The 288,358-nt window shown below is 43.2% G+C and overlaps 3 protein-coding genes, 2 long non-coding RNA genes and 1 pseudogene across 11 annotated transcripts; 2 read left to right on the forward strand and 4 right to left on the reverse strand.

Moving 5' to 3' along the window:
* Positions 1-30,459: 30,459 nt before the first annotated feature.
* On the reverse strand, positions 30,460-61,369 carry FECH (ferrochelatase). Of its 2 annotated transcripts, XM_031441847.2 has the most exons (11): positions 61,211-61,369; positions 56,435-56,570; positions 51,148-51,267; positions 49,699-49,847; positions 43,811-43,945; positions 41,117-41,223; positions 37,734-37,832; positions 35,795-35,902; positions 35,197-35,361; positions 32,402-32,461; positions 30,460-31,927 (listed from the first exon to the last, which is right to left on the reverse strand). In XM_031441847.2, exons 1-11 carry the CDS (start codon positions 61,254-61,256, stop codon positions 31,793-31,795), a joined length of 1,260 nt encoding a protein of 419 aa, XP_031297707.1. In that variant the 5' UTR covers positions 61,257-61,369; the 3' UTR covers positions 30,460-31,792. The 2 variants fall into 2 exon arrangements, with proteins under 2 accessions (XP_031297707.1, XP_064336434.1); XM_064480364.1 differs by lacking the exons at positions 30,460-31,927; positions 32,402-32,461 and adding an exon at positions 33,600-35,105 and having other exon boundaries at positions 61,211-61,349.
* Positions 61,370-68,655: 7,286 nt separating this feature from the next.
* On the reverse strand, positions 68,656-83,022 carry NARS1 (asparaginyl-tRNA synthetase 1). Of its 3 annotated transcripts, none has more exons than XM_010997212.3 (15): positions 82,864-83,022; positions 81,724-81,803; positions 79,720-79,785; positions 79,527-79,619; positions 79,351-79,440; positions 78,162-78,240; positions 77,228-77,298; positions 75,959-76,045; positions 74,552-74,773; positions 74,243-74,442; positions 73,694-73,829; positions 72,925-73,038; positions 70,709-70,840; positions 70,261-70,392; positions 68,656-69,768 (listed from the first exon to the last, which is right to left on the reverse strand). In XM_010997212.3, exons 1-15 carry the CDS (start codon positions 82,904-82,906, stop codon positions 69,637-69,639), a joined length of 1,677 nt encoding a protein of 558 aa, XP_010995514.1. In that variant the 5' UTR covers positions 82,907-83,022; the 3' UTR covers positions 68,656-69,636. The 3 variants fall into 3 exon arrangements, with proteins under 3 accessions (XP_010995514.1, XP_010995513.1, XP_031297706.1); XM_010997211.3 differs by having other exon boundaries at positions 81,724-81,806; positions 82,864-83,021; XM_031441846.2 differs by lacking the exon at positions 81,724-81,803 and having other exon boundaries at positions 82,864-82,972.
* Positions 83,023-84,432: 1,410 nt separating this feature from the next.
* LOC116149825 (U6 spliceosomal RNA) lies at positions 84,433-84,531 on the reverse strand (annotated as a pseudogene).
* A 3,406-nt stretch (positions 84,532-87,937) lies between these two features.
* LOC116149780 (uncharacterized) lies at positions 87,938-106,544 on the forward strand. Of its 2 annotated transcripts, XR_004133384.2 has the most exons (4): positions 87,968-88,017; positions 94,818-94,871; positions 102,268-102,912; positions 105,213-106,544. It is a non-coding gene; the product is annotated as an uncharacterized LOC116149780 (long non-coding RNA). The 2 variants fall into 2 exon arrangements; XR_004133385.2 differs by lacking the exon at positions 94,818-94,871 and having other exon boundaries at positions 87,938-88,017.
* Positions 97,578-199,878, reverse strand: ATP8B1 (ATPase phospholipid transporting 8B1). 2 transcript variants are annotated; one of them, XM_031441843.2, is made up of 28 exons: positions 199,555-199,878; positions 150,177-150,379; positions 138,287-138,384; positions 136,897-137,010; positions 134,782-134,880; positions 134,606-134,667; positions 131,617-131,689; positions 131,433-131,503; positions 129,686-129,768; positions 129,407-129,565; positions 129,151-129,239; positions 127,778-127,968; positions 125,009-125,217; positions 123,942-123,985; positions 123,132-123,288; positions 118,044-118,232; positions 116,184-116,296; positions 114,378-114,542; positions 113,537-113,648; positions 112,433-112,508; positions 110,096-110,228; positions 109,391-109,679; positions 105,232-105,455; positions 103,773-103,856; positions 102,731-102,976; positions 102,279-102,417; positions 100,448-100,578; positions 97,578-99,308 (listed from the first exon to the last, which is right to left on the reverse strand). In XM_031441843.2, the coding sequence occupies exons 2-28, from the start codon at positions 150,355-150,357 to the stop codon at positions 99,084-99,086; spliced, it is 3,756 nt and encodes a 1,251-aa protein (XP_031297703.1). In that variant the 5' UTR covers positions 150,358-150,379; positions 199,555-199,878; the 3' UTR covers positions 97,578-99,083. The 2 variants fall into 2 exon arrangements, with proteins under 2 accessions (XP_031297703.1, XP_064336435.1); XM_064480365.1 differs by lacking the exon at positions 199,555-199,878 and adding an exon at positions 162,480-162,529.
* A 163-nt stretch (positions 199,879-200,041) lies between these two features.
* On the forward strand, positions 200,042-238,644 carry LOC135319526 (uncharacterized). 2 transcript variants are annotated; one of them, XR_010378179.1, is made up of 4 exons: positions 200,042-200,242; positions 235,399-235,538; positions 235,892-236,123; positions 238,095-238,644. It is a non-coding gene; the product is annotated as an uncharacterized LOC135319526 (long non-coding RNA). The 2 variants fall into 2 exon arrangements; XR_010378178.1 differs by lacking the exon at positions 200,042-200,242 and having other exon boundaries at positions 233,183-235,538.
* The last annotated feature ends 49,714 nt before the right edge of the window (positions 238,645-288,358 follow it).

Consider the following 288,358-nt stretch of genomic DNA (forward strand, 5'->3'; position numbering starts at 1 on the left):
TATATGGATACTTAGGTCCATCCCAGAGCAATCAGATTTGATAGGGGTGGTCCTCAGACACATATGTATCTGCTTTTGCTGTGTAACAAACCACTCTAAAACATAGTGACTTAAAAGAAATGACCACGTTGTAGCTCCCAGTTCTGTTGGCTGTCAGTTTGCACTCGTCTCAGCTGGGTGGTTCCGGTCTTGGCTGGGGTCAGTCATGCATCTGCAGTTGGCTCCCTAGATGGCTGGGGATTGGCTGATATAGGATGGCCTTTGTTCGGACCACCCTTGAGGCCAAGGCATGGAACAGGCATAATTGCTTCTGCTGTCCCCTGCTGACCAAAGAAAACCATAACAGGTCCAGCCCAGATTCACAGAGAGACGATGTTCGCTGACCACCCTGGACTGAACTCTCTTAATGAGGACAACTTACTGCCCCTAGACTGAAGCTTCAACAAACCGACACACACAATACCCCACACTATCTGTACTCGGGCCTGTTAAAGTAGGTCATGGTCATTACAACAACAGTTCATGTTTCATCCACATCCTATGTTAGAAAAGGTTGGAGAGCATTTGTTAATCTCAATATAAATACTGATACTTAACATGGCCATTTAAAAAATACTTTCCTATTCATTTATTTATTCGTCGCACTTTTCCCGCAGCCAGGAGTGCAGGTATCACTGTTATTCCCACTGAATAATTAAGTACAAAGAGTTTCATGCTCATCCTGTAACAACAGCTTGCATGGATGGATGTTCACCGTGTGCTAGGCATTGTGCTAAACGCTTTACATGGTTTATCTCATCTTGTTCTCCCAACTACCTCATGAGGCAAGTCCTAGACTTATCTCCACGTTGCAGATAAAGGACCTGGCGTTGAGAGATCGAGTAACTTGCTGCAGGAGGCAGCAGACTCCAGGGTTAAGCTTTTATCAGCGTAGAGCTTTCTTGGGTTAATGGCAGAGCGTAGACTAGTACTCACAGCTTGGGACTCCGACTCCTGTGTTCTTTCAACAGGAAGTCCTGATCGCTAAGCGGCATAGGTGGGTGGAAGTGAAGACAAACAGCTCAAATGTCCCTCCAGCATCTCCAGAGTGCGTTCCCAGCTGTGACGCTGTAGGTTACGGCTCAGCATTTGCTCACATCTGCAAGTCTTGCTGCACTCCACCCAGGACATGTGCGTGGAACTCCATGGAGCTGGCAACCTGTGACGGAGGACTTCCCCGGCCACAGAGGCGCACGCAGACGTGTAGGTAAGATTTCACTGTTGGCTGCGCGTCCTCAAAGTGCCCACAAAAATGAATTTTTAAAGGATACTAAGAGCTGCAGAATTGAAACCACAAAGAAAGTAGCTGGTATCCATACTATCTAGTGGCTGCAAATACATCTGCTAACAGAATTAGTTTTGAGTAACCTTATTTGAGCTTCACGTGGTCCTCAATGTCTTCATTATCACTGTCACTGTCGTTATCGCCTTCACCTTCAGCACTTGGGATGGATTTTCAGGAGGCCATATAAATAACTCTCCTGTCTTCTTGAGTTCAGAACTAATTAAGACAAAAATTAAAGTCTTTTTTTAAAATCTGCGTTATGGGTAGAACTGAATTAGAGGACATGAATTGGATTTGTGACCAAATGGGCTTCCTAATATAATCCTCCTGAGTTGAATTTACCCCCCAAACTGCCAGCCAACATTTCCCTCTGCTCAGTCCTGATTTCCTCTCTGCTCAGGGGCTGCTCCCAAGAGCACTTTCCAATGAACCTGCATGTGGATCTTGGCGTCTGAGTCTGCCTCCCAGGGACCCTAGCCTAAGACACTGACTTAGAGGCCTCCCCTCACTCCATTCTCCCCAAAATACCAGACATTCACTCGGGGAAGGAGGAAGGAAAGGGGAAGAAATCTAAAAGACTCACTGTGTTTATTTACTTTTCCCTTAAGGCCTACCTCTTTCATATGCATATCCTCTTTGAAAATGTACCTAAACTGTGCTAAGATTAGCATATTAAATCACCACCACATTCGGGATGAACTCATGGCAGCAGACCATCTTCCTCACCAGGAAGTAATTTACCAGGCCTGTGGGCCTCGGATAAAATGTCTTAAAGTAGGGGAAGCAAATAGACAGAGGAGATGGGAGGACCCAGGGATAGACTTCTGCCCTGGGAGAATTTCCTTTGCTCGTGAATTTTCAAGCATAAATCAAGAGGAATGACCTAGAGAAGCAGCAGCGCGTCAGAGCCCAGGCTCTTCGGGGAGGTGTCGGTGCCCCTCCGTGGTGTTGTTCATGCTTCTCTGGTCATTCGGCCACCCTGGAGTCAGCTCACACAGGGTCTGCGCCGTGATACAGACACAGTAACACATGCCTATCCGTGAGATATTAGCAATGAGTGTTTAAAAGCAACGTTTAAAGAAGATGCAACGGCATTCGGCCCTGAAGTAGGTCGTCTCCAATGCCCTCTTCCTTCAGCATTAGCAAGTGGTGCGCAATGAGCCCACCTATTAAGCAGACAGAACTAAGCATCACGAAGGTTGTGTAGGGATGTCTGAGGCACTGGCCAGACAGCAGAGAGCCCCGGGAGGGGATTATGCTCCCGATGGCAGTGCTTTTGAGAGCTAAATATTCTCAGAGGTGGGTAGGGACAAAATCTTCTTTAGAATGAACAGCTCCTTCAGGTTAAAAAAAAAAAAAGAACAAAGCAGGGGGATGTAGGTATAGTTCAGTGGTAGAGTGCGTACTTAGCATGAATGAGGTCCTGGGTTCAATTCCCAGTACTTCCATTTAAAAAAAATTATAGGTGTGGGGGGGGTGGATCTTGCAAAATCACCACATTACTTTCTAGTGAGCTTTTCCCCTCTAAACTAGGGGTAGCTACTAGGTTACCCAGTTTTTACTCTCAGGTGTCCTTAGGCAACTGAACTGAGTGCAGGGACCCCACTGGGTGCCCCACAGGAATCCACCTGCTCTCTGACAGGTACTGGGTTCCATGTTCAGTAATGAAAAATGAACATACACCAACCACCACACCTGGGTTCAGCGTAAGACGTGAACTATACGAGTTCATCACCCGGCTGAGGTCAGTGTTTGTCAGTTTTCTCCACTACAAAGTTACTCTTCGGAAGGAAAACCCTACATGCAGCCCACACTTAAGGAGTGGGGTACCTTCCCTGTCCCCAATTCCCTGTCCCTAGTTTTCCATCTTTGCAGAATCTCCAGCTCAGCGCAATTCGAGACTGAGGGCTAAGAGCCTGTCTGTGGTCCCAAAGCTGCAAACCTGCTTCCCTTCCACCCTCAGGGCTTCCTGAGCATAGACCCGGGAAAAGCAGCCGTATCTTTGTGAAAAGTTACCTGTCTCTCTGCATCTCGTGATACAACAGACCCAGTGTTCCCAGGAAAGTTCCAATCTTAGCAGTTTGGTACACTGTTCCCGAAATATGCTTTAATCCTCAATATAGATGGGGGGTGAGCAGTCATTAGATCAATAACACACACATGCACTCTCACGTGTGTACTCAGAGCAGGCCCTCAGCAAAATCCAGAAGCAGATGAAATTTACCTTTGATGCCCTTTCTCTTGCCTCTTCAGGCCCTCTCCAGAGGCCCCTGCTCCATGCCCTCATGCTGAGAGCCCCATCCTGGCCTGCTCTCCACTAGCCCTAGACCTCTTGGCCTCTCCTACCTCCTAAGCCAGGGTACAGTCACAAGCTACTTAGTGCCGGGGCTTGCAAAGCTGGATCCAGAGCAGGAAGGGTGGGAGTAAAGAGCAGGGTCGGTGGGTTGGCAAAAGCAATGATTTTTAATCCATGTGCCTGTCATTTCCTGAGAACTTTGAAAGTGAGCCCTCTGTGCTTTCAACCTGCAGAAGATGCAGTCATCATCTAGCTGTAAAATTGATTCTGCCTTCGGGTGTTTCTATTCAACCAGGGGATCCAGCTTGGGCTTTAGATTTGCATTTCCATCGCTCCCTCCGAGCCTGATGAAGTAACCTGCGTATCCCATCTGCCTCACTATCTCTCACAACCTCCTTTGGCTTCTTGCCTTCCCAATCAAACTTCATTTTGGAAACATTAGTCATTTCTCAGAAACTCGGGAAACTTTCTGCTTTCTCCCCGTGTGAAATTTTAGGAAAAAGTTCATTTTCCCCTCTAGGCTTATGTTTTACTTAACTGAAGTCACTGGAGACAGCATACACTTTGCATTTTTATCAGACCTCTTTCAAATGCGCTGGCACCGCACTTGAATTTCAATGACTGTGTTCAATGATTTGCTATAGCGAGAATCACAAATGCCCACTCCCGGAGCTTCCCTGTTGGTGTAAGTCCACCAGCCCAGCATTTACTGGGTATTTATTCTCAAGACAAGTAGACCATCTTCTTATTCCTTTCACAAATAATTATCAGCACTCTCTTTTGGGCCCAGCATCTATGTTAGCGACCAAAAGCACATACAAAGTATGCAGTTTATCTGTACCTCCCTTTATCACCCTCTTCCTCTCCTTCTCTGCATATCAAGACATTTGAAACAAGTTTACTTCCACAGTCACCCCTGCCTTAAGACTCATTCACTCCTTTACCCATTGCAATCTGAGGTCCACCTGGACCACCCTCCTGAAAAAATGCCCTGCCAAGAAATCTGAAGATTTCCTGCTTGGTAGATCCAGTGGACCCCTTCAATCCTCTGTTCCTTTAAGCAGCACCTGACACTTAACCATGTTCTCCCTTTTGAAACGTTCTCCTCTTTGGCTCCCCAAACACCATCTCCCTCCTGGGCCTTCCTGCATCCCTGACCACTGCTGCTCAGTCTCTTCCCAGACCTCATCTTCCTCAGACCAACCATTAGAAGCCCCCAGTGTTCTATCTTCTTCAAGAGTCTTCCTGGCCGATCTGACCCAAATGCTGGTGACTCTCAAAACTTTACTTACAGCCCAAGTCTTTCTCCTGGGTGTCATATTTAATTGCATATTAGATATTCCATAGGCATCTGAAACTAAGAAAATCTACTAAACACTCGACCCCTCATTTTCCTGCAAATTAAGCCCTCATCGTGTCCTCCATCCTAGTGAATGGCCACTCAGTTGCCCAGTCTGGAAACTGGTAGTCATCCTTGGGTCCCTTTTCCCCTTACCTAGTTGGTGACAATTCCATTTGCTCAACATCTCTCAGATCTGCCCCCTTCTCTGTCTCACTGCCCTGCTTCAAGGCCTCACACCCATCATTTCATTACTGGACCTTTAAAACGTGTCTTGACTAATCTTCTTGCCTCCAGGACTGTCTCCCTCCAGCTCATTGCCTACATTGCAGCCAGCTCACTTTTTCTAAGTCATTCGTCCGGTTGTGTCCCCCCCTTACTTAAACAATGTCAGCGGTTCTCCAACACAGGATGAAGTCCGAAGTCTTTAGCATGTCTTTTAAGGCTTTTCTCCATCTGAAATCTACCCACGTCTCCAGCCTCACCTGTTACTGAAACCACAGATAATTAGTCAAATCCATTTCACCTACCTTCACTTGCACGCCCTCCAAGCAGCACGCAGCCTAAACAGCAAGATGTTTGACTGAGCTGTTTTCCAGGAACTTGGAGTCAGCTGTGTCCAGTTAGAGCTGAGCTGGATGAGACAGGATAGGACCCCCAGCCCTCCCACCGGGCATGCGCAAGTATCTGCCCATTGCCCTTTTGACAGCTGAGTTACACCTGCGCAGAACACCGATTATCACACTTTTTTCCAGTTACCTTTCCCCGCTGCTCCCTACGCCTCAGACTGCCCTGCTTCTTTATTCGCTATCCTATAAATAGCCCCCAGCCTCTTGCTCCGGGGACGCTGATCTGGGGCTTATTCTCTCGTCTTTTTGCTTAGCTGCCTTGCAAGTAAACTCTCTGTTGGCTGCAAATCTCGGGGCCTCAGCATTTTGGCTTGCTGTGCGTCAGGCAAAATGAACCTGGCATTTCCATCTAGCTTCTCACCTTAGAACCTAATCTTAGAGCGCTAGTCGCAGGTACCTAAAAGGCTCCTTCTACTCTTTTGCCTACTGCCCTCTGTCCATGCTCTTTCCTCTTTCTGAAACACCTTTTCGCTATGAACTCCTATGTACCTTTTAAGACACGTCTGAGTTAGAGGTCTCTGCTCTGCAAGTCCCTGTAGCCCTTGTCCCTACCAGACTAGGTCCTACCCCACGACTCCCCATCTTCCTCACCGCCCTGTGAGCTGCTCGGAAGCAGGGCTGAGTCCCATTTCCCTTTGCATCACCCTCTTGTCTTCGCTCAGGGGGACATGAGATTTCGAAGCAAATGGGAAACAGTGGGAATCGAAAGGGTCAGGCCTGGGAGAGATTGGAGACTGGAGCCACCCGACAAAGCAAGAGAAGCGAGGTCAGGAAAGAGTCAAGCATTCGCAGCCCTCTTGTCGGCAGAAAATCGGCAAAATCAGAGTGGGAGTGTTGGGAAGGGGGACCCAGATCCCCGATTTGAGCTGGGGAAAGCTAGCTTCTGGTGGAGCACGTCGCTCCCTGGCTAGGGCAGGTCCCAGCGCCAGCTGGTGTAGAAGGGCAGGGGCTTTCCTTCCCGTGGGAAGGCTCTGAGGAGCACCCAGACCCCATGGCCTCTGGAGTGACCACGCAGCGGTTACAAACCAAGCGGAAGAGATGGATTAAGGCAGGTTTACCTGGGGCCAGGAGGGTGAGCCCTGAACCGTCTAGAGAGCTCTGAGCTTTTCTCTTATTCCCGAGGAAGTGTGTAAGGGCACTATGGGTTTCTCCATCCAGTTTTCCAAATTCTCTGTGAAAAATTTTTCCTTCTTATGTGCATCTCTTTGACAGATTTGTACACAACAGCCCTGATAAGAAAAATCCCTGTCTCTTCAGCTCCCATCTCTCTTCATACCATCTCCCGTGAATGTTGATACAATATTTATTAAGGCTTAAATAGCACTGTTAAGTGCACATGTTGATTTAGAATGATGGAGTGTGTCAACGCAAGGAAAAGGAACTCAGCCGCAGAGTAGGGACCCCCCAAAGGACAAGTAGACGCATCATTAGCTAAAGACCCTAGCTAGCAAGTGTCACCAGCAGGGAAGAACGACTCTTTAATTAGGGCTTTCTTATACCTACTAACACCAATTCTGTATAAATATATTTTCAGAAACAAAATGATGTGTACACAGTTTAAAAATCCAAACAGCATATCCGAGCATTAAATAAAAACTGTTATCACCTCCTCTACCCAAGTCCCACACTTCAGAGGAAACCTCTTTTAAACATGTTTTTAATCCTTCTGATAAGTTACCACCATAATTGTAAACAATGTGCTTAGATCTCAATTTCTAAATTTACCTGCAGTAGAAAATGTCAAGTGACTTCCATTCTCTTTGATAAAGAAGGAATTTAACTCACATCCCCACTCACCTCTCTCTCTCTTGTTTTGCTACTTATATTAGTGTTGGTTGTTTTTCTGTGAGTTTCCTTCATACTTTTAAAGGATATACCTAATCCTCTGTTTTTTCATCTTTGCACATCTCTCATCTCATCGCAAAGCAAAACGAGGAACGTTGCAGCCCTGCGTTTGCCCTTCCCTCCCGCTCTCAACAGTGAATCCTGCCAGCTGTAGCTTTATTTTACAGCGTCATTTGTTACATGCACATTCTATTCTGTAACTAAAATTGGGTTTTCTGTTTTGATTACAAAAACTGAAACTAGCAACCACTTAATTATCATTATGTAAATGTGATTACATACAGCTATTAGTCACTGCGGAAGTAGGGTGATTAGATCCGTTGAAAATGAAATACGGTCATTTGCCACTGATTCTCTCAAAGAGGAATATCCCAAGGCTGAAGGTCAAATGGATTCTCTTATATTCCATCAACTGCTCAGGCCACAGTTTTGCGGGTTTCGTATTTGAACCAAAACTTTTACTTTTTCAGTTGTTTTCTTGGCATTTCTAGTTGGGCTTCTTTATTCTTGTTGAGAGGAGAAAAAAACAAAGTCTTCTTACTAGGTTTAGAGCTCCCAGCCCCTGAATTGTCCTGCCTCCTAAATGATCCTCTTTCTATTCTTGGAGAAATTGCTTTTACAGTCTTTTGACTTGGTGTTTTAATTTGAGCTGTTTTTCGGTGTACTGCCGAGGTGTCATCTCAAGAGTTCTTTCATTTCATACCTAGAAATCCACCACTGTTTCTTGGACCATGAGCTGTTTCTCTCTCCCGTACTCTTAATAGACTATATCATCAAATGATTTTTTAAAAAGAAAGATCGCTTGTTAGATAAAGATTCTGAATTTATTCCGAATCCAGCATGTCTGGAAAAGTGTTCCTTTTACCTTCATACTTAACTTGGCTGGACATTAAATTCTAGATTTAAGGTCTTTCCCCTACCCTCAGAAATTTCAAGACGGTTATCTTCTGTCGTCCAATGTTTCAATAAGAACTCTTATGCCTATAAAACTCTTTTATTAGTAATCTTTCCCTCATTCTCTCTGCGTGCTCCTGAACAGCACTGTACAATAGAAATATAATATGTGCTACATATGTAATTTTAAAATTTTCCGGCAGCCACTGTAAAAAGTAAAAAACAGGTGAAATTAATTTTATAGTGTATTTTTATTTAACTCAATAAATCCAAAACAGAATTTCAACATTTTAAAAGTTATTATTTAGATCGTTCACATTGTTTTTCTCATACTAAATCTTTGAAATCTAGAGTGTATTTTACACTCATAACACATCTCAGTCCGGACTAGCTACATTCCAGGTGCCCAAAGTGACAGCTGGCTACTCTGTTGGACAGCGCAGGTCTGTAATCTCTTTGTTTTTGTGGCTTATTGCTTCACCTAAAGATACAGGTATTTTTTTCACTTTCCTGCTCAGAAACATTTGTGTTTTTCTTTCTTCGGTAGACCAACACTACTACAATTTATGTCATCATTTTTTCTCCCTTCCATCCCTTCTTTCCGCACCTCTCGTTACTTGAATGCTGGATCTTCTGGACTGATGATTTTGCCTCTTAATTCCCCTCTCGTATTGTTCCTCTTTTCATCATTTTGCTCTGTGCCATAAGAGATTTCATCAAATTCATCTTCAGCCATTTTATGACATTTTCTATGTTAGCAGTCATACCTTTAATTTCCAATCCTTCTTTTTGGTTTTCTGGAGATCTCTTTTCATAGCAACCTGTTCCTGCTTTCTGGGTGTAAGGTCTTGGATCTCTCTGGGGATTCTAATCAGATTTTTAAAACAATCTCTCCGTTGCCGAGGAATCTTTTTCCCTTGGGTTCTGTTTGTGTTAGTCTTCCCTCGCGTGCTGCTTGTTTTCTTTATTGTCTGCTGACCTTGGATTGTCTGTTCATATTTATGAATGAAATGCTCGGTTGACTAGTATTGGAAGCCATGATGGGTTTCCTCTGAGAAGATGTGCCTTTCCACACATCACCTGGCCTCTTGCCTGAATCAGGGCAGTGGTGGTGGCTGATGGTGAACTCGGTTCTTGAGACCTGGCAGCACCTTATACCCCCTCCCCAACCCACTGCCGAGATTTTTAAAGAGTTGTATTGTTTAGTACCAGCGTGCACAGGAGGGGCCCTAGTCTTCTCCAGACAGCTCAGTTCCTTCCTGTGTATGGCTCTGTTTGGGTTCATTCATTGACTCTCTTACAGAAATTAGAATCTCTGGGCTGTGGATACACCTGGCCTTACCGCTTCCATTCTCATACTGTGATAGACTTATTCCTCACTGTCATTTCACCAGGATTTTTGTGTTCGTCTGCCATCTTGAACCAAAAGACCACTTATCTTTAAGGGAAATATTCCTCCTCTCCTAAAGCCATTTTTTCCCATGAAATAATGAACACAGGTTTAACTTTTGAATTTGATTTTCATGGCAGACCTTCTATTGGCCAAATTATATATATTTTTTTAACACTGTTCAATAATGATCTATCTCAGTGGAAGTTTAAACAGAGCCCAATTTTCCTCTCCAAAGATCATAAGTGGAAACCTTTTTAAGGGCTGTGTAGTGGCCCTGAGAGGGAAAGGAGCTTGCCCAGTTAGTGACAGAGCCATGACTAGAGTGTCTCAGGCTTGGGTGTCACCATCACATACTATATACCCCAAACCACGGAAGTCTCATTGTGAAGAGCTTCCTGGAGATGTGTCTGCTTTAACACTGTCAAGCTGGGTTTTTGAAAGTGACCTTAACTTCAATCCCAGGAAGGCTTTGGATCCTAAATCTGTGCAAGCACCTGCTGGAACTTGCAGCTTGTAAGAGATCTGTTGGGGGGGACATTTCCACTGGCCCAGTCCACAGACCACCCCGCTTCCCAGTGACCTCCAGGGTCCGTTCTGGCTCTAAGACCCCACCCGCCAGGAGCGCGCATCCCACACTTTGCACCAAAGTCCTAAAGTGCTCGGCATGTTCCAGGTTCCCATTGTCTCCAAGGCGCCCTAGGGCCCTGCCGGAAAAGGGGAATGGCAGGAAGCCATAATATATTAAAACAGCAGATTAAAACAAACAAAAGCATTTGGGATCATATTACACATCACTTTCCTCACGTCTGACAACAGAAAAAAATCAGAGGCGGTAAAAGACAGTCGTAGACCATAATGGTCTAATAACCTGGTGATAAAAGTGCTTGTGGGAGCAGCACCGGGAGTCGTCTGCTCCTGGTGCAGGAATCAAAGCTCTCCTCCAGATCCACAGTGGTGTACTCAGAGGCATTACCGCTTAAGTGCTCGTTTAAGACTTCCTCCAAAATGCAGCGCGCTCACTGGAGAATCATAATTAGGCCTCCGTTGTGGGCCGTATTCACACATTGTGCATCATCCTTAAAGATGACAGAAAAAAAATTACCCATGGCCGGTGGATATTAGATCTTTCACCATTGTTCTCCGTGAAGAAGAAAATGCACTTAATAATCCTCTGCCTGGACTCACAGCTTTCTGAACACAGAGTCATATGGCTTTGTTTTGTTTTGAAATAGAAGAAAAGTCGGGAGTGCAGGAAGGTGGCTGGGATTTGCGTGACTGGGTTGGACATGGGCGAATGCATAGGAAAGTAAGAGTAAAAGTCATTGTCCATTCATGGGGGTCTGTCAAACCCAGGGAGACAAAAGTTCCAGAAAACTCACAGACCAAGTTGATCAGGAGTGTACCAGCCCAGAGCTGATTAAACACTTGCACCATGTAATCATTTGAAAATCACTTTTGTCTAATAGTATCTACAATGAAATAAATTACCGCAAAAAAGCTCAGCTGTTTCTCTATTACTCCTTTTCTTCCCCCAGCCTTCTCCTCTCAAACCCATTCCCATCCCTACGTTTCTGCTGTTTGCACAACAATCTGGGTACTGAGTCACAGATTATTATTTCCACTGTACAGATTCTAAAATCTGCACTTTGATAGGAGCCTCATGGCTAATAAAGGAGGTATTACAAATCAGTGAAAAAGAAGTAAATTATTCAAATGTGATTTTAGAAAAATTGGCTCTCTTGGTGGTGGGAAACAGCTAAATTTCACTTCACATCACAAAATAAAATAAACTGCAGATATGTTAACATTATCTCACCCCCCAATTACAAAAGAAAAAAGACTAAGAAAATATAGGTAAATATTTATCTGGTCCCCAAATTGAAAGAGTTCTCCAAGCCTAAAACAATGTGGGAAATCACAAGGGAAAAGAGTAACAGATGACACCACACAAAAATTTTAAATATCTAGTTTAAAAAAAAATGAATAAAAGCAAAGCCAACAATAAACTGGAAAAAATATTAGCCATATACATGACAAGGCAAAAGGTTAATATTCTTACTATATAAGGCATCCATACAAATCAATAAGGAAAAGAAATAGAAAAGTGGGTGAACGTTATGAATGGACGATTTACAAAAGAGAAAATACATCCACCTGCTAATACACGTACAAAAAGCTGCTCAGCCACAAAAGGGAATCAAAGAAATTAACCGCAAAGTCATCAGATACAGCTTCATGCTTATCAAATTAGTAAAATACAGAAAGATTGATAGCACCAGACGCTGCAGAGGCGAGGTGAGAGGAATACCAATTCTGTGACCTTTCTGGAAGGCAGTTTGGCGACACGTGTCAAGAACCTTGAAAATAATCCTGTTCTCTGACCTGGTAATTCCTCTTTAAGGAAGGATTCTATCCTAAAAGGTGATCAGAAATGTGGGCCAAGATGCACGTAAAAGACATTCTTTACAGAGTAATTTATAATTTCCATAAAATATGGAAACAGTATCCCCCAGTAAGAGAGTGGTTTAAATTGCAGCGTATCTACAGAATGCAATATTATAAAGGTATTAATGTTTTTGAATCATTTTAGCAGCAGGGGAAATATTTATGAGAGAGCATTAGGTGAAGAAATGCTGACTGCAAAATGGTATACAGTGTAAGATCTCAAATATATAAACATGGCATGGGGAAAAGACTGGAAAGCAATGTCCACAGTGGTTGGCAGTGAGTTAAAAAGTGATTACAAACTTTTAAAAATGTATTTCTAATTTTCTCCAATGAAAGGCATTTATTTTCTAGCCAGAAAAAAAAATTGGGAAAAACATCTGTGGTTTTAATGTAAAAGTCTCACAAAGGTAAACAGCATAACAGAACTCAGCTTCCAGTCACATGAGTCCACGTCCCCTGTTCTCCCCACCCTATCACAGGAGGAAAAAAAAAAAGACCCTCAACAACTAAAAAGCTCACTATACTCTAAAATCACTCCTGAGTTGGTGAATATACTTAGTTGCAATTATGTAGTTATTAGTCATTAGTCCTAATTAGTGCCTCTGTGTTCTGCTTTTTCTGTGTAATATTATCTAACACGTAAATTCCCACATGTCCACATAGTCAATGTGCACAGCATTTTAACAACGTGGCGGTCATTGCTATGTGTTCGCCAAACCCTTTCAGCCTGGGCATGTAGTGATACATCCCGCAGCCCTCCTTGCATGTAGGTGCGGCCGGCTGACTGAGTTCTGGCCACTGGGATGTGGGTAAGAAGTAATGTTGCCTCCAGCCCTCCAGATCTGGTGCACCATGTCTGCCGTGCTGTCCTCTGTTCCCTCATCCTCCTGTGAGATGCAGAGGGGAAACGGTGGAGCCACTGACTGGCTCACCCTGGGTCCCTGGGTGTCTGTACGGAGTAGAGAAACTCCTCTCCCCAACCGACCCCCGTTGGACTGTGATGTGGGCAAGGAATAAACTTCTACTGTGAGAAGCCATCAAGGCTTGGGGTTGTTGGTGAAAGCAAAGTTCTTCTGCCCTGACCCCAAAGACAGAGCTCCTATCCCATCACCTCAGCACATCGTAGCCTGTCTGACCACTGTCCTATCCCGAGTGTTGACATGGCTGCTAAATAACACCATGATTATCTTTGAAGAAATGATATTTTTCATTTGTTCTTTCTGGCTTATACTTACTGAGTATTTTCCCCAGATGGAATGATTCCCCAACTGGGATGACCAGGGGTCATACCGATGCATTACCAGGGATTTAACTCTTTCGTAGCTCTTGTTACACCCGTGCCAGCCTGCTCTCTAGAAATCCTGGAGCAAAATGAGTGCAGCATCAGCAATGCATCCTGTTTCCCCACATCCCCAGCAACACTGGGCTTTACTGTTTTTAGTTCTGTTTGTTAATTCCTTAGCACCAAGCAGAAAGTGCTTTAAAGAGATGCTCCTGAGGTCTTTTGCGCATGCAACACTCAGTGGGAGCTCCTCTATTGCAGTTTGTGGCCGATAATATTTTGCTCTTCCAAGCTTACCTTATTCCTTACCCTTTGGCCTGCCCTCCGATACAGGCAGCCACAGGGACATTCACAAGTCCTGCATTAGGAAAGTGATGACATTGCAAAATGCAGTAAAAGGAATCAAGCTCTCACTTCTACGTTACAAAATAGGCTTTTGGAGACTCACAGCAGAGACTAGAGTTTTAAGGGGGGGAAGGAAGCTTTATGTGTTTCAAAGCCTGGCTTTTGAGCATAAGAAGCCTCAGGCCTGAAGGACTCAGGCATAAATAATAGATTTGGAAGAATACGTGATCAGTCAGAGCCAGACAGCTCTGCCCCAGGCTAGATAAAGTTTCTCCAGGCTGAGGGAGCTGAGAAATAAAGAAGGAAGGGAGGGCTTAAATGGCGAGTCCGGAAGGCAGAGGTGTGGGACAGAAGCCCCAAGGGGCAGGGTGACACCCAGTCCCCGTGCTCTGCGTGTGCCCAAGCAGCAGGGCAGAAGCTTGTGTGGATTCGCCCATTCATTCAGGAAGGCATAGTTCTGAGCACCACGGTTATAAATAGACCTAGTCATTGCTCTCATGGAGCCGACATCCTAACGGTGGGAAGGAGACAGTAAACAGACAAATGCATGTATATATATATGGGGGGCATTTATTATATATTGTCAGTGGTGATGAGTGCTCTGCAGACAAATAAAACAAGACTGAGCATGATGGATGGGGGTGTTATTTTCAATAAGGTGTCAGGGAAGGCCTCTCTGAAAAGGAAGCATTTAAACAATGATGTGGGAAGGAAACCATGAGCATATTTGGGCATAGTATTTGCTAGGAAGTGAGAACAGCAAGTGCAAAGGCCCTGAGGCAGAAGTATGTCTTGTCATAGATGGATCTACAAGGAGGCCAGAGTGGCTACAGCAGAAAGAGAGAGAGATGGAGAGATGGTAGGAGAGACAAAGTCAAAGAGGTAGCAGGGAGACAGGCCACAATCAGGCTATCTGGGCAGACAGGATGGAGGCAGCCATACTTAATACAAGGCTTCTCTCCCCTTTTCCCAGGGTAGTGTCCAAGTTCCAGGCTATGAAGGGCCAAGGCAATGAGGGTGGGGTGTCACAAGGGGGAACGTCTGGGCTGCAGTCACACCAGATATGACTGACATGCAGTGACAGCAGATGTGTCCCCAAGGTCTCCCCAGCATCCTCCTGGCTTCCTACCATGTCCACTGTCCTCCCCCATCCCTAGGCCTCTTGTAAGCACACAGAAGACAGTTGGCCTCCCCTGCACCTTGCGGAGGTGTGCCTGCAAGATGCCAAGCAAAGTCCAGAGGAGAAGCTAGTATTTGGGTCCCAGTGCACCCTTGTCCCCTGCTTTGCAACTTATTAGCTATTTATGCAACTTATTAGCTATTTATATTCACGCTGCCACAGCCCTGCCTGTCACATATAAGCACTGGCTTCAAAATCCCCACCCCTCACTTGAGCTCAGGAATTTAGATTAAAGCAATCAGATTATGCAAAGAAATATCAAGAACATCAAAATATGACTTAACCTTCCCTAGAAATTAGTTGCTAACTACTGTAAATAAGTCTCTAATTAGGTGAACATGATGGAAGAGGGATTTTGTTTAGGTTCTTTAGCAGTTTCTTATGTATTTTTCCACTCAGGTAAATGAACACACACACGTGCGCGCACGCACACACACATACACACACACACACACACCCCTGCATGCTCTAGAAAAACAGGGATCAGGAATCTGGCACCAGCTATAGACAGATTGCCACTCCTGTTCTAAATGAACTGCCGGCCTGGGCCTCCTTTTCATCTCAAAGGCCACTTGGCATAACCCCATTCATCTGCACAGACTGTCAGATTCTCTCTCCTGGACTTCTCCTGTGACCTTCATTCTATTCCCTGCTCATGCCTGAGTGTGGCGGCTGCACTGGATTGATTAAAGTTTTAGCCCTGTCTTGTTTTAATTCAAGAGCTAAACGGAGCATTTAAATGAACTCATCGCAGGCCCGACTGTCAGGATCCTGAAATCTGGTGCACATTTCTCCTCGGCAACCCCACCCCCATTGTCACTGCTCTGGCTCCGGGTTGGCTTCTGGGTGATGTTCACGGTTGGTTAAAAATGACATCATCGGAGAGAGTGAGAGTAGATTAATGTTCATTTCCATCCATCCATCCATCACTGGAGGTCCTGGGTTCATTAACTGGGCTCCAGTCACGATTGCCCTCTACGTCCCATAATTCATCGAGGGCTCTAATGAACCAGCATCGAGTTTGTCAGTTTCCCCAGTTTTGACCGGAAGGGAAAAGAGTTCTTTGGTGCCAAGCATCTTCTATCTTGGAGAGAGAATGTGAGGAGAAGGGTAGAGAAAGGCTGGCACGGTGACAAATGTCAGAACAAACTCATTCATCATCTCTATTTGCAAACACCAAGAAGCACTCCCACAAGCTCACGGACTCTGAACTCACACCTTTTCTTCTGTCCTGGGTCTTCAGTCTGATTGCTGTTTTCCAGGGAGTCACTTGGTCCCTCCATTCTGTTTTTCCACTGTAATAACCTGTGGTTCTTCTTATGACAGAGGAGGGAGCACAAGAGAAGAGGCACAGGCATCCATCACCAGGGCTGGATCAGACATACAATGTCACACCTGTGCCCCACGAAATTCTCAGGGGTCTCTCATCTATCCATGCATCCATCCAAGTTAATCCATTCAATTCAACAAATATTTCTCATTCATCTTCTATGTGGCAGGAACTGTGCCAGTTGTTGGGGTGTTTTAAAATGTACCAAAGATTTTGATTTTAATTCATACACATTGAGGCCAAGAGATCAGGAGATAACTACTGAAAAGACAGTTTGTCTTTCATCAAGCCAGTCCTATATATTTTATACCGATGCGATGGAACACTACACAGCAATAAAAAAAAGGAATAAGCAACAAATACTTGCAACATGGATGAATTGCAGACATATGTTGAGTGTAGGAAGCCAGAGACAAAACAGTTCCATTTATATGAGGTTCAAGAATATGTAAAACTTATACAAGTCAGAATTGGGGTTACCTCTGGGTATGTGGGTATTGACTTTGAAGGAGTACAAAGGAATTTTTTGGGATGCCAAAAGTATTATGTAAGATGCTCTGCATGGTTGTCATATGAGTGAATACAAATGTTAAACCAAAAAAAAAAAAAAAAAAGGAAAAAAACCAAGAAGATAGTTTTTACTTACAATTTCCCAAGAGGACGGTGCACACCATGCCACAGTGTACAGGGCACACCAGGGGTGGTCAGGAGGCAGAAGGAGTGAGGAAAGAAAGGACAAGTGTCTCTGTTGGTGGTTTTCATGAGAAGGAATGGGTGAGGCAAGGTAAGAAGCTAAGGAAGCTTGGGATTGGATAGTTTGAAGAACTGCAGAATCTGGGTTGCCCTCATTGTCCGGTGCCCAATCCTGGGGTGATTTAGGACAGGGGGATAATGTCCTGGACCTCCAAAACCTGATGAAAGGAGGCGAATGGGGTGGATGGACCTGGGATCAGTTGGTGTGCATATCAAAGGCATGCTTGAAGACGGCTGTTTGCTAGCTCCAGGAATTAGCTCGCTGTGGAAGGGGCAGTCTCTCCATGGTCTGTAAGGCCCTAAGATGTCAAAGCATCATACAATATAGAAAATTAAAAACATGATTAATACATAAGGTTTCCCCAAATGATTAATACATAGGGTTTCCATCCTTGAAGAGCTCACAGACCTCAAAATAGTTGCAGGAGAGTTTGATACCATATTGGCATAGGAGCTGTATTAGTCATCTCTGGGGATGTCTGTCCAGCTCACAACCTCCCACTCTTTGGAAATAGACTCCAAATTTAAAGGAGTAGCAATAGCCAGGTTGATAATTTGTGTCTTCATCCCTCGCAACCCAACCCCACCCTACCATGGCCCATTGGACTAAAGTGGACCCTAGTCCCAAGCTTGGCCAATCAAATGTCCTCTGCCATTAATTTGGAATTGAGATTCAGAGACTGCAGATCCGAGCAGGTGCAAATTGTGATGGGTAAGCACAGGGGCCAGGAGATGGTCTTCACCACACAGAGCAGCAGCCCCCAACCCTGGCTACAAGTAGAGCCATCTGGGGAGCTTGTAAGACGTACTTAATGCCAGATTCTCAGGTCAGGACACTTACATCAGCATCTCTGAGGGTGGGGCCCAGGTGTCACAGCCTTACCTGTCCGGCCTGATTCACCCTCTACACCCACCAAAACCGAAATCTTACGCCCTAGGCCCTCCAAAAGCACCACGGCGTGGAAGCGACGTGGCACTGCTGTTGTTTGTGTGGATATTCTGCACGTCCATGGAGTATTGCGGTAGGGAGCCTGGGGAGGATTTGCAGTCAGCATTCTCCTGCTCAGCTTCTAATAATAGGAATGCCCATCACAGGAAGATGTGTGGTGTACCCGAGAAGTCAATACATCAATTAACCAAGAAATATTTTTAGAGAGGGGGATGAATGAGAGGAAAGACAAATGTCCTGCTCTGGAGGAGACTTTAATTAAGCTGCGGAAGGACTTTCGATGTCGATGTAGATAAACACACAGAAATACACATGCCCATGTGCAGTCTATTTAATTGACAATAGGAAACCCAGCATAACACATACTGAATGAATGGTACTCCAAGTGATCAGAAACGAAAGCCCACTCCACGCTGGCTGGTCCAGGAAGACTTCCTGGATGTGGAGGTATTTAACCAGGTCTTTTAGGGGAAAGGTGGGCTTCAAAGAAGTGGAGAAGGCAAGTAGCACACGGCAGGCCCACAGACCAAGGCAACTTGAAGGAGCATCTTCCCCTACCCCACTGTGAAAAACAGGCCCCCCAGAAGCTGTCCTCAGCCCTCTACTTACCCTGCTCCCGCAGCTCTCCCCAATCTAAATTGTCCTCTGTTCATTACTCCCCTATAGTCTTGGGATTTACACCCTTCCCCCTCCAGGGTGACTTCCTTCTCCGATGAGCAAACCAGAGTCACTTGGGGGCTTAAACTGCCACTGGTCCAGATCCAAGAAAGGACAAGAACCCAGGTCTGACCTTTCACAGAGCAGATGCCAAGAGACGAGGCAGGTGATCAGACAAGACAGGAGACTGGGTCTCAGACCTGGGAAGTTGCCACCTTTCAGAGACATTGGTACATCAAACCCTCAAAACTCAGTCAATCCACACAGGAACTGTGCCCCACCTTCAAAATATCCACTCTAAGAGGTAGAGACAGACAAGAGTTTTGTTCCAGCAGCTCAGCTCCTCCCAGGAGCTAATTCCTGAATGCCCAGGGCCTAGAGTAAGTATAAATCCTAGTCATTCCAGAGAAATTGTCCCTCCTGCATTCTTTCCCCACATTTGCAAATCCCTCCCCAACTTGAGATGAACCAGCAGCCCTTGTGACAGCCATCCTCCCCCTGGGGCTCTTGTCAGGCCCAGGCTCCCCATGTCCCTCTCCTGGACCCTTCATTCCTGACTCTCAGGTATTCAGCCTAAAATTCTCAGACATCTTCCTGGCCCTCTAAGGCCTTGGAACCCACAGCCTCCGGTCAGAGTTTCCGGCCAGGTGCGTCCCTCTCTGTGCCCTCAAGAGCAAGAGCTCAGATTTCCATACCTCTCTTCTCCTTTCAAAAATGTCCCTTCCCTCCTCTCAGTTTGGGTAGGAGAACAACATTTGAGGACAGATGCCCCCGGGTTGTCTTGGTCCTGGGGTCGCTGTCCCCCGGCTTCCCTCCCCTACTTCTCATCCCCTTTAGGGGCTTTTTCCCACAACGGCAGCTGAGTTGCAGCTGTAGGTTTCGAGCCAGGCCCGGAACCTTCCTGCTCCTTTCTGCTGCTGTGGAAGGTTTCCCTGCCACCAGGGATGCAAATGAGCCTCACATGCATTTTTTGAGAGACCTTGGACACCTCTGCAAAAATAAGCAGAAGCCCGTTTATGGTTTTAGAGTATTCTGGATAGTGTATTTGGTGTCCAGGAACATGGACTCTGCGGGGCCCCACTGCCCTTCCCTTGCCTGTTTGTTTTGGTTTGCCCCGCAGTGCTAGCCAGCCACCAGGAGATCTGCATCATTGTTCCAAATAGATTTGTCCACTTTCTAATGATAGACTCTTGGGAGGTTTGACACTGGACCAGTGCTTCTTCCCCTTTGAGGGGAAAAAAAAAAGCCAACAGCTAATATAGAACTGTTCCTTCCGAGCCGTGCAGGCTGCAGCTCTCAGATTTCAGCCTCGCTTTGCTGTGTCCTTCCTGAGAGTTTGAGCACCAAATGCCAGCACGCAGACCCTCTCCCGACAGCTTCCTGCTGCCTCCATGCCGGCCGGGCAGGCAGCGTACAGGACAGTGAGCCTGATTGTGGTGTCACAATTAAAAGCCAACATCTTACGCCCAGCAGGCTGCAGATTTGGCGCACTGGATGGTCTCGGGGCTGTCCCACCAGAAATGGCGGAGAAAGATGCAGCTGACATTTTTAGCAATTTGCGTAACGCCATCCCCCGAGGCTCTTTTACATCCTTCCTGGCCGTGGATTGAGATTCAGATGTTCAGCGTTCCCTGCTTTTTTTGCTCTCTCAGTCGTCCCTCCACCCAGAATCACGTGACCCAGCCCTACACTCCTGTCCTCAGAGGACAATCAGAATGACACCTTTAGTGTTTGTGCCTGATTTTACGGCCTCCTGATCTTGTGCCCTTTGGAGTTCAAAGGTCACATCAGGCAGCAGGCAGGGAGGTTTTTGATGTAACCTCTGAACCCCAGAAAACAAAAGGGCAGAGGCCCACAGAGACCATCCATCTAAAAATGGGCATATGAAGAATGCACCTCCATCAGCCCAGGGCATGCAAATCACCAAACATTTTTATGGGGCAGCCGGCTAAATCCAAACTTAGAGCCGGAAGGAGGGACGCAAACCCCCAATCCCAGCACATAAATCAGAGCTTGAGAAGAGCAAAGAAATGAGTTTACAGCTGGCTCAGAGTGAAAGGATTTGCAACATGTGATTTATAAATTGGCTTCCTCCCCCTCCTCTTGCCCCCATACAAACACACACACGTGTGCACACACACACACACACTCACGTGCACGACGGTCAACACTCCACCATCAATTGAAAATCAAGCACTTTCCTTTCCAAAGGTTTGCCCAGTGGCGAAGCCTGCTCTGGACAGATGTGTGAGGGCCATCAAAGGCCAAGGGCTTTCTCCTTGGCCACCAGAACCCCCCTCAGAAACGGGCCAAGAGGCAGTAGAGCTGACCGCCAATAAGAAAGACGAGGACTTGTCAGATAGATGAAAGGTTGGTCCCACAAAGCAGGTCACATTCTGCAGCGCAAATGTCAGCTCCCACACTACACAGATTGTCCCAAACAGCCCTGAATACCTGGCACACACGACGTTGAGCAAAGGTCAGACTAATTTCTGAATTGCTGAGAAATATGATTCAAATAGTTAGGGCACTGAACAGGAGGGGCTCCCATGCTCATTACTACTGAGATTTTATTTCTGTAAAAAAAAATAAACACCTACATGTGTGTATCGAGCTTAGCCAGGCAAAACGCTGATGCTGGGAAACAGATCTTGAGAACTTTGCAGAACAACTTTGTAGGAGCGAAAGTTCTGTTCAGAGACCAGAACATGGGAAGGAAAAAAAATAAAAGTGCCTTATCCTTTTAAATGAAGATTCAGTTTGCAAACAAAATGTGTCTTCTTTTTAAAAGATAAGGAAAGAAATGTGTCCTCTTCTATAGTGAAGCCGAAAGTTGTATGGGGATCCTCCAGATCCTCATCTCAGACCCTCCATCTGGAAGAATTTCTCTCTGCTCTGCCTCATCCACCTCCTCCTTTTAACGTTGTTTCAAATTGTCTTTTCCCTGCCAGGGGTGACTCTATTTTTAACTGTATCTGAACAGGAGCATGACTGTTTAATAGAAATGTGTCCTGAACAGTGGGACCCACATTTTAGTACCTATTTAATATTTTTAAAACCCAATTGAAAAAAATAAGAGTTCCAATTATCAGAAGCAAATCTGAGGAAGATGGAAATATTTGAAGATTCCTCTAAAGAAGATACTCTTAAACGTTTTCTTTGGAGGGGAGGTAATTAGGTTTTCATTTATTTATTTAGATGGAGGTGCTGGGGATTGAACCCAGGACCTCATGCATGATAAGCCAGGCACTCTACCACTGAGCTGTACCCTCCTCAACCTATTCTAAAGCAGATAAAGGGAGAGTTGCGGTTTCTAAAAACAAAAGGTCCTATGCTAAAATTTTTAATGAAATGAAATCATCATAATAAAAAATTCTCTGGGACTCTGTTTCTACCTGTGAGTTATGCTGAGAATTAAGCACCTCTCCTTGGACATTGGAAAATCTTTGTGGATGTGTAGTGTGGGGAAGGTATATAAGCCCAGCTTCCCTCTACTTTCAGAACAAAGACTCCTTTCCTCCACCTCCACTCTCCCAAACTTCAGGTGCACAGACATGTACACGTACGTGTACACACACACACACACACACACGCAAAATGAACCAAGAAAGGAAGGAAAAGAGATTGGTAATGAGAGAGCCCACTAATGGCTTGGCTTAAGTATAGAACAACATCCCATCTCTGTTCTAGAAAATAATCAATCAAGCACTTAATTTTCAACATAAAAGTAAGCTGCCAGGAGACTGTTAATAGATAACCAAATAAATTAACAGTTGTAGGTGGGATTTGAAACCAGGTCAGATTTCCTTCTCCCCCAAGCTCTGAGCTCATGCATATAAATGGTCTCCCCAGCTGGGCACTCACTCTCACACCGTTTCAAAGTGGGAAATCTCCTTTTAGCCAATATCCCCTCTCAGTGGGCTGGTCACTTCAGGGAATTGTCCTTTGTGCATCTTCCATAAATTTTATAACACCGCTACTCTACAATATTGATGGGCAACTTGGCCTTGGCCCAGGGCCGCAGTGGGTTAGCGTGGCCATGAAAATCTTCAGAAGCGTAGAAACAGGAGGGAACACATTCCCCGCTGACCTTTCTTAAAGGGAGAATTGTGTAAGTGCAGTGGTTACCTGAGCTGGACGCCTGCCCGGCTTTGACGGACGGCTCTGCCCTCTGGGAGCCGGTTCAGAGCCAGGCGGGGGTGGGAGGGACACACACAGGCAACACTCAGGTACCTGCAGATGCGTAAAGGGCAAGTGAAATCCACACATAATCCCCCAAGTTGTTTTAACCTGAAACTCCACTTTCTCCCGACATTCAGAGTCTTTGCAAAGTTACTGATGAATAAGGATTGACAGCTTTCTAGTCTGTCTCTTTTTCCCTCAACCCACGACCTTCTCAGGGCAAGTGGCCAAAAGGAAACGCAACAAGGAACATAAAAGGCAGGACTAGAGAATTGATCCCTGATTCCTGGAGGCTCCGCGGGCTCCCTGAACTTCCAGGATAACCTCCGTCCTGCCAGCACAGTCTCTTCACAACGCTCCCAGAGAAAACAACACAGAAAAATCCCACCTCCCAGAATAAAGTCACACTGAGAACAAGACAGCAATCATCTGCGAACCAAATGAATAGCAAGAGTCAATAATCACTACCAATTATTGGGCCTTGAACACACACACACACACACACACACACACACATCAAGCACCGTTCTAAACACATTATGCATGTGATCTCATTTAACACTTTTTAAAAAATCTGCCAAAATATCCTTTGGTCCAGAAAACCCACTTCTAGGAGTTTTTCCCTATGGAAATTGTTGCAGACTATGCCTAAAAATTTTGTCTGTAAGGATGTGTATCAAATATGAGCAAAAAAATAATAAAACTGTCCAAGAAGTGAGAAGTGGTAAACAAATCACAGTGTATCCAAACAGTATGATTTTGTACAGACATTTAAGTCTATGCTGTAAAAGAATATGTAATGACAAATAAAATGTGTCCATGACATAGTATTCAATAAGCAATATAAAGAGTAGAAACAATACGAATATTTTTATAAATTTAAAGTAAAATTTTATAAATTTTTACAGATTTATGCATAAAATATACGTGATAAGATTCGTCAAAGTGCTGTAAGATGATAACAGGTGATTTTTTTCCCTTTATTTATCTTACGTTTTAATTTCTTTTAACTTATAAGAAATGTCTTTTAAAAGTGATGATTCAAGTACAGTGTCCAAATACTCATAGGTGTGAACTAACTTAATAATAGCCTATTACACACACAAAGCCCTTTCTAGTCTAGTGCAATGTGGTTTTACATGTATTGTCTCAGCTGACCCTCACGGCAGCCTTTTGACAGGTGGCCAGAGCAGGTGTTTTAGAATTCTGAGGATTTTCAAACATACAAAGAAATTAAAGGGAATGGTACAAAGATCCCAGCTCCCCCCCCCCCCCCCGCCCCCACTGTGCCTCGCCGGGCAGCTCGCAGGTCTTTCTGGAGAAGGGATGCTCGGGCTGTGGACCACTGGCCCGCTGCTCCAAGCTCTCCCACCCACTGAGGGGGACGCAGCTCCAACTGCTGCATCTGAGCCTCTCAAAGTAACCTGCCTCATTCCTGCTTTGGCTTCTCCCGCCATGAGCACTTAGGTTCTCCAGAATTCTGCTCTGCTCAGGACAGGAAGGGAGTGCGTGGTAGGGGAACATCCCAGAATACATGGAAAGCAAAGTCTCCGACAAGGGATTGTCCGCGCTGTGATGGGGCTGGCTCTTGCTGGCTCACGAAAGCCAGTTGTTGGCATCTCTGCCCAGCTCTGCCCTCACTTACGTCACAAAGGCAGCTTGGGAGTCGGCAGAGGTGGCAGTGTTTACACCATGGAAATCGGCAAACCCTACCCATCAGGGCCTTCCCCCCCCCCGGCAGGGCCAGTTTTTAACAGTTTTCAGCACACTGCTGGGTTGTCTCGGAAACAGAAATCCACATATTAAAATGACAGTTGACTATCCAGACTCTCCTTTAAACAAAATTATGCCTGAAGAGACTACAGCAGGATCTGGACATTGTTTTGAAATGCTGTCACGTTATCCAGAAAACCATTTCAATATTTATGAACTTGCCAATTTGCCTACTATCCACCCGCCTTGCAGACACTTAAATTTGTCTCCTCTTGCTGTGTCCTCTTCAAAGAAAAGGCGTCCAGTGCACTTTTTACATTTCTAAACTTGATGGGCCCAAACGATATTTGAGACAAGAGCAGCCCCTTCCACCGAGGTGCTGGGTCCACATGGGACACTCCATGGCCTTGGCCTTGCTCCCTGGGGCCGTAGGGCGGGGCAGCATGCTGGCCTCTGCTCCGGCTCCCAGTCCTCGGGCCACTTCCCCTGGTGCTGCACGGACCAGCTCTGCTCTTTCTGCACTTGTGGGTAACTCAGCAGGGACTGAAACTTGATCAGGGGATAACTTGGTCCAGATGGTGCTGATGCAGACAGAGATAATGGGCAGAAGCATCCAGCGGGGCGCATCCTTAGTCTGGGGGAATCCATTTAAAGTTCTTTGAGAAGTGACTGTACCGAGCTGCCACACACCCTCCAAATGCGACCTCGTGTTGTACAGCTGCTGCCACATGTGTGAGCTTGCTCCCGAAGAGACGATCAGCTCTCAAGAAGGGAAGGCCAGGCTGACCTTCTCTGCAGGGTGGCACCGCCAGGCTCAGCTGGGTACTGGGCCTTTGCGGGATGTTAAACAGATCAGGCATAAATCCCTGAAGACACCCCCAGCTCCCAAGGATCAAGGGATTCCGGCAAAGGATAACGGGGCTGGAGGCAAAAGAAAGCATCGCAGAAGCGCAGAGTGAAAGGGCCGCACGTAGTGGCTGTCGCTGTCTTGGTCAAGTTGTGAGGCATAGGAGAGGGTGGAATTCACCATTTGACACAGTTTTTTCCTTTGGTGTCACGGACTCAACACAAGACACAAATGAAAGAAACTGCTTGTCATCTGCAGAGCCCAGTCCTGAGAAAAGTTGGCTTTGCTTCAGGAAAAAACAGGAACTGTGAAACCAGAGGCACTAGGGTGTGAAGCTGACACTGTAGGGAGAGGGTCGCTCTGGGATGGGCGAGGACACAGGGCGGCATCCTGGGGCCAGCTCTGGACTCAGCACTCTGCCGCCTTCTCTCTGACTACCATGGTCCTCAGAAAGTTTGACCTCCTGGAGGAATGGGCGTGCAAAGAGGCCCCTGTGAAACAGGAGGGGCATGCAGAGAGCCGCTGCCGGCCTTAGGAAGGAGTGGTTTGTTACCTGAACAAGTGCCCGGTGCAGCCTGCGATTCTCAGACAAGTGGCTGGGGCTGAGGAAGGTGCAGAGATGCACCTCCACCCAGCCCTCCAGCTGCAGATGAGCAGGAGAGGGAGACTCTCGCGTCTTAGGGACCTGTTAGTACCACAGGCCCATGGGATTTCTTGGGAGACAACTGGAATCTTACTAAAAAGATTAAAATAACTAGTCACCATGGGACAGCTTCCATTCTCAATAGACCATGATCTACAGAGAGAGCTGCCTCTTTCTCTAGAACGAACCTGGGGAACAGTGCAATATGCAATCCACATGTACTATTTCCATCATCCCAGGAAAGTATATGTACCATCCCAGAAAAGTTCCTTTTTAGGTAATAGTGTTTTCGTAAATGGTCACCAACCAGCTCTCTGAAAAGACAATCTATGTATATATGTGTATATGTTTATTATAAATTTTCCCAGTATTAAAGATACAGGACACACCATTGACAATAATAAAATACACAGCACTCTTGGCTGTAAATTCCGTGTAGTCGATTCTCAAAGAATGCTTTTGTTGATTTTTACCAGACTCTTGTAACTGTAGCCAGCCTATATAGTTCTGACCTGAATATTGATGTTTTTGTTTACATGAATAATACACATGTGAAATAACTTCTTTGTATGTCAAAAGTTCACTTGGATAAATCAGATAATAGTTTTCACATAATGGGAGAATATTCCCTTAAGCTTTTTGTGCTATTCACAATGTCATGGATACAGACATGACAACGTTTAATATGCGTAAACATTGTTTCCAGCACTTTCTAGGTAGTCAACAAAAGTGTAGGTAATCAACAAAACAAGCAAACTCTAAGACAGAGTATTTGCTGATTTCCAGTGTAAATAGCCCTTCTATAGCCTGTTTCAAGCCACCAAGAAGATGTCACTGAACAAAGCTGGAAAAAAATGCCATCACTATATGCCGTTTTCACTACAGAGGTATGATAAACACAAGTCACCTCTAGAACAAAGATGACAAAATATAGTAAAGCAATTGGGAAATTATGATTTTTGAGTATTTATTACTTCTGTTTTTAACATAATGTAATTGTAAGATGTAACATTGTTAATGCTTGCTATGTTTAACCACTGGAAATTTTAACAATCGGCCAGCAACCCCCTGCGTGTAAGCCTGTGCAGTTAATCCCATCCCACATATACAATTTTTTTTTAAATAAGGAAAAGGTAAAAATATAGAATACTTCAAATTCTCAGGGCAAAATCTATTATTTCTTAACATGTTGGGAAAGTAAAACTTCGACCCATGCGGGAGAGGGGGAAGGAGAAAAGACAGCCCGTGTGTTTTCATTTCAGGGGCAGGCTGCTGAGAAGGGGCCTGGGACATCAGAGTGACAGCTGTCAAGTGACCAGAAATAGGACCCGGCGAGTCCTGCCCAAGGGCTGATAACAAAGGTTCAAACCAGGCTTTTTTCCAAAAACGTTTTTAATTCTGACATCCCTTCTAATAGCTTACCGTAGACTAATTTAGCCAGGAGTTGTTATGCTAAAAGTGGAAGCTAATGATTTCAGCTCAAAACGACTAAGCCGGCACTATCAGAGTACATTGTACGGAACCGATTGTCAAGGGTGTATTTGTTTTCCACTTCCTTTTCTCTGCAGAAAGGCTTAATAAGATTCCCACAGCCAAAGCAGAAGCATTTCCTCCTCTCCCGGGAGCCGGGAGGATGACTGTGTTCTCTGGGGGGCACCCACGTTCCAGCGCCCTTCTAAGACTCATCTCACACAGGGAGCTGAAGGGCACCAACTGCTGCTGCTGCTCGTCATGTTAGGGCCACTCAGCGAATACTGACAGCATCGACGTATTTCTCCTGAGCGCCCACCGGTACCCATCACTCGGCTCTGTGCCGTATAGCTCGGCACACTTTCCAAAGGAAGTGCGTTGTGAAAAGCAGCATGCCTTTTTAAGGCAAAGATCAGATATTAGATCACACAAGTGTCCAGCTGGAGGAAATCTAGGGGAAAAAGTGACGATCAAGTTTTCAGGTGCCGCTGCTTGAATTAGTCAGGAATGTTAGAAACTGAGCACACGGGAACTTCAACAAAAGTATGACATGATTAAATATTTCCAATGGCAATGATTTAAGCAGAATTCAGTTTTCTTGAGCCATCTGATATTGAGATTTAATCCATTTGATGTAAGTACCCTGAAACCTTATGATGCCAGCTTCTATAAAAAGAAATCTGAGCGTCGCAGGAAGCCTCCTGGACAGGGATAAGTCACTGAAGGGGCTTCTTGCAAAGGAATCTCAATTGTTAGGCAATCAAAACAAAACTCCTCAGAATATTTACAAAGTCTGGGGCATGACTTTGAAGTATTTTTAATTTTACAATTTTTAGAAAAAAATGAAAGAAATGATTAGCTTTTGTCTTCCTCCAAGGATTCCCATATTAAGACTGAGAAACTGAATGATCTTAATTTAGCACAAAAGTCTTAGGGTCCACTCAGAATCCTCTTTTTCCAGCTTGGAACATCTCAATGAATTTCACATTTCTACCCAATGTTGAGAAGCACGTTCCTGGACCATCTTCAGGATCCTGACAGGAGGGGTTTTGCAGGCTGGGTTAAGAGCTTCGAGATGCAGTACCAAGATGTGGTCAAGGGGTCCAGGCTCACGTACTTGTGCACATGCGCACAGGTGTTTGTTCTTTCTTACAGCCACCAGCTTCAAATTCTGCCCTCCAGCTATAGCTACACAAGTTGGCTCCTTACCCCATCCACCCCCAAACCCAGAATGGAGGAGTACACGCAGACCCACAGGGTTACCTACACTCTGGGATGGGGAACAGGTCTTACTCCTGCCTCCACTCAGTGGTGTGGACTCACCCTTGTGGTGGTAATAACATATTTTGGCTCAATAGAATGGCATCAGATTGAGCAAGTGATTTCTCTTGCATACATTAAATTAGGATTTCTTGAATTAAATGCCCAATTTATGAGAACAGATTAGCTGAGGGGAAAAAAAATGCAGCAACTTTATTCTGAGATCTGTTCCACCAAATCAATGTATTTTCTCCAAAAAGAAATCAAGGAGAGAAAAAGTCTATTTTTTTTAAAAATCAGCTGAACATGTAAATGACCTAATGTAAATTTAAGATTGTTAATGTACCTTCTGAAAGGCTTAGTTTGGGCAACTTGGGGCAGAAAAATCCATTTTCTTGTCATACCTACATTATCGTCATTGTTTAAATAATTTGAGCCATAAAGAAAAATTTGACAGAACCCTAGAGTTCGTGACATTCTGTTTGTGAGATTATTTGAGCAAAGATGTACTCGGTACTGAGGTACTAGAAGGAAGAGTCATGGGTTTTTACTTCTCAGCATCAACAAGCCACGGACGTACGTTTAAAGGGCTTTTAATGATGTTTCGTTTCTCCTGATATGAAGCAAATTTTCTTCGAGTGCAAAACTTTCTTTTAATTTTAAAAAGGTAAGCAATTCCAGAATGCATATTCTATAGAAGAGTTCCTTCCTTCTGTGCTAAACATCTAGTGATCTGAGCCTCATAATAACCCTGGCAAGCCAGACCGCCTCACCATCACAGCTCCTGCAAGTCTGCTGTGCAAGTTGATTCATCATTTAAAGCCAGGTTGTGTACAGAAACACAGCTTAGAGAAACTGCCAGCAGTGCATTGCTAATTACCAGGGCAAACATTCGTATTTCAAAGTTGACGAGCAGGGTAACATTTCTCAAAGACCATTAGCTCTAAAAAGAGCAATTGTTGATTTCGTCCTACCAAATGCTACCCTCAGGTATGGACCCATCCCCATCTTTGGTTAAGAACAGTCAAAGGTAACGCTTCTTAAGACAAGAAATACCATGGGTAGTGATCCCCATAAGTCCTCCCTTGCCTCTCACTACGGAGTCCGGGCTGGTCCCAACTCAGAATCAAGGATGTCATTCCAGACAGCCTAGTCACTGTTGTTTCCAAAGTTTCCTCCAGATACCCTAGCAAGAGCTCCTGGAGTTTTCTGCAACATCTCCAAAGGAACACATATCCATCTCGAAAGCAGTCGGTGTGAAGCAGGGCCTTAGCAAATTTCCTGAAGGAGAGAGAATGGTTGCAGTGTGACCTGCCTTCCGGCGCCACGCCACCAACCCAGAGTTCACTTCCCCCAGGGACAGTCACTCAAAATAGACCTTGGATCCAGTTCCCCCAAAGCAGATGGAAACAGATGAGAAAAATTCTGAACAACGATCAATGCCTTGTACCTTTTTCTGGAAACACAATATACTAATAGGAAACCAATTTTTTGAAAAAAATGTAGATGCTACTCAAGTTTCAAAGCCGTTATCAGTGTGGGAAAACTATTAACTAAACTGGGTGGCATGTTTCATTTCTTGTATTACAAAATAAATTCCTCTTATTTAATAATTTTGATTATTAGCTAATTTGGATTACTTTTGATTTAACAGAGAGCATGAATCAAACTGGATAAAACTTTAATGATGTCGTAATATTTATTAATATAGTAAATCCTGAATATAGAAGATCTATGACTCCTTTAATACTTTCACTTTATGAACTGGCTTTAAAAAAAAAATCAAAGAAACGCTCTTTTGAAGAACAATGTTTTAGGGCTTAAAAGAAAGAGAAAATAATTCTTACAAATTCATTATGGATCCAACAGAGATTTTTTTAGTCCACTTAAATCCAGGTGTAGAAAATCCGATTCTAATACTGTTAGAACAACTTTTCACTCACAAGTTCAAGGTTACAATGGCATCTAAAATGTCCACAGGAAAAGACAAACATGAAATACAATAATATGATTAACAGTTGTTGCAGACAACTATTCTCCTTTTCTCTATTTTCCAAATTTCCTAGAGCTTGGTTATATAATTTTGGTAACAAAAATTATAAATTAAGAAAGAATTTGAGGTTACACAACATAGTTGACTTTTTAAAATAATTCTTCAAACAAATATGCAGAAAGGGGACATTCAAGCAAGATGAAGATGCTCAAAGGAAAGGCTAGCGAGGTCCTGGGAGGAGCTTGAACACGAAGCCCTTCATCAGCGTTTCCCTGTCCCTGGAGACAAAAAGCAGCCGGAGCCCCCCTTCCCGTGGCACCTCTGATTCACACCAAGGCATGGATTCCTACACATTTTTCAGCCCTGTGCGCTTGGGGAATCTCAAAGCACTTTTGGAATCTATACCTGATTCGGTTCGATGGTGAGGAAAGTGAGGTCCAGACACCAGGACCAAAATGACCAATTAATAGTGACATCACCGGAAAAGCAGCCAGTGTAGGCGACCATATCACCTGCCCGGCATTCTGGTACACAAGGGCCTAGGGAAAGAGGAGGTAACATTTCTTTTTGCAAATTATATTTTACTTACTCAACTAAGTTCACTTCACAAAAAAACAAGGATGAGACTGTAAACAGATCTCATTCACAGTGACAGCCCAGAGGGGACTCTGTACCCTTGCAGGGGATTTTTTGCGCAATAAAACCAAAATCGGTATTGAAAGTACCTGTGCGCCTCATAAGATAAATTTTTAAAACTCATTTCAAGTGGATACTCCAAACTAGTAACTTTAGCTCGAGAGGGGGAATATAAATGCTTACTGTATTGGTCTATATAAATAAAAAGCCCTCAATAAGGATTTCAGAGTCCATTCCTCAAGAAATCACACAATCGGTGGCCAAAGGCTGTAACTCAGCTAATGTAACTTCCTCCATTGATCGCTAAATACACCCTCCTCCACCTCCCTCGGAGGTGGCAGGGGGCTGGGCGTTTGCCTGATCCCACCGGTGCTCTGGCCCGGCTCACAGCTGCTGGTTGGTGAAGAAGGATTTGGTCTCCCTGCAGACGGGGTTCACGCAGAGCGGACAACTCAGAGTCAGCTGCGTGGAGCACAGCTCCTTGGACTGCATGTGTGAGTGCACCAGGTCGGCCAGGGCCTGTGGGGCGGACGACAGGAGGGCAAGGTCCGTCAGAAGCGCGAGGTCTGCCTGCTGCTCGCCCGCACCCCCTCCCGCCTGCCCAGATCATCACGAGGGCATGGGGCTTCTTTTCATCTGGATTATGAATCCTTGGAACCAAATTCTATAACGTCTTCCTGTCCTAAGAATGCTCAGCTTAGGGCAGAGTTTAAAATACAGATTTTAGAAAATGAAATCCTCTTACCCCACCTGCTGAACGTTGTCTCTGAAAGGCAGGTTTTGAATTAGACACGGCTGTAGGTGGGTGGAAATGAGAAAATGGGGGCTCTCAAAAGGGAAAAAGAGCGAGAGTATAAGGAATTCGATTTTATTTTTGTAATTAATTGGAACTCAAAACGTTCTAATAAGTGAGAAAACCAATATTCTGTAAGAGTTTCTCAGAGGACTGCCCTCCGATATGTTCTACTAAAACGGCTGCAACACGGAGGATACCTTAGAGAACAGCGGGTTTCCATTAAGAGACTCTGCTCTTCTGATGTTTTCAGCTCCACACTGAATCACATGAGAAAACGGAGGAAAAACATACACATTTTATTTTTCTTTTTGTTTGTTGTTTTTCTTTTTTAAAGACACTGACTGTTACAAACACACACACACACACACACACAACTCAACGTCTTACCACCTATGTGTTCCCAGAATACTCGGAAATGAAAGCAGTCCCGGGACCAGGCATACGTGTTGCTTTTTCACCGTAAAATTGTTCTTCAATTTCTGTCCCTTCCCCCATTACCTTCCTGTGGGTGCTGTGTTTTCAAGCCATTTTTGAGGTTGTATTTGATAGAATATTCAAATAATTTAAATCTGCTTACTGTTCTTTTTTTTTAATTCTACCTTTCTAATGCAGGCTTTTACAGACTCAACCTAAGCAGAATGTTGCTTTAATTATGTACATTTTTATACATGCTTTGATTCCAAGTGCCTAAAGAGGTAAATTCATTTAATGTATATTGAACCTAGATTGGATCCAGTGCAGAGCTGGGTGTTTAAACATATTCTTCCATAGAAAAATCTAAAACAAAACACCTAAGGATTGTTTCACAACCATCCCTGCTCCTCTCTCCAAAAATATCCGGTGAGTTCCATCTAATTATCCCCCAAATAACGGAGAAATACCTAATTACTATTTACTCAGGCAGTGAGGTTCTCTCTCCCCTCTGACAGGCTGATGGCTTTTCAGTTGCTTTATCTTTTAAGTAAGCATGAACATCAGAAGACCGAAAAGGGGGAAATGGTGAGATGCAGCAGACACATAGCTCTCAACTTAAAAAAAGATTATATTCTAAAACTTCACGTAGAAGTCAAAGGCAGCAGAACAGCCAGTGTTGGCCGGTGTTCTCGAACACTGCTGATGGGCGAGTTAAAAAGGATATATTTCTGTAGGACAATCCAATAAAATCTGTATCAACACTCACCTTCCATGTCTAGGAATTTTTTTCTAAGAAAATAATTGGAAAAATAAAAAAGCAAATGACGTTTATTACAGAGCAGTTTATGAATGTAAAAAAATGAGAAACATCTTAAATGTATGCTAATCAAGGCTCTGTTAAAAAAAATAATTATATAGATCAAATTAGATTTATATAGTTGGGTCCATAATATATTTTTAAGAAAAAAAGTTACAAAACAGTATGAATAAAATACCATTTTTATTAAGTGTGTAGAAGAATACCATTTTTTGTTAAGATACACACATGCAGAGGGAAAAGGGAACTTATTTTTATCAAAATATCAACATTCGTCTCAGGGGTAAGATTCTGAGTGAATTCTACTGCGTCATACTTCTCTGAACTGCCTGAGTTCTTTATTTTTATTATCAAAAAGCAATAATTTATCAAAAAGCAATAATTAACTTATCAAAAAAAATAATCTGTATTTTGGGCAAAAATTTCAAACTACTTTTTAGAGAAAGTCTGTAGTTTTACACGCAGTATATTCTCCCATTGAAATAAGGAGATAAATTGCAGCTAGGTGGTTTTCTTTATCCTCTGTATGACCTACGTATTAGTCACTAATAATCCATTTGATTACTAAGGAATGGCTTCAGTTGAATAATTTAGAATGTGAATTATCATGCAATACAAACAAAAATTAGTTTCCAAATACACTGGTATGAATGGTATTTGCTTACAGTCAGTCTTTTCAGCAAGACACAATTAGCCAAGGGCACGCTGGGACGCAGGAGGCGTCACTAAACGGAGTCCACAGACAACCCTACGATCTCACTTTAGCCAATTACAACTTGCCCATAAATTCATCAGAACTACGGACAAATAACTTACACAGCCTCTACCTCCATCCACGTGGGACTGATGGCCAGCATCTATATACAAACACCTGTGGGGCTGAGTGCCAGCTGAAACTTTCCCCAGCCCACCCTCCACCCTGCCCTGCACCTGCCACCCAGTCCCAGAGAGGGTGAAGTATCCTTTGAGGCCAGGCCTCCATCAATCACATGTGGGATGACCAGGGCTAGGGGTTCTGGCAGAAGATGAGTGGGCAAGGGCTTCTTGGGTCCCAAGGCTTCCACAATTCCCAGAGAAACAACACTATGAACTGGACTCAAGTTTAAGACTGGCCCTCGGGAGCCATGAGATGGGTGAACAGCAGTTTTCTCCACCCTGATGGCAATCACATCCATACATTACATTACAAGGATGGTATTTGTTATTTCAATAAGCAGGTTGATCACAACATGGGAGCAAACAGCCAATTAAGTGAGTGCATGAAAGAGGTCAGGGAAGTCGCACAGTTTCACACACTGCTCCAGTGTCACTCCGCAGTCTCCAATGGTGATGACCCGCATACACCTCACAACCCAACCCGAAGTCGTGTAACAGCCCGAGCAAAGGGCACTAACAGGTGACGAAGGGGAATTATAGAGCAATAAAGCTCTTTTCCTCCGAACTGGTGAGAAGTACAATTATTTTTTTCTTAAGGAGATGTAGTTTTTATTACTTCCAAGGAGTACAATATCTCAAACTAAACCAAATGACGTTGCCACGGTGCCCCCGGTTTCTCAAAAGCACAAAAGTACTTTCCCAAGGCTCACATGGAATTAGGCTGATGTGCTGAGATCACTACTCAGATTAAGTATCATTCAGAAGAGTGAGGCCATAGTACCTGCAAACATATGCTGGACAATATTTTTAAATAATACAATTAGATCGTCACAGAGAGAGTTTCCCTTTAAAGCAAATCACAGTGGGATTAACAATCACACTTACCTCTTTGGCTAGCCCTTGAGAGTACTCGATGTCTAGCTCATAGAGCGTTTCAATGTGATCGCTGGTGAACGCTATCGGAACCAAAAGGATATTCTTCCTCCCCTTCTTACAAAGCCCTTTGATGGCCTCGTCTGTTTGCGGACCCAGCCAGGGCATCGGACCCACCTATGAGAAAGCAGGATGAAGGCGCACAGGCGCCACGTCTCCCGTGTCTATGACACACCCCAGCCCACCACCTCGGACACGCACGCACCTCCCCCTAAGACTGAGGGTCATGCTTTCACACCTGCTCTAGCAGGTTTTGGCACTTCTGTATGAAGCTCGAATCCTTCTAGAAGTTGGCAAAATACAAATAACAATTTCTGTGATTGCAACTAAAAGTAAGCTATTATTTCAATGGAATCAGTGGAGTTGAAGTAGTCACTTGGTTTCCTCTGCATCTTATTTGCTTGCAGAGTTCTTTCTGCTCGTGTGAGCAATCAGGTTACAGAACATCCTGTCCACGTGAAAGGGCCAAATTGGATCATTTTATAAATAAGTCCTGAAATGAACATCCTCAAGAGAGCTGACAGCATGCGGATGTGTGGAAGCCACCTACCTTTGACTGCCAAACCAGTCGGTAGGGGTTGGAGTAACCCAGCTTATCCATGACTCTCTGGACAGTGGCGCCCACCTCCTGAGGATAGGGGTCCCCCCTGTTGACCACCTGCAGCAGAGACACACGGGTGTTTAGTTGCCAACACTGTGAAGGGTTCCAAGAGCCATGGGCTGTGTGGTGAGATGGCGTGAGCCCTGGACCGGAGACTGCCCCTTGTCTTCTGCACTAATGATCATATCCTCTGCTCAGTCACCAAGCTTCCTTGGATTTAGTCCATCGGCCAAGGGAGAACACTGTACTCAGTCATCTCTAAGGTCCCTAGGAATGTGTCAAACTCTGTGTTCTATGATATTCATGGGAGATTGACAATGTTCCACAGTGGAGGATGGGTTTCTTCGTTTCCCCATTGGAAACAGGGAAAATGATACAGAAAAGCTGGGAGATGGGACCTCACTCTTAGCAGTCACCTGAGTGGCTGATTTTAGAAATGGAAGTGAAAGAGTGATGTAAGGACAATGGATAGAGCTACTGAGTCAGTGTGGGCCAGCTGAACAAAAGCGGTGAACGTTAGGGTGAGTGAGTCATTAAGGAGGAGAAGTCATGAGATGCAAATGCAGCGGAAAAGAAGAGCTGTGGCAGAGCCAACCGACGCCCCCGCTGTCTTTCCCCACCCTCTCCTTCTCCTCCTCACGGGATTCCCCAGTCCCACCCAGGACCTCGGGTAGCAAAAAAACCCCTGGATGCAGCATGCTCAGTCCCTTAGGGGAAGAAAGGGAAGTGAGTGAGGTGGGAGGTGAGAGGAGAGAGGGCAGCACCTGGGATTGTTCACAGATAAAAACGTGTTTCCTCCTTTCCCAGCTCAAGAGCTTGCCTGCAGGCACTTCAGACATGGCCTCATCACACACGGGACAGTTAGGGAAAGGATGAGGGCGGAGCAAGAGGATGGACGTGTGAAAAGGGTTTGCGTGGTACCAGAGAAGAGAATATGCACCTGTTAAAATACAAGAGTCAGGCTTCCAGAAGACAGAAATGGATCTCCAGAGCGACCACCTACTGCAGAATGGGCTTAGGGGAGAGGGAGGAGAGGAAATGCCGCAAAGGGCTCCACCCTGGTGACCACCAGGTGGCAGTACAGGTCAGTCAGAAGAGCGGCCCAGATGATCAGACACTCAGGTTAATGCCGGGAACCCCGGAGCTAAAAACCTTACTAGCACCCAAGAAGATGTGATCCACCACCTTTCCAGCTTTGAGAGCAATGTTTTTTAGGGCGCAATGCTAGTTCTGAGCTGATGAAACTGGCTACTTCTCCCAAGCACTCCTGTATCTCACGCAGCACACCCGCTCCACCAATCTTGTTTCCAAAAATGCAACAGCTACAGCACAGAAGCAGTGTTTTAATGAATACCCAGTGTAATGTGAGAAAATAAGGAGCAACTGGATCATAATTTGATACACTCAATATTCACTTGCCAAAATGTGGTCCCCACTCTGGGCAAATTCAAAATTAATCGCTTCCTGGAATTCAAACAGCCCCTGTCAAGTCTTGAGGACAAAAGAATGGGACTGAAAGCGCTGTCTGAATAGGGAGGCCCTACAATTCAACACCCTGAACCATCAGGCTGAGCCCCTTCAACAGGCCAGGCAAAGCTTTCAACTGTCTTCTTTTAACTGTCCCACTTATTAAAAACTCTCATATTGGAATAGATCTTCAAGCTACCATTTTAAAGGGATTTATTAAGACAACATCTATTCACAATATTAAAATTTGAATGAATTATTATTTTTCAAGAAGTGAGTCTAGTTAAATCAGCACCGAGTTCAGTTTGAGAATTTCGACTTCATCCTTGAACTCGGCTGAAGACCGGAGGGAAGCTGGGTCCACGTTACACACTTTGAAATCCTTTACCACTAGGTCATCCAATAAAACGTTCTTACTTACAGACATTGGCAGTGAGTGGGCAGAAAAAAGAATGACCACCTCACGTCTCTTCTCAGGTGGAAAACAGTCCAGTTCTTTCAGAATGTGGTCTGCAAAGCACTGCAGGGACACCAAGAAAGGAGGGGAAGGAGGAAGTGGGAAGGACATGGAAAGAAAAGAAAATATTTTTTTAATGAGAGTTACACCAAAAATCTCAGAGAAGCCCCCAAACAGCGGGACTCTCTTTTTTAAAAATTGCAAACTGTACAGTCTCTTGCTTTGGTTCATCATCAAAATGGCTCATAACGGTTTCAGGGGCCGAGGGAATTTGATGGGAAAGTTCTAAAGCTCGCTAATGGCTCACTGAAAATGAATGCTCTGGATCTGCGTCCCCCTGGGAGGCACAGGGCACACTTCCAGATGGAAAGGGAACACAGATGGGAAGGAGAAGTTGTTTTAAGACCTCTCATTTGCTCGGTTAGCAGGAAAACAGCTTACAGGGTCTTTCTAAATCTTCCTGAGTTTGGCTTTCAGGCATATCACATTAAAATACATTAGACAGAAATAGGAGAGGAATAAGAAAATACGGTTCTATTTTTACAGTCTTTTCCTCGATGAGTCAATCTCCATAATGACCTTCATAACAACAGATGAGAGGTTGTACAAGTCTCATTAAATTCACAGAGGGGGAAACATGCGGTCCACCTGGGGGCCCATTCAGTCGCGTCTGCGGGACCTGGGCTAGAACGCAGGTCCCGCCACCTCCTCCACACCTCTGTCCGCCAGACCAGTTAATTCCCTTCGTCTCCTTGGCACTTTCCGATTCACATCAATAGGTGCTGGAATACCAGATCTGAGAGGCTGTCTTTCATCTCACTCTTTAATTGTTCTGTCATTTAACTTACAAAGCAAATGCTACAATGGACATTAGTGGGTCAACTGACAAAATTGGGATATGAATGTAGGTTTGATAGTTTTAAGTATCAATGTTAAATTTGCTCACGTTGAATACTGTATCATCGTTGAAGAAAAAAATATCTCTGCTGTTTAGGTATATATATTTGTATATATATATATCTTTTAAAAGGTTCAGAAAAAAATTATCTATACATAGATATACACATGCATACACACACAGAGCATCAAATATAAAGTGGGATAAATGCTAATATGTGAATCTGAATAAACAGTAGACAAGAGTTCCTTACATACTGTTCTTAGTCTTGTAACTTCTCTGCATGCTTGAAGTTATTTCCAAATTAAAAAGGTTTTTAAAATATTATAAAGGACAATTTACCAGAACCATGTAAATTTGTACTTGTTGGTGTTTTGATATATCAGTGGTTAATATTACAGGATGAGCAAATTATTCCCTAATAAATATTGGGGTATTATTCATCTTTCCAGAACCCTCAAAATTTGGTATATTGATGCTCCAAGGCACAAAATGGTGCCTAGAGAGTTAGCTTCCTTTTCAAAATTTATAATTTACCTATAGAGTCAATGTGATAGGATAAGATACAAACAAAAACAATACTTTCTGGTGGTCTTTGCAGAAACTAAGGATGCTCAGAAAAGATTATTTTTGAACAAAAGCCTAGTGAAGGAGGCCCACTGTGAAGTCTATCAGAAGCCTGGAGCATACATTTACTCCAAACATTCCAGCAGCTAGATAATAGTAGTAAAATGACTATTTTGAGTAATTACTTCCTGTAATAAGCAGAAATGTAGATTAAAAACAAGGTTTTTAGTTTTAGTTTTTAACAATATTTTTAGTTTTAGTTTAGGGTTTTAGTTTGGGTTTTTTTTCTATTTTGGCCAGTTATCAAATCTCCTTCTCATGTAATCTACATAATATTAAGAATAAAATCTAACTAGAAATTTTTATTTCCCCCCAGTTTTTAGTTGTGTTTTTTCCTTTTTCTTATCTTGCAAGACTGCAAGTAGAAACACAATTTGTTATGGCTTACAGCAGACTCTAAGCCACCATCAAAACTCAGGAGCTGTGGGCAAGTGGGAGCGCTACTTAAATCATCTAAAATCCATCTGCGGTATTTTCTCCATGCAGTCTCTCTGCAGAATGAAAGAGGCAGGCAGCTCTCAGAGCCTTCAATCACGCCATCTAGGAGGGCAGATAAATGCCTCTAAAATTCCCTTTCATTTTATGAACAGAGACTTCCTTCCATCTTTTCTGCTTCCCTCCTTTTCAAAGGACTGAATTTTAATGCAAATCTAATTATGCACTCTATCAGGGGAGGCAGATGCTGTGCAGATCCCTCGGCTCTCTGCTGCCACATGTCAGTGCTGACCGGAAACACCCCAATCACAGGCCTCCAAGAGTGAAACAGGCAGGCCGGGCTCGGGCCTCAGGCGGTACTGACTGGACCCAGCAAGGAACAGGAGAGTGGGGAACAACCAAAACTACACCCCTCTCTGAGGGAAGGAGTCTCCTTTTCACGTCTCACTTTTTACTTAAAACTGGATTTCAACCTACACATGTTAACCCTTGACATCACTTACGTGCTTAGGGAAAGCACTGCTCAGGGGTGAGCTGGCCAGCTTTTAACAATGTCTAGCACCATCTAGTGGTTACATTTTAAGTGACTCCAGGCTCGCCCACAAAAAAAAAAGTGTTAAGCTGGTATTTTGGAAGAAAATGTACAAGGAATTAAACATCCACTGGATGAAATTAAATCACTTAGTATTTCTCCTACCTAAACCAACTCAAAAGCAGAAACTTCCACCAACAGAACAAAGCAATATTTGTACTACTTAGGGCAATAACCAATAGCATTTCCATAGTCAAAGAGCAAAGAAGTGTATAGTAACACCAATTCAAAGCTTTAGAATTGTAGTTTTAACTGATTCTCCTACACTCCAGCATCCATTACTATAAATAATATAAACTGTGTAGGGGAAATTTGTAACTTCTTTTAATATATGAAACTTTCTCAATTGAAATGTTAAGTTTATTTCATGTCTCAGAATATGTAGCTATGTTAGTATTAAAAATTTTAAATCTCTGGCTATTTTAAATGATTTAGAAAATAGAGGATTGATCTGTTGGTCATTCAGTCTATGAATGGAGATCAGATGAAACGCCCTGCATAATCTTTATCGTCCTTTTAGTCACTGTGAAACACAAAACTCAAAACATAATTCTACTAGGGTTTGTAACTAATATTATTAATCTGAAGAAAGAAAAGAGTTTAACCTTTCATCTTTAAAATTATTTTCTCTTGTCATAATTAATCAAGACTCTAATACCTTTTATTAATCCCCAGCACATAGTTTACATAAGAGAACAGTGAAGCTCAGAAGGACACCCAAAAAACACACAGGGACAAGAGCCTGACCTACCCAGACGCTGGAGTGGCAGGAGCAGCTGGCAGTGGCTGGCTTACCTGAATGAGGAGGGGATGTGTGGGCCACCTGTCAATCGTGCTCCACTTCATCGTGGGCTTCTTTCCCACTTCATTATAATATCTGTAAATGGCATTTAAGCTGCTGCCTGAAATACACAGGGGTGACTTAGTACATGCATGGGTACTATGGTGAACATAAAAAACAGAAGGCAGTAGTGTAAGTTCAAAGTAGGCACCTGCTTCTATACTGAGCCAGTCTAATGACAATCATTTCAATATGCTAAAATGCATATGGATTTAACTACCCTGCAAATGAAGACCACTAAAAAGCAATCAATTTCAACAGCCTTTCAAAGATCACGGAGGCCATTTCTAGTGAGAAGCAGGATGGTGGCGGATGCATAAAATACAAGCAGTCGTCATTTGCAAGGACAATGCTACAATCGAAAGCATGTTAAATTTTCTTACCCCGTAATGAAGGTGATCACTCCCATTTACAGAAAATGTAGGAGGTGGGAAAGAAAGGAAAAAAGAACCCGGCCATGACCCCAGCATGCTAATATACTCATTGTTTTATTCTAATATGGTTCTTTCCAGTTATTTTTCTTTATAGCTGTTTCGTTTTCCAAAGTTGTAATTTTCGTATATATGCAATTTTGTACCCTGAGTATTTAGGGCATTTCTACTTAATATTATGAGATGAATATTTTTCACATTACAATAAAAGCTTTATAACCATCCTTTTTATTAAAAAAAAAGGTTTGTTGATAAAAACAGCTTATTAAGGTTTCTATGAGCATTCTCTATTTTTGCCTGCTTTATAGAATTATCATCATTCCTTAGAATAAGTCAAATGGATACCAAATCCTTACAGGTAATCCAACAAAACCTGTATTTCTAAGCAAGAGATGGAAATCATGAAAATTCAGAGACCAAAGGAAGGCAGATGGTGTCAACTCAATGTCAATTTCTCCTGACCTAGAGGAGCTGGCATTGGTGCCAAGCCTTAATCGGATGAAACTAACCCTAACATGGGCCTTTTCCTCAACCTTCACATGGGGCAAAAGCTCCAGAACACTGCCGGGCCTCCCAGCGCCACTGGTTTCTCTAATTATGAGAACTATTCATCTGTTAGGTCTCCAAATTAAAATGCTAGCCAGGACAAAGCCATGTTTAAATCAAAGGTACTCTCAGGCTAAGACTCAATTTTCAAAAAAATAAATTGAGTTCCATTTTGCTGAATAGAATGAGTCCGATAAGTCCAAACTGAGTTCATTCCAGGTTCAAAAACCGTCTCTCCAGAAATCACAAAGGAGCCACCACCATCTTCACAATGCAAACCATGATTCCCAGGTGAATGCCACTTCCAGATGTAAAAAAGGTCTTCTAGAAGCTGCAGTAGGTCTCTGGATCACTCAGAAACATTCAATGAACCACCAAAAGTAGTAATCGAGGGGAAAATATAACTTTAAAAATTGCCTGATTTAAAAAAAAAATGTAGTTGATACATAGAATATACTGGGTCTGCCACAATGTGTGTCTAAATAAAACAACGGACAAGTGACCCTCCAGTGGCCTCAGAGAATGAACACACTTCCCAAAGGCTGTCATGTCTCTGAAGTGATGTACCAGATGTACTAGAGGAAAACTGTACAGACATTGACGTTTGAAACACACTTGGTAGAGCCAGCAATGCGATGAAACCCTAGTCAGTCCTTTGTATATAAATAACCATCTTCTTAACTTGTTTAATCTTAAGAGCAGACATTTACATGTTCAGGTATATTTTTAAAAGCCAGGCAAAAGTATAGCTTAGAAATGTATAAAACCCGACTTATTCTCCAATAGTGTATTACTGGACATTTTAAAGTTGTAGAGGTACATTCCCCAAAGAAATCACAATTCGAACTCTTGAGGGTGTCTGAGGACTCGGGCATTTGCACAGGTGCTCTGAACAAATATTTAAGGCACACACACAAGATTTCTTCCAGTAGCCTTTTGTTTTCTCCTTATAAGTTTTAGAAATAATAGGCACTAATGTCCAAAAGCAATTTGGGAGTAAAAATGGGCTAATAATCCTTGAAAAAGAATGCAAACAAATGTATTTGTGGGTGACAATAGAAGATTTACCTATGCCCAATGAGACGGAGATTGGCAAACAGGTTCTTCTCCAGCTCCAGCTAAATATATAATAGTATATAGCACACAATAGTATTTTCCAAAATCTAGAACGCTGAGAGGAGTTTGCAAAGGAAACCACAAACTGGGCTTTGTTTAACCAGAAACCAACCCCTAACCGAAGCAAAACCAAAACATATACCAATATTTCCAATGTCATGTGGACACCTCTGTTTGCAACATGGAAACAGCTATCACCTTTGCTACATTAATAAGAATATTAGGGTAGCCATAAACATAAGGCTTATTACACAAACATAGAAAGTGGCTTCAGGTGCATGACTGATCTGTTACACAGCTGCATTAAAGCACTGAGCACTGGAAGCCACTGCCTTCACCCACCATTTGTAATTCTTAGCTGCCTGGCCAATAACTCAAGGGACAGATGAACCATGAAATTTCAAATGGACTGACCTGGACTCTTGTGTTTAAAGCAGATGGGCTGGATTTGCCATTCAAATCAAAAATGACTTATCCTTCCCTTCCACACTCAGGTTCCCTGGTTATTTTTGCTAGGGCCGCATCCACCCTCCCACCGTCAGAGAGAAGCCTTACCTGTGGTGGAGCAGCTGTACTGCGGATACTGTGTGAAAGCAATCGCCCTTTCAAGCCCGTCTCTCTCCATCTGCTCAATTGCTTCTTCTGTTAAAGGGTGGACGTACCGGAATCCAATATAGTACTTGTGAGGAGCTATTAGGGAAGCATGTGTGGAAAGGAAGAAGTGTTCATCTTTATATAGATCCCAAACAGAATGCAGTGCCCAGAACAAAGAACAGTTAACCTAATTTCCTAGGATGCTGATAATGCAGGCAAGCTTAGAATATCCCTTGGATCTTATCCAGTCCTCCGCTAGCGCATGGATTTTTAATCACTATTTTCTGTGATCAACCTCCCCCCCGCCCCTCACACACACACACACACACACACACACCCCTTTACTTAGCACATGATTTTTAAAACTCAAGCTTCTCTGCCTTCTTCTCTGCTCTCGGCTGAGATAAGAGAAGCTCAAGAGAAGATGAGAAAGAACTAGCATTTATTCTTAAAGTATAACCTCCCCTTACGTACCAGCTACCATGGAAGACATGATGCTTTCCCTCCCCTCACATAAACCACATTTTTCAGATAAGGAAACAGACTCTCAAAGGTTAATGAACATGCCCCAAAGTCACACCTAGCACATGGTCGAGACAAAATGATAACGTGGGTCTTCCCACCCCAAAGCCTGTGACCCCAGCCTCTCTCGTCACCCAAGTCCCCTCCTCCTGTTCCCTCAGATGCCAGGCCACCTACTTTATATAAAAACCCTGGGGTACTCAATAAAAGTTCATTGATAACAAATGATGGAAATGATTCCCCTCACTTATATGGGAAAAAATCTAACAATAAATTCTGAAATTGAAGGCACTTAATGGGATTTAAAACCATTGTTCTGGAACCTAAATGGCCCAAGTCAGTGCACGTCTTCAAGGCATCCCTTCTCCCGTCGCTTTGTCAGTTCCCCCTCCTGTCTCCTCTTTATCCTCCTGTATTTTAAATCCACCTGCAACCACACAATTTCTTAGACATTTATTAAATCATAAAATGGAACGTTTTTTTAAAGTTATCAAGTCTTGCTTCCTTGTCTTTTCATAGGATGACACCTAACTTATAACAGGGATGAGGCTGAAAATACACAACGTAAACATCAAGGAACAGTAAACCCAAGATGATGTTACTGTCCAGGCGTTAACGGGGGCTGCAACTAAGAACGTGACACCAAGTTGCCACAAGCAACACTTGGGTTAAAGTGGAGAAAAAAGATAATACGTTTATTGTGTGTGTCTATATATGTGTATACATATGTCTGTGTGTGTATATATGTATATATAGATGTACACAGATTGAGAATATAGATACGTCTATATTATAGACAGGTATATAGATTGAGAAAACATTCCTCCATAACTTGACCCAGGGGGCTGAATCAACGGAGCACGTCATCAAACACAGAAGCAGAATACTGATGGGAGAGAGAAGCACGCACGTGCACGGAAAGGGCAGTCTCTTTCAATATTCCCTGCCTGGGGATGACAAAAAGAGGAAGGAAGGGGTACAGATGAAATAATTTCAGCTGTCTGTCCCTTCTAGGCTATCAATTTTCTGGTCTCTTGCATAAAATATGGTAAACTTCAGTTAAAACTCACCAGAGGGCACAGCCCTGTAAGCGAACTCCCAGTGACTGATTGCTCAAAGATTATGTGGTTCTTGCTAAAACTGCCAACTATCACAATATCATCAAGTCCATTTTTAAAGAGCTCTTGGTGCTCAGAGCTGAGGCCGAAGTGGAATTCGCTTTCTAATCTATTTTGAGACAATAAAATTATCAGATTGACAGGGTCAGATCCCCCACATGCTGCAGGTCAGTCAGCTTCTCGCATTTTCTTTTCAGCTGCCCAGCAGCTGAGAGTTGCAGCCTGGTCTGTTGACGTCCAGGAGTTCCTCCAACATCACAGACAAGAGAGGTGGAGAGGCTGCCCTCGCAGATAAAGGCAGGGCGGTGACCTCTTTCAGAAGGGAGAATAAAATACTCTGGGAAGAACAGATAATGCGTTCTCAACTGTCCAATTCAAGCTGGCCGGCAAAGACATATTTTTTTAAAAGTGACGCTGCACTGTCTTCGGCGGGAACTATTCTGAGGAAATAAGCTTTCGAGAAGGCCCCTGGCCAGCCCAGAAAGCTTTCGCCCTGCAGCTGGCTACCCCCGGCAGGGGCGCAGGGGGAGGAAGGAGTCTCCTGGATGTCAGCGGGCACCACATCTGGCGGGCACCACATCTGGCCAGCGTGAGCTCCAAACACACGACTGGCTGGTCCAGCCTCATCTACCCTCAGAGCCCCGCGAACAAACACTCTGGCGAGAACTACACAGAGGGGGAGAAAAGGAACGGGGAAACCAGATTTGTAAACAGTAGAACTTCACTCATTTCCAGTCCATTCATTCAGCATGTCCAATAGTCCAAATGTCGGATTTGGGCATGATTCTTTGGGAGAAAGATAAGAAGTAAATTAGAGCATAATGCTGCTTACCCTGTATCAGCTCATGAACCCTATGCCAGCGATGAATAATAAAAGCTCACGTTACTTGTACTGGGCACCATGCTGCCGCCTTTCAGGCTTATCTGATTTTATTTGCACGGTGATTCTAGGAGCTGGGTTCTGTCATCATCCCCATCCTCCTGAAGAGGCTTACTGGGCTAAGTTATCTGCCTGAAGTCATACAGCCAGGAGTGGGGAAGCCAGCTCCACTGCAGCGAAGCCACGCTCCTCCCCATTTGGCATGCGATAAAGAACGAACTGATCTTACTGAGTGGCACTTAGAGCTTCATTGAAAGCAGCCACAGTCCAGATAACCAAACTGTACTTTTTAAAGTGTATTTTAGATTTAGCCTTTTCATGAAATGCAATGATTACCCTTCTCATCTATTTCCTTCTGAATTCCCTAAATGACTGCAGTGCAGTAGGAAACCCACTCCAAGTTACATTCCCTCACCCAGTGTACTGTATTCATGAACAGTCAATTCTATGCAAGTCTCAAAATTTCTATACTGGTCACCAGATAACAACCACTTCCCCTAAAAAGGAGAGTATGAAACATTTTTATCTGGTTGTAATCACTTTTTTTTTCTTTGCCTAAAGAGAACTTTTCCAGATATAAATAAACAGATAGGTGCAGTTCCAAAGTAAACTTAATAATTTTGTAGGAAAAAAAGTGTAAGAAGAGAGGAGGACTGAGAAAGAGACAGAGAGAAGCAAGGAGATCAGAAAGCAGCAGGAAGGAGATGAGGGAGGGAAGGAGACATCCGGGTGGGCATCGCGGAGCCTCAGGTCCACTCAGTGAAGCGTGGACAGCAGGACAAGAAAATTCTTTCTAGGTAACCTGGGCGAGCCCCTGAGGGAGCCACAGAGCCTCGCCTGCTAATCTTCTCAGTCTCCAACACAAAGTTCCCCTAAAGAAGCTGCCAAACCATGAGACTATTTCCTGTCTTCCACATCCACACGGTGTGATCATCAGCCGCCATATTCATTTTGTAGAGTCTCTCTCCAACAAGTCTTCAAAAGTTCTCCCTGATCCTTGGGCACATGGCCTGCAGCAAGGCCCCACTAGACCTGAAGCTTCTTGTTTAAGCAGAAGCATCAAACAAGGGAGAGCACTCAGTGGGCCACTGATGGATGAGTGGTCTTGGGCCTCATTAAACACCCCATCACACCCCCCAAGCAAGCCTGCTTTAAGTGATTAGTGGTCACCTACCATGCAGAGGAAAGGAAGAACTGAACTCGCCTGCCTCAGAAGGTCCCAGCATGGGCCGCAGAGGCTGGTGACATGCCTGCCCTGGGATCGTGAGCACCAAAGCCCTCCTGGGACCAGGCCCTGGATGCGCTTCCAAGATCCAGAGAAACCAAAGTAGCCCCCACCAGTGCTTCAGTAAGAACTGCTGGGAACCAAGCTCCACCAAGGTTAGAGTGTGACTCATTCGCTACTTCGCCCCTCATCAGTATACCCAACTTGCAGTCAGGGCTTATAAATACCTGGTGGGGGGTGAATGGAAGAAGGATGGATGGATGTGGGCATCAGTGGATGAAAGACTAGGGAGGGAGTGAACAGAGCGAGAAGGCAGGAATGATGCTTTCCTGTCTAATGATGTAGTGACCAGACGGGCAAGCCACTGAGCTGACTTGTGCTTCATGGATACCCTAAACTTATCCCCAAAGTCTTAATGAAGAACAAGACTTTTTTTTTCATATAAGTCTCTACAAGATAGAATGTTTAAAACTGTTTTTTAAATCATTTCTACAACAATTTTGAGTCTAAGTATGAAATGAATATTATTATTCCTTGGCCCCCACCAAAGCAGAGGATAATCAGTCCCAGAATCTAGCTTCTTGTGACTTGCTCCCTCTGCACTAAACGGCCATATGTTAAAATGATCCCATGTTTGACGGGACACTGGGGTAAATCCAGGTCATTCTATGGGACTCTTTCCAGACCAACCAGGGAGGTGGAGGCCACTGCTGGCCCGTCTGGTCTGACAACCTGGCAGCCTCACCACAGAGAGAGGAGGAGGTGGGAAGGATGCATCTGTGTTCCTTTATCAGGGCTGATGACTCTACTAAGGCCCTTTGTGGTGATGGGTACCAGACTAAGACGTCCACAGGACAGATGGCACCTTTCCGCCTCCTTCTTCCACTGAACACAGCACAACAACTGCAGATCTGGTTCACACCAAACCTTCTATCATGATCAACTAGAGTCTGGTCTCTACTTGATAGAGAGGTCAGCCAAGTTTCCCTCACCCAACATTTTAGAAGATGCGCTGTGTCACGTGTGGCTGAACCATGTAAGAAATGCCCTCCAGCCACAAGTGAAGGCAGGAAGCAAACCCACTATTCAAAAGCGCAACTGAACAATTTTCCAAGTGAGATGATCTGCTCTAGCCCTTTGTCCCATGTGCGATGCAAACAGTGGATTCCGAGAGCAACTCGAGCTGACTCTCAATGAAACGCTTTCGGTCCTGCCCAGTGCGGCTGCTCTCCCCGAGGGTCCCCACCGTGTCACACTCCCGTCCTGATCCTGAACCCTAAACTGCATCTGCAGTTAACACATTTCATGTGTCGTCAGATGCCCACTTTTTGTTTTAACAGTTCTTACACTGGCCTACAACAGACAGTGTCTTAAAATTAACCGGCAGAGGTCTCGTGTCTTCACGTTGTATGAAAACAGTGGTGTGAATCAGTGGTGTCGTGAACGCAGTTAAATATGGCACTTAGAGTTCATTCATGTAGTTCATGTTTCATTCTGCAGATTATAATCTGTGTTAGACATTCTCAGAAAACAGTTACCAGACGTGCTCAATCCTCTTTTTAGGGCCGTGCCCAACGAGACACTTAAATGCCTCACCCTGATGGTACTGCCAAGAGCTGAAAGCAGGTGCTGAGAGATGCTTAGAGCCTCGTGGCTGCTGTGACAGAGCTAATTCTGCACTAAATGCTGATCTAATCAGCCATCCACACAGAAAGAAACAGCAACAGCAACAGCCTCAACCCGTTTCCCAAAGATTTCTTCCCAGGACAATGATAATATGTATCCTTTGTTCATGGCAGGTAGCCTCTTCCTTATAATCCAGCTCAACTTAACACACACCTCCAACTTCCTTTTGAGGCTAATGTTCCAAAACTTTAGCTTTTTTATTTGTAACATAAGGAAGCAAGAGAAAAGGCTGTAAGATGGGGACAAAGGATAACGGCGTGAGAACTGAGCTCAGTGGCCAGGCATCATGCAGGAACCTCCCACACAGATTGGGAGCTGCTGGGACCCAGAACCTCACTGGGCACCCAACAGTGCTGTGAATTTCATAACTACTCTGAAAGAACAAACCTAGCGAGATGTCCGCTGAGAAAGCCCATACCTGTGTGCGGGGAAAGCTCATCCAGCAGCTTCACCATGCCTTCTCCTTGCTTGGAAGTCCACATCTTGATGGGAGACCCACCTCCAATCCTGCGGTACTGCTCCTGAATTTTGGGGGTTCGGCGTTTGGCAATGATTGGTGCCAGCTTACTAAACCATTGAACATGGAAGTAAATGAATATTATTCCAGCTCAGAAACATTTTCTACTCAATTTAAAAAAAACAAAAGTGAAATTTTAAGACGAGCCTAAAAAGATCAAGCCTTTAGAGAGAGAAAACCAGATAGGCTCTGAGGAGTGGCCACCTCCATCCCATGAAATGTTCTCGCAGCACACCCTGAAGACTCAAGACACCAATCACCCGTGAGGGGATCCTGGGTATGTGCTAGCTACTATCTTCACCCCTCTTGATCCTGCACTGGACATATAAGGACATTAGGACATGTACTGTCCTCTTAATTTAAGAAAATGCATATCCATCCTATAATATACTTGCCCACGTGAGCAAAGATGTATGCACGAGGATGCTCACTGCAACACCGTAAACAATCTCAACGTCCATCAGTGGGGCACTGGTTAAATAAGTGAGGGTATGACCACACAATGCAAGCCTATGGAGTCATGAGAAAAGAATGAGCCAGATCTGTACAATCTGTTATGGAATAATCTCCAAGACACATTGTTAAATTAAAAAAAAAATGAAGTGACAAATAATGTACATAAGTACATTCACATTTGGGTAAAAAAAAGGAGGAGGGTGTAAATAAACATGTGTATGTGTGTTGTGTGTGTGTGTGTGTGTGTGTGTGTGTGTGTGTGTGTGTATACACTAAGATGTGCATGGACCATTTCTGGATGTAGCAGTGCTTACCTCCAGGGTGGGTGAGTGGGAGTCTGGAGTCCAAGGGGAAAGGGACACTTGCTTTTTACTGTAAATGCTTTTAAACTATTTGCATTTTTTATCATCTGCATGTATACATTTTTCATTACAAAAGCCTATTTTAAAGAAAAAGCAGAGACAGAAGGAGGGAGGGAGGGAAGGGTGAAAGAAGAGATGGGCAGCAAGGACCCATATTCACAGCACAGATGAATGGCACCCATCACTTCCCTGAGTGTTAATCAGCTGTTAAGTGCCAAGTACAAATATTATCTTTAAAGATCTTTAAAGGCACTTCAGCTGCGTCCAGACCACTGAATTTCTAGACAGAGATCTGGGGGGAAAGGGCCGGAGGGGAAGCCTCACTGACTTGTTTTCTCTGTCCCCTGCAATCCTGCTCCTCTCACATCCTTCTCATACCAAAAACAAAGTCATAATGCTGCTCTAGCACCACCAGATATGAACTAAAACCGTTTTTGGGGGTTTTGTTTTTAAACTACAGAACTGACATACATGGAAGGCAAAATGCACTGCACAGGTTCTGAAAAAGTACAGGTATTGATCTGAATCTTACTTTTGAATCGGAAGCGTCATGAGGTCTCGGTCCAAAAAGAGCCTCAGGAGAAAGTCATGAACCTCCCCGACTGTCTCAGGGCCTCCCATATTCAGCATTAATATTCCAGTTTTTGGCTTCCTACACAAAATAAAGTGCAATGGTTGATTTGTAACACTTTTCATTTTCCTCTTGGGTAGAATTTTGGTTTGCCTAGCAAACTCTCATCTCATCTGTGTGACACAAAAGTAAAAACCTATAGATCTTTTCACTGCCATCACATGGCTACCTACCTGGGTACACACGGGCCTCCATCTCTGCACCTCCATCCCAGGTGCCATTTCGGGCTCTGACCTTCACCTTCTAGCTCCATCCCAGGCACCGGATTTCACTGGGCGCAAATGTTTCTCTATGAAACTCTCAGCCCTGAACAAGATCTCATTCTTTAGGGACTGAGAGTCAAGGTATAAACCTAAAACTGGAACTAAAGTACCTGTTCACGTGACTGCCTCGTGACGGCACAGGTTGCCCGATCGCTCCAAACTTGAGTTTTCTCGTCTGCAGAGCAGAGAGTCCACCAACTACCCCAAAAAGCTTATTATGAGAATTAAGCGGACAATGTATGTACCCTAGGTGCCAGCTTATGCTAAATGAGTAAGTTCTATTCTACACAGAGAAGCCTTGGGTTTCCCTATCATTTTAAACCCCCACAGTAAAATACCAGCCCATGGCTCACCCTCTTATTCTTCTCCCTTCCCTTTAGTTAATGATTCAGTTATTACTGACGTAAATGACATCTTGTCCTCTGCTTCCTCCTCCTGAGCAGGCCTTTATTCGTTTTCAGTGTCTCCTGCTGGGATAAACTACATTTCCCCCTCTGCACTCACCTTCCCATCCCTCACCTAGACCCATCGCTTGGCTAATTCCTGCAAGAAATTGCCCTACATTATTCAAATTAGACCCAGGCTAAAGAATCACAGGTTGAATGAACAAAAAGAAAAAGAAAGTCAAGCAGGTTCTGGGAAACTTCAAAAGAAAAGGATTACACAAAAACATAACCTTCCAAAATCCCTGGAGCCTGCATGGCGGCGGGAAGTGAGCCAGGCCAGGACGAGTTCTCTGTTGGGGCCTGGCTGGAACCATGAGGTCAAAGCCTGAAATGGGACCCTGGGGAACTCGGGGCCTGCAGATTCCCAAGTGGGTGGTCACGGGGGAGCAGTGAAAGAGGTGGGGAAAGCAATGGACAAGGAGTGTCTTCCATTCATTCTTTTAAACATTTGTAAACATTTAGATGTAAGTTACACATCCTAAAATTTGCCATTTTAAACTGTACGGATCAGTGGTTTTTCATATACGCACAAGGTCAGGAAACCATTACCACTGTCTAATTCCTAAACATTTTCATCACCCCAAAAAAGCCCTCGTACCCATTAGAGCCATTCCCCGTTCTCCCTCCCCCTTACCCCTGGCAACCTCTAGTCCGCTTTCTGGGCCTGTGATTTGCCTATTCTTGCATGATGTGTGGCCGTCCGCCTCTGGTTTCTTTCAGCATAAGGTCTGCAAGGTTCGTCCCCGTTGTAGCATGAATCAGTACTGCCTTCCTTTCTGTGGCTGAATAATGTTCCATCAGATGCATACACTCTCCATGCAGCGTTGATAGAGCCACTGAGAAACAGCCTGAGGTTCATTTAAAACACCATTATCATAAATGCCTCAGGGTCTACTTCCTATTTATTCTTTGATGGAGCGACTGGGGATCAAACCCAGGACCTTGTGCACGCGAAGCACACACCCCACCACTGAGCTATACCCTCCTCCCCTGGGGGTTTTCTTTCGAGATTTACTTTCCAGATCTCCCACATCAAGACCACCTCTAGCTAATGCAGTGATCAAAGCAATCCTGCTGAGATGGCTCTAGTATGGAAGACTCTTCTTGAAAGTGTTCTCAGGCTCATGATAGCCTGATGAAATCTGAATTGCAATTTTCAACAAGCACTAATGATATTTGGTAACGATGTTGGGCAGCAGAGTGTGTAAGTGGAAGCCGTTTTCTTGATCAGACACACTGTGGGCAGATGAGGTAGAAATCTGACTTCTCAGCCTAACTTTCCAAAATAAGAACCAATTCCCGGGGAAAGAGAAGTGCTGCATTACAAGGGAGTCAGGACTTTCTGGTTTAGACCCCATTAAAGATTAACCAAGTCACTTTTCACATCACCGTCTCAGCCTTGGACTTCCCGACCTCAGCACTGCTGACATCTGGGGCTGGACACTCCTTTGTGTAGGAGGTTTGGGGGTCACCCTGGCCTCTACTCACTACATGGCAATAGCACACACCCTACTCCAGCTGTGACAACCAAAAATGTCTCCAGACATTGCCAAATATGTCCCAGGGAATAAAAATGCCTCCCCACCCTCGGTTTAGAGCCACTGTGTTTGAGGAAAGGGGTTTAATCTCCTTTTTATTAAACGAAGCAACTACTTTGAAGTTATTGTTCCATGACTTTTCCACCTCCTTTGACCAGAAGTTCTATCAATGAGTTAACAAACTGGTGTTTAGTTTTCTTTTTCTGATGCCTGAAAATTCCTGATTCATTATATTGTGAAACTGTAATAGTCCCTTAGTCTTTCCACTTAGACCACTGGTGCTCTCCTGGGATTCTGTCTTTTGCCCTCAAAAGCTGTGACTCACAATAAATTAAGTACATTTTTCCATGGATTGCTGCCAGTTAACAGATTGCTGGTTAGGAAACCCCACGCTAAGAGACTTACCTAAGCCACAGAGGGCATCAATGTGCAAACGGGATTTAGAACTGTTTTCCATCTATAACACCTGAGCTCAGAACAAGAGTGGCTTTAAATGGGACTCTACTCTGCCCTGCAAACCTATGTTTTGCAAACCGTGTTGATCTTATACATGAAAGACTCACATGATTTGAAAATACCTAAATACACGTGCATTTAATACAAGACTGTGTTGCGCATGACAAACAGCGCATTAGTAAGCCCTGGTCAGATACCCCTCTATTCCCAAATGTGAAGTGCAAAGCTTTAGTCAAGGGTCGCTGTCTCTTCTCCCCTCCAGACAGAGCACATCTGAGACCAAGGTCTGAATGGTCAAGCTCCCTTTGTTTGAATGTAAAAGTGTATCACAGCAACCATATTGAAAACTTCTCATTTGAAAAGGTTGTAACATTTTGCCATTTATATTCTTGGACTCTCAAAGTATGAGGTTTTTCCTTTGAACTATTAGTTGGACATAACTGAAACTTCAGCTCATCAATTAACAAAGGAACAGAAGAATTCTATTCTACTATAGACAATCAGCATCAAGATAAAAAAGAAATTCCAGCTCTTCATTTAAACCTCCAGGATGTAACTGGTAGGAGGATTGAAGATGCCTCTGGGAAACTCCAGCTCATGGACCAGATTTGTACACACACCGCCTGTTTTTGTAAATAAAGTTTTAATGAAAGGCAGTTCCACTCATTTGTTTACATATTATCTTTGGCTGCTCTCACATTACGACAGGAGAGATGAGTAACAGCAAAAGAGACCAAATGGCCCATGAAGCCTGAAAAATGTACCATCTAGCCCTTTGCAGATAAATCTGTAGTGTAATGTTTCTCGTCTAGTCCAGCCTGAGCGCTATGCAGGAACACGCCTTCATGATGTCTGGCAACAGAATGACTCAGAAAGACACCACTTCATGGTCCCTAATATTTAAAAACTGGAAATAACCTACACGCCACATAACATGAGACTGAATAAATAAATTATGATTTAATAAAATACTCAGGCTATTAAAATAATGTAGACTGTTCATATTTATGTGGTAGACACATTATTAAATAAAAAGTTATAAAAATAATATATGCAGTATTGTCACATTTTGAGTAAACACATACCGAGTAAATACTAATAGATCCAGACAGAGAGAGAAAATAGTGGGTGGTGAGATTATCAGTGATTTTTTTTTCCCCTGTCAGTATTTTCTAAAAGGAATCTATTTCTTTTGTATAAATATGATATAAAGTTACTGACTAGAATTTGGGGATTTTTTTAGATTTTCATTCAATTTTAATAATTTAATATTAAGGCTATTTATGTGAATGACTTTTGCCACTAAGATAACATAGTAGTGAAGTAATTTTTTCTTTCCAGGGTTCCACATCCAGTCAGTTCTTCAGGTTATATCAAATACTTACCCCAAACCCTAAATATTTAAAGCACTTTGTGCTCTGGCTGAGGTGAGAAAAGAGGGGCAGTGGGGGGAATGGAGGAATGGTGTCCTGCTGGACACGCCCCCAGGCCTGTCTTCCTCCCCACGTGTGATCTTTTAGGAGGCCTGAGAGCTGAAAGGAGATGATTTGAAACCCCAACCTCGTGCCCTAGCCTCAACAAGCCTCAGTTTACTAAGTGCTCAAATATATATCCAGGATCACATAATGAAAAGCAACAAACATAGAATGAGACTATTTTATTTTCATAGCTGTGTAACTCCTCCAGAACATCTGGTCTACCAGCAAGGTCAAGGCGTTAATTGCTCACAGCTACTTCCATCCTTTCCCTCTGCTTAGTGTTGAAGTGCGCTACTCCTACCCATGTACTCATCTAAATCAGTGTCCTGTGTAGTCTTCTGTTGCCTCTGTACCAGAGGAAGACTTGAGAACAGCTGTGGCTTCTCTTACTGCAGAGGACATGCAGCACCAAGGCCACGCCTGCTGACGGCCACCACAAATAGCAGGAGTGAAGCTGGAAGTGTACTTTGTTTCTTTAGTAAACTATAAATCATATGATGTCATTTACAATTATCTTCACTGGATTAACAGTTTACTATAGAAATTCTTGGTAGGTTAGTTATTCTTTTTCCTGTACAGGGCATACATTTCATAAGTATAATTCTGTTAGGTTTCATAAACACATTTCTGGTGTACATATAATTTGTGTTACATGACATATTCCAGAACTAAATCCCTACATGATTTGCAGACTGTTTGTATCAACTCTGTGTCCTTTAACAAAACCCTGTGGGGTTTTAATTTGCCAATCAGATCTCAATAAAACTGGCGGAAAATTGTTAAATAAAACATTTTTAAATCTGTCAAAATTAAAAAAAAAAAAAGATAAAGCCTTAATGGGAGGTGAAATCTGTAGTTTACCAGTCACTGAAGGAAAGCCAAGAAAATAACATACCACTCCTTACATACTGGGTTTTCCCAGCACCTTTCCTCCTAGGTAGCTTGTATCCACTGGGATTTGCATCAAGAAAGAGAAATCCGCATTAGTACTGAAATGAGACTCATACCTGTTTCCCGGTTGAACTTGAGCCTTGGGGCTTCTGGCATGCTGGGCTGTTTCTGTGGCTGTGGCGGCGGCGGCGGCTGTGGCTGCACCCGACTGACACCTCCATGGCTGACAAGCCCTTGGGCCAGCACACACCACTGTGACAAAATTAAAGTGGTAGCATGAAATCTAGCCAGAAAGTAATTTCTTTTGAAGAGGTCCTCAGAGCATAATTCCTGGATTTAAAATTTAAAGAGATGCTACAGCAGAGGTGATTTTCCCAGCATTTCTCCGCAGGTGGCTGAAGGCTCTGAAGACCTCTCCGAGGGGATGGGGTAGCATCCCCTAGGCTGGCTTAGCAGGACATGCCGGGAGCCTTTTTAGCAGCCACAAACACCTCCTCTCCCTGCCTCGGCTGCCTTTGTTGAGATGACCCTTCATGAGAACCACTGCACGTTATGACAGTTACTGGCGGCAGCATGCTGTCCATATGGAAGGTGAGGAGCCTGCAGAAAGGGTTACAGGGCTGCCGATTTAAGGAGTGGAAACTGGGTCAGTTTTCCAACACTGGCACTCACATCAGCCTACAGGACTTCTCCAATCAGGCTCCAGTGCCAAGAACCCTAGTCTTGCCTCTGGACCCTGACAAGGGTGGGGGGGCCTCGGCTTTACACAGCCAATTCTGGCCCGTCTCCTGCAGCACCCCTCCCTATGGGGTGTGCAGTCTACACAGCCAAGGATTCATGGACCCACAGAGCCCAGACCACACTGACAGGCTTCTAGTACCCAGGACCCTAGAATTCCCTGCCCCCAAAGCCCCTCATCCACTTCCAAGGTCTGTACAGGCCCCTTTCCTGGGTCCACCCTCCTGAGAGTGGGCTGCACCACCAGTATGAGCAATTCCTGACCTGGCTGTTCACAGGGCCAAGAACAGAGCTTGAGCAGACATGCTGGAGTATACACAAGACTCCCCACAAGGCAGGGTGGAGCCGGCGGTGGGAAGAGAAGCAGGGAAACCTGCAGACCTGGGCACCTCTCTCAGGGCCGCAGTGTTTCTGCAGGATGCCTGAAGAGTTCAAGAGTTCACCCCTCCAGGCCATCAGGAGGCTCTATGTGTCAGCGGAGAACAGAACACATTTCACAGTTTGTTAGCCTGTTACATGTGGCTGTCCTTTTGTACCCTTGACCCAGGCCCTCCAAGACTTAGTTGTGGGCCCAGAGAGACTATCTGAATTGAGGGGTCAATGGGCCACAACCAGTTGTAGCATGAAGAATATTCATCCCTAAACAAACCCAGAGTGAAATTAAACTGAAGTCGTACGGTAGGTACTGAAGATGGCATGTGGGACAGCGGTTACCACCGTGCCCCATGGTACATGCATGACCCCTCTCCCCATTCACCAACCAGCAGGTCCAAAACCAGCTTGAGATCAGTCCCCTTCTCCCCTTCTCCTCCTTACGAGTCAAAGGTGTTCTGATAAGGAACTTGGGCTATCAGCAGATCTGACCCAGAATCCAGTTTTGCCGCTTACTAGTAATATGACAGGAGCTGCATTATAATCTTTCTGAGCCTTAGTTTCCCCAGCTATAAAGTGATGAAACCTTGCTATCTGCATCCTTGTAAAGATTACACCAGGTAAGATTAGTGAAGCGCTCTGCACAGGGCCCGCCATGTATGATTAGCTCTGGTGGTGTCTAGAACCTAGGACTACACCTGCTCTGATTTTATTTTATCACCTAGCATGTCTATAAAATATAGGAGAATGATAGTTCCAGGCCATTTAGATTTCCAGCTATCCATAGTGCAAACATTCCCAACAGAGCCAATTATGTGAGCTTACTGAAGCGGAATCATCCTTATTAACCCATAGTGGAAGTGCAGAGATTGACATAAAGAAGTTCAATTCCACTCAAACGAAGTCTCAAACCAACTCACATCTCCTTGTTTTAGACAAGTTCAATTCTGAACTGCATGGTGAGATTTAACCAGGTTCTCAATCATGCCGCGATGTCTGCAATTCCCTATATGAATGAGATTATATCAGATTCCAGGAGGTATCAGAATATAACTTTGGCATTACATGATTTGACTGTTGGTAATGTAATAAGATTTCCTCCTGCAATCCTTAAAAGGGGTGGGGAATAAGGATGAGACTAGAGTCTCCAACTAGTATGTTAGTATTTCCTAGTACAATTTGGAAATGAGTAGCTTTTTGAGGTGCCCAACTATCGCCATGCCCGCTACTTACAAAATTCTCTTCTCTGAGATTAAATAAATTCTCAAAGGAGGGTGATGCTGCTAATTATGGATCCTCTGGGCTCCGGACACAGGGTTAATACACCCACCTTTCAAGGACTTCTCTAAAACACCCCTCTCCCCTAATGATCAGAAGATTCTAGAGAAACAGAGAGTCTCCTACCAAATGATTAGCATTAATCTAGCTAAAGAAGTTTAAAGTAATTATTCAGAAAACCGACTGAGACTCCTGAATATACTCAGCTTACAGATAAAGAGAAATTCGAAGGCACAGGCAGCATCGTGTGGTATAGAGAGTGTGTGTTCTGGAGCTGGGGAGATTTGAGCAGAAATTCCAGATAGGACCAAACAGTGTGACAGCACTTGGGCAACTCACTGAGCTACTCCAAGCCACATGTTTCTCATCTGTAAAACAGTGATAAGGCCAAACTTGTAGGGCTGTTGTAAAGATTAGGAAAATGTTTTAAAATCTATGTGCAGCCCCAAGAACAGTGCCTGGCACGATGGATGTGGTTAAACAAGAAGAATATGCAATAATAAGGAATTACCCACTTACGAACTAAGACCAAACAATTCTAACCCTACTCTTGACATGGACAACTGGTCTACCTTTAGAAGGCCAATAAACAATAAAAGCCCATAAAATTAAGGGTTAGGCAGAAGAAAAGAAGATGATGTGAGAAAACAAAACTTCATTAATTCCTGGACAAACCCAATAGGTCAATTATTCAAAAGTATATCAGTGACTTAAGAAGTTTGTGGATATTAACTGGCTCTCTGAAACCAAATTATTTAATAGCTTGGATGCTTGGGGGGGTGGGGGTTGGTACAGGGGAGGGTAGAAAACAGGGTACACAAGTACACTTTCTATCACATAGGAGATGAAGATTATTTCAAAACTTACTTACAAAAATACATACCATTAAAAAAATTAACAGAAATAAAGTTCTTATTGTGACTATTAAAAAACACGTGGGGAGGGGAGGCTTTAAGAAAAGAGTTGTTATTTTCTGGTATGGAGCCAAAATGTTTAAACATTGATACTCTTTTATTATCCTAGATTTGTTTCTTCTAATTACAAAAGACAGATATGCCTAACATAGAAAATCTGGAAAGAAAAAAGCACAAAGAAACAATAATTCAGTATTCTACCCACTTTCTAAAAAAAAAACAAAACAGTGTAAACCTTGCTTTTTTACTTTCACTTTGAGAATTCATTTTGAGAAGTAATATTCAATTCTTTCTAACCCAGATGTTAATCTCTTCATATAAAACAAGATAAAGTATTATAACTACATCTTAAAATCAGAGTCTGTAATTCAACTGAACCTCATATCTACTTCTGCTATAGTTTCTGAATCCTTCCACTGAACAACAAATCATTTAAAGTTTCTCGTATTGTTCTAGGACCTCAAATCTACAGCCTGTGAGACATTCTTTGCCACAGGAAGGGTCGATAAAAGACTACTTTGATATCTCTTTCAGCACCATTACTGGCACTGTGCTGCCTTTCCTTAAAAGATAATGTCTTTTGTCCCCTACTGCCCTAAGCCACCTGATCCTTATCATTTTTCTAACAAACACAGCTGTAATAAGATAGGGAGGTTCAGAGTGGATTCTCTCCACTCCTTCTCAGTAGGTGCCAGACTGGGAACTTCTTGGAAATATAAGTCAGGTCTGTGTCCAGTCACCATTCAAATGCACTAATTAAACATCTTAGTAGATGGCATCCTTTTACATAATAACAATAGAACATTCTGAGGGTATCTATGTATTTACTGTGTGCCAAACACTGTGCTACAGGTTTTACCTGTATCCAGCTAATCATAGCAGATCTCTGAGGCATTACCTTCTCCTTTTATGTTTAGCAAAGTACAAGCTAGGTTGAGTGCCTCGCTCAGGGGGTCACGGGAATGCTGCAGAGCTAGTGTTTCAGCCAGGTATGTCTGAACCAGAGGCGGGTCAGCTCATCCTATGTTCACAACCTGCGTTCATGTCTGTATGAGAAACGTGTAGTATTGTCAATGGGTCTTATTTATTCTCCAAATATCTCTGCAGCAGTGGGCACAGTGTGACCGCCACCACGAGGGAGGGAACCCCAGGGAAGATGCCCACTGTGATGACGATCAAAAGGTTGCCTTCGTTACCGTCCTCTCTGTGGCAGGCCCTTAACACACTCTGCCTCCTGTAATCCTCACAACTCTGTGACCATCATTATTCTTAACTTACAGATAAGAACTAAGGCTCTGAGAAATTCAGCCACTGCTCATGGCCACCCAGCTTACCGATGGGACTCCGGCACCCCTTCCCGCTTTCTCCCAGGGTTCTCAGGGGACCCACGGACCCCCTCTAGCCCCTTCCAGGGGAGGGCCCCTTTCCGGATCCCCTCTCCGCCCCTCGCCCAGTCGCCAGCAGCTTTCTGCGCAGCCCGCCGCCGCTCCTGGAAGTTCCCAGGCCCGGAGGCCCCAGCGGCCAGCTGCCCGCTGTCCCCGCCGTCACTGGGACCCCGGCCTGGGCGGCGGCCGCGACAGCCCCACTTACGCCGATCTCGGAGCAGGACGCTCGCAGATCTCAGGGCCGCAGCCATGTTTGTGCTGACTAAAAGCAGTCCCGGGGCAGCCTCGGCCCGGGACGTGGGTTCCTCCCGCGACAGCACACCCCGAAGCGGGCCCGGCCAACGCTGAGCCTCAGAGCTCAGCGCCCGGCACCCCGGCTGCCTTATCACGTGCGGCCCCTCCCTGCGCCCAGGCGGCGCACCCGCTCATTCGCTGCCTGGCCGGGGCGGGGACTCTGGGGCGGGGCCAGGCGGAGACACGCCCCCCGTGTGGTGCGCTCCGGGCCGCAGGGCGGTCCCCGAGGTAAGAAAGAGCCCAGAGCTATGCTAATGGCACCTTTCCCTCAACCACCTAAAATTCGTGCGGTGGAGTCCAGCTTGACCCCAGATCGCCCTGAACGAATGCCCTGGTTGTCTGGGCTCACCTGACCAACGCAGGAACTAAAGCCACAACTCAGCAAAGAAATTTCTCGATAAGACTGTTTTGGCTTCAATTCTCCAGTTTTGCTGCCTAGTTACAGCACAACTGTGCCGACCCTATTTTGTTTTGCTTTGTTTTCAGAATAGGAAAAGAAATTATTTTGTATCAGACACTCATGACATAATTATTCAGTTCCTCTGTAGTATCTCTATGCAGCAAACTTTGACGGCTGGGACGAGAAAGCAAACACGCTGCTAAACATGAGAGCAGGAGGAAAAGTGAAGGCCAGTCTGGAAAATGCCTTTCTTGGAGGGCTGATTCGATAAGGTTCGTCGGTATCGTGTCTGCGCACCTTCGCAAGGTAACGGCCTGGTTCCTTCCTGCCCACGGAACAGGTGCCCGACTCGCTTATGGCAATTGTGACATTCCCCGACGTCCACCCACCCACCGGGCGCATATGTTCAGTGGGTCGCCGAGTACAAGACCAACCTGTGGAATAGAAAGGTGTCAGGCATCATTCATTCATTGAACAAGTATTGAGCGCCTACTGTGTGCACTGGAAAAACAACAGTGAACAGAGCAGATAAAGGACTTCCATGGGGATTAGGGGAGAGACAGAAAGTAATCACAATATATAGTATTTAAGGTGACGATGACCAAATGGAGCCATGTAACAGAGATGGGGGAAGGGAGGCTAACTAGCAACTTGAAATAGATGGGTCAGAGAAATCTTCACGGACATTTAAGCAAAGACCTGATGAATTAAGGGGGCAAACCATGTGAAACATTCCAGGAAAATGACATCTAGGTTGAGCTGAAAACCAGTTTTCTGCAGCTAAAAATGCTCCTGATTGAATTAGTTTATATATTATTAAAGTCAGTCCTCCTTGTGGTTATAAGCTCAGTTTTAAAATGTCAAATTAAATGGATTGCCTTTCATACTATCCACATGATCTTTAAAGCAAGCAGGAGATGTTCCCTGAGAAATGGACAGTGAAACTTGCTCTTAGTACCAAACCACTTTCCTATACCTTTTGCTAACTCTCTAGTCTCAGAATGACAATTACAGTAGTTTAATTTGCCCTTGAAAGAGATGATCCTTAGAATGTACTCCTCTGCCTAAAGCCTAAACCCACTGCTTTAAAATAAACACAGGAAGACTCTACATTTTGAAATGCTGTGTTGGAAAATGTGTGGACAAGGCCAGAGAACTAGAAAAGGCCATGGGATTTAAATGGCTGGGCTATGTGGGCTCTTCTTGGCCACCTCTGGGAGGCCCTGGATAAGTCACTCCTCCATGCAGGGTGCTGTGCCCCTCCTGCTAAGGGGAGATAGCAGGGGGCTCCTGGCCCCTCCCTGGGAAATGCTGATGATTAGTGACAAGGCATAAAGGTGCCAAATCTCACAGGATCAGCACTGGGATGGGTTAAAATTGTATCTGACCAGAAAAAAGAAAGGAGCTAGCAAAACATGCTTTATTAAGTATATTGACATAATAACATTAAAAAAAATGAATTAGCACCATTTCATACATTTTCCTCACATCTTGTATTTTCATTTTTATTGACTTTTAAAAAACTCATTCAAAATTATACTCATGTATAAACCCTCCTAATGCACATATTAAGACTCACAGATTACAAACTGAAACTGAACTTCATTATTTTTCCCCGAAGAGAATTTCATGACATTTGTTGCTTCTAATCTATGGCTTATTTCTTACAAACATCAAATACAACAGCTTTTCAATGAGTACATTTTTATGTTCTTTTCAAGTGGAAGCAGATAAAATGTGTTTTATACGAGTCCTTTTCAAAACTGATTGGAAAACATACCCTTTAAACCAGAAATTGGGAATTCTAAAGATGGGTTCACTAAGAAATCCAAAAAAGCCCTTGAAAGTCTAAAGAAATTTATAAAACTACATGAGCTTAATTGCTATGTATATGTATATACACATGTATGTATATGTAAATATATATTTTTTCTGGCTTACATATTGTAACAAAATTATTACCACTTCCCTTAGCAAACAGAAGGCACAGTCCCTGGGCCAACTCAGGTAAGTGGCACCGTCCGCACCGCATGGCAGAGGGTTTGTCTGAGCCCCAGTGACTTAATTAGTAAAGAAAGTATTCTCTTGTCACAGACAACACTCAGAGTTCATCCTGTGGTCCTAAATAAAATGCATTTGTTGGTTTCAGTTCAATGCTTCAGGGAAAAGGCCGGGGGAGGGGGTGGGGAATCCCCTAATTCATTATTTGCCATGATTGGCACCTCTGAGCCACACAAACTAAATTTACATTTCTCAATTCCATCTCCTTACTCAGAAAAACAGCAGGGCAGGGGAGGTAGTGTTCAGTGCAAGAGAAACAATGGCTTCGTGAGGCAGACCAGTGGAGAGCTATAGAGATGACTCAGAGACATCTGCTCAGTTGTCCCCACAATTGTTTCACAGCAAGCAGGCCACGAATCCAGGCCGATGCGATGTGCATTTTGACTGCCCCCTCTTAACCACGCAGAGCCTTAAGCCCACCAGAGTTGATGGGCTTATTGTTTCATCTACACATATTTACTGAGAATCTACTACGAGCAAAGCATTAAAGCAGGCAATGTGAAAGATAAGAGTAAAAAGTAAACTGTACTCTCAAGTAGCTCATTCATTTATAACAAATATGAACCGTGAGCCTACCTATGCCAGGCAGGTGGTGGGCACTGTTTGTTACAGCAATGAATTGGATGGTCTCTGTTTTCACAGAACTTATACTCTAGAAGGCAAGGCAAACAGTAAACAAGATACACAACATAAAGTCCAGTTCCATGCCTAGGAACCATGAGAAAAAATAAGAGAGGCAAAGGAATGGAGAGAGGCAGGAACTGTCAGTTTCGGTGGTGTGGCTGGACATGACCTCTCAACAGAGGTAGCGATCAAGCAGGGGCCGGTGGGGAGGGAGGGAGGCTCTCTGCGGAAGGGCTTTGCAAGCAGAGGGATCAGCGAGTGCTGGAACACGTCTGAGACTTGTGTTGTTTCCTGGGACTGCTGGCACAGAGTACCACAAACCAGGTGGCTTCAAACAACAGACATGTATTGTCTTCCAGCTCTGAAGCTAGAAGTCCAAGCCAAGGTGTCAACAGGGCCAAGCTCACTCTGAAATCTGTCGGGGAAAATCCTTTCCTGTCTCTTCCTAGCTTCTGAGAATGGCCAGCAACTCTTGGCTTTCCTTAATCGCTCTGATCTCTGCCTCTGGTCATGTGGACTTCTCCCTGCATGTCTCTTTTCATTAACCGTCTCCCTCCACCCTCCACCTCCCTGCAAAGGACAACAGTCCTTTTGGATTAAGGGCTCACCCTACTGACCTCATCTTAACCTGGTTTACATCTGCAGAGACCCTATTGTTAAATAAGGTCACATTTACAAGCACCAGAGAAGAAGGTTTCAACATATCATTTTGTAGGGGGACACAGTCTACCCCATAATAAGGCCTTGAGGAACAGTAAAGAAACCGCTTGTCTTGAGCAGAGTGTGTGGGGAGGAGCAGGAAGGAGTTTCGGCTGATTCATAAAAGATTTTGTAAGATGATGAAAGACTTTGTCTTATTGTGATCTCCCTCCAACAGTGACCCATGCTTATGTTTCAAAAGGTGAATTTTGCCTGCGGTGTAGAGAGAAAACTTGAGCTCTTACGCCAGGATTAGAACGCGCACCACATGACTAAATACATTCATTTTCTCCTAAGGGTTCTGTCTTTGTTTAAGAGAATATTGGATAAGACTGTTTTTTTCCCAGAGAAGCCTCTGCCCTGGGATCATGGAAGGGTCCCTGCAGAGCCTTCTGGTCTGCCTCTGCCGGGATCCCAGGGTCCTACCCGTCTTAGATGGAGTTTGTGTTCATTTCTTGGCTTGGTGGTCCTACTCCTGGTAGGTGCATTCAGACCAGGGAAGTTGACTTTTTCCAGCAAGCGTTCATTCCCTGCCCAGAGCCCCGGGCAGATGGCAGGCTTCCTTGTCCTTCTGTGGGCTACAGGGCTGGTTTTCTAGATTTCAAGAAGGGCCAGCCCCCCAAGGCCCTACTTCATGTGGGGAGGGGTCTGGCCATTGGTCCACTTTGCTGTCTGGGCATGGGGTGGGCCTTCTAGGAGCTGGGTACATGATGTGTTCACTCTGAAAATTCATGGTATTGCAGACTTTTGATGTATTCCCCTTTCTGTATGAAGGGTATATTTTAATACAACTTAAGCCCCCCCACCCCCACCCCAGTGCCTTTATCTGTGTTCAATTCCCTCTCTAACTCCTATCCCCAAACTAAGAGCACTGGCTTGGAGACCCTCTCTACTCCTCCTCCCCAATTCTGACGCCTAGAGGTGTTCCTTTCACTCAGCTGAGAGGAGGGTGTGTGTGTGGAACTATATTTATCCAGTAAAGTTACCTGCTTAGAGGGAGGAAGAGATGAGCAGAAGTTTCTGATAAAAGTGAATGCTGACTGCACTGAGAGGACACAGGAATGCTGTTTCATCAACGTGGCATTAGAATTTACCAAAAAAGTAGGCTTGGAATACACTGAATGTGGGGGACAGTATGGAGGCAGAAGAGCACACGGTAACTAAGAGCAAGGTGTTCACTTGGCCACCGCACAGGGTACGGGAGGGACTCAGACAACGGTGGGGCCAGAAGGCTGAGGACCAGGCCTGAATGTGCTGAGGACTTAGACCTTTGTTGGTAGGTGAACAGGAGTCATGGGTAGTCATGGAGAAGAGTGGCCTGCTTGCAGCAGTGATCTGAGAGAAATAATTGAACAAGCAGGGTCCAGGTTACAGTGTATAAGAGAGAAGTGGCAGGGACAGAAGATATGAGACATTGGCCATAGTTCACTAGAGAGGTGTTGAGGGGTGTGACCACGGGAAGTGAAGAGAGGACAGCAATGGGCAGATCATGGCGCACTGGAGATCCGAGGGAGGCCAGAATCCAGTATCTGAAGGTCTTCAGCCATCGCGAGGCTAAAAAAAAAAGAGAAACACACTAGTCAGAAGGACGCCTGGTGGGAGACAAAGATGAGACCACCTTTTTATCGTTGTTTTCATATTGTCTTGTTTGGTTTTGCCTGAATGTGTTTCAGATACAGCTATCTGACAGGAAGTGGTAGTGGTCATCTACGTAGACATAAGGATTGAAACTAACCATTCATTCACTCATTCTTTTCATTCATCATTTTTTTTACAAAACAATTTACAGAGCATTCATCACTCGCCTTGTTAATTTGTCCTTCCTACTCGCTGATAATTGAACATTTCTTCCCTTTCACCATTTCGCCCGTTCCTTTTTGTTGTCTTCAAATACAGAGTGAAGACCTTTGGGTAAAGATGGGGGCTTGAGCACAGGGATGTGATTTCACTTTCTCCCCAAAACTCCACTAAAATGTCAAGAGAAGTTTTTTTGGTGGTGGTGTGTTTTGTTTTCAAGCATAAACCTGTAAGGATAGGGAAAAAAGAAAAGGGAGCCACAGCAAATGTGGGGAGCTGGAAGGCAAGTGGGTAAATGGTTAATGACTGAGCAGACACAAGAAAACCGAGTCCTAAGACGGCTCTCCTGAGACAAGAACGATCCAGATCTACACGACAGAATTCCTAGGAGGTTCGGGATTGGCAGCAGCAAGTACCTCTGGATGTGGGGATGGAAGAGAGAGATGCTAGAATGAGATGGATTCAGGGGACTAGACTTACTGAAGTTGTACGCTCAGCCCTCTTCACCCTTTTCCCTCCACAGGAGATGGACGACTGTAACCAGCCCGAGAGGAAACGCCTAAGGCTACTGGCATCGGGGACAATTCAGGCATCTCAGCCCACAGCTGGGTTCACGTCTCCTCCCCACACACGTCAAAGCACTTTAATCTCCTATTTGGAATTCTCGGCAGATAACCAGGCACTACTTGACATCTGAGGAACACCTCGAAGAGGAAAAACAGAAACTCAAACAGAAGAAAACATGGAGGAAACTGCAATGGTACAGGGAGAAGAAAACTTGGATTCAGTTGGTCTGGGATGAGGCCTGGTCACCAGCATTCTTCTTGGCCCCAAGTGATCCCAGAGTGTAGAAAGTTTGCTTCTGATAGAGTGGTGCTGCTCTATATGCCGAAGAAGAAATGTTTCGGAAATGCTAGAGGCAGCCTGGCGTGGCGGGCCCTGAGTGGCCAGAAATGCCTGCAGGACACTGGCAAAGAGGGAAAGTTAGTTCTTAAGTCATTTGAATGGCTACCGTATTAGCCTCCCATCTGTCCCCAAAACTTGGACAAGTACCAAAGGTGAAGAGGTGGCTGGTGTGAGAATCACACCTCAGGGAGAGGTTTCAGGCAGGAAAGAGCTGTGAGACGAGACCCCCCACGAGAGCAGGAACTCAGAAAGGGGTGTTGGTGAGCTGGGCACTTGTCAGGAATCTGGGACGGGGTTCTGACACTTGCATGACAGCAACAACCAGAGTGAAGGGAGTGAAAGTCCATGTGCACGAAGCTTGCTGCTCGCTGCACTCAGATTCTTGGTCTGACTCCTCGCGACCCTGACCCCTTTACCCCTACCCAATCCCACAGCTCTCCCTCAGTATTTAAAACTCTCAGCCCATTTATACAATTAAAATTGAGTCTAACCTCTTCATCTAAATCCTGATCAAATGAATTGCCTAGTTGAATCCAATTAGAATTCATTCCCATTCTTACAAGATAATAGGCCAAATATACTATAAATGCCCCATTTCTATCTGTCATTTCACTTAATTACAAAATAGGATACAATCTAATGTGTCCAAAAATAACCCAAAAAAGATTATAAAAGTGATGTAACTAGGACCCACGTCTCATTAAAAAAAAAATCATTCCTTTTCATTACCATGTAATTTTAGTAATACTAAATTTAGTAATACCTAATTTCACATATACACATCATTAAAATCAAGATGTTATAAATGCAAACGGCATTTATAATGTGACACAGAGATGCTCAACTTAAAAAAAAATGAAGTCAGCAAAGAGTTTTCACGTGTCCATTTATTGATTGCTGGGAATACAGCCTATTGAGAATGCACGACATGCATTTTGGGGGAGAAAGTAACCAGAACTGAAATGAAGCCATCCAGTGAGCCTGAGAGTTCATAAGGTAGCACAGATTAGATCTGAAGATACAGTGTGGGACGACTCCAACAGCCACTTACGGTTATCGTTAAGATTCCAGCCGCAAAGACTTTTGGAACTTACTTATTCTTCATTACTTAGGAAAGAGTGAGATTACTTGGCTTCTTTAGCTTAAACTAATGCTAGGAAGAATGCTGTTCACTGACATGCCAGAAAAACAAAAACAAAAAACTTGCTCTTACTTCAAACTGTTGTTCCATTTCTACAATTCCTTCCCTATCAATTTGGATACCTTAGAATTATAAGCAGCTATACAGATTTAGAAAAAATTAACTGTCTTCACTTGATTCATTCCAATATCTACTGCTGACTTGTGCTCTTTCTAATACCAGCAGATTTTTTACAGCATACTGTCAATGTCCCCCCAGGGTGTTTGCTTTAACTCACTGATACACTAAAGTGATATAAATTAAAGAATTCCAGTTACACTTAAAAGAACAGAAAGATTAAGTTATTGGAATGTCTCAGACCATATTTAAAACAGTTTCATTATAGATGTGGTATATATGCAACGATTAGAACCTGAAATTAGATGAAATGCTGAAATGTATTCAGAACTGCAGAGTGACAGGATGCATATTTCCCCCAAACTTTGTACTGGCTATTTTTTTCTTAAAATGACGACAGCAGTGTCACTTGATATTTAGACAATTTGGGTTGCTTTTCATGGTAGCAGGGATCGAAAACAAAAAGAGAAAACAAATAGATATACCCTAGTGGAATAAAAAAGGGCACATTTTTTTGCTTTTTTTTTTTTTAAGAGGCAGTCTGTTCCTCCCGTGAACCGTGTTCTTTCATTAACGCTTCAGGGGGAACTGGTCAAGGTTTGCAGCGCTGAACAAACCGAGGGTATAAGCACACATCTCGGATGTGATATCTATCCAGAATCCAGGTTAAGAATCGTTCCAACCCCAAGCCATAGCCTCCATGTGGACATGTGCCAAATTTTCTCTGTTTAAAAAGAGAGAAGGAGAAATGCTTAGTTTAAAATTTTGTCTAAAAATAGTTAAAATTTTCTACCATAAAATGAGTCAGCTTATCATGGTTAAGAATTCAACCCTTAGTCTAGACACTTTCATGGACCACATGTGAAAAAAATAATTTGGTATGAAAAATAAACCAGGGATTTGCCATCCTGGAAAGAAGAGATTTCAAACTTTTAGATTAAGTCAATAGATATTGGTAAGATCTAACGACAAATTTTTAAAAACTCAGTATCAATGAGCAAGGCCACAGTTACACTGGCTTTCAAATTAAATTAACGTATTATTGGCCAAAGACAGAACTTAGCAATATTCACTTGCCACATTATAACCATGAAACCAAAAATAGCTCATTCGAGTGCCAAAGTACCACCCTGAGTTCTCCCTTTTAAAAATCTCAATTTATACACAACTATTATTATGAAAAAATTTAAAGAGTGTTTTAAAAATTTGTTTTTACCTGATCTGTGTACCAGTAATAGGGAGTGGGGTCAATTCCTTCTCTTTTATAACCGGCCAGTATTTCTTCGTTATCCCAGATACGCATTGAGCCTCCCACAATCTCACCAACATTGGGCATCAACACGTCGACCTTTAAAAATGAGTAAATAAAATACAGTTACTACCAGGCTCTCAGTCATGGCGCTGCTCTAGAGTTTTAATGAAAGTCACGATTAAGCTCCTGTAACTAAAGGAGCACTGGGATCATGCACAATTCAAAGATTATTCGGATTCTGTAACTTGACAAGGTAGGTTAAACCCAATCAGAGGACAAAAAACACTTCTTTAAATATTGTCATTCTAGATTTATAACAAAATATTTGCCATGAGCTGTATCTTATTCCAATGACAGCCCCCACCCCCTTAAAAAAGCAAAATCACGAATACTATTTGAAGCACAAACTGACCGACTCGGTGAGGCGCGGATCCTCGGGGCAGCGCTGCATGTAGAAGGACTTGATCTCCACGGGAAATCGACACAGCAAGATGGGCTCATTAATGGTGTCTGTCATCAGTCTCTCAGGGGCTTCTGGGATATCCTGAGGTTAAGCGAGACTTCGTTAACACCTACAACTCGCCATGCGACAAGACAGAAGCAGCCCTTTGACCCACTAGCAGCCCTTCATCTTATTCATGCCACAAAGTCCAGAATACACACCCACCCGTGACCCAGGACCACACGGGTGTAAGGGACAATTTCTGCAAAACGAATAGTAAATGCATTTGCCTCCTTCAACAGTAGATCTTGAGTGCCCTGCTGCTTGAGGAATGAAAACAAACACAACAAAACAAACCAAAAAAACCCCACCAAGCCGTTATCGCTGTGACTAGGTACTACTCAGGTATTTTTACAGCGGCCAGTTTTATCTTACTCTGAAGCAAACGTGGTCCATTTAGTCCCATTGGGCATAAGATAATCCATGAACGCTCCAGAACATCACTGATCCACACACAGAGTGTATTATTAATAACACCAATCTTTAAACTCTCCGCTTATCTGTGCTGCTTTCCTGTTACAATGAATCTACCTGCCTTCAATGGTAGTAAGACACAGTCATAAGACAAATAATCAATGTCAAATTTGTAAGTGTAACCACACCTGGAGTAGTCAGCCAAGAGATGTTAGATGAAGATGAATCAAGTTAATCTGTGTCTCTCTCAAATGTCCTTCGGCAAACCACACATAAATTCACGTTAAAACTGAAAACTCTCATCCCAGTGGAAACTGACTGACAGAACCAGCCAGAGCTCACTGATTTGTTTAATGCAAGAACTGAGATGGCACTTGGCTGTCACCTGGCACAGCTGTTTTCAAACTCTAGTTCCTGGAGCCCTGGGCCCTCTAAAGTCCCGAGAGGAGATGGGGGGTGAGTGGGAGAGCTCTGGTCTCTCAGCTTTTAATCACTTTACATACTAGAGTTCTGCGTAACATTTAATTGTGGGATAAGGGGCCTTACTGCACTTTCCGAAAAGTCTGAACACCTCTTATATACTCTAGCGCCCCCATGTGTATGGGAGGACATCCATTCGTAGAGGAAATGCTGACATGCATGGAGGGCTTCCTGCACCTCGGCCCTTGCTAGGCATTTAGCTCACTAAGCCCTCACAATTTTGCAAGTGGCTATTCCCTCCAACACAGAGATAAGGAACACAGAGAACAGCGTCACTGGCCTTTGGTTATACAGCAGTAAGGACCGAGGCGGGAGCTAAGGCCACCAGGGGGGGCTCTTACTCCAAAGCTTGGGTTCCTTCCACTCAATCACACTACCTTGATAAGTATTAGGTAATAATGTTTCTTAAGTTTTCAGCACAAAATTTTGTTATATACCATCAACTGAATTCATGAAACAATAAAAATAATTTATATAAGCCTGGTATACTATCTGCCTTCTGTAAATTCTTCCTAAAATCTAGCACTAGTTATTAGCATTTCATCCGTAAAACAGATTTGCAAATACTATGGAAGGAGCGGTAAGTGCACAGGGAAGAGGGCTTAGAATAGCGTTAACAACCTAGACCCCCAAAACCTGCTGGGAGGGTGGTCCCAGGCAAGACAGACACGCTCAGTGTATCTGGGGCACCGGGCCACCTTCCCCATCAAAGCCTTCTCTCTTGGTTTTGCATTTTAACCAATAGCTATTTTTTCCTTTGAATTGCCTCTGTATGCAGGAGTTTTAATTCACCGTTTTGGGGGTAAGAATCCTTTTTGAAAGACCCAGATACTTTCTCCAGAAAAATAAAACAAATATATACACATACCAACATTTTGCACGTGATTTCAAAGTTCACAACTTTCTGAAGCATGCTTCCAGTCTAGAGAATTACAACTAGAGCTTGTAAGTCAAGCCCACGGATTGATCACGGAAGAGGAAAGAGACAAAGGATGAGATGTGAAGGCGACAGACTTGCTAACATGTACTGAATACGACAGAAAGGGCACTGCCCTAAGGTTTACTCTGCATCTACTAATCCAGTGGATCCTCAGACAACCCCAAGAAGGAGTTTCTGCGGTTATTTAATGACAAACAGAGGCCTCCTGCAATAGTGGGTACTTAACCGCAAGCAGCAATCCACTGAAGCACAAGGCCCCCCTTTGGAACAATGATTAGAAAGGAACCCGTACCTCTCCAAATTCATAGAAAGTTCCATCTTCTTTCTTCACATCATGTTCCTTTAGCCACTCAATAGCATCTGAATAGTTCATCCGTTTGAAAGGCCGTTTAGGGGGCTTGAACTTCTACAGTAGAAAGGAAAAATACGGTTATATAAAGAAACCATCAACACTAACATTTCCACTTTAAGAAACACTATTTACCAGTATTGTAATATTATTTCAGACTGAAAAAACAATGTGGACATTCCTAAAAATGGAAAACAGATATAAACTTCCTCCTATGTAAGTTAAAATATTATGAAATTGTTGGCAATGACTAGTACCAAATTTTAGTCTTCAAAATCTTAGTCTGGAAGTGGGTGAAGGGGTCAAAAGGTACAAATTTCCAGTTATAAAATAAGTAAGTCCTGTGGATATAATGTACAGCGTGGTGAGCACAGTTAATACTGTTTTACAAATTTGCAAGTTGCTAAGAATGGATCTCAAAAGTTTGCATCACAAGAAAAAAAAGTCGTAACTGTGTGGGGTGATGAATGCTAACTTGACTTACTGTGGTGGTCATTTTCTGGTATATACATATACCAAATCATTATGTTGTACACCTAAAACTACTATAATGTTACATATCAATTATAGTTCAAAAAATATACATATATACATACCAGTCACTTCTCTCAAAGCTCACCAAGCTATTAAATCTATAAAACCTGAGGGTGAAGATTCACTGACTCCTGAAACAGAATCATATGCCTGTGTTTCCATCAAACAGCACACCTACCGGGTTGAGGTCACGCACGATGCTTGCCGCGGGTGACTTCAGGACTCTGTCTACCACATCACAAACCAAGTCCTCCAGTCGGTCCAGGAGCTCCTCGAAGGTCAGGAAAGGGCACTCGGCCTCCACGTGAGTGTATCTGAGGGACAGGACAGGGGCTCAGCGCTGCTCTCCTTTCACTGAGTTCTTTTCAAGCAAGGATTTTATTGCTGCGAAACTGCCCAGAAAGGTACAACTCCCTCCCGGCTAATCAACTCCCAGCTCTGCAAACTAGGTTTAGACCACCAGCCCCCCATTCCCCCTCAACAGAGAGTCCTTGTTTATTCCTTAATAAAGGATCAAGACACAGTAGAAGAAAGGCCTTAGCGAGCTACGGCCTAAGAGGCAAAACTTCTTCCATGGTTTCCATTAACTTGTTCAACTGCCCTTCATGTACCCTATTAACATAGCAACAGTTTCTACAGACATCATTTACCTATATAAAGATCGCCCCCTGAACCTTTTTTCTTTAAAAAAAAAAATTTATTTTTAAGTAAAAAGATAATTCCATACTCAGCCAGGTGCCTTCGTGTTCTGGATTGTTCCGCCCTGTATGACTGCGCGATACAGAACACATCTCCCAGCGCTGGCACACAGGTCTCCAGGTACAGCTGAGAGGACTGAGTCAAATAGGCCTCTTCCCCGAAGTAGTCCAGCTTGAAGAGGGTGGCCCCACCTTCCACCTGTGTTTGCACTAAGGTCGGGGGAGTAATCTGCTCAGACGGAAAGGAGGGGAACATAAAGGCCTTTTGTGAGTACCGTTATTCAAGTTCAAAGACGGCAAAGGGCATGGCCAGCAAAAGATGGCGCCCGCGCACTTACTTCGTAGTACCCCCTCTCGAAGAAGTGATCTCTGAAGCACCTGGTGACCACGGAACGTGCTTTTAGGATTTTGGACATGTTCTCCCCCCGGATCATCATGTGTCTGTTGTTGAGTTGGACGTCAACGTCAGACTCCTCGTTGATCAGGTTATCGGCCCCTCCCGCGGGGGCCAACCCAATCAGCTCCCAGAAGTCACAGCTCAGCTCGTGGCCCCCTGGAGCCTACGTTTTTAAAAGGGGGGCAGGGAGAACGAAAGGGAGGGAGAAGGAAACAAAAAATGTACAGTGCTGAAGATTTTAATTTATGTCAAAACTTTTAGTAAGTAATTCCTAAGAATCTTATCATTGGTAGCCTGCCCTTCTAAAAATGAGACCAGTAATTGAATTTTCTACCGATAGATTAATATTTCTTTCAGAGTAAATACCTATAATACGTAAGTTTTTAAAAATAAAAAAGCACAAACTAGAAAATAAGAGAAACTATAATCCCATTTTGGTATAACTTTCTAGCCTTTGCCCAATAATTTAAAAGTAACATAATACCCACATTGAAAAACTCCTTAAATGCAAAGGTTTTATCAAAAGCTATTTCTCTTTGGAACATATATATAGTAAAAATTTAAATTCTCCCTAATAATTCCACTGAAGCCATCTACAATGGAATATATAATTATCTTGGTGTCAAACTCTAGACAGCAAGTATCATCACGACAACCACTCCCTTTTGCAATTACACTACTTCCAAAGAAAACTCAGTGAACTTGAATCAGATATTCACTCTTGACAAAGGTTCTTTCTGTGAACTCTGGGAGCCTGTTTTACCAATATTGCTAGTCTATCCAGAGAATCCTAGGGGCTCCCTCTGGTGGTTAATACATCACACTTGTCTTCTTTCCCAACAAACAAATACAACCACAGTTGTTATTTGAACAATTACCAACAAGTAACTGTAACGGGTACAGGTTACATGCCTATTGCCTGGGGAACAAGCAATTCTCTGAACATCAGAGTTATATTTAACTTTTCTTTTAAAAAGAGGCTTTCAAGTTCTATTTTGAAAGTTTCAGATTTAGATCACTGTTCTTTCCTGAAAAACTGTGGGTAGATTGTGAAGTTTTTATTTTCACCTAGCTGAAAAATTATCCACACACACACACACAGAGCAAACAGTTCTGGCCCATGAGGATTACTCAGTTATTCTTTAGGTTTTTAGTCCCTGAGGTCGTTACATCATGTGAGCTGCACAGAGTCCACATTTCACTGGGAAAGGGAAAGGCATTCGACACTTGGCAAGTGCATCACCACATTCGTGTATTTATACGCCAAATATCAAAAGCACAAAATAAAGACATTGGAAAACTAGTAAGCACACACCTCTTCACCCAGTGAGGAAATCAATCCACTCACCTGCTTGCCCTTTGGGGTAAGGTTCAGCATTCCGTACACTGCAACACTGCTCTCAGTGGACAAGAGGACTCCATTGTAACACTGACACTGTGAAAAGATCAAGTTCAAGTTTAGTTATTCTCACTTACATTAAAATATTCTAACAGAGAGGAAGCAAAGGGATTATTTAAAAGTTACCTCGTCCAATACTAGTAAAATAAGAAGATGGCCATTTACTTTTAACATTAATAAAGAATAGCTATTTTTGTGGGAGATCTATCTATATACAGATACACATATGTGTAAGTACATACTTTATATACATAAACATGTTCATAAGTCACACTAGCCCACATCTCTTAAAAGCATCTGGAAAGTCTATTGTTCCTTTTTCTTTAAAGATCAGACTGTTAAAATAATACACAGAGTCCATTTAGGCTATGATCATCAATACTTGCTAAAATCATTAGGAGAAAAGTGATGGAGAATTTTATAAAGGAGGGATCAGGCGATCGACACCCAAACCCACCAATCATAAAAAAAAGACAAGCGGACATCCATGATGTGATATAATTGGAAGAACACAGCTTTGCCCATGAAGTAGTTATGACCACTTCCCAATCCCCGCAAAAAGAACTTGAATCTGATCAGACCTAAACTCTAGCTTATAAGAAATACAGATAGAGGAACATGTTAAATGACACCTCTGGATGCAATCAATCAAATCTGGAGTGTGGGAAGTTCCATGAGACAAATGACCAGGCTTTTTCAAATAAATGGTAAGGGTGTGTTGGAGAAGAGAATGAAAATGGAGAACTGTTACAGATTAAGAGAGATTTCAGAGACACATCAATTACATGCAACTGGGAGACCTTGTCTGGATTCTCCTTCAAACAACTGTAAAAAGACATTATGAATCAATTGGGAGAATCTGATTGGATATTTAAGAGTTTTGTGTTAATTTTGGAGGGGGAGTGAAAATGGTAGTGTGGTTATGTCAAAAATATTTCTGAAAAAAAATATTTCTGAAAGAAAGAAAGAAAGAAATTTCTGTTTATTTGTTAATTATCACCAGTTTATGGTGTTTAATTACAGCAGAACAACTAACATGCTCCTCGTGGGCTTCTCTAAGGTTTCTTTATACTGTTCCATTGTTTTGATGTTGGAAATTCTCCAACAGTATCAGCTTAAAATAAGTACACAGACTGTAAAATTCCCAAAACTAACAATGGAGGAGACTACTGAAAAAAATCTAACTTTAAGCCATCACAAATATGAGAAAATAGTTACCAAATCGTCTGACAAGACACACTGAAGGTAACCCGTACCATCCCGCAACACCAGAAACATTAAATTCTTTCCTAAAAATGAGAAAGAGAAATTTAGCCGGACTGTTCGCCAGACACTTGAAAGCCCTTTCTCCTAATTTAATCTTATATAAAGGAACCGCCAAGGTTAAACGCTGGAAGTTCAAACCTCCCACGAGGCCCCGTTCCTCCGCAGTGTCCATCGGCTGTATCACTACTCAGTTCTTTATGTTTTCAAATCCCACGTGAGCCTCCTGACCCACATGATCACGGGAAAGCAAGACCGTAAGCAGGTGGGGGAGGGGTTACGTCTGGTTCACGCTGAGCCCCCACACCACCCAGCACAGCGCATTCAGTGGGAGGTGCATGTATACTGCCACACAGAATCACTCCTTTAGTTTTTTATGCCCCGTTTCTTTTTACGAAGGATTTAAAAACCACTTACAATAAAAAAAAAAAAAAAAGTGATAAAATCAGGGCAGAGGGGGGAAGCACAATGCGAATATACTAATTAGAAAAGTCAGCATCACTGCCATAAATAAGTTTCAGGTTTGGCCCCGCACTTCCTCTAATATATCCCCTGCTTTTCATTAAAGAATTCAGCTCAATTAGACAAATATTTACTGGACACCTCTTGATCATTGTGATTTCTTACAGTCAGGTAACATTTAAATAATGTTAACTTTTAAACAATTACACAGTTTAATGCAGTTAAATAACATTAAATAATGTTCAACTTTTAACAGTCATGTTAAAAGAGAACAAGTTTAGGATATAAACCACTGTGTCCTTTAAAAAGCTAGCATTCCCAAACAAAAATACCTGCAAGTAAATGTTTGTTTGTTTTTTAATGTTCATTGTCCTCTAAGACCAGGGATATTGAAAATTAGAGAGAAAAGGATGGCTCTGCCAGTTACCTTGCCTACGCAGCCTGTGGACCCAGCCAAACACCTTTACTCTTTGGCCTCGATATCCTTGCAGTGCACGAATCTTCACCTGTCAGGTTAAAATATGTAACTTTGGACCCTGTGTGTCATTTGGACCCTGTGTGTCATTTATCACATACCAACTTTTTAACAGATATTAGAGGGATGGCAGGAAAGCGTCAAAAATTCACAAATGGTGTAAAACTGCAGACAGTCACTCTACTGCAGGTTGGAGCCAAAAAATTGCATCATACTGGAGTGGTTAAAAAAAAAGTCCAAGTCTTCTTTCTCTTTGTGCAAAACTGGCGATGAGAAATACTTAGAACTTCATCTATCGCTACGTAAAATCCACAAATAAATGAAGTCACATTAGCAAAAAGCCTCGTCCATGCAGGGCCCTGGCCCTGAGCTCACAGTCCCTCCGGCCACTCTGGGAGGGGGAAGATACCACGGGCTGGCTTTTTGTTTGGGGGGACGAAGGAGAAGCATGAGGAAGGAGATGGTGGGTGGGCCCAGAAAACAGCTTCATCACTAAGGAAGCAAGAAATATATGATAGTTCAGCAGCAGGAGGAACTGTGTGAAACCTAACCACGTCCACCCACAGGCCAGCATTCCATTCCAGAAAGACTACAGGTGTAATGCAATTAAACATAAAAATCACAGAACCTTTTTCTCGATTTAAAAAGTTGTGAAGAGGTTGGGGTATAGCTCAGTGGTGGAGTGTGTGCTTAGCATGGATGGATGAGGTCCTGGTTTCAATCCCCAGTTTCTCCATTAAAAAAAAAAAAAGTAAATTTCTAAAAATGAAAAATGTAAAAATTTATTCAAAAAATTATGAAAATCAAGAATTTCAACCTCTTCTTTTAATGGTGAGGAAACTGACACTCAGGGAGGGTAAAATCCCTTGACTCACACCACACAGCACAGCCAGGCCTGGATCCCAGCCAGGTCTGCTAGCTTTTAGTCGGGACAGAATTCGTTTAACATGCGATTACTAAATTTCATTAAAAAATGAACCAGCCTCATAACTCCCAAATGTTACTTCTCTCTCTCTCCCTTGAAAGAAAAGACAAGACAAACACTGCAAAGGGAGAGAGCACGAAGCAAGCCCCCAGACATAGAAGTAACAGTCTGTTGTGGCAAGTCCACAGTATTTGAAAGGACACACGTCACACTTACACATTTTGGCTCTGGGAGACTTGGATCATTCTTTATGGTGATCTTCTTCGCTTCTTCCAGGTTCTTTTCTCTTCGCAAATTGTCTTCTGCCTAGTTTTAACAATGATGCAACGTGTTAACACAGCTTCTAGCATCTGAACTTCAAAAATGTTCACAGCAGCAAATTGACTGCTCACCTCTTTCTTTTCCCGGGATTCACTCTTCATCTGTTCCCTGTGCCACATTTTTCTAATGTTCTTCATCTGTGATTTAGAAATAACATCCCACCTCTAGAGGGAGAGACGGAAACTTAATGTTTTCAAGACCTCTGCATTTGATTGACAATTTCTTCATAAAATATAATTCTGTCAAGTTTTTGGTTCACCCTACCTCGTTTTCTTTTTGTGAATCTACGTAAATGGTAGGAAAGGGTTCCTTCCCAATGGTCATCAGAGCCTTGGGGAGGGAGGGAGAAAAGGACATTTCTTTAACATCGTAAAATATTTAAAATCAAAACAAAACCTGAATTATGAGGTGACTTCCATCACCTAGAACATAATCAAGAGCCAAGAAGAAAGCATAAAAGACCCCAACAGCCAAGGTCAATGCTGATGGAAGGAATGGCTGAACGTACTAAGGACATTTAAAGTAGAACGTCCTTTCCCAAACAATTCTAGCAAGTTCCATTACATGGTATACAGTTTCCCATACTAGTAGACCAGAAGCAACAGATTTGAAGTGGCCATGGGGACCAACGGGAGAAAGGCCGACAACAGAAGAGACAGCTAACAGCAAAGGCCAACTGCAAATCACATCTAGGTGGTTAATCCTCACTAAGAATTCAGCCACTTCTGAAACTCAACAACATAACAGTTAAGTACTCAAAAGGTTAAGTTTTATTTAATTGTAAAAATCCCTGTGTGCAGAATATGCCCCTCTCTTCACCAACATTGGGACACATCAGGTATCACTGTTTCATTGAATATTTTACAGCCTGTATTCCTTTTTTAAAATAGTTAGAAATATGTAAAAGATAAGTGTTTTATTAACTGCTTCAAACAGTCCTTCATATTTTCTCCTAAGTTATTGTCAACCAAGAAAGGCAATGAATTACTCTCTCTAGTGGTTAAGTTCTGAAGTTTACGGAAACTAGCCCTTTTCTAAAGGTCTGAAAAATACTTCTCATCCTGATTTAACACTAGTCTCAACTCAATTATTGCCACAGGGGAGGAAGGAACCTGGATCTTTGGAAACATTCAAGAGAGTTCAGTTTCTCTTTTTAACAATTCGACTTTGTAAGGATGCTTGTCAATCATCAAGAATTCATTTCCTACCTGACAGTCTGCCCTGATACCACCTTTGTTATCACTGAAAGAGCCAAAATGTAACTCCCCAAATCAGAATGGCACACTTTTGTGTAGCACAGTGACATTTTGCAAACAGTCACCTAGATGGTGAATGTTCGGGGACTAGATGAATGTTTGGGGGAGCCACAGGAATCACCCCAACAATCAGAAATGAAAAAGATTTCCCTCTAAGAGTTAAACACCAAAGCAGGGACTGGCCAGACAGGGACACACAGAAAGAAGAGTGTCGGGCAGGTTCTTCCCAGTGCTGCCCTAGGAGAGGGCTTTCGCCATCTTCCTGCAGTGGCAGCTGTAGCCACTCAGGATCAACGGGCAAGCCCACTGCTACTTTCAGAGGGCTGCCTCTTGGCCCACATGGTAACCTGATGTGATCAGTTACCTACTCACGTCCTGAGTCGATGCTCTCGAAGAACCTGTCTGAACTGTATTTGGCTTTCCATGGAAGTCTGCTTAGAGAGAACATGCTAAACTCATCAGAGGATTCTAGGCCCTGAGAAGTAATAGTTCATCAATACATGAGCATCCTGGCTTCAGGCTCTAGACTAATGAGTTACTGAGCATCTCCTCTGAGACGGGGGTCCTTTCTCGGTACACTGACATAAGTCAATTCTTTGAGTCTCAAGGGTCACGATCACTTCTGGATTTGGGTGGTAAATTTACCAAGAGGATTCTTAGGAGTCAGTTTGGAAGAAACCTGGGCTTGAACTCAGTGTGAATGAGGGAGGCTGACTTTCATTTCTATAAAAATTGAAAAACCAGCCACCTGACTCACTGGAGAGAAAAATTCCAAGATGCAATGCTGCTTGGTAAGGAAGAAGAGAAGCAGCTATCAAAAATGTTCAAATAAGTTTAGGCTCAGATCACCTCATGTCCTTAAAACTACGTATCTATATATATATCCCTTTCCCTTTCTAAAAATTCTCTTCAAAACCTAGTGCTTGAGATAAAACTCTTGACAAATCACATGCTAACTGACATAAGTCATCATAAGTGTAAAACTGTTTTCCTAATGAGGAAGAGATACTACCTTAAGACCTGTTTTAAAAGGTTTCTCCTTGGTTCCATCACCGGTAGCATCACTTCCCTCCCGGTCGGAGACATACAGCTCTGCTGTTTTGCAAAATGAGAGTAAGTTACTCGTTTGGCCAACAAATATCAGTCACCTCATACTGCACCTACTTTATCCATTCTTTACCTTTGTAAACAGAACAAGCATCTGACTGGTAAAAATTATCAAGATCCAAAAGAAATTAAATAGTAATTATCTTCCCACTCCCCTCTTCAACGACATCTATCTCATAAAAAGAGATCAGTTACAAATTGAGCTTTCCGAAATAAACTTTGATCATTTTAATCTGTGATACTGCTTCTGTCTACTAGGGTCCCCAACAACAAAGCAAGGGCTTTGAAGTTGGTCAGACCAGACTGGAATCGTAGATGTTGTTGTACCTTAAAAGCCAGAGTGACCCTGGAGAATTCACTTAACCTTTCTGGGCTTAGTTTCTAAGTCTATAAAATGAGAAAAACAATACTCGTCTCGAAGTACTGAGGATGAACTGCATAAATCAGACAGCCTAGTGCCAGGGCACAAATAAACACCAGTTTCCTCTGTTCCTTAAAGGAAACCTGAGATTAAACAAACTGCAGAAGGCCCTACAACTAGTAAGTCTGAACAGCGACATCAATCCAGGTCCCCTAAATCTCTCCGTTTTTCTACTGCACCATATGGTCTCTCAGGAAATCTCAATATAAATGAGGATGTGTGAAAGAGGATTCGCATCGTGAAGTTCCTTCCTGTCGATCACCCGGAAAAGTTACACCTTTAGGGGCTACCCAGACGTCCGACCGTGCCTCGCAGAGCCTAAATGTCAGCTGGATCAGGGGATTTTTCGCAGTGGGGCAGGGCCCGGAGCGGCCGCCATCCCAGCCCGAGGCACCCAGGGCTCGAGGGGAGCCCGGCCCGGCCCGGCCAGTGCGGGCCCAGGGTGGGTCCACGCCCCTCCTCCCGCCGTTCCTCCTTCCCTCGTAATCGCTCGCGCAAACAGTGGCGGGGCGCCCACTCTGTGCCATGCGCTAGGGTCAGGATCGTCCTCGGCCGGAACTAGGTTCCTGCCCCAAACACAACCACCGCGCCCCTTACACCCCCGGGTCCCCGAGCCTCACGCACCTAGCACCATCCCTGCGGTGGCCCTGGTCACCTCCAAGGACATCGCCTCCAACACGCCGCCGCCTTATCACCCCAACGTGCACCAGCGGCTTCCTCAACTCGGACGTTGCATCATACAGCGTCGTGCAGAACTCGTCCCAGTAAGTCACCCGAGCGTCGCGGCGCCGTTGGTTACGGGAGGTTACGGGACGTGGGCGAGAGGCGCTGTGGCCGCCATGTTGGGTCCTGGCAAAGGCCACTTCCGGGTCCCGCGCCGCGCGTTCCCCTGTGCCCCCCTTGCTTTGGGGGCTCCCGGGGGCACCGCCCTGGCACCCCGGGGCGCCGCAGCCCCCCGCCCTCCAGTCTCCATCTCCCCAACTTTCACTGCAGAGCCTTCCACTTCCGCCCCTCTCCCTGCTGTGGGCGCGCCAGGCCCCCCTTGGAAAACCTCAAGGACTTCGTTCCAGATCCCCAGGCTGCGGAGTCCTTGTGGAATTAATGTCACCATCAAGTATACTGAGCGCCAGCAACGAGCTGGGATGGAGGTGGGGTGAGCGACGTAGCTGAAGGCAGTCCTATCCCACATTCATTGCCTGTTTTGAAATATGAAGATGCTTTAACTTTATAACTTTGATGAATGAATGTACTCCTGTATTTGTCACTTGGACTATAGGGTATGTTTTTATTTAAAGTTACAAGGATCACTATTAGGGAGGCCATAACAACGTCGTGGATAGAACTTGGGCTTCAAACCTGGTTGGGATTCTGGTTCTGTCTTTTGCTCTGTGTCTTGGGAGAAATGACCTAAGCTATCTGAGCTTCAATTTCCCTATTTGTGAAGGATGATTACGTTCACTGCCCCCAGTAATAGGTTCTAAATAAAAGATAGCTCACATCATTCTCCACTTAGTGGAATACCAGAGTTCGTCCTTGAGTCAAAGGAAAACACATTTTTGTTATGAAAGAAACTTTAAAAATAGCTCCATAGATAGGCTCAGGCTATCAAAAACAGATACTTGTCTTCAGAAGTATTTCACCCAGTTTCATGGACTTTCCCCTTTCCCTCCTCATGGAGTGGTTTCTGTTTGCCCACATACCAGTTATCTGCTGCTGCAAGGCAAATTCATTACCTCACACAGTTTCGGAAGGCAGGAATTTGGGAGTGGCTGAGCTGCGGGTTCTGAGACGGGGCTCTCCAGAGTCAAGGTGTTGGCAGGGGCTGCAGTCACCTGACAGCTCAGCTGTGTGACAATCTGCATTAGGCCCACTCATGGCCGTTGGCAGAAGGCTGGGTTCCCGGTCAGGTGGGCTGCTAATGATGGGGCAGCTGACCTCCCCCAGAAGCAAGTGATGAGAGAGACAGAGAGAGAAACTGAGACTACATTGGTTACCCATGTTTAATAAATACCCACAAACTCTAAGCAACACTTGTGTTCTCACATTGTCTGTGGGCCAGGAACCCAGACAAGGCTGAGCTGGGGCCTCAGGCTCTGGGTCTCCCAAGAGGCTGCAATCAAGTTGTCAGCTAGGGCTGCAGTTATTTAAGAATTTTTTTAACAGTTTGTAATGAAAGTTGTAACAAGATTACTTAAAAATATGGAACGCTTCATGAATCTGTGTGTCGTCCTTGCCTGGGGCCAGGCTAATCTCTGCATCATTCCAATCTTAGTATACCTGCTGCCAAAGTGACTACTGTCTAAGATTCTTAAGTCTCACCTGGGCGGATGCTTTCCCACACACTCCTGTGGGTGTTGATGGGATGCAGTAACTCATTGGCTGCTGGACTGAGGGCCTCGGTTCTTCGCTTGCTCTTAGCCAGAGGCCACCCTCAGCTCTCTGCCATGTGGGCCTCTGCAGAGGGCAGCTGGCTTCCCCGGAGCAAGCAAGCAAGAAGGCACGAGAGCGCGCAAACAAGATGGAAGGCACTGGCCTCGGTAGCCTACTCTTGGGAGTGTGATATCCCACCTCTTTTACCGTATCCTGTTCATTAGATTCAAGTCACTCGGTCCAGCCTACACTCAGAGAAAGGGTTTTATACCAGGGCACCAATACCAGGAGGCAGGGATCGTGGGGCCATCTTGGAAAGCTGCCTGGGACAGCGACCCAAGCCTGCGCTGCAGTGCCTTTGAACAACCTAATTAGCGAGGTGACGCCATCATTTCTGCTATTTTCTGCTGGTCACACAGACCAACCCCAGTACAATACAGGAGAGGATTCCACAGGGGGTGGATACCAGGGGGTGGAGCTCAGTGAGGGCCGTATTAGAGCCTGCCCACCATAGCCCACCTGGGGAATTTTCCTCTTCACCCTGTTCTGCACCCCCAGGGGCTGACTTACGTAGACCCTTCAACGGGCTCTCTGGCTTCTGGGCAGACACAGCCAAGGGGGAGCCCTGGCAGGAGAGCAGAGGGATGCAGTGAGGTCAGGGTACTTGTTCCCCAGCTCCCTCCCTGAAAGCTGGCTGACCCTCAGTTCCTGTCAGGTGACATTTGAGCAACCCTTCATGAATTTAGTTTTATCTGATCCATGAAATCGGGTGTACACAGAAACATTCCATAGCAGAAAAGGGAAGTGTGTATGTGGAAGTGGGCTGAGCAGGTCTGGACGACGGGAGTGGGCTGCACAGGAAGAGGACAGGTCCCCATAGCACCTGCTTCGCCGGCTTTGCTGCCTCTTCCTCAGCCCACGCCTGGAGACTCGGGGTTCCCCCAGGTCCGGTTCCTGGCATCCACATAGTACGCTGGCACAAGCCGGGCATGGGTGGCCGTTGTATTACAGCCCCACCCGGGTGTGGCACTGGGAAGACAGTGGCACAGAGACGTCATCTCAGGTGCTAGAACTCTGAGCAGGATGATGGGTTTTCCACTTCTTACATGAGTAGAGGTGGCTTGAGGGACTGATGGCCACTGGCTAAAGAGGTGACCAGTTGATCAGGGACTTGGAAAGAACAAGATTGGAGATTAGGTACAGGCGGTCTGGTGGGGAAATATGTGGATGGACTTTTCTGAATGAGCAGAGAATGTGAAGCTATCTTGCCCCGTGTAAATGTCCACTAGGAGGTGTTCAGTAGGGAGGAGGTCTTTGTGACCTGTGGATGTTGCCCTTTTCCCCCAAACAGCCCAGTGCTGGCTCAGAGAAACCATGTAGAAAGTGGCTAAAATAAAAAGATAGAGGCCATGTAGGGGTTCCACTGCGTGGACTGCCCTTCATCAAGGCTGATCTGGCGGACAGACCACCACTGCTGAGGACCCAGCCTGACAACAGCAGAAGCCAACTTTAAGGACCTGGTGGGACACTAATCTTTGGGGAGGCTCAGCTGGCCACCTGGTGGCCTGTGGATTATATTCAATCCCCGGAGGAGGCAGCAACATGCCTCTCAACTACAGAGTCATCGCCCATGTAAGGTCAATGCCTGCAGCACCGACATCTGTGGACTTAGAGAATGCTATATCCATCCCCACAGCGCATAACGTCTTCTCCAACCAGGGAACACATTTTCAATGAAGGAATTTTGACAGTGGGCTCATACCTGGGTAGTTCACTGCGTAACATGGGCTTTATGTCAAATCAGATGATTGTTTAAAATATGCTTCCCTTTCCTACATGGAAGAAATATACTTCCCTGCTTCATTTATGTTGGGCTTGGCCATGTGGATTTTCTCTGGCCATGGAAGATGGGCAAATGCCATGCAAGCAGAGGTTTAAACTGTGCTTGAAAGTTGAGTTTGTTTTCTTGCATCTGCCATCATCATGAGAAGAACTTGCCCCAACTGGCCCACTGGTCCAAGGAAGATGAGAAAACTATGATCTGGACGCAGTCTGCAGCTCGGAGCCAAGCCCATCTGAACTCATCCCAGATCAGCTGACTCCTAGATGCATGAGTGAGAATAAATGATTGCTGTGTTGCCTCTGAGTTTTATAGCATTTTGTTGCAGAGCTTTATTATGACAACAGTAGACTGATACATGCCCCATTACCTAGAAGCAGTTGGCTTAAAAGGAGAGCTGATGGCCTATTGGGGGGCAGTTACAACACCCTATGAGGTGTCATGGTCAGTGTAGGGTGCAGTCTTAAACCAGTGGACAGTGTAGGGTGCAGTCTCCCCCATAGTGGAATGCATATTATTATTTTTTTTTGTATGTTTGTTGGTTTCAAACAATTCTTCAGGTATTTTCTTTTCTCTTTTTTATTTTTTTTGGGGGGGGAGGTAATTAGGTTTATTTATTTACTTTTTTAGAGGAGGTACTGGGGGTTGAACCCAGGACCTCGTGCATGCTAAGCATGTGCTGTACCACCTGAGCTATATCCCTATCCAACCCCCATTCTCCAGGTATTTTTCTTGCCATGAAATAATTGCTATGTCTATGACCCACACTGAGGCCAGCAGGCAGGAATATTTACTGTTCGTTTCCCAAAGGAAGGACAGCCTCTCCTATCACCAGTGAGAATCCCAGGAAATGGAAGTGGGAGAAGGGAGCACAGCTCCAAGGCTACTGCAGACTAGCCCTCTGCCCACCACCCTCAGTCTCTACCCCCAGTAATAAGAACAAAGTGGTGAGGTCGCCCCGCCTCTTTCCCAGGGCGATTCTCTCTCATCCACCTGCAGCCAGCATTGTCCTTGCTTCTGCTCGCTGTGTCCGTAGGTGGCCCGTAGTACGTGTCACCACCAGATTGTAGGTAAGATGCCATCCTGGGCACTTAGCCCGGAGCCTTGCACTCACTAAGCGCTTGGGAACAATCTGTTGGGCGGACAGTCTTGTTTAGTCCAACCTCTCCCTTCGTAAGCATCGCTGAAAGGGTCACCTCCAAGAACTAACTGAAGGGTTTCGGTGCTCACGAGTGAATGAATGAATGAATGAAAACCTTCAATGAATGGCATTGCTCTTCTCTCCTCATCCGACTCTGGCCAGCTAGGGGCCGCCTCTTCTCGCGGTCCTCGGTGTTCTGCCCCAACGCTCGCTGAAGATTTTTCTAGTCTTGTGTTGTAAGTCCCTTCACGTCACCAGGAACCAGAAGCGAATTGAGATTCTAATACTATAATGGCCCCCCTGGGCCACCGTAGCCGGCCGCTGACTTGACCTAAAAGCCGACGCTGCCGACGCCGCCATTTTGTCTCCGGGCACTTCCGCGTTTCACACCAGTTTCTCCGTCTCCGGCTCCGCACAGCACCTACAGGTAAGCAGGAAAGCTTCCGGCTTGGGCTTGTCGCCAGAGCACTCCTTTTCCCTATTTCCGAGCCAACCCACAGGCGTCCTTAGAGCTTTCTCAGGCACTCGGTTTTTTGCTTCTCAAAACAATATCGGAGGGAGAAGAGGCAAAAACCACTGTAAGCGCCTCTAGGGTACCCTTCCCCATCCCAGGGCCGGGAACCCGGGGTGGGGGGGTGTGGGGAGAGGAGGCTAAGCGTTTGCTTAATTAGAGAAGACGTCAAGCTATCAAAAAATGTCAGTAATATTTAAAGCCGGTTTGAAATTGCAGAGCAAAAGTGGAAATTGTTAATATGAAGCTATTAAGAAACTGAAAACCTAACTTTCCTTTTCCTTGTAGAGCTAAATTTAAGCACTTAGGTTTGCTCCCGTTAGTTTATTTCTTCCCGTTAGTTTATTATTTACAGGCTGCTTCAGGTTGGTTAACTGCTGGTTTTATCTAATCCAGCCGTAAAACAAGAAAAGTGATGCAATTATTTTAAAGCCCTGGTGTCCTGTAAGGAGGATGAATAATGGTAATCTGCACCTGGGACTCTGAAACCAGATACCCCTGGAACACAGGGCTCTTCACTTTCTGCCTCGGTGACTGGTCAGTTTCCGTACTTTCTCTGAGCCGCAGGTTTTTCAACTGTAAACTGGTAATAATCCTCTGGAAAAGTTGCTGTAAGATTGATACGCACTCAAGTATACAGAAATGCCTAGTGTGTGCGTGGCGTCTAGTGAGCCTTCTTAATTAGGGTATCAATGGTATTGACAGTTAATCATTGTTTTTTTGTTCCGCGATCCTGCATGGATCAAACCACCGTCCAGCCTTCAGCCAGAGTGCTGGGGGCTGCAGGTGGGCCTGCCGCATCCCCCACCCTCATCCCCAGTGAACTCTGGCCGGTATTTAAAGCGTCTCAGACCTTGCAGATCCTTTCCACTGCCCCAACTCTCTTGAGTGCTTCAAGCCATTAAATAGGCACCCTCTGGTGGTCCTGCCTCACAAGTCAAACTTTACATCCTCATCACCTACCCTTTCCTTCTAGTACAGTGTAAGCACAGTTGACTCATAACACGAGTTTGAACTGACATGTGGATTATTTTCAGTAATTACCTACTGCAGTACCACACCATCTGCGGTTGGGTAAACTGCTGATGGTTGACTATAGAGCTATATTCAGATCTTTAGCTGCATGGGATTGGCGCCCCAAGCCCCAGGTTGTTCAGGGCTCACTGTGGTATCCTCCCTCCTGTCTTCTGTATCTTCCTTAGTTCTGTGGTCTAATGTCCACACTCCAACCAGGGCAAACACTCAGAAACATTAACCTGACCGTTTCACTCCCCAGCTGGCAGCCTTCCCTGGCTTCCTTTTGCTCTGGGGGTCCACCCCAGTCTCCCGGCACTTCAGCAGGCTGTGTGTGTTCCGTCCTGACATTGCTTTTTAGAAGCATAGTTCACGTCAGCCTGGGCTAGTTTCTTTGAGTTGTCCTGGGTACAATTTGGGGTTTGGAATAGCCTTTGAGAAAGGTGAAGGCAGAGTCAAACGGAGAAGCAGCTGGGGAAGCTTTCAAAGCAGAGTGAGTTGTGTTCTCTGAAAGCAGTGAGGAAGGACTGCTCCAGGTTATTTTAAAGAACAATCATTGTATCAGTTTAGTGGGCGTTGAGGCTCCTAGGGCGTCTCAGAGGCCCGGGTGATGATTTCTTGGTTTACTTGGGGTGGGGGGGTGTTGCTGTTGGGGCAGGTCATGAAAGTATTTTCACTCCAAGCCACAAAATCCTGAAAAATATTCCAGTGTTGGACAAACCCAGTAAATTGAAAAGAGCTCTTCTGGGTCTGCATTTACTCAAGGCGTTTGCAATGATAAGATCCTGATGCAGGTATTCTGGAAACTTGAACCATAACTCTACCTTTAGAATTACTCCGTAGTGTTACCTTTATTCAGCTCTTCACTAAGCATCCACTTTTATGTCAGTCACACAAAATTTAAATAAGGAAGCTGAAGGTGGATGAGAATCCCAAAGCAGATGGTAACCAGAAGCTTCCTATAGGATTTCCATAGACTGGCTTTCTCATTACACAGCTTAGCTCAGCAGCCGTTTTGCAATGAACCTGCAAGGTGATTCCCATTTGGCAAATCAACCTGTAATCTAAAGGTTGATTGCTATCACTTGGGAGAGTTGATGCCTGCTGAGAAATGCTGGGCTAAGGAACCCTCCCGCGTTGGCTTCGTGATCCAGATCCAGTATCTTTAATCCCTTGGTGGAAAGAAACAAACATTCCAGGGCTTGTGACAGCTCTTCAAGAACAATTGCTGCTGTTGAACAGCCTCAGGGGCCAAAGGAACATCGAAAATCTCTCCAGCTGGATATCACAAACAGGTTATCTGGAGTGAGTGACCCTATTGTACATTTGGCAGGAGCGCCCTGGGTTTTTAACCGTCATAGTTCGTCGTGAGGTTTGGATTTCTCTCCATGTTAGAATTTCCCTTCCTCTCATATTTATTGTAAACAGCTGCATTAAAATTTGATTCATGTTTTGAGACCAAATTTCTGATAATTTAAAAACTATGAGAGTTATTTCTTCCTATGGATCTTACTCCTGAGGTCATCTTAGGTGATCATTGAAATGGACAGCGTAGAAGCAGATCTATACTGGTCTTTGAATCTGGAACAGACTCTCAGATTTTATTGGCACTCTCACTTATTTGGCATGACCTTAGGATGTTAGTCAGACTCTTCTAAGGTCAGAGGAAACGTATGTGCATATGTCCTAACAAAACACTGCTGTCCGTCTATAACCATGAACAGGAAGCCTTCATGTTTTTGGATTCTGTCATCCAAGGGGGCAACATAAAGAGCTGAATGTTGCTGATCTAGTGAGGAATTTGTGGGCTAGGAAGTTTCTCAGTTTGAGAGGATTTGTAACTTAAGCTGGAAAAATACCAACTCAGACTACCCATTTTTAGCTTAAGAATCATTTCTTTTTTTTGTTACTTCATTTTTGGAGTGGGTAATATATTCATATGGTTCCAAACTTTTAAAAGATGTTAAAAGTATGAAAAGATAATTCCATTTTTGAGAGTCTCACTCCTCACTTTTTTTTCCCTTTAAAACAGCTTCGACATATAAATCATTACAACCAACTACACATATTTAGAGTGTGCAATTTGAAGCCATTCCCACAATCAGGATAGTGAACATATCCATCACCCTGGAAAGTTTTCTCATGCCCCTTTGTAATCTTCCTCACACATTTCCTTGATGACTAAGCGATACTGAGCATCTTTTCCTGTGCTATATTATATCATTGCCGTATGTATATCGTTTTTTTCTCCCAGTTTTATTGCCATACGTATGTTGTGTTTTTTCTCCCAGTTTTTATTGAGATCTAATCAACATACAAAACTGTATATGTTTACGGTGTACACCATGATGATTTGACTTACATATATTGTGAAATGATTACCACAGTAAGTTTAGTTAACATTCATTGTCTCATATAGATTCAAAATAAAAAAAAATTTTTTTTTCCTTTGATGGGAGATCTTAGGATTTACTCTTAACTTTCATATATATTGTACAGCAGTGTTAATTATATGTATCATGTAGAACATCACATCCCTGTTACTTCTTTTTCTTGTATCTGGAAGTTTGTACCTTTTGACTGCCTTCATCCAATCCCACCCCGCTCCCAGCCCCTGATAACCACAAATCTGATCTTTTTCTATGATTTTTTTTAAGGGATTAACACACCCTTTTAATTTGTATTAAATATTTTTAAGGTTTAAAATTCTATGATTTTGGTGGGGTTTTTTATTCCACATATAATTGAGATCATATAATATTTGTCTTTTTCTGCTTGATTTATTTCACCTTGCATAATGCTCTCAAGGTCCATCCATGTTGTCAAAAGTGGCAGTATTTCCTCATTTTTAAGTGCTAAATAATATTCCATTGTGTATATATGGCACAATGTCCTTATCCATTCATCCATCGATGAACACTTAGCTTGCTTCCCTGTCTTGGAGGTCGTAAATAATGCTGCTGTGAACATGGGGGTGCAGATATCTCTTTGACATAGTGTTTTCATTTACTTTGGATGAATACTCAGAAGTGAAATTGTTGGATCATATGATAGTTCTGTTTTTATTTTTGAGGAACCTCTCCATACTGTTTTCCATTGTGGTGGCACCAATTTACATTCCCACCAGCAGTGGACAGGGTTCATTTTCTCCACATCCTCTCCAACACTTGTTTGTTGTCTTTTTTGCAAAAGCGGTTGCAACAGGAGTGAGGTGATACCTCATTGTGGCTTTAATTTACATTTTCCTGATAATTAGTGATGTTGAATACCTTTTCATGTACCTGCTGGCCATCTGTATGTCTTCATTGGAAAAGTGTCTATTTTTAAGGTTTATTGTTTGTTTTTGCTACTGGGTTGTACGAGTTCTTTTTATGTTTTGAATATTAACCCCATATCAGAAAAATGATTTGCAAATATTTTCTTCTATTAAGTGTTGTCCTTTGCTGTGCAGGAGTTTTTTAATTTGACATAGTCCCTCTTGTTTATTTTTGCTTTTATTGCCCTTGCTTTTTGTGTTAAATCCAAAAAAATATTATTGCCAAGACTGATATCAAGGAGCTTACCACTTATGTTTTCTTCTAGGAGTTTTATGGTTTCAGGTCTTACGTTCAAATGTTTAATGCATTTTGGGTTTATTTTTGTGTGTGGTGTAAGATAGTGGTCCAGATTCATTCTTTTGTATGTGGCACCATTTATTGAAGAGATTGTCCTTTCTCTATTGTATATCCTTGGCTTTTCTGTGGTAAATTAATTGACCACATATGCATGGGTTTATTTATGGGCTCTCTATTCTGTTCCATTGATTGATGTGTCTGTTTTATGTCAGTACCACACTGTTTATAATATTGTTTGAAATCAGGAAGCATAATGCCTCCAGCCTTGTTCTTCTTTCTCAAGATTGCTTTGGCTATTCATGTCTTTTGAGGGTCTATACAAACTTTGAGATTGTTTATTCTATTTCTGTGAAAAATGCCATTGAAATTTCGATAGTGATTGCAATGAACCTGTTGATTGCTTTTGGTAGTATTGACATTTATAAAATATTAATTCTTCCAGCCCATGAGATGGAATATCTATGAATTGATTTGTATCTTTTTCAATTTCTTTCATTAATACTTTAGTTTTCAGTGTACAGGTCTTTCACCTCCTTGGTTAAATTTATTTCTAGGTATTTTATTCTTTGTGATGCAGTTGTAAATGGGATTGTTTTCTTAATTTCTCTTTTTTTGCTACTTAGTTATTAGTATATAGAAACACAACAGATTTTTGTATAGAATCGACCCTTGAACACCATGGGAATTGGGGCACTGACACCCCTACACAGTCGAAACTCTCCATATAACTTAAGTTGACTCTCCACATCCATGGATTCCACCAACTGGGAGCATGTGGTACTGGACTGCGTTTTTATTGAAAAAATTTCACATATAAGTGGATTTATGCAGTTCAAACCCATGTTGTTCAGGGGTCAACTGTATTGATATTGTATTCTGCAACTTTACTGTTCTGTTTAGTAGTTTTAACAGGTTTTTTTTTTGTGAAGTCTTTAGAATTTCCCATGTATAACATGTCATTGGCAAATACTGACAGTTTTCCTACTTCCTTTCCGATTTGGATGCCTTTTATTTCTTTTTCTTACCTAATTGCTCTGGCTAGGACTTCCAAATCTATGTTTAATAGAAGTGGCAAGAGTAGCATCCTTGTCTTGCTCCTAATCTTTGAGGAAACGCTTTCAGCTTTTCACCATTGAGAATGATATTATCTGTGGGCTTGTCATATATGGCTCTTATTATGTTGAGGTCCATTCCCTCTATACACACTTTGTTGAGAATTTTTATCATAAATGGATGTTGAATTTTGTCAGATGCTTTTTCTGCATTTATTAAGATGATCATGTGATTTTCATCCTTCCTTTTGTTCCTGGCTGTAGCACGTTGATTGATTTGCAGATGTTGAACCATCTTTGTATCCCTGGAATAAATCCCACTCGATCATGATGTATGATCCTTTTAATGTACTGTTGAATTTTGTTTGCCTATATTTTATTGGGGTTTTTGCATTTATGTTCGTAAGGGATATTGACCTGTAATTTCCTTTTCTTGTGGTGTCCTTTTCTGGTTTAGTATCAGGGTGGTACTGGCCTTATAAAATGAGTTTGGAAGTGTCCTTTCCTCTTCTTGTTTGTTGGATGACTTTGAGAAAGATTGGCATTAATTCTTTTAGTGTTTGGTAGAATTTACCCAGGAAGCCGTCCAATCCTAGACTTTTTTGTTGTTCTTGGGAGATTTTTAATTACTAGTTCAATCTCCTTATTAGTAATTGGTCTGTTCAGACTTTTTATTTCTTCATGATTTGGTCTTGTTAGGTTATATGTTTATAAGACATTGTCCATTTCTTCTGTGTTGTTCAATTTGTTGGTGTAGTAGTAGTCTCTTAGGTTCCTTTGTATTTCTGTAGTATCACGTGTAATTTCTCCTCTCTCATTTCTGAATATATCTATTACTTGTGTTTTCTCTCTCTCTCTCTTTTTGGTGAGTCTCACTAAAGTCTTGTCAATTTTTTTAATAAGAATTTTTGAAAAACCAGTTCTTAGTTTCATTGATCTTTTCTGGAGTATTTTTTGGTCTCTATTTCATTTATTTCCACTCTGAGCATTGTTATTTTCTCACTTATACTAACTTTTGGCTTTGTTCTTTTTCTAGTTCCTTGAGGTGGTGTAAAGTTAATTTCTTTATTTGAGATTTTTGTTTCTTGAGGTAGGCATTTATTTCTATGAACTTTTCAGACTGCATTTGGCATATCTTGTAAGTTTTGGTATGTTGTATTCCATTTTCATTTGTATCAAGTTTTTTTAAAATTTCTCTTTTCATTTCTTCTTTGACTCATTGGTTGGTAGTATTATTTAATGGTCACATATTTGTGAATTTTCCAGTTTTCTTCTTTTGATTGTGATTTCTAGTTTTATACCGTTGTGGTCAGAAAAGATGTTTGCTATGATTTCAGTGTCCTTAAATTTATTAAGATTTATTTTGTGGCCTAACAAATGATCTACCCTGGAAAATGTCCCATGTGCACTTGAGAAGAATGTGTATTCTGTCCCTTGCTTGGAGATGTTAGCCAGTTAAGAACTCTTTCTCTGTTGGTTACAGTCCTGTGGGACCCATGAGCATAAACCCCACTGGCCATCAGAGCTAAGTAGGCTATCAAGGGTGTCTCTTGGGTTATAGTCACAAAAACTGAGGCACCAGATGTAGAAACCAAATGCATGTAAAAGCTCCCCTCTGGGAGATAACTGGTGCTCTGGAGTTGGGCAGAGAGAGGCTGTGAAAATGGCACCAACTAGGGCAGTGGGCAGGGGGCGGGGTTAGACCTTAGATTTAAGAAAAAAAAAAGATGCTGCCTGCAGGCAGGAGCAAGGTAGAGGAAGAAAACAAAGATGATGTCCACCAGCCTCCATTTTTGGAGAGCACCCCACCAGGCCCCTAGATGTGTGTTGAATCATATGCCTGCCCCTTGGGCCAACACCTTAACATAAGCACATAAGCTCCTTGCATAAAGTCTGGGTGCATCGCAGTTTCCTTCTGTACTGGGTCCTAGTATGGGTGGGTCTGAGGATGTGAGCCCTTTAAGAGCCATTTTTCAGTTTGCTATGGCCTTGTGGGGTGGTAAGGAGTCCTGTTGGCTTTCAAAGCTAGATGTTTTGGGGGCTCATCTTAGGTGCAAGCCTTAAATATTGCGGTGCCCGGTATCAGGTTATAATTCTTCGCTCCTCATGGAGAAGCTCTGGGGTTTTGGCACCACAGGTGCCGATTTCAGCAAGGTTGTGTCTCAGCCTCTCCTACTCGAGTCAGTGTGTGTTGCTTCCTTGTTTGCCTGATGTGGAGGAGTCCCCTTAGCTAGTTTTGTGGGGCTTTTTCCAAAGGAAATAGCAATTCTGTTTAATTGTAGGAACTGCCACTCTTCCATAGTGGGGTCAGTGTTTAACATTTCCATTTGCAGTGGATGTGGGTTCCAGTTTCTCCACATCCTTGTCAACACTTGTTATCTTCTATTTCTTCTGTTATTTTTTTTATAGTCATTCTAGTGAGTGTGAAGCGGTATCTCATTATGGTTTTGATTTGGACTTCCTAATGTCTAATGATGTTGAGTATGTTTTCATATGCTTATAAGCCATTTACTTACACACCTTTGGCGAAATGACTATTCAAGTCAAGAAAGTAATTTTTACAGTGTTTATTTTTAAGGGCCCAACCTCCACTTTTTCCTGAGATGTGCTTAGTTTCCCTTTCAGTATTTTGACAGGCATTTTTGTATTTATAAATGCACCAGAAGTTTTATTGCAGCCATAACTTACTAGCAGATTCTGACAAGACTTTTAGAAGCTGTCTTACAATTTTCCTGAGCTTCATTCACATCACAGGAAGGCAGCAACTGTTAAAACATATTTGGATTCCATTAGGGTACATTTTGCTATCACATTGGAGTCTCTTAAAAACCATTTTCTCCCCATCAAGTATTATTGCCGAACAGTTTCTGGTACTGAACATAGATAGGAACCTTTAGGTGGTGCTCTTTGGTTGCAAATGCTCCTCAGCCAAATTAAATACAGTGATATATCCTCAGAAAAAAAAAATGGCCTTTAATGTTTTGTTTGTTTTCTTTAAGGGACCATCTCCCAGGTCTGCCCTGGTTTTCTCATATCATTTCTATTGCAGGGGCTCATAATCTGTCCCATCTTGTCCCACCCCGTTTCCAAGTGGTTTCCCTGATGTAGACATGCACTTCTGCTGCAGAAGTAGGCTGGCTGTTGTAGAATAGCAAAGGGGGATTGCTGAATTCCTACCTTACAAAACACCCCTAGACTACTATTCTCTCATCACCTGCTGCTAATTATACTTCCCAAAGAAGTCCCCCATCTCTGTCCTCCTGCAGAGAACCTCCTCTGTGTCGTGGTCACCACTTCCCTTACTGTCCAGGAGCTGACCGCCTGTCCTGCAGCCAGCTCAGACTCAGCCCTCCTCCAGCTTCAGACGTCCCTCCTCTTCCTTAACCTGCTCTCCTGCCCTTCAGCATCCTAATTCTCCTTTGATCATTTTTCTGCCAATCAGTCACCATGTATTTCTAGACTGTCTACTCACTTCCCATTCCCAACATTTGGTCAGAAGTTACTTTGCTTTTATGGTGTCTCCAAAGAGTTGAAGTCACTTGGAAAAATTGTCCTCTATCTCATATCCTAAGATGCACCCTCCCTGGACAGTTGTGCTTACCAACAATAAACCCATAGCATCTGTCTCTGTAGTCCGACACCCTTTTCTCAGCCACTTCACCCCACAGTGCTTAGTGCCCTGCCGTAACTTCCTTCTCAACACCAGAGGAACCCAGTGTTCCTTTAGAAACCATGCAGGCCTAGATTCTTCTGTCATCTACCCCACTTTAAAATAAATAACGCAACTTAAAAGAGATTTTAAAAGATTGTACTTCCCAAAGATTTTACTAAAGCATTTATACAAAAATATACAATATATATTACTCTCAGATTTACAGAATATAGAAATAATTTATCCAAAGCAATTTGCATTTTAAAATTGTTGATATTGCACCCAACCATGTAAGTCTTTGACACATTTGCATTGTCAACCTTTCCCACAATTCTCAAAACAGGAGAGAAATCTGAAACTGAAAGAATCACACAAGCTAACTTTTCTTTACAAAAAAAAAAAAACCTTACAATTTTTCTATTTACAAGATAAAAGTTGTAAACCTCCAGAAGTTTACTTCCATAGAATAAAGAGCTATACATTCTTTTAACACACCTAGAAAATGAACTATATACATGCTGTGATTTCCTCATAGGAGTTTAAAGGAATAGATTTTGTGAACATTCACAGCCTAATGGTAAAGAACAGAATTATTGAAAACACTTCTGTATCTTTACTGGAATATGGAAACTGGTGTGTGATACACACAGAACGGGAAAGCCTCTGAATAACTTTTACCTCCTTGAGGATAGTTTCCATAATTTGCTCAAGTTATCTCCAATTTTAAAAGGATACACTGCTAATCTTAGAAATACGGCTACCAACAGCCTTTTCATCCTAGATATAAGACAAGTGAAAGAGTGAGGTCTCTGTTCAAATCCCTTATAAAATACATATAGGGCAGGCACAAAGGTTGCTTTTCAAAAGAAAGCTTTGCAAAATATTCTGCAATTTATCACTGATACCCTCAGTTTTTAAAAGCTTTTTTAAAAAAGCCCATACATATTTAAATGCATTTTTAAAAATGAAAGTAGAAAATAAACTCACTTGGTACTACAGGAAGGGGCTGCAATAATATACAATAGTAAGGGTAAACGTACAGAATGTGCTCTTTAACCTGGTAGTAAACCAAAACAGACCAAAACATTGTACCTATGAAATGTGAAGTAATTTTCGTTGATTGAACTGAATTATTAAACCAATATGAGAACATGAAACCATGCAGCCCATTATCAACTCAGAAAATCATCAGACCACTTAGCTTCTAGGTGATGAAGGGTCATGAATCTTTTGTCATTACCATTATAAATAAAAGATCTTTGTTAATAAGGTAGCCTCTAGGGAAAAAAGGAGCCTCTGGGAAGTTCATGCTGACAATCCCAGTCTGGAAGAAAATCTAATTGTAATTTTATAATGAATACCATTGGAATTGAAATATAAGACGTTTTCTAATTCTGTTGTCCTAGATTGAGACTAGGTTAAAATGTTCACTTTGAAACATAACATCAGCAGTTGAATAATAGGACTTTTAAAAAGATCTTGGCTTTGCTATTGCAGTAGTCCAACCCAAGTAGCTTGTTACAAAAGTGATTGTCTTCAACATCCTCGTGACAAATTCAGTTTAAAGAAGTCCTGAGAGTTTCTTATTTAAAAAAATAGACATTTCCTTTGTATGACTGTCTTGCTACTGGCCACCTGGAGGGCAGTGCATCAGCTCTCCACAGTTCGCCTGTATTCTGCCGTTCCATCGGCTATGACTCCATCCAGAGGAGAGCGCTTTTTGCGGATGCTACGCCCGGAGGAGATGAGGTCGGCGTAGCCCGGCTGGTGGGAGAAAGCATAGGCAGAGCGCCGCGTAGACATGCCCCGGCGGAACACGTTCTGCCGCCGCTTCCACTGCTCTTCGGCTTTTAACCGCTTGCGATGCTTCTGAATCTACAGAAGAGGGAGAGATGGGGCAGGGTCAAAAAGAGCTGGCGGACTGAATGGAGGTAAAGGTCTGTGACGGCGAAGGGAGCCGGGTCATACTGATGGGGCACCTCTCCTAGGCTTTTTGACCCCTGCCTCATCTTGGGCTGGCTAACCATCTTTGCTTCATAGACAAGGAAATGGAGGGGGACAGGTTACGTGATGTTTCCTAGCTCTCAGAGCTAGAAAAGGGAGAGCCCGGTTTCCCACTCCTAAACTAGTGCTCTTTCCAACTCATAAACTGGTACAGGTTTAAGAAAAGATTTGTTAGTTTCTTTCCCGTGTTGCTACTGCAGCCTCTTGTCAACGGAAGAGGGAGATTGAAGGGATACTGAAGCTTGCCTACCTAGCATCTGCTCTGTCTCCTTTCTGATAGAAATAAGAGTTTGTTCAGGTACCACCCTCCTTCTGGCATGTGGATGCCACTCCCAGGGGTGGGGCTGACCGATCTCCCTTGCTCCCTACTAGTCTAGGAATAGGCATGTGAGACCATTCCGGCTAGTGAGAACTGAGGGATGTGTGTTGGACCCTTCCTTTAAAAGTTCCAAGGCTCCTAAGGGAAAGCTACAGAATAGTCAGTCTTTTAAAAATCTTCCCCTGGATGTTGACATGTCAGGATGCAATGCCATCTTCCAGCTGCCAGATGAAGCTAATAGTGAAAACAGCACAGGAGAGACGTGGAAAGAACCTCAGTCTACTCAACTGAGCCTGAAGCGTAATTAGGATGTGAACAGAGGTGATACTTTATTATTAAACCATTTTGAGCCACAGCTTTCTGTTACTTGTAGCTGGAATGACCCTGCCACAAGGTGACATTCTCCTTTAAATGAAGGGAAAAAACCCCAACATCTCCACATAGCAAAATATTAATAATATAATTGTTAAATTGAGAAGCTAGGTATATGGGGGTTCATTATTGTATTTTCCATACCATTCTTTTTTATATGTGATAATTTTTGTAATAAAAAGCAAGCAATGAGATGTAGTCATAAAAAACGTTCATACCAAACTTCCCAAGAGCTTGGAATTTTGCAGGAAAGCTGCTTTGGGGAAATGCTTTGATTTCTGCAAGAGGGACTCAGTTAGGAGAAGACTTTTTTCTATACCTTGTCACTTTCTGATGGCCAAATGGTCATGGACAAGAAACGTATGGCAATGACAGGCAGCAAGCACACAGCAACGGTCAAGATGATGGTCAACCAAATGTACGGCTGTCTCAGAGCATTTGAAGCTGTGCCTGGGAAAAACACAGAGCATGAGTCACAGCGGTCCTTTCATTCCCAAGGACATAGTTAATATTCCGCAGTCCAGAAATGGATTCTCTACAGTAAGCTTTAATAACCAGGTTGCCCTCCCCAAAACATCCCATCACTGTTCCGGGAATGAACATTTCAAAATGTCAGATTAAACGCAGCAAAATTAGGAAGGTAAATTCTTTAGGACAAGACAAGTGTACTTTATTTTTTTCCTTTTGCATTGACTTATATACATTTGTTGACACTGCATTGATTTAAAATACAAAAGGAGGCAATTTATCCTTCTGAAGTTTTTCAGGAAGTTAAGCACTTTTTGATTTATAGTTTTGATTAGAAACTCCACATTTTAAAAATGGGCATTACCATTTGTGGTAGGTAAGCCTGGTACTAGATGTTTTATACAGATCATGCCATGTAATCAGCTCTGAGAGATGAGTATTGCCCTCTTTATGACATAAAAAAACTGAGTAACGGATAAGTAAAGAAATTTGCCCAAAGTAACAGAACTAATTATGGCAACTCCTGAATTAAAACCCACATCCATCTGACTAGAGCCAGGCTTTTTCCACTGCAATTCAGCTTCTAGTTTTTTATGTTAGAGGAAGTAACAATTCAGTTCTCTAATACAACCAGGTAATCATATATATACTACTCAATTTTAAAACTAGAGCCAAATTTGTCACAATATTTTCTACCCTTACACCGTGAATTTATAAAAATAATAGCCTTTGTTTTTTAAATGTGGTTTTTATACTGCTAAATGGGTTTAAAAAAATACTCCCTGTAGGAATACTCTAAGTAACTGGTTACTAAAATTTTAAAACACAGAGTTAGTAAAGAAGAACACAATCATAAAAAAGTGAGCTCAGTCCCAAGAAGAAGAGGGGTTACCACAGCAAGTGTCTTTTACAACCCAACAACTGGTCATAAAAAAACAAACAAAAAACTAATCTTTTACAGGGAAATGAGTTTATGGGGATTTTTTTTCCCCACTGTGAATCCAAGCTACTCCATTCATAATAAGTTCATAAATTCCAATTTGTGCTATTTATAAATTTATGATATTTATCAGTTCAAATTCACTCGAGCATTTTGGCAGTTTGTCACATATTTTATACAGCTGTAAACTGTTTTCCATAAGTTTACTTATTGCTCTGCATGTATACTTCCAATGATGTAGTCAAGTATGAGTTCTGGAATTCCATCATATGGGATTCATAGTTTGTTTAGCTAATTTGATATTCTTAGGTTTTTGGGTTATTTTCAATTAAAAACAAAACAATTAGAAACATTGTAGTGATACAGTCTTTATACATATTACCTTTCCAAAATTTGGTGTTTTTTAGCTTAAAGTTCATTATGTATTTCTAGGTAGTGTTTTAGAAAGGTTAAACTATATTACAGTGTTACCAGCAGTACATATAGTCTCAATTTCCCAATAACCTATCAATATTAGGTTTTATGGAAGAAAAAAAGCACAATAACTTTAAGTTATTCTAATTCTCTTTCCTCCCATCATCACCACCCTTCCGGTGTACCACTACCATTCAGTTTCTGGTCAGGATGTTAATTTTCATGAGCAGTAATTTACACTTTATTTTTACTTACTTAGAAGTTATGTCAGAATCTAAGCTAATGACATTTTCTATTCATTTATTTTTGGAATTTAGAAAATACCAACCTGTAAATTGAAATGCAGATGGAAAGAGAACATGTATTCCAGCACTATGAAAGTCAAACATGATGCCAAAGTAAAGTGCAATGCTTCCAAAAATTGAAAAAGCATTCACAAAAGTCCAGTAAGAAGTATCCAAGCCGATCTGTTGGGAAACCAAAGAAAAACAGAGCATTCATTTTGGGGAGTTAACAAGAAATAAAGGATCCAGGGATTCTGAAAATAGAATTCAGCAATTTAGGCATGATTTGGCTTAAATACTGAACAATCAAACTATCCTTGGCTCAGGCAAGAAATAGGAAATGTGCTTGGTATAAGGGATGAAAACAGCATTCATTCATATTTGTAAGCGGCAGAGGCTCGCGTGGAGGAAAATGGGAGCCAGGACGATGCGCATGCTGGTCTCTCTACAGAAATACGGGTACCAACAGATACTGAAAACCGTCGACTTCGCGTACCTGGAAATTGACTGTTATTATAAGAGCAGAGGCAATCGTGACAGCGAAAGACTGGTAGTCTGAAGGCGCCTCTCCATCCTGTCCCACGGTTTGCAGATAAGCTCCAAGAGGTATGAAGAAGAGGATCATTGATGTTAAAACTCCATGCAACAAGCTTACGAAGAATCTCCTGTAGTTGAATAGTAAGTCTCTTTGTCCAACCACATATAACCCAGGGAAGCGGAGGCTCAGTTTATCACTCACATCCTTCAGGGGAAAACAGAAAAATTAAGAGTTGTGTGCTGTCCACCAGTATCAAAGAACTCACAGATACATGACAGCTTCTATCTCACAAGGAGTTTTAACTTGCTAAGTTTTAGGAAGGCAAAAACTAAACAAGGTGATAAATCCTGAGTAAGTTCAGTATGCAGAGAACCACCTCATTACTGTAGTCGGTCCACCATTATTTGATATTTAATTCTGAGAGAGACTAGGTAGAAATGTATTATTTTGCCACTTACAGAAAGCAACTTAGTAATGTTTAGGAAAAAAGTACAGGGAGCCTGTTTTTACCTCCTGAGAGAGTATGTTGTTTCTAATTTTGGGGGGAAACATTTTCACATACAAGTTGATGAGTTTATTCCAAATTATTATTTTTATTCACGAGAGCACTTTCTCTAAGAATTGCTACTAGGAAGAATGTGGACTAATTTAGGAATTAAACACGTAAGTTTGGGGAAGTATTAAAATAATTTACTTTTAAAATGTGTAAGTGATTATTATAGAAACATACTGTTAGGTATCTTAACAAGAAAGTCTTAGTGTCCAAAAGGAGTATAATAAACTCTTGTGTCAATGAATTCAACCCAGGCACAGAAATCCTCTTTTCTTCCTATAAAAACAAGCAGCACAGCAGTTACTCTTGTTGCCTGACAGCAGAAATATAATAGGCTTTACTCAGAAAGAAGTGAAAACCAAAAGAATGCACTGAAATGTTCGCTCTGAACCTCTCGCACAGGCAGTCAGCTGTCCAGAAGTGTCCCTCTGGGCGCGGGGCTCCTACCTGGTCGAGCAGCCCCATGAGGAGGACGGGCAGGCTGGAGTACAGCAAGTTGTACAGGGTGATGAACCAGTCCTCGTACGCAGTCTGGGGGGAGACAGGGTCTGTGTCACCGACCAGGAAATGCTGCCTGTCTAGTCAGCCTACCCTCTGAAAGCAGGGATGCGCCCCGTGAGAGCAGACACCCCTCAGCGACACCAGCAAGAGGCATGAGTTTGTTTTTACAGAATGGGGAGAATCAAAGGGCTTTTCCACAGAAACTACTTCTCCCCCTAAAATAAATGGTGAAATATACGCCAAAAAGTTTGTGGAAAAGGAGTCCGGTCTATTTTACTGCTGCTGGAAAACAAATCAGTGTTCTTCCTTTTAATTAATTAGATTACATACAACTGGTTCAGAAGCACGTAAGTACCACTCACCTTGCTTTTACCCTGCCAGTCCAGCATTTCCATTTAAACACTTTATAAAACAGAATTTGAATATAAGAAAGATGCTTCTGAAAGGGATAAGCAAGGCTGTGCACACACCAGTCGTCTGGATGGGATAGAGGAAACCGGGCTCACTTGGCACCAGCAGTGATTTACAGTCCTGCACCAAACCAGAAGAAGGCCCCGGCCCTGCTCAAGGTCACTCCTGGCCGCCTCTGATGCCGTTTGTCTGTGGCACAGCGTCAGGTCTGGACAACCACAGGCACTGACTTAGGTTCATTTGTTACTAATGGTATTTTTCTGCTATATCACCATTTTTTTTTAACATGTTAGATATGCCCCCCACTTCCATTTCAGCAAAAATAAAAATAAACCAACAACAAATGGAGATGTGATAATAGATCTGTTATCATCCAAAACTTACATAATCCCTTCAGCCTTGGGCACAGTATAATTTTATACTCAAAATTTGAACAGTTGGTTCAAAGTTGAACAGTTGTCACTATCCTTTAAAAAAATTTTTTTTAATTATTATTTTTTTAAATGGAGGTACTGGAGATTGAACCCTGGACCCTCGTGCATGCTAAACACATGCTCTCCCACTGAGCTGTACCCTCCAACTGTTGTTATTCACTATTCTTTTTTTTTTTTTATATGGAGGTACTGGGGATTGAACCCAGGATCCATGGATGCTAAGCATGTGCTCTACCACTGAGCTACACTCTCCCTCCTCCTTCACTATTCTTAATGGCAAGGTAACTTAGGAAACCTTAAGGTGAAGGCAAAAACACATAAATATAAAGCCAATAGAACGGGAACAAATCCTACCTTCTTAAAGGCAAAGTATGTTTCAAGTACCAGAAACTTTTTAGAAAAGCAATCCATAAACTTAATTAGTCTGTGCTTCAACTATTGAGAGAGAAAGCACCAAAGCTGCAAATATGGAGGGAAAAAATAATTTTTTTTTCCAGAAGTAGTTGTATTCATGCTAAGAGGTCTACTCCTATAATAACAGGACGACGATGATACGTTACCTGTGCAGAGTACCCATTGAAGAAGGAGTACCAGAAATGAACCAAAGTAAATGCAAAGTTTTTATAGAAGAAGTATCGCAGGAACTTGCACATCCTTATGTAAGACCACCGGCCGTGCACCAGCAGCAGTCTCTGCAGATATCTGAACTGGGCAAAGGAGTAGTCACTTGACATGACAGCTTGCATGCCTTCCTGTCCACTTATTCCAACACCAATGTGGGCAGCTGTGGGGCCGAGGGAGAAGATACTGTGAATCATAAGCTTATTTGGGGGCAAAACATTGAGATGATAAAAATGTTTAGTAGCAATACAGGAAAAAAAAAAAAAAGACATTCATGAAACAATACATATGGAAACTCTTGCTCACCATCCCCTACCTTCAGCTTCTGAACTCAACTCAAAGTCAGGGGAACAAGTTGCCAAACAGAGCACATGGTTGAGCCTTCATAAATATTTGTGAAAGGACCTCAGGTGGGTGGTATATGCCATTTGGATTATCTGCCCAGCTCATAAGTCATCCTTCCCACCCACAAGGTGAGTCCCAGGTACCCATGTGTACCCTGTGTCCCTGCCTCCCTGGCCACAGCTGAGTCAGCCAAGAGCAGGTATATAATCTGGTAGATACTATGAACTGGCTCTTAACCTTCATTCTCCCCTTATTCTAACTGGAGAGGTAGGAAAGCAAATAAAAAACCCTACATCGCTCAGACTCCTTTGCAGCTGGGTTCTCTGTGAATTCGGTTCCACTGTTTGGACTCACTTGTGACTTGGAAGCAGAAGCGAATCAGAGCCCAGCATCTCTTCCCATTCTGACATTTCTGCAGCAGAATTCTTATCCATTCTCCAGCTGCCCAAATGTTGATAAACCACTGCAAAGGCTTCTCAATTGAAAAGCTCTTCAGAGGAGCCTCAAAGCTAGAAGCTTCTCTGGTGAGTGACACAGACATTACAGACAAAGCCTAAAACCTGCTGCTTCAGTCCATCCAGAATTTTCATGAGTACCTAGTCCCTTGTATTAATCACTTCCTGCTTAAAGTACCTAAAGAGGTCTGTTTCCTGTATTACACCCTGGCTGATGGAAAACCTGAGCTGGGCCAGTCTCTCTTGGCATTTTGGAATTAGGATGGGATGGATATCCTTCTTTCTGGGGGGCAGAGAATAAAGTAGTTTAGAGAGAGGGTGAGAGAGACAACAGACACTGGGTTCCTGTGTAGCACCAGGTCCTGGTTCTAGCATTTTCCTGAGGCCTGGCTTCTTGAGCAGCACAAGACATATCTGTATCTTAAAATAAATTTCTTTTTCTCTTAAGCTGACTTCGGTTGTTCTCCAGTACTTGCAATCAAAAGTGTTTTAGCTCAGATACTATTACACTTTCAAAGGCTTATTCATGGCCAGCTGAGACCTTAAGACACACAAGTGTTTTTTGGTTTGGGGGGGGGGGCGGATTTCCAGAATGGATGAAAAGGAAGGTTCCAATTTTATCCATCCTTCTAACAGTCATTAAATCATATGCTCAACTTAGAGAATTATGAGTTTTATCTAGATCTTAAGAAACTTAGAAGTGAAGATAGGTAATGAGATCATTTTGAGAACTTGTGTTGGAGAACACAGCCTGTCATTAGGCAGACCCTGAGACAGGTCGGCCAGCAGTTTCCATGTAAAAGAGGCTCCAAACATCCTGCCCCAGTTGCAGAACACAAGGTCTGGCAAATTCAAAACGTAATGTAGTGACTTGTCCAAAACCTAAGCTTTTAATAATACTTCGCAATTCTAAAAAATAGAATAAACTGCATCTCAATATTTATGATCTCTTTCAAAACACATAAATAGTTCTTAATGACCAGTCATGGTTGCCAAACTGCTCTTTCCTACCAAACCACGGACTTCTTTCCTGAACGAGCAGCAGGGAAATGTTGAGGTTCTGTCAGAGCCAAGGAAGAGTAGCCACTGCCCCAGGCCCTGACATCCAGTCCAGCCTCTGCTGAGCTGACCAAGGACAGTACATGAAGTGAACAGTGCCACGGTTCACAGGCTGCCTCAAGGCAACTGAACAGATGTACTTTATAAGGCACACTACTTTTGTTTGTTTGCTCCTAAAATCTAAATATAGGCACCCAGATTTTCCTGAAGTTTCAAATGCCTCCCTGGTAGTCTGCTGCTTAATTCATTAACAATCTGTGTCTTCAGGCCTTTCTGCCCCTGTCTCTTCTCTAATGCTGCTTGTTTACTCTTAGGATCTTAGACCAAGGGAAACAACACCCACCAGCCATCTTCAGCTGAGACAGCTGAAGAGAGATCTTCAGACACGAGAGAGGGAGAGGGCAGCCTCTGAGAATCCTTGGATCCTTGCTAGGGGCACAACCATGGTGGACAGCATTCTTCCACTTCTGCTGGGCTACACCTCTAACCATGAACCATGTTAGCAAATGGTCAGATTTTTTTTTGACACTTAAATTTCACAGTACTTCTTTATAAACAACATAATTTCTTTCTGTACATTGCTCTTGAAGCAAGTGAAAAAGATGACAGTTTCACAAAGTACAGAAAGGTACTTAACACTTGGATTAAGCTACTGACTTCCACGGAGACCTAAGTATCTGATCTTCTTCCCAAATAGATGCTTCCTACATTATATATAAAAGCATCTACCATATAACTGAGCTTAATAAAATTTTTTAGAACTTAAGAACAGTCTCTATTCTGTGCTGACCTTCTGTAATCCCTTTTGCTATCAATTGGTGAACTCAGAGGAACGAAAAAGTTTTAAGTCTCAATCACATAATCAGATGGTAAATCTGCAAGGTAATCCCCTTTTCCAATATCTAGAAGTCTTCATCATAACTGAAGAAAAATAATGTTTGAGAGACTTGCCCGTTTGGCACAGACATTTATGTTAAAGGTACATAATGGAAAACACACTAGAGCTGGGGATACAGAAGGAAGAAATAATAGATCTAATTCAGAGCAAGAAATGCCATTCACATGGTAAGATGAGCACATGCAAAACAGTGGAGAGGAATTAAATTGGCAGTGGCCACAGACATACACATGATAAAGAAGCAAGAAGTCATACGTCATATAGCTGACTCCTGAGGAAGATAAAGTTGGAATATTCTTAGTATATATCAAGGAGGAGGAGGAAGAGACTCTAAGGGAAGAAAGAGACAGATGCGTGAGTTACAAAGTAGGCTGAATTAAAAGTCTAGTTAAACATAATGCATTTAAGCTATCCAGCACCACAAGACGTGTATACATGTCATGGATAACTCATCTTGATAAATCACAAAGCTAGAGGTGACATCAGACGTAAATTTCTTGTTCTCAGATGAGCAAACTGAGGCCTGAGCAAAAGCCCAGGCTGACACAGCCTGTTGACAGTATGATGAGGACAAGCATTCAGACCGCATTAACTTGCGCATTTGCATTACAAGATACTCCCATATAGTAATACAAGGAGAAAAAAAGGACCAGGGGATTTAGACATGTTGATGAGGGTTTGGTTCTGCACGCCCAGCAAAACTGTATTTCTGCATAATAGGACTCAGTCCCTTAATGTGTTGGTACCTAGGGTCCAACCAGCAAAACGGCCTTGGGAGGTCAGGAGGATACTGAGCCTATGTTGGAACCAAGTGTGTTACTCTTAGCTCACACCAGGTCACCCAATGGTAAAGTTCCAACAGATTCACCAAAGGCAAGAAAAAGAATCCCAGAAGAAGATGCTTAGATAAGGGAGCATATTTCCCACAACAAATACCAAAGAGAGTTCAACGACTTAAGCCGAGCTCAGCAGGAATTTTTGCAAACCTTATTAAATAGCAGGCTTTATAATAAGCCCTAAAGAAATACAGGAGGAGAAGCAGCAAGAAAAAAAATCCAAACATATGTAAAAGAAGGAAACAAGTAAAAGCTCACCCAAATGGAACACATCTTCTACTTGGCACTCTATGAGTTAGCAGCCATGCCTACCTACTCTCTCCTACTGGGTGGACTGTAAGCTTCCTGAGGGCAGGGTCACAGGTATAGCCATCATGGTTAAGTGCCTTGATTAAAGGTCTGCTTTAGGAAAGCCCAAGAATGAAATTAAAAAACACTACCCCCAAAAACGTTCCTGCCATTCTTCTAACAATCAGGTGGCATTGGCCATGTGTGAGAGACTCACTTTTGATCATGTTTACATCATTGGCTCCATCTCCAATGGCCAGCGTGATGGCTTTCTTGTACCTCTTCACCAGGTCCACCACCATGGCCTTCTGCTTGGGGGTGACCCGGCAGCAGATGACGGCGCTGCATTCACAGGCCAGGTCTACAAAATTCTGCTGCTGCTGCTCCTTTTTAGCTTCCAGCCTCCTCTTACTTTGTGTCCGCATTCGTCTTTCTTCTTCTGTTCTGGGGAACTTCAGCTTCAAAATGTTACTTTTTTTGGTCTTTTTCTCGAGAAGAATTTCATTCTGTGAAACCAGAGAAGGAATGGATTATAACCATTTGGGGTTTTATATCAAGAGTACCACTCCCAAGAATTTACTCATGTGAATGATAATTCTTGGGTTATATCATTGATGATATTGTTCTGATTATAAAATATTTACTATACAAATATAGAAAATTTTAAAATATACAAAAAAGAAAACTAAAATTATCTGTTAACTGATAAACTAGTGATAACCAGTTTGGTATAATTAGTTTGCTACTAGTTTGGTATAATTCCTTTCATATATAGTATTAACTCTGAGACTTGAGAAATTGCCCTTTCATTTATAAGTGAAGAGATTTTTAGGTTAGGAATTAATATGGTAAGCCACCTAAAATCTGTCCAGAATGATTTGCTCTAGTTTGAGCCCAAGGGAGAGACACCGATGATACGTACCAACCAAGAACCAGTAATGATTAAGGCGCGGTTTCCACCAGTTGGAAAAAAAGGTTCGTGCACTGGAGGTACAAATTTTGCATAGACTCCACCTCTGTTCCTCTGGTTTTCCATCCTTGTATGAAGAAGGGCACTGGGAGGAGGGTGGGAATTTAAGTGTTTAAAATATAAGACCATGAACAGGCCCTTAATTGTGAGATAATTGTGATATACAATCTTTTAAAAATTGTGGTAAAAAAAGTAACATAAAATGTACCCTCTTAACTATTTCTGAGTATACAGTTGAGTAGTATTAAGTATATTCACATCAACAATCTCCAGAACTTTTTCATCTTTCAAAATGAAACACTATACCCATTAAAAAATGTCTCCCCATTTCTCTCTCTCCCCAGCCCCTGGTTACCATTCTACTTTCTGTTTCTATGAATTTGACCACTCTAGATAACTCACATAATGGAATTGTACAGTATTTGTCTTTTTCTGATTGGCTTATTTCACTGTCCTCAGGGTTCATTCAGTTATAGCTTATGTCAGAATTCCCTTCCTTTTTAAGGGTAATATTCCATTGTATGGGATATACCACATTCTGTTTATCCATTCATCTGTCAGTGGACACTTGGGTTGCTTCCACCTCTTGGCTATTGTGAATAATGCCTCTATGAACCTGGGTGTGCAGATACCTCAGGTCCCTGCTTTTAATTCTTTTGATATCTATATCCAGAAATGGGATTGCTGCATCATGTGGTAATTCTATTTTTAATTTTTTTAAGGAACCACTGTACTGTTTTAGTGGCTCCACCATTTTATATTCCCACCAACAGTGCACAAGTGTTCCAATTTTTCCACATACTTGCCCAGACTTGTTATTTTCTCTCTCTTTTTTAATAGTAGCCATCCTAAATCAGTGTGAGGTGATACTGTGGTTTAATTTGCATTTCCCTAATGATTAGTGATGTTGAGCATTATTTCATATGCTTATTGGTCATTTGTATATCCTCTTTGGAGAAATGTTTATTCAAGTTCATTTTTTAATCAGATGACATATAATCTTACTAAGTCTTGATTCCACCACTATAAAGGCATCAAGTTCTTAGTGCTTCATTATTTGCCAAAGACAACTAGCTAGAGGAAGATACAGTTGAAAATGTGTTGTAGCACAGGGAAATATATACAGGATCTCGTGGTGGCTCACAGTGAAAGAGAATGTGACAATGAATGTATGCATGTTCATGTATAACTGAAAAATTGTGCTCTACACTGGAATTTGAGACAACATTGTAGAAATGACTATAACTCAATTAAAAAATGTGTTCACAAGCAACAGAAGGAGGGCATTCTTGATCTGAATTATAATAAGTGGGGTGAACCCTAATGTACTATAAACAGTGACCACTGTTGGCAGGAAGAACTTTATTTTCCCATAAAGTTATGTCTGCTTTTGAGATATTCTCAGTGAACAAATTGAAGAGACCACATGTCATAGTCTCTTCAATTTTGGAGTGGAAGGGACCATAAATATCTTCTCCCGTCTCTTCATGTTGCAAATAAGGAAATCAAACCCAAGAGAGAGAGTCATCTGCAGCAAGTTGATGGGAAAACTGCAGTGAGGACTCAGACCTCCTAACTCTCAGCCCTGGTCTTTCCTCGTTACACATGTAGAACCTTTATTCTTCACCTTCAAGAACAGGTCTCAACCTTGGCACTATGACGTCTTGGGCCAGTTAATTCTTTGTTGCGTGTGGCTGTCCATTGCCCTGTAGGATGTTTAGCAGCGTCCCTGGCCCTTACCCACTAGAAGCCAGGAGCACCCCTCCTCCCCAGCTGTGACAACCAAAGATGTCTCTAGACTTTGCCAAATGTTCCCTAGACGGCAAAGCCCCCCCAACCCCATTTGAGAACCACTTCACTAGAAGATAAGGCATCTATTATTCTGTTTCCACATTAATTTTCACTTTCAAGTTGAAAATAAGGAGTGATCAAGACAAATCACTAAAGGCTGGAAGAGAAATAATATGAATATAATTCATATTAATTGGTTAGTGATGTCTCAAGCCCACTTCCTTTCTCAGCAGGCAAGTGCTGAGGACTGCCTAGGAATGCAGGAAAGTGGCCCCTGGAACCAGGGCAGGCTTCCCCAGGTTTCCTTACAACATGAGGTCGAACCGTGATAACTTGGAGCTGCCTACTGTTTCCTTGCTTCATTTAAACTCAAGGTAACTGTCCCGAGTGACACTTGCTAGCTCCCATTTCTCTGTATCTGCTGTGTCTACTGAGTCTAGTCTGGTTTTTATAAAAATGAGACGTTACAGAGTCTCACACTGCAGGCCCTTCACTCACTTTATATCCTCCCCATAGCAGATCGTGGTATCTTCAGTAAGAAGTTCACATGCAAATCCTATATTTTCAGCAGTTTCTACAACAGAATAAGAATAAGTCAAATGTTACTCCTACTAATGAATTTAATAATGAACTTTATCTAGAAATGATTATTTTTTTCAATTAATGAAATAACCAGATTCAATCAAATAATGTTGTTTTTCTCTAGCAGTGTAGGGAAATCACATAAAGAAAAAAAATCCCTTTCTCAGTAATAAAATAAGTGTAAGTCAAAGTCTGGCTGAGATGCTTTCAATAATAAAATGTGCTATATCAAATACATAAACTGATTATTTAATAAATCAATGTTCATTGAAATATTGAACACATTTAGCTCCTGTGGTTTAATTATTCAGATATGGGGTGGGGTGATAACCATTTCCACAAGCCATGGGGCTCCTACCAGAGATTTTTTCCCCCTTTTCCACCACCACCACCCACACCATTACTTGTTTAAGGTCAAGACTTAATCCCTTAGCTCATCAGAGGCTATACCCCATCAACAATGTCAATCAGATTAAGAGATATTATCAAATGTCCCATGGGAGGCTCATGGAGTAAAGAAATCAATGCCAAACAACTCCTTGTTGAGCTCTGAGTTTAAAAATTAAAATCTTCCCTTGGGGATAAAATTTTAATTGTAACTTTCAAGCAATAAAAGGGGCAAGAAAACAAAAGTTGTCATTCAGCATTTTTGACTGTTCCTCTCTGCCCAACAAATGGCAAAGAGCTAGGGAGGACAGAAAGGACCAGAGGGGTGATGACCCTTTCAGGAAAGGAACCCGCGGCTGGCTGGAGAGATAAGATGAAATGCAGTCAGCAAGACACGACCAGCTGCTCAATGTTAAGGAAAAAACGCTGCTACTGAGGGAGTTTCAGGACGGATGCAGTCGGGGCGGGGGCTGGAATAACAGAGGAGGATTTCTTAGGGAAAGCGTCTCTGTCTCAAAGAAACAGACAGTGTTTGTGCAGGATGGAAAGTCTGAGAAGGTCATCCTGAGCAAAGGAAACAGGGCTGTGAATATTTGTGAGTTAACAGATATGATTCCTTGCAAACTGAATTACCCTTTTTGTCTCCAGTAAGCACCCAGATCTTAATGTCAGCTTTTGAAAGTTTTGAAATGGTTTCTGGGACTCCATCCTGTAGCCTGTCTTCAATAGCTGTAGCTCCCAATAGCTGGAATGAACGTTAAAAGAAAGAAATTGGCAAATATGCAAAAAATTTTTTGTAACTGTAGTTCACCAACCTATAAAAAGAAGGGCTAATTATATACTCCAGTTGGTACTCTACTGGGGCCAATGGCCATTGTTAACAGAGAAGGGTGCCATGTTTCACACTCACCAAAAGTCAAACAGCCAAAACCTTTATTCTTAAAATAATTTACTAAAACAAAAATGTAAGTACAAATCAAGGACATATAAACACTTTCACTCTGTGTATATTGCTTTACACAGACACAAGCCAATTTCTCTTGCTATTTATTGAACATTGCCCTTTAAACTCTACATGCAATAAGTATTAAACTTTGAAAAATCTCTTTACAAATGATATATTTTTCTTATCTGAAGATTTTGCAAAACATAAATTATTTAAGTAATTCTTACAGTATAATAAGTATATGCTGGTTGATTATTGTGTAAAAATCATAATGAGTTTTTAATAAGTGCTAAAAATAATAGAATAAAAATTTCAGTGTTTTCTGTCTTTTGGTTTCTCATAATGGCAACTTCTATTTTGTCTGCTGAACAAAAGAAATTCAGATGACCTAGTTCTTTCTACTCTACCAATTTCAAATACTGAAGTTAGAATCTTTCAAGCTTGTGATCAAAAATGTAATAAGAACCTCATAAAATTTCCAATTCTGTTTGGCATATCAAGGAAAAATTAATTAAGGTTAAAACTCACAATTAAGTCTTTTTCAATCTCTTCATATACTTTATCCAGAGCTTCATCTCGGTTGGTTGAAGCTATGCTGGCAGCCATAAACTTTTTATTCCATTCCTGAAATTCTTTTTCTTCAATTTCCTTATAGCAAAGGCACAGGGTCCTAAGGGTCTCACTTGCAAAGATCTGTTTTATTTAAAAGACAATCCATCCACCGAAAGGATAGTTAATTTTATGTAATTCAAGATCAAGTCTGAAATCTAAATTTGAGGTTATACAGTGGGAGAATTTAAAAAGAATATGGCGAAAGATGGTAGATTCTGTGTACATACATTTCATAGAGGAGATTAACCAAATACCTTGTTTTTCTAAGTATTCTCAAGATCCTGGGACTATATATTAGTTAAAGGGATAAATATACCTTTCTTCTAAATCAAGTCACAAGAATGAAACAAACAAACACCTTTTTCTCTTAACAACTAAGGAAATAACAGACCAAGGAAGCTGCCTTGGGGTATAATGATGTTGTAAACTAGACCTGACAAATTTATAATTTGTTCCCACGAACTGTTACAAGTCCAATCAGCTGTGAACTCTCAACCAAGCATTATTCCCTCAAACCAATTCTGAGCCACTGTTAAAGCTGAGATAAAACATTTTTACGAAAAAGAGTGTCTTGAGGATTTAATCATGGTCAACATATTTAAGCCATTTTAATTTGCTTAAAAAGGAACCAGTAAAAATGTTTCATGACTTCACAGTCACATCTTTGTCCAGCCAAAATGGCAGAACTGGTTCACCCAGCTGAGGGTTTGCTTTCAAAGATTCTTTAGAAGGTTCTGTGTGTATTTGATTAGACCGCCATTGTTTGCAGCCTCATGAGAAATTATCCATTGTAACTGCTTCCGCAACACATAGAACCTTAAAATGTGACCCCACTTAGTAACAACGTATTCACCAGGCTTCTTTCTGAAGGACATCTGGCCCCCAAACTCAGACCTCACTTCAACGGAGGGGAAGAAAGAGCTCTTACGAAGCACCTACTAAGGGCTAAGGACTCTGCAAGCTGCTGTCCCTTGCACCAACCCTCCGTGGTAGGAAATACCCCCTTCCTCTTTCACACGGGCCATTAATGATTCATCTGAGACGTCAACCATTCACCCCAAGGACACAAAACAAGAAAAGAGGCAGAACTGAAGCATCGTGTCTGACAGATACACTCAGTACCTCATTGCCATCATATAGAACCAAAACAATGGGAGGATTGGTAGGCAATTCTAAAACAGAAATTTCCAGAAGCATCCCAAATGACTGTAGTATCACTGGACCAGGAACATAGTCCCCCAAAATAACAAGTTTGAAGTGATGACAGCCAAACTGATTCTCTAACAAGGATATCAGAACTCAACTATCCAGTGCATTGCTCTGTCACGCCCCATCGTACATGAACGCTATCTTTCCTTCACTGTCCACCAGGAGGTTGGTGGAATTCTTGGAGATCACACAGATATTGAGACAACAGCACAGTATGCTTATGTAGCCTGCTCAAGGTCACCGGAAGAGAGACCAGACTTTCTCCTGGGTCAGTCCTGCAGATCCTGCCAGCCTGGATGCTGGGAACAGGCACCAAGGTCATTTTCTAGGAAGTCAGTGTCAGGGGCAGAGCCAGAACCAGCCTGCCATGTTCCTACTTTGGTGCTCTTTGCATTCAACTAGACCAAGACAACAGAAGGGTCAACAGTCAAAATGAAGCTTCCACTCCAGCTCAAGATAGTCCCAGAAGCCAAGTTTGGAGTCTGTGGCACACAGAGTGGAAGTGAGACTTACATCCAGGGCATCCTGTGTCTCTTGTTTCGTAGGATTCATGCGATGTAACCGCTCATAAATCACAGTGTCAGCACCTTTACAGTAAAGCCTGATGTTGCCTTCTGGGGTTCTTACTAGTAGCAAGGGAAGAAAAGCAAGTAATAAAGTGATTGTTGGATTTCTTAATAGAAAACTACATTTATAAAGTTAATTTGAAGTGTTATAGCACTAAAAACAATTCATAATTAGTTTAAAATCATCAATGTACCTAGAAAAAATGTTGGTAAGCCACCCTCTACCTAGAATGTAACAGTGAAATAAATATGAAGTTTCATTCAGTCGGCTCTGTTTTCCACATCCTTGCTTATTCTATCAGCAAATATTTTTTTGACTTCCTACTATGTGCCATGCCCTATGCTGGTTAATTCCTTCCACACAGAACCTTCTTTGTCCAGGCCAACCAACAGAAATCTTTCTCACCTATAAACCCGTAACAGTACTACCTGTAATAACTCCAACCATAACACAACTCCTTGTGACAATTTTCTTGGAATTTCTGATCTGTGCAGTAATTTAATTATGTGTTTCATCACTAACTAGATTTGAAATTCTCCAAGACAGATGCCAGGCATGATAATCAGCCCAGATGAATGCTAGGCACCCAGGAAGTACTCAGTAAAATGAGCCTAATCAGAGTTCAGGAGACAGTTAACCCTCTATATCTTATTGGTTAAAAATCCAGTGTCATAGTGGAAAATCTTGTGGACACCAGTTAACTGAGTGATCAAAGTTAACGTGACCAACAATCACGTGCCTTCTGATGTGATATGCTCGGAAAGGCACGGCACCGACGATGTTCTCTTTCAGCCAACAGTGCATCATCTGACTCCAACAGGGAACATCAGACAAACCCAAATTGAGGGACCATCTACAACATAACAGGTGTGTGCTTTTCCTAAGTGTCAATGTATGAAAGATCAAAAACAGGTTCTGGAACTCTTCGAGAATAAAGGAGACCAGAGTAATAAAAATCTAATGCAATGTAGAATCCTGGGCTGGATCCTGAACCAGAAAGAAGAATCCTTGTAAAATCTGAAAATGTCCTGTAGATTAGATAATAATAGTGTAATGTTGAGGTTTCTGATTCTGATCACCGTACTATATACATAAATAAGCGAATGTTCATGTTCTCAGAAAATACCTACTTAAGTTATTGGGGGAAATGGGCATTAGATCTGCAGCTGACTCTCAAATGGGTCAGAAAACAAGAACTTATAAATAATGGCAAAGAATGTGTAACCAGTGCTAACAACCAGTGGATATGGGAGAATATACAGAACTTCTTTAAAGAGTTCTTGCAGTTTTTCTGCAAGTTTGAAATTATTTCAAAGTACGAACTTAAGAAATGTCAATATTTGGAAGTGATCATCTCCTCCACTTGGTGGTGTGTTGTAATGGGCCTGGACTGGACGTCTGATTTTGATTCATAAGCATAGCCTCGCTTTTCTCCAAACTCCTCTCCTGCTGCACCCTCCCTTCCCTGAGGTTCCTCAAGTGTCCAGCAGAAGAGCTCGGAGGGACTCACAAAATAAGAGCTCACGTTGTGGATCAACCACCCATGGAGCTGCCACCTCCGATTCAGCAGCTGGCGGCCCATATGGACAAAGAACGCCAACATTCGCAAGATTCAGATCTGATACTGCAGCTGTCCCTTTTGTGATGGACATTGTGCAGAATGAGGGAAAAAACACTGGTTTCAACAAGTGTGTGGAAATCCTCCAGAGCCAAGGGGTTCATTCTTTGCCCGTCTTCTCCTGGTGCCACTAAATAAAGCATGCGTCTCAATCAGCGATTTATAGACATGCTCTGAAGGAGGCCTACCAATGATGGACATTCGCTTCCGGTCACTGTTGAAGTCTAAAATGGCGAGAACTTTGTAGGTCCTCTCAGTGCCCAACTCACTGATGGTGATCGTGTTCTGGGTCCTGGCGAGGAAGGCAAAGCCGAAGTTCCTGGCAGCGCTTACCAGAGCGCCTTCATCAGGAGAGGCCGCCTGGTAGTTGAGTTGACCTAACAAAGGAGGCAGGAGAGAAAACCAGAAAAGCTGGAAAACCAAATGCAAAGTCTACCAGTGTGGTTCACACGGTGGGTGAGGATGCGTAGTTACCCTCGGTATCTGCCGGGGACTGTTCCAGGAGCTCCCACAGGTACCAAGTTCTGTGGATGCTGGAGTCCCTCATGTAAAATGGCAGACTACAGTGAATATGGTTGACACCCCATGGCCCCCAGCATCTGCGGCCACAGAGGACCAACTGTATTTCAAAACCCGAAACATCCCCAAGAAAACAAGTCACCGATTTTTAAGGAATATGCCAACATTAAAGTTTTTGAACTTTAAAGTTTTATTTCTAATTATAAGCAGTAATATAAACTAGAAGTTAAAAAAAAAACTGGTCAAGAATAGGAAAAAAAAAAAAATCTCATAATCCCACCAGCCAGAGGAAAAAAACAACATTGCTGACATTTTGTGACAATTTCTTCCCGTCCTTTTGGAGATGCTATTTCTGTAATAGTTTCTATCATGCTAAATACACATTTACATCCTGATTATTTGAGCATGTTATCACAGCTTTAAAAATTCCTTCTATACATTATTTTAAATGAATATAACCTGTGAATGTAGCATGCGACCACTTTCCCGTTAGAGGAACTTAGTTCCTTTCCAATTTTTTTTTTACTCTTAGAAATGACATTGTAATAATCATTCTGTTTGTACAAAGGTTCTTTTGACTGCTTTTCTGAGCATAGCTTCCTTGTAGTGAGTTAAAGAATACTGATCATTTTTAAACCTGTTGGCATATAGATGACTCACTTGTTTTCCAAAAAGGTGTACTAGCGTATCTTTTCTCTAGAACAGTGTGCTTACTTCACCTTAGCTATATTCTCATACCTTAAAAAAATCGCAAAATGTATCAATCTGTTCAATATCTTGATATTTAAAAGTTTAATAAACTGCCTCTCATTCACAACTATCGTGAAACAACAGGAGTAAACCTCACAATGTTGAGCAAAAGAAGCCAGACGTACAAACTATGAGCTTCCATCTGCACAAACCACAAAACAGACAAAGCCAACCCATGCTACTCAGAGTCAGGACAGTAGATACCCCTGGAGGGGCAAGACTGGAAGGGAACACGAAAAGGACTTCTACAGGGATTGATAATGTTCTGTTTTTAAACATCTAAGTACTCATGACAAAGGCGTATTCAGCTTGTGAGAATTCACTGAGCTCTATGCTTGTCTCTATAAGCATGCTGTACATTGGTAAACAATTAAAAAAAAAAAGAGCTCTCTATGTATCCAAGATTTTCTATTTTTCTACTCATAGTCCTTCTGCCTCAAAGTAGAAGGAAAAGTATTTCTATGGTCAGATGAATTTCCACAGGAAAAGGCATTTCATTTTCCACCATGGTTTTGACCAGGATACAAACCCTGGACGGACGGGCAGCTCTTTGCACCATCAGTCTGCAGGGAGTCGGATGCTCCAGAGTGAACGGCTTAGGTAGAGCTGAACGCCCCTCCCTGCCCTCTTCCCTTCACACACGTGCTCAGATGGTTCACTCTAAGTCAGTATCGATCACATCCAAAGATGACTGGTTGGTCTCTGTTCACCCAGAAAGTCATATACCACAAGTTACAAATGTACTTGCTAAATCCAGCCATTCTGCAAACACACACACATGCCAGAGGGTAAAATATTTAACCAGCGCTAAACAAGCAGCAGTGAGAACACGATCCCCTCCCTTCAGCGAGTTTCGCTGCCAGAGATGGATTGCATCATACTGAAGGGGAACTTATTTCCAACAGAAAAAAGGAACAAAATGATAAAAGGCGGTAAAGTTCCCACAAGTAAGACAATCATATCAGGAACAAGCATTGATATTTTTATCATTAGAAGAAAACCCTGCCATTTTGTCCTAGTAAGAGGCTCACAGAATTGCAGGGTCCACTGGGAGGTGTTTCAGAGACCTGGTCCAAACTCCAACTCGATGTTTGTAGGAGGCAACTTGGACTAAAAATTAACCCCCTGAAACCATTTCTGAAGAGAACTCTGTTTACCACACACTTACATGCAACCCAAGAGACTTTTTCTTTTACAGACTAATTTGTGGATCACGGAACTGATGCAAATAAAAACGTGCTCAGACAACAAACCCCACCCCTCACTATCCTGATTCCATTCTGGCTGATAATCTTCCGGTCACCAGGCGTGCAACAAGTTACCTCTCAGACGAGTCCCTCCCCTCAGTCCCCTCACTCCCTTCACATCGTCTGCTGGATGTCCCCCACATTGGTCACTCTCTCACCCTTCCCAAAGACCCCACGCTATCCAGGTCCTCACTTTCCTCACTGCAGTGTGTCCCTGATCCAAACTCCTAAAACACAGCTCTCTCATCATAATCTCATGGTGCGTCCCAACTTAAAGGCCTTCTGGTGCAGAAGATGCCTCCAAGCCTTTCACATTCTGCTCTGACATAGCCTCTGCCAGAGGCAAGAATCTAAGATGGCCCTAAGGCCACCCACCTCCACCGCCCTTCCCCCACCGGGTACATACACACTTTCTCCCAGTTAGTTATTCAAGCAAACTCTAATCTAGGTACTGCCAAGAAGGGATTTTTACAGATATAATCAAGGTCCAAACTGGTTGACCTTAAGGATATTATCTGGGTATTCCCAACCTAACTGGGTCAGTCCTCAAAAGAGACAGGGCTCTGCTCAGGGAGAGAGATTTGAAGCATAAAAGGGGTTTGATGGAAGGGAAATTCTCCATGGCTGGCTTTGAAGATGGAAGGAAACATGTGGCAAGGAAGGAGAGAGGCCTCTGGGAGCAGAGCAAGCAAGGAAATGGAGACCTCCGTCCTGCAACCACAGAGACCTGAATCGTGCCATAAGCTTGGAAGAGGACACTGACCTCCAGATGACAATGTGGCCTGACCTGGAGGGAGATTCTTAGCAGAGAACCCAGTCATGTGGTGCCCAGACCCCTGACCTAAAGAACTGTGAGCTAATGAATAAGCCACCGGGTTGCAGTGATCCATCACAGAGCAGTAGACAACCAACGCAGCGTCTCCACACTTGGCCTCCGTGTGCCCCACGTGTACTCAACGCTTGGGCCACATAAACTATCTGTTGGACACGCACGAAAGGATTCTGTCCCCTCTCTTGTTGATGTTGTGCGTAATAAAAGGAACCAATCTCCACTATTCTTGTAAAAGAGGGAATGCGAGCAGAGGCACACCAGCATGGTGTGGGGTGGAGGGACTCAGTTAAAGTGAGTTTTCACCTGCCTTCTGAGCTCAGGCAGGTCTTTGTGCTTTCTGGGTCTGAATTTCTGTCCCTAAAAATTTGGAGGAGTTATCCCCAAGGTCCGTTCCAATGGACCCTTTTCAAGATACTTATATGTATCAAAGCCAAAATCAATTTCTCTTTTAGCCTCCTGCACCTAGGAATCCAACTTGCCTTCATTTTCAGTGTCCAGAGCAATTGCCTACCACAGGCTACGTGGGGAAAAGATTCCTCAGGATGTACCACTCTGCCTCAGTGGACAGTGGGTCAAAGAGCTACACAATGTCAGGCTGGAAAGGGCTTTGAACTCCAGTCTTCCTCCTGCAACACTGAGGAAGCTATTGCCCAGACAGACGGCTGTATTGTATGTGATGGCAGGAACCAAAACTGTTACGCCCATCTCCAGCGCACAGTCCAGGGCTCTTCCCATAAAATTGCAGAAAGAAAACAGACTGTAAGATGAATGTACACTTGGCTAAGCTGGCTGGTTAGCTTTCAAATTAACACCACCACACACTCAAAAAAAAGGAGAATGGTTTTACTAATGAGTCAAAACGTAAGAGAACCAAGTTGCTTAAAAATATCGCACTTGATCCTTATGTGAGTACAACGTGCTGGGCTGGTCAAACAGACCTTGACCTCTGCTTCGGTTGTTCGTGACCTGGTCTTACCCCTTTCTATCTGCCCCCACTTGGCTCGCTGAGAGTCCCTTCCATGTATCCACCCCGATCTGAATTCTGCTGTTATCTTGGCTTTATTGCACTATTAGATTCATCCTTGAAGAACAAGTTTCTCTGAAGCCTGCTGCAAGAGATCACATACAGCTTCTGCGCATTCAGTTTTTAGGCCTGTTTCTCCTCTGGAGGTTTTATCCACTACGTGTGAAACCTCAGGGTCAGAAAATGGAGAGGGACGTTCGTATGCTGTGCTGATTAAAGTGGAAAATGGACATGCCAAACAGGTGCCTTTTGCTCTTTCCAGAGTGCACATGTTTAATCTCTGTAATTTATCATTATGTCCGTATGTGATAAAGAACTCTAAGAACTCTGCAGAGTATCGTGTAAGTCAGCTTTGCGTGTTCCCATGCAAATGCACATACATAAATTATGCTCCTTTGAATGAAAAAGGCACCTTAAGGAGGCCTCAGCTTTGGCAGCTATTATATCCAACCCAAGACATATCTAATCTAGAAAATAAGTTCTCTCTGAAATTATTCAGTCATAAAGATTGCCCAAGTTTCAAGTCCACTTCCAATCCAGATAAGGTTTGACTCTTCCCTCTCCATAAATATTAAGTAATCAGACAGTGGGAAGATTTTGAGTCTTCTCTTAATGCGAGTCAATCATTTCTCCTACCGATAAGATTTCATTTCCAAAGTGATAAACACATCTGGAGCTAGAATTGCGAAGGAGATGTACATTTTTGGAGGCCAGGAGCCTGTTTCATGGTTTGCTGCCCCATGTACCATCTAGTGGAAGGGGACCACGGACCTTCATCACCTGGGTGGAGGTTTGACAAACCTGTCATGCGCACAACTTTACTGGCATTCAGGTCCCGAGCACGAGTTATCTGTAAACTGAGAACGCTGGTCTCCTGTGTCCGAGGTGTGAGAGGACCACTCACCGTCCAGCCTGTCCACCATGACCGTGTGGCACACCGCCAGCAGGAAGAAGAACTGTCGTACTCCCGGCTCCTTCCCCGACTGGATTTGCTCGATGAGATAATGGTCATAAAATGCAAGCTTCCCGTCAGCATACATATTCCAGCTAAAATCCACCTGCTGCAAGAAGAGGAGGAAGAAAAGAAAATGTGATTTGGGCAGAACAAACGATAGGAACTTTTCTTTGAAGCCACGTCTTCAGGCAAACATCACCTTAGGACCTGAACACATTTTGGATGTCAGGAGGCTCACACCTGTCTTAAAACAAAACGACAGCCTGTTGTGAGTCGAATTGTGTCCCCCTCTAAAAGGACACCTCGGGGTCCTAAACCTGGCACCTGGGAACAGGACCTTCTTTGGAAATAAGGTTTTGTTGGATGGAATCAAGTGAAGATGAGGTTATACTGGATTAGAATGGGCCCTAACCCAGTGACTGGTAATCTTTATAAAAGGAGGGAAATCTGGACACAGGCACACAGGGAGAAGGCCATGTGATGACAGAGGCAGATTTCTGAGTGTTGTGTCTGCAAAGCCAAGGAGTACCAAGGACAGCAGGCAACCACCAGAAGCCGGGAAGAAGCAGAGAAGGATCCTGCCTTAGGGACTGCCTCCAGAGGGAATGGATCCTACTGACACATGAATTCAAACTTCTCGCCTCCAGAGCTGCGAGGGAATGCATTTCTGTTGTTTTAAGCTACCCATTCCGTGGTAGTTTGTGACAGCCCAGGAAACTCATACACACCCCAAAGGATTTTGTAAGTGAAAGGACTCACCTCTGCTTTGCTATGATTGTGCTGAGAAGTGTCCTGATGGTCTCCTGAGAAACAAACAGGACAAACAAACTGAGTCTGTGGGTCTTACAGCCTGTTTCTGGGCAGCCCTCGAGTTAAGAACGGCTTCAACAAGAGTGGTGTAAATGGTTTTTCAAGAGTGGTTAAAAACAAGCAGAACATACAGAAGAAGAAGAATATTTGATACAGACCACATGTGGTCTGCAGAGGCCAAAATATTCCCTATTTGGCTCTTTGCAGAAAAAGTTTGCTGGCCCCTGGTCTAGAGGTTCCAATACTGGGGCCTGTCCCTCAACACTGCAATCTCCTCTGGGGCCAGAATCCTGTCCTTTAAAGTACTTCATGTCCCCCAGCTCAGAAGGGGCTGCCACCACTCTCAGGGGAACCCCATCCTCAGCCCCTTGGTTTCCCACCTTGCTCACTGATGTGATGAGAAATTATACTCACAGTAGACAGTTTCCTCCAAGTGGCAAGCATATGACATTCTTATAGCTTTGTAAAAAAAAATTGTACTGTCTTTATTTAATCAGCCCCTGGCACCCACCATTCTACTTTCTGACCCTATGAGTTTGACTCCTCTGAGTACCTCACATACATGGAATCATACAGTATGTGTCCCTTTATGTCTGGCTTATTTCACTTAGCATAACGTCCTCAAGGGTCATCCAAGTGATAGCATGTGTCAGAATCTCCTTCATTTTTAAGGCTGAATAACCCCATTGTGTGTAAACACCACATTTTCCTTTTCCATTCACCCACTGATGGGCACTTAGAAGTAAGTTTGGTTACTTCTACACTTAGCTATTGTGAATAATGCTGCTACAAACGTGGGACTGCTGGATCACAGAGCAGGTTAATTTTCTGAGGAGTGTGTGCCTGTTTCTGACTCCTGACCTCCCCATGCCTGCGATCCCAGTGCCACCACGGATGCCGCTTGGGAAGCATCACCCGAGTGACCACCAGGGCTCTGCACTGGGACAGGGGAGCCACTCTGGGAAGGTGGCCTCTGGTCAGACACGATCAGGGACTGAGTCATGGCTTCCACTCACCGTAAATGTGCCCATTGATGCAGCACTTTTTAAAGGTCATGATATTCTGTGTGAGTGTCCCCGTCTTATCAGAGAAGATGTAATGGATCTGCCCCAGCTGCTCGTTCAGCGTGGTGGTTCTCGCCTTTGCGGGCGTGTCCTTCTCAGCATAGTACATCTGCAGGTCCCAGTTGATGAAGTGACTCTGCCCAAGACGAATCACTTCCACGCTAGGAAGGCAAAAGATGACTTTCAACAGAGTTTTCAGGCACAAGGCAGGCACTGGGTCTCGTCCCCACTTTGCACTTTGTACGGGGGTGAGCTACTTATCCGCAAAGACACAAGCCCTGCAGTGACCCATGTGCCCAGCCTCGGGGTTCTCCTGACCAAACAGATCTTTCTCCAACTTCAGGTTCAAACCGCCCTCTCAGTGTCATTTCCCACCCACTCCCGAGCCCATCCGGCCATGGCGCCCCATGCTTAGAACACACAGCCCATGTGGGTGACATGGTAACACCGCAGGGGACACCATACGATGTGGCAATACCTACTCTGCTCTCATTCTGCATCGCACTCAGGGACATCTGGAATGTCCAGCTCCCCCCAGTTGTATGGCAAAGGGAGGGACGGTCCACTAGGCTACGCACCCCTGTGTGCTCTCAAGCAGGGCAGAGGGCTTTTGGCAAATAACCCCTAAATTGTGATTTCACACTGTGAAAAAGCACAACTTTTTCCTTAATTCTTATAAGGTTACAGAATGTCCAAAATACAATATTCTAAAATGGATCGTTTCCACTTAAAAACTATCACTATAGCTCAGTGGTACAGCATGTGCTTGACATGCACGAGGTCCTGGGTTCAATTCCCAGTGCCTCTGTTAAGGGAAAAATAAACAAATAAATAAGCAAAGAGAACAATCACACAGCCTGTGAAAAAAAAATTCTGCAATTCAAAAAAAAACTATTTAAAAAAACTCTTATAATTAATTAAATATGTCTCAGTTATAAAGAAGCTGTACACACATCCAGCAACTATTCGGTAGGCAAAGGATGTCTTTATAATATGCTAAACAGATGGAAAGATAACGCCCACCATCTCTCCTCCCTTAAGTATTTCCTGAGTGCCTACTATGTGCCAGACACCATCCTAGTACAGGGATGGCACATCAGTAAACAAAAGAGACAAAATCCTTGCTTTCAAGGAGGTTACCTTCTAGTGGAGATGGACAAGTAAATAAAGCAGTAAATATACACTACAGCAGGTGCTGGAGATTCTCTGTAGAAAATCAAAGCATGGTAAGGGGAAACAGAGACCAATAGGCAGTGGAAGAGATCTTTAAGATACAGTGGGTCCGGAAAAGCCAGGAGTATAAGATGATATTTGAGTAGAGACCTGAAGGAAATAAAAGAGCAGCCACGTAGATATGGGAGAAGGATGTCCCAGGCAGAGGTCAGAGCAGGCGCAAAGGCCCTGGGGCAGGCACTGGTACAGCCAAGGAGTTCAAGAAGGCTTGGGGGAGCCCAGGGAGTGGGCAGAGGAGCTGGAGGTGATGGTTAGGTGTGGAGGCCAGAGCACCAGATTGCGCTGGGCCTTGAGGATCCTAGTGTGGCTTTGATGAGTCTATTCTGAATGGGACGGTAAGCTACTGTAGGGCTAGAAACCAAGTGGAGATACCCTCTGAAATGACCTGATCAATTATGTTTCAAAAGGACCTTTACATCCAAGAGAAACACCAAAAAATCTTATTAGTCACATGCCATGACCGTTTTAAACCTAAAACCACACATACAGTTTATTTTATAACATATATTTATAAATAGAGACAAAATAATCTGTATAGTAATTCCCCTAACAAAGGTAAAACTCATCTCAGTTTTGTTTTTCTTTTTTTTTAAAGTAACTGTAAACACTTGGCTCCCCACGGCTTCACTCTTCACTAAAAGAACAACAGTGACTCCATGTAATAAAATTAAAAATAAAACAAATGCACATGTAATAAAATTAAAATAAAATAAATGCTTCTAATTACAGGTGTGCACGTGGTCCTGTATGCCTCTGGGCTATTACTTATTGGAACTAAGAGCAGACTCCTTGGTATATTTCAAGACACAATTTCTCTCCTGATGGCCTAAAGTTCAACTGACCAGTACAGTGAACTTTGATATTAAAAAAGGAAAAAAGGAAGAAATACCACAAAACAAGGTGATTACCATTTGTCAGAGATACGACCCTAATGCTTCCATTGCAGTGGAGGCTGAGATGAGAAACAGAGCATTTGGAGAGGCTGAAGGTGGGTACGGAGGGTGGTATTCCCATCAGAAGGGAGCCTCCAGGAAGCCCAGTGAGTTTTACAAGCCTTAGGTGTAGCAGGTGGTAATAAGGAAGGCACACATAAAAGGTTAGGAAGGCTGCTGGAAAGGAAAACAACTTAAGTTTTTTTTCCATGGCATTCTAAATCTTCACCCAGCTCTTCCTTATGGTTGGGCTTTGAAGCCCAGTGAGAGGGAATCTTGCCCAGCGACTGACTGCAGGGGTAGAGTTCGATCTCTGAACTCTGGCAGCCTTATCCATAAAGTGGCTGAGATACGAGGTGCCGTGCCTGGCACAGAGCAGACACGCCAACGTTAATTTCCTTTCCCTCAGTTACCCTCGATTCTGAAATGAAAGCTGTTTTCTTACTTGTTCCTTATGACGTCTGAAACGACTGTTGCTAGCAATGAAGGTGCTAAGTTGGGAAGATGTATCATGTTCTTTGCTTAAAGCAAAAAGTCAGAGAGAAGACAGCCTTACCTGACGTAGAGAGAGATGGGCACCAGGGTGTTTAGAACAATGATGTAGCCCCAGAAATTCAGGAAGCCACGGTAGGAGGGAGTAGCGTCCTCCCCACTGTAGAGGTACCAAGAGTAATTGCCGACTTGAGCTTCCCAGTAAGCATGGCCGATAGCAAGGCCCGCGGAGAGCAAGATGAGAACAACAAAGATCTAAAAGACATACAACAGTTACGTTTATTCTTACCTAATACTTTACATACTTATGGTAACTTAGTAGTCTGTAAAAACAACACACTTAAACTATAAACAGTTCCATACAAATGCTTGGAAAGTCTATTTGATTTTTGTGATTGATTGACTTATCCTATACACTACATGTAAGGTGCGGTTTCGTTCCCAAAATTATCTTTCAGAAGAGAAGGTGGTGTCTTACATTCCAACCCTTACGTGGAGATGAGTTAACATAGCAGGGCTGAGACTGCCATCCTCAGAAGTCCTGCTTGCCAGGGTGGCCACTGGCTGGCACGTGGGAACTTAGATTTTGGAAGGGTTTCCCGATTCCTTATTTCTTATTCCTCGGTAAGAATGGCTCACTGTGCCTAACTGTTTGTGTAAAACAGTATGGCTTATGCTGCCCGCCCACATTCCTTTGGGGAGTCTGGAATTTTGGTACATGCCCGGCAGGCAGTGTCTACATGATGGTTCCCCAGTAAGACGCAGGCAGAGTCTCTAACGAGCTTCCCTAATACTCCACACGGGCTGACACAAATTGTCGCTGGGGCCGAGAAGTGTCTTCTGGGTGTGACCTCACTGGGAGAGGACTCTTGGAAGCCCGTGCCGGGTTTCCCCCGAACTTTGCTCGATTAGCCTTCTCCCTTTGCTGGTCTTGCTTTGTGATGAGTTATAATAGGTCCTAACTGTGAGGACAACTACCCACTGAATTCTGTGAGTCCTCCTCGAGAATCACTGAAACTGGGGATGGTTCCTGGGGACCCCGGCACACCTTATACCTAAACTTGCCTTATATTTGGACTTAAACAGCATATGTTGGGGGAGAGAAAGGTTTGCTTTTAAAAGAACCATTATGAGAAACTAACAGCAACTAAAATCAACCCCACGTTGACTTCAGAAGCCCAGTGCCACTGGCTTATTTCGAGCTCCCTGGTTTCCCAACTGGTCACTCCAGTCATCCACTCAGGGCGCCCCACAACCGAAATCTCCATTCCCAGAGAGATTCTCTTATTAGAAATGTAACATTTCTGTGAAAAGGTGAGGGAACCTCCTCTCCCCACCACCAGAGTTCTTCCACCTGCCTACAGAGATGAGACTGCATGAGAACAACACACAACAAAACTAGAAGCACCACAATCAACTAGAACAGAAGATAAATACCGTGTAAACCATGTAGTTCATCAAGTAATCAATTTTAGTTCTTTTAAATCTGGTTTTCCCACTATTCTTCATCATTTTAGTGTCAGCGCCTAAAAAAGGAAACTTCAATACGATCAACAGTCGGGAAAATCAATTCACCAGCACGTCAATAAAACGACTTTCTTTGGTTTCAACAAAGAAGGGACAGAAAATCAATTTCCTCCTTTAAATCTTTAATGAGCGTTTGGATCAATTTCCCAAAAGACCCTGAAAGTACCTGCAAAAATGACCAATCCATGGCAGAAGTCGGTGTTTCTGATCACACAGCCGCGTAACAAAATTCTGTCAGCATCCAAAGGAAAACTGGTCTTTCTCCAAAATAGTGTTCCTGTAAACTTATCTAGTCGGTTATTCGGTTCCTCACATTCAATAAAACCTTTTTAAAAAGATAGGATTCACATAAGTACACGCATATGAAAGAGTTTCTGGCTTTAATTAATAGGGTCTAAATCAAGCCATTAAAATTTAAAACAAAATAAGACATGTTAGCACAAACCATCAAATGTTGCCAAGGAATTTTCTTTTTGGAGATACTGGTGTGTGATTTCCAGTGCCATTTTGAACTTTAAATTGGTTTCTCTAAAAGGAGAGAGGGGGAAAAAAAGAACCGAACAAATTTCAGAATTTGAAAAGGAGTTTAAAGAAAATTATACAAAGTAACATTGGACAGACTTGGAAGTGAAAGCTAAATAATTTGCTTTTGCTATTTTTAAACTCCCTGTTCACCTTGGAACTTCAGGTTTGGATGAAGTTATCCCATGAACTAGAGAGAAACTCCTGACCTGGGAAGTGCTGGCCCCCTTTGCTGTTTGTAATTGTGGGGCCATCTGGGAAGGACAGAGACATCCAGGAACCTCCCTTCCTCCTTCTTACTAACGTAATTCTTACCAGCAGCCTGGGCTGTCAAACCACTGTTTAAAACTGTAGCTTCCAATATTTAATCACACTGAGATAATTCTCCAAAACTTATTTGTTACAGAAAGTGTCAAGACTCAAGACTTTGTTACAGAAAGTGTCAACGTATTATTTTCCAGAGTTAATAACCAGATCCTACGTGTTAGAAAGAAAATTCTAAGAAAGGAGGAAAGGAGAGGGTAACCTTAGCCCCAGTACTTGGCATGTCCCCCCATCCCCGACACTGGAAGGCGAGGCAGATCCAAGAGGACACGCAGGGCCAGGCTGGGCACACATGCGCTGGAGAGAAAGCCTGTCTTCTTACGAAGAATGACCGTACAACTTCCACAAATGCTGACGGGGCATTTCCACGTACTAAGAAGTTGATGGGCAGTTCTTGACTTTCCATTCCGTTTGCTCTGACAGGGCATGCGAGGATTTTATATCTTCATGAAGCTTTAGAATCTCTCACTCATGGGAGTGACTGCTGTTTTCTAGTTACGACTGAACAATCAACTGATTTACAGAGCAGAGAAAGCTCTCGTTTTTTCTCAGACGATCTCATCTCTCTCCATAAAGAAGCTTATGCACATCTAGGGTGTGAGGAAAGGGGTTTACGCCAGGATGGGAAGTACATGCGGGCACCAGTCCCGAGAGCGAGCACAGGGCAGCAGTGCCCCAGCTCTGCCACTCACTGTGTGACCTTGGGCAGGCGACCTCACCGCCTAGTGCCTCAGTTTCCTCTTGGGTAACGTCGAGGTAATAAGAACACTCGTCTCACAGGGATGCTGAGAAGATTAAATGAGCTATCGTGTAAAGCTAATGCAACCTAACAGGCGCTCCATAAATGTACTGAAAACTGGTCAAAATGATCAAAAGCTGAACTTAATCCTCTTTCAAGTGGTAGCATAATAACTGAAACCAACAAAATTGTCCATTGGCAAACATTTTACAAATCTGACCTTTCTTTCTGAGATAGATTATATTAATAGCCATCAGGCTGTGTCTGGTCACTGCTCAGCAGTTTACAAAGGGCCCACGGATAGATTCTGCCATTAACCCTTTTACCTTCCCTGAAAGGTGGGGAAAGACAGGTTTGGCCCTTTCAAATAGGGAGATGAAATGAGACAAAGAGAGGTTTGTCTACTAGGGAGTAAGACCATTATTGTCTTGTTGTTGGTCCTAGCAGGAACTAACTAGGGAATAAAACCAAGACAAAGAGAGGCCAACAGAGGGGGGAGAGGCAAAGCCAGACCTCAGGGCTTCTCATCCAAAGAGCACAGCCTTCAATGTAAGGAATGTGCCTTCAGAGGTCAGCTTTCAAACGGGCCCACCTAAGACTCACTTACCCATCCAGTTCAGCCGTTTCCACGTAGCAGAGGCTGTTGGGTTCAGAGCTGGACAGCAGCAGGATGTCGGCCTGTTTGAAACAAAACACACCAATGACACGGAGACCCCTCCCGACTCAGGCAAAGCCAAGCGCCAGGTCAGATGGGAGGACAAGGAATGAGACACCAGAGCTTGTCCACTTACTGGAACGAAGTCATTTTTTTTCAGACGAATGACATCTCCAACTTGAATCTCTTTCCACTTGGCAATTTTGAATCTGAGTATTAAAAAGAATGATAGTTTAGTGGCTTTTTAAAAGTTACTGGTGAGGGGTGGGTATAGCTCAAGTGGTAGAGGGCATGCTTAGTATACATGACGTTCTGGGTTCAATCCCCAGTACCTCCTCTAAAAATAAATAAATAAACCTAACTACCTCCCCCAACCAAAATAATAATAATAATATATATTTTTTTTAAGTTACTGGCGAGGGCTTTGAAATTATTCTGCCTGGAAGCCACAGATTCTGAGAAAACATGTAAACCACGGGGAAAAGGTTTGCCAAAAGTTCAGCCATTTGACAGTTAAGGGGTCATAGGATCGCGTTCTCCTCTGGACGCAGTGACAATGGCGGTGGTGACTAGAGGTGTCCTTCCCAGTCTACGTCAGTCAAGGATTAATGGCGGCTCCTTCAATGTGTGGGAAGGAGGCACGTGCCACCCCTTGGTTTCTGCTCCTGCCCTGGGCTCCCAGCCCTCCTCCTTCCTTTCCTCAGTTAACCAGCACCTGCTCGCTGCTGGTCCCAGGACAGGGAGGTTTTACTGGCTCCCATCCAGGTGACCTGGAGCCTTCATGGAGCGTTAGAGCCTGCCTCCTCTCTCTTGTTTAATGTATCTTTTCAACAAGTGTGTATCACCTTTGTAGTTAATTTCATAAGGATGTTGATAAAATAAAAAGACCTCTTCCTTTGGTAATAAATTCCATAGGAAACATCCATTTAAATGTCTCAAAAACAACATTTTTTAAAGTTTTAAGATACAGGATAGGCAGAGCGAGGAGATAATGCAGGCTGGCTTTCAGACCACCGCAATAAAGCAAATATTGCAATAAAGCGAGTCACACGAGATATTTAGTTTCCTCGTGCATATTTAAAGTTATGTTTACACTGTACTGTAGCCTGTCAAGTGTGCAACAGCATCATGTCTAAAAAACAATGTCCACGCCTTACTTAAAAATACTTAATTGTTAAAAAACGCTAACCGTCATCTAACCTTCAGTGAGTTGTGATTCTTTTCACAACAATAATATCAAAGATCACTGATCACAGATCACCCTAACAAAAAAATAATATGATGAAGTTTGAAATATTTCAAGAATTACCAACGTGTGACAGAGAGACATGAAATGAGCCAATGCTGTTGAAAACATGGCACCTTGATTGACACAGGGTGCCACAAACCTCAATTTATAAAAAATGCAGTATCTCTGAAGCTCAATAAAGTGAAAGGCAATAAAAAGAGGTCTGCCTGTAGCCTGCTTTAAAGCTTTTCACATAAAGAAAAAATAATGCTAACAGATACTAGGAACCTACCACAACCAACAACATTTTGGAGGCAGAAATCCAATTACTATGCTTGTCCTCCCATTAATTTATGGACAAAACAGACCTGGAGACTTAAAGTATATTTCAAATGTATGTTTATACCCCAGTTTCCCCAATTTTACAAGAATTTAATACACGGTTTTTAATCTCTGGATTTTTTTTTTAACTTGGCTTATCCTTCCCTAAAAGGGATGGTAGTTTACATTTCAGTATTTCTTTTTTTCAATTTAAAAAAAAAATTTCTTATTGAAGTATAGTCAGTTACAATGTGTCAATTTCTGGTGTGCAGCATAATGTTTCAGTCATACATACACATACATATGTGCCTTTTCATCATAGGTTAGTACAAGATGTTGAATATAGTTCCCTGTGCTATACAGAATAATTTTTTTTAATCTATTTTATATATAGAAGTTAGTATTTGTAAATCTCCAACTCCCAATTTATTCCTTCCCACCCCCTTTCCCCCCGGTAACCGTAAGTTTACTATGTCTGTGAGCCTGTTTCTGTTTTGTAGGTAAGTTCATTAATGTTTTCTTTTTTTCTTTTCTTTTTGTGTTTTGTTTTGTTTTGTTTTTAAGAGTCCACACATGAGTGATATCATATGGTATTTTTCTTTCTCTTTCTGGCTTACTCAGTATTTCTAAGATGACAAATTAGCAATTTGCGTGTGGGTCTCAAGTTACAAATCAATTAAGCATCTTCTTGCCACAGCTCCTGGGGGTATTAGAGGCAATTCCATTGGCTTCTTCCACTGTGATGTTCAATTTCCCCTTGGGACGCCCCTGTCGCTCTGCACCACGGATGCCCAAGTCCCCACCCACAAAGGCCTGACCCGACTGCGCAGGCTGCTGGGGCCACAGCCCTGCCGGATAAGCACTCCTAACCCCAATTCAAGGCTACCCAGGCTACTCTTTCCCAGTGCAATTAGCCAGGCTGTGGGCTACACGAATCTCACCACCCTCCAAGAGAGGGATTCCAAGTGACCTGGAAGGTAACCTTTGGAACAGAATCCATTTATTTGTAATGGGAAAAAAAAGCATCTAAACATATTTATAGATTGAAATAGCCTATATTCAAATGAGACACAGTTGAAGCGTGGCTGTAAATTGGGTTATTTTCCTCAGTGTTGACACATAAAAAGTCTCTGAATTGGGCCTTAGTCATCACTTTTAGCATGTGAATTTGTAGCTCTGCCTCGAGGCTCCTGCTCAAAAAGCAACGCATTCCTGGTCCCTGAACCGGCACACGGGTCACCACTGACTACGTTACTTCAACAAACATTTATTGAGCACCTTCTGTGTGTTAGATGCGCTGGTGGACACAAAAACAAACACCACCAGGACAGTCTCCCCGAGAAGCTTAATAGTTCTGGACAGAAGATGAGACTTCAACATAAATAATTCGAATAAAATTCAGATCGTAGTAAGAAAGGCGAAAGCAAAACACTCTAAAAGCACAGCGAAGGAAGCAAGCACGATAGCTGGGCAATCGGGCAGGGTGTCAGGGAATCTGGGCAAAGCCCTGGACAGCATAAGGCTGGGGAGATGAGATACCGTAATTACAGCCCCACATTGAACAAAGGCACGGTACCTGCCATCCTTAATGACTTCACACGTTCTATTGTTGATTTCTTTGTCCATTTTATGGCGAGCCTTTAGAGGAGGGGTGGGAAAGGTTTATCTTAATCATCTCAAAATGTCAAGTATTAATGCCATTTGAAAATACACTTGCAGTGGAGAGGAGGAAACTGCACAAGAAATCCTTACCACATCGTCCACGAGGTCTTTGATGGCCGTGACGCCCAGCACCACGAGAAAGGGCACCAGGGTGGTGTACCACGCCAGGGTCGAGATTTGAGGGATTGTCTGAAAGAGATAAAAGGGTGTCATGTGCACCCATGAAGGCACAACTAATCTCCAGGCAACTGCTGTTTCTAAACTTGCTGATTTTTAAGTCTAATCTCCATCATCACCCAAGTCTGCATCCGGCAGAGAGGACAGGAGAAGGGAACAAAGCATCCAGCTAACCTTTCTTGGGCCTCTCCATCCCTCTCTCCATCCCTCTCTCGCTTCTGGCCTCCTGGAACAGAACTCAGAGGACAGTGGCTCCTGAAATCACCTCATTTTGACCTTAACTGGACACCAAGGAGGCTTTGTAGCATGATACCTAAAAGAAAACTACTCTAAATGTTTTGTGAAAGTCATAATTAACAGGGGTGGGGGACAGTGTTGGGTGCAGACGCGTGGGAAGTAGTCCTTTAATTTTTAGACCATGCATACAGCAAGCTCTACACTGCTGGTTGCTCAGCCAGTGGTCTGAGGGTCCCATGATGGAGGCAAAGATGGCAGTAAGTAGTGGCTGCCTTAGGAAGCTAGTGTTTGGGTGGGGCATCTTTGGGGGGGCACAAGAAGAAAGGGCTTCCTTCATGGTTATCGGTGTTGGTCTAGCCAAGAAAGAGGCTGGCCCTGTAGGAAGCCCTGCATCCATCAAGGTGGTTGTCAAGTTGGAATAAAAGATTGGGAAGCCAGTTTAGTAAAGACCTCTTACAACCATCCTATTGATCACTGGGCCATCAGTGGCAAAAATGACAAGCTTTGGAATCAAACTCCAGGTCCAAGTCCTACCAGCTCTATCACTTAGGGCTACGGGACTTGGAGCAAGTTCCTCTGCCTTCCCAGGCCTCAGTTCTTCTTGGCAAAATGGAAGTTATGATAGTACTTACCTCGCAGAGTGCAAGAATTAAGTAACAGTGCAGAGAAAGAGCTGTCTCAGGCTATTCCCGGTACCCTAATTTGGATGGCTAGACTTTCAGAACCGTGGGAGAGGGGGACCTCCCATCAACCGGGGGACAGTTGGAAGAGAGGAAGGCCATTTTCCGCATTATCGCCCATATGTGGGACTCCCTTTTCCCTGCTGGAAGGAAGTAAGGGACAAGCAGCCCGCTCACCACACAGCAGCACCTTAAAATTGGTGCTGTTTGTCTCGACACAAGCCTGTCTCAAAGGTCCCCCTTCATAAGGAGACCACCCTTTCCAATCAAGTCAGCAGGTCTTATATTCTACTGAACTGAGGGTCCATTTCTCCCTCTCATGCCTTCTCTCCTCTCTAATCCGTGCACCCTCCATCCCCACCAGACACACATGCTGCAATTTTCATAAAACTGTCGGGGGTGAATCCCAGCCGGTGAGACTGCTCTGCAAATCCAACACTTGATATAAAGAACTGATCAAAGCGAGTGGACGTGGTACCCTTTGGAACCTGCACACCAGCTGCTGAAGGTTGATACGCTGAGTGGTAACTGGAGGGGGTCGAGTTCCCTTGACCGTAACATTAGTTCCTAGACAGATAAAATTAATGCCCCCAAGTAAGTGAATTCCTTGCTACCATTAAGGAGGAAAAAAAAAAAACCTGAGGAAAAAAATCCAAGCCTTTCCAGTATAAAACCAGTTCACAAAAATAATTTGACGATGACCAAAATATTAATAAAAAGTAATGATATTTTGGCAGGTCAATAAAACAATAAAGGCCAAGCATTAAAAAGTAGATTTAATTTTAAGGTATACTTTTTTTTATAACAAAGTGAAGATTTTTACTGCACTCACTCCAGGGAAACCAGTTTTAACAGTGACATCAGCATGAAACTGAATTTTTTAAAATACAGAATTAAAATCACATTCCCATTTGCTCCTGTTTCCTGCTCATTTTAACACTTTCGAGCCGGTTCTGTCCATAAGGCATGATCCCTTACGTGCAGAACCCAGATGTCAGTATCAGAAACTTTCAAGATGATTCACAATTTATATGCAACTTAAATAATAACAATCTAAACGTTATCAAGTCACCACAATTCCAAACAGATTTAAGGTATCAAAGGGTATTACCTGTAAGATAAGAAGGATCAGGAAATATAAATTGGCCGCTCTCTTAAACTGCTCAAGCAAATTCAGTGGTAGAAAGGTAAACACATTATATTTGTATGTTTTAATTGCATTATTCTGTTGGAAAAAATAAGAAAGTCATTCTAAACGATGCCACACACTTATCAGAGCATCACAATGTAAATACACCTGCAAAAATCACTGAGTCCTGTGGCCTACAGGGACACAGGGACCTAATTTGCCTCCAAGGTCTCGAAGGCAAATCTGTGACCCAATGCACCCAGCTGTTGGGTTCCTTGACCCCTTAAAGCCTCTTCGAAAATGGGGCAGAGATGGGGAGAAAACGGGAGATGGCAACATGGGTGGCAAAGCTGGAAAAGAAACATTCTTTTACTTAAGAGGGATGGAGGTTACTGGATAAGAAAAAGTAAAACATATTGGCTTGGGGCTCCCCCAAATTATACTCAAGTCCTGACGCTGATCCCTGTGAAGTTCATCTTACTTGGAAATACGGTCTTTGCAGATACTTGGAAATAATTAGAAGTACGGTCTTTGCAGATGTAATCAAGTTACAGTGGCGTCATACTGGATTAAGGTGGGCTCCAACCTAGCAACTGCCATCCCCAGTAGAGGAAACCGAGCACAGACACAGAAACACACAGGGAGGCTGTGTGAAGACAGAGGCGGAGCTCAGAGTGACGCGTCTAGGAGCACCAAGGATTGTCAGCAACCACCAGAAGCCACAGGAGAAGTTTGGAACAGACTCTCCCTCAGGTCTTCCAGAAGGAACCAGCCTTGCTGACACCTTGATTTTAGACTTTTGGCCCCCTGAATTGTAAGGGAATAAATTTCTGTTGCCTTAAACCACCCACTGTGTGCTGCTTTGTCAGAACAGTCCTAGGGAACTAGCAGGCAACATTCAGCCCAGACTCAACCAGTGCCCTTTGTCATATTTAAATGGTAATGAGCGTTTTTCAGGTGAAAATACCTTCAGAGTCTCTAAATCCATCACAGGCAGAGGAGGGGGAGATACGTTACTAAGATTCCTTTCAAATTTTTACTACTGTCAAAAACAAGGCTTCTATGATACTATTATATATTCTTTCATAAAATATTTTAAGAAAGCTTTGTACATACAGAGGGAACATTTCAATCTACATGATTTTGTTTTGTTTTATTTCAAGCCACCCCTCTTCCCCACACACATCCTTAGGGTAGTTAATCTTAATGTGATGAATAAAAATGATACTCCAGAGAAAGAATGATGATTCTCAATGGCCCCAGGCCAGGGTTACCTGGAGGGCAGGTGTCCCTCAAAGTTAGTAAGCATGGCAGCTATTGGGAAAAGTTGGCTTTTAATAAAGTCAATTTTAGGAAGTTAAAATCAACTTACCGCGTATTTGCTCTCCTTAATACAAAAGAACTTTGTGTTCATAAAATGAGGTTGCTCGTGGAAGCTTCGATCATTTGCTTTGACTTGCCACGTACAATCTTTAAAAAAGAAAGAGAAAAAAGTCCATCAAGTGGAAAATCAGCATATTTCCATGGGCTGAGCTGTACCCTTCCTAGATGCACATGTTGAACTTTTAGCCCTCACCCACACCACAAAATATGACCTTATTTGGAAATAGTCACTGCAGATGTAACTGAGTTAAAGTAGGGACATTAGAGTGGACCCTAATCCAACATGACTGTTGTCCTTATAAAAAAGATAAAGTGGGACAGAGAAAGACCCAAAGAGGGGAGACAGCGTGAAGTCACCCAGAAAAGATGGCCCCCCACAAGCCAAGGGGAGAGCCCTGAAACAGATCCTGCCACCACAGCCCTCAGAAGGAACCACACCGCCACACTTTGATCTCAGACTTCTAGCCTCCAGAATTGTGAGATAAGAAATTTCTGCCATTTAAGCCACCCGGGTTGCCCGTACTTTGTTAAGGCGGCCCCAACAAACTAATGAAAGTGTAACTTGACCAACTATTCACAGAACGTTAGGATTCTAAAGGCATAATCCTCATGTAAGCCCGAACAAAAGCCCCAAAGCTCCAGAAAGTCACAGTTAAATTAAGTTAAATGATTTCTTCAAATGATTTGGTTTGTGAAATTTATACCCCATTAAATACTGAGTGAATGAATAAATCAAAGAAAAAGGCCATCACTGACTAATTCAACACTTTTGAATCCTGACCGTGGATCAGTGTCGTGCACTGCTTTAGCCTGATGGCCAGTATCTGTCGTGTTTCTAAGTTCATTCTGTGTACTGAATGTCACGTCCACCACTCAATCACCATGTCTAAGTTCCAGGAAACTTCAAGAAGTCCACAGCTTCTCTGTTGGTAGGGGGAACAATTCTCACCCAATAGACGTCTCAGAAAACCTCCTCTGACATGCTGGAAGTAACCTCCAAGGACATACTTGCCGACCTTCTGAATGAACAGGAAGGTGAAGTTCACAATCAGTGAGATACCATTTATCTCTGGCCTTATTCCTTTCTATCTCAATGGTGGAGCCCAGTCATCAAATGGAAATTTCGGGCAAAGGGATCTTCCAACCTAGAGATGACTAACCTAGCAGTCAGGCTACAGTTGCAGGAAAAGAAATTTCCACCCACCTGTTCTGCCTGTGCCCATGTACTCCGGACTTCTACTGTCCCGTGATGTATAGCTCTAAAGCAAACATTTGTTCAGTGCGTACTAGGTACCAGGCATCATGCCAAGCAGTAAACATCTCAGCTTTGTAGCTGAGGAAATGGAAGCACAGAAAGGATTCAGGGGGAGAATCAGAATTTAAAGTCTGGCAGTCTGACCTCCACGTCCATCCTCTCCTTCCCTGCTGTACTGATTGCGCCTTCTTTTGTGATTTATGTTACAAACCACCATGAGAACCACCTTCTTGGTGAGCAGACTTGGGAGGGTCACTTAATGAGTACAGAGTCAACCTTTCCACTGTTACCCAATATCAGGCTGTTTCCTCTCTGAACAGGAAGGCATAAGCCGTCACCGCTGTGAAAGCTCAAGACAGGGATGTTATAACTTACGGGGAAAAATTCAGGAAGCACCTTTTTGGCATAAGGGGCCAAACTGACTTGTGTGTTCGAACATGCACGGGGGGTGGACTTCCCTTGTGTGACACATGTGCGAGTGGGTGGACCCGGTTTTGATGAGCTCCTCCCTTGGCTACAAACTGGTAAAGAAGGGGAATCAACTAGTGAGATGCTGGTTTGAGGGATGGGAATATATTAAAGAACAGTTACAAGTAAAGAATTAGGAAGTTATCAATCTTATGTTATAATTATAAAAATTAAAATTACTGTAAGAAAAATCATATTTGTATTTTTTGTGGGATTTTTGTGGTTTTATTTGGAGAGGGGTTACTTATTTATTTTTAGAGGAGGTACTGGGGATTGAACCCAGGACCCTGTGCATGCTAAACATGTGCTCTACCACTTGAGCTACACCCTCCCAAATGTATGCTTTCTTAAAAAAAATTTTTGTAGGGGAGGTAATTAGGTTTTTTTTTTTTTTAAGAGGAGTGAACTCTTGATTATAGACACAACTGCAACCAAAAAGCTGCATTGGTTGGTACAAGTTGCAGCAAACCAGCAGAGGTAAAAGATCAAAAGTTTAGCATCCAAAAGGGAAAAAAAAAAAACCAAACAACCCAAGAGAGAAATGACAAAGGACAAACAGATCGTTCATAAGAAAGGAAATTCAATGGCTTTTAAATATGTGAAAAGATACTCAAGTTCATCCAAAAAGAAGTACCAGTTTTTATCCTATAATGGCAAAAGAAACAGGCCCTCTTAGGTGGTCTCTGTGGAGATCAATTTGGCCATAATCTATTCAACTAACACAAACACACGTGCTGAGCGAGCCTGTATATGCTCATGGACGGAGAAGTAACATACCTCAGGGCTATTGAGAAATAGCATATCTCAGAGCTATTCAGAAAGATCGAGAACAACCCAAATGCCACCAGGAACAGCTGGTTAAACATCCACACAGTGAAAGTCTATGAACTCTACAAAAAAGGAGGTAGCCTTACATGTACTGATAGGGAAGATCTTCAAATTATACTAAGTGAGAAAAGCCATCAACCACATGACGCTCAGAATGAATGCAGAACAGGAAGGCATCCGTGCACACACACTTGCACAGGTGTGTTTATTTGTATGTGCATCTCTGGGTATATAAAGGCTCATGTTTGTAAGTATTCTTTGCACATACAAGTCTGTGTATATCTCTGGAAGGACATATAAGAAACTGTAACACCAGTTTCTTTCTGGGAAAGGAAACTGCACGGCTGAGAGGCAGAAGAGGAAGGGAGGGACACTTCATTTTCATTCTGTCCCTTTATCATTAACTATATTCGCATGTATTACCTATGGGAAAAACACATTTGCAATTCAATTCCTTCCCTCTATAGGCTTACATATAAATCAAATACGTAAGTTGCTTGATTTTTTTACATCATTATACCATTATGTTAAATATTTTAAAGAACATTACTCTAGGGACAGTGGGAGGGTGTGTGGGAATAAACAAAGAGGAAAATACAGGAAAAGATGGAAATCTGTGCAGCCGGGGGAAAAAAACCACATCTACTTTCAACAATGAGTAGATCTTAAAAATATCTTTGAGTAGAGTCAGACACACACAAAAACACACTGAATCCTATTCCAAGTCACGCCAAGTCATACCATGCACACAGACAGTTTGAAAACATGCAAAACTAAACTACACTGTTTGGGGATGTATACTTAGGGGGCAAAGCTATAAAGAAAATCAAAAGAGTTATTACAATAAAAACAAGGATGGAAGAGGGAGGAAGGGAGAGAGGGTGGGTAGGATGGACTCGAGTTGGGGCTGGACCTGTATGGTGGTACTTACATATGTGCTCACTTAATAATTATCTGTTAAACTATGTCTTTGTGTTCTGTGCACTTTTCAGTACTTTAAAATATAGGAAAAGAAGCAGATAAAAAAGGAGGCAAGAGTAAACCAAGAAGAAAAGGTAACAGACAGGAACTAGCCCAGGATACTGACAATGACAAGAACTCAGCACAGGTGAATGAGAGAAGCAATGATCCAACAGGGAGCCAAGCCACGTTCTCCTGGGGCTCTGGTTCTACGTGACCCAGTGGGAGCCAAACTGGAGGTGGTAGGACGCTGGTATTAAGAAAAGTGCGTCTTGTCTACTCCCAGCCCTGCTGCCAGGAGAGGCTCTGCCTCTCCTGGGTCACAAATACCTATGGGTCACTGAGCTGTGGATGTGCTGGGTCCTTCTATTCTAACCTGGGCCCAGAACCATCATCAGACAACAAGGGGGAGAACAGAAGGTGAGATTTAACAAATCATGAAATCAACCCTGCCCAGCCAAGTGAGGAAAGTTCCTCCTCCTTGCGCCCTGGATTCTGGTCTTCCTAGATTAGGCTCAACCTCTGTGTGCGCTCATAGTCTCCAGGAAATACAGACGGAGAAAATACAGGTCAGATGTACGAATGATATTATTTGTAGCAGTGGTTCTCAAAGTAAGGTTTCCAGACCTGCAGCATCACCTAAGAACTTGCTAAGAAATTCCAATTCTCTGTAAACTGGTGCAGCCACTATGCAAAACAGTATGGAGGTTCCTTAAAAAAACTAAGAATAGAGCTGCCATATGATCCAGCAATCCCACTCCTGGGCATGTATCTGGAGAAAACTCTAATTCAAAAATATGCATGTATTCCAATGTTCACAACAGCACTATTCACAACAGCCAAGGCATGGAAGCAACCTAAATGCCCATTGACAGATGAATGGATAAAGATGTGGTGTATATAGATGAGTGTGTGTGTGTATACTCAGCCATAAAAAAGAATGAAATAATGCTATCTGCAGCAACATGTATGGACCTAGAGATGATCACATTAAGTCATAGAAAAACAAATATATGATATCACTTATATGTGGAATCTAAAAAAAGATACAAATGAACTTATTTATAAGCCAGAAATAGATTCACAGACATAGAAAACAAACTATGGTTACCAAAGGGGAAAGGGGAAGAGGGATAAATTAGGAGTTTGAGATTAACAGATACACACTACTATATATAAAATAGATAAACAACAAGGACCTACTGTATAGCACATGGAACTGTATTCAATATTTTATAATAACCTATAATAGAAAAGAATCTGAAAAAGAACATATATGTGTAAAACTGAATCATTTTGCTGTACACCTAAAACTAACACAGTATTGCATCATAATCACACAGGGAACCAATCCAACAATATATCTTGTCATTGAAGCAACAGACCATAGGGTTTTAGCAAGGCAGGACTTTAGGCTTTTAACTGTCTTTTTAAACAAATGGTCCTCTCCCTCATTGAGAGTCTTTATTCTCTTGGTGCTTTCCAAACTTGAATGTGTATAGTAACCACCTGGGGTCTTGTTAAAAGATTCTGATTGGCTGGTCTGAGACAAGCCCAAGGTTCTGCATTTAATCAGCATCCCGGTGAGGCTAACTGGTAGACCTAGCTCAACAAAGAGGTGCACTAGGGCAGGAGATGGACTCTTTTAAAATGTGAGGTCAAACCTGGTGGAACTCTCCCCTTGCCTTACTCAAGACCTCCTCTATTGGTGTCTCCAGAGGCTAGGTTCAGGCACCTATGGAGTTTTAAAAGCTCCCTGTGTGATTCTGATGCACCAGCAGGACTGAAACCCCTCAGTGAGTGTCTTCCCAAGGTGATTTCTATCATTAAAAGCCGACTTTAGAGACTCAGGTTCCAAATCGGCACCAGGAAAACAACAGGTGAGTTGGGTCTCCATGAACAAGAGCTTCTCACTCACGGTTTGGCCATAAATGACATTACTCAAAAGCAAGTTCTATAGAATGAGATGCAGTCTTACCACCTGCTCCGCCAGGAACAAATCACTCAGCCAGGAACACCCCCCACACCCTCTACTTTATGAGCCACCAGTTACTGGCGTCCTTAAGGCTGCCGTGCTGGAGGGAAGTTTATGGCTGATTAGAGGAAGAAAATAAATAGCCAGAGTAGAATCTCCACATGGGGTACGTGTCAAAAATTCAAAGTGCATCTAATTAAGTGGAAAACATAGCTCCTCAGCATGTTTCATGGATTTCCTAGGATTTACATATTTTAATGGGCTAGCCTAATCTGTTTTTTTGATTCCAAGTAAAAATTCGGAGATGCTCTAAAAATCAGCACCCTTAATTCTGTATTTTATCTTCAGATACCCTTTCGCCAGGGGTACAGCTGCCCTTGTTTTGTTGATGCCACATCCAGTCTGAATTCATGCCAAGAGAGATGCTCCTTCTCTATGTCCTGGGGCTCATGCGATGATGTCTTTAAACCGTAATGACTAAACATTCCCCCTTAAATACTGTCAACCAATGATCATTTCACCCCTGAACAGAATTTTGAATAAAATTCTGAGTTGGAGGAGTCTTTCAAACAAATGCAGTTCTATATTTTCAAGCACAGAGAGCCACCCAACCCCACTAAAAAGAAAGGTCTTTGGGGACGGGGTTTTCATGGACAGAGAGATGTATGTGCCTCGCTTGCCAGCTGTTCACAGACACGTGCTTCAGAGGCACCTAGAAGTGGCTCTGCTTGTGGTTTAGCACTGCCCACACAATCCTGTGCCCAGTATTATTTGGCTTTCAACAACAACAACAAAAAAGAGATAAACGACCTTGAAGCCTCTGTCTGAATCATCACCAATTTCAAAGTTGTAGAATCAGAATTATTCAACTTCACGGACACTAGGCACACGTCTTTGCTAACTTCATAAGCACAAGAAGGCACGCAAATGGGGCGAGTGTGTGCCCTGGAGTCCAGATGCTGTGGGAGGGGGTGCCTGTGTGCTTAACGGAGGGGGGGGGGGCAGGCACTCACTGGACAGCCTGCTCTCCTGAAACTGAACTCCTCTCTCCCTAAGAATATGCCTACTGCAGGCTGGGAACTAAAGCTCAGCGCTCTGACCTTCTGCTTAATTTAAAATTCTGACACTTCCCAGGGACAATGCTGCATCACTCTTGGTCATTTCTTACGACTTCATCCTTTATTTCTCACCTCCAGCTAGCCAGCAACACAAGTAGAATTCCCACAAATATCCCAAACTGGTCAAGTTCAAAACAACCCTCTTTCTGACCTGCAAGGGGCTCCCCCAACCATTGCTTATCCCCAAAACAGCTGTTATCCACTGGGGCAGAAAGCACCTTCCAAAGGCCACTGCAACAGTATCTCCCATCCTGCAATGTGACCTTCCTTATTACTCCCCTATCAAGAAGAGGTGTCTAATTTCCTTCCCCTTGACTCTAGGCTGGCCTCATGACTCTTTTGTAACCAAGACAAGGTGGCACAAATGATGCTGTGTGAATTTTGTGATCGGCTTCTGCTTTGATCTCTTGGGCCACTAGTTCTCCAGATAGTCCCTTTAGGACACTCCCCTTGCAGGCCAGCATCATGCCAGGAGAAGCCCAGCCACACACAGGTGCTCCCGTTAGAAGACCCAGGTGAGCCTTTCAGTTACCCAGCTCAGGTACCAGACACAGAAGAACTTCCAGATGCTTCCAGGCCCTAGTGCTTCAAGTCACCTCAGTTGTTCATCTTTGTAGCTAAAGGTCCAGAGCAGAAACAAGCCATCTCCGCTGTATCCTTTCTGATCCCTAACACACAGAATCTGTGAACACCATGAAATGGTCATTTTATGCCAGTAAGATGAGAGTATGTCTTTTTTACACAGCCATAGATAACTAGAACATACACTGGGGGGCCTATGCCAGAAATCACTCCTCAGGCCCCCTTTTCCCCTGGCCCTCACCTCTGATAGGAATTGTGAATGTCACATCCTTAACATATGCCGTGATCTGCTCCCTTCCTTTCATCCTGCCCATCCAGCTCTCCAACCAGTCACTGTACTGAGAGTTGGGGATGGAAGCCTCTGTTAAAAAGACTGATGCTGCAGGGGTCCAGAACAATCTGAATACCCAAAGGGAAATGGAAGGGTCAAGAAGAAGATCCGATGCTGGAAGGATGAGAGAGGAAATGATGGTTGGGGGCAGACTCTTTGGGTTTGATGTGAAAGACATTCCAGGAGGAACTGGTGCCGGGGCTGTGATAACAGCTAATATTTATTAAGTATTTACTATAGGCCTGAAACTATTTTAATTCCTTTACATTTCCTTTTTTTTTAATTTTATTTTATTGTTGGTGGTTTTTTGTTTGCTTTGGGGGGTAATAAATAAATGAATAAATAAGCCTAATTATTATTTTTTAATGGAGGTACTGGGGCTTGAACCAAGGACCTCATGCATGCTAAGCACAGCACTCTTCCACTGAGCTATACCCTTCTCCCCTACATTTATTTTCTGATTGAATCTTCACGACCACCCAGTGAAGTCGGTACTCATATTATGTCCATGTTACAGATGGGGACACTGAGGCACAGAGAGAGGAAGTCCTTTCCTCAAGGTCACACAGCTAGGAAGTGGTGAAGCCAAGGCTGAAATCTACACACGTTGTGTGCAGGGTCCTCGCTTTTCGCGTGACTCACACTGTCCCAGAGTCACGTACGGAGATGGGGAGCGTGAACAGATGGAAGGCGATTAGCCCACCAAAGGGAGGCCAGTAGGCAGAGAACAAAGGACGACCGGGAATGTGAACATTGCAAGAGTGGGAGGAAGAGTAGCCAGAAGGAAGGAGAAACAGGAGGAGGGTTGGGACAAGAGGGTGTCATTACCGGCCAAGGAAGTCAGTGTTTCCTGAAGGAGAGGCTATTTTAAAAAAAGGTCAGGCATTTCAGAGAAAACAGAGTTTGGAAGAAGATGGCTGGCAAAAAGCTCACTGGGCTTGGCATGGGGGTTCCTGGTGATCTTTCAGAAAGCGTTCCGCACAGGGAGTGAGGCAGCCTGCAGAGGGGAAGGACCCATGGGAACAGGGGATGTGGTGGCAGAGAAATGAGTTTTCAGAAGCTTGAGCGTGAGAGCAGGAGACAGGACACCAGCCCGAGGCAGAAAGCAGGATTCAGGTAAGAATTTGCTGTAGGACAGGTGAGCTGCGGGTGTATCTGTAAGCCAGCCAGTGTGGGAAGAGGAGGGAGGTCACTGATAAGGCAACGTTGCCAAGGAGGCAGCAGACAGCTGTCTCATCCCATCCCCAGGCTCAGAAGAGCAAGCCAGTGTGCACGCACCAACTTATTCCCAAGAACTTCACCTCTAAGCTGCTCCCTGATTGGCACAGAATTACCTAAGGAGCTGACCTGGGGACACCCGGATGGTGAAGCGGCAAGCTAAACAAGCCAGCCGACCAAAAAACACCAACAGTCAAGGAATTCTAGAGTCAATGAATTTTAAGAACCTGTGGCTGAGTAAAATTAAACTGGTTTCTTTAAAGTCAAAACTTCTCAAATCCTTTTCTGCTAATGGATCCTCAAACTCCAAGAAGAGGATAAAAAATTCTGAGTTTTGGGTCCCAGGGGCCACAGAATCTGGGTGTCTCGGAATATCCAGCAGGACTAGTGTTTCCCAGAACACACTCCGGGATAGACTATTCATGTGTGTCCATCAGGAAATGAGAATATTCATCCCACAGCATGAAAAACAAGCCCACTGTGCTGGCCAGTCCTTGGTCAACGTAAACCGAGGGTAAAGTTGCTCTAGTGAAAGCTGTGGGCTTCTCTCTTCCCTCGTGGCACATTCTAAAAGCATGTTTACACTTCTTCTCGACTCACACGGCACACAACCAAAGTCCTTCCACTAAAAAGCGCTTATGATGGTGTCTCGACACTCGCTCAACACCAAAGCTCAGTGGGGCTCAGGCTTCGTTAAAGAAAGAAAACCAACCTCCTGCACGAAGATACAGTTCGAAAAATGAACATGGTTCCTGCACTTGTAGACACTGCTCTGCTGAAACAGGCCTGGGCCCCTGGTGTCACTCAACTGGATGGTGCTTCACAGAGAGTGTGACTCACGCTCCAGTGTGCTACAGAAGTGAATTCTTTGAGGAAAATGGTCCTTCGTGTAAAATGTCAAGACAGACAGATGAGAATTGAAAAGGAAAGTTAAGAGTGACACTAACCTCCACTGGGAAAATGCCCAGCTGAGAAGATGGGGGAAAAGTTAAGAGAAGGGGAAAGAGGGAGTCAGAGCAAGAAGGGAAGGAGGGGGAGGGGAGGGGAGGGGAGGAGAGGAAACATGGTGACTGTGGGGGGCTCAGGGCAGAAGTGGGAACAAAAGGAGAGAGGTCGAGCACTTACTGCATGTCCTCTGCGTGTCTGGGAAGGGCACAGAGAAATGTTAGAATAATAACATTTTTTAAAGTCACAGGAAAAGTCATTTGACAGGGATTTTTGAGAACCCCCAAATTCCCCTAGAAATAGAAGCCACCATTGGAAAAGATTATGAAAAGCCAAGATCAAGTCTGAGCTCCCTCAGTGCCTTTGTTCTGGGGGCAGAAATCTACAAGAAATATGATCTCTGAACCAAAGGATCAGGAAAGAGCCTGAATGTGAAGGCAGAGCTGGAAAAAAACAGAGGTGGCAGTTTCCATCCATGAAGGGCTTCTCTGACATTTCTTCAGGCCCCCAGTCCCTTTGCCATATCCTGGACCACACGTCTGAGAGCGTGGCAGCAAGCACCAACAGCAAAACTCACCCCTTTCCCCATTGAGGCAATTCCCTGCCAGCTCATCAGATATCCACATATGGTAGAGATTCCAAGATCGTGATAGGAAACTTAGAAGCCCAGAGGGAGAAGGAATGAGGAAGAAACACATTATTTACTATTTGGGCGATCAACTAGAACTCCCATGCTAACTTGTCAGGCTACTTCAGCTTTATCCCCGTATCCCCACATCCAGTCTGGACCTGTTATGACAGAGGCCACATTCCTTTTCAGATTGGCAGTGATTCCGCTTTAACTTAGCTCACTTATCGTGATTTTAGTGCCTTCTGCTTCAAGGCAGAAAGCACTTAAGCTGAATACTCAATCACTTAAAATTACAGCCAGAGATCCACAGGAAGGTCTGATAATCCTAAATGTTTGATACAGAAAGCTGAGGATGGGCAAACGATATACGTGAGTTGATATATATCATTTGTCCCGGTTTTGGAGTCCGCTGTGGGAGGGGCCCTGGTGGACGTGTGCACATCCCCGTATCGAGACCTCTGCACACAGAAGAGAGGACAGACACCACCTGGCCAGAGCAGGAAGGATCATTACATAAGGGAGATTTCATGCTTTTATGCTTTGTCCCTTTTTCTACAACTGAAACCTGTTTGTGGGGGTGGGGAACCAGCTTAACAGGCAGCAGAACCCTGGAAGGACAGACAGGAGGGAAACAGACTTCTGGGAGATCTGGAAGGGCAGACCGGCTGTGATGGAAGACTATGGGGAAATTAGATAAAACCAGAGGTTATTCTGATTGAGGCTGAGGAGAGGTACATCTAGAGAGTCAGAAACAGAAGAGTTTCATGCAGATTTCTGTGACAGGGAAACTAAAGTTATTTAGCTGGAATTCAAGGCACCAGGGAGGAAAACACTTTCAACCTGAACTCTGGTCAAATCTGGGGTCTAAAGTGAAAAGGATCAGCTTCCTCATGGAGCAGAGGAGCGAGAAGAAAAGACCACAGGTGTTTTTCAGGGAAGGAGAACCAGCGGGGAGTGAAACAGAAAAGCCATGGGGGAAAAAAGCATGATCATAAAAGTAAGCTACGTTCTGTCCCCTAAATGATGAACTGTCTACAGCCACTTTCAAGAAACGTCAGTAATGTTGCAACAGAGACCATATGACCCATGAAGCCTAAAATATTTACTACCTGGCCCCTAATGGAAAGTTTGCCAATCCCTCGTCTAGACCTGGCCTTGAAGCTGCCCTGATTCTGGCAAGAAGCAGTTCGCTACATCACAGAGCCCTCATGGCAAGCGGAGACCTATAAAAATTTTTTTTACTAGAGAGTCAAAACCATTTTCTATTCACAAATGACTGAACAAAAAGTATGGTAACACCAAGGTTCCTAGATGTGGTAACAAGCAAATCCTTCCACATACAGCTCTCTTCGAAAATACAGACACAAAGCAAGACCTTCTATTTGCTCTGCAGAACTTGTCAGATATGGTCGACCAGCCCTACCACACTGAGGACAATGCGTACTTGCCCAAGCCCACCAACCTGCATCCTAAGAGAAGAGAAGGAAGATGCCTCCTGGGCCATCTGTCCTTTGCACCTGCTGCCACTGCCCATGTGAGGACACACAAGTACCTAATCTCCAAGTTACCTTTTTTGAATGGCTCCTGGATTTCCTCCGCTTCTCTGTTAACTCGATTCTGTTCTGGTTCCACCGCAGGCTCCTGGTCTTCAAGATCATCTTCTGTTTCATCGTCGCTGTAAGGAACCACTTCGTCATTAGGCTGAGAATCCTCCTCGAATGTCGTTTCTGACTCTCTTTCTGTATTCATTCTGCTGGCCAACTGGAACTACCTGGTTGAAAAGAAAGGGAAACCAGAGTGAATTATGACTCATGTCCAGTGTTTCATTGAATCCTGCCTGCTTTCGGTTACAGCACTTTGAACAGAACATCATCTTACTCACACGTAAATATGTCTGAATGATGATGCCAAAGTTCCAGTTATGTAAATAAGAACACAGCCATTCATTATTGATTAAATGCTTGAGGGTGAATGAATAACAATGATAAAGTAGCTGGCAAACATTTTCTTTTTAAGAGTATACAAGCTTTAAGGTTGTATTTCAAATTGTGGGTCTCTACCCAGTGAGATAAATGGAAGTGATTCACAACCAACATTAAAATAAAACAGATTATAAAACATCAGAGTACAGCACACACAGTAAGAGTTGCAACTGTTTGGTGAAACAGTTTTACAAAACTGACAACTGACTTGTATTTGTATTGTGAGCCTTAAAGGAGTTGAGTTTCTCAATGTGGATTGCTGGCAAAGTTTAAAAACCACTGTCCTAAGATATCTAGTTTCTGCTAATGCTGATATTCTGAGCTTTTACTCTGTGATACATTTTATTTATTTGTTTGTTTGTTTGTTTATTAATGGAGATACTGGGGATTGAACCCAGGACCTCGTGCATGCTAAGCATGAGCTATACCCATCCCGCTCTGTGACACATTTCAAATACAAGCTTAGGTCCTCAAATTTTACTAATGATTTCTTGGGTGCACACCCCAGCTTATTTTCTTAACTGCCATCACTCCCCTCTTGTATCTAGAGTTTGTGTTTGTGGATACAGCACTGTACAAAGTGACTCCACACGAGTGACAAGTACAACCTTCGTTACATTTATGTTAGGGACGTATGTTACACTAATACCTCAGTTTTTGTGAGGACAGACATACAGCCTGACACTATTTACATATGCATCGTGCCGACATGTACTCAATATTGTTAATAAAGGTAGCTCATGTTTATTTAGTGTTAATGACATGCTGTGCTCCGAGTTTAACGCTTTATAAACGTTGGCATCTCGAAACTTCTCACATCACCATAGTGAAGGCTTCAGTGTTATTCCTAGTCTACAAGGAAAAGCCCAAAGCTCTGGACACGTTGGATAACTTGCACAATGATTACTAAATTTTGAATCAAGAGCAGTTGCTTTCCAAGGAGAGTTCTTTTATATTCTTTTAACTTCTATGTTACAGTTCGTTAGATATTTTAATCAGGTGTTAGTTGCCTTGAGTGGAGCTGTTTGGCTGGCTGCATGCTTTATACCAAGTCTGGCATCTTGGACATCTAAATTTTGATAGTCACAAATATCCATCTAGGAAATGTTCAAATATTTCTATGAGGATTTTGTCCAATTTTATTTAAAACAATAAAACTCAGAAGCAACCTGGATAGCCAATGATAAGCAACTATGTAAACCAGCTGTGGCGTCCTCACGCTCCAGGACAGTGCACAACACTTTGGATCATGAACAGAAGAGTTTTTAATGACATTGAAAAAATCCAAACACATTTAGTTGACAGGGGAGATAACAATCTACTTTTACCTGTGGCGAAAAAGAATATGAAAATGAATATATGCATGTTCCTATGTGACTGAAGCACTGTGCTGTTCACCAGAAATTGACACCACATTGTAAACTGACCACACTTCAATAAAAATATATTATTAAAAAAGTCCCCCCCAAAATCTACTTTTACAGAATAGTCTCAGTTATTCATGCACATTAATTTATTTTCCAAAATGTCAACCTCTGCCATGCATGATTCTAAGTGAGATGATGCATATAAAGTGCTGGATTCAGTATTTAGCACAGTCAGCACTCAAGCGTTAGTCATTGTTATTATTGGCAATTATTCTATAATTAGGAAAAAATACGAACAGAACATCATGGGGATCTATGCCTGTAGGCTTTTCCATTCTCCAAAAATGACTTCTAAAATGCATCTGCCCCTCATTGGGAAGTAAAATATGAGACTATAAAATGTAAGTTTACTTAAGCACAGGCATATTCAGGGTTAAAGCCTTTAATTGCAGAGTAAAACATTTTCCCTCTTTCCCAATTTTCTGTGGACTAGTAAACGACTATTTCTTAGGATTTTACATGTGTTTAATTGGCCTCACTTGTGGTTTTATGCTTTAGCTAACATTTAAATTTAACACACTTCTTAAAAAAGTTCCCAAACCCTTAAAGGCAGACTTTCACCAGAAGTCTTTCAGAACAAAAATAAAAGTGGTTACCATTTATTGAACACCTACTATCTGTCAGGCAGGACAACCCTGTGAGGTAGATATTATCATCCTGTCTTTCAGATGCGGAGATGTCTCTTTCAGATGTCTCTCAGCTGGTAAGTGGCAGAGTCTGGATCTAATCTCGCCATCACGGGGCATATAAAATATTGAAAAGTCTGAAAGCCCCATAGAGAAGTTTTATTTTTGTAGTGAATATACATGACATAAAGTTACCATTTTAGTCATTTTAAGTATCCACATCAGTGGCATTAAGTGCATCCAATAGAAACACTTTGTAAGCAATCATTTCACCACCATTCCTGCCATGTATATTCATACTTATTTCCCATATTAAGACTGGATCCAGTCCTTCGAGGTTGAGGGAGGAGACAGACAAAAAGGAAAAGATTTGACAGCCACAAGCATGTGATCCAAAGAAAGCAAGCCACTGCAGAACCAACCAACTCACCACCCGACCATCTGCCATGGGCCAGATCTGAGCAGCTGAGAAGTTGGAAGGAGCTCTAAGCTGCGCAGGGAGTTCTCTGCTGTATGTGTGTGTATAATGCAGGCACTCGTGGAATAGTTTAACTCTGTCATCTTGCACTACCCAAGAAAAATTAGAAATCTTTTCTTTGAAGTCCTAGGCAACATAAAGAAGCTTTCCAGGTCTAAACCTTGATCCTTAGGTGCCTCGTTAGCGCAGTAGGTAGCGCGTCAGTCTCATAAACCTTGATCCTTGTAAGACAGGCTCTACACAAAATATGTATTTAGAAACTTTATAGTCTCTTCCCATCACCCTAGCATGCTGCAGACACCTGTGCACTTACACAACCTCCATTAAGCACTTGCTCAGGACAGACTTCTACCTCAGGCTACTACTACCAGGAACAGAATCACCCATCCAGATTACTGAGGCATACAGATAAGCCAATAATGGGTGACAGCCACCAGACGTAGCAAGGCCTGTCATATCTGCCCAAACGCTCACCTCCAATCCATGCCCTCCTTTGTGTCTCCACAGCCACCACCCTAATTCGGGCCACCATCATCTCTCGCCTGAAATGCTGCAGGTAGACTCTAACAGGACTTCCCAAAGTCCACTTCTACACGGCCACCAGCGTCACGCCATTCTCCTGCTTAGACCCTTCCTGTGTGTTATCAATGAAGACAGGGCCTTTAGGGAGGTGAATTAGGTTAGCTATATGGGAGGGGCCCCAACCCGACAGGTCTCAGTCCTTATAAGAGGAAAAACACACCCGCGAGCTCTCCCTCTTTCTGTGTGTGCACAGAGGGAAGGCCAGGTGGAGACGCTGCAAGGTGGCGGCCATCCACAAGACAACGAGAGAGGCCTCACCAGAAACCAAGCAGGGGGCACATTTGTCTCCATCCTTTGGGGGTTTACAGTCTAGACAGAAGTCAGCAAATTATAGCCTGAGGGCCAGATTTGGCCAACAATCTTTTTGGTCAATAAAGTTTTATTAGAACACATCCTTGTTCATTCCTTTATGCACTGTCTTTGGCTATTTTCCACAACAGCAGAGTTGAATAGTTGTGACAGATACCAGATGGCTTCAGAGTCTAAAATATTTACTATCTGGCCCTTTACAGAAAAAAAGCCTAGTGACCCCTGAACTAAAACAAACAATAATAAGAGATAGCCACAAAACAAGTGGCCACAGCCAGATAAAATCATTACTGACCTGGATAAGCCATGCATGCCTTGGGGATGTGAGATAGACTACCAGGTCCATAGAAGTGGGAAAACGTCCCTAAATAACGCAGTTGCCCTGTTGTTTGGGAATCGTACTGCTTCAACTGCTGCCCAGCTGTGTATCTAGAGAAGACACTCAACTCCAAGTGCCTGAGGGAAGCACGCACCGGCATCTCCCGCTTCGTGTGAGGAAGCTGTGGCCACACAGTGTCTAATGCCCAGTTCAATATGGCATCTCATCATTAATCCATCTGCTAAATCGTGGCACCAAATGTCAATGGGAATAAACGTTAGAGCAAGGAAGCAAAAAACGTTATCAAGATTTTTTTAAATTTATCAATATGATGCAGCATTCAAGGCTGTTCTGGTCACATGATCTTAAGAAAACAGCCTTAATTAGCTCCTGCTTAGGCTGAAGAGCAGCACGATTTATTGGAAAGAACACGGGTCTGGATTCAAATTGTGACTCTACTATTCACTAGTTTATCACTTGGGCGGGTTATTTAACATTTTGGAAGCTTACTTTTCTCATCCATGTTTAAAAAAAAAAAAAAAAAAGGAGGGGGAGGAAGATGTCTCATTTTCCATCCTGCCTTCTGCAGGATTCAGCCCTCTTGGTCATAAACCCCAGAAGACAAGAGGGGTAAATGGCAGGAATCCCAAACTCAAACCCCGAACATTCATCATTTGCCATCTTTGAATACTTGGCTATGAAGTACTTGTGAAGTGAACGAATGCATGAAATTCTTTATTCCCTCTGTGGAGGCGGGGATGCTGAAGGAGAAAGGAAAAGGGAGCCCAGGCAAAAACAAATACCCTTTCTGCCTTTGCAACAAAACTCTGAAGTCAGAAGTAATGAAAACACAAATTTTTGTTGCAGTCGTCAGGTTTCTAGATTCAAATGCAGGGAAAATAGAAATAAAAAAAGTTGAGTTTTTAAAAAAAAAAAGTTGAGTTTTTGCCACTGCGAGGGTACGATCTGTACACAGACCACACTCAGAGGCTGAAGAAGGCCAAGATTTCCCGATCAACGATATCTTTGTGGTATAAATTTATTCGTATCCAGGGTGACCCAAGCCTAAACAGGAAGTAAGAGTCACAATATTCACTTTTGTTCATGTTTCATCATACTTTTTTTTATAACTCTTTAAAGTCCTCAACAAGAAAGGGTACTTCTGAAATGGCTTTTTCCTCATTTTCTTTGCCTATTATTATTATTAAAGGTAATGCAAAATATTTAACATAACATATGTCAGTACAGTTATAGTACATTTGCGTATTATATTTCTATATGCTCTATGCTATCTATGTATGTTTTTTTTTATCATATATTCCATACTAAATGTACTAACTTACAACTCTGGCAGGCAGAATCTAAGATCCCACCACCTGGTGTTCATGCTCTTGTGTAATCCCCTCCCCAGAAAGGGCTGGACATAACGCGTGGCTTTCAACCAACAGAATACAGTACAGGTCATGCGGTGTCTTGTCCACAATTAGATTACAGGAGACTGTGACTTCCTTGTGGACAGCCAGCTCTCACCCCTACCTGGCTTGGAGGAAGCAGCTCTCCTATGGAGAGGCTCATATGGCAAGAAATTAAGTGGACATAATGGGCCAATAGTCAGCAAGGGGTCCTCAGTCCAACAACCCTTAAGGAAATGAATTTTATGCATGTACAGCATGGTGACTATAGCCAACAATACTGCACTGTTTATCTGAAAGTTGCTAAGAGAGTAGATCTTAAAAGTTCTCATCACAAGAAAAAAAACTACCACCGTGTGATGATGGAATTAGCTAAATTTGTTATAGTTATCAGTTCACAATATAGACATGCATGTATCAAATCATTATGTTATACACCTTAAATTAATACAATGTGGTATGTCAATTCTGGGGGGGGAATACATCTTTTTAAATTAAAAAAAAAGGAAAGGAATTTTGCCAACAACCACACGAACTGAGAAGTGGGTCCTTCCTCAGTCCAGCCTTCAGATGAGATGGCAGTCTGTGCTGACACCTTAACTGACACCTCGTGAGGGACCCTGAAGCAGAGGACCCGGTAAGCAGTGCTCAGATCCCTAAGCCAAAGGAACTACAAGACAACATACGTGGGTTGCTTTAAGCTGCTAAGTTTTGAAGTCATTCATTATGTAGCAATAGATAACTAACACACATATCATTAATCACAAATAACAAGAATTCTATGGTAAGATATCTAATATGACTGCTATTATTTCCAAGTTATTCCAAAGAAGAGCCCCGACTAAGAGGCAGCAGAAATCTCTAGTATCCTAGTCAGTCCAGACACATGCCATGCCCTGTTTGGAATCTGCCCGATCCTCTTGAGAGGAAAAGCCGACAAGTCTGATGACAGTTGTAATTAGACAAAAAAATCTCACGCAGCCACAGTAATAAAACCTATCTCAGATCTAGATTAAATTCAAACTTTATACTGTTATAGAAACAACATGATTACTGTTCCTAGGACAAACAGGGTTGTATTTTTTATTTCCTCCCAAACTAAAGCCGAGACAGCCTAGAAGCCTGGGATAACTGACAGAAAACTAAGGGACCATTAGTATCACCGCTGCGGGGGCAGCTCAGCCAGGGCCTTGACTCCTGACAGAAAAGGCTTGTCTGGGCCCGCAGCTGCATCCTGTTCCCCCGAAAGTCCATCCCAGAGCCCTCTGCCACAGGGACCGACTCCCACTTGACACCACCCAACTTTGATGGTCACCATCGAAAAAGGCGCAGGGGAAATCCCAAAACCTTGACCTCTCAGAGAAGGGTAGTTTTTTCATTTTCCTGATAAAACTTAAAAGATTTCTTGGTGAGATTATCATCCCAACTGGGTCACGGGCTCCCCAGCTCATCCTAGTAACGATGACTATCTCTTGCTAGTATTAAGCTGCCCTTACAGTTCACCTCTAAGTGTTTTCACACTGATTGTCATGAAATTATTCTGAAATGCGCGGTCAGGCACTAGCACTGCCATTTTACCAAAGAGAAAACTGAGGTGGTTAAGGAACCTTCCCAAGGTTATTTAGCTCGTAAGTGGTAGCAGCGGATTGGAATCAGGCCCACTGACTGCACCCCCGGCTCGGTGCTGGCGGTGGTGTGGTCCACACTTGGGGGATTCAGACGGCAATTCACGCTTCCTCCAAGAAGCATCAGAGCCCGCTCCCCTACTGCAAGTGCAACCACTTTCCTCGTCTACAAACCAACTTAGGGCCTCCTCAGCCACAAGAAAAACGTAAACAAAGGCAATGGGGACTCGACAAGCAAAATAAAGTCAACCTTGGGGTCTACAGACAGGTCTCTCTGCCACCGAGAAGTTGGAAACTTTTAAAAGCCTCCCACTTTATATCATGTTAAAGTGCATTTGAGTCAATAATTACGTCCTCAGCGTTTTGAGCAGGGCTGCGTGGTGGGAGTCACAGAGGTGGGCAAGAACTGTGGGGGGTGGGGGTGGGAGAGAGGTTTTTGGGAATGAGGGACAGCAGGAGAGTAGAAGGCACCACCTGGCTGGAAGATTCAGGGGGAGCAGGGAAGAATGAGTGAAAGGCTGGTTGGAGTCATCCTCCCGGACCCTGAGGACTTGACCAGGCTTTATTCCAGGGAGTGGAGAGAAAGCACTGAACCTATCTGCAAGGAGAGAAATCTGACCCGCCCAGGGCTTCAGGAGGGTGAATCTGATAGAGGACAGAGTGTGGGCGGCCAGGAAGGTGAGAGCCAGGCAGGGAGACCATCCAGAGGTCACACTGGACAGTGAGCATCTCCCAGTCACAGTTCTGTCACCTGTAAAACCCAGCCGTCCGGTCATGTTACCTCTGCAGCCACGTTCAGAAACAATGCTCAGTGTGTGAAAGGAGCTGAAGCAAGAGGGAAACCAGGCCTGAATTAGGCTGGTGGCAGCTAGAAAAATGTGTTTAAAATTAAGGCCAGGCGGGGCTGCCATTCTTCTGTCTGGAAAACTAATGGGGAAAAAAAGGAAACAAAAGACTCGAACTGGTTCCCACAGGATAATGATGCCAGATTTCCCCAAATGTTTCTTTCCTTTGGAGATTCAGCCTCAGTCCACTCTATGTTTTTATAATAAATACTGAAAGTTACCAGGAGAAAAGCATTGTTATTGTCCATTCAAGCTTCATCCGTACTCGTTCGCGACAATGGTCCCATTTTCGCTTCATTATTATTGCCTCTATAATTTGGTTTTTAAATTATATTCATGCTTAAATAATATACTATCATAGGGGGCTTTACAATTGACAGTTGCCTGGAAGCAAAGCCTCCAAAGTAAAATAAAAAGTTAGTCTGTCGAGTTGAATTAATTTTAGGGTTTGAGGAGTCACCAGCCTATTGAGAGATGGATGTATTTGTCGGAAAGATTACACTACAGAGGGATGTAATAATTAGCATCGTGTTGCAGAACAAAACATAAATCTTAAAATTTTCAATCCACAAAGAGACGATCTGTATTTCCCATTCAGATTCAATAGGAACCACTAGTTTAAATAAAAAGGTAGGAGAGGGGGCAGATGTGATAAGTACATGGGAAGAAACACACAAGTTTCCTAGTAGTAAGAGTAATATTTCCTTGCTAACAAGAGTAATATTTTATATTACTAGCAATAAAATAATATTTTACATTACTAACAATAAAAGAATATTTTGTATTACTCTTACTAGCAATCAAAGAAGGACAAATTGATAAAAATGTAAGACACCATTTTATGCCTATTAACAATATTCACTGACTACTTCCAATGCTGGCAGTAGAAAAGCTGAGTGAATTCTGTCTCTGTCTGTCTCTGTCTCTGTCTCTCTCTCTCTCTCTCTCTCTCACACACACACACACACACACACTATTGCTGCTGACACTGAACTTGGTACATTCCAGTGGAAAACAATATAGCAACACTTTATGTACCAATAACACTAAAGATATTTGTAACATTTGACCCAATAATTTCAATCACAGGAACACTTCCAATAGAAACAATTCAACAAATGAAAGAACTCAATTCACAGAAAAATTCTTCATGGTTGTTGTCAGCTCTCCCAAGCAGTCCATCAGGATAGTGGTTTTCTAACCCATGATATTAGTGTAGCCATTAAAAACAACAGCCCTAGAAACATAGGAAATGCTTTAAATACAATATTTTCAAATATAGTATTAAAGCGGGGGAGAGAAATCAGAATTGTGTCCTATTGCTGCAGCTTTTGTTAGTAATACATATATGCAGAGTTTGGAAAAGAATTTTTGTTCTGGAAGAAGATCCCCACTGTGTATGTTTTTCCTCCCCAAATGATCGACAACTGACACCCACCCACCCCTCGTATCTGAAGACTGTTGGGCAGTCACTTACGTGCTGGGCTCTTTCAATGAAATCCACACAGCACACCTAAAAGGCAGGTATTATCCTCATTTTGCAGACTTTAGAGAGGTTAGGTGACTTCTCCAGGGTCACAGAGTGATATTTCAACCAGGTGTGTTTGCCCCCCAATCTCTTCCTATTTGCCATGGGGCCGTTCAAAGGAGGGGAAAGTTGTCTCAGAGTCAGAGGAACCCGTCCACCCACACTGTCTTCCTCTCATCCCATCTGTTTACCAAAAGCGGCAGCATGAAAGCAGGTTGCTTTCATCCAGAGGTTTGAGCCCAGAAAAGGGATGGCTTGCATGTCAGGGCAGGAGTGATGAGACCTATCTTTTTATCTTCCATATCATCACACCTTCCCAGTGCATTAGGAAATGCAAGATTCCAATTCTCTCTGAAGGATCATGAGATGCCACGAAATCCAGTCTGGGTCCGTCTTTTCCTCGGAGCCCTTGCTGACCTACACTCTGTGCCAATGGAGAGCAAAAGACACCGACGTTCACTTAACTTCCGGGCTTTCTGCAATAAAAACAACAGAACTCAAGGGCCCTGGGCAGAGGTCCAGTGACAAGGTGATTTAGAACTTTTCCCATCCCGTCCTAATCCATATCCAAAAGGTCTGTGGCCTCAACTGAAAACACTCCCTCGTTCTATCTTTCCATATGGAAAGATGTTTCAAATTCTCCCAATAGTCATATGTAAGTACATTTCAAGGTTTGAATGGACAGTATGTATGACCGATACATCAAGTATGATCAGGTCACCTACCTGATGTCTTGAAAAGACACTGTGATGGTTTCATGACAGTCTGTGCCTGGTGACAGTCTCACTTCTCAATCCATTTGAATGTTAGCACCTTCCCAAATTCTGGGTCTCAGAAGATTAAGGGATGAAGGCCAAATCTGACATTTAATCACGGTCTCCTCTGCTGCATTGAAAGTCAGCTTAGAGGACACAACTTAGACTACAAACTCTTCCCTGACAGCTGCATTTACACCCAAAGTTTTGGACCAAGATCACACTGGAAACATATGGCTAATATCTTATATGTCTCTTGGAAACACATTGGGTTTGAACAATCTCCAAGAGTTTCCTTCAGACAGACAGTGATTCTATCTGTTCTGGCTTTAAGATTTTTGGACAAGTCAACTAAGTGTCTAAGTTTCTATGTACCTGATAGGTTTAAGGATTTAAGATAATATTTATAGAGTTTCTAAAGCTTCCAGTGTTTTTCTGGGATGATGGGTGGTGGTGAGTGTTTAAAGAGCAACTGACTGTGCGTTCTGTGTATCAGGCACTGAGCTGAGTGCATGGCACGTATTATCTTATTTCATTTGCTGAAGGTCAAATTATTATCCCCATTTTACAGACAAGACAACTGACCTTAAGAGAGTTTAAGTGCTCTGTCCAAGGGCACAGAGGCAGTAAATGGGATGAAGTTCCTTGTTGAAAGGCTATGCTCTTGGTCACAATATTCAGTGCCTTACTGTACCCCAATAACATCACTGTGGGGGTAAGCTGGAGAAGAGATATTCATCCAATTTACAGCCAAGGAGACAAATAACTAAGAAACACACAGTTAAATCTGTGTTGGAGCTAGAACAGGTGAGTGGCCAGACACCTTGACATCCTCCGATCTTTCTACTCAGGCCTTGGCCTCTGCGGAAACTGAGAAAGGGGGACGGGCATCAATGGAGGTCACCACTAGCAAGTGTAGGTTCACTCTTGCGAGAGAATTTCTCCACTGTTAGCTAGAATCCAGGTCTCTGATTTTAGAGGCAATGCCTTTTGCCCTCTGTTGACTTGGGGGGAAGCAGTCCTTAGAGCTGCCTGGTTTCCTGCTCTACTTCTGTGAACAGGCCTCCTGCCCCCTACCCCGCCCAACCCCCCACGCTGACTGGGCAGGAGGTTTCCAAAGGTACCCCTTGGCAGTGCTCCTCAGTGGAGCCCCTGGGGCAGTGGGGCCCAGCAGTTCAGCTGCTGTCTTCTGCAAATCTGACTGTGGTGTACTACAGAATTTTTATTTGAAGGCTTCCAAAATACATATATATATATGATGATGATGATTACTGCCTTAGCTCATTCTCCCAGGAACTAAGAATAAAAGATGTGTGTGATATTGTGATTTATAACAAGAAATATGTATTTGGTCTTTGTTCGGTTCCTGGCACAGAGCTCCTAAGACCCTTGGAACTTTTCCAAGTGACGAGAGTTATACAAGTGTCTTTTGCTATTTAACAGGGTGACTTTTGGAAAGAACCCAGGGATTGGGAAAGGGGCTAGAGATTGAATCAATCACCAATGGCCTGTGATTTAACCAATCATGCCCATGTAATGGAGCCTCTGTAAGAGCCCTAAAGGAGGAGGTTTGAAGAGCTTCCAGGCTGGTAACAGGTAGAAATTTGGGGACAGTGGCACACCTCTCCCCATCCCTTGCCTTACACATCTCTTCCATCAGGCTCCTGAATTATAGCCTTTTATAATAAACCAGTAATCTAATAAGCAAAAGATTTCAGTTCCCTGAGCTGCTTTAGCAAATTAATTGAACCCCAAAAGGGAGTCATTGGAACCTCCCATATAGAGCCAGTAGGTCAGAAGGACAGGTGACAATCCAGACTTGCAACTGGTGTCTAAAGTTGAGGGGAGAGTAGTCTTGTCAGACTGAGCCCTTAACCTGTGGGATCTGATGCTGTCTCCAGGTAGACAGTGTCACAATTAGGTTGAATTGTAGGACAGCCAGCCAGCGTCAGAGAACTGCTTGGTTGCGTAGAAAAAACACACCTGCTAGAATTGGGTGCAGGATCGTTTAACATGACTCATCCAAATTCCCACAGGTAGTCGGGGTCAGGCTGCCACTGCAAGGACCTGTAAGAGGGAGGAGGGGGTTGGTTGGTCCAGCTTGCAGGTAATAAGGAAGTGCATCCCCAGCAGCAGATTCAAAAACAGCAGCAAAACCAACTAAAAAGTCATAATTTTTAAGACTTTACTATCACCATGAATGGATGTCAGTGATAAAACACTCCTCCTCTGAAAAGCCCTTTGGTTGTAATTACTGCTCAGTTCCAAACTTAAAACAAAAACAAAAACAAAAACAAAAACGTATCTACAATAAACATGGGATTCTATGGAAGCAAATTCTGAGAACTCCTGGTTACGCAGCCCACCTGCCACATGCAAGTTCAGCTGCAAGTTTGCTGCAAGAGTAAGTCTGATGCTGCCTGCCAGCAGTTAGTGTCGTCCACCCCCTGGTACTACACACGCCCGAGCTTCTGCAGAAGATTTGCAATAAACGATTTTAAAGAGACAGAAGGGTGAAATAAAATTTAAAACAACCAATCAGAAAACAGACCGCTTCCTTCAATTCTATCACTGTCCACAGCCACTTGGAGTTTTTATTTGGGTTTAAAATTTAAAACAGTGAAAACATACAGTGAGTTCTGACTTACCTCCAAAAATTCAAAATGAATTCAAGTGCAACCAAAGAAAATGTCGCTGCCTGGGTTTCTTTTCCACATATGAAAATTATTCTTATTCATTTCATTCCTGATTGTTAACTGAAAATAATTGTGTCCTATAGAGGGAGAGGTGTTTAAGTGATCTGCACGGGGTGTCAAATACTCAGGGTGCACCACAGCTGGCCGGTCTCCAACTTCATATCACACTGCCTGCTATAGAGTTGTGTCCCCTCCAAATTCATACGTTGAAGTCCTAACCTCCGGTACTGCAGAATTCAACCTTATTTGGAAAATAGGGTCGTTGCAGATGTAATTAGTTAAGATGAGGTCATTAGGATGAGCCCTAATCCAGCGTGACTGGTGTCATTATAAAACGTGGACATTTGGACACAGAGGCAGAGACACACACATATAGGGAGAATGCCAGGTGAAGACTGAAGTTATGCTGCCACTAGGAACTAGCAGACACTGGGAAAGAAACCTGAAACAGATCCTGGCACCTTCAGAGGGAGCATGGCCTTGATCTTGGACTTTGAGCCTCTATAGCTGTGAGACAACAAAATTCGACCGTCTAAGCCACTGGGTTTAAGGTACTTTGTTACAGCTCCCCTAGCACATTAATACACTGTTTCTATGTGTAGTTCTAAATTCCTTAATTCCTACAAACAAAAGATGTTAGGGTCAGATACAGCTTACTCTGCATCTACACATTCAGAATTCACTTCCCATCCTGTGTACCTAAAAGGGAAAACTGTGGCTAGCTTTTGTAACAAATTATGTAATTAAGATGTAAATAACCATGGTTTTTATCCCTTCTCTAATTACCCAAAGATAAAACATACTTTTCTTTTCTTTTTTTTTTTTTTTTTTTTGCCACATATCTAAGTTATAAGTTATTTGCAGGGAATAACAGGAAGAAACAACTGGTATTTAGTGCAAATAAGGAAAGGCTGCTCAAACAGGAATGACTCATGTACGCCTTGTACAAACATCTAGTCTGCTTTTCATTTTAAGAGAAAACAGAAACCCAGGGAAGTATCCAACATCTATTAAGACATCCTCAAAAATGTTTTGAGGTTTTAAAAAGTGCCAATTAAATAAGCTTTCTATTCCATCTCTTAAAACAACATGGCCCCAAGAAAAGTGCCAATTCATTCTAGAACTTTTTTCTGCGGTCATATTTTCTCCTCCGGATCAACATTTGCTTCCCTTTAAAATCTCTGTGTACCTTTTGGGGAGCAGTATCACACGGTAACAAGGGCTGGCACTGGATTTACCAACACCTCCCCCACCCCCAGCTTCCACCACCCCCAACACAAAGGAATGGGATACAGAGAGAACATTTTTTTTTTTAAGCTTGGAAGTGAAATAAAATGTAAACCAACCAACCAAAATACATTTGGATTTTTTTTTCTTTCTCTTTCACATGCCCCCTTCTCCACAGACCCCAGACTTCAACCCCCATCTCCTTCAAGGACTTGTAATGACAAAGAAAAGTTACTTTTTTGACCCTATTGTTATCATCATACTATTTATAACTTTCATCATACTATTAATAATGCTAATGAACTTCTGTATGTTCAACGTGTGACTTCACCTGATTTAGGTGCTGCGGAACTCTGAGTTGAGTCGGGAAGACCACTCCTCTATTTAGAAAGCAGGCTCACTGCCACTGTTCCCTGTAGGTCTGGGGAAGAAGCAGGCTCTGGCAGAGATGTCCAGAGGGCTCTCCCCATCGCCTCCCACCCCACCTCCCACTCCACCGCTGTTCTCAAGAGTAAACCCTCAACTGTCCACTGCAAATCAATGCCAGGGATAAGTTCCCAATAAGTGGCAAATCTAACTTTCCTGGACTTAATATTTCAACACAATGATCCTCCTGAGCTTTTTTTAAAAAGAAAAAAAAAAAAACAGTGTAAGAATAAAGGGAAGAGCATCAGTAGGAGGTGAGGGGCTTAAAGAATCCATAAATCTTCCTCGCCAAATCAGGAGTGAACATGCACACATGCTGTACCAACCCAAGAAAAAAAATTACTTAAAAACCTTTAAATACTATTTGGATCTGAGCTTTGGGTTAGATATCTGGAACTCATTAAAATCTTTTCAAAGCACATTTTTGAAAGCACCCTGAAAAGACTGTGCTGTGAATTTACATAAGGCCATCCCTCAGTATCTGAGTTGTGGCACACATGCTCCATCATATAATCAATGAAAAGCCAAGCTACGCTCAGGACTCAAAGGTGGCGTTTCCGCCCCAAAACAGGCCACCTCTGAACACTCTGCAGCCAGACCTGCCTAGAAGGTCAGCCCCTGGGCTCAGGGCTGGCTACCACTCAACCCATTCTTCGAGGTCACACCCTCTCCTTTGCTTTTTCACCTTAGAGGTCTGGCCATGATGACTCTGCACCTCAGCTTTCCAAAGTCTAAATGCCACGCACAGAAAACAACGTTGCCCAGCCCTGGCGTGGCTCATCCTGTGTATGTCTGCATTTGTCACGTGACGATTTACCTTTATGAATGTTTGTCATGGTTTAAATGCTGAGGCTATCAATAAGACAGGAATCATTTGAGAGAGATGTAAATGTTGCCATCTCGACCAAATACAAAATACAATTAATGTTCAAACACATTCTGAAACCTGAATCAATGACTGTCAGTGACTGGCTGTCCTCGGTCACATGAGGAATCTGAGATTTTGCAAGTTGTCTTCAAAGGTATGATTAGTTTCAGGTCTGCATTAGAAATGATAAAGGTCCTGCTCTCCACTCCAGCCCTGCCCACCGAGGTTCCTCCCCACCCAGCCACCCCCAACTCACGGGGACACACTCACAAAGGCAACAAGGCACTTCCATTCCTTTTCCAGATCCTCCAATCCTGATGTAACGGCTTTTTCATTTGTACTTGGACAACTTACTCATCTTTGTATTCTGCCTTGTATACTGGCTGCTTTTGTCTCTAGAGAAGTAAATTTCAAAGGCTCAAGACCAAGCTCTATTTCTCTTATTCCCCAAGTGAGGCAGAATTGAGAGATGGTTAAGTGCTCCTGTCTGAAGACAAAGCGTCAGACAGACAGGGCTAAAATCCCAGCTCCACCTCTTACCACTTATGGGACCTTGGGAACAAAATCTTCACCGAGCCTCCTCATTTGTAAAATGAAGGTATAATGCCTATCTTACAGGTCCTTGTGAAGCTCGGTCTTGGTCTCATGCAAACTTCTTAGCAGAGTGCATGGCACTGGGACCCAAGTATCCACTGAGAGCAATATTGGTGACCCATTTCATTAGAAACGCAGCAAGACAGTGTAGATATGAGAGAATGAAAAATATGTTTCTCCTCAACCAACTTACATAATTATAAACTACTATAAACCTAGAATACTCACAAACTGAAGTTTTCAAGTGAAAAGCAGAGCAAGAAAATCAAGATAATGGTAATCTTTATACTGGACTTCAGAGTTTACAAAAAGTTTTCACATACCATTAACACACTTGGGTTATACGATGTCACTGAAAAGTCAATTATTTTTGCTTTATTTTCTCTGATATCTCCATGGCCCAGAACAGTATCTGATACACAGTGGATCTTTAATAAAGAACTACCAAATGAATGAACTTTATAGATGAAGAATAATGCTCAGAGTTCAATGTTGTATCCAGATCCTCAGAGCTATTAACAGGCAAGGGACCAGAACCAGGTCTCATCACCTGAATCCAAATCCTGCATCCTTTCCTCTCCATCACCTTGTCCCTTGCCACTGGGGTAAGACTTCAGAGAACTATGATCATTTCAGGCACTATGTATTTTCTAGAGGATAGTAACTCCAAGATCTCCCAAAAGTGGACCCCAATTAAACAAACAAAACTAACATTCTTGTGTCATCTAGGGAAGAGTTATAGTTAGTAATCTAACTACCTAAACTTAAATGCAGATTTTTGCTCTCCTCAAAGTCTGCATAGCAAACAATCTATCACGGTAGGAAAAAGAGAAACAAACAAATTTCAAGACCAGGTTTAATGGAAAGATGTGGCTGAGTTTGGTTTGGAATAACGTTGGGGAGGGAGGAAACTGAGGTAGACATGAAAGGCCACTGGCCATGGCCATGAACCTCCAAGGAGGGCGGGGATTATACTGTTATTTCTATCTTTATGTGTGTTTGAAACCTTCCTCAATTAAAAAGAAAAACAAAAAAACTAGCCTTAAACTAATGTATTACCATTATACCCCCACCATATGCAGTCTGCATGTCCTAATTCACAACACGGGCTCTGAAGGGACCAGACACTTTGTGCAGCCATTAGCCCATCTGCAGAACTCAGATTCAATAGCTCACATGAAATAAGCTTTTGATAGTCAAAAGGAGAGTATTTTAAAATGAAACTGAGTATTTCACATTTGCCTGGTGCCCGAGGAGGCACGTGTGCGCCTTGAATCACTAAGAACATTTAGCACTGACCTTGCTTTTGTGCATAACTAAGAATCACTTTTAGCTCCGATACCAACCCCATCCTTTATATTTCCTCCTCCCCTAATATGTGACTAAAATATTGTCATTATCCCCATTTCAAGGATGTGCAAACTGAGGCTGAGACAGGTTACGTGGAGTGTTCGAGTTCACACAGCTGGTTGCCATAGGACTGAAACTGGAACCATGTCCAAATTCTCCAGTCGCCAAGGTCATGGCACTGGGACATGATACAGCATCCCCAACATGCCCACAGCTCACCCAGGTAAAGAGTGTGGGTCTTTCTACCAGCCATGAGACCACAGGAAAGCTTGTTAAGTAATATTGCTTTTCCTCCATTTTCTCATCTGTCAAATGGGTCAAGTAACAGTGCCTGCCACTTAGGACTGCTGTGAGGATGAAATGAGCGGATGTATACAAAGTTCCTGGTTTAGAGCCAGGCCCAGAGGAAGGGAGCACTACACATCAGTCATCATAATTCTCATGTGAGAGGATTAAAGACTAGAAGAAATGTGTGAACCACTTCAGGAACAGCTGAGGCATTACTACAGCCCACGCCGCGGCTCAAATTTACCTTCGTTTGTTGAATCATTGATGGCAAGGGGGATACCTAGCTTGTAACCTGCTGTGCTCGGGCCCCAGGAAACTGTCACCCTAGTACTGAGGGAGACATTAAATATTTCACTCTCCCAGTTGCTCACAACAAAGCAGCCTGGGGTGGATCCATTACCTGCTTTTTCAGATCTCCTGAGGAAAGAAAAATACGCCACAATACCCAAACCCTGGAGTTTAAAATATAATCTCAACAGAACATCTTACAGCCTGTATCTTTGCATAATGAATAAAAGTGGGATTTTTCCGGCATGAGAAAGTGTTATTTTCAGAAGCAGAAACTGTCTTTACATCTGACACCTCTGCCACCATAGAAAGTGTGAATCTTGCCAGCCAGAGACACGCTATACCAGCAGCCAGAAACAGTCTCGGGTTGTTTATCAACCATGTGTAATCGTACAATGGAGAACCCCGAGCTGAACGCACTCTTATATTCACATATTACACACTCAGCAGACTGCTTTAATAAACTGTTCCCAGGATAGTATCCTATTTCAATAGTAAAACTGATGCATCATATAACCACGTCAACATTTGAGAAGGGAAAGATTTTAACAGAGACTGAATCTTCTCAGTTTTTTTCCTACCAAGATAAAAATTCTTGATAAAATTTTCTGTGGTTTTGGCAGTTTCACACTGACTGCTGAATCAAGTTAATCCATGATTATTTGTGTGTTTAATGATTGATTTCTTCACTATCTCTGGATCCCAGGACGGGCTCTCTCCCTGGTCAGCTGCTTGGCCTCACCTGTTTACACAGGCAAGCTTGCAGAGGGAGCTCGACTTTTAACTGTTTGAAGAGTGGGCAGAAGTGGTCAATATCCTAACCGTTCCCAGGCCCTAAACACAGAGACCCCCTTTGACGTTTTTCTTAAGTTCTCTACAGTCATAGCACAGTTATGCAGTTATTTCCTTAGGATAAATTCTAAGGATAGAATAGAATAATTGTTAAAAAAAAAAATTCTTCTCTAAAGATAGAATTGTTTCCACAGGTTGTATCCGAAACTAGTAGAAAAGTGGTTTATAATTGATTAAAGAAATACACTTAAGAAACTTAAGAGCTCTTTCTCTGACATTATCCTTAAGTTAATGTTTCTCTTACAAGTACTCAGGTGTCAAAAAACAAAAAATAACAAGTGTTGGTGAGGATAAGTTGGAACCCTTGTTCATTGCTGGTGGGAATAAAAAGTGAGGGAGCCATTGTGGGAGAAAGTATGGGTGGTTGTTCCTCAAAAAGTGAAACATAGAATTACCATACAATCTAGCAATTCCATTTCTGGGTATACGCCCAAAAGAGGTGAAGCAGGGATTCGAGCACATATACGTACGCTCCTGTCATAGCAGCATTATTCACAATAGCCAAGAGGTGGAAACAACCCAAGTGCCCATCGATGGATGATCGGATACATTGTGGGATATGCATGCGCACAATGGAGTATTATTCTACCTTAAAAGGAAATTCTGACACAGGTTACAACATGGATGACCCCAAGGACATTAAGTGAAATGAGCCAGTCACAAAAGGACGAATACTTTTTTTTTTGGTAGTGTGTTTCTTTTTTTGAAATGATTGAAGTACAGTCGATTTACAATGTTGTGTTAATTTCTGATGCATAGCATAGCGATTCATTGTACATATATATCTTTTCATATTCTTTGTCATTATAGGCCATTACAAGGTATTGAATATAGTTCCCTGTGCTATACAGTAGGGTCTTGTTGTTTATCTATTTTTTTTTTTATAAAGTAGTTAGTATCTACAAATCCTGAACTCCCAAATTATCCCTCCCCATCCCCTTTCCCTACTGGTAACCATAAGTGTGTTTTCTGTGTCTGTGAATCTATTTCCGTTTTGTAAAAAAGTTCATTTGTGACAAAAGGACAAACACTTTATGATTCCACTTACGAGAGTAGTCAAATTCATAGAGACAGAAAGCAGAATGGTGGTTTTCGGGGGCTGGGGGAGTGTGTAGAAGGGAGATATTGTTCAGTGGGGGCAGAGTTTCAGTTTGGGATGATGGAGATGTTCTGAAGATGGATGATGATGATGGCTGCATCATGGTACATCACTTCATGCACTTAATGCCACCTAAAAATAGCTAAAATGGTACATTTTATGTGTCTTTTAACCCTAATTTAAAAAAATAATTACTCAGTTGTTCTTTATCTCCTCTGAAGAAAGGAGAAGAGATTTAAATCAGATTTCAGCTAAAAATTTCCTGACAGGACAAGCTGCCCAAAGAGTAAGTGAAGTATCATCTTTAGAGATGCTTCTTAAGAATCTGCTCCTCTGAGCCATGCAGTGCACTGAAGGCTGAGGACACAGTGGCACACTGGAAGTCAGGGATCCCTCCCTTCACAAGGCTTATGGTTTAGCTCAGGGGGTTCCCGAACTTTAGCAGGCATCAGACCCCCCTGGAGGGCTTGCTAAGCACAGATTGCTAGGGCCAACCTTCAAAATTCATGATTCAGGAGGTCTAGGCTGGGGCCAGACAATCTGCATTTCAAACCAGCTCCCAGGTGATGCTGGTACCACTGGTCCAGGGACCACCCTTTGAGAAGCTCTAGTGTAAGGGGAGAGACTCACAGGTAAATAAGCTGTTTCAATCAAGTGTGGCAGCTGCCACAATGGGGATCCACCTAAGACACAAACCAGTAGGGGCACCTATCTGTCCAAGGAGGGGTCAAGAGAGCTTTTCCCAGAGGAGATTCTATAGAATTGACATCTAATCTGAGACCCACAGGACGGGTAGGAGGGAGCCAGGTGAAGGGAAAGGAAAGGGCATCCCAGACAGAGAACACAGTATTTGCAAAGGTCTAGAGGTGAGCATGCACATGGCCTGTTCTTGGAATGCAAGTCTGTCCATGTGATACGGCAGAGAACGAAAGGGAAAGTGATGAGCGAGAAAGTGAGAGGTGGGCAGATAATGAAAGCCATTAGGAGCCTAGAGTTTATCCTCAGGACAATGTGGAGTCTCAGAAGAGCTTTCAGCATTAAAGGACTTAAGCTCTAAGGACTAAGGTCAGATCATAAAGTCCCAGGGAGGGCTTCCTTCTAGCAGAGACACTGCCTGAGGGGTTCAGGAGGGGGCGGTGGCACTTGCCCCTTTGATTCTAGTTCATCCCACCCCCAGCAAAGCTCGAACTCCTCTGAAAGCCAGCTGCTGCCTGAGTAGCAGGCTGTTTGAGGTGGGAATAGTCCAAGTCCACTGTGAGGCCCCATTGGGTATCCACACGCCTCGTGAGGCAACTTAAATTTCATTAACTCAAACTGAATTAAAAGCCAGGTCCTCACAGTTGCAGTAGCCACATTTCAAGTGCTCAGTAGCCATGTCCAATAACTAGATATACGACACTTTCATCATCACAGAAAGCTCTACTGGATGCTCTGGTCTGGGAGAGATGGGCAAGGTTGGGTCTAAGACATGCCAGGCATCTTGGTTTTATTACAGGAAACCAGCACCCAACTGGTCTGAGCCTTCATTCATGAAAACACACACACACAGAGCTCTAAATTGATTTTTTAAATTATAGAGTTAAAAACCGAGACAACTGGCTATTCTTCATAATACATATTCAAGATACAGATACCCTAGATACACTTACATGAGGAGACATACAGAATATTTTTTTCCCAAGCCACTGAGAAGAATCCTAGAATCACACCTATTCTCCAAAGCCATGTTGAAATCCTCAAAATAACTGTCAAGGGGATTGATGGAGGGTACTACACCCGAGGTTAAAATTCTAAAAGGCCGTTTTTACTGCTTGTGTGCCAAAAAAAAAAAGTTAAGGTTTTACAGCTTTTTCTGTATTGTGTATTTTTACCTACCTCATTCAATTCACCCGATTCTTAACATTATATGGCTAATCCTTACTCGAAGTTCTAAAAATAAAAAGGCAAGAGGTGTTGCCTGCCAAGTTGGTAACAAACCCCAAGCCAAGGACAGAAGTGGAAATTGATGCAGGGAGAGAATGAGTTATGCTGTAAAAGGAAACACACGCCCGGGAGAAAGCTTTAACCCTTGGGCTGACCATAACAGCCCTCGTTTTTAGCCACTTAAAAAAAAACCCAAGAAGCCAGAGGTGAGTGATGATTTCTGCAAATAAAAGTCCAGAGATGCTTTTATTTTCCCAGCTGGGAAATTGAGCAAGATGCAATTGAACAGCCTGAGGAGAGAAGCAAATAGCCAAGAGCCACCCTCCACATCCCCCCAAAGAATCTGGTCGGGGAGTTCCCAGTGATGAGCTGGGTCCTCCCAGGCTGCCTGAGCATTCTGGTCCTGATGCCAAGGGAAGAGTGGCTTTGGGAAACGGACCCAGACAGCCCACATAAAGCCTCCTTGTTCCACATTCTCCGGACCCAGGAACATGAAGGGGAGGGTATGTTACAAAGAAATAGGAGTTGGAGTCTGCATTGCTCAAGCCACTGACCGACCCAGGAGAGCCCAGCCACCTCCCCCACCCCCAGCCCTGTCTTCTTCCAGCCTATCCTCGATGCTCCATCTCTGCCTGGATCTGCCCTGCAGGGAGATGGCGATCAGGAGTTAATCAGCTCCCTCCTCCATACTCTTGATTAGAATCCTTCCTCAGGTTAAAACCAGTTTCTCTAGAACCTTTCCAGGAATGCCCATGGGACTTTCTACAACCAGCCCCCATGAATGGGAGACCATTCATTTACCAATTCCTGGCTTAGCTAAAATCAGGAATGACCAGCAGAAAAAACAAAACAAAACAAAACTCAGCATAAGGCTCCTTGAGGGTGCTGGGGCAAAACAAGAGGCAGTTAGCATGTGGATTATCTCAAGCAGCAGGAAAAAACCAAAGAAGATCTCAGAACAGACAGTCAAGATGGGAGCTGGAGAACACAAACCCATGAGGAGCCCTGTGCCTGCAGCATTCCAGACGCCCAGCAAATGGCATATATTATCCAAGAACTGTTCATCTGTAATTTTGACTTACTGTATTAGTGGTAACACTAGCCAGCATTTACTGAGCTAATTCTTTGCACCAGGCGCTGTTTCAACCACTAACACGTACAAATGCATTTAAAACTCACAAGGACCCAGTGAGGCTGGTCCTGTTGTTCCCATTTTACAGATGAAGACTCGGGTCAAGAAACTCCCCCAGGACCTCACAACCAGTACGTAGGAGAGCCTAGATGCAAATCTAGTCAGTCTGCTTCCAGCATCCTGCTCGTAAAACCATCATGCCTGGAACTCCTCTCTCTTGTTCTTAGGCAGAAGTACCTTAGCCCGGCAGGCCTCTCCTGGTACCCTACCCACCCACACTGCCTATAGGAAGTGCATTCTAAGATTTTAGTTTGTTGTCTGGAAATAGCGCCGGATCTTTCCAGAGAAGTCTACAAAATGCTCATGTGCTTTGCAGGCCTGTGTTCTATATGAAATGGTACCGAGGAACTTGGACTCCACGTGCAGTAATATTTCTGTGCAGTTTGGAATACCAGAGGCCCTCTCACCACACCCCATCTTCCTCGGTCCATGACCTGCATGAGACCTAGACTACTTCCACTCTCTCCAGCCAGGCCACTGGGAGAAGAGGGAGCCCCGAGAGCCAAACCATCGAGACAAGAGCTTAAAGGGTGGCAAAGGGCTAGAGGAGGAGGAGAGGCTGGGATGGGGACTCAAGATGAACCACAGCCAGCAGGGCAAAGCCCGTGTGAGGGACAGGTGTGCGGGCCTGCCTCCTGCAGCAGACGTCAGGTGCATGGCAACAGACTCATACGTGAAAACATCTGGACACATTACAGTGAGATACAAGAACAGAAAAGCGACAATCAGACATGAGTTTTTAGTGCCTCCCCTCTGCTAAGGATACGGACTTCCGATGTTATGGGGAGGAAATGAGGACTTAGTGCTGATACAACTGATGGCAGAATTAAGATGGCACATCTTTTTCACAACGACCTCATAAAATCAAAATAGAGCTATTTCTGTAGGAGACTAGCTCCCTACTTAGAGGATACGTTACTGGTCCTTCACATGCTCAGATGGTCTCACTGGGCATGATATGGTCCACCCTCAGACGTGAGCTTCATACGTCTCTTATTTCAAGACAATTCCTTTCGATGCCTTCTTCTGGCCCTTCAGTCTGCTTTCTTTATAATTCCTAAGTGATCTGAGATGACCAGGTTTCCATTACTTAAGCTTCCAAAAATTAGGCTGAGGAGTCGTTTTTAGGCGTGGGCACTTATAAAGTCCACTGCAGAGTTTCCTCTGTAATAAGTGATGAGTCACTCAGGCCACACACACAGCGGCACACCCTGGGGTCCTGGCTTCAAGTCTAAGTTTTATGTAATCCCCAATAATGGAAACCACTGAGCTGATCGGAATACACCCAGTTTCCAATGATCGGAGTGGTACTAAACAAGATCAATTCGTTTTCCAGTAATGTGAAAAGGCACATTCAGTATTTTGCTTGGAACGACCAGAAAAACCACACTCAGAAGGGAGCACAGCCTGAGGCCCAAAAATACACGGATGGAAAGAGGCCTTTAGCTTTTAAGACGTAAGCCAGAACCTAGAGCCCCAGGTTCACAAAAAACCTTCCTGCGCTCTCTGACGTCACACATATGACTTTGGTACTTACGTCAGTGCTTTACAAAAGAGAAAAGATTAATCACAAGGAACAGGCCTCCTAAAATGTTAAATTTTACGATTTCCTCTATTAACCCCCAAAGTAATGCAATAACCAAATTATTAGTTATATATAAAGTACATAAAGATAGAGGCATGCAAAGATGCAACGTACCTATAGCACATAAAACATATAAGCATGTAAAATACATACAGAGAGAAAACATGGGCCTCGTCCTCCAGCCCCGACAGCCTCTGCAGCGACAGTGGCAAATACACACCTCACCACCGTGTGATTCCGCGAAGGTGCTCGAAGGGGCATGCCCAGGGGAGAGCAGTCCTCTACACCTGAAGGGCAGGGACTTCAGGGAAGGATATAGGAGGGATGATTTTGGGGTCAGGCCTTGAAGGTCAAGTTGGGTCATGATCAGGTTGGGGGATGGGAAGTGAGAAAAGCAAGACATTTCAGGAGAGGCAATCGTGGGGTCGAAGGTACCGGAGCCCAGAAGTACACAGGATGAGTCGAGTTCCTAAAGTGTAGGTAGGTTTAGGAAGACCATGGTTGGAAGAGGAGGCTGAAAAGGGGGACCTGGACAAGGCTGTGAAAACCTTGCAGGGTAGAGGCATTTGGAATTTGGGTGCTAAGCGAACAGAAGCCATCAGGGGCTTCCTGGGCTTTGATCAAATGTCTCTGGGCTGTATGCCAGGCTGCTGGTGGGCAAGACACGGCTCTCGGCTTTGTGAAGCTTAAGCCGAGGGGGAGACGGACAGGAAAGTGACCCACAGAAGTACTCCACTGTGACAGAGAAGTAACAGGGATGGGGAGGCCATGGAGATGCGGAAAGAGGCAAGGAAGACGTCCCAGAACAAGTGAGGTCAGCCCTAAATTCTGACGCGTAAGCAGTGTGGAAGGCAGGGGAGCACCATTCTAAGAACCGTCTGTGCAAAGAGCCTGGGGCCTCTTCAACAGGAACTGCCTCATTGGATTTGCATTTTAGAAATGTTAACTGAGGACTTGAGGCAGAGATAGTGGCAATCTGTGGCCAAGACAAGATTGTAGGAAATCCCTACGGTCCTGTGGCTTGTAGGTAATAAAGACAGAGGCAAAGGCAGTGCTGGCAAGGTGAAGGGGGCTCATGGAAGACCCTTCAGAGGGAGAAGCAACAGCTTCACAGCTCAGTGGGTTGGGGCAAGGGGTCTGGGAAGAACACCATCAGAGAAAACACCTGGCTGCTAGCTTGGGTACCTGCTACTCTGCTTGATGCCGCTTAACACGGGGCTATTCTTAGTTTTATGTTCTCATTTAGAGATGCTCCAGCAACCGCAATTTGTATGGGGACTCCCCGAATGTTTCCCATCACCAAAGGAAGCTAAATTTAAAACTGCAGGTCTTTACTCAAACTTAACCCCTGGTGGTCTCTCTTAAATCCCATCGACCTCATTTCAGTCAAAAAGCAGCTCCATCCTTCTGGGTGCTCAGATCAAACCCCTGCATTTATGCTTGACGCTGCTCTTTCCCCACAGCTGGTACCCAGCCCATCAGCTCTGCCTCCCAGGTGTTTCCAGTATCTAAACCCTCCCGCTCCTCCACGCTAGCCGCCCGGGTGCACCACGGTCATCTCCCACCTGGATTACAGGGAGCCTCCAGTCTGCTCTCCTGCTTCAGTCTTTGTTCCCCTCCAGCCTAATTTCAACACAGAAGGCAGATTAATTCTTTCAAAAGAATCAATTCAGATCAAGTGAATTCCCTGCTCAAAACTCTGCTGTGAATTCTGTCTCTCAGAGCAAAGCCCAACATCTCTTATCTTTACCTCTCGGCCACACATCCACCACAGTCACTTCCTCTGCTCCAGCCACACCAGCCCCTCCCTGATCCTGGCATCCTCTAGGGACCGGCCATGCAGTGTCTGCGTTCCGCATCTGACTTCCACAGTAACCTCAAGGCTCAGCCCCTGGTGGTGTCTCAGCTCAAACGTCACCTTTTCAGGGGACCTGCCCAGTTACCTCCATATTTAAACTATGCAGCCCCCCTTCCTGATGCCCCATTCTCCTTTACTGTTTATCAACCACTCCCCACCTTCTAACAGGCTCTAAAATGTACTTCTGGACCATCTGACTTCCCACCAGAACGTCTACTCCCTGCAGGAAGGGAGTTTTGCTTCTTTGGTTCAGACATGGCCGGAGCATGCAGAGCAGAGCCCAGCATACAGCAGGTGTCTCACACGGTCCTGCTGACAGGACGAAAGGTCATCTTGTTAATTAAGCTAACAAGCTAGTTAACTAACGAAGCTTTGCTAGTTACCCACATAAAACAGTAAGCCCTCGCCCCTTTCACTCTTACTCTTTACTCCCTCACCCCAATTTATTTTTTCCTTTGCATTTGTCACCAATCCACATACCACTTCTAGTGTCCTTATTCTGTTTCTCTGCAGGAGAAGGTAAGCTCCATGAGGGCAGGGGCTGGGTCTCTTTTCCTGCCTGCTGTGTGGAGTAGATACTCAAATGTCGAGGGAGGGAGCGGAAGGGGAGATGGAGGGAGGGAGGGAGGAATTCTCATTCCTTATCATCAGGGTCACAGCTCAAGGACCTAAAACGAACGTTAATTGGTTCTTCTACCTATAGAAAGAGATGCTGTCAGGGAGCAGTGACGTAATTAAGCATTCATTTAAAATGAGTATCTAGTAATAATGCCAGGACAAAAAATGTAAAACACATTGGCTCCCAATCAAAGGAATTGTGAGTCACCGGACAACAACCATCACCATCATTTGTAGGCTGCTTTCTTCTATGGTTCCCTGAACAATTAATGCAAAGGATAGGCCAATCTTGTGACTAAGCATAAGAAACCAGGTGAGCGTACTTCACGATTCCATTCCATTTAAGGCCGATCCTACACATGAAGGAAACAAAACGCACCATCTGCGTTCAGCTGAACTCCTATGCCACTTGTCTGACAGGCGGCCTAGAATTTTAAAGGCAATGACTGTAATGATAGCCCCACCTCCAATTCATAAGGTGCCTTTCTTCTTACGCATTTATCGGTCTTCATAAACCATGGTAATTAGGCTCCCGAGGTTCTTGAACGTTATGGTTTAATCACCTTCACCTTGCAGAAAGGAAAGGGTTAAGATGTGTGGCAAAGGTCTCAGGGCCAGCTGGGAAGGAGTTAACTCTTGCTCTAACAGCCTGGGACACCACCCACTAGAATGAGTAACAACAATTACCAAGAATTACCCATTAACAACAGTTACCGGAGCCTCCACCACTGGGGTGATAGGAAGAAGCAGGCATAAAACAGCAGGAGCAACTCAGTCCACTCTCACCCAGGGTCATCCTGGCTCGCCAAAGGCGACCAGGAGCAAATCACACGCACACAGACACAACCTAATTTTTCACAATATAAAGGGTTCTTAGGAAGAAGTTGGCTGGAAGATTAGGGGAGAAAAGACTGGACCAACTGATATTTTTCCCTGATTTTTTCTTCATATGTATTGATTTTAATATTTATTTATTTAATTTTATTTTCTGATATGGAGAGTTATCTTCATCCCCCCTTTCTCCAAAAATCAACAAAATGCTTTACTGTGGAAGCCTTTCAAGAGCAGCTCACCGGAATGTGTTAAATACTATCCTGAATAAAGGCAGGTGGAGGAACCCAATGGCTTCTCCAGGTCCTGCGATCATTACGTCCTACTGTTACGCAATGTGTTATCTTCCTTTCCCTGCAAAGGTTTATCAACGGCCTCCTCGAGTTAATTTCTTATCTATTAAGAGCAGAATCCATTGGCAGAAATTTACATACGTTTTCAATCTGTTCTGTATCAACCATGCTCCTGATTTCAGGCGGAAGTTGAAAGTCAAATCCCAATGTCATTTGCTTTGGGGGAAAAAAGAAATTTGCATGTTCACATTTGTAAATGCAAAGACTGCCTCCAGAAGGTTAACCAAGTAACTGGTTAATAAAGGGTCACGGCTATTCCCTTGAGGGCAGGGAACTGGGTCCTGGGGTAAAAGAAGGCAGGGAGATTTACTTTACACTTTATATCCCTTGAAGGTTAATTAAACCGAAAAGCAAACAAAAACTGAAGCTTGGATACTACTTTGCTTGGAGCCCTTCAACAGAAAAGATCAAGGATGAAGCCCTGGCATGTTGGCTTACCTGTGTTGCTTGGTACTGAAGAGCTTACTAGAGAGACAGTGAGTTCCCCAAAGGCAGGGGACACTTTAATTAAACTTTAAAATGTTTGTCCTGGTATTAGTTATCTGTTGCTACGTAACAAATAATCCCCCAAATTTAGCAGTTTAAAAACACAAGTATTAGCTCAGTTTTGGTGGCCCAGAAAGTCGGACATGGTTCAGGGTCTCCCACAGGCTACAGTCAAGGTGTCAGCCAGGACTGCAGCCCTCTGAAGGTTCACCTGGGAAGGCTCCAAGCCCACTCCCAGGGCTGTTGGCAGGACGTGGCTCCTCATGGACTGGAGGCTACACTAACTAAGCTCTTTGCTGTATGCGTCTCTCCATAGGCCAGCTCGCAACATGGCAGCTGGCTTCTCTCAGAGCAAGTCCAAGGAGGGTCCTTTTGCACCCTAGCCTTGGACGTGGCATCCCGTCCCTTTTGTCACAGTCTCTGCATTACAAGCACATCACCAGGTCCAACCCACACTCGAGGAGAGAGGATACCCACCAACAGAAGCAGCCATAAATTACACTTAATGAGAATCCTGAGACATTTTAGCAGGGTCCCAAACTTGGTCCAAAGTCATTTGGGACAGCTCATACGGAACAAGCGTGAGAGGTCTACAGTAAAATAAAACCAGAGAGACACAGCTTCACTCAAACCAGCATCAGGAAATGAGAAGCACTCTCAGGGACAGAGCTAGGGGCTCCCAGAAGACGTAAAGGTAAAATTCACAACTGACCTCTAACATCAAAGTTGGTATCAGCTGTGGTCTGACGTTCATTTTTTTTTATGTTCGCAACACTGAATGTGGTGTTTACATCTTATTTATTCATTTATTTTTGGAATGATCAGTTATCAAGTCTTAACTTGTACAATGAAAGAGAAATAAAATACTCATGTATAATGTCAAACATTATCTTTTTGTGAAGCCCACCATGGCATTTAAATGCCAGAGTTCAAAAGCCAAACAAATCAACTGACCTTGAAGTCCACATTTCTGATCCTCATATTTGATTCCAACGAATCTCAAATTCACACGTTACTCAGTATGTGTAAAATATGTTTTTAAAAAAAAGAGCAAATAAAACTTTTTATCTTTTACTCACTTGAGTAAATCCTTGAAAGGGTTAAAAAACATTCAACTCATCAATTTCTTTAAAAAGTCCTAAAAGTAAACCGCATAGGTTCACCATTGCTCTAAACATAGCTGAAGGTGGTACAGGATTCACCCTGTAAATGGCTCTGTCTGGCCTGGCTCCCAAGTCATTATGTGCAGCTGTAAGGAACATCCTGTTGCATGTTTACATATATTAACAGCTTCGGGAATATAACAATTAAAGGAGTCAGATCTTATCATAATGCTTAAATCATGGTAGGCTGGCTTCCAATTCAGGGCAGGGTTTAGGGGGAGACCAAGAAAAAGAAAACTTCTCGGAAGATGTTGGGGGGGGTGGAAAGAGTCACCAACACCCTGACAATACGGATTTTCAATAGTTTGTCAGCCCTACTCAAGACCAGAGAAATTATTCATTTCAACTCTCAGAGGAACTTGTCTAATCCTCACATTTTGTAACACTTCAAATCTGTTAATTGGCTTTAGCCAAAGGGATTGTTGTCTGAATGCAATAATACCGTAAAACAAGATGTGAAAAATTTTTTTTCCTGTGAACAATTTTCTCCTAAGATATGGTTTCACATTTCCTTTTCCAGCGCACCCACCCCTCCTCCTCACCCTGATTAGGAGATGATTTCTAAGTGGTCAAGAGTCCAGTTTCAGCAGCCACGTCCCCGATTCCATCACGATTTGGACAGAAGACACCTTCCTGGTCTCAGCGATGCCAGCATGATTTATGTGGCCTGGCCAATGCTGGCTGTGCAAACAGGTGGCGTCTGGGTCAGCCAGGTGTTTAAAATTCATAAATCAGACTTACAGATCATTCACCTCACCCCTGCCGGTCAGATGTGAGCAATCTCCCAAACAGCAAAAGGCGGGCCTTCAGGGAAGGCTGGTCCACTTCAAAATCACTTGGGGAACTTCAGAAAAAGGAAAGGGTGAGGACCCAGGAGTGTCTACTTTCTCAAGCTCCTGAGAAAGCCGACTGTGTTGACGCACAACAGCAGGACGGAGTTCCTGGTCTAGGCTGAAACATAAGTGTGAATTTCCCTTCTTGCCAATAGGTGAATTACTTTAATCATATTCTTTACTCTTTATTCTCCAGACTTTCACACCCATCTGGAGAGCTTTGTCGAGTTTTTATAACGCTATTGAGTAGTTAAGATCATAAAACAGAACCACCTGTTTTAGAGCTGTAAGGGTTATCAGAGAAAACTTCCAAACTCATTTTCACAAGAGGCGTCTGAAGCTCCAAAAGTGTAGGGGAAGTGACAGTGCTGGATCTGTACTGAGTCTCCCCCCATCCTAGTGTCTCCATCTGTAAAGTGGTGACTCGTGGGTTAATTAAATCATCAGTTACTGAATACCTCCTAGGTGATGGACACTTGGATGAATGAGATGTGATGAGCTTCATCTTGAGGGGAGAGAAACCATCACAAGGATTATTACAGTTTAACATGGGAAGTGCAGGAGAGGACAGCACACTCCGGATGTGCAGGGAGTTTAAGGAAGCCACACCTGACCCAGCCTGGTACCTGACCCAGACTAGGAAGTACCTGGGAGGGGCACCAGGCCAGAGGAACACTGAAGCTGAACTTTAAACAATAAAGAATTGTGCTCCCTCGGGAAAGGGCAAAGGGGGCAAAGGTGCCCTGCCCTCTCTTCAGAATTCTTGTGAAACTAATCTACTGCATGTGAAGGTGCTTGGTAATCAGCAAATCACTACATAGATCTAAGCTATGAGTGACTGAATCAGGGCCACTGACAGCTGGTGCATTACAGAATCCAGTCCAATGTCTTTGAGTTACTCCACTCATTTATTTCAATCACTTCTCCCATATGTTTATATCTAGACATTTCCATCAGCCTGAGTGAATTTTTGATACCCTAAAAGACATCCCATGGAAGGAAGACTCCTCTGGCATCTACCTTCGAAGCAGTAGTTCTCGGCCTTGACTACACCCACGCGTAACCCCGGCTGGGTGATCAGAATCTCAGGATAGAGGACTCAGGCATCAGTATATTTGATGCTCCCAAGTGATTCTAATTTGCAGCCAAGTTTGAGAAACTCATTTATTGCAAAGCTAAGAATGGGCTGCACTCTCCCACCCACAGACAATTCCTCAGTCACCTCTGGTTTATACATCTCATGGAAAGCTCCAGATAATGTGAAATCCATTTGTTTGAGTCTGGACTGTAATGCGGTTCTTTAAGGAAAACAGACTTTCCCTCTAAATGATAACTGGCCTGGATTAATAGTAGTCATTTCTGAAGATACAAAGGCTGATAAGGGAGAGGGGGGGTGCCCAGAAGTATGACAGGTGGCAGAGAACAGACTGTCCAGGCCAAAAATGCTCTGCAGAGAAGTCATAAAATAGATAATGGTCAGATTACAGGGGAGAGAGTGCACCTGGAAGAACAAGGCATGGCTACAATAATATTTAAGTGGATTCATGTTTAACGGAAGTACTAATGTACTTACTGTGGTCCTTTGAAACTGATGAGAGTCATGACATAGGCTGGATGCGTGTGGCTCAAAACAACTCTTTTATGTTCCTACTTCCTTTAACAATATAAGCGGCCCCATGTAAAATAAGAACTTTAAAGATACTCCTGGTAGATACTGCCAGAAATGAAGCCATCCAATACTTGATGTGATTCACAAGAAAGTCTAAAAGAAAATGAAGCATTAGAGAAAACCCAGATGTCATCTCTCCTACCATTTACCAAAGGGCACTGGTGGGGAGAGTCTGGCTCCGGGGTAGAGTGCATGCTTATCACATGCATGAGGTCCTGGCGTCAATCCCCCATACCTCCATTAAAAATAGATAAACCTAACTAAGCCCCCCAAGAGAAAAAAGAAAGGGCACCAATGACAGAGCTGTTGTTCTTTCATCCACTGATCTGGTCTTCCCCACCCTCCGTGTCCTTCACACAACGTGAGGTCTGCAGACCCGCAGCACCTGCATTGTCAAAAGCTTGTGACAATTATGGAATTTCACCACCAACCCAACCCAGAGCCCGCTTTTTAAACAAGAGCCCCCAGGAGATTCATGTGCATCCATGCTTGAGAAGCCATTGGTCTACACAGTGGAAGGAGCCACTTTGGAACGTCCATCCCATCCGTGTGTGGGCATGATGAGAGGCCACTGAATTTCAAGTATTACCCCCACCCCAATCAGAACTTTTTATTATTTCCCAAGTCATTCTTCTGAGGGACCCAAATCATTCTTCAAGATGGCCCTGCAATGTAACCCCTTCTTGGGAACCTTCCTGAACACCCCTAAGCTGAGTTAGTAACTCCCTTCTCTGTGCTCCCATAACCTCGTGTTTCACACTCCCGTCCCTCACCAATCGTGCCACAAATCAGTAAAGGGTTACACTATTGTGAGTACAAGAAAAAAGAGCAGAGGGCCTACCTTGGGAGAGACCTGTTTGATTAGGGTGGTCAGAGGATGCTCTGAGGAAATGGTATTCGAGCCAAAAAGCAAGAGATAGGAGTTTAGGGGAAGAGCTTTTCAGGCACAAATGTGCAGGTGCTGAGCCAGGAAAGGGCTCATCATGCTCCAGAAGTTGAGGCAGGACAAGGACAGACCCAGTGGGGAAGAAGCAGGAGTCGGAGCAGGCGAGCCATAGAAAGGAGGTAAATGTTGTTGTAACTGCAATGGCGGAGCTACAAAAAGGTCCTGCAGCTGGGTGTGCATGTGCTCCAGGATCTGACTGGCTGCTCTGGGTTGGAAGGGGCAGGTAGAAATGGAAACATCAGCCAGGAGACGCCTGGGATGGTCCAGTGGGGGGTGGGGGGGCCCGAACTGAAGGGATAGCAGTGTTGATAACCAAGTGGTTTCAAGATCTTCTGGAAGTAGAAGCAACAGGTCTTAGAGGTGGATTGGAAATGGAGGTCAAGGCGGTGGTGTCGAGAGAAAGTGGTCAGAGTTCAAGGGCAGGTGGAGAGGAGTCATCCTCTAACGTGGTTGGGGTTCAGGGCCAGGTGTGCTGGGTCTGGGGTGCTCGAGAGACACTCAAGTGGAGAGAACAGGCTGGCAGGGAGAAAAAGCTGGCTGTCATGGAAACTCAGCAGAAACTGGCACGTTCAAAGTCAGAGAAATAGAGACAGTTATCTCATAGAGGGAGAAGCATGCCTGGGACTGAGTCCTGAGGAAGCCCAGCATTTTAAGATGATCCCTGTCCAGTTTAGAGCAGGATCTCTCAACCTCGGCACTAGCGACATCGGGGAGGGAGACATCTTTGCAGTGGGGGCTGTCCTGGGAATTGCTAGGTGCCTGGCGACATTCTCGGCCTCAGCCACTAAGCGCTGGTCGCATCCCCTGCACTGCGACAACCGAAAATGTCTCCCAGGGGCCAAAGCCACCTTTGGGCGATTCAGTTGGGGATGTTTTCATAAAGTTTGTAATAAACCTGGTGCCTGTTTCTGTCTCAAAGAGTTCACAGCCAATCCAGGGTAAAAGTTCCACAAATCATTTCAACCTCCTCACGTTCTGCCTTCGTGGACAAGCGCATAAAACTGAGTAAAACCAGATCTAGGATTAAGCTTGCCATTGCTCCACCTATTAGGAAACAACTGCAGTTATACTAACCCCAAAACACTGTCAAGACCTTAAAAACTCATTCCTGTCTCGTGACAATGACATAAACCCTGACCAGAACAGTGAGTGAAGACAGGCCTTACCTGTGTTCCCCTGGATGCAAACATTTTCCAGCTCAGGGTTACAGGATGGTCTAGAAGTTTCCAAGTGTCATTAGTAAAAAAAAAAAGATCTCTAACCCAAGATGCCACCAGAGTCCACTTTTCCCAAACAGGACCTAACCAAAAATCATTCCTGGGGTCTCGTGGCATTGGCAAAGGACGGCGATAGGTAACAAAAGCTGGCACAAAACTCTGTAAAATATCTATTTTTGTTTGTGACTATTTGACTAAGTCATAAGGTCCAAGGAATTGGTTCTTGGCATCTTACTGAAAGAATGAAGCCAAAAAGTTCATCCGATCAGGCTACGGTGCGCACTTTGATCTCAGGGTCACTGCAGGAACCACCAACTTAACACACTTAATACATAATTGTAAAACAGCTCCTATTTAAGTTCAAGTGCTCGCTGAGGGCCAGGCTGCGACATTAGTGAACTTTAAAAAGATGCTCTTCTCACCAAGGCGACAGCCTAGTGCAGAGAGACAAACAGATCGCAATTGTGACAGCATTCAGGGACGGCACCCCTCGGGGCCGCTCCCTCCTGCTTCTCACCTGCTTGAGGTGATGTCGCCAAGGAATCCTAACACACGCTTCCCTGCCAGGGCTGAACACTGCCGTGAGAAATCCTCCTCATCAAAAACCTCCAGGCCAGTGGTTCTCAGCCTGGAGCGGGCATCAGCATTATCTGGAAGTTCTGTTCAGACACGGAATGCTGGGTCCCACTTCCCGAGTTTCGGATTCAGTAAGTCTGGGTGGGGCCCCCAGCTGTGGTGAGCTGCTGTTTCTGGGACCACACTTAGAGAATCAGTATCCAGGCAACGAGCAGAATCAGGCCGAGTTGGCACGTGAGCTAGAAGCTAGGTACCGTCTCTGAGACGGCGCGACCCAAGCTGGGACAGGAACGCACAGAAAGGGACCGGAGCAAAGGAAGGGCCCCTCACTTTGACCTGGGAAGGTGAAGAATCAGGAAGTCCTCTGGGAGGAAGCAGCACCTGTCAGCAGGTGGCTGGGGGCGGGGGAGCCCCGGATGAAGAACAGGCAATGCAGGGACCCTGAGACACGGGGAGTGTGCCCTGTCCCAGCAGAATTCTAGGTGGAAAGGGAAGTGATGTTTGCTATCAGGTAAAGTTCGTAGCAGCAACTGCACTCAGTCTCAGGAATGAAAACATTCCTTTTCTATGGAAAGCATTTTAATGATCAAATATTGCACTGTCATCCTTTCTCCTTTTGCACTCCAAGCTCTCTTCCTCAAACAAGAGCCCATGCTTTGAGTCTACCACAATACCAAGATTATTAAATACTAATAACCCTAACGTTTTATCGTCACTACCAAGGACATGTGCAAACAGCATGCTCAGTTAGTCTAAAGATGGTGCCTGCCATAGTCCAGGAAACAAGCAAAGAAACAGTAAAAATCTCGGGGTCACCTGTTAAGTGCAGACCAGTTGGGGCAGAGTTGGGGAGGTGGGGGTGGGAGGATCTAGTGAATTTAACATGAACAGGGATATTAAAGGTTGGAATTTTGCTGGATATTTTGTAATCTAAGCCCCTTCATTTCAAAAATGAAGCATGGTCATCTAAAAGTTCATGAAAACCAGGAACCCCCAAAAATGTTAAAGGAAGTTTTTCTTTAAAAAATCAAGACTTGCTTGAGTGCCAAGGAGAGAGATTATCATCTTTGTCTAGTAAGAGGGATTAAAAAACAGCCAGATAAGGAACACTGACTTTGAAAATGCTGGGACAGAAAAATGTTCTCTGACCACCTTGAACTTGTCAGACAAATTCTAGGGTATACGAGGGCTGCCCGACAGGATGTTAGAATAGTTCAAAGATCTGAAGTATGAAGACAATAAACTGAGACATTAACATCAAATTCTAGGACTACTCTGGACTGGAAATTATTGCACAGCTCCTGAGACAACATGGCAAACAAAATTTTACTAGCAAATAAAATGTACTGTAGTTCTTGTAATAGTCGCCAACCTTTGTGTTCCGTGAGTCTTGTGCCAAGAGCAATTAAAGCCATATTATGCTTACTTATTTTCTTATGACGCATGCAAATGACCCCATATACTAGAAGGCACAACTTCATCCGATGAAAGGTGGACATAATGTCTCGTCTAGAACCGAGGCGGGGGAGCACTTCCTTGTGTTACTCTGACTTGGTCCGTGCCATGAACTTCTCCCAAACTGGTTTTTAGTGCCTTACTAATTGCACAACTTCAGTGATTTTTAACTTTTAAAAAAGAGTCTCTTCACTTTAAAATGCTCTAAATTTTGTTAAACCTCAGTGGTTATTACAACTGTTGGTATTACTGAATTTTTCTGAAGATTCAAAATGTTTCAATAGAGAAGAAAACACCATTTAAAATAAAAATGCCTCATTTGAAATTTCATGAACTTTCTAAAGAGACATATAGTATTCATTGTGTAGACAAAAAAAAAATACTTTATAAAAGTGAATACGGAATGAACAAAACATAACCGACTATATGTGTCTGTTATCAGAAAAGCATGTTTCTTTCATTTCTTTGTGTGAGGACCAAACTGCCTTGTACTTCAGTTAGATGTGGGTTTGTCTGATTCCCCCACTAAATATTAAATATCGGAAGGGCAAGGACTATTTCTATCACAGCTAGAGTTGCCTAGAGTCAGTGTGAAAAGAGAAATTAGTGACCTTCCAAGCTGGTCATCAAGGATAGGGTGTTATAGTCATTCATTCAACACAGATTTGTTGAGCTCCTTCTTTATGCCAGGCACTGACTGCACAAGCAAATGTATATTCCAAGGGAAGCACAGAAAGAACTCCCCAAAATACAGAACATGCACGCTCCAGACCCAGGTCTGCAGGTGTTGGCAGTGTCCTTCGGGGTGGCTGCACTTGAAGCATCAGGATTTCAAAAATCTCAATAAGAACCACTGTGAGCAAGACAATGCCTCATCTCAGAAGAAACACTCAAAATGTTGTTCTTCCTCTTTGAAAATGCTGGACCCTAATTCTTCCCAAATACTCCCTACAACATTGTCCTACAATGCCCCGGGACTCTGCCTGTGGCTGCCAAGGAAGCATGTGTTTCATTGTCTTTAAACCTACAGTGCTTGAAGTAATTTCCACCATGTAAATTTTAAAAATTGGAATCTTATGACAAACGAGACCACACAGAGTCATGGGACCACACTGAGAGGATATCCTATAAATACCAGGACCATGATTTGAAGCACAAAGAAATGGGACCTTAAAAAATTAACTGATGATCACTGAACTGAAAGCGGAGAAGAGTGTCCTAGCCCAGGTCTGGCCACTGACCACCCACCCACACCCTGCTTTCCCTCGGCTTCTCATCTGTTCTCTGGCGATAATATCTGTCCTTACAACTCCCTGATGAGAAGGTTTTAGAACCATGAAGTGGTCTGAAACACACAAAGCCTTGTTATTTCTATGGCCAAGGTCAGAGAATGGGTCGGGGACTTGGCCAGATCTGCCATCTCCTCAACCTAATACCAGGCTGCTGTTAATTACAAATGATGAATATTTACTTAAGTTTAGGAAAATAACACATGCAGCTATTTTGAGACTAGGGGTAAAAAACAAAATCAATCCTCCTCTCCTGCTCAACCCCAGATTTTTTATTTTAAATGCACAGAAGATCCAGGAGTTGTCTTGAACATACAAGTAGTGTTCAAATGATAAACATCTCCATATTCCAAAAATTCAGTTCCAGGTAGTATTGTTGCCAAATAAAACACAGGACGAACAGTTACATTTGAATTTTAGATAAGCAATAAATAATTTTTAATCTAAGTATGTCCCAAACATTGCATGGGCCACACTTATGTTTAAAAATGTATTTTTGGTTTAGTTGAGATTCAGATTTAACTGTGCGCCCTATATTTTTATTTGCTTATTTATTTTTGAATCATTTGTACTGCTTTTCCAGCCATTAGCTATGAGGTCCTGGAAGGAACCCTCACCTTGGGAGTCTTGAAACCTGAGTTCAAATTCTGGTTTTTGTCAGTGACTGGTTCTGAGACTTCAGGACAGTTAGAGTTCTTTCTCTTGCAAAAAGAGGCCAGTAAATACAGCAGAGGACTGAGTAGGTAAATGCTACTTGTGGGAAGGACAGGACTTTGCCAACAAAGGCAACCCTGTTTTGTCGTACACCCTATTTACATATTAGAGAAAGTGATTTGGTTTTAGACGAGGGCACATGAGCCAATTTAAATACCCTACTGTGCAGGAGACATTCCCTGACTTCAGCAAGCTCCTGTTAAATATACAAACTGGCCTTTTCCTGTGTCTGAACCATTTTGATCTGTGCAAACATTTTGATCTGTGCACAGTGGTCCTGCCAACTAGACAATACTGTATCAGCTTTCCACTGTCATCCTTGTCCATAAAGCAGGGCTAGTGGGTTGGCATAAGTGTTTCACTCAAATTTAAATGCTTTATTGTTTAAAAAAAATACCTAAATGTATGACTCCACAAAAACCAGTGAAGGTTAAAGGCTGACCCTGCGTAACTCATCAAACCCAACTCCATGCTGCCAGCCCTAAAGGTTCCGTATGTGTCTCCACCTAAGACTTCGGAGTCTCTCAGAGCTTGACCTCTGGCCACTCCTGGGTGTCCCAGGAACTGGAAGTTAATATGACCAAAGCTAAGTCCTTAATCTTCCAGCCTGCTCCTCCGTCTCCAAAACCATTACCTTCAGTCCTTTATGTTAGAAATCTGAGAATCCCCCTTCCACCAGGTCCTTGAATCCAATCCATCACCAAGGCTAAGACACCACTTCTACAAAGCAGCTCCCGCTGGCCACTCATCTCTACTCCGGCATCCTGGCCCGAGCCCCCATCATCTCTTTCACAGACACTGCAAAAGGCTCTTAATGGGTCTCCTCCCCGCTCTGGTCTTGGCTTCCTACCCCAAGCCCATTAACCACACTGTAGCCTGAGTTTTCAACTGATGTCAGAAATCAAATCATGTCACATCACTGCTTTAAAATACATTAATGCCTTTCTGTCAGCTTGGTCCCTGCCGACCTCATCCCTTGTTTCTAAGCCCCAACATCACTCCCCGCCAGCTATCCTGGCCCTCTCACAGTTCCTAGAACACAGCATGAAGCTCTTACCACAGGGCCTTTGCACATGCTGGACCAGGAAAAGCCTTAACTGGTAACTTCTCACCCCTCAGATCTCAATATAAGAATAATCTCCTCCAAAAGAACTCCTGGGCTAAATTTTTTATTGTGGTAAAATATACCTAACACCAAAATTAACCATTTTAACCATTTTTTAAGAGTACAATTCAGTGATATTAAGTATATTCGCACTACTTTGCAACCATCACCACCATCTGCCTCCAGAACTTTTTCATCCTCCCAAATTGAAACTCATTAAACAGTAATTCCCATCCCTGCCTCCTCCTCTCAGCCCCTGCTAAACACTGTTCTGCTTTCTGTCTCTGTGAATTGGACTATTCTCTGTACCGCATACGAGTGGAATCATACACTGGTTGTCCTTTTGTGTCTGGCTTATTTCGTTTAGCGTAATGTCTTCAAGGTTCATTCACGCTGCAGCACGTGTCAGAACGTCCCTCCGTTTTAGGACCAAACAGTATTCCACTGTTTGGGTGCACCACTTTGTATTTAACCATCCATCCTTCGACAACCATTTGGGCTCCTCTAGGGCCATTTTAAAGTCAGCCCTCATTATTCTGAGTCTCGCCCTGTTTTCCTTTAAGTGCTTATCCTAGACCATAATTCTAATGCCAGTTGGTATCTCTTTGGTTCACTATTTGTTTAATATTTACTCTTGCCTTCCACCCCCTACAACCCCATAAGCTCCACGTGGGGGTGGACCCTGTCTGTTTTGTTCATTCTTGTATTTACCACCAGTACCTGGCACAGGGCCTGGAGTGCAGTGGGCATTTAATAAGTAAATGTTGACTCTTTGAATGAAAGAAACCCATTATGCCACCAGAAAGCCACAAGTCTGGATTCACTCACAAATTCCATGTACTTTATATTCAACTATGAAAGAGAACAAATTATGCACATGCACGCACACACACACACTTAGCTCTCTGGGCACCAACAACTTCCTTTCTAACACGTAAGTCATTTTTTGTGACTATTAAGTATTTAGTCTCTATTTGTGACTAATACACATTTCCACTTCCTGTGTCCTTGTCAAGAAGGTAACATGTGCAGAAGTAACTTATCTATTCAGCAATTAAGTAAGGAGAAATTAAGTACTGATAAACGCTACAGCATGGATGGTTACCCTCAGTAAAACACCATGGAAACATTATACCAAGAAAAGTAAGTCAATCACAAAAGAACATATGTCGTATGGTTCCATTTACATAAAATGTCCAGACGGGCAAATATACAGGGTCAGAAAGCAGGTGAGAGGTTGCCAAGAGCTAAGAGGGGAGGGAATACGAGTGACAGCTAAAGGGTACAGGACTTCTTTTTGGGGTGATGAAAAGCTTCTAGGATAGATTGTGGTGATGGCAGTACAACTGTGTAAATATACTAAAAACCAGGGAATCATACACTGTAAAAGGGTGACAGGTCCAGGGTCTCGATACAACTGTTTGATAAAAGGTAACCTACATGTATGGAATTGGGGGTGTTTGAGACCTGCCTGTGTTTGAGGGCTGGGAAGAGCTTTCCGTCCAAATTAGACGACGCTCAGCAAGGTTGGGAGGGGTCGGGGAAGGGATCAGGGCCTCACTAGCAACTCTGGCCTGCCGCGGACCTGCAGGGGCAGCCTGCTCTCTCCTGCAGCAGAGGCTTCCTGGCCCCGTGCACCCTGTGCATTATAGACCACCTTCCTTCCAATATAAGCAAAGGCTTCAGCTTCACAGAAATCATCTTTTTTTACACCATCTCTCTCCCCCTACCAAAGTAGGAGGACATGCTATGATGATAAACAGTTCAAGTTCTCTGAACCAAAACTTTAAGTATGAGTATTTCTGAAAAGCCTCTTGATAACCTATTCGGAGTGATCTGAACACAGCCCATTGAATTTACAGCATTTTATAACTCAGATTCCTGGTGGCGACCCAGGCTCTGCCCAGAAAGTTACCTTTGGCTCCTGTTTCTCTCACACCCTGTATCTAAGTGGGCCAGAAATCCTGTTGGCTCTACCTTTAAAAATATCCTTAACCTTCTCGCTCTCAGACATTTCACTTTGGTCCCAGGTTTCATTGTGCCCCACCTGGTTTAGACACCTAACTGGTCTCCCAACCTAGGAGCCCTCCCCCTGGCCTGCTCTCCACACCAACCAGAAGGACCATTTAAAATCCAAGTCAGAGCACAAATTACGACCCTCCAAAGGGCAACGTCCTGCACTGATGCCACCCCCGTCCATCTTGCACAAAGTCAGAGCCAAAATCCTTACACTCCTAGGAAGCCCCGCATGATGGGGCCCCCACCTCTTCGCTCTTCCCCCTGCCCCGCCCCACCCCACTCCCAGGTTTGAAGAACAGCCCACCACCTGTTCATCTGCCTTCATCACCCCAGCCATGTATTCCTGCCGCAGGGTCTCGGCACCCAGTCATCTGTCCCCTCTGCCTGGGACCCTCTTCTCCCAGATCTCCGTGACTTACCCTCTCCCCAGTAGGTCTGCTCAGATGCCACCTTCTCCACCCTCCAACTGCACCCGGCTCCTTTGCCACCCGCCCAATTCTTCACCCTGCCCAGCCTTCTCTTTTTATCCCCTGTAGCGCTGATCTTCAGACGTTCCATGTAAGTTACCCATGTATTATCTTGCTCATCCCATGTCTCCCTCCTCTCTTCAGCGTGTGAGCTCCTTGAGGGCAGGCCCTCTGTCTCCTTGTTTGGCTGTCAGATGCCAAGTGCCTGGCACACAGGATGTGCTTCACAAGGCTCTGTCGAGCTGGCTGGCTAGATCATGAGGCCTCTCTTTGTTTAGATGCTGTAAAGCTAAGGAGGAGGGTCCCCGCTGCAGAATGACTGAGGAGACAGGAAATTCTCTAGAAGTTATGAGTTTAGTTCTCTGGTCATTCAAGAGGCTAGAACTCAGGAAATGAGAGCTGGAGTGATTAAGAGTACCAGGCCTGAGCAAACTTTCTTTAGTTTTAGAAAGCAAAAAAGTGTTGGTCTGAGTGACCTCAAGGCTTCAGGACACACTGGATGCTACTCATTTCACCACCCACAGTCCGAGGCTCTCAAATTGACCTTGGAGAATTTTCACGTTTCTCTATGTAAGGGGGCAAGGCTATGACTGACTTGAAAAAAAACCTTTTAAACCATCTCAATCAAGTTGACAAAGTATCAGACCTCTGAGAGGTTAACCAAACTGTTAGCCCCTGTATCCTTTTCTGTGGTTGAGATGGGAAGAGGATAGGAAGGCGGAATGACACCAAAGGATGGTGGTACTTGGAGTTAGTTTGAAGGTTTTGCCTTATGTGTTTTTTAACTTACAAACGTCCTGCTTTTTAAATATGCAAATCCTTATCTTGGCTAATTTTCAGGGCACCGTGTGAGCATAAACCTCACCTAGTCTATTTTCCTCTAGAAAATACAGATCAAGATGTCTTTAATCTAACAGACTAACATCTAACCATGATAGAAAGGCTTCTGGTTTTTATCCTGTGCTACAAATGAGCACATTAGAACACAGGTGCATTGTTTGATGTTTCTGCCAATCCACAGTCTACAACTCATCTCTTGCCTTGAAGCTTATTTTGAAAACCATGGCTTCTACCCTAAGGTAGAAAACAATCTGATTTTTAAGTATTCCATTTTTCAAATATTTAAATGTCACTTTTTCTCCATTCTAACCCTCCCTCCCAAAAAAAAAAAAAAAAAAGTTCTTTTTCTTTAATCTGAGTCAATTTTGGAGGAAAGATAAAGATGTTTTTCCTCCACTAGAGAGAGTCCTCCCTGGAAGTCAGCTGTGGGCTGCAGAAGTCTCCAGATGGTGAAGCCAGGTCTTCTGAGCTTTTACACCCAGCCAACACAGAGCAGCATCAGCCACACCATGGGCCGCCACAGGTGCTGGGGTGATGGAGATGCCAAAGGACCACCAGCTTCATCCAAGCAGCTGTGGTTAAAAGGAGAAACGTGGCTGCCCTCCACATGTCTTCAAGGCAACCAGCCTCCCCACAGCACCCCACGTTCTTCTCTCCAAGGTGTTTTGGAGGAAAGTGTGATATCAAATACCACATGTCCCCAGCCCATCTTAACCACTTTCTACAAAAGATAAAACTCACAAAACTGAGTAAGATCTCACAATGCCCATGAAGAAACAGGAGTTTTCCATATGCCCATGTTCATAGCAGCATTATTCCCGGCAGCCAAAGGTGGATACAACCCAAAAGCCCATCAACGGAAGAATAGATAAACAAAATATACGGTGGTCTATGTATACGATGGAATATTATTCAGCCTTGAAAAGGAAGTGGAACAAAATTCTGACTCATACTATGACATGGATGAACCTTGAGGACATCATGCTGAGTAAAATAAGCATCATAAATGAGTCATACATATTGTATGATTCCACATAGATGGGGTACCTTAGAACAACCAAATTCATGGAGACAAAGTAGAACAGAGGTTATGAGGGGCTGCAGAGAGGGAGAAATGGGGAGTTACTGTTTAATGGGTACAGAGTTTCCAAATGAGATAATGAAAAAATTCTGGTGATGGATTGTGGTGACAGCTGCCCGATACTGTGAATATGCTTAATGCCACTGAGTTCACACTTAAATACGACTAAAAGGACAAATTTTATAAATATTTTACCACAATTAAAGCAAAACTCTCATGAAATAAACTTCTGTAGGTTGAGATCACAAGGAAATCCTCTCCTTCCAAAGTTGCTCCAGAACCAAAAACAGCATACAGATTTGCACTTAATTCTCACCATCTCAGCAGTTGATAAACCCCACACAGTTTCCTTGTTTTACTAAAAATTCTGGAGGCTTCTATAGCATCTGCCAGTGCCTGGCTTAGAGACCCACACGCTTATTTCCAACATGGTAGTCGGACCAATCTTTCCAGTGTGAAACATACAACCCCCCCCATCTCCCCACATGAGTGAATATTTCAACCATCCAAGTCAAATGTTTATCCACTTTCTTATAGAGAATGTTAAATGTTTCTTCCAGATCCATAGATCAGATACTGATCTCAGAGAACGGTCTGTGTCCCAGGAAAACCGAGGAAGGATTTGTACACAAGTCACCTCACACTTTATATAATGAGTAATGCATCCAACCCACGGGAGCCTCCCCCAGCAGCAAGCTCAGAGCCTGTGAGAGGACGATGCTTGGTGCCTGAGGACTTCCCATGAGGATATTCCAGCTCAACTCAATTTGAGTAAAGGTTAGAAAACTGGTTTCAACCAACACTCCCTTGCTCTAAATCAAATAGACCTTGACTCTGGTGAACAAAAGCCATTCCGCAAAGAGACAAAGCCATAAATGACAGCCCTGTAAATAAAGACCAAGTTGCTAGCCAAAGGTCAGGCTACACATGTACTCACTGCAGAAATGCCAGGTTTCTCAGTCACGCTAGGGGGATGTGGTCATCACCACAGAAGGATGACCCCCAGGAGTCAGTGGACGTGAAGACTGAAAATGAACACAGAGCTTCAGAGACAGAAGTGGTGGGGGCCACCCTCCAGGGTCTAAGGCAACCATCTCTCCATGCAGAGAGGGACAAGGCCCTGAGCAAGAAGAGAGAGACTGCCTCATCTACTTTCTCACCAAAGAAGAAAAGCGAGAGACACAACCCAGGCCCTCTGCGAACCTCACAGGCTTCCATGAAGCAGGGAGGCAATCGCCAGTCTGGTGCCTGAAGAAGATGCTCAAGCCATTTTTTAAATCAACAAATGGATGGATGGATGGGATTGTACCAAGGGTCTCTGTCATTAGCAACGCTTACCAGGCGCCACCACTCAGATACCATGCGGAGAGCATGAATCCTTTGAAAAGGATTCAAAATTCAGAAACTCCTGAGTTGTGAACAGGGAAGAGTCATTTAAAAAAACAAAAAAACAAAAAACAAGAGTACGGACGTGAAAGAGATGAAACACAGACAGGAAATGGGGGGTAAAGGCGACCCAGCAGCACTCAGTATGTCCCAGGGGCCTCCACTCTGAGGAGGAGAGCACGCCCAGGGGGGAGCAGCCGCCCCTCCTGGCTGTGACAGAGTGTGCACATCCCCAGGTCACTGAGCACGCCGGTCCTTCATGCCACTGTCCCCCCACCCCGATACCTGTGCTCCAGAACCCAAGCCCTGGATATGGGCGTTCAGAAGCCCTCTCCTTCTCTGGGGCATTCTTTCTTGCCTATGCCCGGTGCAAAGAAGCACCTGTTTGCAAAATAAATACTAACAAATAGAGTGATGCCTGTCTCCTGCACAGTCTAGGAGAAAGGCAACAGCTGCACGAGCCATAAATATTTACCCAATGATACCAACAACACGACAGTCATATTAACGACCACTTTTTATTGAGCTCTGCGCTAAGCCCCTTTAACTAACTTCTCTCATTTGGAAATTTTCACACAACGCTGTGATGTAGTACTATTATGATTCCATTTCACAGATGAGGAAACTGAAGCTGAAAAGACTGAGGAAACTGAGGCTGGAAAGATTAAGTCAGTTACCCTGGGTTATATTTCAAGCCAGGTCAAAGGATGCCAAAGCACCTGCTACCAACCCCTTACTGGCGCCTCTGGACTCAGTTGCCATTGAACCAGTTATTAAACATTTTTCCAATTGTGCATGGTTTTGACAACAGTCTATTTAAAAGTGCAATGCATTTAGAAGAATTAGGGAAAGTATTAATGCATTCCTAAATGATCAGATGATAAAAATCCCTTTGTTTGCTAAGAATAAAAATGAGAAAGAAGATTGTTATGTATATGTGTCTGTGTGGGTTTATATATGCTTTCTAGACGCTTCCTCCATAATGCCAGCTCTTCAGATACACCAGACCTCAAAAGGTCTCAGACTGGGTATTATTTTTAGCTGGGCACAGGGAAGGGGATTTCGGAGTAACTTGGTTAACAAAATAAAGCTATCTTCTTTTTGTGTTAATAAAACTCTGCTGGAGGCAAATTAATTTTTACTTATCTTAATAAGTAACAAAGCACCTACAGGCACGAATACAATTCATCTAATTGAACGACACTAACAAACAGACTTGAAAACTCACAAGACACCCAAAGACACCACAAAGAAAAACTTCCCAGGGGACTAATCGAGAAGCAGCAACAGAAGCAAATTCTAAATTTAAGTGCTTAAGAAACTTCAAAGGCACCTCTCTTTAGAGACGTGGGACATGAGGACACGAATGGACCCCATAAAACTTGTTCTACTATCTAAAAAGCAAGTTTCTCTGCATTCATAAGTGCATAGGCTTCTTTTAACAATGACTGAAACTAAAGAGCAAAGGTAACTAGTAGATTAAAATCTCACTCTAGTGAGTTATAAGGATCACCTAGATTCCATGACTGTTTACCAAATACTAAAATTGAACTCAAACTTTAGGAAGGCAAGAAAATATTTAAAATATGTCAAATACCTGGGCATCATACTAATTTTTAAAAAAATATATCCATTTAATAAAGAAAATAGGAAAACAACATCCAAACACCTACTATATATAAGGAACAATTCACCTGTTCTCTTATTTATTGCTCTCAGCAACCCAGGGAGGTTGATAATTTGTTTTTCCCAGCAAATGAGTAAACTGAGGTTCAGAAAATTTAGAAATTCATCTAAGGTTGTACAATTTTTAAAGTAAGTGAAGAAATATAAGAATGAATTGTGACAATACAATTTAAAGTACGTAAAAGAACTGAAATCTGTGGGACTCGAAATCCACAAGTTTTCCACTACTCCTTGTGTTAGAGGGAAGAGAGGGAAAGAAGGGAAGGGAAAAAAAGGAAGGAAGGAGGAAAAGGCAGACAGGGAAACATTCCACAGCCAGATCTGGTCAGTACTCCTAGTGCCAAGATTCCAGAGAAATCCAGGTGAAACAGAACCAGTTCTGAACTGGCTGTTCACCTGCAGATTCCTTACACCTGTGGACTTTTTACCAACTCACACTTTTAAAGCCTCAATTACAAAGAATCCCTAGAAATTACCAAAGCACAGTCATTAGAAAATGGCAAATGAAGAGAGGTAAAGATTTCTAATCTCAAATCAGAACAAGGAAGCCTCCACTATTTAATGAACACCATTAAGAGGATTCAGAGGAGTAACTGCAGGCAGGCAGACTTCTCCCCTAGAAAGTAATCAGCATCAGCTAATAATCATTAATCATCTTTTGCGCAGTATATGCATTTATAATAGGTTTTAATAAGGCCTTTCAACAACAGGCTCAGAATTACTGAACGGCATTTTAGGTCTCACACAAGAGTGCTCCCCAGACGATGAAAATTAGAACTTCTACTTCACAGTTTGAGTTTTTTCTTTTTATCTACGCTTGTGCTGACCATCACTGGAGACTTTATCAAACATCACTTTTAGTTTTTGTTCCTGCACGTAGTTAACCTTCGTCCATAACCTACTGCGCGCTTGCTGATCATCAAGTACCTGGCCTGTGTTGTTTCAGTTAATTCTCAAGGAGTGGAGGCAGAAATCTGAAGGCAATGTAACCAGGAAGATGGGAGAGAATCTTTTCTTAAGCCAATAGGGCGGGCAGTTTCCGGCAGGGGAAACTGGCGGCGTCCGGAGCTACCCAAGAAGGACTTGGAACACGCCAGGGGCTGCGCGGGTTGAGGGGGACTCACCCAGCGGAAATGTAGCCTGGTTGCCCTTCTTTGGGCGTGTCAAACCCCCTCCCCGATTCTGCGCCCTCGTCCTCCCCTACAGCTGTCACAGGTCGACGATCCAAGCCTCCCCGCAGCGAGCACCAGGCTCGCACACTCCCCACGAGAAGTTGGGCGGACAATTACAAGCTCTTCTCTTAGGGAGTAGTGGGGAAGTTGGGGGGTTAAAACACCAGCCATTATCTGCAACACCCCTCCCCCAACAAGTTGCCTCTCCGCAGGCACACAACGAGGTGACAGCACCGGGCGTCAAACTTGGGGGAGGAAGGAGTGGCAGTGCCATGGGAGCTGGCGAATATGGCCTTACAATCACCGGGGAAAAGGGTCCCTCTTCCCCATCAGCTCCCAACTTGCATTCATGCCCACAGAAGATGTCTGGAGGGTACCAGGTCCGGCAGCAGGCGCGGTGGAAGGGATCCATCCTTTCCCAAAGGGGAAGGAACATTCGGACCCAAAGTTTTTCCGGATGCGTTCGCATCGGCCCCAGCAGAACCCTGTCAAGCGGGGCTTCCAGAGAGACGACAGGTATTACAGGGAAGCCTGCGGCTTTCAAGTGCCCACAAGCCTTGCCGAGCTGGATCCTCGGAGTTTAAGCCCAGGCATGAGCGTAGCAAACGAGCGAAAAACCCAAACACCTCCTGCGATTTCCCTCTACTCCACGCGGGTGAAAACCCCATGGCCTTTTCCTCAGTGCTGCTTACCCGACCAGCTGTGCCTCCCCATCCCCGACGCCGCGAAGGTTCGCGACACCACCACGCAAATTCCACCCGTGTGAGCTCAGGAGCCCGAGGGCGCGGGCAGCTGCTGCCACGGCATCTCGGATCCCTGGAGTCCGCCGCCCCGGGGCGGCCAGGGAACCTGCGGGGCCGGCGGGGTGGGGCAGACCAGGGGCCCCGGCGCCGTGTCCCTCCTTACCTGGCGCTCGCTGGGCCCCGGCAGGGGCATCCACCGGGTGCGCGCCTCTCCGCGCGCTCGCTGCGCACCTGCCCGCCGCCGCCCGCCCGGCCCCAGCGCTGGCCGCCGCGCTAGCGCTTCATGGCGCACGGGGCTGGCCCGGGGCCCCGGGAAGCGTGTCCAGTTGGCGGCGGCTCCTCCGGCTCTCGCAGCTCTCCAATGGCTCCCGGCCTTCCCCCGCCCCGCGTCCGCGCCCCCTTCCTTTGCGGCCGCCCTTTTTCCTCCGCTCGGCGGGACCGGCCAAACTGGTTTCTCCGCTCCCGGGTGGTGCCTCCAGTCTCCCTCTGGCAGCTGCGGCCGCCTCGCGCGGCGGGGCTGGGGGCGGGCCCGGCCGTCTGCCCTCCCTCTCCTGGGGGCGGAGAGGAGCTGGACGGCGAGTCCCGGGGCACGCAGACGTGGCCCACGTCGAGCCCCGCGCCCTCGGTGCGCCCCGGCGGCAGGCGGACACCGCAGCCGTGCCCTGAGCTCGCCCCCGCCTCTCCTGGCCCGGTCTCGGCTCCCCGGACGGTCCCTGGAAGCCGCGCTCGCCACCCTGCCCGGCCAGTCCCGTGTCACTTTCCCGCCAGCCTGGCCGCCGCTTGGGGTCGGTGACCGCGCCAGCCCGGAAAGCTGGCGAGGCCGCGGCTCGCCCGGGACCTGAGCTCCCTCGGTAAGGAGATCTGTACCCTCAATGCCAAGTCACGTTCCGGGACCGGTCACCGAATGCGCGTCGCGGTTCGCCGCGCGGAGGGTGGGGGAAGAGAAGGCGCCAAAAGAAGTCGGGAAACCTACCCACTAATTGTAGCAAGCAGGCTTTCTGCTGAGACCAAATTCCCTCACCTTTATTAGTGTGGAGTCAAAAGGAACCAGGGTGCACGGTGTAGCTGGAAACTGTGGACTCACGTGCATGGTTGCTAGCTGGTGTTTGGGCGCGTGAATTCGACCCTTGCCGGCAGTGCATATACATTACACTCCCTGTGCCAGAAACTCTTCTCTGCGGAATTTACCGCTCACCTGCTGTGGACAGTGTGGTATAAGAATGGAGGAAAGTAAAAGATGAATCAGAGAATTTGCTTAAAATGTAATAGGAGTGATAAGACTCACAGACAAACAACTAGTTGCCTATAGATCAGAGAGTTCAGGTCATTGGCCTGAGAGTTCAGACTCCCAAGGGAGGACTTTAGGGAGACTTCACTGAAGGGGCCATGCTTGAGATAGGACTCAAAATTCACACTTTTATGGATCAGGGTTGTGAGGAGAGGGTATTCAAAGAGTGGTCTACAGATTTGATCTTCAGTATATGAAAGATTCAACTGATATTGTTAAACACTATATTGCCTTGGGTTTCTTTTTCATTAGTCACACTTGTCTTTGACTAGGTGGTGCTGGTCAGTCATTTAATCACTCTGGGCCTCAATTTCCTCATCCATAAAATGGGTCTGGACCAGATAATCTCAAATGATTCCTTCCAGTGCTTATTTTCTGAACCCAACAACAGAGCAAAGGTCCAGAAGCCAGAAAACACAGGGCTGGCTTAGTGACAGTGGGATAGATAGACCAGATGCCTGGGAGTGCAGTGTTAAAAGGTAAGACCAGCAAGGGAATTGGGGCCTCAACTGAATATAGGCTAAATAGTTGGGGGTGGGGGGAGGCGGTGCAGGGAGCATGCCTTTAGCAGCACCTGCAAACAATGCAAAGGTTTTGACCATAGCACTGACATGATCAGGTCATGGGTATATATCCAAAGAAAATGAAAACACTAATTCAGAAAGCTACATGCACCCCAGTGTTCATAGCAACATTATTTACAATAGCCAAGACATGGAAGCAACCTACGTGTCCATCAACAGATGAATGGATAAAGAAGAGCCATACTACTTACTCAGCCATAAAAAAAAGAATGAAATCTTGCCATTTGCAATAACATGGATGGACATAGAGGGTATTATGCTAAGTGAAATAAGTCAGAGAGAAAAGGAAAATACTGTATATTATCACTTTTATGTGGAATCTAAAGTATAAAACAAATGAATGAATATAACAAAATAGAAACAGACCCACAGATCTAGAGAACAAGCTAGTGGAGAAGGAAGAGGGGAGGTGCAAGATAAGAGAAGGGGATTAAAAGGTTCAAACTACTACGTATAAAATAAAATAAGCTACAAGGGTATGTTGTATAGCACAAGGAATATAGCCAACATTTTATAATAACTTTAAATGAAGTTTATAAACATTTTGAATCACTATGTTGTACACCTGAAACTAATAATAATACTGTAAATTAACTATACTTTAATTTTTTTTAAAAATCATTTAAGAAAAAAAAGAACAGGGCTAAGAGATTAGAAGTGGGAGAATGAGGTGCAATTTTAAGTAATGTGGTCAGGGTAGGTACAAAAAGGTGAAGGAGTTTCATTCTAGGTGAGAGAAATTCTTTGAAAATTCATCTCACTTGGAACCCACCAGAAATGGGCATGGTCAAACCTTTTCTCACTGACTTTCCCCAAAGTCAGCCTTCTGCACCTTCCTGATTGTTGGGAACTGAGACTCAGTTAGTTGATGCTGCTGATAAAGGAAGCTGATCACTTGGAAGCCCTGACCCTTGACCTCTCTGAAAGAACTGTGCCAAATTTCAGGGTGCCTTGTCAGGGCAATGACTGAAAGTATCTCACGCGCGCAATGAGAATTGATTTTGAACTGTGTCTTCCATGAATCATTTGATCAATGATTTCTTCGTCCAGGCAGCGGCCTGATCCCACCAGCCTCAGCCATACTTTCTCAGCATCCCCAGGTGGAGTTGAATAAGCCTTCTGGTTTTGTTGAGAAGCCGTTCCCAATCAGTAACCAAAACCCCTACCTTGCAAGCTGCTGGGGGAAATTATTAAACAGTCACTTCTAAAAGAGGGTGGCAAAGCTTTTCAGCTTTTGTAGTTCGTAATTTCCTCCAACTGTTTCTTTTTTTGTTTTTCCTTTTCTTGGCAGCATTCCTGTGCATTTCCATGATGCAGGTAGGAAGGCTGGGGTGACTGCCAAGAGAACTAGCTCAATTTTACTAAAAATTCATTTCCTAGAATTTTTTTTCTGAAGGAGCCAAGGGTTAAAAGATATGTTTACAGGGAGGTGATACTGCCTGTATTCAGTTCTTTGCTAAACACGGTGGTCATTTAAGCTAAAGCATTTAATGCCAGTGGAAAGGTATTCATGCCACTCTAGGTGCTATTGTAACCCATGCTGGGCAGTCAAGGTGAAGCCGGTTGGAAGGTGAATTCTTCACAGCCAGTCTAGACCAGCTCCAGAATTGTAAGCATTTTAAGAAGATATCTCTCACCAGAGCCTGTCTTGGCAATAAATGAAATTAGCAGCTTCGAATAGTCTGACCCACTTTCTTTTAAATGGTATTTAAAACAACAGATACAAATGATATATTCTATTGTCTCTACACAAATAATTTTCCAAATTCCTTCTGACTTATATGCTTTCCACCTCCTTTACTACTTAGTGGCTTTTTTTCCTGACCAACATTTTCAATTCAAAAATTGGATTGCAAAAGAAACATTAAACATCAGATAACTGTGTCTGAGTTTATTACCCGTGCTTAACCTGCAAGAGATGTTCCCAGGCCTATTATTAAATTTCAATTCTCTTTGTTTTGCATCCATGAGCATGTAAATATATGGGATTAGGTTGCAGTTTTTCTTTTCTACAAAGAGGAGATTTTAATAACCTGTTATCTATATGGATATGTAACGATAATATAAGTATTTAACAGTATATTAATAATAACACTAGTTAAACTTAATTCATATAATTTAGACTTTAATCAACAATTTTCCAAAATACCTTGGGATTATTGTTCGTATATGCAGCCATAATTTTATGTAATTGTAAGAAATTTGCATGTATTGTCTTTTGCTGTTTTCACCATTTACCATCGTGGCATGAAAGCATGTTTACCTTTCCAACTTCATCCCTCATCCTTCAAGACCTAACCTCCCCCTATTCCAAGCTGTTTGCGATTCACTGCATTTTGATTAGCACTTGGTGTTCCCTCTGCTTGAAAAGCCCTCATCTATCCAATCTCATTTCCCAAGTGACTTCCTCTGGGAAAGCCTTGCCCCAGTCTCCCCTGGAGAGCAGTACCCAAAGCACTTTGCACCTAACATCTAGAGAAACTTTTACTCCATTTTATCTTAACTATTTACCTGTCTCATTCCCCACAGCACTGTGAGCCCTTTGAGACCCAAGACGGGCCCTTATTCTTCTTGGTCTCTCTTGGTCTAGAAGATTGCTCTGTCACCCCAAGTGCCTATTAGTTCTTATAGAATAAATGAGTGGTTTGCATAGTCATATTCTTAATAGCTGTATAGTATCTTCTGCTGATGATTTATCCACTTATTTGCTATATTTGAATATTTATGCATTTATCAGAACAGCTTCTGGAAACATCTGATCAATCACAACCCACCAACTATTTTAAGGGCTTCAAAACGTCTTATTTCTCTCTGGTTCCTATTATTTAATGGGTTGTGATTTGACCTTCTTTACTTCATTCCGGAAATGGTGACTTGAGTACAAGAAAACTTTTTGTTCTGTTAGGAACGGGACCTGAGTTAAGTTTGATGCTGTTACTGGAACCATAGAAAAAATGATATTCAAATTTTCCATAAAGTTAGAGCCGCCTATGCTTTGTATGAATTCTGCCTTTTTTATTTTCCTAAACTGCCATCTAGCATGAGTGGTTATCCCTCCCAATCAAAGAAAAGCAAACTAAATGCAAACAAAACAAAACAAAACAAAAAAAACTGTGAAAAAATTTTCACTTATTATGTTGGCAAAGATAAAAAAAAAAATTGTCTGGGGTAGGGTAGGGAATAGCCCCAGTACCTCCATTAAATAAACAAACAAACAGACCAAATTACTCCCCTCCAAAAAAAACAAAAAACAAACCAAAACCAAAAAAAAAAAAAAAGTCTGGTACTGCACTGCATTGGCAGTGTTTATATGGACATGGACTTTCATACACTGTTGGTATGAATGCAAATTGTACAACTTCTTTGTAAGGAAATTCAGAAACACATATCAGAATTTTTAAATATACATGCCTTGTGCCCTAAGAATTCGTGTCTAGGAATTTATCCTCGAGATGCATTTGAACACGTACACAAAGGTGAATGTACATAGATATTCATTGCAGCATATTTTTCACTGCAAAAGACCAGAGGTGACCTTGATGTCCATTAACAGAGGCCATGTCCATCCAATGGTCTAATAATCAACTGTCTTTTTAAATCAGGGAGACCAAGTTGGGCTGTTGTTCGAAAAATCCCCCAGGTATATTCTTACATGAAAATGCAAAGTAAAAAAGTTTGTGTATATAAATAAAGCATATGTGTGCTCCTTGATTCCAAACTGTATTACAGAGCTGTAGTATTGGGAGTTACCAGGAGCTGCTTATAGAGAGGCACTTTGGCAGTGCTCTGTCTCCTGATTAAACAAGATAAATGCTGGCAATTTTTGTTGTGGTTTGGTTTGGTTTGGTTTGGTTTTTTCATTTTGTTTTGTTCTGGGGGGTTTGGGTGGGTTTTGGCAGTGTTTCCTTTCAGGTTTCCCTTGGAACAGCATTTGACGGGTACTGCGGAATTTGAATCTGAGATGACAGGAAAATCACCTCTCCTATGTTTCCCCGGTCTGACTCTGACCTGCTAGCACAGAGTTCCACAAATTCTTCAAATAAGTCAGGCAGTCCCCAGCGGCCAGCTCCCGATATCTCACAGACAGAGCTGGCTAATACCTGGGAGCAAGTACCCTCCTTCTTTCCTGATGCTACTGCCTCTAAATCTGCTGCCTCCACTAAGAACCACGATCTTCTATCAGGCTCTGCCCACACCAGTTCCCTGGAGCATCAAACGAGGAAACCTGTCCCGGGATCTGGGGAGATGAGGGAGAAAGGTCATTACAGAGGCAATGCCTCTCCCCCTCTTTTCCTTGTTACCCTCTCAGTAGGGTCCTGAGCACTGATGGGTGGACCCCAATGTCCTACAACACTTTTAGGAAGCAAGAACAATCCACAAACAAGGGGTGAAGCGAACCCATAAAACCCACGCTCCACTCAGGACAACTCTCTCTAGATTATCCCTGATTTGAAGCTGCATAAAGCTCGTTGCTCTAACCTTCCTCTTTCCTTAGGATGAGGACATCCCAAGGTGATCCTCACATTCTCACACACTGAGAATTCTAGCTCACCCTCCTTCCCCCATCCACTAATGGAAATAAATGCCAGTATTTAAAACACGTGCCAAAAAGGGGGAGAGTATAGCTCAATGGTAGAGTGCATGCTTAGCATGCATGAGGTCCTGGCTTCAATCCCCAGTACCTCCATTAATTTAAAAACAAAAACAAAAACACATGCCAAAAAAATGGGCTCTTTAATGTATGCTTCATTTGAAAATTTTAAATTCACAGGTATTAAAATCTAAACAATCTAGACATCTGATTGTGGGGCACCTGATCAAGAATTATTCAAATTCCATCTTGTGAGTCAAAGGTTACTGTGCTTCCCCAAGTACCAGCTCTTACGTCCTATCCAAGCCTATGTCCTATGACTCACTTAAAACAATTTAATTTCTCAAAAATGTTGACAATTAAATGCTGGCAGGTGACTTCATTGGCTACTCTGGCCAGTCCTGAGCAATGCTGAGTGACAGCTAGTGCAGAGCACTGATTTTCAAACTTTTTTACAAAGTTTTGTTTTTTAACTTCAATTCCTTAATGCAGGAGTGTCATGTAAAATGGAGGTTGGAGGAGCTGACTTGTTTGAATCCATGATGGGACCCCAGTGGCAGGTTCATCAAGAGGCTAAAAATACTTAAACTTCAGGGACCCTCCAAGGCCTTGTGCCTGATTTCGTATTTTTAATTTTGTAGGTTTTTTTATTTTTTCTTTTAAAGAGCCCACCCCCTCCACCAGTTGTATAAACTTCAGGCCCCATGAAAACGGGTTCTCCCCCTGGTAGAGCCCCAGAGCCTCACCCCTTCGGTCCCTCTCCACGGAACGCTAATCCCCTGTGGAAAAAAATAAACAACATCTTGTAAGGTGGTCCCATTCCGGGACTAGGAGTTAGGAGACAGGGTCTGCCTGCCTGCTGCTAGCCATTTGTGTGCCTCTGTCAGGTCATGTGACCTTTCTCAGACTTGGCTTTGTCATCTGTAAAATGGGTGTGTGACTAAGTTCTGGCTGGTGAGGTGTAGGCAGAATGTTGGATGTTCCAGGGAGGCTCTAAAAGTAAACACATCCTTTTTCTGAGTCTTCTCATCTGTGAGGTGGCCGTGACGGCTGCTGAGCTGGTCACCATCTTGGATCTGATGGGACGTTGAAATGGAAACCATTTGTTGAGTCTGGACCAGAAAGATAAGAAAAGCCTGGGTCCCTGATTGCATCACGGTGCCACACCACCCACCCACAGACTGCCTCCCTCTGGACTTTATGTATTTAAGCCACTCTTAGTTCTCTGTCACAGCTCATAGCTGAATAGAGTTTCTCACTGTGGCTAGGGAAGACTCAAGGGTGCAGCTAAATTTTCCAAGTCAGCAAGCAAAACTGGAAATATCCCTGGAGAAACAGAAACTACCTTAAAACTCTCAACCAACCACCCATTTTACACAGAGGGAAAGTGAGGCCCCATGGAGGGGGCCCGTGGCAGAGCCAAGCACAAGTAATGGACTCAATGGCCCCGGCGCAGCCTGCTTTGCCTTTTTAAAGCAGAGGTAAATGCAAGGTGTTCCAATTAAATGCAATTGCTTTTTAGGTATTAATAATGTCAAATGACACTTTCTTGCTGATGAAAGGCATTTTGAAATCTATAAAGAAACCAAAAGAGGTTCATATGTGTTCATCTCCCTAGGTAATGTTTTATTGGGACCCACTCAGGGAGACACCCATTTAAATTCTAGATCCCAGAAATTCAGATGCATCGAAAGGGAAAAAAGAAAAAAAAATAAAAGGAAGCACCTTGGTATCAGCGTTGGTGGATTATTGTTTCTCCCCCACGGGGTAGAAGACAAGAAGGTGCTAGGTCAAGTGTGACTGATGTTACAACTTGGAGTTGTTTGGAATGGGAGATTCCCAAAGCATGAGCCATGTGAAAGCGATCCTTGCTTTGGGGAAGCATGAAGTCATCTGCACGTGCTGATTCCTGTCCTCTTTGCGCTACAAAGCATCTGGCTCCCGAGCACGTGCCTCAGACCAACCTCTGTTTTGGCCACCGTGGCTGCAGATTCTTTCCTGAGCTGTCTTCGGAAAGCTGGGTTTTTGTCTTCTTTCTGAGCAGATTTAGGGCTGTGTTTGTTTCACTGATTCACTAAAGACTCACTGAACACGTCCCGTGCACGAGCCCGTAGAGCAGAGCTGGGCATACAACTAGCGAACCAGCCCTGGTGCTTTGCCCTGAAGGAGATGGCAGCTCAGTGGGAACACAGATAAGGAAACAAGCAACGTGTCCCCGGAGGGTTAGTGCCTCAAGGGAGGAGGCAGGTGGGAAGACAGGAGTTCCTGACTCATACTTAGAAGTCACAGAAGGCTTCTCGGAGAAGGGGACATCTGAATGGAGACCTGGAGGATGAGTAGGAGTTTCTGTCTTCCCTGAGTCACTCACTGCTCAGTGGCAGCTGCTGTCATGTGACAGTTCTTCACTTCAGATCCACAGAGTGAAGTAGGTAGTAATGAGGTGTTTAAAAAAATTAAATGCCCTCTCTCTCCCTTCCCCTTAAGTCTGCAGGCAGTTCTATCTTATTTGCTCTGGGAGGACTTGGAAGCCAGGGTCAAAGTAGGGCTAAGGACCAGGGACTCTTTCCTGCCCTGGGCACCTTGGAGTTCAAGCATATTGGACTCTATTGGCCATGGTTGTTGTTTTTTTTTTTTTTTATTAAACTGTTGAGGGGGTAGGTAGCTAACTAGGTTTGTTTGCTTGTTTACTTTAGTGGAGGTACTGGGGCTTGAACCCAGGACCTCGTGCATGCTAAGCACATGCTCTACCACTGAGCTATAGCCTCCCCTCTGGGTGGCAGTGTTTTTGGCTGTGGACTTCTCACCCCTGTAAACATAAATGTAAGTACGGTTTGATAATCGTTTTATTGAGATATAATTTTTACAATTCACTTATTTAAAGGGTACAACTTGATGGCTTTTAGTGCATTCAGAGTTGTGCCACCGTCTCACATTCAATTTTAGAACACTTTCATCACTTCAAAAATGAGCCCCATACCCTTTAGCTGTCACCCTTCAATTCCCCCATGTCCCCCAGCCCCTGGTTTTGTCTCTATAGCTTCTGCCTATTTTTAAAAATTGAACTATAGTTAGTTTACAGTGTTGTGAGCTTCTGTCTATTCTTAACATTTCATATAAGTGGAATCATTTAATGTGTGGTCTTTGTGTCTGGCTTCTCCACTTAGCATAACGTTTTCAAGGTTCGTCTGTGTTGCAGTGTGTACTCGTTCTTTTTATGGCCAAATTACACACACGTATCATTCTGCATGTGCTCCAGGGTCACATCTGGGCCAGCCATCAGTGCTACACATTAAAAATGCCCCTGATTTGCTTATTTGTTCTATAAACCTGTATAGAGCAAACACCATGTGATGCCTAGGGTTTTATGTTCGCTCACACTTTCCAGTTCATCTCCATGTTTCCATGTCCATCACCACCACCCAGTCTAGTATCATCTGTCTCCTGCACCAGGGAGCTTTCTAAAAGTGAAATGTTTAGCCTTCAACAGTGACCTCTCCACCCTCCATAGCTTCCCTTGACCTCGGAATAAAGACCAAAGGTAGGGTAGCCAACAGCACGCACCCAGTTCAGGCGCCTCCCCTACTGCTGTCTCAGTCGTTGCCTCCAGCTGTCCTCATGTTCTCTGAAGCCCTCTCACTTGCCATGATCCACTCCTCTCCCCAGTCTGGAGGCCTCTGCCTGAAACAGTCTTTTGTCTCTTTGCCTGACTAATGCCTGTTCATCCTTCAGATCCCAGGCCAGTCATCTCTTCATGACCCTCAGAGCACTCTGCACCTTTCCTTTGTCACAGAGCTTGACCCAGGTTCAACTGGACTTTTGTGATTGTTTGGTTAGTATCTGCCTCCCCTCTAGAGTGTAAGCTCTTTGAGGGTAGGCCATTGTCCCCCTATTCGACTGTGCCTGGATGATAAATACAGAGAGGATGTGGGCACCAACATTTATAGAGTACCCCCTATAATCGGACACTTTTACAAATACTATCTCATGTAATCCTCATAATAACAATCTGATGGAGCAGGTAGTGTTAGGTTCATTTTCCCAGTGAGATCAACCAATGCTGAGACAGTGCAAGTCACTTGCCCAAAGATTCTAAGAGGCAGAGAAGGACTCTATCTAGGCCTGTTGAATTCTCAGTTCTGAGATCTTTCCACTAACACCAGGCTGCTTCTGGAATGGAGAACATACATCCCTTCCATTCAAGAGTTATTAGATAAGCCCCTGATCACAAAGGACAATTAAACCCAGAAAAAGAGCAACAGGTCAAAAGTTTAAGCTCCAGGGAAAGCATAAACCACAGGTTGCAGAGATCACAGCCACCTTAGGTCAGGACCGGGCCTTCGGGTGAAGCTTCCCGATACTTGAGGCTCATGAAACGAACTCCCGCCCTGTTTGTCAGCTTGGTTCTTATTGGTTTGCTTGAAGTAAGTGCTCACATTTCTAAAGAAGAAAGATATTTCCTCTGGAATTTTTTTTACATTGTTTTATTCTTGGGTGTCGACCTCTGCATTTCAGTCCAGCAAAGAAGTCACCGTTCATTTCCTTTGGGGGATTTTTTATTTTCCTTTTTTAGAAAGGCAGTACCTCTACCAGGAAAAAAAAAAATGGTTATCAGAGCTGTCCCTAGAGATCAGCTGCTTCTGTACAATCGTCACTCAGGCGTTTCCACCGAAGGCTCCTCTGTCACTTTGAGGCGGCCTCAGAGCCCGGGAGCCAAGGCTCATGGGTGACCTCACCCTTCTGGACCTGGTCCAGCAGCTGCAAGATTTGTCATCATGGTGTGAGTGGCTGAATACTTGCTACCATAATTAGGTTATTAATAATTTCTTTTCAAACCAGGAATTTCCCAATTAATGTTAAATGGGAAGATAATGGTTAATCAGGGCCCCTGACAGTAGGTCATCTTCATATTAAAAAGGACAACCCATTTAGGGAAGTGAGTTTTGCCCTACCTAATGGATTCCTTTTGTATTGAAGCATTCTGGGTATATCCTTGTGTAGGCAAAACTGGTGATCCCTGTCTGTTTCCTACAGAGATAAATGTACTTAAAAATGATGTCTTTATACAGACAGTAGAATATTATTCAGCCCTGAAAAGGAAGGAATGTCTGCTCTTAGAGAATATAGAGAATCACTACAAAATTCAAAACTTGTTCTGCAAATATTAAAAAAAATTGAAAATGAAATAGAGATTCTATATATTAAATGTCTATAAACACACTTTGAATGTATACCAGGGTATCTGTCTTCAAAGTTTTTAATAGGACAGATGAGATTGTTTCTTGCTTTTTTAACTTATTTAATTTAGGTTGAACTGGAACAAGGCATAAAATGTTTTCAGACTCTTTCTGTGTTTGGTTTTAAGAAGGAAGGTGGGTAGGGAGATCTCCTTCCAACCAGTAAACCAACAGATGACCGTCCTCTGGAGTCCGGCATCATCATTTTTGTTCTCGAGAACATTTCAGCCAAAAATAACAATCTTTCTTTTGCCTATCCTCAAGTCATGCTATTTTATTTGATGCAACTATTGGCCAGAAGATCAATTCTTCCAGCTGCCCTCTCATAATTCCAGTGTATTACAAATAGATGGGAGTCCTGAGCCACAGGTGGTATGATTGAAGGTATAAGCACTTGAAAACATGGAGGGTAATGTAGACACCAAGATAATGATGAAAGTAGCTAATGCCTAAATACAGCTGTAGTCTTTAGAGAAACCCAGCAGCTGAAAAAGCAAAAGTTATTAAACAAAATAAATCAAGGGATTTTGTTTTATAAGACTCAAGTTATGCGTTGTTTAAAGAGTGCATACTCCTTGGGCATTTAAAACATGATGGCACTACTTTAAAAGTTGCTTCTGATTTTCTCAGAGACCCTTGGCTGCATTAGAGGGTGGGGGTGGGGGCGTCTGTCCCTGTTTGGCCCAGGATGAGCTATGTGGGTAGCTTCTTTTACCAGGGTAAGTGATAAAGAAAAGTGTTGACTTGGGTTCTTTTATCTAAGTCCGAGGAGCATCTTTGTGGGTGTGGGACAAAAAAGGAAGCAGTGTATTGACAAGCATCCTCTCCTTGCTCCCACACACAGTCACACAAGTATAACGTTTCTTTGACATCTAGAATGTTATTTTTAAGTGCACGTGGGTCTAACGTTATACTCCATAATAGAGCTGAGATTATTTTAAATTCTTTATACTTTAAATACTTCTTGCTCTAGATAAAGAGGCCTCGTGTTGACCCTATGGCTACGCAGATGGCTACCTAGCCAAGATGCCTGTGCTTTACTTTGGGAGCTGAAATTTCATTTATTTTGGTTGATTATAGGGTGATTCACCTCACTCTCTATCATTTTTTTTTTAATTTGAGAAGTCGCCAACCCTGAGTGCCCTCGTAAGGGGAACAAGTTCAAAGACAAAAACTCTATCAGTGAACCCTGGGCAGACCCTTCCATGCTTAGAACTTTGAAATAGCAACTATTCATCTCAAGCTACTCTTAACTCCTTAAGCAAATAGACATGTTCTGCCTCACTGAGCCAGCAGCATCCAGCAAACCAGCCCTCTTGTCCGCTCCACAGATGGCAATGTTTCAGTGCAGGGGATGAAGGGGGTGTGGCTGGAGAGCTGGCTGGCTGGACAGTGGTGGACTTTGTATATGTAAAGTACAATGCAAATCTAAAAACTTTTAGAAAAAAACATAGGAGGAAAGCTAGGGGACTCAGGACTGGGTGAAGAGTTTTTAGACCTTTTTTTAGACCTGACATCCAAAGCACAATCCATAGAAAGAAAAGTTGATCATTTGGACCTCATCAAAATTAGGAACTTTTTTGCTTTGTGAAAGAGGATGAGAAGATATGCAACAGATTGGGAGAAAATATTTACAAAGCATGTGTCTTACAAAGGACTTGTATATAGAATCTATTTTCAAAACTCTTAAAACTTAGGAGTTTAAGAAAAAAAAAAAAAGCCTCCCAAATAATACAATAGAAAATAAACAGGCAATAAACAGATGTCCTTCAATAGGTGACTGGATAAACAACCTACAGTACATCCGTGTCCTGTGTCGTGGCATGCTACCCAGCAAGAATAAGGAATGAACTGCTGATACACACCACAATGTGAATGGATCTCAAGCGAAAAAAGCTAATCCCAAAAGTTACACGTGGTATGATTTCATTTATATAACATTCTTGAGATACCAAAATTATAGGTAGGGACAACAGACGAGTGATTGCCAAGGTTGAGGCTGGGGGTTAGAGGGAATAGAAAAAGACAACACAAGGCACCCTTGTGGTGATGGAACAGTTCTGTATCTTAATTATTTTGGTGGCTTCCTGAAGCTGCACATGTGATAAAATTGTATGAGACACCACATGCATGTGTACGCGCGCGCACACACACACACACACACACACACACACACACCCCATACAACAAGTGCTGAATAAACTCTCTGGATCATATCAATATCAATTTCCTGGCTTTGACATTGTACTATAGATGTTACCACTGGGGGAGGCTGGGCAAAGGGTACACTGGACTTCCCTGGACTTTTTTTTCTCCTGCAATTTCTTACAAATCTATCATTATTTCCAAATAAAAAGTGAAAGCTGCAGTTGGGCATAAAATAATTTTTTAATTTGAAATTACCTCAGGATATACACACTTATTGCACTAATATTTTACACCTAATAGTAATTTGCTTTGGTAAGTGTATCTACTCGTAAATCTACCCTGCCATTCAATTTCTTATGATCCGTTGTGCTAAATAAAGCCTTGAACAGCATTTCTGGTATGATAATTGTGGACGGTTGTATGATTTGTCTAGATTTTTGCTAGAAGTATCTAGATGTGATATGTGGGCTGTAACTGGATCAACTGGTTTGAACACTGTGGTTACTTTTGTAAAAACTCACGGGAAATCTCGTTAAAGCACAGATTCTGTGATTCCACACAGAGGGGAGCAAACTTGCTCGACTTTGGAGAGGGTCAGAGGGTTGTGAGTATTTGTTACCACTATCACTTCCTGAACTCGGCCTTTATTGTACTTTCCATATTTGCTAACACTGATACCCTTGAGATGTGTCTTTAAAATAATGTGACTTGATAAGCACACAATATCCCGCTGACCCCCGATTAGGCTTCTATTAGGTGTCAGTTGTTCTGCATGTATTATCCTACTGATGGCTCACACTAACCCAGTGAAAATGTTTTCTTCCTTGCTTAAAATATGTCGACTGAGGAAAAAATACACAACCTAAAAGTTGAGAATTATGTTTTATTTGGCAGGCTTTCTGAGGACTTCAAGCCTCATACCAAGTAGTCGGAACATTGAAAGATGAAAAGACCACTAGATGTCTCAAGCTCATGAATGTAGAGCTTTTCCGTGGGAAGATGCAAGAGGCTGGGCTCATTGAAATCATTCCTTTGATGTGCACCTTAGCTGTCTGCGGCCAGCATCCTGTGCTCTCCCATCTTGAGCTCCCTCAGGCTCACTGTTAGGGGCAGCGGTAGTGGCTGCTGGCTGGAAGACCTCAGCATCCTTTGTTTGCTGATATGGCAGGAGACATTTTTCATTCACAAATAGAAACATGAGAAGTTATTTATCTTAGTGAATGGTTCTTGAACATCATTATTCCAGTAACGCTGTTATTGCTTGCAGCACAGTTGAAACTCTCCTTTGGGGCTTTATTCTTATTTGGTTTTTGACTCTGTGGCATATTTTTCTGACTGATCTCAGTTGTGGAAACTTTTCACCTTTTAAAGTTTAGAATCTATCTATCTATAGCTATCTGTCTATCTATCTATCCATCCATCCATCAGAAGTAATTCAGCACAAGTTAAGACAACAATGTTTTTCACTTGCTAGGTTAGAGGAATTCATCTCTAGTACCAGCAAGGATGCTGAGAAACAGGAAACCTCTGCCTTGCAGGGGACAGTGCGAATTGCTGCAACGTTTTGGAAAGCATTTGGCAATATATTTGCCCAAAGCTTTTAAAAATGTTCACAGAATTGGTTAAGTCATGCTGCCTATCGTAGCTAGAGGTGGTCGAGGAAAATGCACCATACCTACCCCACTGCAAGTAGGATAGGGTTCCAGCTAATTTCATTTGCATCTCAAAGTATAAGGTATCTGAGCTGACTTCTGTTTTGCATGTGTAGAGCCCAGCAAACACCCTGCAGTAAGAGTTCAATGCATTCTGATTTCCAGCATGTTAATCATAAATGCAGGCCTTCCAGGACTACTATTTTGATGTGAACAGTTATTCAAATGTACATACTCTCATATGCTCATTTGCAAGTCAATCTCATTCAAAGACTTTTCTTCAATGCCGTTTTTAATGTTTGCCTTTCCTCTCATTCCCCCCTCACCAGTGATTTCACCATTCTCATCCATCCTGCCCCCCAATTTAGTTGTCTAGGGCTTGAAAGTATTTGTAAATACTTTCAATAGAGGGTGCAAATGAATCCTTGTATGCACTTTAATGGGATCCTGCCATGTCTTTCTACATCTGTCGCTCACCCCCTACCTGTTTATTGCTCCCTAAACAATGCCCATCTTAGTTCCTTTCTTATTTTATTAAGATCTGTGAAGTCACTGCTCCCCATCCACAATCCCTCCTTAGACATGCTTCCCCTTCCACAGGCTGACCGAGCTACCCCTACCTGCCACGTTGCTACAAGCTGGACCCAGGTTGTTACCGAAAAATCGGCCTCTGCACCCCAAAAGGCAAATTCAAACTCCGAGACAGAATTTGGGAGCAAAGAAAAGAGCAGCTCTATTGCTTTGCTTGGCAAAGGGGACCGTGGCAGGCAAATGCCTTAGTAACTGTGATCTATCTTCGGGTCCTGAGATTTTCTAGAAAAACTGGATGGAACAGAAAAGGGGATAGCAATCAGGGCATAGGGCGTTTCATTCTTTTCATCTTGATAAGAACTTCCTGAAAATGTTGCCCATTTTCTTGAGGTTCAGTCCATGACCTTCTTTCAAGATCTCAAGGGTGAAAAAGGATTAAGAAAAATAAAAATTGCTGTAGAGGACGTTTCTGAGACAATTGGTGAAATCTGAGTAATATCCACATACATGATAATGGTATTGTTTCAATGGCCTTGTTGCAAACGTGAAGTTTGGATTATGGTAATTGTACTATGATTATGTAAATGAATGCTCTGGTTCTCAGGAAATAAACACACTTAGTCTTTTAGGATTAAATGTCCTGATGTCTGCAACTTCATTTTAAATATTCAGAAAAAAATATATATAATATATATTACATATAATAGAGACAGCTAGATATATAAAACAAATACGGTAAATGCTTTCCATAGTCTAGACTGATCAAAGATACTGGACAAGATTGTTTTAATGGAACCTATAAATTAATATTGATTTATGCGAAACAATGCTGTGAAATCCTGTTCAGTTAAACTTGTGTCCTTAGATATATTGAGAAAAAGAAGGCAGACCTCCATTGCTTCCTTAGCAATTTCCTATAGATCTCTTCTGTGGCTGGTTACCAACTGCCTTTTCAGACATTCTAGATGTCCAGAGAGCTCTGCCAGTAAGTTGTCTAACTCTGGATGGTAGAAAGCATGTTACGGAAGTTCAGTAAACCTTGGCTAATGGCAGTGACATTCGCAAGCAATAAAAGAAGGTTGGGTTGATGAGTCCATCATAAAGATTGTATCTGATAGCAGGGTCTTGCTTTGCAAATCTAGTTCATAGTTTTGAGGTACAATTTAAGGCTGTTCATTTATCATCAAAGGAAGTTAGACAATGTCATGGTCCTTGTAAAGGTAATCATTAATATAACCTCTTTTGGCCCACGAGCTTGTGCGTCTCAAAGCATTGATACATTCATGTTTCCATCGTACCTGCACAGTCACAGGTGCACATTCTCCTTCTCAGCTGAAGCCCTAACTAGAGTTCAGACTTAAGAGTTTAAACCAATGGCACAACTACTGCTGCCTAGCCCAGCTCTGGTTAGCAGGCTGGGCTATCTCTGCTAGAAAATTAAAACCGTGGAAACATTTCCTACGATATTTTTTCTTATACCAAAAAGAAAAAAATTCCTGGAAGAAGATCATCCCCACTAGATATGGTGTTTTTTAAGTGATCCACAGCTTAACGTATACACGAGGGCATATGTATTTATTTTTGCCTGAAGAAATTCTGAAAGAATATACCTGAAGCTGGTCAAACTCATTAGAGCCCCTTGAGGTTTGGAGATGAGAAGTGCACAGATGAGGGACCCCCAAAAAGTTGTGTTTTTCCGCCAAATATTTTCAATCTTATTTCTGAAAAAGTTTTTACACAGCTCACCAAATATGCAAACTTGACTTTCAACTGTATAACAGTTTTTTCCTGGCCCTGAATGCCTCTTTTGTTACAGCCAGTCCATCAAGCAGGTGTTGTTGGTAACAGGTGGCAAAGAATAAGTTGAAGTTTATGAGGCTAATTGCATATAAAGGACACCTGCCCTCTCACTGTTCTTCCTCAATCTTCTATCCAAAGATAAACCTAGCACATTGCAAATAAAGTTTGTGGCATTGCTCAAAAGAGGTGGGATCCAATGAAATCTTCTCGGTGCCAAATGGAAGTTGATTTTTCAAAAAACACATGAAAGGGAACACCAGAGTCTCTTTCCTTTCGAAAAATAGTATTTGTTCTATTGTTCTTCTGATGGCAAAAAAATGAGATATGTTGTTCTAGAAACTTTGGAATTCACAAAAATTAAACAGGAAGGGTCACTAATACATAAGTCAGAGTTTAACAGCCTTTTATATCGGGAACACACTTACACAGCAGGGAGTGAATTTCAACTCTGTTGTGACAGGATAGTTAATTTTTTTCATATGGGATGTGAGGTACCAATTTGAGTGTTGGCAGGAACCACAGCCTCCTTTTAAAACTGGAAATCATCTGGCCCAATTTATAAACGCGTCGTAACTCAAAATTCACTTCAAATTTTACTTGGAATGCAAAATAGTTTTCCCAGAGAACAACATAAAAGAGGCAGCAAGTTTCCGAGGCAGAACACAGGGTTCCACGTAGTCCACAGCCACTCAAAGGACCAACAGAACTTAATCACAATGAAAGGGAAATGGGTAGACCTTTTCTTTGCCTCAAAAAATAAAGTTTATGTAAAAAGTATTTTGTTTCACTGAAATGATAAATAAATAGCAGGATGAACTTTTATCAATTATTTACCTAACGTGATTCAATTCCTTCTTATTTGCTCTGTTACTTTTGGTTTCATAAGCTAGAACTATCATGCAATCCAGCAACTCTACATCTGAGTATTTTCCCAAAGGAAACAAAAACACTAATTTGAAAATATATAAGCACCCCTGGATTCATTGCAGCATTATTTACAATAGCCAAGATATGGAAGCAACCTAAGTGTCCACCAACAGATGAATGGGTAAAGAAAATTTGTATCTATTTACAATGGAATATTACTCAGATATGAAAAAGAATGAAATCTTGCCATTTTTTGGCAACAGGGGTGGAACTTGAGGGTATTATGCTAACTGAAAATAAGTCAGAGAAAGATAAATACTATATGATCAGACTTATATGTGGAATCTTAAAAAAACAAACAATAACCACAAAAAACCAAGCTCCTAGTTTCAGTGAACAGGTGGTTGCCAGAGACGGGGTGGGGGATGGGGGAAATGGGTGAAGGGGGTCAAAGTTTACAGACTTTGAGTTATAAGGTACATAAGTCATGGGGATATAATGTTCAGCATGGTGACCACAGTTAACGATGCTATATTGCATATTTGAAAGTTGCTGAGAGTAGATTTTAAAAGTTATCACAAGAAAAAGAAAACTGTTAACGATGCATGGTGACCTGTGTTAGCGAGACTTATTGTGGTCATTATTTCACAAATTATTCAAATATCAAATCATTATGTTTTACACCTGAAACTAATATCATACTGTCAATTATACCTAAAAAAAAATCTTATGTGCGAGGAACAGAAGAGTTACTTTTGCCTTTTTCTTGAGGGTCTCTGAAGCCTCGGGGGCTGTTGAGTGGTCTGAGTTCCCCACTCTCAACAACGAACATGACAGAAACATGACCCCAGCAACAAAAATGACCACAGCAGTGATGACAACAACAGAAATAGCTGTGGACTTACTGCTCACCCACCCTGTTCCAGGCTCTAGATCTTGAGAATCACTCTCCCAGAGCAAAAGCAAGGGCCACCAACTGTCCCCGGCCAGTGCATTACTTTGCTAGAGCCGCCATACAAGAGACCACCATCTAGGGGGCTTAAACAGCAGAAAAGTCTCTCACCGTTCTGGAGGCTGGAAGTCTGACATCCAGGTATCCAGGTGTGGTCTCTCTTGAGGCCTCTCTCTTGGGCTCACAGACGACCACCTTCTCCCTGTGTCCTCATGGCCTCTCCTCTCTGTGTGCCTGCCCTTGGCCTCTCTCCCTCTTCTTCTAAAGACACCAATTCTATTGGGTTAGAACATCACCCAGGTGACCTCATTTAACCTTAATTCCCTCCTTAAAGGCCCAGACTTCTAAATACAATCACATTTGGGGGTTAGGGCTTCCACATATGAATTTGGGTGGGGACACAATTCAGCCTGTAACAGCGAATATAATCCTGTACTTTATCACCACCCCCTGGGGACACACACCCCATAGGTGATTGAACAGCTGACCTGGGCTGGGTCTCCTGGGAGTCTGGGATTGGGCAGAGATGCTGGCTGTCTCTGCTGATTGCCTTCATGGGAGAGATGTAAGACTGGACCAGGGCAGGCATGACTGGAAGCTTACCTCTCAATGGCACCAGCAGTACCATAACTTGGTATGTGGCAGGCACTGTTCTGCTTTATGTGAATAATTGTCTCAAATTCTTCCCATAACCATAGGAGGTATCACAGACAGAGTGAGACAGACATTGGTATTTGGGGAAGTGGGTGTTCAAAATCATGATAACTGGGCGATAATGAGACAAGGGGCTTCCGTTGTATTCACAAGCCGGTGAAACCTGGATGTCCCTGACGACCGGGGCAAAGTGCTCATCACAAAGCCCAACACAAAATAAGCAGCAAATGGGTGGTGCTCATACTATTATTTCCCACTCTTCTTGCAAGCAAACATGTTGGTTAAATCCTGGGAATCAGAAAAGCAAGGCAATTCAGTTATTCATTTGACAAATGCTCAGTGGGAACTGCATGCTGGGCTCTGGGCTCTGGGCACTGGGCGCTGGGTGCTGGGCTCCGTAGTGGGGCTAAGTCAATAGCATGCGTGCTCTGTTCCCCCAGGAGCTCAGCATGTGGCCTTGGGGGAGACAGAGAAGACAGGCAGCAACACCTTAGTGTGAGGGGTGCTCTGGTGGTCTAATATAAGGCGGGAGTGCCGTCTAAACCTTGAGAATGATGGGGAAAGGTCCCTGGTGGAAGCAACTTCCATTATGAGCTTTGAAAGATGAGTGGAAGTTCACTTATTTGTTCATTTAATTTTCATGTGTTTATCCAGGACCTTTAAAACCCAAGGCTTTGTGCTAAAGTTAGGAACACAGCAAGGCCAGAGAAAGACCTATCCCTGCCCTCATGGGACTTGCAATGTATTGGAGGAGACAAACATTAAAGGAATAATTACACCAAGGGTGGGAGGGAGAGGTGGAAGTCCCCTGTCCGCAGGACAGCAGAGGCAGCGCCCAGGGCTGAGAGGGACAGTCTGCTGGAAGGCTCTTTTTTTTTCTTTTAATTGAAGTATAGTTCATTTACAATGTTGTGTTAGTTTCTGGTGTACAGCAAATTCACTTCTACTTCACTTATGTAAATTATATGTAAATTATATAAACATATATTCTTTTCAGATTCTTTTACATCATAGTTTATTATAAGATATTGGTTGAGATTAACAGATACACACTACTGTATATAAAATAGATAAACAGCAAGGGCCTACTGTATAGCACAGGGAACTATATTCAATTCCTTGTAATAACGTATAATGGAAGAATCTGAAAAGAAAAAAATATGTGTATGTATATGTATAACTGAATTGCTTTGCCATACATCGGAAACTAACATTTGTAAATCAACTACTCTTTAATAAAAAATAAAATTAAGAAAAAGACATTGAAAGTAGTTCCCTGTGCTATACAGTAGGTCCTTGTTGTTTATCTATTTTATATAGAGTAGTGTGTATCTGTTAATCCCAAATCTATAATTTAGCCTTCCCCCTTCCTTCCCCCTTTGGTAACTATAAGTTTGTTTCCTATGTCTGTGAATCTATTTCTATTTTGTAAATAAGTTCATTTGTGTCATATTTTAGATTCCACATATAAGTGATATACAGTATTTATCTTTCTCTTTCTAACTTACTTCACTTAGAATGACAATCTCCAAGTCCATCCATGTTGTTGCAAATGGCATTATTCCATTCTTTTTTATGACTGAGTAGTATTCCATTGTGTGTGTGTGTGTGTGTGTGTGTGTGTGTGTGTGTGTGTGTGTGACATCTTCTTTATCCAGTCATCTGTCAATGGACATTTAGGATGCTTCCAGGTCTGGGCTATTGTAAATAGTGCTGCTATGAACAATGGGGTGCATGTGTCTTTTCAAATTACAGTCTTCTCCAGATACATGCCCAGGAGTGGGATTGCTGGATCATAGGGTAAGTCTATTTTTAGTTTTTAAAGGAACCTCCATACTGTTCCCCATAGTGGTTGCACCAGTTTACATTGCCACCAAGTGTAGGAGGGTTCCCTTTTGGAAGGCTCTGGTGAGTGGGGCAGAGAGATGGGGCCGACGTGGCAACAGGGCCCAGATCACCACCCACCTGGCAAGTCATGCTGTGGAGTTGGAGTTTTATCCTGCTGCACTGGAGACCCCTTGTGCTGAGTGATCTGATCTGAGTTTTAGGAAGTTCACCAGGGCTGCTTGGGTACTGGGTTAGAGGAGGTGGTGAGTCCAGTTGGAAGACTGTTGCACAAGCCAGGTGGTGGTCTGGACTAGGGTGCTGCCTTGCTGTGGAGAAGAGGAGGGTAGGAGATATATTCAGGCTCTGGTAGAGAACAATGCCCCCACCCCACTCTTCTCTAAGAGGAGTTCTTCCTCCTCCTCCTCTGTCATGCATTCAAGTGAAAAGGGGGCCCACTCTGTTCCACTCCTGAGAAGAAGCAAAAGACTTTGTGCTTCCCTCCTGAGCCGGGAACAGACTCCTATCTCCCCTGTTCTGGCAATAAGAGAAGAATCCTCTTTTCCTTTAATTCCCCTTTCGCCTGCAATAGCATCAAGCCAGGAGGGGGGCAAACCCCCATCCCTGCAACAAATGGGCGTGTGTTGAGAGGAAGGCTAGGGGAGCAGTAAGGAGACGTGGGTTTTGTTCCCAGGGCTACCGCCCGGTCTCCTAGAGCAGGTCCCAGCAATGTCTCTGTGCCTCACTCTCCTCTGTGGTGAAGCCAAAGGGTAAATTCAAATCCTGAAACCTGTGAGCTAGGTTTCAGAATAACATTCATGGAAAAAGAAAGTCTTTTCAGAAGCTGTGTTTACTTTGGGGTTTGATAAAAGAACATAAAACGCTCTGATTGGCGCTATTTAAATATTTGTTCCAGGGCTAATATTTACATTTAGGGTGAAATGAATTGATGCACATTATTTATGATTAACTCTGAAGCTCAGGGGAAGGGGAATAATATAGTCAGTTAGAAGGCAGATACATCAGCCTGATCACGAGCAAAAGAAAGCCCCTGCTGTCAGCGCTCCCTCCTACTTGCTAACTCTGTCTCCAGCTCGCTTGTACATTTTCAAGTGACTTTAAAAACCTATTCTTAAGGCTTTTAAAGGCTTTACAACCTCTAGGAGGGAAAATGCATGCAATTGAACTACGCAATAAACAGTAAACACTAATTGCCCCCTCAATGAGAAGTTAATGGTCTTCTAGAATAGTCTACAACAGATTCCACTTAACAGTTAATATTCTCCTGCTAATGGTCAATTCACTGTCTGCAACAAGGATCCAGGCAAATGACCTAAAACGTTTTAAATAACAAAGAGTACAATGAATGGACTGCAAATTGCCCCTTTCTCCATAAGCAGCACTCTCAGAGGTAAAATTTCAAATTGCTAATGGCCAGAATATTAGACAAGTGGGGATTTTCCTACGGAGGGACCAGAGAAGGTGACAAAAGATAATGGCTTTCACAAAGAGAGGGCTGGAAGCTGGGAAAATTAAATCCTTGGATCTGAGGCGAGATGGGAGCTGTGAAAACAGTTAGGATCAGAAAATTGTCTAGCCCTCTCTGCATTAGCCCAGGAAGCAGCTTTCTGATAGCTGGTTGCTTGATTTTATGGTATATAAAGACCAGAATGAGAATTACCACTGCAGCCAAAAATTCTGGATAAATTTAACAAAATCTCCCAATTTTCCAAGGAGGTTACATGAAAATCACCTTTTTTACACTTGGATCTTATGGATATTTCTGAAATGCCACCTGATTGATTCATGGTGGTAAATAGCGAAAACTAATTTGATGATGTGTGACTTAATTAAATCCTCTATCAAGAGGAATCCTTAAGAAAAGAATAACTAGAAGAGGGGAAAGCAGAGTATCATGGAATCATTACAGAGCTAGAGACGACCGTGAGATCCTTCCCTGGACAAAGGAGCTGAAACCCAGGACAAATTTGTCCTACAGTTTCCCTCTTTCTTCCCCAGAATCATTAATTGCCTCCTTTTTACTGGATTTCTTTGATCCCAGGTTAAAAAAAAAAAAACAAAAAAAAAAAACTCCCTTCCCCCACATCTTACTCCAGCTCTGTCTCACTTTTCTGGTTTCCTTCACGTCAAACCTTCTCCAAAGACATGTACTACTTCCTGTCTCGATTCACTGTCTCCCAGTCTCTCTTTCATTCACTCCAAGCGGCTGTTTGACTCCACCACTCCCCCAAAATTGCTCTCATCAAATCTACAAGGCAATGCTTATCTCATCGAAGTGAAAAAGCAGGAGCATTTCCCCCCGCGGGTCACTGTCTTTCCTGAGCTTGGCAATCAAAATGCCTGTTGCAGAGTCAGACTGAAGTCCACCCGTGACTCATGCTTCTTTTTCCATTGAGCTGTCTCTGGGACGGAGCTGCTCAGCTGGCACTACACTTCCGAGATCCTTTTTCCACCTACACAGGGGCACAGACCTAGCTCTTGCAACGGATGGTGTGTGATGGGTGTCCCTCCTAGGCTAGGATTGTTAAGGAATGCCTTCTTTATCCCTTTCTTTTCCATCTGACTATGAGTGGATGCCCAGGGTGACCCTGGGAGCCTGCAGGTGACAAAGCTTCTGTCAGCCTGGGTCCTTGAATGACTGTGTGGAGCAGAGCACCTCTGATGCCAGACAGGAACATTGTTTTGGACTTGATATAATTGAGACCCAAAAGTTGAAGATGGAAATAACTATGTGTTAAGCTTCTCCTACTCACAGACCACTAACCCAACTTCCTTTAACTGTTCTTCCTCTTCTTCCAGACTTAACTGTGGGCACACCCCATCACCACAACATGTTACAGTCAAATTTATATCCATGTTTTCCATATGATTTCAAATGCTTCATGACTATTTTTTTACAGGGGGAAATAGGTTTATTTATTTATTTGGTTTTTCAATGTAGGTACTGGAGTTGAACCCAGGACCTTGCACAAGCTAAGCATGCACTCTACCACTTGAGCTATACCCCCCACCCCATGACTATTCTTTTAAATGGTTATATTTCATTGAGTTGATTTGCCATAGTTTACTTAACCATTCTCCGAATACCTAATCATTCTTTTATTGAGCTGTTCTGTTTTTGATTTTTAGAAATAACAGTACAATAAACATCCTTGTTCATAAAGGCTTTCTTTTCAAAAGTATTTTAGATTATTTCCTTAGGATAGGATCCCAGAAATGGAATTGTCGGATCAAAGTGTTGACATTTCTAAGGCATTTCACCAAACTGCTTCATTGGAGGAGTGGAGAGCTGAGTTTCAGTACTTGTGAGATGGCTGCTAGCGATTTATTTAGAGAGATGTAGATTGATTCCAAACAACCATCGGCCAAGGCTAAACCAGAATGAAAGAGAAATATTTTCTTCAATGGGGGAATTGTTTTCAGATGCTCTCAAGCTCCCTGTCATTGGGAACATTTAAGCCCTCTCTCTTTCTTCATCAGCTCCCGACTGTGTGAGAAGTCACTCTGACCTTAGGGAGAAGGGTCATTGGTTCCAGGAGCAGTTTGCCCATCAGAACCATTTAAAGGGCTCTTAGAAGTTAGACTCTGGATTACAAGGCTTCATCCTAGACCTGCCTACTTAGATCCTGCTCTTGATTCTTGGGAACCACATGCCCCTCCAGCCAGGATTTCAACATCGCTCCCGGTTATAATTCCACGACCTCATGGGTCAATCAGATACAGTTGAGGGTGTGAGAGGATGAAGTTCCTGACTTTTTCTCTCACCTAACAACTGCTACACGCCCTGAAAGGAACCCAGGAAAGCGACACAAACATATGGTGCTCCTGCCAAAGATCCTGCCCTTGTGTGGACGTCTCATCTTGCTGAAACCCTTATTGTGTAAATAAGGTGGGACCAGGCAGCAGTGTGTGTGTCTGTGCATCATGTGTGTGCATGCACGTGGACGTGTGTGTGCGCATGTGGCCTCTTTTCCTCACCTCTCTCCCTAATCTGTAAGATCGCAGGGTTCTGCAGAGGCTAGGAATGCATGCTCAGCATCACCTTTTACCCACTGCTCAGTCCTCACCTCCCTTCCCTGGTTTCAGTCTCCAGTTAAGGAAGTCAGACTAATTCGGTTCTCATGAAGAGCTTCAATGGCAGCAAAAGAAAAAGAGCCCCAGGCGAGGGGTCAGCAAGTTCTGGTCTTCAGCTTCCTCACGCATACAGTGGGACTTTTGGCCCAAATGCTCTCTAAGAAACCTTCTAGAGCTAAACTCAGTGAGTCAGGGTTGTTGTTGTTTTTAAGTGGCGGTGTCTGGTAATACTGTGCGGCCATCCAAACAAAATACTCACCTATTCTGCCACACCTTAGAAAAGCCCTTGTAAAGATCTAGTGAATTTAAAATACCTCAAAACTGCACACACACTGATGACCGTTAGTAAAATTGTGTATTCTCATTCAAGATGATAAAGGTACATGGATCTACAGAAATTTGGGGGTTGGGCGATAAAAGTGAGGTTGAAAATTATTTGAATTACTCAACTTGTTCGAAAAGTTGTTTTCGTAATAAATATTTTAACAAATTAAAATGATAGTGGTTTCGATGGACAGCAGTAAGCCAGGAGGTTCTTCCTGGATACGCAGTGTTTGAGGGGAGAGTCAGAATTGTGTACATTTCTGTTACTCATTAACTATGACTGGAGTCTAGCATCATTATCACTGTTTGAGAAAAAAGGTTTCTGAAACATAGATGTTTATTATAATGTCCTCTCTCTCTTTTATAAACTGCAGTTTGCTTTTTCTGGGGGTCCCTTTTCCAAGATTTCTTTTAATATCAGTATTCTAAAAAAAAACCACTAAAGAAAATTTGTATTGATCCTAGGACGAAGACAGATGCTCTTAAAACAAGGGATTGAGATTTTTATTAGTAGAGAGTCAGGGATTTAGTCCCAATTTGCTTAGGAAGGGTTTTAGATCTTTTCTAGTCTCTTCAGGACTTCCTAATTTTGAAAAAACTGGGGATATTTTGAAATGGACTAGTAATCAAGCAGGAAGATACCTTGTTCATGAGATTACTTAATACATTTCTGTGTTCTTAGTGCTAAGGAAACCACATGGCTCTGTAAATATTTGTTGAATGAATGAATGAGTGACTATTTGGAACAGGCACATGAATATACATGAATGAATATGTGGAAGTACACGGAAATGTATTCATCTAGTGTCTGGCAGAACTTTGTGAGCTTTGTGATCATTGGCAAAAATAAGAGGATGCAGTGCCTGGTGGAGAGTGTGATGTGTGAGCTACGACTCTAAGAGCTAAAAAAGAACTCTCTTCCCTTCCCATTCAAAAAGAAAAACTATATATTTTTGAATGAGAGGGGGATCATCAACTTCTATAGATGTTGAAGTTGTTGACATTTTGCCAGGAATTCTTTTTGATTCTGTAAATAATGCAGATCTCACAGTAGAGCAGAATTCTGTCTTCCTTATTAGCCTGGTATATGTCGTGAACTCGATTATCTCAAATCATGGGAGAATGAATTGCTGCATAATCGTGCCCTGGGTTGAATCAGAACTTCCAGGTGGGGAGGAGACGCCTCTATTTTTTCATGGCTCTCCAGGGGGTTCAGAGGTGTGGCCGTGTTTGGAAACTCCTGGTCCAGCTTGTTTAGCAAGTGAAGAAGACCTGGGCTCTGGAGTCAGATGGCTGAGCCCATGTTCCAGCCTCCACTTACTCTCAGTGCCACCTTGGGCAAGTCTCCTCCTCTGTAAAATGGGGGGTATAACACTACCCACCTCTTGGGGTTGGTATGAGGATTCAGGGCTAATATTTATAATGAACCTAGAACAGTGCCTGGCATTTAGTAAGTACTATCTAAATGCTGGGTAACTGCTTTATGAAATGCTTTTCAAAGTACTTTCCACCTGTCTGGATAAGGGGTCCCTGGGGCCTCTTACAGGGATGGGGAGTTAGAGCCTGCCAAAATGATGCTGCCTTGACATGTGACTTTATTGGGTCACTAGGCAGTCCACTGCTTTGCCACCCACTGAGACCTCCCCTCGCCGACCAAGGGGCTGGTCTTCCTCTGGTGAGACAAGATGGGACCCAGTTTTCTTTGAGGACACCTAGGCTGTTATATTAAATCGAACCCACCTTTGTTTGCAGTCAGCATGTAGCAAACACTGCTAGACTCGTGAGAAACTTCAATCCTTAATGTCCTGCTTTACCTGAGAGCCATCATTTCTGACCCTCTGGGTCCCAAGGTGATGAGAGGTGGCGCTGAAGCTCCCACATTACGTGAGTCACTGTCCCTGAGGGAAGTCCTCACATCCCTGGAGAAAAGGATCTAATTCAGGCTCCACCTCTGGAGCTAGAAAATCAATATTTAATCAGACCAACACATCATCAGTTATTACATCTGAACCTTCCCAAAGGGCCATAAAGCAACGAGGACAATCGTCATGGGGAAACGGAAATCTGAAATTGCGCTGGCTTTTACCAAGGTATAACTTTAAAAACTCGTAACCACTATTCTGAATTTTGTGCTAATCACTCTCTTGCATTTCATGATCGCTTTACCATAGATGATAAACCCTAAAATGTACGTTTTTGTTTTTGCATGTCTGGGAACTTCCTATAAGTAGCTCCTACTATACGTGCTTTTTTGTGTCTGGCTACTTTGGCTGGACGTTTGTCTTAAATCCATTAGTGTGGTTGAGTTTAGTAGCTTCTTCATTCCATTGTGTGGCGCTATCACTGGCTACTCTGCTGACGACAGATATTTTGATTGTTTCCATCTTTTGGTTGTTCTGCTTGTTTGCTGTTACAAACCATGGTGCATTCCTACAGAGCTCGCCTGCTGCCTTTGTGTAAATGTAATCACTCATTTTTACAAAGACTATAGAATCTATCAAATGACCACACTTCATCTGAACTGCAGAATACCTGTGTGATGGTTCCTCTCCTACCAGGGATGTTGAAAGCTTTGCTTTCCATCCTAACAATAAGAGAAAGCTGGGCAAACTATAACACCATAACTTTTCTTGGGCACTTCACACGGTAGGTGTTGCAAGGCAGCGAAGTTGCTGGAATTCCAGGGAGGGAAAGGACCCACCATCAGGAGGGGTGCATGGACTGTTTCACCTGGGGCCGAGCACGGGAGGAATTGGTGCTAGCCACCACACAAGCAGGTAAAAAGAAATCAGATACAATTGTAACAACTTCTAAAGGCTGAGTATGGTATGACAACATAGAAACACGGAGAAACCCAGATATAAGGGAAGTTGGCGCTCATTTACAGCTCTTTTCCCGAGACTTCCACAGGGCGCTCCCAATGATATTGGGGACAGGTTGGGCGACCGGAGAGAGGCACCCTCAGTGGGGCAGGTCTGTGGGAGGGGCTTGGCCACTGCTGTCATGTGGCATAAAACTCCACTTCCCTGCCCGGACTCTTGTCACTTATAGAGCAAAAGTTTTAAACCACTGGGAAAGGGGCAACAAATTCTCACCTCCAACACCAAGAAAAAGATCTTTTGCTTCTGGGGAAAGACTAGAAGGAAAAACCTTCTACTACTAAGGGGGGGACAGGAAAGAGCCCTGGGTCAGATCCTAGTCCAGTGTCATCAGGGGTCTTCCTTCCCCTAATCTCCCACCTGCTCGCCTGCCTACACACACAGAGGAAAAGGGCCACGTGGGGACACAGTGAGGACACTGCCGGCTGTAAGCCAGGAGGACAGCCCGCGGCAGAGACTGAACCCTGCCAGACCTTGACCCAGGACTTCCAGCCTCCAGAACTGGAAGAAAAACAAATTCCTTCTGTTTAAGCCACTCAGGCTACAGTGTTTTTGTTATCGCAGCTCGAGCGAACCCATACTTAATTCCACTGAAGTGCATATTTAGTGATGGTTAGAATGGTAAATTTCATGTTATGTATGTTTCATCAGGACGGTAATGGCTGCCAGCTGGACCATGATGCCGCGCTGGACCTACAACAGGGTGAAGGGCAGGTACCCCCTGCTGCCTGCGAGAGGAGAGACACAAAACATGTCATCAAACCAATGCCAAAGAAAGATTTTCTGCTTCATGCAACATAAAAGAATTATTCCTAATGGGTGTATAAGAGAGTGGCAAGCCAACGGTTTTACTCAACAACCACACAGTATATAGAGCTTGTCCAAGTAAATAGCAGGATAGCTGTATGTTTTTATAGACAGTGTTAAGTCATTGGTACATATTATTTGTAATGATTGCTAGCTTGTTTAGTGTGGTTTTGGTCTTTTAATTCCTTCATACATACCTCCTTTCTAACTGGTTTCACTTCTCTTTGAAGCACTGGGCAAATACCATTGACTAAGGAGTCAGGGTGGGGAGGGTGATTTGAGGAGACAGAAGTAAGTGTGAAATAACCTTCACAGAGAGTAAGGAGGGGAATGTTCAAGGGGATTGTAGGAGGATTGACAGGCATTCCCCGGTGCCACATGAAATCATAATTGTGGTCATAATTTTAAAGTAAATCAAGTCAACTTGGTCTGTGCAATTAGAAAAAGTATTCAGCGGCGGGGGTGGTATAACTTAACGGCAGAGCACATACTTAGCATGCACAAGGTCCTGGGTTCAATCCCCAGCACCTCCATTTAAAAAAAATTAAAAAGAAAGTATTCATCTGTTGAGGTGTAAGTGCACAGTCAAGGAGCAGTTGGGTAGGACCAGGGTTTGGCTTTTCCTGGGTGTGTCAGCTAGGGTGCTTTTGACTGCAAGTAACAGAAAACCTCTCTCAAACCAGCTTAGACAATAAGAAAATGAATTATTTAACTTAAAGGAAAGTTCAGAGGCAGGTCAATCTCCAAGGTTGTTTGATTCTTGTAGCTCAGTGATTTCATCAAGGATCCAGGTTCTTTTTCCCTCTACTCTGCTGTCCACATACTGGTTTCTTCTTATGGCTTATGTCTTGATGATATGACTGAGTGGCAGTTAGGTCTACTTGCTGCCTCAATCATGCAGGGCAGAAGAGGAAGAAAAGCTTTTGCTAGCCAGGGAATACAGGGCTCTCCCTCCAGATTCCACTGACAGTGGGAATGCCATGTGCTAGCTGGCTTCAGTTGGCCCCCCTCAGGAGGGCCATGGGGACCCGACGATGGATTTAGACCAGTGGTTCTCAAGAGCGGGATTGGGGACCAGCAGTATTAACATCTTCTGAAAATCCATCTAAGAGGTAAACTTCTAGGCCTCCATCAAGATCTATTGAATCGGGTATTCTGGGTGTGGGGTCCAGCAAGCTTTAAAAGCCCTCCAGGTCGATATTGACTCACTGCAAAGTTTGAGAATCATTGTCTTAGGATAGTATGGTGAATGCCATGAATGAAACGAGGGTCTGTAGGAAGCAGGGTGTGGGTAACAGGCCGGATGAGCACCTCAGAATGAGAGACGGTCAGCAGAGTTAAGGGTGTTTGCAAGGGAGAGAGGCTAAGGGTGGGCCCTGAAGCCTAAACTTTGTGAGAAGGGAAATGAGGGTACAAAGGAATGATGGACTGGAAAAGTGGGGCTAGCGATCTGAGGATCTCGATGAGGCTGGAGTATTGAAATGAGCTGGCAGGATGCAAGTTGTGACAGCCACGAGAAAGTCCTCACAGATCTCCAGTTGCAGGAAGTATAACGGACTAAGGGCGCTCTGTTTGCACCAAGATCACACTCACTGTGGGCTGCTCCCTCCAACAGGTGTGGCAAGGCTACTGCACCTATACATTCGGGGCACACATTCCTCAGATGGCTGACTTTGGCTCAAGGACCACCCCTTCATGGTTTTCATGGAGCTCCCTTAGATGGCAAGACAATCCAAGAGTCTTCCATCCACCCTTCTCTCCCATTCTCCTTCATTCATCTTAGACTTGGACCACATCATAGAGCTCTCCCAGCCTTGCCCAACTCCCTTCCTATTCTTTTTTTGTTCACCAAGGCACTTCCCCTGTTAAAATCCTTGCATATTTAATCCCACTTGGCAGAATCTAGACTAACACAGAAGGTGATGGTTCTTGAGTAGAGTTGGAAACTGAGATTATGTGTCAGGCATGTGCTATGTGTGGAGCCCAAGAAATAAACAACATGGTCCCTGCCCTGCAGGAGACCCAGTGAGAGATAAAGCTGCGTAACCCATCAGTGCAGGAGAGCATAGGAAGGGCTGTAATAAGGACTGCCCGGGCACAGTCCTGCTGCCCGGGAGATGATGTGGGCATCCAGAGGGGTGGTGAGGAAGATGGTGACAATTCTGGGAGCTGGATATTCCACCAGCTGAGAACACACCTATTCATTTAGTGTCAGACCTCATGTTCCATTGCTCCCCTAGTAGGCATCCCCACAAATGCCTGGGTGAGCATAGCTCCGTTACTCCTCTGAATGAGCGCAGACTCCACAGATGTCACCTCCCCAAGGCATCCTAGGACAATTCCTACCCTCGTTTCCCTTCACCGTGGCTTTACAGGAATGGAGAAGAGAGGCCAATATTTTCATTTGGTTATGATAATGACAGAGTCCCCGTGTTCTGTCTGCATTTTTCTAATAATTCCCTCAGTGGCTGCTGCCCAGCGTTGCCCCTGCTGATCTCACCAGGTGGCTGTGAAGGATCGTGAGCCAACGCCGGGGAGCTGTTCTGAAAATGGGGAGTTGCTCTGTCACACACGTGCTTATTACAACTCCACCCATTCTGGCTACACACACGCCCAAGGAAAGGATGGAGCTCTGTTCTAAATGGGCTCCACACTACGTACTGAAGGGAAGTCGGCCCCCTTTGGATTTTGGCCCTGGAATCTAGGGTCCAGGAAAGGACTTCAGGGAGACTGAATCTCCTAGAGTTGTGCATGCATTTGTGTGTGCGTTTGTGTGCGTGTATATTTATGTGCACACATGCACATTTGAGGGGCACAGAAAGGCGTTAGGTCCAAAGCTTTCATTTTTCTCGAGTCTGTGACCTCAGAAGTATTAGCAGTAAGCCACATCTTTTTAAGAGAAAACTATTCAAGCAAGACCTTAGAAAGTAAGGATCTGGGCTGTGAAAAGTCTCATCTATTGAAGCAGGGCCCTAGCTTTAGATTTAAAGGAAAGTCCCTTTCGCTTTGTGTAATACAAGAAATATTTGGAACTCTGTGGGAAAATAATGAAAGGATGGTTTATGGAACAAATGGGAATTAATTTTAGTCCTTAATAAGTCCTATGTCAGAAGAGGATTTTTACCTCCATAGGACACTGTCTTCAGGAACTGAGAACTAAAAACAAAAAAGTCAAAAGCATCATACTTTTTCTTTCCTTTTTTTTTTTTTGTAGACGGTCACTTTAAATAGTCCTCGATGTTTTCATAATAATATTTGACCGTTTTCATTAGAACGTTGTAGGTACAACAGATAGCTGCTGGAAATCGCATGACAAACCTAATTGTGTGACCCAAAAGGCCAAATACAGGAGGGAAGTTTCGAAAAGCCTGTGTTTTCTGACGTTTTCCCCGGACAAACACTAGAGGGAGCTACAAACCACAGAGACGCCTCCCTTCGCTGCACGAACCCGCTGTTGGCACGGGCGGCTCTCCTGTGGGTACTTCGCATTATATGCACAGAGATAAGCAAAAACACGGAAAAGGAGTACCTCATTCTCTTTGCATACTTGTCGCAGGGGGCCCGGCGGGCCCTTCCAGGTGTCTGTTCAGGCTGGGAGGCTGTCGCCGACCCCAGAGGGAGGTAGCTTCTCAGCTTGCCGGGTTGGGCAATCTGCGCGCTGCTCCCGAGCAGGTCCGGGCACCTTCCACTGACTGTTCATTTTTAGAATGAAAGTCAACCTCACTTCCCTCCTTGACAGGTGGCTAAGCTGGTAGACTAATAGACACACTAATAGATTAGTGAACCCGCTAACATTTACAAGGTGGATGAGAAGAAAATGGTGATGTAGGCGGGAAACTGACATCAGGGTCATTTACTTATTTTTATTCACAATTATCTACCATCTGCTCTGAGCTGCAGCCTGAATGGTTATTTGGCAAGTGTACTGCCCCAGGCACTAACAGGAGGGAGGTCTTTGGAGGCAGCCTTCAGGCTGCTTTTAATTGTAAAATACAAACAAAGAGGGAAGCAGTGAGTCCTCCTTCAAGAGGGGTCTCATTCATCAGACCACAGGCAGAGATGTTACGGAGCTGATCTAGAAGGGTGGGTGATAGTAAGAGTCAAGTAACTCAGCCCCCAGCAAGCATCGACAGGTGCTGTCTGGTTTCCTGTGTTGTACTAAGACCCTGAGTTCCCTTCATTGCAAGTTTACGCTACACCCACAAGGAGGAAACTTTATTTTTCATGCTGGTATTTGAAGAAGTGGGGGTTCTGAGGCTGATGCAATGTCACATGTGACCCACAGGCAGCCTGATGGATGATCATCCAGCCTGGACTTCTCGACTAGAAGATACAGTGTGTAAATAACCCGAAATACAAGGCTGAGTTTAGCAATTATGAGGCTGTATTGAAAATAAACACTCTGGCACTGACCTATGCAGATGAGAAATCGTATTGGAAACTTTGTCCTTAGAATCTCGAATGTCAGAGCTTCAAGGAAGGCGAGAGGTGACCTCATCCACTTCCTTCCTCCTCAATTTACAGATGAGGAAACTGAGGCCCAGGGAGAGTCCCAAGTTCATCCTGGGCCATTCGTTAATATTCAGATCCTCTGACGCCAAGAGAAACAGCTCCCTCCCCCCCCACTTCATCAAACAGTCCTGCCCTTGCTCAAAACACAGGAGCTTAGCACCTCTCACAGAATGGCCTTCAGAGCGGAGTCAGCAGGCACACAAGCAAACCAGTCTCTTCACTTTATTGATACATTTTGAGGTTGATTCAAAACAGCATGACGGAGCTTCTTGCTTTATGCTCCAGACTTGGCTCTGAATGACTCACGTCTAGTTTGCAAGAATTAAATCAGCCCACAAAGAATGCATATTGCCACCCCCAAGATTTACAAAGAAAGATCTTTTGTTCTGCAATTGCTTTGAAAGTCATTTCCAAAGAAAGGTTGCCAAAGATATGCTGAGCAATGTCCGAGTCCCTGACAGAAGGGCATACCTGCCTGGGGAAATACCACATGAGAGACCAACAGTCCCCGGCGGGCACCTTCTGGTAACCTGGCGGCAAACCCGCCACGTTAGCTCTGCCCGAGAGAGGAGCTGCTCTCTGGGAAGAGGCTGCAAGCTAAGGCAGCATTCCTCAGAACCCCATCTCCACCCGGCTACCCCAGACCCTGAGCCTAGGTCTTCATCGAAGTGAGTAGGGGGGATGTGCACCACCTCTGGGCAAAGGTGACCAGGAAAAAGGCGTGTCTTCTCTGTTTTGGCTCATTTCCCATCAGGCAGCTGAGTGTAAACAATTCCCAAACCCCAGGGGAGGGTGAAGCCACAAGAGAGGAAAAAACCTGTGTCAGAATCGGTTTTAAACTTTACCTGAACAAGAAATCATCTTTTATGTGCTAAGCCATTAAAATGTGGAGATTTTTCTGTTATCGTAGCTAGCACAACCCTTATACAGTTGCTGAAAGCAGATTTCAAGCAGACATAAACATATAAACACAGCGTTTGTCACAGTACCTGGCTCATGAGAGGCACTCCATGAATGTGTATTGGGCGAATGCATAATGGTATCCGCTGTCAGAGGAAGTTAGGGAATGCTCATAAAGAACTCTTGGGTGGTGGAAGGTGTTTTAATGCTTACTGAGCCCTGGTTCTCCAGCTGCACGTGGGAGTAAGGGAAATGAGTTGTAGTTGGCACAGAAAAAGAGAGCCACAGCCACGGAATGGATTTCAGAGTCAAATGAGGTCATTTCCATGCGTGGAGAGCTCAGCCTAAGGAGCTTTTCTTATTAGGAGAATGGAGGGTTTCTTGGCTGGCTCACGGGTGTAATGCGGAGCCCCCTGCAGACAGAGCGTTGCAGCCTGGAATTGCTGCTTCCTGGAACCTCAGAGCCGGACGTGGCAGAGGATCTGAGCAAGCCTGCATTTCATAGGTGAGGAAGCCACAGCCTGGGGACGTGGACAGCTCACCCAGGGACCCTTGGCCATCAGCAGACCCACAACTCAAGGCAGGATGGTGTGGATTCAGGGTGGGGATAACAAAACTCAATTACCCGGATTTGATTCCTTGCAAATTACTTAACCTCCTTCTGCCTGTGTTTCCTCCCTTAAAATGAGGATAATTAAAATAGTACCTACTTCTGGGGTCGTCATGAAGATGAAATGAGTTGATACATGTAAATAGATTTAAGGTGCTCAGGGAGCTGGCGCAGAGTAAGCACTTGGGAGGCGTTAGTGGTTGTTCTATTATTACTGTCAAATTCAGATCGCCCCCGTCCTGTGTCAGCGTTCCCAGGCCTTCAGAATGAAGACACTGAACACCATGGAAAACGGGGAACCAGAATGAAGCAGAGGATGCCAGGAAGTTCTTAGACCAGATTCTCAGGACACACAGCCTGAGAAACCAAACCCTTGTTGGAGAATAAATCATATGAATTGGTATTTGGCACCATGGAGTCACTCCAAAGGAATGGAGAATGCGGCCCTTATTCACGACTCAGGAATGCTGTAATGAGAGTGTAAGTACTATTGTTCTTCGGTGAATTCAAGGAAAAGAAAAGGCAGCTGGTGTACAATTAATCCTAAACAAGAGAGGAAACCAACATGGTCAAATACTGCTTTTCTCTGGCTTTAAGGGTAAGATTCAGAAGACCCTGGCTGTTACAGGTGTTATATTGCCAAGGGGTTTATCAGGTTCTGGAAATCATAGGATGCTTTTCTAGAACTCCCTAGAATCGGTTAGTGTTTCATTGAACAAAGCACACATATCCTCTCATGGCCCAACCCTCATTCCAGGGAGGAATTTCTTAATATATCCACAGCAGATGGTTGTCGACTTCTGCTTGGACGCTCCATGAAGGGGGCCTTGGGGAGCCACAAGGCTGCCCACTAGTTACCAGGCAGCTTTAAATGTTATAGAATTCTCCCCTGCACGAAGCCTGCAATCTGCTTCCCCGGAACGTGGCCCACTGTTCCTGCATTCACCTTCTGGTGTGAAACATAAGACATCTCTCTGCTCTCTCCCTCCTGACGGTGATGGGGTGGAATTAGACCTTCCCCGGGGAGAATGCTGGCATTAACTTCGCTATTGGACCTCAGATAAGTCGCTTAAGCGCTCATTGCCTTGATTTACTTCTCTTTAAAGAGGGGCTTTGAATTTTCAGGAGGTTCTTCTGAGGGTTACATTAAATGAGCATGATGTACATATAACATGGAGGTGAGAGCCTGGAACCAAGTACTTATCCAACAGATGGCAGCTGGAATGAACATTATTTGGGTCTGGCTCTTGGGACCCCCAAAGTCTTCTCGAAGTTGAACATCTCCATTTCCTCTGGCTGTTCCCACCTGGCCTGGTGGTCAGCTCCCGCCCTATTCTGGTTGCCTCTCTGGTGCACCTCAAGAATCTCATACTAAGTGAAGTAAGTCAGACAGAGAAAGACAAATATTATATGATATCGCTTCTATGTGGAATCTAAAAAAATAACACAAATGAATCTATATACAAAACAGAAACAGGCTCGCAGACATTGAAAACAAACCTATGGTTACCAAAGGAGAAAGGGACAGCGGAGGGATCAGTTAGGACTGTAAGATGAACAGGTACAAACTACTGTACATAAAATAGATAAGCAGCAAGGATTTAGTGTGTAGACAGGGAACTATATTCAATAGCTTATAATAACCTATCATGGAAAATAGTCTGCAAAACTATGTCCATATATATATGTAACTGAATCACTAACACAATATTATAAACCATATTAAAAAAAAATCAGAAAAAAAAGAACCAATGGAAATATTCTGTCCACAAATAAAAGACTGTGACATTGAAAGGCATTTCCTTTATCTCTTGTCCCTGGAGACTCTGAGCTCAGTTAACAAGATGCAAGAAAGATCTTCTTGCTAAATTCAGTCTATTCACCACCCTTGATCGGCGCACCATGGTGTCATGAAAACAGTCTAAATTTGTGCCCCGCTTTTGCAGCCACACACAGTAAGGATGTTACTCATTGACTGAGCTTGTGGTCAAGTGACACCTTTAGATTTCTTTCAAGAGAACCACTTTTAAACCAGTTTTGCTTGTCCTGAACATGTATGGCTGATTTTAGAAATCAAACGTGGGAAATTTATAAGACACTAGCGCAGTGCCTAGCCAGCTGTAAGCACTAAATGAATGACAGTATTATATTAGTAACATTAGTATAATGTAATGTTACTAATATAATATTACTATTATAATATTACTAATAATGTTGTATTATGATTGTTAGGTTTAATTTTTCTGATTTCATCAATGCAGCTTGTTGAGGTTGAGATATCACATCTACATACACAAACACTCAATCTCCCAGACTCAAGCTAGACGCACGTTTAACCAGTGTGGAGTCTATCCCACAAATTAACATTGCGCTAGAATCCCGTAGAGACGGTAGGCAGAGTGTGCACCCATTAGAAGGAATTCTGCCACTCACTTCTTTCTTCCCCTCCAGAAATCGATTCCTCAGCAATGTCCGAAATTGTACAAGGAGAACATTTTCCCGCTGGTGTTACCATCGCCCTCTCTATTGTACAAATTTAAAATGAAAATACCTGTGGAGGAACTGGACAGGAAGGGGGCAGGAGACAGCCGTTTAAGGAATAACACAGCAATTAGCACCAAGATGGCAGAAAAGTCAACTCCCAATTGGCCCAGAGGCCCAAGATGGCAAGACAGTTGACCTCCAGTGGACTTTAAGCTTCATTATACACATTGTAATGTGCTAGCGTGGTGAGTGACACACCCACAGGTGCCATGCCAGTTCCCAAGCTAACCATGGAAGGTCAAAGAGAGGGTGGTGGCCCAGTTCCTAGGAATCCCCGCCCCTTCCCCAAAGAAGATGGAATAATCCTCTCACTTGTTGCCATACAAAAACTAGCAACACCACACCTCAAGGTCTCTCTCTCCCTCTCGCCTTCCTAGACAGCCCACACTCTATGTCTATGGAATGTGTATCTACTTTTACTTGAACACCACCCCACCCCACCCCACCCCCTTGTACATCTCTCTAAATAAATCTACTTTTACTCAACTATGGCTCACTCTTGAATTTCTTCCTGTGTGAAGCCAAGGACCCACACTTGGAGGGGCACATCTCAAGGACTCAACCAAGACGATCCTCTTGTGCCCACAACTTGTTCCTGTATCAGAACCACATAGGAATCCCCTAAAAGCTTGGCTTGAAGGAGGCAGTGAGCAGGAGCCTCGTGGGCTGTGCAGCGAAGGCAGAAGCAGGAAATCAGGTCCGTGAAGAAAGGGCACACAGGTAGAGTACAGACTTCATTTACATTCCACGCTTGTTTTGGAAAGAAGTTTTCATAACGCTACACAGGGAGAGTATAGCGGTTCAAACAGTGCCCCACCTCGAAAGGATATCACCCTGTCCTGCTTCCTGGAAGTTGTGGGTATGACCTTACTTGGAAAAAGGATCTTTGCAGAAGTAAATAAATGGAGGATCCTGAGATGAGCTCATCCTGATTACCCAGGCTGGCTCGCAATCCCATGACAGGCATTCTTTTAAGAGGCAGGCTGGGGGAGATTTGAGAGCCCAGAGGAGAAGGCCAGGTGACAACAGAGGCCGAGGTTGGAGTGACACAGCTAAGGACCACCAGAAGCTGGAAGAGACAAGGAAGGACTCTCCTCTAGAACTTCCAGAGAACGTGTGGCCCAGAGAACACCTCCAGACGCCAGACCTGTGAGAAAATACATTTTGTTTGTTCGTCTCTAGTCACCAAGCTTGTGACCATTGTTACAGCAGCTACAGGTAACTAATACGGAGAGTACTGTCCTTCCCTTGAAGGATCCCCGTGGAGGAGGAGTGAACTGCCTCTAAGCTCCCTGAAAGTCTCATAACCAGGAGGAAACAGGATGTGAAGTTTAATATTAAGTGGAAAAACTGAAATAGGTGATTAAGGAATTAATCTGTCACAAGTCAGATGATAACATCTCCATAAGCAAGAGGCATTTTCAAGTTCATAGCCATCAAGGAGGCCTGACAGGCTCTGTGGGATCACTGACGGACCTGGCCTGAGGGGAGGAAATGCTGCCTGAGTGGCTGGCGTGGCCATCTCGGTCCAGGTGAGGCAGGAAGAGGGCCGGGCCCCTGGCATGTGCACATGACTGGGAGTCATCCTGGGGCTGGGACTTCCCTGTCTGCCAGAGAGATATTTATCTTATCTGGCCCTCAGCTTCCTAAAATGGAAAAAAAAAAAAAAAAGAAAAAAGAAAGATTTCAGCTCTAAGAATACTGCTGTGGGCTAATTTATTCATGGCTGTGACACATGTATCTTTTTTAAAAAATAAAGTCCCTGGCGTGGTTTTTAATAGGGCCATAAATATGCATAGACAACTCAAAGAAGCCGTTGTTTTGATTCTACAGGTGATTGCTCCTTTGCATCAGTCACGACAGTCTGGGTTACGCTGTGGTAGCTGACAACCCCCAAATCTTAGTGGCTTAACACAAGGAAGGCCATTATGCGCTCAGCTGTGTCCCCTCAAAATTTATGTGTTGAAGTCCTAGGTCCCAGTTTCTCAGAAGATGACCATATTTGGAGAGAGGGTCTTTAAGAAGTAATTACATTAAAATGAGGCTATTATAGGGCGGGTTCTAATCCAGTATGACTGGTGCTCTTATAAGAAGAGAAAATCTGGATGCAGAAACACACAGAGGGAAGATAATACGAAGATAAAGAGAGAAGATGATTATTTACAAGCCAAGGAGAGGGGCTTGGAACAGATCCCTCCCTCACAGCCCCCGGAAGGGACCGATGCTGCTGACATTCAGACTTCTAACCCGCAGCACCATGAGAAAGTACATTTCTGAAGCTATCCAATCTGTGCTACTTTGTGATGACTGTCCTAGCAAACCAACACAAAGATTTATCTCCTGCTCATGCCAAGCATCCACTGGTAAAAAGTCCTTGCTAATGATGGTCACTCAGGAACCCTGGCTGGTGGGGCAGCCACCACCTTGAATGTTGCCAATTGTTTTGCTAGAAAGAAAGAGAGTTCTGGAGGGTCTTGCTCTGATAATTAAATGTTCTAGCTCACAAAGGTACACGCCACTTGTCTTCAGGATTCATTGACCAGAATGAGTCACATGGCTCCATCCAACCAACAAGGGAGACAGGAAGTGCAGTCCTGCGTGGGGTGGGGAGGTGGCATTACAGGTCCTGGTCCAAATGTAGAAATGGGCCTGCTGTGTGAACAGCCACTCAGGACTCTCAGAGCGGGTCAGTGCATTCAGTTTACAAGTTCCTCCAAAGAAGAAGGAATGCTTTGCTTTGTTTGCTCTGCCTTTCAAAGTCACTAAAAGACTCAAAAATCTGCTTTTCCCATCATTAACTTCTAAAATGCTTCTCTACCTGACATCCAGGTCCCCTGGGTTCTCTCTGAGAAATTGGGTCTTCTCATTTTGATGATTGTCTATAAAACAATAATATAAACACAATTTATTTCATCTAGATAAAGAATCATCAAACTTTTTGTGTGAAGGGCCAGATAGTAAACATTTTAGGCTTCAGGGGCCATGTGGCGTGGTTTCTATTGCAACTACATAACTCAGCCCTGTAGTGCAAAGCGACCAGATAATACATAAATGACACAAATGAATGAGTGTGGCTGTGTTCCTAAGCAAACTTCAGTTACAAAATCAGGCAGCATGCTGGATCTGGCCCATGGGTCACAGTCTGTTGATCCCTGAGCTATGTAATTTTGGTGCCAGAAAGTGCAATTGCATTTTTCTTCTAGTCTAGCCCAACATACATCTTTGATGGGTAAATGAATGTTTCTCAATAGTTCCAGGAGAGAAAATTGGTGGGGCAACTGAGTCCTAACAGGGCACCCAGTATAATCCTCCTGCCAGTGTGTAAAGAACCTACATTATGGTAGTTGGTACCACATCAGTGGCAGTGTCCTGGGTGGGTCTAGATGGTAGCCTCTGGAGCCAGACTTGCCTGGGTTCAAACCCCAGCTCTGTCACTCACTCTGTGTCTGACCTTGGACAAGGAACCTAATCTCTCTCTCAGTGTCCCTCCATCTGTAAATCGAGACTGGCAGAAGTCCCTGTTTTGAAGGGTTGGTGGAGGCTTGGTGGAGCTGATCCCCATGAAGCATTTAGAACAGCTCCTGGTACTTCTTAAGAACTGTCCTAATCGCAGGTGAAGATGCTTATTTTTCTTTACGCCTACTAATTGCCAAAACGGTTCATCAGGAGTAACTGCGGTAGTAACCAAAGGGAAAATTTTTCTGCTTTTAGCATCAACAGTATACGAAGTAGCTGCTCATTCAATGCAGAGTTTAATAATTCAAGCTGGCTAGTCTTATCTTCAGATAACCGGAGACAGTTTTACAGAATAATCAGGTGATCCATCACTAAAACAGGCATTTGAATTCTGCTTGCCAAGACTTAGTATGGGGTCTTATATCCTAAACCAGCAAAGTCTTGAATATATTCATGCAAGACTTTATAATCATTAGCATTACTGAGGTTAAAAACACAGAAAAAGATTAAATATAGAACCAGACACCAAGCTCTATCTTTCTGCAGTTAAATGGAAGCAATTTAATTTTTGCACAATAATATCATTTGCCACATAAAATGATGTTAATTTTAATTTGACCAATTTTAGAGCTTTTAAAAATTTTGTAAATGCATTTTGGTTTAATAGTTTGCATACAGTTTGTATTAAGAATTAAAAGCAAAAGGATATTACATGCAGACATATGTTTTGTATGTATTGAACTTGATTTATCCCCTCCTAGAATGGGGGAGACAGATGTCTGTCCTTTTTGGCCATTGCCTTCTCTCGGGTTCCTAGAATAGGATTATGTTTAGATGCTGACTCAATGCTTAAGAAATATTTGCTAAATTATGTTGAACTGACATTATAATAAAAATAATTAAGGTCAACATTGGATATCTGTGTGATATTAGTGTGTTCAGAATAACATCTTTGAATAATTTCTCTGAAGTAATCATTACTGAAAGTGGGTGCGCCTTGCCTGAATTGTGTCACCGAGTCCTTGGTGTCACTGCCTGGGGCTGTGTGTGTCCTGGCCTGCCCCTTGCCCTGTAGCCGATCATCTGCGCTCATCTGGAGTCTTTGGGATATTGAGTAACAAAAACACAACTGAATCCAGTTCAGAGGAAGGAAAGCTTTTTTTTTAAGGAATTAACCAAGTCATGGTAAGTGGAGGGAGTCCTTCTGAGCCTCAGAAACACCTAGAACCAGGGATTTGAACCACACCAGGAATAACTGCTCAGTGTCTCTCTCCCCATCTCTCTCTGTCTCTGTCTGTCTCCGTCTCTCTCTCTGCCTCTTACCTGCGCTTCTTTTGCTTCACAGCAGCTTCCTTCTCTCCTGCTTTCTGCTACTTCAGACAGGCTTCCACCTGGGACCTGACTGTCAGATCCTTTCCTGAGCTCCGATTTGGAAAACACTGCAGGAACATCCTCATTGGTCCGCCTTGGGATGGGTGCTCCCTCCGGCCCAATCGCCTGTGGCTGGAAGGCCCAACACTCTAGCCCCGCTTAGCCAGGTGTTTGTCTCCTTTAGCTGTCGTGCCATCAGCGGTGGTCGGGCAGGGGACATGGCGGGGAATGTTCTAGAGCACAGGCACGGCCACTGGCTGCCATCTTTTCAGTACTCATTGCAAGAGAAACCAGGAAGCCACCATGGTTTACATTTACATACAGACCTTCCCTTTGCTTGGCTTCTGGTTCCTGCTTCCTGGTTGATTCCTTGATCACCCATCACAGCCTGCTCTCAATAATAGCCCCGATGTGCCTTCTGCTGGTCCCAGGCAAGTCATCTCCTGACCTCCTAGAAATACTCGATCCTGATTCAGAGCCTGTGCTCACTGCAGGCTGGACGTCGTCTAGGACTGGTGAGGGCTGGGAGAAGAGTCACATTACACGCTGGCGCTCAGTAGGCCTTAAACATAGTGTTTAATAAAAGGGTCAGAGCAAGAGCTGTGGAGCAGAATGGCCACAAGGCTCCCACCTCTTCACAGGGACCCGAGGTCTGAGGTCAGTGCCTCTGGGTCCTTGATGAATTTCCTCATCATACCCCGCTCTTTGCCTTTGGTGCCCTTGTCATGGCTGAGCCCTATCAAGGGCAGTGTTGTTGTGTGTCTGAGCACCACCCTCTCCCCACTCAGTGCCCTGTGCTCCATGGGGGCTGGCGTTCTTGTCACACTGTGTGCCCAGCATCTAGGACATCTCCTGGCGTGGATGAGATACTCAGATAAATGGATAAGTGAATGGGTGATGGGCCTGGGGGAACAAAGCAAGGGAATCTATGCTAGACTCAGGGGCAGGAAAGACATCCCTGAAGGAATGGCGTGAAGGCTGGGATCTGATGCTCGGGGAGAAGAGGCAGGCAGAGGGTGAGGCACGAAGCTCCAGGCAGGGAACAGCTGGGTGAGTCCCACGGGCAGAGAAGTCACGTAGTAAATCAGTACCACAGCCAGGCCTAGAATTTGCTCTGCAGCCCCTGTGGTAGTCAGGCGAGCCCCTGGCTTGGTTCTGTTCTGGAAGGATTATAGTAGGTCACTGTCTTTTTCAGCCCCATGGTGATTAAAATCATTTCCCAACCACTCACACCCAATCAGAGGACTCTTAATATTTAATATTCCCATTGACTCTCAAGAGGCAACTCGGATTGCCTGTTAGTCACATGGCAGCTGGCACCAAGTTATGAGGGACACACTCTGTGTGCTTGTGTGTGTGTGTGAACAAGTGGGCAATATAAAAAAACGCAAAATGGTTTAGTAGAATTGAGAAAATAAGTAAAAAGGTTAGTAAAGGAGAAAAGCGTTGAATCATTTATTTGCATTGATTGACTCAGAATGGTCTAAACACCACAAATGGATAGAGATGATGCTCTTAAAACCCCAAAGAAAACCCTTTATCTACCATCTGCGTTGGTTCAAAAGAGTTCAGTGCTAATCCAAACACAATGCCAAGCTGCCTGAATTAGAGTCCCAGAGTTCTCAGTGCAGCAAATGTCAGGACCGAATGAAAAGGACGCACCACCTGCCCAACGTTAAAAAGTGCTTTGCATGGCTGAAGCCCTTCTTTCCAGAGTGGAAACACCAACGCATCAATGAATATTGAATGGGGGCTTACCAAGTGCAGGGTCCTCACAGCGACATTTCCAAAAACAGCAGCCCATTTGTGTGGCTGTCCTGAAGGACATCGGATAATTGCACGTTGAGTCCACGTGTCCGTTAAAAACACCGCAGAGCTGGGGGGTCTCCATCAAGACTCTACGTCCCTTTTTTCTCATTATTTGGCAACAGCATCCAAAACCAGAGCATGAATTTACGTTCTCTCCTGCTTCTCCCTGCTCCTGTCTTCTTTCTTTTCTCACCACCACCCAGGGGGATGCATTTAGGAGATAGGACTACAGGTTGTTCAGCTCAACTGGACCCCTCAAAGGCCATCCTGTGGCCTAGAAAATTGTCCCTCCTCTATGCAGAAGCCCCCTGAGGACACATGGGCTTCCAGGAATCTCTGGCCATTATAAAATGACATTCCTGGCACAGAGCAGTATTTGATCAACGAATCCCCCTTTCTCCCCTGTGGACTCACGACATTCCTTCCCAGACCACGTTCTGGAACCCACTGTCCTATTTCCATCCGTATCTACCCCTAATAACAAGTGTCTGAAATATTTTCCTCCAGATTCCTATCTCGGGCAGACACCTGGAGTTTGAGGGGCTGTCAGATTGAGAGTGGATGGTAGTTGGAGGTAACCCTATGCATTTAGGAACCCAAATGACCCTATGACCAGGCGGACACAGTGGATAAGTTTCAGTTACCAACAGACTGCTTATCACAACCAGGTCAACATCACTTCACCAGGTTTAGTAGACCAAATAATGGCTCCCAAATATATCAGCTCTTAACCCCTGAAACCTGCAAATGTTACATTATTTGGAAAAAGGGTCTCTGCAGATGTGATTATGCTAAAGATCTTGAGATGGGAATATTATCCTGGATTATCTGTATCCTAAAGGCAATCATGTTTATCCTTAGCGAGGGAGGCAGAGATTGGAACGGCGCAGGAAAAGTAAAATGGTATTTGAAATGCATATGTCAGTGAGGTAGATGAAGGTGTGTGTTTTTGTGTTATTTTCCAATGAACTCACGTATCTGAGGCAGAATGAGACAAGTTTAGCAACAATCATCTCCCCATTCTTTATAGGTTCAAGTGCTGGCAAACATTGGCTTACTTAAGTAAGTAGATAGAGACAGAGGATTTCTCTCATAGCAACAGCACTCGGTTCCTTGGGCTCCTTCTAAGGCATATGCCAAAAGCCGTATTCCTCATCAATCAGACGACAGCTCACTTAAGCATTCCTTCAGTTTTGCTCAAGGCAGAGAATTGGAAACCATTAGACTTGCAACAGGATTTATTACCCAATCATTAGAGTCACTTACTTTTCTCACTCTCTAGGAAGTACGTCAAAAAGTTTTACCAAGATTTACCCAGTGACTCTTAATTATACCAGTTACTCTTATTTTGTTGTTGCTGTTGTTGTTTGTGGGTTTTTTGGGGTTTTGGGGGAATAAAATTGACATAAGGAACTTCAACGTGAGTTTCAGGTGTACAGCATAATGATTTGACTTACATGCATCATGAAATGATTATCATAATAAGTTTAGTGAACATCCATCATCTCATAGATACAAAATGAAAGAAATAGAAAAAAATGTTTTTCCTTGTGTTGAGAACTCAGGATTTACTTTCTTAACAACTTTCATATATAACATACAGCAGCGTTAATTTATCACGCACATCACACCCCTAGTATTTTTTTTTATCTTATAACTTCAAGTTGTACTTTCTGACTGCCTTCCTGCAATTCCCTCTGTCCCTATCCCCTGCCTCTGGTAGCCACAAATCTCATCTCTTTTTCTGTAAGTTTGTTTGTTTGCTTGTTTTTGAAGTACAGTTGACCTACAACACTGTTAGTTCCTGTTACACAACATAGTGATTCTATATTTCTGTACATTTCAAACTGATGACCACGAGAACTCTAGTTGTGAACTGTCACTGTACAAAGGTATTTCGTAGTTGATTATATTCTCTACCCTGTGCATGATTTTTTATTTAGATGGAGGACCCTGAAATCCTCACTTGGAATATACACCCTTATAATTTAGAAACAGTTTCACTAAGCTTAGCTGTCAGGATTCTCAGCCCACAACAAGGCTGAGAAGGGAAGATCATGCTCTCAGAAGCAGATTCATTGACAGCAGCGAAAGGGGAAATTTGACAGCCTGAGAGCAAACTACCAAAGCAGGAGACAGAACTCCAAGGAGAGTTGTCCGGGGCCATTTAATACCAGGGCAGACTGACCCGCCCAGCCCAGTTTCCCTGAAGGCATCATTGTATTAGAAGTGCACAGTAATTGCTGTTCGCAATGCTGGCTGAGTCATCCTGCAAAGGTGAAGCTCTGTTCCGTCTACATGGTTCCAGGCGGGCCGAGGGGTACAGGGCAAAGGGCTGGGCTTGCGTCGTGCCCAGGTAAAACAGGCTGCCCCGACTAGAACCACCATCAGTTTTTGGAAACCTTGCTGGGTTTAGTAGAAGCATCACTTTAAGTTTAGGAGGATTTTCTCCCTGCAGAGAGGTGGATATTCAATTTCTCAGTGGGGCAGGCTGTCCCTTTGTCAGAGGAAGCCCCTTGCAGAGGGCAAGGCAGAGGCAGAGAAAGTGAGGCACAGACTTCTTTGGGGAGAAAACTGGACTTGGATAAATGGTCTGAATGCAAATTCTCAGATGGAAAAAGTTCAGCTTTTCCTTGGCTTTGCAAACTGTGTGTGTGTGTGTATGTGTGTGTGTGTGTGTGTGTTTCCAGAAGAGATTTGTCATTTTCTTAGAGGAGATTTTATTTTTCTCGGCGGAGAGTTAGGTAGCTCTGTGTCTGTAAGATATTGCCCATTCGTGGGAGTTGTGTCTGTACTTGAACAAGCAGGAGATCGACATTTGAGTCTCCGTGGGAACAGGAGAGCTCTGCAGACTTGAAGTTGACCTTGCTCAAAAGGAAAGACTGTGCAGAGGAAGTGGACATGTCTTGGATGCAGGGTCATTTGAATCTGAATGCCCCAGAATCTAGTGATGTTGGGTGACCGTGCTCCAGTGTAATTTCATTCGTCCTGCTCAAGCCCATGTGAGCTCTCATGGAGGAGAAGGGACTTCTGAGATGAGTGGCCACTCCCACTGTCAATCCTATCAGCCCACGTCAGGTCAGGAAATAGAAACTGAAAGGTGAACTTTAGACAAAGGGAAAGGGGAAAGTCCTTTTTCCCTCTGCACTCTCATGCCAGCTTTTCCAGACGTCCGTATATAGCAACGTGGGAGCCGTCACTTCCATCTGGACGTAGGTTGAGAACCAAGCATGGTTACGAACTCTGAAGATGGGTCCAGGCTGGAAGCTCAACCTGTAGCCACATCTACTTTAAGTTATCAGTTGTACTTTGAGTTGTACTTTCTTTTCTCTGTCCCCTGAGCAACACTTCAGTAACGTTTAGTTGAAAGTGACCACTTGGCCCTTGAGATGCTTTGGGGAGAATAGGTAAGGTGGGTCCCGCGTTGGAATGATGCCCCAAAGGTGGCCAGAGAGGTGCTATGATCAAAAGCCACCAGCAGAGGGCAGAGGTGCACGGTGGAGCAGTGAGCTCTCCCTGGTGGTCAGTTGCACAGGGAGGAGTCAGGTGACATCCTAAGATGGGCAAAGCGGAAGCCAGTGGGGACATGCACCTGGACAAGTGGGAAGAGGCACCGAGATGCTCACAGAACTCTGGAGGACACAGTGAAGGGTGCTAACTCCTGATAATTAGCAAGACAGGATTGGAGCCAATATAATTTGAATATTTGGTGGAAATAATCTCTAATTATAAACTATTGGGCTTAAACATTTGGGAGACTCTTGGAATCAGAAGACCTGTGTTCAGAAATATATCCGCCACTCACTAGCTGTGTGATGCTAGGCAGTCCACCCAAAGCCACCCAGTCTTGGTCTCCTTACATGACAAGAGGAGTGCCTAACATTTACCCTCCAGACTTCTTAAGGTTGCTTCAAGGATGAAAAGAGGTCAAGTTCAAAGATACTTTGCAAAATGGTAAACTACTATACAGACAAAGTATTATTTCATCTTGAAAGTTTCCAACTAAAATGAAGCTTTTTTTTTTTTTTTTTTTTTTTTTTGCTTTTACTGATAATCTGTGTCTCTCACAGGCCCTCCGGGGGATTCTATCCAACAGGCGTGGGAAATGCAGACAGCATCTGTCCCTGGTCACTATTTCCACTGTCCCCCCCACTCTGGGACTATCCCTAGGAGGCAGCATGTGGAGGGACAGGGAGGCGGAGAGACAGGAGGGATAGGCGACATCCTCATCCCTGATTGACAGGAAAAATAGAAGCTGCCTGTAAAGCAAATAAATACAATGCAGAAAAGCAGCTCTGTGTACACCCAAGATAACCAAGCAGAGAAAAATGTACATTTTTTAAGTCATAAAAATGACAATTTAAAGAACACCTGCATTTGAAATAAAAACTCAGGAGACTAAATTAGACAACTGATTAATCACAAGCCCTTATTCAGTGAACTTGAGTTCACCAGTATTTGATAAGGAGCCCTTTTGGGCAGGCCACCACGAAAGCTACAATGTTAAATAGATGTCCATCGTGCCTTTAAGGAGCTGCAGTCTTGAGAGGAAAACACACATGTGCAAAAGCAGGGCTAGGCCAGGCTTAAGCAGTAAGATCCCACATCTGTGCTGTCCAGTGTGGAAGCTGGCCCCGAGCCACGGTGGTGGCTGGGTGCTTGAAATGCAGCCCAAATTGAGAGGTGTCATATGTGTAAGACAGACACCAGATTTTTAAAGCTTGGTATTAAGAAAAGATGTAAAATACGTCATTAGAGAATTTCTTACTGGTTACTTATTGGAATGATATTTGGGGTATATTGAGTTAAAGAAAATGTATTTATGATATCTTTTGGACTTGCTTTTCAAAACAGATGAGAATCAGTTATCTGATGAATTTATTTATATGGCAGCCCTCACACTTGAACGATATTCAATTAGATGTCACTACGCCCCTGTTAAATTTCAGACCATCGAGTTAACTCCTTCCTTCTTAGCGCACATCTCTTCTTCTTCCACTTTGCCGCAGTCCTTAAAGCCAGTTCGAAGTTAGTTAGAAGTTAGAAGCTAGTTAGTTAAAGGCAGACTCGATTTTCACCAGAATCTAATCTCAATCCAACTCCAATCTCGATCCAAATAAAATGCTTGGTCTTGATCCCAGAGGTTTCCCAGACTCAGAGCGACACAAAACATACAGCTAACAGCAGCCGATTTCTACTATTTTGAGTGCTCAGGGACATTTGTCACAGCTCAGCTTCCTTGTACAGGGAGAAGAACTCCTTCTCTTTAGCTAGCTGGTCTGGAGAGTTGACTAATGAGATGAACAACAGCCTGTCTCAGATCTTTTCAGCTTCCTGCTGATGTGTACCATGCAGTCAGACCTTCACTATGCTTACTTTAGAGCCCAACAGACACAGGGAAGGTGTTCAGTAAGAAGCTGCGTTGGATGAACTGTAAACACTGCTATTCTTTAGGGTTACTGGTCCAAGTCCAGTCGCCTGAAGGCAGCATCCAGGCTATAATGTCTTCACTTGTAAATGACCTAGTGATGAAAAGTTAGCCTTTGGAGAGTTTTATTTTATTCTGCTTGTAAAAGCAGCACGGCACCGGAACGTCACACAGGGCAGAGCTCAGCCCCTGCTGATGAAGCCTCTGTATGCTTGTCGCCACTTTCCCTCCCTCCTGGTGCACCTGCTCTCCCTGCAGCCCACAAGTCACCTGCTTCCTTTCCCACGCGTGGCCCGAGGCTTTGAGTTCTCTGAATTTTTCCCTTTGGCAGCACCGAACCACACAAAGAAGAGCTCTGGCAGCTGCAGGCCTGTTCACCTCAGCAATTCTAGAAAAGGCTTTCTAATTACTAAGCAGAAAGCATAGAGTCTGAGAGGGTTAAGAGGACTGACTCTTCAAACACAAAATCCACTTCTGTTTAGCATTTTATATCCGGTCCTTCTAGTGTAAGGGGGGGGGGGGCATGAGAAAAGATATTTGAAGGACTGATTGGATGAATTTCACACATGAATTTTTAAAAATTGGATGGTTGAAGATTTTGAGCACTTTTTTGGGGTCAATTTGTTGGCTATTTGTGCCTCTTTTGTAAAGTGTCTTAAGTCTTTTGTCATTTTTAATGGGGTTGTTTGTCTTTTTATTGTTGACTTGTAAGCATTCTTTTTATAGTCTAGATACAAGTCCTTTGTCAGATACGTTGTAATGAGCATTTTTTTTCCTGATCTGTGATTTGTCTACTCATTTCTTAATCGTCTCTTTTCATGAGATGAAATTAAAAATTTTGATGATTTCCAATTTATATTAGTGCTTTTTGTATTCTGTCTAACAACTCTTTGCTCATCCCAAGGTCATGAAGTTATTATGCTTTATTCTAGCAGCTTTGTGGCTGTGACTTGTCAGACCTACACAAACCAACATGTAGGTCTATGATCCATTTCAATTCGCTTTTGTATATGAAGTGAGACATGGATTGGGGTTCAATTTTTTTTTCCACACACATATATCCAGTTGTTCCAGCAATATTGTTAAAAAGACTCCTTTCTCCATTGGATTCAAGCCAATAGTTGGAGACAATCTAGATGTCCATCGAGAGATAAATGGCTAAACAAGTTGTAGCACATTCATACGACTCAGCAATTTTCAAAAAAGAGCAAACTAGGAAGGCATGCAACAATGTGAATGAATTATTCAAAAATGTTATGTTGAATGAAAGAGGTTAAACACAAAAAAAGTTCTTACTGTGTGATTCTACTTACATGACATTCTAGAACAGACAAAACTAATTCAATGGAGACAGAAAGCAAACCAGTGGTTGCCCGGCTGGGGAAAGAGGCAGAGATCTTCTGCTGTGGTTGGATACGGTCTACGTCATGTTTTGGGTATCGGTTACATATGCACATACAGTTGTCAGAATTCATCCATCTGAGCATCTGAGGGCTGTGCATTTCATTGTGTGTTAATTAAACCTCCATGTAAAATATGTTCAAGAAAAAAAAAGAATCCGAATGTGAACCTCCGTGGACCATGGCCAAGGAACAGCAGAGTTCCTCCCTCGCTGCAGATGGCTTGCTGCCGAGGCCTGGGAAAGAGAGAGGAGTCCATGCCGAGCGCTCTCCCTCTCCCTGTTCCTGAGACAGTGGGATAGAGTCTTCAAAACATTGGCTTGGAGACTTGCGTTCAAAACCAGCTGAGTAAATAATGGGACTTGGGTGAGCTGGTTTTTCCCCTCTGTGTTTGGAAATTTGAGCCTGTTGTATCTTTCTCAAGCACATATCATTTAGAAGATGATTTACATTTGCACAAAAGCATGGCTACAGCCCATCTGCTCAACATTTATGTAAGATCCAACTCTCATTAGAATGTGGTGTGCATTGATCTCAGTGAACCAGAGGACTGGAGTGCTTGGGGTTCAAGTTCTTCTGAAATAACCCCCAGCTCTGTCCAGCTACCATAGCTCATCATTTCTGACGTTTTCTTCGGAATATCATAGTTAATACCCATGTTGGGACCATTGAATCATGGTGAGGGGTGGGGTTTCAATTCCCAGCCGCTGTACCAGATTTTCTACTGTGGTTAAGCACGATTGCGTTGGCAGCTGGGCAGGGGAGTTGTCTGGTTATTTATACCTGATGGTTTTATCATGGAAGATGATTTGTAACAATGAAACAGCTGGAGCAGTAACATAATTCATATTAATGTTGGCATGTAAATAGGTTAGGAATGGAATTAACATAATTTCTGTGCTTCGGTTTTCTCTCAGAAGTCGAGACTCTTGGTTTATTTACTGTCTGCAGTATGCAAAGCCAGGCAGTTAAGTTGCTGCACAGATGGCGGGAAGGGAGGCCCATGTGCTGCGGATCAGAGGGTGAATGTTAACACTACAGTGTATGGGCACAGCTCTTCAAAGAGCCCGGAGGTGAAGGCAGATGACAACAAGGGCTCCTTTTGTCTCCCAGAGCTTTTAACCCTTCCATTTTGTCCCTCTATTCTAGTTTCATCTGCCAGGACATTGGAGAGGGCGGGTATGGGGAGCCATAGTGAGATGCCTAGGCAGACCCCGGTGGGAGGCAGTACCCAGAGAAGGGGCTACAGCCACCAGACTCGAGGGCATTAGCTGTAAGCAGGGGCTGTGGCCCACTGGGAAGGTGGGCTCTGGGTACTGGAGCCAAAGGACAGGCCAGAAGGATGGTCCACGAGCTGGTGTGGTGATAGGGAGAAGGCACAGGAAGCACCCTGCTCTGAAGCAGAAATGTGGCCAGGGAGACAGGAAGTGTCCCTGATACAGAGGGGAAGTCCTAGGCCATTCGGGAAAGAACAGAACGCAGTCCCAACATTGTGAGCCTGGCGGGTGGGAAGGGGGCTCAGGGAGGCGGCCATTGGCAGTCTTAACGCGTTTTCCCTTCTCTGTCTTCCATTATCATTCATACCCTCCTGAGGCCAGCTTCACTCCCACAGCTGGGGAGGTAAACACCCCTGGTACACAAGAGAAAAAGCTTCCACCACTGCCCCCCGCCCACCCCGTCCAAGTCTCTGTCTCTCAAGTGTGTGTGTGTGTGCGTGCTCGCGCGTGTGTGCACGTGCATGTGTTCTGGTGAAAAGTGAGCGGGGTCGGGTAGGGGTGGAAGATACCAGCAGTCAGAGGTGTTACTCTGTACCTGAGAGGGAAATATTTGCCCTGACCTTTTCAGGCTGGGTCTGAAAATTTAATTGACAGAGACAGATTAACAGGAGAAAAGCACACAAATTGACTCAACATAAATTTTCTATGGCATGAGATCCTTCATAAGGAAATGAGGACCCGAAGAACTGGATAAACCTGAGTGTTTTTTGCTGGCTTTGATGAAGAGAGGACAGTCAAGGAGGAATTTGATAGGACAGAGGGTAGGAGATAGGCGCAGTGAACTGGGGAAATTTAGCAAGGTCTGTTTGGACTCTTCTCGGTGTCCCTTTGTCGTGGAGATAAGAGTGTTCCTTTCCTCTACAGGAGAGTTTTATGATCTGCTTGAGGGGAAGGTCAGAAAGTCTTTCCTGCACTGGTCATTCCTTAGATTCCTCCAGCTTGTAATATGCAAAGGAGCCACATTTTGGGGGTAGCATGTCCTGAACCCCACCATCTCTCACATGGAAACATGAAGCAAAGGAGAAGGCAGCTTTGGCCGTGTGCACTAGTAGAGTCTTCATGCATGTGTTTGAATGAGTGAATGCATAGTTTAGAAGCATTGAGTAGTAGCTGTGTATTCTCCAAAAAGGCTATTTTTGTAGCTACATGGCTTGCAATATTCCTAATCCTCTACTTCTTGGGATCGACTCTATCGGCTCCTCCCTCTGAGCCGTCCTGAAATACACGTGCTTTAACTTCCTTCACAGACTCTTACATTGACTTTTAATTTTTGTAATGAAGTTGACTGAATTGGAAACTGTAGGGTATTGAAAGCAGGAGGGGTTTTCCTACCAGCTGAGATGCAAGAATGGAGGCTCTGGCTTGACCTGGATCTAGAAGGGCAGATTGTGCAAGAGCCTTCGTACTCAGCATAACCATCTTCAGAAATGTCCTCAGCTTCACCTCAAGTGTCCTTTCCTCTCTCCTGGCCTCCAAGCTCTGCTAGGGGTGCCTGGGCTTAACCATTCCTTAAGTACCTGCTTCGGGCAGTGACCAAGCACATTCAAGCATGCAGCTGCTCTCTTCCCAAAGCATCTTAGTGTCATGGATGTGCTCTGACATCATCTCCATTTACTGAGCATCTATTGCATGCTGGCCAGAGTGCTGTGGGCTTTACAAATGCAACCCCCTCTAGCACTCACGCTGACCTTAGGAGGTAAACATCATCCCCACATTCAGACACAGAAGAGTAAGAAAGTAAGAGACTCAGAAAGTAAGAAACTTACTGGAGATCAGAGTTGAAATTCGTATTCAGGACCACCCTAGTCCAAAGTTTGCTCTTTTTCCCACTATTCAGATTTCTCTATCATAAAAGCTTTTTCATTCCCAATAGTCTCCTATTACAGTTAAATACCCTGGAACAGTATGAAACCCTAAGAGCTAATATCTTGGTTATGCCAACTGAAATGCAGCTTGGCAGCAAACAGAGATTCAGTATAGACAATTATCAGGGGACCGCTGAGGGACAAGGAAGTAATAATTGAGAGAAAGGACAGAAACTGTGATGGAGAGGTTTTGTTCTCATCTACAGAAATACAGGAAAAGTCACAAAATAAATGTGATGCTGCTGGAGTCATTTAACGTTCTTTTCTGGTAATTTAGCAGTTGGCCCATCTTTTTGTCTGAGGGGCTTCTCACTTATGAGTTTGGTGGTCTAACTTCCATCCTGGAAGACGCTGGTACCACTCCTCCAGCCTGCCTTGCAGCTGGCCATAAACATGGCCTAAAACCTTCTGATCAGACACTACCCGCAATTTTGAATTGGGAACACTCATGGCAGCAAGTCTGACTTCCTGGGCCAAGGGTGGCAGTGTGCTTAGGGCACGGCTCCACGTGACCCTTGGCACACAGTGGCCATGACAGGAGGGTCCCGATAGACCAATTCTGCAGCGGGTCCTAGGGCACTGTTCCTAGCTGTTTCACCCTGAGCACGGTTCTTCAAGTCCTTCAAGAATTTGGTGAATCATCCAATTTCTTTCTTCTCCTTGTTCTTTTTTTAAATAACAGCTACATTGAGATTTACTTCATGTACCATAAACTTCATTCTTTTAGGATGTACAATTTGGTAGGTTTTAGTATATTCTCAGAATTATAGAACCATGGAAACTAATTATAGAAGATTTTAATCATCTCCCCCTCAAAACCCATATGCATTAGAAGTTACTCCCCATTCCCCCTTCCCATAGCCCTTGTCAGCCACCAATCTATTTTCTATGTCTATGGATTTATCTATTCTGGACATTTCATATAAATGGAATCATACACTATGTGGCTTTTTGTGACAGACTTCTTTCAGTGAGGATGATATTTTCGCCTTAAAAATACGTTATTTCCTTTTATGACCGAACAATGTTCCATTGTATGGCTATATCTGCTATATTACAATTTGTTTATCCCTTCATCCACTGATGGACATTGAGGTCATTTTCACTGTGGGGCTATTATGCACAATGCTGCTATGAGCATTCATGGGCCAGCTTTTGTGTGAACTTACATTTGCAGTTCTCTTGGACACGTATCTAAGAGCAGAACTGCAGAGGCATATGGTAATTCTGTATTTAACTTTATGAGAAATTGCCAAACTATTTTCCATAGTGGCTGCACCACTTTACTTTTCTTTTTGGGGGTATGTGGTTAATTAGGTTTATTTATTTTTATTTATTTATATTTTCAAAAATTTTAGTGGAGGTACTGGGAATAGAACCCATGACCTCATGCATGCTAAGCATGCACTCTACCACTAAGCTATCCCCACACCCCACCATTTTACTTTCCCACTAGCAATGTATGAGTTCCAGTTTCTCCACATCCTCACCAACACTTTTTATTTCCTGTTTTTTTTTTTTTTTTTTTTAGAATAGAAAAGGAGTTTATTAGGTTATGCTGCCATAGTCAACAGTGGCCCACACAGACAAGAGATGCCTGTGCGAGCCTCGTTTCTGTCTTTTCAATTCTGGCTATCCTAGTGAGCGTGAAATTGTGGGTCTGATTGGCATTTACCTAATGGTTAATCATGCTGAGCATCTTTTCATGTGTTTATTGTCCATTTGTATATTTTCTTTGGAGAAATGTTTAAGTCCTTTGCCAATTTTTAAATGGGTTATTTATTTTTTATTCTTAAATTGTAAGATTTCTTTGTATATTCTCATTATAAGCCCATCATCATTTATACGATTTGCAAATACTTTCTCCCATTTTGCAAGCTGTCCTTTTACTTTCTTGATTGTATCCTTTGAGGCACATGCTTTTTAAATTTTGATGAAGTTCAATTTATCAATTTTCTGCTTTGGTTGCTTGTGCTTTAGGTGTCATATCTAAGAAGCTATTGCCTAAGCCAAAGTCACAAAGATTTATTATGTTTTCCTCTAAGAGTTTTATCTTTTACATTTGGGTCTATGATCTATTTTGAGTTAACTTTTGTATACACTGTGAGGTAAGGGTCAAAATTCATTCTTCTGCTTGTGGGTATCCAGTTATCTTAGCACCATTTGTTGAAAAGATTATTTTTTCCTCCTTTGAATTATCTTTGTAACCTTGTTAAAAATCAATCAACCATAATTGTAGGGGTTTATTTCTGGACTCTCAATTCTATTCCATTGATCTATATGTCAATCCTTATGTCCAGTATCTCCTGTCAAGGGTGCAGCCAGCAGAGTCAAGAGACAAGAGAATGGCAGAGAGGGGTTCTTAGCAACCGGGATCCCTGAAAAGTCCATCAAGCACCCTATACAGAGAATCATCTCAGAGAGCACAAAGCCAGCTTTCCATGATACCAGTTCAAGACCCTAACAAGCACTAGAGGATTTCTAAATGCATCATGGGAAGGGTATGGGAGACTTGGAGGGGAATAGATTGAACTTTTATTGTACTCCTTATTACCAACAAAAGGAGTGATTGTCTGCACTCAACAGTAAATGTGGGTACATTAGTTGTACCCTAAACAGCGTAGAGGGCTAGTCTAGTCCCATAGAGAATGTGTATAGAACTTGATTACAATTTTGCTTTGACTCTGGCCACCAAGTACTTTTCTGTGTACATCCTACTCTTCACATAACCTCACCACTCTTTCCCCAGCAGGTTTTAGGCTTTCAATTTCAGTCTTTCTCTGGCTCCATATCACACTGAGATCTACAGTCCAGCTCTTCCAGAATAAGTGACAGACAATTCTTTTCACACCTTGGGCCCCCTCTTGGCCATCTTCAGTCTGATATTCCCAGATTTATTCATCTCCCATTGATGCTATAAAAAATCAGCGCAAACTTAGTGGCTTAAAACAACACAAATAATTCTCCTTATAGTTTTGGAGGTCAGAAGCCCAGAATAGGTTTCACTGTAATAAAGTCAATGTCAGTAGGGCTGATTCCTTCTGGAAGCACTAGGGGAGAATCTGTTTCCTTGCCTTTTCCACTTCTAGATGCTGCCTACATCCCTTGGATCTTGTTTACTTCTTCCAGCTTTTTCAGCAGTGTAGCATTTTGCTTCCATAGTCACATTATGTTCTCTTTGGAATCAAAAGTCAATTAGATAATACAGAAAAAAAAATCGGCAAACTGGAAGACAGAGTAGTGGAAATCACTGAAGCTAAACAGAAAAAGGAATATTTTAAAAATGAGGACAGTTTAAGAAACTTCTGGGACAACATCAAGCATAATAACTTTCATATTATAGGGGTCGCAGAAAGAGAAGAGAGAGAAAGAGGCAGAATACATATATGAAGACATAATAGCTGAAAACTTCCCTAACCTGGGAAAGGAAACAGACATCCAAATCCAGGAAGCACAGAGTCCCAAATAGGATTAACCCTAAGAGGACCACACCAAGACACGCTGTAATTAAAATGGCAAAAATTAAAGCTAAAGGGAAAATATTAAACTAGCAAGAGAAAACAACAAACTCTACACAAGGGAACTCTCATACGGCTATCAGCTGACTTTTCAGCAGAAACTCTAGGCCAGAAGGGAGTGCCATGATATATTTGAAGTGATGAAAGGGAAAAAACCTACAACCAAGAATACAATACCTGGCAAGGCTTTCATTCAGATTTGAAGGAAAAATCAGAAGTTTTAAAGACAAGCAAAAGCTAAAAGAGTTCAGCATGACCAAAGCTTTACAAGAAATGTTAGAGGGACTTCTCTAAATAGAAAAGGCCACAGCTAGAAATATAAAAATTATGAAAGGAAAAATCTCATTGGTAAAGGCAAATACACAGTAAAAGTAGTAGATCAGCCACTTATAAAGCTAGTAGGAAGGTTAAAAGACAAAAGTAGTAAAATCATCTATATATAGTCACTGTAAGTAGTTAAGGGATACACAAAACAAAACGATGTAAAATATGATGTCAAAAATGGTCATCATTGGCAGGGCAGTAAAAATGCAGGGTTGTTAAATTGCATTTGAAATTAAGAGGTCAGCAACCTAAAATAATCATGTATATATATAGAGTGCTATATATAAACCTCATGGTAACCACAAACCAAAAATCTATAATAGATGCACACACACAAAAAACAGAAAGGAATTCAAACATAACACTGATGATAGTCATCAAATCACACAGGAAGAAGGCAAAAGAAGAAGGAATAAAGAAGAACCACAAAACAACCCTAGAACAATTAACAAAAAGGCAATAAGTACATATCTATCAATAATTACTTTAAATGTAAATGGACTGAATGCTCCAATCAAAAGACATAGAGTGGCTAAACGGATACAAAAATGAAGCCCATTTTTATGCTGACTGCAAGAGACTCCTTTTAGATCTAAGATCTAACAGATCACACAGACTGAAAGTAAGGAGTTGGAAAAAGGAATCCTATGCAAATGGAAACAAAAAGAAAGCTGGGTGGTTACAAATGACACCACAGAAATAGAAAGGATCATAAGAGAACATTATGAAAAATTATATGCCAATAAAATGGACAACCTGGAAGAAATGGAAAAATTCCTAGAAATGTACAATCCCCCAAGACTGAATTAGGAAGAAATAGAAAATTTGAACAAGCCAATTAATAGTAATGAAATTAAATTAGTAATAAAAAAAAATTAACTCCTGACAAACAAAAATCCAGGACCAGATGGCTTCCTAGGTGAATTCTACCAAATATTTAAAGAAAAGTTAACATCTATCCTTCTCAAACTCTTCCAAAATATTGTACAGAATGAACACTGCCAAACTCATTCCACAAGGCCAGCATCACCCTGCAACACAAGGTGGTTCAATATCCACAAATCAATCAATGTGACATGATATTAACACACTGAAGAATAAAAATCATATGATCATCTCAATAGATGCAGAAAAAGCCTTTGACAAAATTCAGCATCCATTTATGACAAAAACTCTCAAATCACATGGCAATAAGGATATAGAGAGAACATACCTCAACATAATAGAGGCTAGATATGACAAGCCCACAGCTAACACCATCCTCAACAGTGAAAAGCTGAAAGCATTTCTTCTAAGATCAGGAACAAGATGAGGACACCTGCTCTCACCACTTCTATTCAACATAGTATTGGAAGTCCTAGTCACAACAATCAGACAAGAAAAGGAAATAAAGGAACCCACATTGAAAAGGAAGAAGTAAAATTGTCACTGTTTGCAGATAACATGTTACCATACATAGAAAATCCTAAAGAAGTCACCAAAAACTACTAGAATGCATCAATGAACTTGGTAAAGTTGTAGGATACAAAATTAGTATACAGAAATTTGTTGCATTTCTATACACTAACAGCGAGCCATCAGAAAGAGAAATTAAGAAAACAATTTCATTTATGGTTGCATCAAAAGGAATAAAATACCTAGGAATAAATGTAACTTAGGAGGTAAAAGACCTGTACTCAGAAAACTATAAGACTCTAAGGAAAGAAATTGAAGACGACATAAACAGAGGGAAAGATATGCTATGCCCAAGTACTGAAAGAATTATTATTGTCAAAATGGCCACACTACCCAGGTAATCTACAGATTCAAGACAATCTCTATCAAAATGCCGATGGCATTTTACAGAACTAGAACAAACAACTCTAAAATTTATATGGACACACAAAAGACCTCAAGTAACCAAAAAAATTTTAATAAAGACGAACAAATCTGGAGGTATCACACTCCTTGATTTCAAACTATACAAAAAGCTACAGTCATGAAAACAGCATGGTACTGGCACAAAAACAGACCTATAGATTAATGGAACAGAACTGAGAGCAAGAAATGAACCCACACTTATATGGGCAATTAGTCTATGACAAAGAAGTCAGTAATGTTCAATGGGGAAAAGATAACCTCTTCAATAAATAATGCTGAGAAAACTGAGTGCTACATGCAAAAGAATCAAGCTGGACTACTTCCTCAATACCATATACAAAAATAAATTCAAAATGGATTAAAACTTGAAGGTAAGACCTGAATCCATACAACTTCTAGAAGAAAACATAGGGAGTATGCTGTGACCTTGGTCTTAGGAATTCTTTTTTGGATATGTCTCCTCAGGCAAGGGAATCAAAAGCAAAAATAAACAAGACTACATCAAACTGAAAAGCTTTTGCACAGTGAGGGAAACTATTAACAAAACAAAAAGGCCACCTACTGAATGGGAGAAGATATTTGCAAACAATATATCCGACAAGGGGTTAACATCCAAAATATACAAAGAAGTCATACACCTCAACACCAAAAATAGAAATAACCCAATTAGAAAATGGGCAGAGCATCTGATAGACATATTTCCAAAGAAGACATACAGATGGCCAACAGGAACATGAAAAGATACTCAACATCACTTATCACCAGGGAAATGCAAATCAAAACCACAGTGAGATGTCAACTCAGACCCAGCAGAATGGCTATCATCAAAAAGACAACAAATAACAAGTGTTAGTAAGGATGTGGTGGAAAGAGAACACTTGTACACTGTTGGTGGGAATTTAAATTGATGCAGCCACTATGAAAACCTGTATGGAGATTCCCTGAAAAGTTAAAAATGAATGACTATAAGATCTAGCAATTCCACTCCTGGGTATTTATCTGAAGGAAGCAAATCACTACTTAGAAAAGATATATGCACCCTTATGCTCATTATAGCATTTTTTACAATGCCAAGATATGGAAGCAACCCAAGTACCCATGAATAGATGAATAGATAAAGAAGATGTGGTCCATATATTCAATGGACTAGAACTCAGCCAAAAAAAGAATGAAACTTTGTCATTTGTCACAACATGGATGGTTGTGTTAAGTAAAATAAAGTCAGACAGAGAAAAACAAATACTGTACTATTTCACTTACACGTGAATCTAAAAAAACAAAACAAATGAACAACATAACTAAACCAAAACAGAGTAATACATACAGAAAATAAACAGGTTGTTGACAGAGGGTAGGTTTTGGTGGGAGGAGAGAAAAAGGTGAGGGAGATTAAGTGGTACAAACTTCCAGTTGCAAAATAAATGAGTCATGGGTATGAAATGTAGAGTGTGGGGAATATAGTCAATTATTATACAGTATCTTTTTATGGTGACACATGGTAACTAGACTTATCATGGTGATTGTTTTGAAATGTAAAAAAAAAAAAGTGAAACTGGTTGGTGTCTAGCTGCAAGAAAATGTAGTCAAGAAAAGAAAAACTACGCACAGGAAAAAGTTAAGGGATGGATTATTGATACAAGTCTGAAATACCAGAGACAGTTAGAAGTCACAGCAAATTAAAGAGCATAATTTCTTGACCTTATTACATTAGCAGGTAATAAGCAACTTGATAGAAGGTTTTCTGGAGCTTCAATATGACCTGCATCCCAACCAGAAAGACAGCTTGGGTAACCAACCTAGAAGAGCTGGTTTCTGTGGCAGAAAGTTCAGGCAGAGTCTGGGCCAAGCTTGGAAGTAGAACTTCAGATGGGGTGGAAGAGGAACAGCCTAGAACTGAACTTGCAAACATGGAATGTTTATTTCTCACCCAGTTCCCCGAATCTGAACTGTGAGCCCTTGACTTGCCTCCGTCCTTCAGTGGCAATGCCTCCCAAGGGTAATCACCTGATCAGCTGCATCAGAATCACTTGGGAAAGAGCAGGATCTGGACCTCTTCCCATAGTAATCAGAATTTCTGGGGGAGAGGTCCTAGAACCTGCATTTCAATAAGAAGAGACAGTTCTTAAGGGCTAAAGTTCCCAGGCAGGAGCACTGTGATTGGCATACTTGAGGAGGTTCAGGAACACTATGTTTTCAAAGGTTTTTCTCAAATTCTTTTGAGACACCTATGAGTGCGAGTGAAATAGTCATAAGCCTCATCATAGGATGAGACCCCAGAATCACAAAAGACCTAAGAGGGCAGATAGGTTTCTACTCACTAACTCGCTGTAATTGATTGGTAGTGGCTGCCTGGGTCTTGGTGTTAAGATAAATTATGAGGCCTTGTCCGGGTTTGGACAGGAAGAGATCAGTGATTGATTAGTAACGTCTGCCACTGCCATAGGTGGGGAGTGGTGGTGGTGAATGTGGGCCTCCTATTTGTCATTTTCTCTTAGAAAGACTTAGCTAACCTTTCTCATTCTATGATGAGATATAGAATGTGTACAAAAGACTGTATGGAAACATGTATGTATGCTTTAAAGAATAAAAATAAAACACAACCTTTTAAACATTTCTCTAGATAGTGGCTTCCAAAGACTCCTTGGGCAACACATGGCATTATCTCACAATTTTTTTAGTGTCTAATTTAAATAAATCCCTTTTGGCACAATTTAAGTCCAGTCCCTTTCATTCTATCCTCAGAGAAAAATAGAACAGCTGCTCCTGCTCTCTTATTCAATATGCCTCCCTATTTTTAAGAATTCAGTTCTCCCGAAAAAAAAAAATTAATGAGACTTTTCTATTTTAATGAGTTCCTTGTTTGGTGGATTGGCATTTTTCCTCCCCCAAGCTCAACATTCTTGGTTACAGAGACAAATTAGAATAGAACATTGAAACTAGAAGGAATTTCGATATCATCCAAGTCTGTTTGCACAGACGATGCAAGAGGCCCAGGGGACCTGACCTGCTCACACAGCAGAATCCGAACCAAGACCCAACTGTCTCACTGCTTAGTTCAGAATTACTTCTATCGGACCATGGTATTTCAACAGTCAGTGTGTTCTGAAATGAGAATAAATCCAGGGCCAAATGGGTTGGGGTTCTTTTTCCACACGCATCAGTGGCTTCCTATCTTAAGGCCTTGGGTCTTCCAGCTAGAAAGCTTCAGACCCACACCTGGTGCAGACCCAGAAGAACTGGCTGGTTCATTCTTCAGGAGCAGCACTTAGCCAGTGAGGGATGCAGTAGGTGGAAAAACACCCCTGATTCCTCACCTCTTCCTGAAGGGACAGTTCTGAGGGGTCTGTGACCTCGGGTGTCAGAGGCTCCCCAGCAGCCTGAGCCTTCGTGGCCCACAGCAGTGACCCTCTCATTAACATACCTTTATTCGCCGCCCTCTTACCCTGTCTCACTGCCCTGCTCCCTCATTGTGCTTTCTGAGATCATCTCCCAAATAATCGATTTGCACCTAAGTCCTTATTTCAGGATCTGCTTTTTTGGGGAAATCAAACGGTCTTGTAGCCCATGCTCTACAAGAAAAGAGCTTTCCAAGAAGCTCAGCAGGAACTGTGAACTTAGCAAACTGGCTATGAGAGGATTTCCCATGATGGGGAATCTTTAGGACCAGCTTTATAATTAATAGAGCCCAGTGCAGAATAAAAATGTGGGGCCCCTTGTCGAGAGAGTAACTAGGGACTTCAGCCTGTGTAACTATTCAGGCTGACTGTTCACATGCCCAAGAAGCTGTCCCTGGCAGCCTTGCTGTGTAAGAATTCCTACTGATGATGATGGCACATTTATTAGGCCCTTACTGTGTCCCAGGCAGGAAGCCCTTAAGATTGCATTTTGCTGTGTATTCCCATGATAGCCCCACGGAACAGACATCTTTTATTAGAAAATCTCTTGTACTGGAGGAGGAACATAAGACGAGATGCTGAGTCAGACTTTTTCTAGGGTCCTGGAACCATGACTGAGGTTGAAAGCTACCAAAGAACAAAAAACAAAACACCACGGATACCCACTATGGGAGGACACCCAAAGGTGCCCACATCCTAAGCCCAGAAACTGCGAATGTTTACCTAAAATGGAAAAAGGACTTTGCAGATATAAATAAGGATAAAGACCTTGAAATTGGGAGATTTTCCTCGATTGTCCAGCTGGGCCCAACTTAATCACAGGAGTCCTTAAGAGTACCTTTTCTTGTTGAGGTCAGTGAGTGAGATGTAACTATGAAAAAACTCCAGAGAGTGGAAACCTCTCTGGCTTTCAAGGTGGAGGAAGGGAGTCCATGAGCCAAGGCATGTGGGTGGCCTCATGAAGCCAGAAAAGATAAGGGGACAGATTCTCTCCTAGAGCCTCCAGGAAAGAACTCAGCCCTGTTCTATAAGGGAATGCATTTCTGCTACCTGAAGCCATGGACTGAGGTCATTTGTCACAGCAATCATTGGAAACTAATACATCCACATTCTAAAGAAATACACCAACATTCAGCTGGATACCTGCTCACAGAGCTTGGCGGGCTGGGTATTGCAGACCTAGTGAAGTCACCATCCCCAACCTCAGGACCCAGGTCGATGGGGCGGGGAAGAGAGGCCATGAGCAGCAGGAGGATGAGTGAGGGGCTCCTCCTCCCTCTCCCAACAGGATGCTTTTCCTCCTCCAAACAAGTGAGGGAGAAGCTTCCAGGAGAATCCTTCCATCTGCACTGAGCTTCCAGGATGCTCCACGCTGCTTCAGCCTGAGCCAGGGTCCAGGGACCCCACTGGTCCTTTTACCGTCCTGCTTCCTGGTACCTTTCTGCTCTTGGCCAGCAGTAGGGCCTCGCTCTGAAAGTCACACCAGGAGGAGAGGGGTACAGCCACACTGAATAAAATGAATTACAGCACGAAGGAGCAAAAGGGAGAGTGTTCTGGGACCATAAAGCAATAAAACGTGTCTTCAAGAAAATTTAACCAATAATCTGATTTTTTCCTTGTAAACGATGTTTCCCCTCATTGTAAAACAAACTCATGTTCATTTGTGTTTTCCAAAATATTCATCACGCACAATAAAGGAAATAAATGAAACACTACCCAGCGGCAGTCACTGGAAATACTATGCTGTTCCTTCTAGCCTTTATTTACCATGTGCTCTTACACGTCTACTTTTATCAAAGCTAAGATTATATGCAGCCTTTTCCATTGAACAATAATGCTACATTAGTATTTTCTTGCATTATTAAAGATTTTTGAAGACTTTTTAAACAGCAGCTTATTGTTACCCAGCGGTAGATAGTAATTTTACAATTCCCTTACTCGGGGACGTGTAGATTTGTTTCTCCTTTTTCTAATTTATTAATAATATTGTGATGAGGATCCTTGCATTCCCACCGCAATATAAGACAGTGCCCCACCTTATCTTTCTTTCTTGCGGAGGGAGGGGAGGGGTATCTTTGGCTATATTTTTATCTTTGTCATCAATCTATCTACTGAAAAGTCTGTAAGTGTACATGTGTGTTTAAAAGATGACCATAAAATGAATGCCGACACTCTCACCTCTCAGATTAAACCAATATGATAGAATGATAATATTTAAATCATTTAGAAATCCCCCTTTGTCTCTCTCTCTGATTACAGCTCCCCCTTAGAGGAAACCATTTTTCTGAATATTCCTTTAATTTTCTTCATAACTTGACCACACACGTATTTCTGACGAAACTATCTATCGTCTGGATGTACATGATTTTGTCCTCTTTGTGACTGGAGTTTTTTTGGTGTATGTTCTTTTATAACTTGATTATTTTTGTCGACAAACATTTAAAACCTTAGGGGTTGATTTTATGGTGATTGTTTAAAGACATGTCTAAGAGAGGAGTGTTGAGTAAATGCCTGACTTGTTGGAACAAGAGCAGAGATCCACGTGGTGGCTGCTGGAAAAGGAAACTGTAGATACTTAGATGTAAAAAGTTTGATACATGTATTTTTAAAAATCCATCTTATTACCCTACCACCCCATCTGAAGTCAGTACTGTAAGATGAGTGATAAAAGGAGAAAGCAGAGTGTTAACAGTGTTTATCCTCAGCTTTTCTTTTTTTTTTTTTTTTTTTTGAGGGTGGGGGGTGTGGGAGGTAATCAGGCTTATTCATTTGTTACTTTTTTTTAAGGGAGGTACTCGGGGTTGAACCCAGGACCTTGTGCATGCTAACCACACACACTACCACTGAGCTAGACCCTCCTCCCCTTATCCTCAGCTTTTAAGGAAATGTGCAGGGCATGTGACTGGGTTGAATGGCTGCATGAGACTATTTGCTCAGTGCAGTTTGAAAATGCCTTATACCAAGTATAATGTCAGTGTCCGGGGACTGTTCTGCCTTAAGCTTGGTGCTATGCAACCGCTTGACAGATTTCTTTCTCTGTTGTAGAGGACCTTTCGTTGTTCCTTCATTTGTGTAGCATGTTGCATCTGAATACCCTTCCTGGTTGGCAGTAATGTTACAATATGAGGATGTGCCCCACTATGGGAGACAGAGAATGACAGGCAGTCCCTGGCATTGCTGCTGGTGACAAGGGCGTGGACATGGAACCCAGGCTTGGCCACGTGTGTTCTGGGAGCTGGGACTCTGACCCTCAAGGAGTGAAGCAAAGATGCAGTGAAAGATTATCACCAGCCGGGGCAGCAGGGCGGCCAGCAGCCGGTGGGGAGTGTCCAGGCGTGTGGGGCCCACATGGCAGTGGCGTGTCCTCGGCGGACAGTCCCTCTGAGCAGACTTGGCAGTGCTCCCAGCTGCTGGTGCTCGTTCTGTTCCAACCCATTTCCCAAGCCTTGTTCCCCAATAGTCCCGTTAATCCTCTGGGCTACTGGTTATCCTTTCAATGCATTGTTTTTCTTACTTAAGTTTGCCAAGACGACTTATTTTGTTGTCACCAAGAAACTCAGACTATCACACTTGTTGATTACGGTGTTTACTGTAATTTCTTTTTTAATTGAGCATCAGGCATTGACTGGGGCTCCGATTCCTTGTTAAAGAACTGTTTCGTGGGGAAATAAGAAGAAACCCCCTAACGCACTTTGTGAAGGGAGGATTGTAAACCACCACAAACACAGCCTGTTTGTGAACTGGAAGCCCTTGGCTTCAATGCCTTTCATAAAGATGAAATTCCGCTCTGTAACTGTTACTTTAATGTCTTTTACACAGACCATGTTTTGAGATTTGTTCTTTTTTCAACTTTATTTTTTTTAGTTGAAGTAGAGTCGTTTACAATGCTGTGTCAATTTCTGGTGCACAGCAGAATGTTTCAGTCATACATATACATACATACACTCTTTTTCATATTCTTTTTCGTCATAGGTTACTACAGGATACTGAATATAGTTCCCTGTGCTATCCAGTAGAAACTTGTTGTTTATCTATTTTATATATAGTAGTTAGTATCTGCAAATTGAGATTTATTCTTAAAAAAGAAATCAAACTTAGGCTTTGATTTTTGTCTTAGGTTTTGTGACCATATCCGTTGCTCAGAACCCTGGCCTATATTCCCCTAATTCTGCTAATTTTCCCAAGATGTTGAGCATAGAACTTTTGCTCTTTCTAGCTGTTGGTGATTTCTCTGAATTAAGTGTCCCCCCACCTCCAAGCCAGGTCCCAGGCCTGACCGGCCCAGCCTGGCAGCATGGACCAAAGTCCTCTGTGGCCAAGTGTTTATGAGTTTATTACCAACCAAATATAGATGCTTAATGAGTGCTCTATCAGAAAAGGTCCTCCCAGGTTCTGTGATGCAAGGTATCGGGAGGAATAAACACATAAGAATAGGGTGTTCAGGAGTTTTCTGAAGGGAGGGGGATGGGAGGGACTTGCCCTACCAGCCATTACAACTTACGAGAAAGCAAACCAACATGAAAATAGGGGTATGACGGTCATGAACAGGGCAATGGGATAGAACTAGCAAAATGAAAACTAGAATCAGGCAGGAAAGACACAGTATTTAATGGATGATCTACAGATGGACAGTTGGATAGCCATTTGGAAAAAATGTTGGCAGGCTCCAACACGGGAGGGTAACATGTTTGATGGAAAGATGCCAACAAATATAGCCAAGGATGCAACGTTTCTTTAAAGGCAGGTGATACTGAAATGTGTCTGAAGACAACAGGGACAAGCCACGCAAACTCCAAGGCAGCCTGGTCCCAGGTGTGGGCCTTCCAGGTCCCGCCCATGAGACTTCCCAGGAGAACATACAGCTGCCTAGGGTATCATTCTCCTGGCAAGAGAAGCACTCACCCTCCTGTCCCTGGTGAGTCTTCATGCCCCCCCAACCCCGGACTCTCCTGACTGTTCTGGAAATTCTGGCTTTGTGCCTGGTGTTCACTAAGTCTAAGTAACTTGTTCAAAATAGCTTCTGGACTTTCCTGAATGTTCACTGCAAGACAAGGTAAACTAAACATCGATTTCCCAGGCTTCGCAGAAATGCAACCAGCCTCCAGCAGGACAAGGCCTCAGGCTTGTCTTCCTGTAAATCCCCACTTCACCCCTTATTTCAGAGTATCTTCCAGCCAGACCAAAGATCTAAATACAAATAATATTAGCAATAATAGTCCTAATATTTAAAAGGCTCTGTGAAAAGCATGAATAACACATTTGAAAAGTGGGCAAAGGATGTGCAAATAGTCAGAGAGGGCAAACACAATGGCAAATACATGTATGAAAAGAAGCTGCCATTCTCAAATAATTAAACAAATGCATTTCCAAACAATGAATCATCATGTTTTAATTACCTGATTGGCAGAGATTAAAAAGATTGATAATGAACAATGCTGGTGAGACATTGTTGACTCCTAGACATGAAAACATGTTCACACAATGTCAAGTACAAAAATATTCACAGCAACTTCATTATAGCTCAAAGTTGGAAGCAACAAAAGGGTCTGTCAGCAGAAAAATACATAAATTGTATGCCAGTACTTCCTTTCCGTCCACTGGAATACTACTAATCAGTGAAAAGGAAGGAACTACTAATATGTTGGACAACATGGATGAATCTCAAAGGAAGCCAGACACTAGAGTACATACTGTATAATTCTATGTTTTAAAAATCTAGAAAATGTATGCCAGTCTATCTTGACAGAAAGCAGATCAGTGGTTGCCTGGAGCAGAGAAGTGATGGGGGAATAAACTACAAATAGTAAAGAAGAAATTTTGGTGGTGATGAAAATATCCTATATTTTAATTATGCTAGTGGTTTGTAGATTTCCACAGATGTGTTATGTATAAATGTATATATCTATATATAATCTGTTAAAACTCTTTAAACTGTACATTTTTGGAGAAATTTTAATTTTATTATCTTATTTTCAAGCCAGTCCCAGGAGGTCATGATGTGTCCTCAGGGCACCATCACTGCAGTGCTTTGAGACATGGGGCCCCTTGGAATCATGGCAACACAGGACAGATGACAAGGAAGCAGTATGCCATGGCCCATCACTGAGACTCATGCTGGTGGGTCCTCACAGGGGACAGAAGTTGGTGCAGATGAAGGTAGCAAGACAAACCAAGCAGAGAGTGGAGGGCCTTGGTGTGCTGGGTTATGGCTAGGGGGTCAGAGCTCCAGTAGGTACCATCCAGTGGGCAGAGCAGGAAAACCAGGCAGCTGTCCAATGTGTAAATCAGACAGAACAGACCAACAAGACTTCCTGTTGGGACATTAAAATTAGGTCCAAGAGATTCAGTCCACTCTTCGACACCGTCTGTATAGACAGCCATTCACTGCCTACAGATACTTCTGAAGAAGCAGCTTGCAACTAGAGAAAGCCCTTTGGTTTTCTGCCAAGAACATCATCTTCAGTGTCACTCATTAAGGATCACTCATTTCCATGCGAATCAGGAACAGAATGGTAAGTGGCCTGGGGCCCTGGCTGGCTCTTAGTACCACTTCGGCTCACACTCCCAGAAGGCAGGTCTCAGCCAAGTTATCTTCCACATCTGTCAGTGGGGAGCGACGTTTTATTCCAGGAGTATTTCTGCTTGATGAACATTGAGAATGTTCAGCTTCCTTTCAGACTGCTGGTTTGGTGCTGCTGCTCCTCAGCATTCGGAGCCCCGTGGTGGGAAGGAGCCCCTTACCATTTTTAGCTTCTTGTGGTTTGGGGTTGCTTATGTTTTCTCCTCTATGGCCTATTTATTTATTTTGGTGCTGAATTTCCAAAACTCCTTTATAATGCTGCTTTTCCTCTTGTGGGTTATCTCTTAAACAAATCACTTTACCTTCTGTATTGGGGATGCTGCCTCACATCTCCCACCAGCCTGGTGGGAAGAGTAGGCTCAGAACATACCCCACAGGTCACGCAATGCTGCCTCAGGATTTGCATTTATCCCGTATCTACGTAGAATCTAAGGTCCCCGTGAGCTCTGGAGAGTACAGATTTCCACCCAAGAGGCGGGGCACAGACCCCTAGTTCTCTGATGAATCAACCTATTACGTCTTAGTACCTTCTCTCTCCTTATTGGAAGTCCACTAATTTACATGGCAGGCATCCTTGTACCCCCGCCTAGATTTAATGCATGTTAACATTTAGCCTCATTTGCTGAAACATTGAAGATAAATGAGAAAACCCCGCCCCTCCTCTTTCTTGCTTCCTCGGAGGGAAACACCATCCTTTATAGCTTTTCCAGAAATGTTTTTGTATTGTCGTTCCATTTGGTGGCTGGGGGGCTGGGGAAATGGAATCATATTCACTTGCCTTTTCCTCCTTTCTACTCTTTAGGGGTTGGAGGGGGCTTTTGAAATGAGAAGAAATAAATCCTAAGAGTCAATTATTTGAATTGTGGGAGTCTTTGTTCCAGTTGCAAATAGTCTGAATTAGATTTTTCGATGGAAATAATCAATAATAAGAATAGGAAAGAGTTTTATTTGAGCCAAACTGAGGACGATATCCTGAAAGGCTGCTTCCCAGATGACTGAGAAATTGCTCCAGAGAAGCATGGTTTTCAGCACAGTTTTATATCTTGTCGGAACAAAGGACATTAAGATACATTTCTTCAAGGTTTGGAAAAAAAAAACAACCAGATTAGCACGTACACAGAGAGTCAGCACGGCCTTGGCACCTGGGAAGGGCATCTTATAATCAAAAGCACTAGCACCGGCATCCCAGGAAGGGAGGCATTTAATCTTTATTTTTAACGTGGATATTCTTTCCTCCTGGTCAATGTGCCCTTTTCTTTAATAATTAAAGCAGATGTAAATAGGCCACAAACAGGCTGCTTTAACTCAGGTGTAAACCAGAATGACTTCCCCATACCTCAACATGTGAAAATTTCTTTTATCAACTTAAAAAAAAAAAACCAAAAACTTGGGTTAGAGTAGAAGGCTCCAGTACTTTTGACAGATCCATCAAGCCCCAGAATATTTCCTGTATTGCCCAAGGCCAAAGAGGAATTTACAATCCTAAATTAGCCTCCAAAGACAGAGTCCAATCAACTTAATCCCACAAGATGTTTCCAGGGTAAATTCTTTGCTCAACACTGGTTCAAGTGCCTGGTGGGCACAAGGAAACAGCAACGATCCCCTCTTCAGAAGCTGGTTTATCAATTAAGATAAAAGCATTTTCTAAAGAGACTAAGTTTATAATGAAGCTTGAAAATGGGTGGGAAAACATCTGAGAGCCAAAGGTAGTCAGAAAAGAGCGAGGAGTTGGGATGTAATCAGAGCAAAAAAGGAGTAAAGCGAGAAGAAAGTAAAGGATGTGAAAGTCACCTGGTAGGCTTGGTTTTACTTTTCTAAAAACCTTTCTTTGAAAAACAAAAAACAAAAAACCTTTCTTTGAATAATTCTCACAGCCCTCAAGAGTGTCAATTTTGTTTTAGACTACTTAAAAAATACTGATTGTAATAGCAGAAAATGTATTTCAGAATTAAAATGCTATTGTTCTTAAGATACTGAACCTCGCTTCCTAGTATCATTTGGTATATCACTGTGACAATCTTGAACGTGCATTCCAGCATGACAGAGTGAACCCTCCAACGTCGTCTAAGCAGGTGCTGGATTGTAAGGTGCTGTTACCCAACCAGGTTTCTTTGCCCAATGCGCGGCAAAGCCAAAGGCTGAGATACAGAGGTTTGCAGTAAAGAAAGGCACCCAAGCAAGGAGACAAGAGAACAAATCTCAAATCTGCCTCCCGGAAGGGGAGGGCCTGGGAAATTTATGGAATGAAGAAGCAGGGCGGTCTGAGGTGTGGGGAGCATGGGGAGCGTGGGCAAAGGTGATTGGAAATAAGAAAAAGGTGAGGTAATCATTCTGTGCAGGTGCAACTAAGCTACAGGCATCCTTTGACATCAAAAGGTCACCAAGAGGATGCTCGTGTGAGCCCAGTTGGAGGGTCTGTGGTCCTATACAATCTTAACCAGCGGCTAGAGCTCGAACTGGACACAGCTCACTCCAAGTTCCAAAAAAACCCACCTGGGGTAAACATCTTATTATTTATGCTAAGCGCCACTTGGAGGACATGCGAGTTTTGTAGCAACAATTAAACAAGGTGAAGGCAGGTTACAGGTGTAATGGATCTGACTGAAGACTACCCTCTGTTTCAGTGGTACCACTAAAGGAACAAATTTCCCTCCATAGTGCATTTATTTCTCTTATATTTTAAACGGCTCCTTTAGAAAATTTTGAGGGGATTCCAAATGTAAACTTACACTGTAATTTTAACTATTTTCCACTATCCTCTACTTTTACTGTAACTAATGCAAAGTTTTGTGCATAACTATTTTTTGTTTACAAATTTGACTGTAAAGTCAATTTTAGTAAACTAAATCTTATCTTTTCTTACTTCTTTTTATGAAATTAGAGGAGCATTCTTTTGAAGAAGTGCTTTTAATACCCAGATTTGCCAACTTGATGTTTAGAATGATGAGCTAAGGAACTACAGTCTGTGGCAAGCCAGTATCTTTGAAATCGGCATGTGAAATATAACACTGCAAATCAACTATACATCAATTTTAAAAAAGAAGAGAAAAAAGAACTCGAGAAAATTAGCATCTAATTTTTTCTGATTAAAAAAATGGTGCATGCTATTGTAGAAAGATTGAAAAATATAGAAAATTATTTAAAAGGATATTGAAAGTTACAATTATGAAAAGGAAAGTATATATTACCTATAATATATATGGATAGCCATTGCTAACATTTCAGTATATTTTCATTTATTTTTTCCTATACATATGTAAATTATTGATACAATTGGGATCATATTGCATGCACGGTTTTGTCTCCTGCTTTTTTCACTATCTATTATATCATAATCATTTCCTATTTAATTAAATATTATTTCAAAGCATGGTTTTTAGTGACAGGATAACATTTTCCAGTATGGACATATAATTAATTTAAATATAACTCTATTGTTTTGTTGTTCCTAATTATTTGTTACACCAAATGATGCATATTCTTTATGTAAATACCCTTGCAGCATCTCTGAATATTTCTTTTTTCTTTTTTGATTTTTACTTTTGACAAATAAAAATTGTACATACTTATGGTATACAATGTGATGTGTTGGTATATGTATATATTGTGAAATTATTACCACAATCAAACTACAGTTGACCCTTGAACAATGCAGGGGTTAGAGGTGCCAACCCCCACATAGTTGAAAATCCATGTGTAACTTTTGACTCCCCCCCAAATTAAATTACTAATAGCCTCCTGTTGACTAGAAGCCTTACTGAGAACATAAACAGTTAATTAACACACAGTTTGTATATTATATATAATATGTTTATATGTAAGTATATATACTGGATTCTTACAATAAAGTAAACTAGAGAAAAGGTAATTAAGAAAGTCACAAAGAAGAGAAAATACATTTACAGCACTCTACTTTATTATGGACACTGTAAGTTTACGTTGTTTACAAGGTGAATCATCTGTCAGTACCCACAACAGTATTGTTTTATATATATTGTTTTATCAAAACACTATGGATGTTATATTTATTGCTAACATTAGAAATCAAACCTGAAAAAAATAATGTGAAAGAAATTCCTATTTATTTACGATTCATGCATTGATGACGACGAAGCTGCAACATGATTGTTTTCCAGCAGCCTAGTGTAATAAGTAGGGCTGCTTCATGGCAGCCTAGCCTCTACACTAATGAATGGATTATTATAAAAATGGTATGGCACACAGTATTGCAGTCATATTCATAATACAGTATTGGAAACATTGTTTTTTAAAAAAAATCACTTTTTTTAAACAACCACTGTGATGATAGGCTGATACGCAGTTTCTCCAATTACAAGAAAAAGCGGCATACTATATGGTAATGTAGTTCTCTGAAAACAAAACTATAAAACAGTAAGAAAACTAACACATTGTTAATTTTATACTAAATATCACTTACCTTATGCCCATGTAAGGATAAAGTAGTATTGAGGTGGGAAGCCCCATAAAAAGACAGGCAGGGCCACTACTCTCCTGCCAGCATCATCAGGCTCCCTGGCCCGGAGGCTCTATCTCACTTTTTGCCTCTGAAACGGCTTACTTACCCCTAAAATTCTATTGGTTCCCTGAGCTCACTCCTGATTGGTCCATTTCCCTAACTTCTGATTGGTCCATTTGTAGTATTTCATTTGCATGGAGCTCACTCCCGATTGGTTATTTCTCTCCCTCCTGATTGGTCCATTTCTAAAAACCTTGTTCCTAATTAGTCAACTTTTGTTATACCTCATTTGCATATGATGTTGCAAAGTATAAACTGGCAGCCTATAAAAGCCAGTGTAAGCGTATTGACGGGGTTCAGAGCTTTGAGTGTTATCTCCGCTGGGCCGGCTGGTGTAATAAACCTGAGTTCTCCAACTCTCCAAGTGCTGCTTGGTCTCTTGCCTGGATCCAGGTTGCTGTCACAACTGAGCTGTAACACATTTTTCCACAACAGTATCTACATATATTTTACACGTTCATGACATCCCTGTTTCTTAATTTTTTTTTTTTTTATATTTCTAGGCAATGTGGTTCATCTGCAAGTTTTTTCAAATTGTCACAAATATCCAAAAATTTCCAATGCATTTATTGAAAAAAATCCATATACAAGTGGACCTGTGCAGTTCAAACCCGTCTTGTTCAAGGGTCAACTGTAATTAATATATCCATCACTTCCCCTGGTTACCATTCTGAATATTTTTCTAACATGTATTCCTAGGCATAGGATCATTGAGTCAAAGACTATGGACCTTTTCAAGCCTCAGCAGGCACTGCCAAGTTGAATTCTAGAAAAGATGTACTAATGCACACTCCCGCCAACAGTTTATAAGATGCCTATGTCACTGCATCCTTGCCACCAATAAATACAATTTTTTTAAAGTAGTTTTTAGTCCAGAACTTTGAGATGGCTCCAAGAGTTGGGGCTTCAGAGACTGAATGCCACGGTCAGCAGGCCTGAGTGAGGCTGCGAAGGGGACCTGGGAGAGGGAGCTGGGGACACACAAGGAAGGTTTAGAATAATTCCTACAGAAACTCTAATGCCACTGGGTGCCTTCAGAGCCTTTTCAGGAGCCAGCAGGTGAGTGGCATGTCCATGGGTACGCTGTGAGAGCTTAAAGGTGCAGAGTAGAGGTGGGTCACTTAAGCATTTTTCTTGAGGGCTCTGCCTAATTTCTCTTGCCTTGGCCTTTTCTATAATTCTTCGCAGCATAACCTACTGACAACCCTAAAGCAACCATGGGCCAGATCCCACTTCTGTTTCAAGCCAGTCAAGTAAAATCGAGATGAATACAAACAGCTTCTATTCCATTGGAATGAAGCTTTTGCTTAATTTGTTGATCCACTATGGTTTTGTTAACTTATTCCATCAGTGAAGCATCATGGGTCTTGGTGAGAAATAATTTCTTGGATGACCATAGTTGAGAAATTCTTAAGAAATGGGGAAGACAGGAGTCTTTATTTCACTAGTCTCATCTTTGGCATTAAATTTAGCTAAGATCACTGCCTTAGGCAACGCCAAGCTCATTATTTTATTCTTTTTACACAGATTTATTTCCAGGATGGTGCAGCCCCAGGGAAGCCCCAGAGAGCTGACTGTGTTGGTGTTTTCAGAATGAATTTATAAGCCTCTGAGGGCACTCAACATAGTCTCCTTTGCCCAGGTAACACCGAAACTGGCTGAGATTTTGTACCAGACAGATGCTGTCTGGAACACAAAACAAAATGTTGTGCCACAAAACAAACGAGGTCTGAACAAACAGAACAAACCCATCATTTCACCATATAAACAGCATGCAGGGGATGGAGAAGAATTCATCCAGTTTCTGAACCATGAGCATTTTATTTCTGTTGGAAATGATTATATTAGCTCAGAGTCACTCAATTTTTAAAAACAGTGTACATGAACAATCTTAAGCCTCGACTTGGGGGCATACTGAAGCATTCTGAATAAAGACACACCCCTTAGAGACAGACAGCTGTCAACAAAAATTCAACACCTTTTGCCCCTCAATCTAAAATCTCATAGAGAATTTGAAAGCCTGGAAGGAGGATAAAGTGCGGCTAATTTTTATCTGGTCTTGGTCACGGACTTAAGGTGAACAGAAACTCAAAATGCATGACAAGCTCTGTAAAGATAAACTGCCAGGAGAATAGAGTTTCAGAAAGGGAATTCTTGCAGCAGCTTCATTAAGAAAATCAGCCTGGTTGTAAATATCACCTATTGAATCCTTCCTTCTGTAACTCTTTGTTAATTCACGCAAAGAGCTGCACATTCATATTCGGAAGCCGAAAAGAGAAAACAACATATTGGTTGACAGAAGATATGTACCCAGAGCAGGAATTGTCAGAGCATGTTCCCAGCAAACACAGTGTCCCCAGAGCAGTTCCAAAAGCCTTCAAATAATAGGTGATGCCAGGACCAGGGTTAGCAAGCTGCAAAGGAAGGGCCCCTACCTGCCCAGGCTCTGCGAGGGGAAGCAGGGAATGGGACACACAGGCTTCCTTCCCATCATCTCTGAAGGCACCCCCTTCAACCTTGGGCTCAATTCCACTCAGGCCCAACTGACACTTGTCAAATAAATCACTGCTTGTTGATCAGCAATTGTGAAAAAGAAACTTCTAGCATTTATTGTTGGGGGGACGTTAGCAAACCAGCAGGTGATGAACCTGCCAATTACATGCTAAAAATGAAGATTTACTGTCCTCCCATTTCTCACCATATACTGACACTATGTAAGGGGCTGTGAGGGTACACACACATGCACACACCCACACACACATAGGTCTGGAGTGGGGAGACCAGGCTCTCTGCCACCTCTCTGCCTGTTGGAACCTGTATGACCCAGAACACCTCCATCCATTTGAGGAGCCACGGAGACCGCAGTTTCCTCTTTTGTAAGATGAGGGGGTGGCATTAGATGGCTGCTGGGGACCACCCCAGCTCTAACAACTCAGCGAGCAGAACTGCAACTCACACATTTTAGAAGAGAATTCCTTTGGGGTGGAGGGTAAAAACAGCCTAAACATTTAGAAGATCTGTACAGTGGGGTCAATGACAGTGCTTGTTCCAGAACCCTAGCCACCCCATTGATCCAACCTCCCCCTCCTGACTGGGGCCATCACACCGCCAGTGCTGGGAATGTTCACCTGGCGCCTTCCTCTTCAGAGCATCTTACTGCCCTCATTCAAATGCTTTTGATTAACATCTAAGTTCAATTAAAGTAGTTAAAGTAGTTAGCAGATAGTCACAGTGGAAGAAAGGCATGGAAATTCTCCGGGGAGAATTTTTTAAAGGGAAGATTTCAGAGGCTGACGCCTGTGAAAATGAGAATTATTCTTACTGGAATTCTGCAATCAGGGAGCCCACATGCCTCCCAGAGGCCTCCTGTGATTCCTGTAGATGCCAAAAGCAAACTCACCAAGAAAAGCAGCCCAGCAAATTTTCTACCAAATAAAGAACAGCTCTTGCAAAAATAGATATACTCCCACTGTTCCAATTATCTATTGCTGCATAAAAAGCTAACCCAAAATGTACAGCAACCATCTTATCTTTCCCAAATATGTGGGTTGGGAGTGCCAGCAGGGCGTGGCTGGATAATTCTTCCATTTCCCCTGTTATCTTCTATTGCTGTTTAGTACTTGCTGGTCGGCTGGTTTGGAGGGGGTTCGAGATGGCTTCTCTTGCACATCTGTTGTCTTGGCAACGATGGCTGGAAGGCTGGGCTCAGCTGGCACTGTGGACTGGAACGCCTACAGGAGACCTCTCCCAGCATAGGGGTCACAGGGTCGCTGAACTTCTCACTCAGCTGCTCAGGGCTTCCGCAGAGAGTATTCCAAGGGGCCAGGTAGGAAGTAAGGCTTCTCATGATTTAGCCTCAGAGGTTCTAGAATACTACTTCCACTGCATTTTAGTGATGAAGGAAGTCACTAAGGCCAACCTAGATTCAAGGGGTGATGAATTAAATTCCACCCCTTGGTGGGAGGAAAAGCAAAAAATCTGCAGCCATCTTTAATCTACCACACCTGCGCCACCCCTGAGAATAAAATTGCTCATAGCAGGTCCAGTGGGTTTTCAGCTACCTCCTAAGATCGCCTATCTCAGAGTTCAGGACACAGGGCTTTCGCCTCCATTGCCTGTAACACCTAGTGCAGATGTTGGTGACTTAACTCTAATAGCTAAATTCTGGGGTCAATTTTTTTCTCTTTGCTACTTGACCCAATCTCTTCCTCACTCTCATTCTTCTACTTTTTGTATTGATAATAATAATAATACAGTGTTTGTTTTAGTCTGTTCAGGCTGCTGTAACAAATATACCATAGACTGAGTGGCTTAAACCACAAGCATTTATTTCTCAAAGTGTGGAAGCTGGGGAGTCCAAGATCAAGACACAAGTAGATCAGGTATCTAGTGAGGGTCCACCTCCTGGCTTGCAGGCAGCTGCCTCCCTGCTGTACTGTCACATGGTGGAGAGAAACAGATTATCATTCCTCTCATACTGCTTCTTATAAGGGCACTCATCCTATTCATGAAGGCTCCACCCTCATGAACCAATTAACTGCCAGACGCTCCATCTCCAAATACCATCACATTGGGGGATGGGCTTCATCATAGGAATCTGGGGGGGACCCGAGCATTCAGTCCATGGCAGCATTCTTTTTAGTCACAAAGTAACACATGCTCATGGTAGACATTGTATCACCATGCCGCAGTCTGGAGATAACCACAAGTACCATTCTTTCTTTTGTGCATACGTATTTATATTTGTAGTTTACATTATCGCGATCACATTGCATAGAGTTCACATCTTGCTTTTTAAATAAACAATTCGTGAACATTTTCTTAAGTGATCAAATACTCCCTGCATTATTTTTTAATACTCACATGAAATTCTATCACATGGAATGCCATAGTTTATTGAACAATTTCCTAATTACAGTTTATTTTGGTTGTTTTCAAACTTTGACTTTGATAAGAAATGCTCCGAACATTCTCATACATCAAACTTTGTCCACGTTTTTAGTTATTTCATTATGGGAGATTCTGACAGGTGGAATTCCTGGGTCGAATCCTCTCCTTGAAGTTCCTCCTTCCTTTGACTTCTGGGTCACTTTTCTCTTCAGGATCCAATTATTTTTTAGACAATTGGTCCTTAACATTAGCCTTCATCTTTTCCTCTGTATGTGACTGGTTGTTAAAGCTATGAGACCTGATAAGAAAGGCCTAGGAGAGTTTAAAATTCTCGAAAAAGAAATAAAAAGATTATTTTCAACTGGCAAAATTGTATTCCTAATAAACCCAAAGAAGTAAACACAAACATTAGTAAAGACTATTTAAAAGTTCAATAAAATGTCTGGTTATGAGAGCCATCTCCAAATTTCAGTACCATATGTAAAAAGAAAATAAAACTAAAATAGTGTAATGTTCATAAAATTAGGCAAAAATATAACAAGGTTGGGAATCAGCTAAGCAATTGGGGCAAAATCCCACGTTCCTTAAAGGAAAAGCAAACATAAAGTGTAAATCAGACTTTTAACCCTGTTGTGATTAACGTTCTAATTGCATATTTTATAGAACTTAATATAATAAATGTAGAATTCATTGGGTAAAATAAAGAGAATACTTGTAAGAACAGTGAGAGACAACAAACTTTACCTGAAAATTGATTTTTTAAAAATACTGAAATAGTCAAAAATAGTATTTGGGGGATTTGCTCTGAAACATAAGCCCAGACCAATAGACCAAAGCAGAAATGGGATTAGGCCTAATATAAGCACAAAATTTAATATGGGAAAAATCAAACAAATGAACAGATAATAGGATCATTATTCTTAAAATAATGGTATCCGTGCAGCTGGAGATCAGTAAGTCGAAAAATTAATTGAACTCACACTTCAAATCAGGGATATTAAAGAACGGATTTTTTTTTTTAATTGTGAAGACTAACAAAAATAGAATATAGAAAGAGATTTTTTAAAGAAAGGGATTAATAAACATTTTTCAAGCAAAAGATATTCTTGCCCCCCATCTCCAAAAAAAGGCATTTTAAACAAACTCTTAGAAGGTCAGGGGAGAAGTCTATTCTATCTGTCACTTTTAAATGAGAGAATTTATTTCAAGACCTGAAAAGTTCTGGAAATGATCATACATCTGGGTGCCTAGTGGCCATTGCTCCTTACTCTCAGGAAAAGAATATACACAGAAGGAATAAAATTCGCATGTAGACTTTCCTCCCCAGTGACAGGGAACCTGTCCAACTTCGTGTACCAGTATCTGAAGTAGCCTTGGTGACCAGCTTCACATCTAAGGCTTTCAGTTCAATGATGAAGTGGCTACTATCCCAGGAAAGGGCAGAGACCAGCATAGAGGTCTGAGGGCAGCTTTTCTAAGGAATGCAGGGAGGTAGGGAGCAACCGAGGGCTCTGTCTGTGGATAACAGGGAGGGCCTTGGAGGAAAATTATGCAAATGGGACTCAGGTTCAGACTGTCTACATCATGCCTCTTATGAGATTCCAAGGGTGACCTTGAACCTCAGGGGCAGCTCGGATAGGAGAGTCATCATGGGAAGAGACTCGGATCATCACTAACCAGGACTGTCAAGGAAGCCATGTGCTTACTGGATGTCATCCTGGAGGATTCGAGGGTGGGGGTGCCAGCAGAGATGGCAATGCGGTTGGATCACAGTCAAGTTGATCTTGGCAGTTGTGCTTACCTGCGGGCAGAGTATTAACTCTTTCTCCATTGTTGTTATTGTTTGAGAAGGGGAGAGAAAGTGAAGAAAATAGCATTTCCCATCTCCACAGGCATTTCTAAAAATGCAACAGTTTCACCTGTAAGAACCTGAAAGAACAACAAATATTTTAGGGAGCCTACCAGACATATCAGATACAGTCTTAACACCGTGTTATAATATGGGGTTCTATTTTAAATACACACAGGGGAGCTGACTATTAACAGAACTTGATGGTAAAACCATTTGTAAAGCAAATAATCACTCCCTGAATAAATCTGTCTCTAAATCTGGATTTACATGTTCTATATCAGATTTGCCTGAAGGAAGTGCTCTCTACAAAGTTATCTTGTGTTCAAATTAGAATTCATCTGTATCCATGCAACCTTTAGAATATTACTTCCATAACAAGTCACTAAATGCATATGCTGTAACAGTCCAACTCCATCAACAGCTTAAGCTCATTTTGTGCCTTTTACCCAGACTTCAGGAAATGTAGGTATCTTATTGAGCAGAGGCATGTTCTGGGTCTTTGTAAAAGCTTAGGGCTTTACACAAAAAAGGATACACATGGCAATTAATATGTAAAAGGAAGCTCAGTCTCACTCGTAATCAGAGGAATGCAAATTAGTACCCCCTGGACCCCCGCCTCTTCCAGGTTTACATTCTGGGCTAGTGGCTGACAAGTTTGAGAAGAGAGACCCCAGGGCACTTCTCTCTGAGCAGAGTTATGCTTTATAGACCTTAATGGTAGACTGGACAAAGCCCATCAAAACAAATGCTCAGTAGTTTTAATTTGTGGAAAGGAACTGTTATTTGGAAAAATAAAGTTCTTAATGCTCTGTAATATTTTTACACTGTGGCAGGGCTCAGAGTGCTAGAGAAAGCATTTTGAGATCAGAAATCAAGCCACGTTATTAGTAATTCATTTGCTTTAGCACATATGGGAGATAATGCGTTCCTTGGCCCTGTGGTCCAAGTGGTCAGCTCTGCCAGCAATAATTTGGAAGCACTTCTGAGCCGAGGGCCACGTGGGCGGCTGCAGGGTGGCCAGGAGGCCGTCCTTCTACTGCAGCTGCGAGAGCAGCTGGGATGGAGGCTTCTCCTTTTGTCGGGTTACAGCACAATTTCCAGGTTTAGCGGACAGCAGCGTACTCTGCAGCCCACTGAATGCATGTGGGGATGCTCTCAGCCAGCCCTCCTTGCAGCTACAGTGCATTTGCATTTTCAACATAAGATCTGAATGAACTCAGACCTCACATTATCTAAACGTCACATGCTCTCAGGGCCATCAGGTTGGGTGGGGCACAAGAGCTACATGCTAACATCTAGAGTGGATTCCTGTGCATTTTCAGCATATTCTGTGCCAGGTTATGAAGATGAGCCCTCTCAAGTGGGAGACAATAATGCTTAGTAAATTCACACGAGGCATGGATTTTGCTTATTCGCCTCACTTGATTAGACTGATCAAACTTCAGTATTTACTCAATGTATCTTCAGTTGTCAGCGGTCATGGAGGAGAGCAAAGATATCCAACACATTGATAGCCAACAAATACTTCTCACTGGTTGATTATGATACAAACCAGCGATTGATCAAAGAAAATTCTGGACACATAGATATCCAATAAGCACTTTTCACTGCTTGAGTATTATAAGAATCAGTGGTAGATAAAAAAAAAAAAATCACCCCCTAGTTCGCCTGCAGTTGGAGACCGCATGCACCGATGTCCTCTCACAGTTGGGGTGCCTTCTTTTAACTGTTTGCTCAGGCTGGTGCTGAAATGAGCTTGCATTTCTCAATGTGCACCCGTTAACACTACAGAGGAGCGCCAGGAAGTGTGCTACAGGTGAAGAGGGAGTGAATTTGGGATTAGCATTTGTATAGCATTTGCTGGGGGAGGGCAGAGGCAGCTGGTTTTTTCACCCATGCAGACACCTGCTTTGCTCACATGATCTGAGCATTTTGATTCCAACATGCAAAAAAAGTCTTTTATACATTATCAGTTGCTAGCAGGCAAGTGAAAGCTTTTATGTCACCATCGAGATTCCCTTTACACGGTCACCGATTCATGGATTGGTCAGGAACAAGTGCCATCCAAGTGCCTGTCAATCACCCCTATTGAACGGCAGGATAGAAATCATGCTCATCAGAGTCTAGCCAGAGGAGAGAAGGGGAGAATCTGGACTCTTCATACGTCAACTCAGGATTGACCAGGACCGTGGTAAGTGCCACCCCTTCCATGAAGCTCTGCTGAGCCATCCAGCCTCCCTGACGTCCTTCTTCTTTGACCTCTCACTGCACCCATTGCTTTGCCACCCCTCTTGGTGTTTACTGCTGTGGAATATTCCTCTGTAACAGTTTCATGAGTGTATCTTCACTCATTCATTCAGTAGTGGGATACGACCTTAGCTTGGATGGTCAGGCCTGTGAAGACGTGATACTGGTGGATGTTGTGAGTTGGGTTGCAGACTCTGGAATGCAGACTCTGGGATGGAGATTAGCACGCATGGTGTTGATTAGGGAGTGCACTCTCCCAAGATCAACACCTGTGGACCGGAGAGGAAAGAAGCAGCCTTGGGGAGAGGGAGAAGATGAGCCAAGGCACTCCCTTTGAAGGCTTCAGTCAACTTATGGGGGGACCCCAGAGCTGAGCTGGACTTTCAGAGTTGCCCTGAGTCGGGGGAAGTGGGGCAGGCACTTCTATGGCTCTGCGTCCACTCAGTTATTAGACATGGGCTGTTCCAAAAAGGAAACACGACTTCAGGAGGGGCGGCTCCCTTTGGCTCAGGCAACTCCCAAAGAGGGCTGACAGCTGAGGTCTGTCTGCCAGAAACACGTTCAGCAGCTGGGGGCAGGTCCTTCCCTGCTGAAGAGGGGTCTCAGTGGTATGATTCAGCACGCACAAGAATAAAACACAAATATAAGGAGGGAGCATTTCAGGTAGAAGAAACAGCAAACACAGAAGCCCCAGACGAGAGTTCTCTTGACGTGTGCAAGCGTAGGGAGGGAGAAAAAGAAAGACGTTGAAGAGAATGTGGTAGAAGACAGGAGTGGAGAGGCAGACAGGAACTCACGGGCTATGGCTGCTGCGTTTATTTTGGTATCAACGCGAGCTATTGAGGGTTTGAAGCAGGAGCCTAGCAGAACTTATTTACAGATGACCCTGGCTGCCGGATGTAGGCGGGGAAACAGTAAGGAGCGGCTGTAGCATAGCAGGCGGGGTGTGACCATAGTGACTTGGAGTCAGGTTATGGTAGCGAAGCTGATGAGAAGTGGCCAGATTTGGGATTTATCTTGGGGGTAGAGCCGATGGGTCTTGCTGATCAGTTGGATGCAGGATCTGAGGTTATCAGGAGAACTAAAGATGACTTTTAGGTTTGTAGCCTGCCCAACTGGGGATATGGTTGGTGCATTAGTTGGAGTAAAACATTAGTTTGGGTATGAGCATGTGTGAGTGAAAGACAGGTACAAAAGAGAGTTAAGAATTGTTCTGATAATGCCATTTATAGCAACATGGATGGACCTAGAGGTGATCATACTAAGTGAAGTAAGTCAGAAAAAGACAAGTGTCATATATCACTCACGGGTGGAATCTAAAAAATAATGATAAAATGAATTTATTTACAAAACAGAAAGAGACTCACAAACATAGAAAACAAACTCATGGTTACCAAAGGGGAAGAGTGGGGGGAGAGAGGGATAAATTAGGAATCTGGGATTAACAGATATGCACTTCTATATATAAAATAGAGAAACAGTAAGGACCTACTATATAGTACAGGGAACCATATTCAACATCTTATAATAACCTATAATGGAAAAGAATCTGAAAAAGAATATATATATAATATATATCTGAATCACTTTTCTGTATACCTGAAACTAATGCAACATTGTAAATCAACTATACTTCAATAAAAAAAATTATTCTGGACATGGTAAATTTGAGATTCCTGTCTTAGTCTTGGCTCCCCAGAAATAAATTCTGAAACTGGAGTCTGAGTGAAATAGTTTATTCAGAAGATGACCCAAGGAGACACAAGTAGGGAGGTGGGGAAGGGAGGTGGGCAAGAGAAGGCAGCCAGAGGTGTACTTTATCAGGCAAGTTACCAGTGTATGGACAACTGGAGCTTAATATCGCTGTGGAACCCTGGAAAACAGCATAGAGCATGCATTTCAGAGTGGATCTACCCAAAAGGTAAGGATGCTAGAATGTTTATCAGCAACTCCTATTAGTGCTCCTGGAACCATTAACTCCTCGGCACTTCAGGCCTGCTCTGAGCTTCAGCAGAGCAGGCTCTGACAGCCAGAGAAAGTCCTCAGGCAAAGAGGCAGCTGCTGGCAAGCCGATGTCAGGCTGGTGGGCACTGAAATGGTAAGAGATGAAGGGACACTGCTGGGAAAGAAGAAATTTGGAGTCAGGGTCTATGAAGACACCAGATAATGCAAGGAGGTGGGAGTACCCAAATGAGTGAAGTGCAAAGGCCAAACATAGCTCAGTCTAGAGTCACAAAAAAAAAAAAGACAGTGCAGCCACGTGAGGCAGTGGTCAGATCAGAGTGAAGCCCATTGACAGAGCTTATTGGCACTGGCACATCTTTTGAAGGCACCAAGTCAATATTAATAGTGAAGATCTCCAGTTTCAGAATCTCAGTGGATTAATTGGGATTGAGAGGATCATCAAAGGATGTCAGAGCTGCTTCTCTGGGGATCTTCCTTGAAGACTAATTAGGTGGCTTTTTCAAGGTCACCTCTAGCCCTGAGATGTCCCTCTTTAACAAATGCAGAAACTGAGGTGTGAGAAAGGGAGGATTTTTTCTTAGACTCTAAAAGTTTGCTGGCTTCCCTGCTAGAGAACATTGCACACTTAAAAGCTCATCTCAGTAATTTTTTCCATGAAGGGGGCTGGAATATTTGATCAATATTCATGAAAAAATGGTTTTTAAAGATAATTAAGTTTGTTAAAGCATCTCAAACCTGAAGGTCACATTATTCAGAATTCTTTTCTTCTCACATTGTGCTTTAATTCTGTGTCATCTTTCTATGACACTCAAGTTCCCTAGGCAATAGTAATTACTCCATTACTTAATTGAGGTACTAATCAATTAGAATCTGTTGTCAAATATAATCCTCTATTTATTTTAAATGTGCTCTCTCAAACAAAGCCGCAAGTAAATGGAAGTGTTGGGATCTTCCTACCAGAATAGTTGAATTTAATCTCTCAGTGTTTTCCTTTCCCAGACCCAGGTCATCTTATGTTCTAGAACCAGTAACTATTTTCAAGACATAGCTTCCTTTCTTAGACCAAAACAAAAACAAAAACAAAAACAAAAACAAAAACAAAAACATTGCAATTTAAATATGAACAGTATCCAATTCAGCAAATGCTTCTCAAGCATCTCCATGTCACCCTGGGATAGATGCAATTTTCCTCTCAGCTCCAACTCCTGGTTTTAGCAGTCTCCACTTGCATCCTTCGTGTTTGCTTGGCTTACCTCTGCTCTTGAAAAGTGGTTATGACCCTGAGCAAATAAACTCCATTCTTTAGGTTCTCATGAACTCCCAGTCAGGGGTTCTTAACCCGAAGCTCATGGTACCCTGAGAATTTATAGGGCTGAGAACTTACAGGTTGTTTCCAAGGATTCCATGGACAATTTGAAATTATACAAAATTTGATGTGGCTTAGGCTTTTCCAGGGTAAAGTTCTTTCCACAGCTTCTCAAAGGAATAGATGACCTAAACCAAAGCTAAATACCACTTTGTTTTTCTTATCCCCATTTTGAAAAAGATTTTGAAATCAAGTCCCCCTAAAACCAAGTTTATGATTAATCTCTCCATCCAAAACTTTATTTCCCTTTTTTTTTTGTCCCTTCTGACCTCAACCCTGTGCTAAATGTAACACTAATCAACCAGTCAGATGACCAAAATTGTTCTTGTGGATAACATCATTCATGGACTAACACTGCTATTAAAGAGATCATCATTAACATGCAAACTTAGGTTGTTTCTCCAGGGCAAGATGAGATCCCAAACCCCCAAGCTATGGACCATCTGCCCAGAGAGTAGTAAACCACAGACATCCTGACTTCCAGAACTATAATTAAGAAGAGTCGCAGAAATGTCACAAGATGGTGATTAACCTCAGCCTCTTTGTCCCTCCCCTTTAAAAAAACCTTTAGCTCAAAGACGAGTTGGGGTGGGTCTCTGAGGCTTAGCTCCCATTCCCTTTCTGAGCAACTTGGCCCTGCAATAAATCCTTCCTTTTCTGCTAACTCCTCCCACTGTCAGAGTCTGGCTTTCTGTGCTGCGGGCACCCAAGCCCTTTGCTCAATTACAGTTCATGCAAATAATTTTCCTTTGTTCAATATTTTCCCTTTAAACCAGCTCTTGGGGCATCAGCTGGGCTGCTCCCCTTCACTGAACCATCCCAAACTAGCTTCTACAAATCTCCCTTTTGCATTCAGACCAGATAGCTTCGTTTAATACGCCTAGCCCATACAGTGAGGTAGAAAATTATTCCTCACTCTCTGATTCTTAAAGCATTTAATTTTTTTTCCTGGAATGGACATTATTACGATTTTGTCTTTGTCCTCATTTCTTCATAGAGCATTTCCTTCTGTTATGAACGTAAGCAACAGA

The sequence above is a fragment of the Camelus dromedarius genome, chromosome 28, assembly GCF_036321535.1.
Source record: "Camelus dromedarius isolate mCamDro1 chromosome 28, mCamDro1.pat, whole genome shotgun sequence".
Classification (NCBI taxonomy): domain Eukaryota; kingdom Metazoa; phylum Chordata; class Mammalia; order Artiodactyla; family Camelidae; genus Camelus; species Camelus dromedarius.

What these genes read in the sequence shown, in the direction of transcription:
- FECH (XM_031441847.2), bottom strand. Translation starts at nt 61,256, where the DNA reads ATGGCTGCGGCCCTGAGATCTGCGAGCGTCCTGCTCCGAGATCGGC. An exon ending in CAAGTTCAACCGGGAAACAG is followed by an intron (nt 51,268 to 56,434) that starts GTATGAGTCTCA and finishes TATTTTGTGTAG; the next exon opens with GAAGCCAAAAACTGGAATAT. An exon ending in CTCAAGGGCTAGCCAAAGAG is followed by an intron (nt 32,462 to 35,196) that starts GTAAGTGTGATT and finishes CATGTGATTCAG; the next exon opens with TGTGGAGCTGAAAACATCAG.
- NARS1 (XM_010997211.3), bottom strand. Translation starts at nt 82,906, where the DNA reads ATGTCCTTGGAGGTGACCAGGGCCACCGCAGGGATGGTGCTAG. An exon ending in ATTCACAAAAAGAAAACGAG is followed by an intron (nt 79,620 to 79,719) that starts GTAGGGTGAACC and finishes CTCTCCCTCTAG; the next exon opens with AGGTGGGATGTTATTTCTAA. An exon ending in ATTACTGGTACACAGATCAG is followed by an intron (nt 69,769 to 70,260) that starts GTAAAAACAAAT and finishes CTTTTTAAACAG; the next exon opens with AGAAAATTTGGCACATGTCC.
- ATP8B1 (XM_031441843.2), bottom strand. Translation starts at nt 150,357, where the DNA reads ATGAATACAGAAAGAGAGTCAGAAACGACATTCGAGGAGGATTCTCAG. An exon ending in ACAATCATAGCAAAGCAGAG is followed by an intron (nt 123,289 to 123,941) that starts GTGAGTCCTTTC and finishes CTCTTCTTGCAG; the next exon opens with CAGGTGGATTTTAGCTGGAA. An exon ending in AGATTGAAAAAGACTTAATT is followed by an intron (nt 113,649 to 114,377) that starts GTGAGTTTTAAC and finishes CGTTCATTCCAG; the next exon opens with CTATTGGGAGCTACAGCTAT.